The sequence below is a fragment of the Amblyomma maculatum genome, unplaced genomic scaffold (genome assembly GCF_055883805.1).
Source record: "Amblyomma maculatum isolate TAMU_Amacu unplaced genomic scaffold, ASM5588380v1 scaffold_19, whole genome shotgun sequence".
Lineage (NCBI taxonomy): Eukaryota > Metazoa > Arthropoda > Arachnida > Ixodida > Ixodidae > Amblyomma > Amblyomma maculatum.
This window is the reverse complement of record NW_028146744.1, coordinates 5,559,117-5,847,474: the sequence shown is the minus strand read 5'-3', so window position 1 is coordinate 5,847,474 and position 288,358 is coordinate 5,559,117. Positions and strand designations below refer to the sequence as shown.

At 45.4% G+C, this 288,358-nt stretch overlaps 2 protein-coding genes and 1 long non-coding RNA gene across 4 annotated transcripts; 1 reads left to right on the top strand and 2 right to left on the bottom strand.

Moving 5' to 3' along the window:
- The first annotated feature begins 53,709 nt into the window (after positions 1–53,709).
- Positions 53,710–277,641, top strand: LOC146171611 (nose resistant to fluoxetine protein 6-like). The gene is made up of 16 exons (XM_084586476.1): positions 53,710–53,763; positions 101,397–102,044; positions 191,216–191,427; positions 194,682–194,793; positions 198,690–198,774; positions 202,768–202,856; positions 207,897–208,076; positions 212,081–212,174; positions 212,352–212,438; positions 214,222–214,387; positions 214,917–214,999; positions 238,098–238,220; positions 239,810–239,930; positions 240,398–240,587; positions 240,994–241,136; positions 276,109–277,641. Exons 2-16 carry the CDS (start codon positions 101,447–101,449, stop codon positions 276,376–276,378), a joined length of 2,553 nt encoding a protein of 850 aa, XP_084442602.1. The 5' UTR covers positions 53,710–53,763; positions 101,397–101,446; the 3' UTR covers positions 276,379–277,641.
- LOC146171613 (uncharacterized) lies at positions 80,399–81,740 on the bottom strand. The gene has a single exon (XM_084586391.1). It carries the CDS (start codon positions 81,720–81,722, stop codon positions 80,526–80,528), a length of 1,197 nt encoding a protein of 398 aa, XP_084442517.1. The 5' UTR covers positions 81,723–81,740; the 3' UTR covers positions 80,399–80,525.
- LOC146171612 (uncharacterized) lies at positions 87,364–98,706 on the bottom strand. Of its 2 annotated transcripts, none has more exons than XR_014702809.1 (5): positions 98,479–98,706; positions 97,224–97,299; positions 90,541–90,577; positions 88,525–88,607; positions 87,364–87,728 (listed from the first exon to the last, which is right to left on the bottom strand). It is a non-coding gene; the product is annotated as an uncharacterized LOC146171612 (long non-coding RNA). The 2 variants fall into 2 exon arrangements; XR_014702810.1 differs by having other exon boundaries at positions 88,546–88,607.
- Positions 277,642–288,358: the final 10,717 nt, after the last annotated feature.

Here is a 288,358-nt window from a genome sequence, read left to right as displayed (position 1 = left end):
CCTACTTTGGCTCTGGCGGTTTTCTTTTTGTCCCCGACACAAGTTAGCCGCGGTTTAACTCCGTATAAACCAATCAACACATGTGAAACCACTGTTTATAGCAATGGTTTGGCACGGTTAACAGAAGTTACTTTTATTTGCACTCCATCGTTCCTTTAGTAAATTGTCCTAATTTTATTGCATGGAGTGTGTGGTTTCATTATTACAATAACTATATATTGTGCAGTGTTCTTTTATACTAACGTTCTGAATTGATTTCGTTCCTGAAAGATGTAAGCCCAATGCTGTGAAACGAACCGTTAAGTTATTTACATTTCTAATTTCTCTTCGTGATACATTTTACACTTATTATGCTCGTCAATGTATCCTTATGTCTAAAGCACTGTGACACCTTGCTTATGTTGTGTACAAAAAATATTTTGTATAATGTAATACGAAAGTCACGGCGAATAATTTTGAATGATGGGATATCGCGCAATTCTTGTGACCTCATACATCAACTGAATGATCCCGAATGAGATGGATGTTCAGCATCATACAGGGCATATGATATTAACGCCAGTTGTATCAGAACTGAATGAGACGGGTGACATACAATGTTGTATGACTTACGATATCAGACAAATTATATGATTTCAAACAGAAATCATTCGATTTTGTATGAGATCGTACAAAAATATCATCTTTATCGTATATATATATCGTACAGATCACACACATTAATCAGCTATCACACATTTCTCGTACATTTTTCATACGGTTTTTTCAATAAGGTAGAGCAAAATCCATGAAGTAGATGGCGCTGCTTGAAGTTCTCTAGTAGAGTCACTGGAAAAATTTCAGAGTACCGCATTCGTTTTCCGCGCGCCGCCGGCTTGCCTACTGGCTGATGCACGTCACCTGACCTCGTGTCGCCATATCCCTTCCAAGCGGACGCGCGGAATACGTATCGTGTGCTGCAGTTCCTCTTTTTTCGATTGTTTCTCGCAGTGTACACGCGACAGATTATGTTGTGCTTTTGGGTGCAGCACCAGGCCTGAGTTAAGAAAGGTGTGTTCTCTGTGCCTGAACGAAAAAAGTGATCTGCATTGTCAGAGAATGAACGCTAGCAGACGAGGGACAAGGAGGAGGAGGAGGACACACACGTCTGCTAGCGTTATTTCTCTGACAATGAATAACCAACTCGTCGAGCAACATACCCTGATCTGCATTGGTGGTCATTGTGGATTCACAGAACCGAACGGCGAAAATTTGTGCCACCAAGGAACACCCTCTTGTGCGAGATACGCTGGTTCATTGGTTTCAAATTATTTTCGTTTAGCCGCGAAATAAGCGTAGGAAATACTCAACGTGAACATGGTGCGCCTGATCGCAGCATGTGTTTACCTTCCAACGCAATATATGTGTTTACCTTCCAGCACAGGAACATGCAGCATCAGTTTTACTTGCGGAATTTGGCAAAAGCTACCCTCACAGTAAGGTAAATATCTAGCCAGAGGGCAGCGGATACATCTATATTCAGTTATGCGAAATCACAGACTCTGCTCGTGTATGGGCGCGTGTGCGTGTGCGGATCGATGATCGCCCGCACCTCTTCCTTTTTTATTTTTATCGTTAATGTAAACATAGAGTCGTGGACAAAAGTGGTACATTCCACGCGAATCCCAAGGATTGCAATTTTTCAGTATAAAAAAATGTGCCACGCACAATTCCTCAGACTAGACGGAAAGTATACGAACGAGGGTATGTTATATATGCACATCACAGAAATAACTCCTTCTCTGTTGGAAAAATCTGGCGGGCAGTTTTCTCGCAGCGCGTGGAATATACCACTTTTGTCCATGGGAGTACATAAAGCTTTATGCACAGATTTATTAGTTATTTATTTCTAGTGGCACGTTAAAGAAACCCAGGTGGTGGAAATTTCCGGAGCTCTCCACTGCGGTGTTTCATAATCTGAGTCGCTTCGGGATGTTAAGAAACTAAACCAACCAATCATATTTGTTGTGTGTTCGCAGCTGGCAACTTCTGGACAATGTGTGTCAACCATCAATGTACGATGCTGTCACTTCAATTTTTGACAGAAGTTAATGAGCGAGGTTCTGGCAAGTTGGCGGCACAAGGCGTACGGCGATGACACAACATCAGGCGACACCACGAAACAATGAAAGGTACAATATTCACAACCGCGCGGTGATGGCGATGATATAGTAAGCCATATTTTTTTTGTTTGTTTGTTTGACGCTGAAAATGGGCGAGACCAGTGCTTTAGTTTTCCTGCGGTTAATCACGGCGCCGCAAAACAAGTTAAGTTCGCGCAAAGCAATATGCTTCAACAAATTAAGCTTGCTTGGCGTTCTTGGCGGCGATACTAAATTGTATGTTATTTTATTTACGCCGTCTCGGCGAACCTGCTGCTTATACAAAGCGATTGATCGTTTCAGAGCGTGATCCGTACCTCGCTCCGTATTTTACTTTCTCCGGACCCGCGGCGCCGACAGACGGCATTCTCCACGACTTACCAATATGCACACACGTTCGCGCGACTTTTGCTAACATGCCATTTCACACTCGGTCATTTGATAATGTTGTAACGCCCCAGCACTGCGCGTAGAAAACAAGTCGCTTCAAAGGGATTGGCAATAGCAGGCGACCTGCAGTTTTCGCCGATCCACTCACGCACTTATTTTTCCCATCGATTGCTTACTGCGGTATTGAAGTTAGCGACCGCGCAATCAGTGTTGGCACTGTTATGAATAAGCGTGCCAGAGCCTTCCCGTTTTGCTGAGTTTAAAAACACGTTGAAAGCCTACGAATGCGGACACTCACCGAAATGGCGCCCGCGGGCACCTCTGCGGTACTCTGAAAATTTTCGAGTGACTCTACTCCCTAGTAGGGTGCCTCGAGTTTTATTAACTCTATGACCTCAATGTAGCGCGCCGCCGTATAGGGTAGAGACACCACCTTCGACGGCGCCATATTGGGGCGACCGCAGATACGGCGGGATATAAAGCGTCGGCCGGGTTTATTGTTCAGCTCGCACTTGCGCAGAAGGCTCAAATGTATAACGTTTTTACATATATACTCGCAATCCTGAGTGTTTTGTTGCTAAAAAAGTAAATGTGGAACAACTACTGTTTTCTAGCATGCATAGTGCTCAGAAAAAAATTATCATAATGCACTTGGTAAGCAGTTACTCTTTCACCGCCTCGGATGTTCAATGCAGTTATTTTGACGACTGACTGTTTATAAAGCAATGCATTTCAAGGTGTCGGACATTAATGAGTTTATGAAATGCATAACATATAGTGGGCTTCAGTTGCGTCTATTGCTAAAGATCAACAACCATGCCTACGTTTCAGTCAGCCGCGTATATACAGAATTATCTGCATCGAAATTACCCATCGTAAACCGTAGAAAAGACAAAGCACAAAAGGATTAGTGATGATGATTAAAATCTTTAACACATGTCGCACGCAGATGCACATGGCATTTTATCTCAAAATAATCCTCATCAAGACTTTAAAGCTGACCTTGGATGCATGCCTAGGAGACATCTCTTTACCAGCAGATATCTTGTAAAGGGGCGATGACAGGGTCGTTTGATGTATTGCCGTTTTATACTTCTGTGAATAATATACAGGTCTGTGATCCAACTCGCAAAGTTTTAGTGCCTAGCACACGTCGCATATTAGAAAAAAAACGCGATATAAATCGGAATTCGGAAACTCTTCCTACCGAGAGCAACCGCCATTTTGAAATGCTCGTGTGAGGTCACAGAGGGTACGCGGCAGAGCGTCATCTGCAATGCAGGCTGCAATATCAAAGGACGTCTTTTTTTTTTTCTCGGGACGATTGACACGTCATCCTTCGTGCAGAAGTGCTTGATGAAGACGTTACCGCACGAAAGCGATAAAGAGTAAGGAATCTTTTCTACAGCATAAGGCACGCTCACAGTAAGTGGGCTGCACGGTTCCTTAGCTTATCGACGCACTGATCATTAGCATTACATCGGCGATGACACCAGCCCGGCCAACGGTCGCCTATCACCGTAGTGTGAGGTTATCGGCCCTGTAACGCCGACAGAACTGATCTGCGGACGATCGTCCGATCTCTTTTGGTCGGATCGGAGCAGGAGCGAGAACTTGACACCTGGTACTGGAGTGAACGCCTGAACACCTGCGCTTGTCTGTTTATACTGCACCTTTCTGTTTAAAGCTGCACTTTGTATGTTCCCTCTTGTCATCAGCAATGACCATGGCCAAAAATGTTAGTAGGCACAGAACTGCCGACTCGTTCAGCGACGAGTACGCCTGGCTCGAATACGTGCGTTCGGGACCAGAGTTTCGGCGATTCCGGTGCGCGCATTCACAAGCTTTAGCGGTCGCATGTGGTCATCGAGTGTAGTTCTGGCTGTAGCGACCACAAATCGCTACTGGTTACATCACAAAGTGAGTGCATGCACACTGAGCGGGAAGCGTCGATATATATGTGACCCTGCGAGCGCAGCCGTCAGCTGTCGGCGCCGCTTCTGTGTATACCCAGCGCAGGCAGGGAAAGGGACGTACGTAGCATCCACAGCGCTTCTTGCAATGCAGTTTGTGAACAAATAAAGGTGCGAAAAGAAGTGGATAGTTTTGGTATTGCTAGCTCAGCTTGCATTTTATGACGTGCGACCGAGCAGCATACATCCAGTCATTGCAAAAGCTATGTAAACAAACACGCTGGGGGCGCAGTCGTAATCCGCGAATCGGCGCACTCCTGCGGGAGTTTAGGGTTCACACATTAAATACTAAATGCTGTATGCTTACGTTGAAGCACTCACGAGTCATTGGCTGGAGAAGCACTAGAAAAACGGAAGGTGAGGGATCGTGAGTCCGTCGCAATCGCGCGTGCGGCTGCGGGGTAGGCAAGACGGAGACGGTGTCGACTGGGAAGCTTTTGTTCGGTGCGGGCATGCAGTGAAGAGCGTTGGGTTTTGCGATGACGGGACTGAAGCGGCGGAGGCGGCACATTTTTTTGTGCGCTGGCCGTGGCCAGACTGAACATAGTTTTGCAAAAAGGCTTTACCAGCCGAAAGTATTTCAGTCTGACTAAACCGCGCATATAACAGCAAGTCACGAGTTAGCGATTCGCTCAAAAGTTTTGGCTGCTCTTCTAATGTCTCAAGGTATGCTCTCACGTAAAGGTATACTTCTTTGAGATTTACGCCTAATTTTTTACCCAAAGAGCGGCGGCAATAGCTCAACAATGAGGAACATAACGCTATCCCCTCCCCACTTTCGCGGCACATGTACATGGCAGAAGGAAACATTGGACAAGTGCCTTTTTGTATGCGGGAGCGCTTGTTGAAGAACAATACGCTTCTCATTGCATGCCTGAATTATACACCATGAGCACGTCTATTTCGGCCTCCTCAGCAATTTAGACGAAGCCCAAAACAAGTCCGAGGATCTCTAAGGTCGCATATTATAGTGAATGCTACTCAAAGAACAGAGAATGTGTGAATAAAATATTGTTATGCCGCGTAGCGGCGCAATGAGAAGCAGCAGAAGCAGCAGAAGAAGAAGCGGAGGAAGCGAGGCGCGCGCAGCCTATTCCGGGTTTTTCTGAGCCGTGTTCTGAGCCGTTCATCCGTGACAGTATTTTTGCTGACGAAAAAATAACCTCACTGACCACCCTCCACGACTTGCATGCAAGAGTGCAGCCGGCGCCGCGAATAGCAGACGAGATAGAGGCGTCAGCGTTGACGTTGTGACGTCGCGGCCAGTGGTTGCCAGACTAGAAAGCTGATTCAGATAATAATAATAAAAGTTAATTTTTAAACTATCTACTGCACAGAATGAGCTCAAATCTCGAGGATTCATAATTCAGCGTATGAGGAGTGAAATGCAGTAATCAGTTTACTCTCAGTTGTTAGCTGTCATGAGCCCTTCAAGGTTGGCGGCAGCTACAGTTTTGCTGCCGTACCCATTATCCGAGACTTAGCCAATTCAAGTAAATGTGCAGGCGCATCATCACAAACCACTCATTCTGTTCATCAGCTTTAGGGTTTCCGCACAATAAACCACTGGAATTGGAACCGATTGTTCGATAAGGCATTTAAGGTATTTTACTGGACTCTTCAAACGGCAGATGTCGTTTTGTTGCGATAAGTTTTTGAACGCACCTTCGCCAGAAGAAACAAAGTCGAGAGCTTGCTTCATCACATAAACAAGGTTACGTGCTCCGGCATTGCATTCTTTTACCTGCACTAGGGTATGCTGCTCGCACACCTCTCAAGATAATATGATTCAAAACAGGTTTGATTTGGTTTGTGGGGTTTAACGTCCCAAAGCAACTCAGGCTATGAGAGACGCCGTAGTGGAGAACTCCGGAAATTTCGACCACCTGGGGTTCTTTAACGTGCACTGACATCGCACAGTACACGGGCGCCTTGCTTTTCGCCTCCATCGAAAAGCGGCCGCCGAGGCCGGGATTCGGTCCCGCGTCCTTGGGAACAGTAGTCGAGCGCCGTAACCACTGCGCCACCCCGGCGGGGTGATTCAAAACAGAATTTGGTAACTGCGTTCGGTGAGTACAGAAATATCTTGTCAAACGCTTTAGTAAAACAGATACAGCTCCGCAAGAAAGACGACACGCGCACATAGACAAGTGATTGTGTGTGTATGTTTGTCACCTTTCTAGTGGTCTGTGTATGCGCTAGACTTTTTTACGGAACCAGTATGCACATATTCGCTCATAAGTAAAAGCTGTACAGGTATTTTGGCTTACCTCGCAGATCTTCGCGTTGTCATGCGCCGTCCAGTCTTCACGCTTCACTTTCGCCTCCCATGCTTTTCTCCGTCTCTCATCCTGTAGAACATCTGGCTTCTTTTTCTGCCGAATCAGCACACAATGCTATACAACAGTTCAATCGCCGAGCATGCGGCGCACAACACAACCGCTTCGGACATTACGCAGCAACGGCACGAAGTGACTTGCCCCAAGATGGCGGCACAGAGCATGCCAAGGGATGTCACCACCCTGTACGGTGGCGCTGGTATCGAGGTGCCCTTGTCCTGTAGCTAACGCTCTTCAACAAGCGGAGGGGGGGGGGGGGGGGGGCAAATTGGTTCGACATAGTTGTGGGAGAAAGGGAACCGCGACACAAACAGGACGAAGACGAGAAGTGGACAGCTTCTCGTCTTTGTCCTGTTTGTGTCGCGGTTCCTTTTCTCCCACAACTAACGTTCTTAACACGAACACTGAAGCAGTGTTGGCGGGAATTGTTCCTTAATCGTGGCACTAGGCCGTGTGCGCTGTTTCTGGACATTATGGGTCGCAACGAACGAACGATCAACCGAGTGAACAAATGAAAGGAGAGAATTGCAGTTCTTACTTTTGTAAGACCGCTGGCACGCGGTCTTATGAAAATAAGATTCGGTGGTTCTTAGCGTGGGCAACGCACACGATACAACCATGGTCGTTTGCCGCCCTTGTTTCTTGCACCCATAATGCACGATGCTGCGCAAGAGCAAAAATCACTCAAACACGGGTCTCACATGTGCCAAATAATGTGGCAAAGTTCGCCACCGGAGGAAGCAGAACACTCTCGATCCCTACCTGTTCATCTGACAAAGGTAGTATGCATTTTGAATGTCTTTTGAGCTTCGACTTCTTCAAATAATTTTTTATGGCTATTTCGTCTAATCAGTGTTGCACGCAAAAGCAATTCGGTTCGAGTAGAAGTAGGTCGACACTTGCTCTGATCTTAGGCCGGAACGAATCGTGTTTGTAGCCCCGTTCCATTGTTAATGCGCGTCGAAGTCGACGAAAGGAATGCACGGCGTAAACTGCAAAGAACGTTGATGTGTTTTCCTATTTGGTGCGTTTACATATTTCGTCATTTTATTGACTTCTTTCTCCATTTTACTCTTTTCTCTTTCTCCTTTAGCAAACCGACTTTTTTTCCGGTTAACCTGCTCGTCTTTCTTTTTTCTCCCTTCCTCCGCCTTCTCCTCGAGACTTTCTTTTCTGCTCTGTGGCGCGCCACTTCTCTAGTGGGACTTCCCTAGTGGGGCTTCCTTAGCGAGACGTACCTAATGGGACTTCCGCAGTGTGACATCGCTGGCAGGCGACGATCGCACATGGGATCAACGTTTCTGGATGCTCTCTTGAGCCTTCTTGTCGTTTACTTCAGGCGGTTATTAATATTTTCGATTTTCAACGCTCAGGACATTCCGATAGCGGTAATGCAAGGATAGCCTTTTGGAGCAAGCACCGAAACAATGATTGTTATAGTAGGCCCTTCGGTATTGCGCAGTGTTGGTTTTTGACCTACGTGCAACTCTCTGCGTGAGTAATAAAAGAGATGCGTATATTACTGAAGTTTGCACACTATTATCAGATGACAGTGACGGCAGTTATGCAGAGTGCGAAAGGAAGCGAAAGGTTTCATAAAAGTTTTTTTTTTTTTTTTTGTCGGAGGGGGGGGGGGGGGGGGGGAGTGGACGCGCCTACAATTAAAGAACCACGTGGCGAAAGCGTGAAACATGTTCGGTTGTCAACGCAGGACACAATCATTGACGATCTCGGCGGCGCTAAATTGAAAGCTGAAAAAAAATATCGAATTGCATGGAAAGAAATACAACCTCTTAGAATCCAGAAGTAGGTATGTGTGGCTGCTACTAGTGGAAATAATAGCGGTCGCACTGCCAACAAACGCATGTAAAGGCGCTGGCATGAGCAAATAACGCCACCAATCTCGAAGGCATTCTCTTCTGTTGATAAGTATGGGCCCGAAGATTTGGAATGAGAATATATATGACAAAAAAAAAAGCGGAAACTGCAGAAGCAACTCTTGGCAATGGAAACAATGTGGCCATTAGCGCTCATTGTTTGACTTTACCTGCACAATGTGTGCCATTTTTATCTACCCGCGTCGCCTCGGAGAGCCAGACATTCCACCAGTGCATACTACGGTTCACCTCCTGTCGAATTAATTTGTACGGGCCCGAAGTGCGGCGCAAAGTATTTCCATTCCATCCGCGTCCGCGAAGGGGCGCCGAAATCAACATTCGGTTGCGTGCCTTGTACTCTCGACCATCTGAAGTTACTGCGTCGATGCGTTGCGGGCCTTCTACGCGAAGCCGGGCGAGTAGCGGGGCTTCTCCTATGCGCTGAAGACAAGCGGTCGCGTGGAGGTTCAGTTCTTCGATAAAGTTTTTCGGCATATTGCCGAGTATGCTCGCAATTTTGCAACCATGGGCGAACCTTTAGAGTCTTTGCCACTTCCAGAAGCTGTAGTATAAAGCCATTTTCTGCAGGTGTTTTGCCTTAACAAATAAACACTGCAAAGCTTTTGCGTAATTACGAGACTAATAATCACACAATAAATTCGCCTATAAACACCTAAAGTGGTCATGACTGTTAGAATTTGAGCATAAACTGATTATTGGTTTTCACTCCTCACACGTTTGAGCTCATTCAGTGGAGTAGATAGTTTAAAAATTATTTTTATTATTAATATCGTAATCAGCTTTCTAGTCTGGCAACCGTTGGCCGCTGACGTCCCAAGGTCATCGCCATGTCGTCTGCTAATCGGGGTGTCGGCTGCACTCTAGCATGCACGCCGTGGAAGGTAGTCATTCAGTTTTTTTTTTTCACCAAAAAAAAAAAGTTTTATTCACATGTTCCCTTTTCTTGGAGAAGCCTTCACTATTATATGCGACCTTAGTGATCCTGGGACTTGTTCCGGGCTTCGTCTAGAGATTGCCGAGGAGGCCGAAATCGATGGGCTCTTGCTGCATAATTTAGGCATGTAGAAAGTTATTATTCATACGTTATGAGAGTTAGCTTGTTTTAGCAACAAGCGCTCCCGCATATAAAAAGCCACTTGTCCAATGTTTCCTTCCCCCGTGTAAATGCGCCGCGAAAGAGGGAAGGCGAATTAGCGTTAGGTTCCTGATTACTGAGCTATTGGCGTCGCTCGTTTAGTACAAAAACAAATAGTAAATCTCAGGCAAGCATACCTTGACACGAGAGCATACCTGGCGACATTAGAGCAGCCGACAAAAGTTTCAAACGAAGCGGTACCCCTTGACTTGCTGTTATGTGCGCGTGTTAGTCAGACGTAGTTATGTTCGGCTGGTAAAGCATTTTTGCAAATTTATGTTCAGTCTGGCCACAGCCAGCGCACGAAAGAATAATGTGCCGTCGCCGCCGCTTCAGTCCCGTCATCGCAAAACGCAACGCGATTGGAGTGCTCTTCACTGCATGCCAGCACCGAACAAGAGCGTCCCAGTCACCGCCGTCTCTGTCTCGCTTCCCCCGAAGCCGCGCGCGCGATTGCTACGCTGTCACCAGCCTCACCTTCCGTTTTTGTACTGCTTCTCCAGCAATTGACTCGTGTTTGCTTCAACGTAAGCATACACCATTCAGTATTTAGTGTGTGAACCGTAAACTCCGGCAGGAATGCGCTGATTCGCGGATTACGACTGTGCCCCCAGAATGTTTGTTTACATAGCTTTTGCAATGACGATGTATGCTGCTCGTTTGCACGGCAAAAAATGCGAGCTGAGCTAGCAATACCAAAACTATTTACTTCTTTTGGCATCAGTTGCACCTTTATTTGTTTAAAAACTACAAATGCGCTGCAAGAAGCGCCGTGGATGTTGCATCCCCTGCCTGCGGCGGGTATACACATGCACAAGCCGCGCCGACAGCTGATGGCTTCGCTCTCTAGACAGGGTCACATATCAACATATCGACGCTTCCTGCTCAATGTGCACTCGCTTTACGATTTAAGCAATCGTCGATATGGGGTCGCTACTGCCAGAACTACACTCGATAGCCACATGCTACCGCTAAAGCTTGTGAATGCGCGCCCAGTAATCACCGAAACTCGACCCAATCTCCGCGTGCTTGAGCTAGGCCTACTCGTCGCTGAACGGGCTGGCAGTTCGGAGCCGACTAATATTTCTGGCCGATGTCATCGCTGATGAGAAGTGTGAAGATATGAAGTGTAGCTGCTTTTTCTAACATGTTAAGGTACAGGCAAGCTCAGCCGTTCAGGCCGTTAACTCATCGGGTGTCAAGTTCTCGCCCGGCCTCCGATGGGACCAAAACAGATCGGGCGACCGTCCGCTAATCAGTTCCGTCGGCGTCCCGGGGCCGCAGAACTTTACACTACGACGATAGGCGACCGTTGGCCGTGCTGGCGTCGTGGCCTTTGTAATATGCGACAGATCAGTGCGTCGATAAGCCAAGAAACCCTAACGAGCTAACCAGGCAGCCCACTTACCGTGCCTTATACTGAAGAAAAGATGCCGTGCTCTACATCGCTTTCGTGCGGTAACATCTTCATCAAGCACGAGGGACGACTACTGTGTCAATGGTCCACAAAAGAAAAAGAGACGGGTCCTTTGCTTTTGCAGCCTGCATTGCAGACGAGGCTCCGCCGTGTACACTCTGTGATGTCACTCGAGCATTCCAAGATGGCGGTTGCTCTCGGTGGGAGGAGCTTCCCGGTTCCGATTTCTATCACGTTTTTTGTTATATGCGCCGCGCGCTAGACGCTAAAACTTTGCGAGTAGAATCGTAGACCTGTATATTATTCATAGAAGTATAAAACGGCAATACGTCGAACGACCCTGTCATCGCCCCTTTAATATAACCCAGAATGCTGATTGGTTAAGCTACAGGGTGTGTACAAATGGGCCGTGCATTACGTGGCGCTTTCTCGTCTGGGTACTAATGCTATGCATCAAGGCCCACGTCACCTTTTTTTTCTGTACTTAAAAAAATTCCAATTTCATCAAACTTATTTGAGCTCCAGTCTACATATGGCGGGTTATTGCAGCTAGAAGGTAATTTGAATTGATTACACATTTAAAAGATACTTGGAGCTGAATAATAAAATGCCCTGTTTCACACCACGTAGCGTCTGCCCCACTCTTCCGAGTATTTCAGACAGATGTAGCTAACAGCTAGTTCAAAACGGTTCAAAAAGAAGTACGGTTTTGTTTTTACTCGTACGTATGTTTAGTATAACCATTGTATTTGTGATTACTAAAATTCCCTAGTTTTTACAGCGATTATGATCTGTATTTCCACGTTTATTGCTTTGCAGTGCGGTCCATTCTCGTGCTTCACTCCCATATCTTTCACTCCTTCAAGCTGATGCCCCTAGAAATTGGCAAATTAATAGGTTTAGTATCCCCAATAAATTTAATCAAGTTCCGAAGTGAGTTTATCAGCGTCACCACCTGGTTCGAGTGATGTAGTATGCAGAACATATTTGTGGAAACAGCACAACACGAAAAGATCGGTTGTTGTTCATCCCTAAAGCGACCACTGAAGAGATTGTGTGACAAACCAGCTCAACGTGAGCGACGCATGTGTAGGAAGCACACCGACACACGCCCTCTTTGACGGACTTTTTTTTGTTGTTAGTTGGAATGATGATGCCCTCTATAAAATGGCCTTGTTTGGCTAAATTTTTTTACCACATTCAATCATAGCCAAATTTCGCATTTGAGAAAACTGTGAATCACTCTTGCCTCTTTCAGCATTCCGCAGAATGTTGCCTGCTCTTTGCGAGGTCAGCTCCGCAAATGCCGAAAACGCCTTCTGTTCTGAAGCCCTAAAACTTGGCACTCTCCAGCTGGCCGCAGGCAATTGATGTGAGCCGATAAACGAACAGTTCCTCCGGCAGGGTTTACCGCCTGCGTCCTTATCGCCGCCCACATCGATCGCATCAAAAAGAGGTCGGAAAAATGAGTGGGTATACCGTTCTCTCTACTGAAGGCGTGGAGCCGGAAAGTTGTACTGCACCGCTGGTGGCCCCGGAATGGCGTTCCAGTTTGCTTGTGCGACGGTGGTTGTGTGAATAGATTTGAGATTGTTAGCTCGGCATATCGATTACAGGTGGACAAAAAAAGATACGAGCGTGTGCAATTGCACGTGTCTCGTGTTCTTGGGTCCGCTCTATTTCTTGCAGTAACTTAACATTCATGCACTCGGTAGCAGCCCCTTTTCATAAAAACAGAGCCGCCAAAATGAACGCCTTCTACCAGAACATACAAGCATAAACCTGAAAAATGCTGTGGGCATGAAGATATCACATTGGAGATGAGATGTTCAATAAAGTTCTTTTTTGTAAATTTTGCGAACAGTGCGCCGTCGTCTAACTGTATATATTTCACTAGTTGGTGACTCATTCCTTTAACAAAGGCAGCGCATAAAATAAAAGCAGAGAAGACTAGAAAAAGAAAGCTACTATCGTTAAGTGACCGTCAAAAACTGCCAATTCCCTATTGCAAAAACCAGTGCCACTGGGTCCTAGCGCCCCAACGACATACCTGATTATGGTCCCAGTATGACGCTGGAAACTGGGATGCTCCGCACTGGAGAAAAAAAGGCGTGGGATAAAAATTAAACAGTAAAAAGTAACGAAGCAAGTTCGGTACATACAAAAGTCCTAAAAAAGTAAAAAAAAAAAGAGTGCACCAAGCGCACTTTGAACTCGGTCCCTAGGCACCTATTCAATGCATAGCTTACCACGCTAACCACGCTAACCACCCAAACACGCCGAGAACCAGAATTTTTTGAAACATTTCTGCATTTTATGTCATGACCCACATTTATAAGCTTGGGACTTCATGTTGCGCAGTCTACAGGCCATTGCTGCCGCTCTAACAATTCCACCTTCTTGATCACTGGAGCTTGCTGCCTGTTCTCACGACTTGTTACTAATATTCTGGGTGCCTATGCGCGCTATTTTGTGCACTGGAATCATTTGAACATGTGGGGTTTGACATCGCTGGCACATTTACCAACGCCGGCTCTTCGGTGGGGCTCTGTTACCATGGGCGTAATTTTCGCTGAACACCAAGCTTTAGTACAAACCTTCAAGGAAAAAAGTGCGACCAAGCTTCAATACCGGCAAGCGCAGCAGCGACGACACTTTTTTGCACTTAACTAAACCCTATTTACATGTAAACATCTCGGAAAGCATTGCGATGACCGAGGGCTCGGCTGCTTTATACGCAGAGTAAGAAGAAGCGCACAAGCTTGAGAAACACGCAAAATATTATGCATTACAAGCGCTGTATGTTGTTGTTTTTCTTTCATGAGCCCATCGCTCGGTAAGCGACTGTCTTCCTCGTTTTATTTTTTATTTCTGCTGTTTATACTGGGTCGTAGTGCAGGCTACGCTCGCCTGCGATTCAGCCCGCATTGAACATTTTGGCAGTAATCATTGTGTTAGAGCGCCCTTAACATCAGTTGTGAGGTTTGTTATGCTTGGTAGCCCACATTATTTATTTCCAGTTTTAGTTTTGCGTTATTCGTCAGTGCGTCATGCGATATCAGAGGCGCGGCGGTAGTGGTGTCGTGACGCTGGGGCTATGTCGACCCGGCCTTCACTTGGTAGCGTGCAGAGACTCGGGGTTGAAGTAGGATTGAATCTTCGAAGTTGGTGAAATATGTACAAGCAGGTTTACTGGCACTTTGGGAAAACTTATTTACAGGATTATTTACATGAAAAAGAAGGGTACATCAGCAAAATGGCAAGCGTTAAGAGTTCATAGCGAGAAGCGACTGGATGAGCCGTTTACCCAGGGCCCAGAGCGACATTTCGTGCTCTGCAGCGTCCTTAAAACCCCCCCTATGTCCAGCCCCTCTCTGAAGATGCTGACCAACCAAATCCAGGGCACGCCCCTCAGGTATCGGCATCCAATCGAACACATCACTGCACTGATGGTCTGAAGCACTGACTGGTCCGGCATTCATTCGTTGGGCGTGATCACTTGTTGGCGGGAAAAGCTTGGGAACGGCGAGGAGAGGAGGTACATTTCTATTCTTCAGCAAAGAAACCACAGGCTGGTTCTGACAAGGGGTTTTACTTCTCAGAAACCCGAGTGCACGTGGCGCCGCATAGGGCTCCCAACATTGTCCCTTTTCGACAATTGCAAATCTTTCCTGCATTCCCGGGAAATCACTTAATGGCCGTATGAGTCATGCTCCTTTCTTGTCCTGCACGTCAGCGGACATGTCACTCTGTCGTCTCCTTTGGATAGGAGGCATTCATCACTGGAGGATAGCACTTCTCGACTGGAAGGGTGGACAAAAGAAAGAAAGCACTTCCTGCTATTTCCCGCAGGGGGACGTTTCTTTGTGTTTTTCCAGACGTTCTCTTGACAGGGTCAATTTGGCATTTGCAGGTTGTCCACAAAGCAAAACATGCTTACAAAACAGGATTCCTGGAAACAGGCTCACTTAGAGCCATTGGACCATCACCACATATTCACAAAACTTATCCATGCCCACAGGCGAACAATAGAGCGCGCAATTGCGGATGCTTGGTCGTAACAGCCTCCTCCCCCGCCAGAAGAGTCTCGGAGGGCAGCAGTCCCAGCTGCTGCATGAAGAGACGACTTAATGGCCTGCACGTGAACGCTTGAAGCTCGCTGTTGCTTGTCGCGTTGTCTTGATTGTTGTAGGCCAAATTGCTCGAGCTGTCTGAAACTCAACCACATGTCGAAGCAAGCACTCGGCTCCCGTCTGAAGAGACCAGGTCAAAAGAAAACTGCCATTGTTGTTCGAGAAAAGCCCACACTCAAGACGTTAGGACCTACGTATTCCTAGAAAACCAAACGTGCTGCTTTACATAGTCACACATATACAAGCGCACGAAAAAAAAAAAAAAAAAAAAAAAAAAACCTGATTATCAATTTGGATACATGGTGAGGAACATCTCGGACCGCTTAGAAAGAGCGGCTAAGCGCGTCCGCATTCCCATTTAACTTCCCTTTTTTGTATCTTATTTCAAAATTGTACTGCTGTAAAATCAAGCTCCACCTAAGAAGGCGACTGTTCTTCGATGTCGCAGTTTGCAGCCAAGCTAGGGGACAATGGTCCGTCTCTACGGTGAATTTGGCCCCTCCAAGATAGCACTGCAATTTTTGAATGGCCCATACAATGCAAGCGCATTCTTTCTCTGACGCGCAATAAGCCCTCTCTCTAGAACTCAGTTTTCTGCTCAAGTAGAGCACGGGGTGCTCATTACCGTCGTCATCTCTCTGGCAGAGAACAGCACCTAGCCCTCGATCACTGGCATCACACTGGACCGTGAATTCTCGGTCATAGTCTGGAGCTCGCAATACCGGACGGCTAATCAGCACAGCCTTCAGGTTTACGAAGGAGGCTTCCTTTTGTTCGTCCCAGACTACATTTGTCGGTTCTGTCTTGCGGAGAGCGTCGGTCAGAGGGCTAGCCAAAGCTGAATAGTTAGGGATGTAGTGATTGTAGTATCCCGTCAGACCCAGGAATGCTCGAATTTCCGTCTTCGTGCTCGGCCGCGGATAGTCTGCTACCGCAGAAATCTTAATCTCGCTGGGTTTCCTGAAACCCTGACCTACATTGTGACCCAAGTAGTCCACGGTCGCCCTTGCCAGGCAACATTTCTCGGCCTTTACGGTTAGTCCAGCTTGACGCAAAAGGCTCAGTACAGCTCTTAGATGTACCATATGGTCCGCCCATGAGTCGGAAAAAACCGCAATGTCGTCTAAATAAGGCACCGCGAATGTTTCACACCCCTTTAAAACCCTATCCATGAGTCGGGAAAAACAAAATGGAGCATTTTTGAGCCCGAAACTCATCATTGTTGGCTGGTAGCTGCCCGTCGGAGTGACGAAAGCCGCGTATCTGCTGGCGCGTTCAGTGAGCGGTACTTGCCAGTATCCTCGAGTAAGGTCCAGCGTAGTCACATATGCCGCTCTACTGACCTGTTCTACTCTCTCCTCAATATTCGGAATAGGATACACTTGATCCCTGGTGAGAGAATTTAGCTTTCGGTAGTCTACCACAGGCCTAGGGTCTTTACCTGGAGCTTCTACTAAGATCATAGGCGAAGCATAATCGCTTTCCGAGGGTTTTATTACTCCCAATTCCAGCATGCGAGTTACTTCCCTATCCAGAATTTCTCTTTGCCTTGGAGAAAATCGGTAGCACCTTGATCGCACTGGCACGTCTGAAGTCAGCTCAATATCGTGCTCAGTCAAATCAGTTCTGCCTGGCCTGTCCACGAAGCAGGCCTCAAACTCTGTTATTATCTCGCCCAGATCGGACAGCTGGGATTTCTTTAGTTCTCCTCTCTGCTCCGTCTTTTTGAGAAGCTCCTGAGCGTTGCTTCCTTTTCCGCTGAGGCAAATCAAGTTATCCCCCATCTCCTCGGGAAGGTTTAACGTTAGATTTACCACGGTTTGCTCCATAGCTAAGTCCTCTCGGTTTTCACTTAAAAGTCTCGTTAGATTACTAGACGCTGGCGGCAAGAGGTTACTCCCAAGGACGTCCTCATTCCGCGTCTCATCAAGCTCACTTTCAAGTTGACTTATTTGAGATGCCTTGCTCTCAAAGTTTTCTGACCCACTGTCTTCCGCATCGACCACTGTTTTAGCTGTCGTTTCCTCCGCGGTGGATTTTTCTGGAATTAGCAGTGTAGCTAGTTCTCGCGCCTTTGAACGTGTTAATGCTTGCACAACTCTGTCTCCGAAAAGGATGCCCCTCTTTCGCAGCAGCATGTCCGATTTGTTGGAGAACAAATACGGATAGCACTTAGGAAGCTTTCCTGAAACGGCAGCCTCGGTTGTTAATTCGCCGAAAGGGCCCTCGACGACCACGTTCGCGATTGGCAAGCACACACTCTGTTCCTCCACTACCTGGCGAATCCATGCACACTGCCCGGTATAGTCGGAAGGCGACACATACGCCGGATGGACAACATCCATCGTTGCGGCCGAATCGCGCAGTACCTTGCAAGGCTTCCCGTTGACTACTAGGTCATGCAGGTAGGGTTCTAAAAGCTGCATATTTTCATCGCAGTCACTGACATACGAGAAAGCAATCTTTTCTTTCCGGCAGTTGACGGCAATGTGACCCTGCTCATTACACCTAAAGCATGTGAGCGGCTTCCTAGCCTCAAGCTTTTTCTTTGTGTTCTGCGCGTTGGTCACTTCCCCACTTTTCTCACTGCCGTCCTTTCTAGGGCGTTTGCCTGAAGAAGCCTTCCTTTCTTCGTTTGCAAATCTAGCAAAGTGCCTTTTCTGACGGTTATTTACACTGAACGTGGGATTGCGGAGCCTATCCACTGCTGGGTTGCTGAATTGTCGGCGCGAAGCGTACTCCTCAATGACTTCGGCAGCTTCAGTTGCCGACTTAATGTCGCCTCGGTCCTGTAACCAATTTCTTTCTTTGTCTGGGAGGCAGCTATAAAACTGCTCCAAAAGAATTCGCTCGACTACAGCGTCCCTATCACTGTAGGAATCAGTGCTCTTTAGCCACTCGCCTAAATTTACTCTTAAATTGTACAGGAATTCAGGGTAACTCTCGTCCCTGGACTTAGTAGCGTTCCGAAAACGTTGTCTGAACGCCTCGGCGCTAAGCCTATACTTTCTCAGAAGGCAAGCTTTGACCTTCTCGTAGTTGTCCGCGTCCTCCTTGCTTAGCCGCGCGACAACCTCCGCTGCCTCGCAGGGCAGAACCGTCAATAATCTCTGAGACCAAGTGTCTCGCTGGAAGGACAGTTTTTCGCAGGTTCGCTCAAAGTTAGCCAGATACAGACCGATATCCCCTGATATCCCATATGGCTGCATGTACTTTGACATCTTGAAATCTGCCTCCTTGTTGAGACGAGGTACCGCTAGCTGGGGACAATCGCCCGACCTCTTGCTCAACTCTAGTTCTAATTTCCGGAGCTCAATTTCTTGGTCCAGCTTTTTTGCTTCTCTTTCAAGCTTCTCACGTTCGTGCTCCCTTTCCTCTTTTTCCCTCTCAAGTTCACGCTCTCTTTCCTCTTTTTCCCTCTGACGTTCGCGCTCCCTTTCCTCTTTCTGCTGTCCGAGCTGTTCCTTTTTTTGCCCGATGAGGTTCCATGCTTCACTGAGCTCCTCATCATCGGTTCCCAGATCAGTGATTGCCTTTATAATCAAGGGTTTTCGTGCCAAACCACTTGTATCAATTCCCAATTCCTCACACAATAGCAACAGGTCCGGTTTCTGCAGCTTTTGTAGGTCCATGATCGCTCCGAGTGTCGGCTACTTCCAAAACAACAGTGCAAACTACCAAACCTAAAGGCGTTTCAACACTTTTTACCAGTTCTAAAATCTAACCCTGTTCTAGAACCTGGTCCACATCAGAAGAAAAGCCAAGCACTCACCCACACATGCGATCGATGTTCCGAGCTGCTCTCTTGTTGGCCGATTGTTGCGCCTGCTTGTTGCTTGAGATGCCACCTCCGATCACAAGATGTGGCTTGTAGATTCTGATCCACCTCGAATCACCAGATGTTGTAGCTTGTAGATCCAGATCCCACCTCCAGTCATCAGATGTTGTGGCTTGTAGATTCAGATCCCAACGCTGGTCACCAGTCGTTGTGCTTGTAGATTCAGATCCCACCGCTGATCACCAGTTGTCGTGACGCTGGGGCTATGTCGACCCGGCCTTCACTTGGTAGCGTGCAGAGACTCGGGGTTGAAGTAGGATTGAATCTTCGAAGTTGGTGAAATATGTACAAGCAGGTTTACTGGCACTTTGGGAAAACTTATTTACAGGATTATTTACATGAAAAAGAAGGGTACATCAGCAAAATGGCAAGCGTTAAGAGTTCATAGCGAGAAGCGACTGGATGAGCCGTTTACCCAGGGCCCAGAGCGACATTTCGTGCTCTGCAGCGTCCTTAAAACCCCCCCTATGTCCAGCCCCTCTCTGAAGATGCTGACCAACCAAATCCAGGGCACGCCCCTCAGGTATCGGCATCCAATCGAACACATCACTGCACTGATGGTCTGAAGCACTGACTGGTCCGGCATTCATTCGTTGGGCGTGATCACTTGTTGGCGGGAAAAGCTTGGGAACGGCGAGGAGAGGAGGTACATTTCTATTCTTCAGCAAAGAAACCACAGGCTGGTTCTGACAAGGGGTTTTACTTCTCAGAAACCCGAGTGCACGTGGCGCCGCATAGGGCTCCCAACATTGTCCCTTTTCGACAATTGCAAATCTTTCCTGCATTCCCGGGAAATCACTTAATGGCCGTATGAGTCATGCTCCTTTCTTGTCCTGCACGTCAGCGGACATGTCACTCTGTCGTCTCCTTTGGATAGGAGGCATTCATCACTGGAGGATAGCACTTCTCGACTGGAAGGGTGGACAAAAGAAAGAAAGCACTTCCTGCTATTTCCCGCAGGGGGACGTTTCTTTGTGTTTTTCCAGACGTTCTCTTGACAGGGTCAATTTGGCATTTGCAGGTTGTCCACAAAGCAAAACATGCTTACAAAACAGGATTCCTGGAAACAGGCTCACTTAGAGCCATTGGACCATCACCACATATTCACAAAACTTATCCATGCCCACAGGCGAACAATAGAGCGCGCAATTGCGGATGCTTGGTCGTAACAGTGGTCTCTCTCGAAACGCTCGAAACGACCTATCGAAACATGGAAACTCTAAAGGAAAAGGTACTGCCTTTGTTTTCTTACACGTGCGCAACGACTTCGCAGCAAAAAGCGCTTGCTTGAACCATATTTTTCATATGCGCGCCGATGGTCGATTGCGAGTACGCTGTTGCCATGTTAGCCCCTGAGGGATGCTACTCCGGCTGACGCCGCAGGCCGCACCGGCTGTACTGGGGCACTGGGACCAGTGCGGCCCCAGCGCATTTACAGCGCTTCTCCCAGTGCATCGCGGGTGCCAGTGACACACCCAGCGTCAAAAAGCTAATCCCAGCGTTTTTCTCCCATCGTACCAGTGCAACCAGTGTCTTCCCGTTACTGCTCCAGTGAATATCGCAGACCTCCAGCGTGTCCAGCAGATCCAGTGCAAAACGCGAGAATATTACTGGTTTCGCACTAGAAGACCCTGGGAGGCACTGGTTTTTGCGATAGGGTTGTCATTCTATCCATTATTTTAAGTGATATCGTAATTCAAAAATCACAATCTTCGAATACAAGCGAAAAAACATGGAGGCTTTGGCTCAATGAAGTAATGTGCTTGCAAAGAAAAAGCCTTCCAAGCCGTTGAAATGTTTGTCCGCCCGCGTGAGGAAAGGCGATGTCTGTGTTGAAACTAAATTTATGGACTTTTGCACAGTGTTCAACTTGACCAAGCTAGCTTATCATATTGCTAACTGAAGAGGAAATTTCTGAACGGTTTTTACTGCTAAGTTGTATAAACCTGGTATTCGTAATCGAACATTTGTTTGTGAGAATTGCTTTGGTAGTGATGTGTCAGCCAGTTTCTGCTGAATAAGCACAGGTTGATCAATATAGGCGATCCTCTTCTGACTAAGGAGTTCGGAGAAGTTTCAATTTCTCCAGAATAAACAGCGGTCAGAATGTGGTTTGTTGTTGATCTTTAGGGCTTATGTTATTCCATTAATCAAATAAATGTTAAGAACTATGAAATATAAAGTTCTTTAAAAGGGTTAATGAATTTATCTTTGAAAATTTAGTTCAACTATTGTTACACAAGTTTACTGAGAGTGGTAAATGCCTATCTTTTACACATGAACTCCAATATAATGACGAGATTGGCTTTTTAGACCACAGGCAGAAGGTAACAACGGGACACACATGCATGGTGTATTTACAGCTTGCGAAAAAAGACCTCTTGCCCCATGACTCGTCCCATTCCAAGACTGTTTGGTATGGGCGCTACGTAAATCGTCCCGATAGCTACGACCACCAGGTACGTAGTCGTCTGGGCACAGGCTACCGCTGCTCGGATCCCATTGCAGTCGCTGAGACCCGCCTAAACAAGCTTCGGTCCTCACAAGCTGCTCCTAAATGGGCGAAGGCCAAACCATGGGTGATAACTCAAGTTCATGGCACCTCTCATAAAATCAAAAAAGTGGCCAGCAGGCTTCTGTTGTCTACGCCAAATAAGTTGCCTATGCGGTGCCCCCCCACACACAGCCATGGTGGGGATGAGAGCGGTTGCAAAAAAGCAACACGATGGAGCATTTATGAGATGTGCCTTGGGAGTCGTATATGCGATCCTCCTTTCTTAGGAAAATGCTATATCGGGCACACGAGCGCTTCCTTAATGCCCATTTAAGGGATCATGCTCCAAATTTAATGCAGTGAGTTCCCGAAAATAGTTTCGCACGTAACGCTGTGCAAGTGTATCCCCAAATTTTATTTCATTTTATTTTTTATTTTAGATATATTTATAAAGAAAAAAACTGGCTAACCGCCTTTTGTTGGTGCCTGGTTCACTAGTCAAATGCTGTTGCCTGACGCTTCTTTTTCTTTGTTGTTACTTACCTTCCTTATTACTTTGCTATGAAAGTTCTAAAGAGTTGATAAAAATCATTCAGATCTAAAGATCTGTCTGCCAAAGACAGCCGGCGCTTCCCTTCTGTTTGACGTTATCTGACTTTCTATATAAATCCAGCTAGTAGACAGACATAAACCAGTTGATAGTTATTTCTCTCGCGTTGTCTTCTGCTCTGTGTTCGTCCATTCTTGCTCTGAAGAAGAGTACACTGCTGTAGAAGAAAGAAGGCGACGTTGACAGCATCAGCTTTCCTGTCAAGTGCGTTATGTCGGCGTTGTCTCTTGACTGCTCGATGTCTGAAGAATACTGGCGTCAGCTGCCACTTTGCATTTGAATCTGAAGTGCCAATTTTGTTCAGTGTGTGAACATAGAACGCGACGTTAAACACAATCAAGATGGGCACCACCGATTTACCACATGAGAGATACGCCTATGACGAGAAAGCGTGCCATGCCTACGATGCATATATTGTCGGTGAGTTGCTAGATGGCAATAATAATATTTTTTATTTTTTGGCTTGGTGAATATATTACTAGAAAATCACGCACCCTCCCTATGTATTTAGCTCAAACATGCGCAGTGAGGTTTCAATCAAGTAGTTTAAAGGGAGCCGAAGGTTCCACCTAGAATGATTCTCGTTGCATGAAAACGTACCGTATTTTCCGCAGTAAAAGAGGCGGTTTTTTTACAATAATTTCCTAGTGTCCTATACAACAGTGCGTTGTATTTTTTTTCTGTCTTTTTGCGCTAGGGAACTTCACCGTGGAACAAACAGATCGTCTGACAGGCATTAGTAATATAGCGAATGCGAAAGGTCGCCTGCCTCCACTGGCAAGACAGGTCATGGCAAGTCAAAGACAATGCCACCTGCTTTTCCAGTTGAGGGAAATGTAACTACTTTTTTCCATTTCCAACTTCATTTGCCAGCTATTACATGTGTATTTTGCAACTCGTGTGTGTTCGAGCACGGGGACCATCGGAGCGGCAAGTGCGAAGAGGGTGTTTCAACAGCGCTGCTGCCAAAAATGGGCGCACTTTTTAATAGCCTGTCGAGAAACGAAGCCTCTGAAGGTTTTGAGTAAAAATAAAGTGTTGTTTCTCTGAGTGTGGGAGTTGTTTCTTTGGGTACAAATTTTGCCTCAGTTTTGCTACCCGCGTAAGGAACAACCCCAGAGGCATGAAACATTTCGCGATGGTGGCGCAACCATGTATAGTCAAGTCCCATTGTCTTAATTGGGTAAATTCAGGTGCGTCTTATATACCAACTTTTTCTTTTAAACTCTCTAAATATTTGGGGCGCGTCTTATACGCCGGAAAATGCGGTATGTGCAAAGAGAAAAATACGCATCGGCTGTACTATATCGATACAGATTTGGGAACCACAGGTGGCTGCAATTATTTTGGGCCCTTCAGTGGATTGATTCTCAGAGGTTATATAAAACTATCCGACCTGCTGCTAATGAACACTGAGAGATACAATGGGCCCTTTCAAAAACAAAGCAATATGAGCGAAAAATTACGAGCTATTGCAAATGGTAATTGGAAGGTTGCATTCGCGTGCACTGAGTGGTGGTCAGGTTGTCTGACGTCACACAATGTCAGGGCCTAGTAGGCAATAGCTGTGATCTCGCGCTTCGCCTTTGAGATGAGAGAATGATACATAAAAGCAGCTAATCCGGCCCCTTCCTATCCGATATAGACGCGTTATTCCGTTCTCTCAACGGTAGGGTCTAAAGCCCCTCTATCTGGAAAGTAGCCAAACTCTCCTCTCTTCGGCTGCTTTCCTCCTCAATTCTCCTCTGATTTCACTCTCCCACCAGCGGGAACGCTGCGCACGACACGCTAAACCTGCCTGTGCTCGAGGGGTGCTGCGGAAGGATCAATGGTAGTGAATGGCGGGGGCGTGTTGTGCTGCCTTTTAAAGCGTTCTTTTAAATCTGCTTTGCACAGGTAAATATATATGTGATTTGAAAATGTTATGTTTGGTTGTAGCGGCACATATTGCTCGCAAAAATAAAGAAGGAAGGAGAAGACACGCTCAAAATGCAAGAAATGTTTGCGCTCAGCATCGCGCTCGGATACTCCGAAGCATCAAGAACGGGAAATAAACTGATCAGGCAATTATGGTGTCATCTGTGTTGGGTGACAGATAGATGACCCTGAATGAGGGCCAATGCTCCCTTCAGAAATCTTCTGCATCTTTGCACCTGAGCGGCAAACCGCCGAATTCTGACATCGATTGCTTCTGGCTAACCTATAAGCAAAAGCGTTGATTGTTGTATGCTTTCATTTTCAAATCGCATCTGTAAGAAAACGATTAAGCAATGTTCCTATGGCTTTTAACCAGAGGCAGTGTAGGTGCAAAAAGTGGCTTTTATTTCGTCGCATAATCAATTATCAGCGAAGTGACTCAGGGAAAATAGTGTCTTATTTTATTGGCACAATATTGCTTTGCTTTAAATGTCGTAAGATGTGGCGCATACAAAGTACTCAGTTCCAAATAAAGAACAAACGTAGCGATAAACACAGTTGCACATTGGAAACAAGTAGCATCTTTGAGTTTACTGACACAGCAGTGATCGCTTTAAAAAGGATCGTAAGACACGGCGCAGGCACATTAATTGTAAGCACACATTTCCTAGTAAAAATAAATGCACAGAAAAACACTGTTAGACAATTGGAAGATGCTGAGAACCCTTAACGAAATGAAAATATATGAAAATAAAGCGCAAGCAAATAATTTTCGTGCAAAAATTTTTCACACATGCTGCAATCACTTTTAATTTCGATGATAATAAGCTTCAGATATGCACGAGAATATCTTCAAAAGATGCAAGCAGTTACCAGAAATTTTGAAGTATTTACAGATTCATTCAGGCGACAGGGAAACTAATAATTGTATACAGATTTTCAAACCACGACTTTCACAAATGTTTCAAATAAGACATGAAATAACGAATGCATACTTTCACCGAATCTGAGCTGCAGCGACCCGCATGCCTACGCTTTTGTTACCGCATTTACTGCTAGTCACTGGAGATATTTTGGAGGCTTCATCTTGGACAAGGATCTGGATCCATACTTTCGCGAAAACACTCACAATCTCTTTTATAACATCGTGGCAGGCTGGTAAGCAAGATACCAATGAAATGCTATCTTTTATCGAGGCCTGCAGTTGTGCAGTGCTGATTGAATTTTTGAGGACAGCCTCTCTTGCTGCGAAAGAAGTTCTCAGCAATTTTTACAGTTTCGATGATGGCTGGTGATGGGTTCGTCAGTGACATGCGAGACTGTGAAAAGTTCTTCAACTCAGTTAACCTTGCTGGTGCCGTATTGGTAATCAGCGAAGCGCGCAGTCGTTCTGTTCTACTGTTCTACGTTCTGTTTCTGTTTCTGTGCACGACATCGCGCGCACGAAACTGCACTCGCGCAAGCCACAGGAACGGCACAATGAGGCAGTTTAATGGCGGCAGTGAGGAAATAAAAAACAAGCAAAACAAGATTTTGCGTGCGCTGATGACGTATGGTGACGTGTTGGCAACGCGAGGGGTCCCGGCAGCCAACGACAAGCCAAGAAAACCGCCCTCACTCTCTCTTTAAAGAGGGGAGCGTAGGAGCGAGGAGGAAAGCGCCGGGAGAGGGAAACGGCGGCAAAGATCTTACAATTTCGCTACTTTCCCAGATAGAGGGGCTTTAGTAGGGTCCTCTGAGCAGCGTCACCAGGCGACCACGAATAAGAGCGCATTTAAATCTCGCCATTCCTGTGCCTTCTGTTGCGCATCGTGTTGACTTGATGCTCTTTTCTAAATCATTTGTACATAGCCCATGTACAAGGACACTGTTTCAGTGTAATAAATACCATGCTGAAAAAAAAAGACCCTGTGTGTTGCAATGAAATAATACTACTTATCTGAGCATCAAGACATGCGTTCGAATCCTGTGAGTGTATTTTTTTTTCAAATTGTTTTTAAACCAACAACATTAAAATAAATTAGTAGCTACTTTCTCGGAGTGTGTTATCCTTTTAGGTTGCAGTATGTGAGGTTTTCTTTTTAATAACCACCGCAACACCAGCCGCGAAAAGAGCCACGAGGTGATGGTACGGCGGCGGTTACACTATACAATTGCCTTTACTATAACAATTTCTTGTCTTCAGTGAGTACATGTTACCTTTAGGTTGCGTTCAGAGACACCCCTCCGCAACAGTCGCCGTTTTACTCGCTGAGACAACTAATGAGGAGAAAGAAGTTGCGGGACCCTCCTTTTGAGAGAGTAGAATTACGCGATATAGACACCGAACAAGGGTAGAGGGTGGGGGGGGGATAAACACAAAGTCATCCTTCATAATCCTTACTAAATAATTTGATCAGTCTCTTGAAACAGGTTGTATACCCAATGATTGGAAAGTTGGGAGGGTGATTCCTCTGCATAAGTCTGGAAATAAACATTGTCCTCACAACTTTCGTCATATATCACTCACTAGTATCCCTTGTAAGATCATGGAACATGTTATATACTCGCATCTTGACTCTTTTTAGAGTCGAATTCCTTTTTCAGCATAACCCAGCATGGATTTCGTAAGTCAATTTCATGCGAAACTCAGCTAATATGCTTCACACATGACCTTCATTGCATCATTGATCGCGGGCTTCAGGCAGATTGCATATTTACTGACTTTACTAAAGCGTTTGACAAGGTCTCTCATGAGCTCCTCTTCATTAACTTAAATAACCTGAACATTGCCGCTAAGGTGCTTGCATGACTGAAGACTTTTCTTTCAAACCGTTCACAATACGTTACAACAAATAACGTTGATTCACAATCTATACCTGTCTGTTCTGGTGTACCTCAGGGGTCCGTTCTCGGGCCCCTCCTTTTTCTCATCTATATAAATGACTCACCGGCTAACATTTCTTCTTCAATTAACCTTTTTTGCTGATGACTGAGTTATTTACCGTGTAATTAATGATGATAATGATGCCTCTTGCCCTCAGTCTGACCTTAACAAGATTCTTGATTGGTGTAAGAAATGGAATATGAAATTAAATATTAATAAGTGTAAGTATGTGCACATTTCTCCAGTTCCAGCATACCCACTACTTATCAGATTAACAATGTTTCTCTTGAGACTGTGTATTCGTACAAGTATCTAGGTGTTTACGTTTCTTCAAACCTATCTTGGAAACCCCACGTTGACTATATCATAAATAACGCAAACCGCATGCTAGGGTAACTTCGGAGAAATTTCTCTCGTTCATCCAGTTCTTTAAAATTATTGCTTTACAAAACTCTTTTACGCTCTAAATTAGAACATTCTGCATCTTTCTGGAGCTCTGGCATTGATTCACTCGTTTCCGATTTGGAAGCTGTGCAGAACCGCGCCTGTCGATCATACTGCCAAACTATCACAGGACAAGTAGTGTAACTGCTATGAAATCAAGTTTGTCCCTTCCACTTCCATCTCACCGCAGATCAGTAGCATGATTATCCCTTTTTCATAAAATTTACCACAACAGCAGCCTGAAAGAAAGATTACTAACAAGACCATCTTACGTATCAGTACGCATTGATCACCGCCATAAAGTTGGGGTTCCATTTAGTCACACGAAATGTTTCCATGAATCATTCATACTAGAGCTTGTGTTAGTTGGAATCACCTTCCCCATGATATCACATGTATACCAGATAACGACGCATTTCGCAAAGCCATTGTTTTTCTTTGAATGTATCTATGCTTGTTACTATGTTATTTGCCCTTTACTTCCTGAACTTGTGTCAGTTGGAATCACCTTCTCCATGATATCGCATGTATACCAGATAAAGACGCATTTCTCAAAGCCATTGTTTTTCTTTGAATGTATCTATGCTTGTTACTATTGCATTGGCCCTTTACTTCCTGAATTCGGTCAGTTGGAATCACCTTCCCCAAGATATCGCATGTATACCAGATAACGACGCATTTCGCAAAGCCATTGTTTTTCTGTGAATGTATCTATGCTTGTTACTATGTTATTTGCCCTTTACTTCCTGAACTTGTGTCAGTTAGAGTCACCTTCCCCATGATATCGCAAGTATACCAGATAACGACGCATTTCGCAAAGCCATAGTTTTTCGTTGAATGTATCTAGGCTTGTTACTATATTTGCCCTTTACTTCCTGAATTCTGTCAGTTGGAATCACCTTCCCCATAATATCGCATGTATACCAGATAACGACGCATTTCGCAAAGCCATTGTTTTTCTGTGAATGTATCTATGCTTGTTACTATGTTATTTGCCCTTTACTTCCTGAACTTGTGTCAGTTAGAATCACCTTCCCCATGATATCGCAAGTATACCAGATAACGACGCATTTCGCAAAGCCATAGTTTTTCGTTGAATGTATCTAGGCTTGTTACTATATTTGCCCTTTATTTCCTGAACTTGTGTCAGTTGGAATCACCTTCCCCATGATATCGCATGTATACCATATAACAACGCATTTCGCAAAGCCAATGTTTTTCTAATAATGTATCTGTGCTTGTTACTATGTTATTTGCCCTTTACTTCCTGTGCTTGTGTCAGTTGGAATTACCTTCCCCATGATATCGCATGTATACCAGATAACGACGCATTTCGCAAAGCCATTGTTTTTCTTTCAATGTATCTATGCTTGTTACTCCGTTATTTGCCCTTTACTTCCTGAACTTCTGTCAGTTGGAATCACCTTCTCCAAGATATCGCATGTATACCAGACAACGACGCATTTAGCAAAGCCATTATTTTTCTTTGAAAGCATCTATGCTTGATACTATGTTATTTTCCCTTTACTTCCTGAACTTGTGTCAGTTGGAATCACCTTCCCCATAATATCGCATGTATACCATATAACGACGCGTTTCGCAAAGCCATTGTTTTTCTTTGAATGTATGTAGCCTTGTTACAATGTTATTTGCCCTTTACTTCCTGAACTTGTGCCAGTTGGAATCACCTTCTCCATGATATCGCAAGTATACCGGATAACGACGCATTTCGCAAAGCCATTGTTTTTCTTTGAATGTATCTATGCTTGTTACTATGTTATTTGCCCTTTACTTCCTGAACTTGTGTCAGTTAGAATCACCTGGTCCAAGATATCGCATGTATACCAGACAACGACCTATTTCGCAAAGCCATTGTTTTTTTAATGTATCTAGGCTTGTTACTATGTTATTTGCCCTTTACTTCCTGAACTTGTGTCAGTTGGAATCACCTTCCCCATGATATCGCATGTATACCAGATAACGACGCATTTCGCAAAGACACTGTTTTTCTTTGAGTGTATCTAGGCTTGTTACAATGTTATTTGCCCTTTATTTCCTGAACTTGTGTCAGTCGGAATCACCTTCCCCACGATATCGCATGTGTACCAGATAACGACGCATTTCGCAAAGCCATTGTTTTTCTTTGAATGTATCTTGGCTTGTTACAATGTTATTTGCCCTTTACGTCCTGAACTTGTGTCAGTTGGAATCACCTTCTCCATGATATCGCAAGTATACCAGATAACGACGCATTTCGCAAAGCCATTCTTTTGTTGAATGTATCTAGGCTTGTTCCTGATATTTGCCCTTTATTTCCTGAACTTGTGTCAGTTGGAATCACCTTCCCCATGATATCGCATGTATACCAGATAACGACGCATTTCGCAAAGCCATTGTTTTTCTTTGAATGTATATATGCTTGTTACTATGTTATTTGCCCTTTACTTCCTGAACTTGTCAGTTCGAATCACCTTCCCCATGATATCGCATGTATACCAGATAACGACGCATTTCGCAAAGCCATTGTTTTTCTTTGAATGTATCTTGGCTTGTTACAATGTTATTTGCCCTTTACGTCCTGAACTTGTGTCAGTTGAAATCATCTTCTCCATGATATCGCAAGTATACCAGATAACGACGCATTTCGCAAAGCCATTCTTTTGTTGAATGTATCTAGGCTTGTTCCTACAATATTTGCCCTTTATTTCCTGAACTTGTGTCAGTTGGAATCACCTTCCCCATGATATCGCATCTCTACCCGATAACGACGCATTTCGCAAAGCCATTGTTTTTCTTTGAATATATCTAGACTTGTTACATTGTTATTTGCCCTTTACGTCCTGAACTTGTGTCAGTTAGAATCACCTTCTCCATGATATCGCAAGTATACCAGATAACGACGCATTTCGCAAAGCCATTGTTTTTCTTTGAATGTGTCTTGGCTTGTTACAATGATATTTGCCCTTTACGTCCTGAACTTGTGTCAGTTGGAATCACCTTCTCCATGATATCGCAAGTATACCAGATAACGACGCATTTCGCAAAGACATTCTTTTGTTGAATGTATCTAGGCTTGTTCCTATGATATTTGCCCTTTATTTCCTGAACTTGTGTCAGTTGGAATCACCTTCCCCATGATATCGCATGTATACCAGATAACGACGCATTTCGCAAAGCCATTGTTTTTCTTTGAATGTATGTATGCTTGTTACTATGTTATTTGCCCTTTACTTCCTGAACTTGTGTCAGTTGGAAACACCTTCCCCATGATATCGCATGTATACCAGATAACGACGCATTTCGCAAAGCCATTGTTTTCCGTTGAATGTATCTAGGCTTGTTAATATGTTATTTGCCCTCTACTTCCTGAATTGTGTCAGTTGGAATCACCTTCCCCATGATATCGCATCTATACCAGATAACGACGCATTTCGCAAAGTGATTGTTTTTCTTTGAATATATCTAGGCTTGTTACAATGTTATTTGAACTTTGCGTCCTGAACTTTTGTCAGTTGGAATCACCTTCCCCATGATATCGCATGTATACCAGATAACGACGCATTTCGCAAAGCCATTGTTTTTCTTTGAATGTATGTAGGCTTGTTACTATGTTATTTGCCCTTTACTTCATGAACTTGTGTTAATTGGAATCACCTTCTCCATGATATAGCATGTATACCAGATAACGACGCATTTCGCAAAGCCATTGTTTTTTTAATGTATCTAGGCTTGTTACTATGTTATTTGCCCTTTACTTCCTGAACTTGTGTCAGTTGGAATCACCTTCCCTATGATGTCGCATGTATACCAGATAACGACGCATTTCGGAAAGCCATTGTTTTTCTTTGAATGTATCTATGCTTGTTACTATGTTATTTGCCCTCTACTTCCTGAATTGTGTCAGTTGGAATCACCTTCCCCATGATATCGCATCTATATCAAATAACGACGCATTTCGCAAAGCCATTGTTTTTATTTGAATGTATCAATGCTTGTTACTATGTTATTTGCCCTTCCTGAACTTGTGTCAGTTGGAATCACCTTCCCCATGATATCGCATCTATACCAGATAACGACGCATTTCGCAAAGCCATTGTTTTTCTATGAATGTATCTATGCTTGTTACTATGTTATTTGCCCTTTACTTTCTGAACTTGTGTCAGTTGGAATCACCTTCCCCATGATATCGCATGTATACCAGATAACGACGCATTTCTCAACGCCATTGTTTTTCTTTGAATGTATCTATGCTTGTTACTATATTTGCCCATTACTTCCATAACTTGTGTCAGTTGGAATCACCTTCCCCAAGATATCGCATGTATACCAGAGAACGACGCATTTCGCAAAGCCATTGCTTTTCTTCGAATGCATCTATGCTTGCTACTATGTTATTTTCCCTTTACTTCCTGAACTTGTGTCAGTGATGGTCGCTTACTACCTTGAATGGTCGGCCGTATAGGTATGGACGAAACTTAGAAGTGGCCCAGATGATTGCAAGGCACTCCTTCTCGGTCGTCGAGTCATTGACTTCGGTTTTAGTGAGGGACCTGCTTGCCTAGGCGATTACTTTCTCCTGTCCGGCACACTTCTGGACGAGAACGGCTCCTAGGCCCACACTGCTCGGGTAGGTGTGAATTTCGGCGTTTTCATCAAAGTGGCTAAGTACAGGAGGGCACTGCAGGCGGCGCTTGAGTTCGTCAAAGGCGTTTCCTTGCGGCGCTTCCATTTAAGAGGTACGTCGGCCTTTGTCAGCTGCTTGAACGGTTCGGCGATGCGCGAAAAGTTTCTGACAAATCATCGATAATAAACGCACACCCCAAGGAATCGGCGCACAGCTTTTTTGTCGACAGACGGTGGGAATTGTGCGATTGCAGCTGTTTTCTCCGGGTCGGGGCGGAAACCATCCTTACTAACAATGTGATCTAGGAACCGCAGTTCTTCGTAGGCGAAGTGGCACTTCTCTGCTTTTAGCGTTAGTCCCGATGACTTGATGGCGTCCAGCACGGTCTGCAGTCGTTTTAGGTGGTCTTCAAAGTTTGACGAGAAGACAACAGCGTCGTCCAAATATACCAAACAAATTTGCCACTTCAAGCCTGCTAGGACTGTGTCCATTACTCGTTGAAACGTGGATGGTGCGGAGCAGAGGCCAAATGGCATCACCTTGAACTCATTAAGGCCGTCCGGTGTGATGAATGCGGTCTTCTCGCGATCTCTTTCGTCTTTCTCAATTTGCCAATATCCGCTCTTCAGGTCCATCGATGCGAAGTACCTTGCGTTGCAGAGCCGGTCGAGAGTGTTGTCGATGCGGGGAAGCGGGTAGACATCCTTCTTCGTTTGGGTGTTCAAGCGGCGGTAATCAACGCAGAAGCGAAGTGTGCTGTCTTTCCTCTTGACCAAAACGACTGGTGCCGCCCAGGGGCTGTTCGATGGCTGGATTACGTCATCACACAGCATTTCCTCAACTTGATCGCGAATGGTCTGGCGTTCTTGCGGCGATATACAATAAGGGCTTTGGCGCAGAGGTAGGGCGTATTCGTCCGTTATAATGCGGTGCGTGGCCAGTGGTGTTTGTCGTACCTTCGATGACGACGAGAAGCACTCCCCGTAGGTTTGAAGAAGACTGAGAATCTGGTCTTTCCTGCTGTGGGTCAATGCCGGGTTGATGTCAAATTTGGGCTGACGGAATCGGTCCGGTGCGTCTTCCAGCGTTTGGTCGTGGAGGGCGAATACATCTTTGAGGGCGGCTAATTCGTCGAGAAAAGCAATCGTCGTGCCCTTGTTCAGATGCCGGTATTCTTCGGTGCAGTTTGTTACCAGCACCTGAGCTTGACCTCTCCGGAATTTCGCGATGCCTGTTGCGATTCCGACACCTCGTTCTAAGAGCAATTGGATATTTCCTTCGACGATACCTTCAGCGGTTTCGATGTTTGCGCTACCTACACAGACTGCGATGCTTGATCGGGGCCGGACGGTCAATTCTTCATCGAGGATGTTTAGAGCGATGTGTTGCGTCGACGTCGTCGTAGTAGGAATGGCTTTGTCTGCAGAGAGCTTGATGAGCTTGAATCGCAGGTCGATGATAGCCCTATGTTCATTTAGGAAGTCCATGCCTAAAATCACGTCGCGGGAGCACTGCTTCAAGACCACAAAGCTGGTTTGGTAAGTACGCCCATTTACTGTTATTCTTGCAGTGCATCGTCCCGATGGAGTAATCAGGTTGCCACCTGCGGTGCGAATCAGCGGGCCATCCCAAGCGGTGGTAACTTTTCTGAGCTGAGAGGCTAACGGTCCACTAATGATTGAATAGTCAGCTGCTGTGTCTACTTGGGCAGTGACTCCGCGACCGTTGATATCAACTTCAAGGTCACTTGTTCGCGTCCTCGCATTGCACGTGGGCCTTAGTGTCAGATCTCGGCTCCGTCGTTTCTTCAGGCAGGCCGGGGCGTACCGTTGTTACTTCAGTGGGCGGCGGTGTCTGCTTGCACTCTGGTCGTGCTGTCGTCGATGACGTCGTGTGGAGCGGCGGTGAAATGGCTGCGTCGTCGTTAGTGGTCGTCGGCGGCGGAGGATGTTCGTCTTTTCGCCGTTGAGCAACCTCACCTCCAAAGGTTGCTCTGTTCAGATTCCCCTGCGCGGGCTTGGGGACCTTCCACGCGTACTATCATCATAAGTACGGCCTGGCGACGCAAAGCGGGCCCTGTACGGCAATGGAGATCTAAACCGACGGCTTGGTGGCGCAATCTTACCGCTACGCAGATAGCTGTCGATTTCTTGCGGTCGTTCACATGGGCGAGGTCGTGGAGCGACGACTGCAAATCCGCGGAGATCGATTCGTCGGTACGGGCAGTGCCGCAGAATATGACCGGCCTCACCGCAGTGGAAGCATAATGGCCGGTTGTTCGCTGTCCTCCACGCGTTGCACTTCCTGGGGCTTGTTGGTCGTTGGTAGGATTGGCGGGCGGGGAACAAGGGGCGGTTTTCAGGAACAGGATGGTATAGCGGCGAGGGTTCGGAAAGTCATCACGTCGGGGCGCTGGGCGACGTAATGCACCAGCGTAGTTAATCGCTTTTGCCTCTGGTGCTGGAACTGTCGCAGCCGTCGCTTGAGGAACGCCCAGCGCCTGCTGAACTTCTTCACGGATGACGTCCGCAAGCGTCGCCACTTGGGGTTGTTGCGAGGATGGCAACAATCGGCGGAGGTCCTCTCGCACGATCTCCCGGATGAGGTCCCGAAGGTTCTCTCCACTTGCAGATGCGCTGGGGTAGTGGCTTGAGTAGTCTGGCTGACATGGTCGCTCGTAGTGGCGCATCCGGGTGTACAACGGCTTCTCGATGGCAGACACTTCCGTTTCAAATTCCGCCACGGTTGGTGGCGGATTTCGGACAAGATTTGCAAAAAGCGATTCCTTGACGCCTCGCATTAAAAATTTGACTCTCTCACCTTCAGCTATGTTAGGGTCGGCGCGGCGAAAGAGGCGCCTCATCTCTTCAACATACGCCAGGACAGGCTCGTTAGGAAGTAGAAGACTTGATGAAGGTGGGGCCTGGGCTCTTTCCTTTCGGACAAAGCTTGAAAAGGCAGTCAAAAACGCTTCCTTGAAAATGTCCCAATCCTTCATATCTGCCTCATGATTTTCGAACCAAACTCGGGCATGTCCTTGAAGAACAAAGTAGACCTGCCTGAGTTTCGCAGCGTCGTTTCAGCCGTTGAATTCTGCCACACGGTCGAAAAGGTCCATCCAGTCTCCAGCATCTTTATCCGTTCATCCATGGAAGCAGGGGGGCTCACGGGGTTGGACGAAAACAACGGGTGCTGTAGGCTGGGCCATTGTCAGTGTCGATGCCTTCCGAGATCGAATGGGGTCAAGCAGCAGACCGTGTTCGGGTTGTAGGCCTTGAAGTCGGCGGCTGGCTCGGTGATCTGTATGCTGGTCTTCCAGGGCGACAGGAACACGGCTTGGGTCTTCGCTGGAAAGATCAAAGGCAGCAGTTTCACCAGATGTCACCTAGGGGTGACGAGGTCGACGACACAAAAGAAGGGTCGATGATTGCACTAAAGAAACTCTTTATTTGGGCTCACTTGCGCCCGCAAAAGAACTAAGCAACTCGGCGGCGGCGATAGAAACAAACGTGCTCGTCGATCGTCTAACAAAGAATGCCCGTCACACTCGTCAACGCTCAGTTTAAAGGCTGCACAAAACAATCTAGATAACGTCGAAAACAGCTACCAGCTCGGGCTGGAACATTGTGGAAAGACACCCGAGTGGCCGGAACCTTCGAGACAGATATCGGTGCATCTTGCGCAACAGCACTGATAAAGGTGTGACTCGCGACATCGAACATTAACAAACAAAGATTAAGGAACTGATACGCGATCCAGAATGAGAGTGATAAGCCTGTATGCCGGCGGCTGTTGAAAAACAACAAATACAGTTTTGAAGGTTTCGCGGCAATATTCTACATTTTCCGTGTTGGGCGCTTCTGTGCATTTTCTGTGGTCAGCTCAGTCAAACAATTTTAGGACAATCTATACTTTAATCCCAATAAACATTATATATATGGTGGCCAAATTACGTATGGCGTATGAATATCTTCTACAATTGAATGTAAACTGGCGTCCGGGCCAGCAAAAAATTTAGTTGCGATGAAATTAGCCCAAAAACACTCTCATAGTGGGATACATGCACATTGAAAAATGTCTGTGTCGGTTAGAGCTGCTTCTGCTGTTTCTTTAGCGCCACCGCAGCCTGAAATTTACAATGGTCGCCAGCCATCAAAGCTTTTTAGACAATATCGACCACTTGAAACCACGATATATACAATGTTGGGATACCACCAAAGCTGATGGGACAATACTGACCAATCTATGTCAAGATATATTCAATGTTGACAAGCCATTCATATTGGCAGAATATTATTGCCCAACCTATGCCATTAGGGTGCAATGCTGGCTAGCGATCACAGTCCATCAAACAGTATTGGACGATATAATGGTATATGTATACATTGTTGGCAGGCCGCCATGATAGGAGGGTCACGATTGACCAATATATGCCAAGATTTATTTATTACTGACAAGACAACCAGAATCGCCGGACAATATTAACTAATTTATGCCATTACATGTGCAAAGCTGGCCAGCCATTAAAGCTCATTAGACAATATTGACAACTATAAACCAAGATATATACAATGTTAGGATGCCACTAAAGCTGGTGGGGCAATATTGACCCCCAAGATATATTTAATGTTGACAAGACAACCATAATTGCCGGACCATAATAACCAAGCTATGCCATGATATGTGCAATGCTGGCTAGCCATCACAGTCCATCAAACAATATTGATCACTATAGCCGATCTGTATACATTGTTGGCAGGCCACCACTACTGTCAGAACAATATTGACCAATGTATGCCAATCTATATTCAATAATGACAAGACAGCCATATTGGCAGAACATTATTGCCCAACCTATGCCATGATATGTGCAATGCTTGCCAGCCATCAAGGCTCATTAGACAACATCGACCACTAGAAACCAAGATATTACAATGTTAGGAAGCCGCCAAAGTTGGTTGGACATTATTGACCACTGTATGCCTAGATATATTCAATATTGAGAAGCCATTGTTATTGACCGGGCAATATTTACCAGGTTATACCATGGTGTGGAAGATATTGGCAAACCATTGCAGCTGGTTGGCCAATAAGGACCAGGTTGCCTAATTATGAATACAATAATGGCAAGCTGTTCAATATACATGGGCATTATTTACTGCTGTTAGCCGGTTGAATGCCAATAACGGATATGGGTGAAGTTCACCGGGCCAATAACTGTTAAGTTATAGCGTGATTGCGCATTATTGGTAGCTCATTGGCACCATTGGGCCACTTGTGGGCCAGAAATTCCCAATCAATCCCTATTATTGGGCCGATGTCATCTGTTGCCTGCGTTAGAGAAGCACTGCAGCCAGAACACGCACCCATGGTTCACAGGCCGCTCCTGAATATTTTCAAGTTGCTACAAAGTCAATGCTGCGAGCTCGCAAGTGGTATGTCCTGGAGACATAATGTAATGTCATCCTAAATACAATTGAGCAATGTGGCCAGATCAAAAATGTGGCAGAAGTGAGAATAAATAAAATAAGCTCTGTAGAGGTTATCACGCAGTGGGTTTTCACACACGGACAATATTTTTCACTTCCCATGTTTTATTTTATACACCGATATTAGCACCACAAAACATTCGTTTTCCGTTCTAAGCAGTCTGACAACTTTGAATGCATTTTAATTTTTGTTTCAGTTAACGAATTAGTCAATTATACTCTATATTTTCTTAATTAGCAGCATCAAGCATTCAGTCCGAGCATTCTCCGGCCTTTGAACCCTCTTTTCTAAATTTATTTTTTTAATTCATCAATGATGAATTACAATGATTCCATCAACTCTTCATCGCCTATTACACACCAGTCAATCATCTATCACTAGACACAAATTACCATTATCAATATTTTTATGCACTCTTATTTTCGGCATGCTGTGCTAACTACTACTATGACTACTGCCAGTATTACTACAACAACTACTACTATTACTATGCCGACGACTTTTCGACCGAACGTGCTGCATAAGCTGTCGCCTAAACTGAAGATAGCATGAAAGAAATGCAAAGCAACCAGATGCAGAAACCAGCGGCCAGCGCCTGTGCAGAAGGTAGAGAAAATTTGTCTCAAATATTGTGCTTATGCAGCGTATCGCATACAGCTAAAATACAGCCCATGAGTGCGCATGACATCAAAAATTGACATGTGCGAAGAAACCTCTGGACAAGATGGAAATCGACCAAACAAGTTCTCCTTCCCTTTCAAACTTGTGAAAAAACTTAAACCTGGCAGAACGCAGTGGTCCTAAACAGTATGCGCTAGTAATCTCGAACATGCATGCATGGCTTCCAGGTATACTCGTATAAATCGAATGATTTCTCTTTATGATTACTGTACAGCGCACCCCCCCCCCATCCCCTCCTTTCCCCTCTCGGCGGCGAACTCTGAACACGTTTGTAACGCTTGCAATTGCCTGAGCGTCAAATTCATCAGTATGACAGGCATGCTTTCTGTAAAACATGAGTTCTACAATTCGCACCCACCATGTGCCAATACATAAGATCGCTTACCTTTAGAAGGAAGTCGAGCATCGTCGTGAAGACAACAAAGAACGCGCACATAGGGAACTTCTAGGGCCACTTCTCTTCCTTGTGTATGTCAGGCGGCATATTGACAGCAGTAAACGAAACTACTCACATCTTCAGTTAAATACGCACACAAAAACACAACGATTCACTTCATTAGGTCACAAATATGTCCGAAAATGCCGTTGGCGTTAACAACGCACCGCCGCCATGCAATACGCTGAAAAACAAAATGATGAGAACACGTGACCACAACGCTACCGGTGGCCACCTGGCGTAAGACATGCAGTGATGCAGCCTCGGTTGCGGTTTCGGGTGTTATCGCGAAACTAAATGTGTATTTTTCATACAGCATCAGCAGCCAGAACGATTGCTACAGTTGCATGTATAATCTGCTGTGGCGCCACGAAGGTTGGTCTCACAGCATGCATCAGAATGAGAAGATAGCCAGCATCAAAGCATGAAATAACTAATTACAAAGCAAAGCATTTTCTCATATGCACCCATAACGAGGAAACAAGGAGCTTTAAAGAAAGGCTGTCGGCCTCCAGTTCTATAGATACATGGAGCGCAAAAACTACTGATACATGAAAATTGAGCTTAACTGAATCTTCATTTCTCAATTTGAAATGAATATGTGATGTCCCACATTTCGATTTTTCGTTACTTCCATTCTGAACGCAGCCCTTTTTCGGGAGGGGCGCATTCCTTCATCGGTTAAGCGTATCGGGCGGCAGTGTTGCTGTAACCTGAGTAGTGATAAGGAACAGATCGGCAGCACGAATTCAAGGACGCAAGCCTCCCAACGGCGAGCGATGGGACCGATCGAGTTATGCGCTGCGCTGGTTCTACCCTCCACCATCAGTCACCACCTTCGAAGGCCGGTGCAGTGATATACGGCATCGGGCTACTCGTAGTGGGGTCATGCGAGGCAGGAAAGCCGGAAGGTGAGGTAGAGTGGTGGTGGTCTTTAAATCTGTGGCCAAATAAAATAGCAACATGCACTAATGTTTACGAGCTGCGCATAGTTAACAATGCGCCTGCAGTAATATGCAACTTTCTCCTAGATCGTCAGGATGCAAAAGAAACGCTGGACAAATTTTAATTCCGCAACGGCATTGCGCGCTCCGTTTGGCGCCGTCACTCTGAGCCCGCATATCGTGCGGCGATACGCTGGTAATGGGGTGGATGAAAATGTTGGCTTCAAGTTAAATCTGATGCATGGACTCTGAGCGGCGTAGTGCAGTGCCCAGATTTCATAAGTTTGCCGAGAATGGATACTAAGAACATACAATGTTTACAACGCCAATGTATAGTGCATTACAAGTTAACCTCGGATTGCTCTACTACGCACGACGCTCCCTAGCTGTTGCTGTTGTACATAGCCTAATTATAGACACTGAACCCCGCCTACCGTATTTTTTTCTTCATTCTTGCAACCGTTTGCAAAAAACAAAACTAGCGCCTGAGTGTGTAGTAAGAGCACATGATATCAGCACCATGAGGGCATTTGTACTGCTTTCACAATTACTTGAACAGACTTCGTCACTTTGCAAAATAAATCCATGCTGATCCCTCCCCTTGTCCTGTAATTTTCGTTATTCATGAAAAATGAAAAAAAAAAATAAAAAAACACCCTTACACCCCTTGAGATAGGCGGAGTGCATTTTACTAAATTAACCTTTTCAACACACAAGATATTCCGAGTGGAGGTAAAATGGGTGCGAACAAATAAGAACACCCATTTCGCGAAAAACATGGGAGTTGTAAAGGTGTTATATGACTAATATACTCTTAAGGGTGCGAAGTGGTTTACACTGTATAAATCGTTAAAGCCTATATATTGCCGCTAACGATTCAAATCTAGGAATGAAATATCTAAGAATTAAAAAGAAAGCAATATATTTGTAGGTTTAACTGTTCTCGTAACAGCTTCCTGTATATGCTTAGTAGCCCTGCATATATAGCGCGAACTTTGGACGAATGTATTTCGTGTCACTTGTCCATAAAAGATGTAGTCTAAACATTGCTCCTAAAACTGTATCATATTTACTAGAGTCAGATTACTGCTTTATATATCGTGAATAACCCGTTATGTAGTTCGTTTTTTTTTATTTTTGCTCTCTATACAATGCTTTTACTTCCAGCGATGTATAAGTTCATTTGATTTCAGCCACAAAGTTCTTGCAGCCAAAAGCGTTTGTAGCTTTTTGCGCGACCTGCTAGCTCTGTCCAGATAAACATTCAATATTATCATCAGCGCACAATGTAATCTATTTAGTTTCCCCGATATAAAGCAGGGAGACCATTATTCCACAAGTAGGCCCTTAAGGCACACCAGTGGTAACAAGATCCCAGACAGAAATTTGCGTCAGTGAGTTTGGTTGACAGGAGCCGGTTGCTCGAATAGGTTTTAAAAACTGCCAATGCATATATATAGAGCGGCATATTCTCTACGGAGACCTGAAACTGTTCAGATAGTTATAAGTTTTTTTGTAATGTTATCAATAAGTTCCTCCATTATTTCTAAAAATTAGGATTCAGCTTTGCGGTTCTTCTGGCAATCAAATTGACGTTCTTAAGTCATTTCATATTATTTTATAAATTCCTGAAGATCTCCACGAACGCATATTCATTACGATATCCGCTTTTCAGAATATTGTTAAGGCAGAAATGGCTATGTATTTACTCCAGGCTCGCGCTCAGGAAGCGGTTACATATATGTGCTGGTGGTCTTGAAATAATGTGTATCTATGTCAGGAGCACCATTTTCGCGAAAAGAGGCAATGATGTTAATTTTCCCCCTCTCAATACAAGGCGGCTTAGAAACCTACAGTTAGTAGATGGGCTACTTTGGTAGGTCACCGGTTCTGGATGGTTGTCGTTGACCCCCCCCCCCCCCTGGTGAAGGTGCATCTGGGCTACCAAGGTATACATTCAATTTATTTGCTTAATGTACTCAGCTATATGCCGCATCTTCATTGTAAGTGTAGGTGCTATCTTTAATCTGTTAAGGTCAAGTATAGTATACAATAAACTCTAGTTTTGCATTGAACTGTTAGACCCGGAAAACATATTTATGAAATGTTCCGTGTGTGGACTTTTTATATCAGGGCTAATTCAATTTTACCTTTCCTTGATTCGGGTATAGTTCACGGTGGTGTTTTCTTCACAAAGAGGGCAATCAATTCATTTTCCTATTATCTTTTTCTTGTACAGAGGACTAGTACTCCAGGCTTCGTAGTTCCTTTATTTTTTGCAAAGGACGTTATGGGATTTTTTCATGCAGATTCTGCAGACAGCTTCGATAAAGCTATCAAATTGGTTGGAGAGGTCTCTCTCACCTAATATTTCATCCCAATCCATATGGAAGGCAAAATAATGATAATGGGCATAATGTTTTCGATCACTTCTTGTGCACGCGAATTCCGTTAATCGTCGAGGTGTGGTATCGCATTCTTTTGAGTGAGGGAAATAAATATAGTCAAATTATTGCTTACCGCTAGCATTAAGACACCAGATAAAATGCGTCGGGCTATGTCATTTCTGAGCCAAGCATTTAAAAATAAAAACTTTGACCAAGCGGAGCGCGTAACTGGCAGCCTTAACGATATCCGAAAAGCATTAGTGTCTGGGAATTTGAGGATAATTTCATTTTAAATATTTTAAATGCTCATGCATGATCTCAAATAGACCCGCAATCGAAAAGTTTTGTGAACGCCTCGAGCTAAGAATTCGAGCCTATTTGCAAACAGTAGCACCCTAATTACGGCGCCTTTTTGAAGCTACGAGAGGCCAAGGTAACCGTGTGCTTCGGTCAAGTTGGAACTTAAGCCACAACTACTTTCTGTAGCAATGTTCCCACGAAAGGTCAACTGACGTAGGAAGTAACGCGTGCGCAGCTGCGTGGCGAGATATGACGTCAATCTCGAATAAATGTAGAGGCGCGCGTCTCGGCCGGAGGAAGAGCGACTAAGCAGCAGTTGCGGTCGTCGGTTGGCTGCATGTGACCATCAGGAGGACATTGCGAACTGAATGTTTGCGGAGGAGAAGGAAAGGTGCTAAAGCCAATAGAAACTCCGGAAAAACGTGAGGAACGCCGCTGCAACGATGATGCAAGTAGTGAGCGACGAGCAGCATAAGCCGCCGCTTCTGCGTGAACACCGACAGCAATCAACGAAGAACAACCGATTCTATGTGTTAACCCCCACTTGCGAAGCTACACCACAGCTTTTTTTTCTTTACCTATACATAAGCATTACCCCCATTATGAGATGGTCCTAAAAATCCCAACAATCGGAAGAAAAAATGGATGACATCATCAAGCAGCCGTATGAAGCTTTCACGCCTATCCGCGGCAGACGCTCGCCTCTACCTGACCTCCATGTGGTGACAGTTTTCCGACAAACTGTTTGTCGCACACAGCGCATCGTGCGGGGAAAACTTATCCCGTAATAAGCAACGTATACAAGTGTAATATGGACTCGAACTAGCCAAATATTTACCTCTAATTGTATCAGTTAGCCAGGGAACAGAGGAATGCACCGGCACTGCGAAATCGTGAGGCAGCGCAAAAAACGCACTGAGCTGAACAGAAAAAGAAAGATATACAACAAATGCATGCCTACCGGCCTCAGTAGGAAGAAAAAAGGACTTCAGTGCATGTCCAAAACTTCACTCGCATCCGTACACGTAAGCAGCCTTCAGATTGTGCACCGATTTTGTTTTTTTCGCGCACCAAGTCGCAGTGAATTTCAGGAAAAAGAGCATTCTTTCTTTTTGGCGCTCTGCCTTGCAATTTGACATGTTTTAAAGGGCGAAAATATCACTCTCGAACAATGACAGACCGCTCCTGAGACATCCTGAGGCGACATTTAGCGTATCCCTTCACGTGCGAGGAGTAGTGTTCCTTTCCTTGGTAGGAAACACCTAAATTCGCTGTCAGATAATATCCCATTCCATTTAACAACCACAACCAAAAGATTGACATGAGAGGTTCCGAAGCCAAAAGCTGGAAAAGCTCCAGAACTTGCAGCAGATCCCCGCGCATATCTCTTTCTTCTTCTTTCAATGCGTGCTGTGTTGGACTAGCATCGGCTGCGCAACACCTTGTATCTTTATGGGTGTTTGCGTACACACATTTCTGACGAGTTGTGTTGAGTGCACTTTTGCGTGAATAGTTTGAGTGCTGCGTCATAGGGCTGCCCGCTTCGATTATTATTTTGAAAATGCGCTCGGTTTCTTCCCTATTAACAGAAAGAACGTGCAGCGCTCCCTGCAGTCCCAATGTAGCGGCCACTTGGGCACTCAGTATATCTCGGAATAAACATCGTTCATGTAGGGTAGTAGAGATTATCCGCCCGCGACAGACTGCGTTGTGCCTCTATGATCAGTAATGCCATCACCTCGGACCTAGCGCTCAGAATCACAGCATTATTTTGTCAGGACAGATGGCGTTACTTTCAAAGCCGAAATAAGCACATAATATCGCTAAAACAGCACACGACGAACTCCTTTAGGAAACCCTAGCGGAGTGACGTATTTTTAGAGAGACATTGAAGTAAAATATTAACTATTGCTGCATTAATAGGATATTATTACGTGACAACAAATAAGAGATTGTTATCGAAAACAGAGTAATGAGAAGCTATAGTTAGTCTAGCGCATTGACTTGATGGGCACATCGTTTTTTGTACGGCGCTATTTCGACGGGAATAGTCAAATACCGTCGGGGAACTTTATTGTTAGCTTGCTCGCAAACTTTTTACGCACGCCTGGTGGAAATAATGACATACAGGTAAGGAAGCACGCGCCGAGAGTCTGGGAAATTCCTGCGCGCCAAGAAAACAGCGTTCCGCCTCAATGAGTTATGGCGCGTTTTATTTTGCTACAAAAGAAGCCAATCACCTCACTTGGAGGCTGTAAAATACTGCCACTGCTACATCCCGGAAGCTGCAACAGTTCGCTCACAATTTGTGCCCATGTACATTAGGAATTCATATTAGGAAACAACCTTTCTATCATTGTCCAGCCGCTGATGTACACAATGCAAAGAACCAGACCGGCATCACTCTCCTGAAATCGGAATACCAAGGGATGAACGGATGTCGGCCACCCAATGCTGCTGCTGTATGTATGGCAAAAAGTATTTTTAAAAATTCCGCAAATAGTGCAAGAACGCTCCTTGTAATAAATCTTCTCGAAATGATGAGCCCACAGCCGCAGCAGAGTTCGGGCTTTGTCGAAGGTATCCAAACGAACTGCCGTCGACAGGCTCATTTCCGGACTCGTTCTTGTTTTCATGACGCCTGTACCGCGAAGTTCGATATTCGCACTGCAGGGCACGTTTTCCCACTCGTGTTCTAGACTGACGAGCGCGAGCGATGAGCTGCCTACGCTCGACTCGAAAGTAAGTCTTGAAGCAAACCGCTGCCCTGGCTCAATTTAATTGCGCCCGCTCCGTGCTCGAAGCTACGGCGCACTAATTCCTCGATCACAAAAAGAAATATATATATATATATATATATATATATATATATATATATATATTTATTTATTTATTTATTTCAGATACTGTCAATCGCCATTGGGATTTTTACAGGATGGGCATATAATTGAATAATGACTACAATAATGGCGATACAAAGGATACAAATACATGAATACAGAAAAACAAACAGGTAGCAGGTGATAAACAATGTCATACATAGCATATCTAGGTAATAATGCAGTTAAACAAGGTAAATATAGTAGTAATACAATAGCTTTCATTTAGAGTATTGTAATTGATTTGTTATATTTGGTTCCAAATGGTTTACGTGTTGTGTAGTAGTTCTTCTAGAAGGGTTACAAATTTCGGCAATGATGTGCTGTTGGTGATGTGGGGATCCAAACCGTTCCATTCGGTAGTTGCACGTGGAAAAAATGGATATCTAAAACACTCGGTACGGAAAGAATATTCTTTGAGAGTTTGTGGGTGTTTATGGCGGGAAGGTCTGCATTTATCTAAGGATATATACAACGAGCTGTCTATGTTTAGCGCATTGTGTAATAACTGGTGAAGTAATTTTAGTCGTGCAAGTTTGGCGCGGTTTTGTAAAGTAAGAATAGAGGCTTTTTTAAGCAATTGGGATGGCGAATCAGTGATCCTATATTTGTTAAATATAAATCTAACTGCCTTTCGCTGTACTCCTTCGATTTTGTTAATAAGCTGCTGTGTATGAGGGAACCAAATTGTGTCATTGTATTCGAGAACTGGTCGTATAAAGTTATTATATGCCAATAGTTTAGTTTCTGGTGGTGCTTCAAGAAGTCGTGTTCTCAACAAGAACAACCGTTTCAAAGCAGAAGATACAATGATCTTCATATGTGCTTCCCATCTTAGGTCATGTGAGATGATTAAACCTAGGTACATATGTTGATTAACTCTTGTCAGTGGTATCTTATTTATGCTGTATGTGAAGTCGGACATTCGTGTTTTTACGTGTTACAGTTAGGAAGGCAGTTTTTTGTATAGTTCCATTTGCCAGTCCTTGCACCATGTTACCACGCCTTGACGGGCGTTGTTTAAGTCATCGTGGTCCTTCGAAGAGTTAATTTCATTATAAACAATGCAGTCATCTGCAAAGTTTGATTTTAGCTCTTATGTTAGTGGGTAGATTATTGATAAAGATGAGGAATAAAATCGGTGCAAGGACGCATCCTTGGGGTACTCCCGATGTAACCGATGCAGTGGATGAAATTTCATGGTTAACTGTAACATACTGAGATCGGTTAGTTAAATAGTCCTCTATCCAGTTGACAATGGAGCCGTTGCCTAAGGTTGTTCTAAGTTTGCTAATTAGTTTTTTATGAGTTACTTTATCGAAAGCTTTAGAGAAGTCTAATGCAATTAAGTCAATTTGTTTTTGATTATCAATGCTTTGGGACAAATCATGTGTTAATTCTAGTAATTGAGTGATGGTGGAAAGTCCTCTCCGGAACCCATGTTGGACGGGTGACAGTGTGCTCTCTTGGTCAAGGTAACTAGTGATATGCTTTAGTATAATGTGTTCTAATAATTTTCCTACCGTGCATGTTAACGAGATTGGTCTGTAATTTGAAGCATCATCTTTGCTGCCTGTTTTGTGTACAGGAATTACTTTCGCAATTTTCCATTCTTCAGGAAGAGAACAAGTAGATAAAGATTTAAGAAACATTAAATGCAAGTATTTGGCGTTTACTTCGGCATATCTGTGAAGAAAAGTGTTAGGAATATTATCAGGGCCGTTTCCTTTTTTAGTATCAATTGATAGTAGCAGGTTCAGTACTCCAGCCTCAGTTATCGTTGGCATATCTAATGGTCTCTGGCAGATATGATCAACCACCGGAATCTGGCCATTATCAGCTGTGAACACGGAGTGAAAATATGCGTTTAAAGAGTTGGCGAACTTTTCGTTTTGGTCTCGCGAACTGAAACTGTTTTTTTGCTTTTGGGGGTATATATATATATATATACCCCTGGTCAGTTCATTCGAAAACGACGACTAGTCCCTGGTGGTCATTGACGCGGAAATGGGACGACGCCAATCTCTTCGCTCGTTCACTGTGTGGATCTTACTGTCGAAAGCGCCAACCTAGGCGGCGTCTACTTGCGCACGGCACAATGATTCATTGGGGACAAAATCCACACTGCCCGAAGAACACACTTCAAAGAACTAAACTTGCAACTTTGAGTCGTGCTACATGATGCGATCCAACCGGAGATCTACCGGCAGCCATCGCATTACACCTCCTGCATCTTTGGTTCTGTAGTTAGCAGGCGTTATGCCACGTTATCCACCTCTGTTTGCCTTGATCTGGAGAGTCGGAGGACGACAACGTTATAAAAATAATATTCAGGTGAGCAAATATATTGGGTGCTTTGAATACAAATGCTTTCAGGAGATTTTCTGCGGTTTGCTCAAGGAGGCGGCCAATTTACAGCTAACAAAAAAAAAAGGTTTTCGAGTGTTTCCAAGAAACACAGTACCCATATTTCGAAGTTGTATATTTCCCTTTGGTGTTCCTTTAAACATCATCAGTAACTATGAGTAATCATCGTGAAATTTCATTAAGGAAGTCGATATATCCTCATGCCTCCCTAAGGGATGTAGTTTTTGTTTTATAACGCTTGCGGTGTCGTCGGCAGCATTCCGAATCGATTATTTTTTTCGTTGTTTTATATCTTCAGACGAGCGAAGGGCATCATTTTGAAGGCGGCTAGGATGCGGGAGATTGGACAAGATAACATGTAAGTGAGACATCTGTAGCATTTTAATAAGGAGTCACGGTTTTCGTTGAACCTCTAACGGACCTTCCTGTTTTGAATTCTTTTTGTCTCTGAATTTGTGTTTACTTTCGCTTTTTGTCATTTTTTTACAGTTATGCGTTGTACCTCCTACTGGGGGTGATCTTTTTGCCGTGTATTAATGATGCGCTAAGTGCAGAAGCACACACTGTTACTGCACCACTGTATTTTTCACGTGAGCAACTCTGTCTACTTACCACTTCTACTGCCGAGTGTAATGTCCTACGTGTGTGTGTTCATGGCTGCTTATTTTCTTCCAGTGGCATCGCGAGGGGGGTGCGGTCCGCGCCGGGTGCAACGCTAAGGCGGTGCAGCAGTCAGATGGGGGAAGGGGTGGGGAGGCGAAATAAATTTTGTGCAAAGACACGAAAAGGCGCGCATTTGTGGAGACATTGAATGACACGTGTGATCTCCTCGTAAAACGAATTATTCTGTTGTGCGGAGCGCTTGAAAACACATTCCTTAGTTTATGCTAGAGACTGCCCGCCATTTTAACGTTGGACCGGGCCTATGTACGTGCGTGTACCGTGCGCGGGAGCATGTGGCGGCTGCGCCACCGCATCGCCTCTTCTTGTTTATGTGCACCGCACTCTCCTTTCCCAAGGAAGAACCGTTGGCAGCATCTCTCCAGCAGTATTTTGTCTTGTTCATTGATCTCCTGTGCCTTTCTCGCTCCTCGGCCCAGTCACGCATCCACTTCACACTTTCAAAACGCCGAAAGGCACGCTTGTTGCTCAGGGGATGGCAAGTCTGATCGCTACGCGCTGACTAGAACAAAAAAAAAGAATAAGAAGGAGGACACCTGTGGTATTTGCACCGATTGTGTTCAGCACTTGACGAAGTCAATGCTGCGCAGCTGTATTTGCAGACAAAACGACTATCCCTTGACAAATTGGTAGCAAAGTTAGCGGCCCTAAAGCTATTTCTCAGTACGTGGTCGCCTAGTGGAAAATGCTGTTGAGCAGGCGTTCATAAAATGCAATGAACTTCGACTTGCAGTTGAGAAGCGTGTCAGGCTAAGGAAAAGGATGGCAGGTGAACAAGCCAGAGATTTGGGACTTTCGTTGCAGGAAGAAAATAAGGGGGCGATGCTGGAGTGCATTGATAGATTGTGTGACGAGCTCTGCACAAAATCCAAAAGCGATTCGAGATTTGGCAGCTCTGTTGGACCTGTTGAAACAAACCTTCTTTATTCAACTGAGGAAGAGCTCAAAGTTTCTATTCCGAAACTTGCCAAATTCTATGACGGACTGTCTGACACCGCTCTCCTTATCGAAATTCCTAGGATGAGGATACACCTCAAAGCAGCCATAATTGCCCTCGAAGTCACCAACTGTTGGGCAGAATTGGGATTCTTGACATTAACTACAGAGTGGGATTTCGTAGACTCCCTTCCCAACCTGCCATTTGGGGCTTTAGCTATTTCTCACGGTATGTGTCTATGGCATCATGTGAGTAACGTTTTTCTGAGCTGAAAATAATAAAAACTATTTCCGATCTACAATGGGTCAGCTTAGGCTATCAGATCTGGCATTATTATTGATTGAAAGTGAGCTAGCAAAAAGCATCGATTTTGATCGAGTGATCAGCAGCTTCGCAGTCTGGAAGCCAGGAAAGTAAAATTCTGATTTGAGTTTCGATTTTTTTTTACACTCCATGTATATCTGTTTTTAATATAACAGTATTTTTCGTTACAACTTCCATGAATAAAAGTGGTTTTTAAGTGCTCAAACAATTTTTAACAGTAGAACCTCGGTTATATGAATTTCACGGGCTCGCGAAAGAATTCCTATCACCCGAACATTGGTATCATCAAAACGAAAGAGAATAAGTTTGCAGGATCATGGGGAAGACAGTTGCGCAGAGCTTTCTACGTCCGAGAAGGGTTATTACGGCCACGCGGTCACATCCCGCCACTCGCGGCGCACACAGCGCTAGGGGCAATCGCGACTTCGGCGTGGTGCGCGCCACGTGCCTCCGTGGACTTCTCGCGGTGCGTACAGCACGACTAGAGTTACTATATAGTCTTAACACGACAAAAGATGGCGACGCGCCAGACGAGCGGCGCCGCAGACTGCTCGCTAAGCGTACAGTGCGCGACTATAAAAGTCGGGAAGTCTACGATGGGTGGACCACGCATCACTGCAAACTGCTCGTGATGCGTACATACAGCGCGGCTGGCGATCGCGTAGTGCTCAAGGTTTCGGTCGCAGTTACCGCGTTCAAGCTCGTAGTGACGCGGGAAAGTGACCGGAACATACGAAATTTTGCACATTGTACACAATGCATTCCTGCCGAGGAATTTCGCGATTTCGTATCATTCCAAAATTCGCATCAACCGGATTCGTATCACCAAAATTTTACTTACAGGGGTCTGTTCTTGAGTGTGCTTTCGCCTTTCACTCTTTACGCGAATGTACGCTTTTAAAATAACCTTAATAATTTTGTTATAATTTACATGAAAAAAACTGGCCTTAAGTGTTTAAATTTCTTGTATATCGGTCGGTTCTTGATGGTTTAACGAATTCGTTCGAGGGATACGTGTAGGTCTTTTAAATTTTGTATATGCGGCAGACATAAGTATTTGCTCCTTGTTAATTTTGCAAGTGTCGTGTTTTTCTGGCATGTTCATTAAAGGTCCTGATTAACGGCTTGTCTGTTGCATGACTAGTTATTTGCTGTGCGTTCCAGTGATCCTTTTTTTTATTGATACTGTTAACTCCCGCGTGAGGGTCGATACAGAGAGGGCATAAAATAAAATACAATTCATAACATTTATAATGACGTCAAGTACGCTCTTGTTGTACGCTCCTTATACAAAACATTAATGGATCGTTCGAATATGTGCACATCCGTCGGCTCAACAACCTCAACTGACAAAGCATTCCAAGATTCAATCACGTCACGAAAAAAAGGAGCTGCGGAAAACATCAACACGTGTGACATAAGGCTTGATTGCTCTCGTGTGGTTTGTTCTGGCGCTCCGTTTTCCCGGGGAGTGAATATATCTATCTTTGCTTATCTTTAAATGTCCTTGGAGTATCTGAAATAAAAGCTTCAACCTGGATTTTTGCCTTCTATATTCAAGTAACTCGAGTTCACATGTTTTTAATATTTCCGTCACTAAGTCCGTTCTTCTGTACCTTGACAAAATAAAACAAGCGGCCATTCTTTGAGTACGTTCCAGTTTATCTTCTAAAACGTTTTGGTGGGGGCCCCAGACAGCACAGGCGTACTCCAAGGATGGGCGTATGAACATTTTGTAGGCTGTTAATTTGACATCTTTTGTTGCATATTGTAATTTCTTTCTCAAAAAGTAAAGTTTTTGTGAAGGGGTTGAGCACACATTATTAACGTGTTTAAGCCACTGAAGGCTATGTGCAATTGTGACTCCTAAATATCTGAAGTTATCAACATTTTTTAGTTTATTGTTTTTAACGTTATAACAATACAACCTAACACTCTTTTTATTTGTTATATGTGCGAAAGTTGATTTGGTGTAGTTAATTTTTATGTCCCATTTCTCGCACCAAAGATGCTAGGAATGAAGGACTCGGTCTATTCTGGTCTAGTCGTCAGTTTGAGTTATTCGAGAGTAAATTAAACAATCGTCTGCAAAAAAGCTTCAACTCTACAGGAGACTCAGTAGCCTCGTTAATATAAATTACTTAATCGTTAATACAAATTATAGATTTGCCTCTCTAGTTCTCACTTGTCATTCCTATGCATATTCCTGCGCGCGTGATAACGTGCACAGTCTGGCATTGTTTGCGTTCTCCATTCCTTTTATTACCGGCATAAGCGCACTTGTTTATGTAACCAGTTTAATAACCTAAGGAGGTCACAGGAAGGCGCTTCTATAAGGGTTATCACGCTTTCTTCGCTGATTTTTTTTTATCTCTATATATGTATGCGAAGTTGCATTGCTACTCCGTTATAGACATTGTAGCCCACTTCACATCCTGGTTATATTTGTGCGCATATGGCTACAGTGATTCACACGCTTAATATTTACACATTACGCAGTTCAAAGGCCACTTTGTTCTTATGGTTTGGTACTGGGCAATCACCTGTCTTAAGTCTCTTGCTCAGTGAATTTTCTCGAAACTTACACGTGCTAAAGTTTCTGCCTTTTTCGGATATATGTGCTTTTGATGCGATGTTTTACTGAATTATCAGTCGTGGGGCACGATCACTGCGTATTAGCATTAAAAAGAAAAAAAATGCCTCTCGCAGTGCGTGATTGGTTGCAAAGCGAACTTCAACGCAAACCACGAGAACAGAGGAGGTAGAAAGGAAGTTGCGATTCGGTGCTTAAATCGCGGGGACAGAGGGGGGGGGGGGGGGGGAGGGGGTCACCGGGTGACCCTAGCAACGCCACTGTTTTCTTCCTCGAACATGCCAGCGACTGGCCCAAAATTTTGCCCTTCTGAACTTTTACGGTACGTATGTCACGTTTGGACCATTCCGATCTAAATTTCGACATGTGATTAACGTTTCACGTCTGTCTCACAATTAAAAGTAGCAAAGCTGTACTTTGGTTTACATGTGGAGCCAGCTTCCAGGCGTCACTTCAATAGTTTCCAACGGAAACCACGACCGTGTACAAGAAGTGAACGTATAATAGGATTACGTAATCTAATTGTCTCGCAATATGTGACAGATTTACACCATCCGTAATAAATATTTCAGCTCCCGAGCTCAGTAAAAACCTCGGCGCTGTCTAGAAACTTGCAGAAATGGTGTGCTCTTGTGGTAAATTTGCCTTCTTTCAAAAACCCATCTGGCGCACTGTACAGGTACAGCCAGTAACGCACACGTGAATGCATTAGACTTGTGCCCACTGCGCTGATGATGGTCGGGGTAGCTGAAGACACATTTCGTTACCCCAGTCTTTCTCTAACCACAATTTTCTGATAATTTACTTGCAAAAGTCAGTGTTTTGATTTTCTGAATCTTTAAAGCTGTTGGAGCTATCAGATGCTCTTGTAGAGTTGGAAGACGCGCAGCTCCTTTCGGCCGGATAAGCTTTTCATTGGCGCTCGCTAAACAGACACCGGAAGGCACGAATAAAAATAACCAGGCAAGAAAAGAAGAGCACTTGGTGTTGCAGTAAATAGGTCCTGCTTGCCACGCCCGTTGCAGTGGCACGATTGGCAGCAATCTGCGGGGATCAATCGTCCAGTATTTATCGAGTGCCAAAGTGAGTGAAGTTAGCCTAGAGTCGCCTTTTCTAGCTCCCGGCTTTGCGTGGCCAACACCTTTCGGATAAGCAGAATATTTTGGTCGGGAGTTTTTGCAGAAGATGCTTTTTCCGCGGTCACTAACCTTTGCATGCCTTTGCGCGCAAGAATAGCAACACGAAGGAAAGTGCAAAAAATGAATTGGTATACCCTCTGCGCTCATTGTGCGCGTCCATTCTGCGCCGGACGGTCGCGTAAAACACCGCAATCCAGGAAGAGCTGCTCTGCATTTTCTTCCTACACGCGGCCGATACTATATACGGCGCGCTCGGGTGGGTGGGCTATCGGCACGTGACGTCATGGGGCGGAAGATGTAGCCGGCCGTGGCGAGGAAGCGGGCGCCTTTCGTGTGCCTGTGCTGAGTGGAGTGGTCGCGTAGTCGCTGCGTCTTGGACGATGACGGTAAGTGCCTGCCTTTGCTCGTCTCTTGCCGCAATTAGTGCCACTTTCTGCATCGTGCTGAAGGTTACTCGCGCAACGCGGGAGCAGCGTCGTTTCACACTGTGCGTATCTTTGCTTTTAGCAGTTCCTAGACACCATGGTCAGTGAACATGACAGCTGTAGACTCTTCCTATTGTTAACCAAGAAAAACGTCATGCAGGAGCTTCGAAGTATTCTTTGCGGCGTGAGGAATGACAGGAAAAGGTCTAAAAATCAGAAGCGGCTTACCTACGCAGCCTTATCTATAGCCGAGGAATTAATACGCTGAGGCATTGTAATGTGAGCTGACATTGTCGCAAAGAACATGCTGAGCACAGAAAACAGTCGACAGACCTGCTCGTTCATAAGGTGGTGTCTCGTACCGCACTCTTTCTCAGATATCACTGGAAATCAGGTTTATTACAAAGTCACTGAGTGAGGCATGTGAAATGGCTGATAGCAGCTTTGGCAAACGCTACCTAGCTCTGTGGGGGGCTGCAGCCATCCGTATGTGGCGGAGCCGCTCAGAGATCGATATGCTTTGTCCGCTCTTGGCTCAGAGCAAGAGCCCAAATAAGAGTACGTGGTGCTGCTCTAAATTTGGCTCGCTACTCTTCTTGCTGATGTTGGGTAGGGACCCAAGTCGTTATTTTGTTACCATTGTATTTCGATGATTGCGTCTCCTTCCTGTCCATTGATTGATCACCTACTCGTCTAGTGGCACGATTGGAGCCACCCTTGTTTTGATACCGTGATTTCTTCCAACGACCAGCCGAATAACGCGGAGAAAGACGCAAACACGGTTATGCGTGCAGTGGAATATTATGATGTTTGGAGAACTGAGCACTGAAGCAAAGCTTCGACGGATAACCAGACTGCGTTCTTTTTATCGTATCGCGCACATAGTTTTTTTTAATTTGTTCACAGGAAGGGAAAGGCACAAACTTGCTCTGTCAAACTTGCTCTCCGGACACCTGAACCGCGCCGTAAAGGAAAGGCGGAAGGTGGGAATGAAAGTAGAAAGAGAGAAAGAGGAGCCGTAGTGGAGGGCTACGGATTAATGTCGACCACATGGGGATCACACAGCACACGGACGCCTCTTCGTTTTGCCTCTAACGAAGCGCAGCCGCCGCGTTCGGGTTCGAGCCCAGGAACTCCGGCACAGTAGACGGGCGTCTTACCCCTGCACCAGCCCGCCGGGGCGCACATAGGTTGGCTAGTTTTCACATTCCACATTCCACGTACCACGCCACCGTTACGCTGAGTGATGTTTCAAGAATACGCTTGTGCGAGGCGAGCGTTCCTATGTCGGTACAGGGGTGTAGTTTAAAGGCCCTTAGAATACATTGCGGCGTATTGCGCAAAGGATTCTCTCTCCTATAAATATTTTAATCTGTGCGCTTTAGCAAAATAGAAGCGTTTATACCTCATAGCTCCTACACTGTTTAAATGCGGTTGGGCGGCGACATGTCAGGCGACGGAAGTCTACTTAGAAGCAACAAACACAAACTTATTAGTTATGAAAGATCTCTAAGCTTTGCTTTGCTCTCTGAAGGTCGGGGTGCAGAGCTAGTTTGAGGCTTAGCAACTAGAGATGACGACGGCTTTCACAGGCCTGCTTGCAAATTGGACGCTGCAATATCCAAAGCTGGGTTTAGGCGATGGGGAGACATGCGCGATATGCAGTGATGCCTGTAAGCTAGCCTAAATTATCAGGGAATTGTTGAGTTAGTTGAATGTTTTCTGCAAAATCGGAGTATTTTTCACGTTTAAATTGCGCTTAGCATGCTTTAAGCGACCGCCAATAACCTTGCCGATTTCAGGGTGGCCAGGTTTCAAAGGAACTGTAACTCCCAGAGAATTTGTAAATTAGGGCTTCGTGAGAAGGCTTTATCTAAACCCAGAATTAATTGTATGGGAAAGAGAATGACGGCCTGTGTTGGTTCGTGACTTACAAGCCGCTACGGCTTAAAGAAAACAACACAGCAAAGAAAAGGACACCACATTCGCACAGGTGTCTTTACTGTTAGCACGTGGTGCCCTTTTTCTCTTGACCGTAGCGGTTTGCAAGTCTGGGACTCATATGGAGAATGATTTTATGACACTGCTTTTGACCTCGTCAAGGCGCTGCAACATGGGCGGTATCGTTGTAGACGCAGCCATTTGGAATTTTCTGCTTCGAGTGCAGAGAGCAATAACGCAAGCACTGCAACAGCGTTGCAGGCAAAATGGTTCATCTCGACTTCTTAGAGGCAAACATTTTCTTTTTTTGCTCTCTGATGGGGACCTCGGAAAAACGGTGCTTCCCTTCTTCAGGTCATCTGGTGAAGCTGTAGCCGCATACTGTAGGAATAGACCAGTAAGATGAACACTTTTTAAGGTGTATCCATATACTCGGCTAGTAGGCAGGTTGTTTCACGCCCTTTTAACACTAGTCGTGCATTCTCTCTCGCCTTACAAATGTGAAATACAGCGGTACAAGACTGGAGAATAAGCAGAGAGTGCAGCAATGAGACAAGTGGCCTTGTATTTCTTTTACGTCACTTGGCTCTCTTTTCCGTGTTTCTCTGTCCTACATCTCTGAGTGGTCTTCACGACGTCATATGTTTCGTGAATGAATCTTTGCTTAACAGGCGTCAGTCTTATTGACAGCTGGGAGAAAGTAGTGGGTAAGGGGCAAGCCTCGCGCACTCTCCGTCGAAACCAGTTTCTGCCGGCTAGATCGCTTCCTCAAGGCCAGTGCAGCGTGCCCCGCGCGCCTTCATTCGGGGCACGTTTGGGACCACTGCGATCACCGGTGAGTTTATTTTCTCACCTCGTGGGTTCAATCGAGCAGGGAAGCGTTGTGCAGAAGGTGTTCTCCGATGATGAAAAAAATGTGAGCTTGTGTGATCACTATCCTTGCACGTTTACCGTGGTCAGTTTGATTTTTGGCATTTCTATTTCTTTGTGCTTTTTGTGAGTTGTATCACCCCTACTGCCAATGAATAGTCACAGACGCCGTCGTAACAGTGATAACACTCTGACGCGTATGTTTAGGAAAACAATTTTCGTGCATCACAAGTCTGGCTTTTTTCTTGCCTTCCGCTAGACCTCCGTAAAAGTTTGAGGAAAAAAATGCTTTATTCACGGCAAGCATCTAAATGCATGGCACCCAATCGAAATTTCCGGCGGCTTATCTGAAACGCGCCTTCTCTTATACATCCCTTCATGGACACAGTTCTCGGAGGGAAGAATCTCCAGAATTTTTTATACGCGCATTTTTGCACGTCATAAAAACGATCACGCTAGTCAGCAGAAATATTATCCTTTCAGTTATTCCCACGGTTGCGCTTGCAGCCGAACGCGGGCACAGCCTCCAGCTAGTTTGATTTGCACCATGTACCATTTAGTTTTAATTATGCTGTAAATCATGGTACCAGTGCCTTCACATCTACATAAGCCGAGTAAACTTCTACATAGCGCGCTTCTGTAATTGTAGAGCATATCAAGCATCGGCCTTTCTTAGGCAAAGTAAGAATATCAATGGGCAGCAACTAAGCATATCAGGTGAACACATGACGCGTAAAGAATGCTGTTCTGGAGGAATATTAGGTATTGTTTCTTGCAGCAGAAATTAAATAGCAAGCGAAACTGACTGATCGCTATTAATGTGGATGCAAGAAAACTTTCTTATGATTTACAAACTAGCCCGACGCTGATGCTTTCACGGGTTGCGCGTAGCTGAAACGCAGCACGTCTGCATTATTTCTTGCAGCGACAACAATAGAGCTCTTTGCAGAAAGATGCTGTTATTATAACCTCTAGTGAGTGCTTATAGCCACGCCTTCTCACGCTTGCAACACGCAAGCACGCACCGAAAAGAAGTTTAAAATGAACTCTATGTCTTTTTTGGGAAACCTTGAGCGGTTGTTGCCTTTTGGCATTTCTAATTTTGAAGTTAGATACAACATATCAAGAATACATTAAGAAAATAGTTGAACTATTATAAATGAGTCATGGTAATGCAAAAAAAAAATTCTGTCCAGACGTCGTGAAACCCTGGGACGAAGACGCTGCAATAGCATTAGGATTAGCGTTTGCTTTACTGAGTGTTTTTACTGTTAGTGGAGCCTTGACGCACATGCGAGAAAATTTATCTGGAGGATCCAGGTGGGTTTAGCTGCTTGGAGATTTTGAATAGTCGAGAAGGCGGTGAAATGTGGGAAGCCCCTCAACTAAGTGGATCCGGTGCCATCCAGTGGTGCTTCTGGAGGCTAGCTGACATTCCTACAGCACCTTTAAAGACTATTTCGCCGTCACTTCTACAGCGTGAGTCGTTATGCGGAGCCCACTCTTTGCCTTCGCGTAAATGAATTTCATGCAAACATGGCAAGTACTCGGAGTTGTTCCACCAGCGGGAAACCAAAATAGCCCACTTCTGAGCCCGGAGTGTCCTCAGAAGTTGCCCTAATCCTCTCCAGTCCGCTAATGGTCTGCTGCGCAGCTGCCAGCTGAACCCACGCGCTGACACGGCAGGTGGTGATGGTGAAAACTTTATATTCGTAAAAAAAACAAAAAAAAACACAATTTTCACACGATAAATGAGCTTATTTTTGTTGCCTGGAGAACGGATTCTTCGCAGGGGGTCTTCTATCGGACGAGGCTTTCCAGCATTCAAAGCGTAGGAAGCGTCAGCGCTAAGCAACCGCTGTGTCTCGGCGTGAGATTTCCGACCAGTGACGACTCTCGTCGAATCGCTTAACTAAGCTAGCCTCTCTTTTCCTGCGCGGTTTGTAGTGGACGCTAGGGGTGAAGGTGAGTGAGAGTCAAGTGGGCGCTGTTTCTCGAGGACAGCATATTGCCGCCTAGCATTGGCAGGTGGAGATATGACTGAAGAGGGACGAACGATGAGGTTGGTTGGAAGACGAGATGTGGTTCACGCTTGCGTGTCTGTGCTATGTTCTGCCGTTGTGTCTGGTCTGAACCTCTGTCATAAAGATCCTTGGTGTCCCGAGTCAACGAGTACGTGGCAATATAATGGACGCGCCGCTAGTTGGGTAGCGGGTGGCGTCTCTATCGGGGAAGATGAGAAAATATGGTGTAGAAAGATTTGTAGGTTTAGAACTATAAGGTTTAACTCCCCAATGTGTCTGAACGCAGACCTGGTGTACATTTTGTGCGACATAATACAGCAAAAACGCACCTGCACGAGACGAGGGAAGATGAGATGCTGTGTCTCATCTTTCCTGGTTATCGTGAAACATTTATCGGCCTTAAAGAGAAGGAGGCTATGCAGAGACGCCATACCGGAAGGTTTGAGAAATGCCTAGCACCTGGGGTTCTTCAACGCGCTGTCGCGACGCTGGGACTAAGTCGACCCGGCTTTCACTTGGTAGCGTGAAGAGACTCCGGGTTGATGAAGGATTGAATCTTCGAAGTTGGTAAAATATATACACGCAGATTTAATGGCACTTTGAGAAAACTTATTTACATTTAAAAAAAGGGTATATCAGCAAAATGGCAAGCGTTAAGAGTTCATAGCGAGAAGCATCTGGATGAGCCGTTTACCCAGAGCTCAGAGCGTCATTTCGTGCTCTGCTTCTACAACGTCCTTAAATCCCCTATGTCCAGCCCCTCTCTGAAGATGCTGACCAATCAGTTCCAGGGCACACCCCTCAGATATCGGCAACCTGTTCGAACACATCACTGCACTGATGGTCTGATGCACTGACTGGTCCAGTATTGTTTCGTCGGGCGTGGTCACTTGTTGTCGGGTAGAGCTTGGGAACGGCGAGAGCTGTACGTCAGCGGACGTGTCACTCCGATCGTCTCCTTTGGACAATAGGCATTCCTCACTTGACAATAGCGCCTCTCGACGGGAAGGGTGAACAGTTGAACAAAAGCACTTCCGGCTATTTCTCACAGGGCGACGTTTCTTTGTATTTTTCTTGACGTTCCCTTGACAGGGCCAACTTGGCAGTTGCAGGGTCACGACAAAGCAAAGCATGCTCACACAAAAAGATTTATGTGAACACGCTTACTTAAAGCCCTTGTACAAACAGCACATATCAGTACCATGCCCACAGGCGCACAATAGTGCGCGCAAGCGCGGACCATGCACGGTCACAACAGCGCACAGAGAGCGCACAGTACGCGTTGCTTTTCGCGTCCATCGAAAAATGCCTACCACGGCCAGTTGATTGGCAGGGGGCAGAATGGTGGTGAACTGTGAAGTGGCGCTTCTAAGGGCGTAGCCTTCATTTACAGGACCTGATATTTATGCCGGGTGCACTGGAACAGCCATCGCAGCGAAATGTTACAAAGGTGCTAAGTTATTAAATGGCCTTCTCTTGCCTATAGATGCCTGCCGAATTTTGAATCAATGGGCATTTTGTGTAGGCATTTTCTACAGTAATGCTCTTAATATGCTGCTTTCTGATACCAGCCTTAGATACACAAGCCACGTAATGCCATGTTTTGTACTGCTTTAGCCACATGTTTTCAGCCCACATATTTCCCGTTCCGTTGTTTAGCGCGGATTCATGGCAATGTTGAACTGCCCAAGTTAGACACTTAGAGGAACAATGCGAACCAAAGTTTCCTCTGTTACTGGAGGCAGTCCCTATTTATTCAATAAACGTTTCAATTCTCTCTCACGTTATTCGGATATATTCAGCTTCACTATTGCCATAAATGGCTCACTGAACAGCCGCTTGAAGGGCTCATCTCAAGGACACGGCGTCGAGATATTTTGCGTGAATTCTGCATTAATGAGCTTGTTCCAAAAAAAAATGCACGTAGTGAATGGCTGATTCCTCTTGGTTTTGTGGGGGCGTGTGTGCGCATCAAATAAATATTATTTGTTAATATGAGCTTGTTTTTCGGCGTTGCCCCTTTGTAAACGATGCGTTAAAGACCATCGTATTAGGATTTTTGCAATGTGCTTGGATGAATAGCCAGCGTGTATAATTGACGAGGTAAATAGACGCCTGTTTCTAAACGGGTTGCATTTTTGAAAACTGCGCAGTATTTTTTTTAACTAGATCTTTTTATACTTGCAGTAATTTTCTTAACGATGGTTTGTTCTCTTCGAAGTGGCTGAAAACCTCTCCAAACGTGGTGATTCGGCGATGTTGAAGCAGGAGCCGATGAAGACGAAAAGTATATTCAGAGTATTTACAAAAATAGATGGGCGAACTGCAAGTTAAACATGCAACGTCACATAGACCAAAGGAGCAACTGTAACTGAAAACAAACTGTTTCACTTAGAGATACTGTCTACAGGACATTACTTATCGACTGAGCGTTTCAGTTAAAGCCTAGGCACTTGTAGACTTGCGTGCTATATTCGGAGACACATTTTCTTGGCAATGTAGCCAAAGCTAGGAAGCCGATATCCATCATCTTCCTACGCAGCTGAATATAGTCCGTGGTTATATCAGCAGTTTCTGCAAAAACAAATTGAAATCATAGCGCTAGTTATTTACGGTATATTTTTTATCACGGAATCGATTTTCCAAAATGAAGATGTTATGCTTAAAACACTTTTCTTGGTTCCACCAGGTTTTCTCGTCTGATGTCTGTCGCGGGTTTTAGACATGCCTGACTTTGCAGGCAAAAGGACGACAGCCGCCTGTTCGGGTCGTTCCAGTTATTCTGGTTCATCCACTCCGCAAGGGTTGGCAGCGTTTTCATCACATAATATTCTTGACAATGGTCTGGTGACCATTGCCAAGAAAAAGTTTCCCCGGGTATAAGCACGGAGCCTTAGCATAGACTGTCTTCTCTTCGTTACCTTCACTCTTACCAAGTCACTGGTAGACAAAGAGGTTGAGGCGGTCATTTTTGGTGGCCTCGCTCTTGTGTCAGGTAACTAACCAAAAACGGTCAAGCAGGGTGGGCACTGCCGTGTGGGTCGTCCCGGACTCAGGGCCCCGCTGACAAAACAAAGCTATCCGAAATAAATGAAATTGTTACTCTCTTCGGTGAGAGGGCCCGCGCTCTTTCCCTTCAGCGTTCATGGTCTCACCCCCCCCCCCCCCCACACACACTTTCATCCTCCACGCCGTCGTCCGCTCCACACTTCCGTGTCCCATGAAATTCCTCAAACTTGTTCCGTCCTGCTCGTCCATAAGAGCAAAACGGGGAAACCGCACACGCGCAGACAAAAGGGTTACTTTGGAAAGTAGTTTTCGTTTTTCTATCGTGCGCGTGGGGGGTAGGAGAGCTATCTGCCATAAAAGGCTCAGACGAGTGCCGCCGTTCCCCACTTCAAAATCAGCAGTGGCAAAACCGCATCCAAATTGTTGGTTGCAACTGTGAAAGGAAAAAATATTCAGCTCCTCACCCCAAGCAGGGAACACATACTTGAAGGATATCCGGAAGGAAACATAATTGCTTCCTTTCTCCCCCCTCTCAAAAGCGACATGTTCAACAAAACAAAAGACTAAATCCCAACTCCGGAGCAGGCGGCGTTCGCAGAATGCCCGCGACAGGACACGGGTGCTTTCGTAATAAAAGGGGCGTCTTTCTTGATAAAAGCCACATTGGTCGCGGCCCGGAACCAGTAAGAAGGCTGCGGCCTAACATTTACTTATTTTGTAACTTTCAAACCGGAACAGCCCTTCAGTGGTGCGCGTTGACAGAGCAGATTGCAAGGCCTAGACTTCAGCAAAACAGCCTCTAAGCCTCAATTGTATTCACAGTAATGTACAGATTAACCAGACAATCTGGCGTCGGTGTCTGAGAGCGAAACGCAAGGAGGTGGTAGCTGGTAACTGACATGACTGGCCACCGATTCTCCGATGGTTGGCACGACAACGAGGCGACACTATATGGGAAATCTGGGAGCAGATGGAAACTCGGGTTTATCAATAAAATTTGAGTTCAAGGAACGGTTAACTTTGAGATAATGCTAAACATTCGCCCTACCACTCCAATCAATTACTCTATGCCAAATATGACTGAGTTTGGTTTGATGCAGTTGGGTGAGTGCGGTTTAAATAGAAACTTCGCTTCTTAAAGAGTACTTGCATTATGAGAAAGGGTGCAGATGCCAGACATGTGTGCAGTGGCTCCATAAATCTTTGGAACGCGGACGTTATAGAAAAACAGTCATCGTTTCATTGCAACAAGGACAGCGCGTCTCTTTTGGCAGAAATTTTTGCATTGTAGTAAAATATGCTTGCTTTTTTTGGCCTTTAAATTTAGAAAAATAAAATTGAGGGCAACGCTCAAAACCTCCGCTTTCAAGGATATAAGGCCGCAACGCTAACGGGTCATACCTGGAGCGCCCCTTGCGGTTCTATTCAGCGTACATGCATTTTACTACTCACCTTAATACTAACGAATGAATTTTTTCCCTCCATTATCTCCACATACCAATTAGCATGAAGTCGCAGGCTAGCACATTTTTGAGAGACCCACCGACACGTATTTAAGACCTACCTTAACCAACCCTCACCACGCAGCCTACGAGCAGGTTGTCAGGATCCGAGGTGGGTTCAATTCCAGTCTCAAAGGAGTTGGCAGCTTCTGCCATGCCATGAGGTCTCTGGACATCACACAACCCGCCAACTTTCGCTACCCGGCCATGTCCAGATACGTGCTTCTATATGTTTCACTCAGAACACCGAAAACACCGGATTTTCCGGAGACCGGCGCCGCTTTAATATGATCGTGTAATCGAAGTGTCTATTGGATTCTTTGATGACCTTAACGTATTTCATGATGCGCGTTACGCGAAGGTCGCAAAGTTTCGATTCAGCCAGCTGTCGCAAACTTGGGCAGCAAAGCGTTTTTTCTGAACGACTATTCCAACTGTAAGTGGTGCCTTTTTTGTCGTAGCCTCTCGTAACAATAACTTGTGCATATCCCTATTTGCAATACCGTCGAGGGGCATGTGGTTGCTCAAGGGCCACTTGGCAGTCTGGAAGAACGTGGGATGTATTTTTTTTATATTTTTTCGTGCAACATTCAATGTAAAATGTTTTTCTTATCTGCATTTGTCGTAGAATATTTTGTAGAAAGCGACTGCGATTTGATTCGCATGCTTCTTTAGAAATTAGGAAATGTTCTACAGAACGAGTGCAAGAACATGTGAATGCCCCAAAATCAAATATCGGTTTTCTAAAATATTTTCCCTTTAACAAGTAGAAACTAAGCCGATTCATCTTAAAACAAACAAGGAATTTCCTAAACACGGATGATGTTTGTACCTTATTCATTACTGATTGACATAGTGCGGTGCTTGCGAATATAAACATTCACAAATCTCTAGTGATACACGGAGCCTGCTACAGTAAATCAGGGAGGTGTAATTTTCTTTACATTTTGCTTTAATATTTCCTGTTGTTAAAATTATCCGAGCCAATAATACTGGCACTTTTTTGTTTCAAAAAAAAAAAAAAACATTAGTGTCTGCTGTTAAAATCAAAGCTGGAAATTATGCCAATTTTGCAGATAATGGTAATTTCCATGCAAATTTAATAATCTTGATCATACCCCCAAGGCCTCACGAACAGCGACAAGTGCGCCATAAAAGTAGACTTAGTAAGCTTGAATTTATTCGGGAGAAGTGTAAACGTTATATACGTGCGTCTACTGCTCTTGGGCCTTAGAATGATATTAGAGGAGTGCTTTCGTTATTAAACCACCTTTTGTAGCGCTCATCCCGCCCCACTCTAGGAATACTACTCGCACTTTCAAGCCATCGCGTGACCAGGCCGCAGTTACTCACGTGACGCTGTGACGTCACACCCCACGTGGGCTGGCAGGAGCTGCCAACTTGGGTATCTCGTTTCACATGGGACGCGTGTGTCAGAATCAGCCTGCTAGGACCCTGGGCTTCACGTTACCCCTATAGGCCACTAAGGCGCGTTCATACGGGTTGGTTAAAGCGGGGCTTTATATGTGGGCTGGGGAAGAAAAAGAGAAGAACGCTCGGTCACCCGCAGCTAATGCTTTCGCTCAATATTTGGTTCTGCAGCGTTGAACCCTTGTAATTTTCTTCTATCTGTATCGATATTCTGATCGCAGTGTCCTACCTAAGCGTTGAAGTCGCTGACAACAAAGGCGCCATCTACGTTTAGCAAGCAAGCAGACATTAGGGAGGCATTCAGCGTCAAGCAAGATTCTTGCCATTTGTTTTTTCTCTTTCATTACCACCCGCGTGTCTGAAATTACTTACAAGGAGTACAGATTAACTCACATAGAAAGGTCTTTGAAAGAATTAAGACAGTGCGAAAGAACACGGAAGACAGGTTATGTGCTGACTTTTTGGTGCTCAGATTAAAACTGTGATTTGGTCGGTTATTTGACACCTGAAAGCGCCATTGACAAGACAACCAGAACAGGCTTTGTTGAAGGCAAAACCCGGACTATGGTCGTCACATTTTGCAGTTATAAGGTCAATATCTTATCATGTGGTTTTAGGCTCAAGGATGCTAAGTTTGCCTTGCGCGAAGACTTCACGCCTGCGGTTAGAAAGGCACGTTTCAAGCTTTCACAATACGCTAGTGATCAGGCTCCTTCTTCGAAGTTACGATTCGATAAGCTTTTCGTAAATAAAAATTGCGTTGTCCATGATTGTGAACATGACCGAGTTTTTGAGCTTAGGGAAAAGCAAAAAGGGAGGCAACTGCCCGCTCAGCAGCACGGGCCTGAACCTTAATTTTACGCCTTCGGCATCATCAAATTTTGAATTGACAATTCTCGTCGTGAATTGCAGGTGTATAAAAAATAAAACTGATCAACTTGCTGCCCATGTTTCCTCCGTTAAGCCTCATGTTGTAATTGGCACTGAATCGTGGCTGGATGATTCCGTTCTGAGCCTGGAAGTTTTCCCATCTGGTTATAACGACCCACACTTGCATGGTGGAGGGGTATTTCTACTTGTTGAGGAAGGCTTTCGCTCTTCAGCAATAACAGCGCCCCTAGTTGGCTGCGAATCAATGTGGTGTAACCTACGCCTAAGCAATGGAAGGGACCTGACTATTGGTTCCGTATACCGTCCCCCTTCCGCTACCAACCCTGACGTTTTCAGGTCACTGTCTGAATTGTTGCTTGGCTTAAAAAATGACTGTCTGTTTGGCAGGGATTTCAATATGCCTGATTTTAAATGGGTTGACTACAAACCTCTTCGTACGAACCAATCTTCATTGCCTTTGTCTTTTTGTGAATTAATTACTACTAATGATCTATATCAGTACGTCACTGAGCCTACTCGGGAAACTCAGCACTCGTCTTCAGTGTTAGATTTACTCTTCTGTAACCGGCCATCGGTACTGCGCGGCACTGTTATCATACCAGGAATAAGTGATCGCAGTTGTGTTGTTGCTAATGTTAGGCATTCTCCTTATTTATTTCCAAAAGGCCTTCCTAGGAAAGTTTTTGTTTTTACCAGGGGCGATTATACATCAATGAATGACGAACTTGCTTCCTTCCTTCCCAATTTTATTACTCTAAGCCAGAGTTTAGACTGCAGTTCACTCTGCGAGGTATTCAAAAATAAATTGGGCAGCCTAATTGATAAATACATCCCAACAAAACTTCTTTCTGTTAAGCGGCGTCGCGACAAACCATGGATCACGCGACAAATCAGACGGCTTGTCAGGAAAAAACATCGCCTTCTTCAATCGTATAAAATGAATCGATGCCCTGCTGTATTGCAGTAAATTCGGGCCCTTGGCAGTACACTAAAAACTGAAATTAAAGCTCATAAAGATAACTTCTTTAATAATCTGGGTTCTAAACTGCGCAGTAACCCCAAGGAATTGTAGACGTTTCTCAAACACAACGGACGCGAACCAGTCGGAATTCCAAACTTAGGCGTCGATGGCGACCTTGTTACTACTAATGGTGATAAAGCTTGCCGCTTTAATGCATATTTTCAGTCTGCCTTTGCGCCAGCGTACATCGGAGAACTTCCGAACACTCGTGAATATGTTACCGAAACCATGCCTGAATTGGTTTTTACTTACCAGGGTGTTTTAAAACTGCTTAGTAACATCAGGGCCGCCTTCGCCAGCGGCCCAGATGGTGTACCTACCTTTGTTTTAAAATCATGTTCGAACGAAATTGCTCATTATTTGGTCACCTTGTTCCAAACATCGCTTCACTCGGCATGTTTGCCAAATGACTGGAAAAATGCTAATGTTGTCCCAGTGCACAAAAGCAGTACGAAAACGTCTGTTGTTAATTACCGACCAATTTTTGTGACTAGCGTGTGTTGTAAAACATTGTAACATATAATTTACAGTGCAGTTATGAAACACCTTGACTCTCATGACCTCTTTACGCCAGTTCAGCATGGCTTTAGAATGAGTTTTTCCTGTGCCACCCAGTTACTTGAGTTCAGTAATGACCTGTTTTCCTCTTTTGACCACGAATATCAAATTGATTGTGTATTTCTAGATTTTAAAAAAGCCTTTGATTCTGTACCTCATGTGCTTTATTACATAAGTTACGTTGTCTTGCTCTGCATCCCACAGTCATGACTGGCTTCATTCATAACTCCAGGACCGCATGCAGCGTGTTGTAATTAATGGTTATCACTCCGATTCCGTAAACGTCTCCTCAGATGTGCCCCAGGGGTCTGTCCTTGGACCCCTTCTTTCTCTCATTTTTATTATTGATATTGTTCTTGACCTCACCTGCCAAGTTTGGCTATATGCTGACGCCTGTGTGCTTTACCATGTTGTGGAAAGTTCTTCTGGCGCATTAAAACTTCAGCGAGACTTAAATTTAATCCAGTACTGGTGCTCAAAATGGCAAATGTCTTTGAACATTTCAAAATGCAAACTTGTCGCGTTCACTCGTAAGCGTTCCCCTCTACAGACCTGTTACTCATTAAATAATGTTCCCCTGCCAAAAGGTTCTGAATATAAGTATCTAGACGTATATTTCACATCTAACCTTACGTGGACGCGACAAGTTGAGTATATTACATCGTAAGCCTGCAGAATGTTTAAGTTTTTAAAGCGTAATTTCAACAAAGCGCAGTCAAATGCCAAGCAGCTCTTGTATTTCACTTACATAAGGCCAATTCTTGAATATGCATGCCCTGTATGATATCTCCAGTTTGTTTACTTATCTGACATGCTCGAACGCTTCCAAAATAATGCTGCCAGATTTGTGTCTAACAGTTACAACTTTTCGTCTAGTGTCACGTCTATTAAACATCATCTTGTGGTTGAGAATCTTTAGCTCATCGCAGAAAACATTTCAGATTGCATATCATGAATCGCATTTATTTTGGAAAGCTCAACGTTGATAAAGACCGGTACCTGTTTCAACCTCACTTTTTATCTAGACAACTTGATCATCAGTGGAAGATCCGAGAAATAAAATGCCGGACAGATGTATATAACACCTTGTTCTTTTCACTGACGATCGATGAGTGGAACCGACTGCCAGCTGGCATCACTGAGTGCTGCACGGAAAATTTATTTCGGACTTTTTTTACCAGATGTGTGACGTAGCACCCAGTTCTTTTGCGTGTGCTTCCTTCATCACTTTGTTTTTGAGTGTTTTCATCACTTTGTTCGTCGCGCAGCTGCCCTCTTTAGATGCATTTTTCTACTTCGGCATTATCAGTTGTGACGTGTTATTTTCTTCATTTTTATGTATTTTTATTGTACTACTGGCGTTTCTAGCAATGTTATTTGCCATCTTCCCCCCTGCAATAATGCCTTCGGGCGCTGCAGGACTCTGTAATAAATAAATAAATAAACAATACGAAGAAAATACAACTACGACTCGTGAGCTCTACGTCGCCCCTCCGCCTCTCTTCTCCCCTCCCTTCGATTTTTTACACTGTGACGAGAAAACGAAAATAAGGGCCCTCAATAAAAGGGAACGCGATAGCATCGTGTTCTCAGTGCATTTACATTGTGTGTTTGCATCAGGTTTGTTGATGCATTAGTCAGCATATCACGAACAGACATTAATGGTGGCAGTAGAACCCAATTTGTGGCTGAGGCAACAACCTGAAGGGTCATTTGTAAATTTGATTTCTAGGGTAGTGCTCTGTGACTGGGCCTTTGTGGTCCCGTAGTCTCTGTGACGTCATCAGTGTCGTTATTAGTTAGCGAAATGTGTGCTTTTCGTGTGACGGAAGCTCTAATGATATTGCAATAGAACGCGTGAGTGATAACGCAATAATGACAAAGTAAACGACTATAGCATCTGGAAAAGTACAGGCAGGCACAACTAAAGAGAAACACAGTCTTGCACATCACTTACGGGAAGCTAAAACTGGAGCATTTACCTTTAAGAAGAGCGGGGCAAAGTGGTCCCCAAGCACTAGTTTAGAAGCGCCAAGGGGAAAGATAACAAACGTGGAAAGCGACTAAGACGGCGGTTAAAAAAAGAAAAAAAAAATCCTGCGGATTAAAAGAGAATAATTATACAGGGGAAGAGAAATGCTCCACCGACCGTGCACAGATGTCACGGCTAAATATTTACAAGAAACTAAACAATTCAGACAAGTGGGCTAGGTTCTTGATCGTAAAGAGTGAAACACAATTCCATCGCGAAGCAAATATTTCACGTACTTGACTAGTGGGTCGCGAAACGTAAAAACGTAAAAACCAAGCAGATTCAAAAAAAGTGTTTTTTTTTTTTTTGCTCGTGTAGAAATAGGATGGGGTGCGAATGCGGACGACCCTAGCTCTTTTTTAGATATGCTTAACTGCTTTCGCCATGTTATTTTTTGGCCGCCAGTACATCATTTCTCTTTAAGGCATTGACTTCACATTTTGCCCTTGTTTTGGTTGGTTTGTGGTGTTTAACGTCCCAAAGCGACCCAGGCTATGAGAGACGCCGTAGTGGAGGACTCCGGAAATTTCGACCACCTGGGGTTCTTCAACGTGCACTGACATCGCACAGTGCACACAGGTGCCTTGCTTTTCGCCTCCATCGAAAAGCGGCCGCCGAGGCCGTGATTCGATCCCGCGTCCTTGGGAACAGTAGTCCAGCGGCGTAACCACTGCGCCACCCCGGCGGGGTTGCCCTTGTTTTGTTTTATTTGAGCTCTTTCGTTCTCTTTCGCACCCATATTTGGCTCCTTTAACGTTTGTTAATTTCACGTTATGGTGCGAATAGGCTGCTCCCTGGGCGCCATCCTCTTCCTCGCTGTTGTTAAATGTACATTCACATGCGCGTAGTTAACGTTCGCGTAGGCTACCAAAGAGAAGTTTATGTTTGTTATGCTGGTAGTATCTTAAAAACTGGCCACCCTGTATACGCAGTGCCTGGTGTCGTCGACGGTACCGGAACCATGGAAGAATGCAAACATTATCCTCATTCACAAGAAAGGGGACTCTAAGGACCTTAAAAATTACAGACCAATCAGCTTACTGTCTGTTACGTATAAGGTATTTACTAAGGTAATCGCTAATAGAATCAGTACAACCTTAGACTGCATTCAAGCAAAGGATCAAGCAGGGTTTCGGAAACGGTACTCTACTATCGATCATATCCATACCATCAATCAGGTGATAGAAAAATGCTCGGAATATAACCAGCCCTTATACATAGCATTCATTGATTACGAAAAAGCATTTGACTCAGTTGAAACCTCGGCGGTGATGCAGGCATTGCGAAATCAGGGGGTAGACGAGCCGTACGTGAGAGTGCTGGAAGATATATATAGTGGCTGCACAGCAACCATAGTTCTGCATAAAGAAAGTAACAAAATTCCCATAAAGAAAGGTGTTAGGCAAGGAGACACAATCTCCCCAGTACTATTCACAGCTTGTTTAGAGGAAGTATTCAGAGACTTGGAATGGGAGCAGTTAGGGATAAGGGTAGATGTAGAATACCTCAGTAATCTGCGATTTGCTGATGACCTTGCTTTGCTAAGCAACTCGGGGGATGAACTGCAAATAATGATTGATGACCTAGACAGAAAAAGTAGAAAGGTAGGCTTGAAAATCAATATGCAGAAGACTAAGGTAATGTTCAACAGCCTCGGGAAGGAACAGCAGTTTACATTAGGTAGCGAAATACTGGAAGTAGTAGGCGAATATGTCTACTTAGGACAGGTAGTAACCGCAGATCCAGACCATGAAAAGGAAATAACAAGAAGAATAAGATTGGGATGGAGCGCATTTGGCAAGCACTCGCAGATTATGACTGGCAGCTTACCGGTATCGCTCAAGAGGAAAGTATACAACAGTTGCATCTTGCCTGTACTCACCTATGGGGCTGAAACGTGTAGGCTAACCAAGAGGGTTCTACTTAAGTTGAGGACAACGCAGAGGGCTATGGAACGAAAAATGGTAGGGGTAACATTAAGAGATAGGATCGTGCAGATTGGGTCAGAGAAATAACTCAAGTTACCGACATTCTAGTGGAAATTAAGAAGAAGAAATGGACATGGGCAGGACATGTAGTGCGAAGAGTGGATAACCGATGGTCGCTGAGGGTAACAAACTGGATTCCAAGGGAAGGAAAGCGTAGCAAGGGGCGGCAGAAAGTTAGGTGGGCGGATGAGATTAGGAACTTCGCAGGGGTCAAGTGGATGCAGCTAGCACCGAACCGGGTTAAGTGGAGAAATATGGGAGAGGCCTTCGCCCTGCAGTGGGTATAATCAGGCTGATGATGATGATGATCTTAAATATTTTGCTCTAATCTTTGATATTCTGTGCCTGTTTGCCGCATTCATTTACAGTGTAATGTCACTTTCCATCATCTTCCTGCTGTGGCAAATTTAAAGCAGGTTTCATTGTTTAGCTTTTTTGGTTATAGTGAAAGCGTCACAAACGTTTTTTCGTGTTCTTCATTCATCGGTTTGTGACGATCGTTTCGCTTTGCAAATTGGTCAACCACATCATGCTCTCCGGTGATAATGCTATTTTGCGAAACAAAAACGTAGGTATTGCTCGTCCTGTGCAGCGTGATTCTCTCATGTGTCGCTCTTTTTGTCGGAGTTGAATCGCTGACTACTCCGAATAATCTTCCCCTCCTTCAACTCCAGGGGCAGAAAACATTAATGTGTAAACTAACTCTTCGTTTTTCTCTTATCTTGTTTCGATGAAGCAATATTGGTTAATAAAGCAATTGCGCCCTTTCTTCCCCTTTCATTGCGTATCATATAGAAGAACGTAGTCAGCACATGTTAAAAGAGTGTGCTTTCATCGGCCACTTGTTTAATCCCCCCAGAGAACTATCAGGGACCGTTTCGGCAGCCTGCAGGCCATGTACACGTCTATGCACAGTCGCGGACAGAAGAATATAGACCACGCTTTGGTGTCAGAATCACGCAAGCTGGAAAACATAGCGCATGCTTATTGCATACGCTTGTAATATTTACTTTTTACCTAACAGGTGAGAACAGCAAACTAATTTATTTCTATTAAATGACGAAACAGTTAATGCAGTGTTAATGCCTTAATTTTTACTCCCCAGTAGCTTCTTACAAGGCATTACGAACGTTGTGGCAATCAATGCATCCATCAAAAAACATATCTGCAAAATTTATTAATATTAAGCAGACTAATTGACAGGAACCAACAGCAGTCTGAACACACATGACTGCGACAGGAACATGAACGGCAGCAAATGACAACAGCATAGAAGATGAACAACTAAACATACTCACTTCCTTATAATTTGAAATAAACTTTTCAGTATTAAAGTTTTGTTTGGTAGCGTTTTCCAATGGCTTGTATGTGGTTCCAGGAAAACATTAAAATTTGAAAGTGTTGTTCAAAGAGCTATTTTCTTGGATCAATTTTTCGCTGTGAAAACTCGAGCTTGTACGTGAGGTGAGAGTGGCTATGAAACTGCTCTTGTTAATTTAGATCATGTTGTAATTCATTAAGTACAGACATTTTTATCTTCATTCAGTACGTGCTAGCCCCGCCGTGGTGGTGCTTAGGGCGCTCGGCTATACTGTACCCATGGTTGCGGGTGGCCTCTTTTCGATGGAGGCGAAATGCAAGCTTGCGCCTGTGTGCTGGGCGATGTCAGAGCAGGTTAAGGAAATTCAAGTGGTCCCAAAGTCTTGGTTGCTTTGAAACTTTAACACCATAAACCAAACCAAGCCAAACCTGTAGGTAATGCTTTATCAAGGGCGAAATGCATAATAATTTTTGTTCCGCGATAAATTGGTTTGTAACTGTTCAAAGTAATCCTAGCAGTGGTTCTATGACTTGTTCTAACTTGATTGGCAATGTTTTTGCGGTGAAGGGATCCCACGTACATCTCATAATACTATGTAGGCTTCACATGCAAAGGGCTTTTCGAAGCCGAGTAAACTTGATGCATTTCAAAGATGCGCTGCTACGTAATTAATATATCTGTTGTTTATAGTTAATAGGCGAATATTATTTACTTGCAGTGCCATCAGCAGGAAGCGGTTTTGCTTTTGCACGCAGAACTAAACAATTTTCATCACGGACACATTTTCCATTTCATGCAGGAATACAAACGTTGTTGAATTTTTTTTTACACTAATTTGTTTACCTACAAATTTAACCGAACAGTAAAGAACGCAGTCATCAGCGAAAAGATTTACTCTAAAATTACAGCTACATTCTCAATTGTGCGGTTTCTCTGATCTGAAGAAATAGTGAAACTCAGAATGGACATTAAACAGAAATAACTGTACACCATGCGCACTGCTTTTACAGTATTATTAGCGTAACTAAAGATTAAAATGGGTACTTTTATTGAACTTTGTGGTACCTCTGACGTTACATGTAAGGTCTCTGAGTAGTCTTTGTCATATTTGACCCAGTGACACTGGTTCTTTAGATAACCCTTAATAAATGTAGTAAGTTTATGTTTATTCTTATAAATTCGTCGTATTATATTTTAGCATGTGGCATTTAAACAACAGCTGTCTCATAGTCCAAGAATATACTATTCATCTATTATCTAACATTAAGTTAAAATCCTGACATGCCCTCCGCAACTGCGTCAAAGTCATTCTGTAATCCGCGCTGATCACAGTTTGCGTCCAGAAATCGCTAAGAGCCGCCAAATGATGTATTACATACCTTGTCAAGGAAATTGGGCGGACATGTAGCGGTTGTCATGACTATAGATCTGAGCACTCCTCAAGTCTTATGGAAGAGAGCGCTCTCTTAGGCAAGGCTTATAAACGATAAATCCATTCATCATAACGGCTGTAGCAAACGGCACGAAGCTTATCGAGGCCATCGGTTTTTTTTTAGCGCCAAGGTTAGGCAACCCGTTAAAATAGCTTCCGGGTGCACAGCGACATCCGCCAAGGAGGAAAAACATCCTCCTGACACAGTAACGGCACTTTCAAGACTTCAAGACATGTACGAGTGTATGTTAAGCTCGTCTTCAACCGCTATAGCCTCCGAAAAGGCGGACTGCGTGGAGCGAGTGAAAACGGAAGCGTCGTTCGCGTGGCCGGGTACAGCACCGCGGAAGCCGCGGGAAAATCGCCACGAGGAAGCGTATGTAGGTCAGCTCGCGGCTATCGCACCTTGACCTACGCGCTATTCTTGGCTGACATTGGAATCGCGCTCCGAGATATTTACAGGAATTCCCTCTGCGCTTTTATCGCCACACAGAAAGAAACCGGAGGTGGGCGCCAGTTGAACGGGAGCATTTGATAACCGCCGGAGAGGCGAAGGGGTTTATTGCGATATCGCCGCTGCCTGGGAAGAACTTCCTCGCGTCTTTTTTGTATTGCTTTAATCCGAAAGCTTCTCTATCAACAAAAAGACTCGACAGCTAAAATTCACTTCCCGGCCAGTACTCAGAATAAAACGCTTTCGGTCTTACGATGAACGCACGCCTCTCCACAGGTACGGGAGATTTATTTTCACCATGAACCCAGTGTAGCATGGGACTGCGATAAGCGGCTTTTGAGCAGACCGATTTCAACTTTGGAAGGAAGTTACATGGAATGTAAGCTATGCAACAGCGTGTTCCACCGTCGTTTCTGCCGTGTCGTGTCCAAGCGGCTCTGTAATTCTCCTCAGTGAGCACAGCAAAATGCAGTCGGTGAGGTGCTGTATATGCTTTCCATTGTTGATTTATTTTTTCTCTCCGAGCCTAGGCGAATTCTGTTTACGTTTCTTTTCTCCTGTATGTATCGTCCAGCGTTAAGTGTTCTTCTTCAACAACATTTGTTAAACTTTTTTCATTATTTGTACTTGTTTACTCACAGTATTTGAGGTTTGTGTGGCATCCGAGGACATCATCAATCAACCCTGCAACACTGACGGCGAATGACAGCAAAGTACATGCAAAATTACAATGCCACCTCAATCGCAGTTGAATGGGACATGCAACCAGTCTTCCTATCTCTCAAGAACACAAGCACAATTAAGTTAGTTCCAGGGAAGCATTACAGCATCGTCTTGAACGTAACAAAATCTCGGTGTATCGCTGTAAAAAGAAACGAAGTTGAGGATTTATTGTCAGACAAAGTAGCAATCACCGATCAAGTATAATTGCGCTCATCGGCTGGACACGTTAGAAGAATAGGGCCATGTTAAAATATACAATTTTCAACGGTTTCTTCGGTATTAGTGAAATTGTAGGCATGTGATGTGTATAAACAATGAAAGAACTAGCCTCTAAAATATAAAAAACATATGCTTTCCGGAACTTGTATATGAGCATACCTCTCTCTCTCCCTATATATATATATATATATATATATATATATATATATATATATATATATATATATATATATATATATATATATATATATATATATATATATATATATATAATAAAAGAAGGCCAGGTCTAGACGCCAAGGTCGTGAAGGCAAGGCAGGGTATGCCGTGTCAGCGTTTAATCTGATGGAGAAATCCCAAGCGCGCGCTGGAGCCAGCGCCGCGGGACGATGATGATGGTATGTACACGAGGAAGAAGAAGATCATGGCATGTACAAATGAAAGAAGGTCCACAGAAGGCTCACACAATCTTCCCGGGGGGTCGGAAGCGGCCAGCCTGGCCGCTCCTAACCAACCGATGTACCGCGGCGCACAAACGGCTTCAAGCGAGATACATGAACACTTTACTTGGTAGTTTACTGGGGACGTTCGGTTGATGACCTTGTAAGGACCAAGATAGCGACGCTGAAATTTATCACTAAGGCCAGGGGTGCGCAGTGGTGTATAGAGCAGTACTTCGTCACCAGGACGAAAAGAGACGACGCGATGCTTCGAATCGTAGCGACTCTTTCGGTCTTGCTGGCACGCTGCTGTGTTGAGGCGGGCTAGATGACGGCATCTGGCCACACGGGATAAGAACTGGGCTGGTAATGATGAGGAGTAGTCGGGCGTAGATAAGAAGGAAGTGTCGAGGATTGTAGTGGGAGGACGGCCGAAAACGAGGAAAAATGGGGAGTAACCGGTAGTCCGCTGTACTGCAGTATTATAGGCGAATGTGACGAATGGTAGAACAGTATCCCAATTTCTATGATCCGGTGTGATGTACATGGATATCATATCCGATAAAGTGCGATAAAATCGCTCAGTCAGACCGTTAGTCTAGGGATGGTAGCTTGAGGTTGTCTTATGGAGGGTGGATGTCGCACGAAGAACTTCGGATACGACTGTCGATAAGAAGGCCGTCCCGCGGTCACTCAGAAGCACCCGAGGAGCACCATGACGCAATACAATTGACCGCAAAAAGAAATTAGCTACATCTTCAGCGGAACCAGTCGGTACAGGGGCCGTCTCAGCATAGCGTGTAAGGTGGTCGACAGCTGTTATAATCCAATGGTTACCCCCATTGGAAAGAGGTAGGGGACCATATAAATCGATGCCGACTACGTCGAATGGTGTGGCGGGACAGGGAAGGGGCTGTAGGAGGCCAGCGGGGGAAGAAGTCGGCCGCTTGCGACGTTGGCACAGGGGGCAGGAAGCAACGTATTTAGCTACGGTGGTAGACAGGCCGGGCCAAAAGAATCGTCTTTTCACGCGGTCGTATGTTTTGTCAAAACCAAGGTGACCTGCAGTAGCGTCATCGTGGAAAGCGGCTAGTATACGTGGGCGAAGCACGCGCGGTACGACTAGGAGGCAGCGAATTCCGTCAGGATAATACGCGTAGTGGCGTAGTATGCCATCTTCAAGCTTGAAATTGCGAAGCTGTCGGCGAAGCCTAGCCTTGGGTGGGCTCGAAGCGCCAGCGGTCGATGATGGGCCGGCAGTAGGCATCAGCTAATTGCTGTGAGCGGAGAGCGAAGAGCGTGCTTGTTCTCCGAGCCGTCAAAAGAAACTGCAGTGATAGGCGTCGGTGGAAGCGATGGTCGGCTGTGGCCAGAGGTGGAAATGCATTGTGAAGAAAAACAGTAGGCTGATTCCGAAACCGGGCAGCGAGAAAGAGCGTCGGCGTCTTGGTGTTGGCGACCCGATTTATAAACGACATCGAAATGGTATTCTTGCAGGCGTAGAATGAAATGGCCAAGTCTGCCTTCCAAATATTTCAGTGAAGATAACCAGCAAAGAGCATGGTGATAGTTCACAATTGTGAAATGCCGACCATAAGGGCAAGGGCGAAACTTTTGAACAGCCCAGACGACGGCGAGATATTACTGCTTGGTAATGGTGTAGTTTTTCTTAGCTGGAGTCAAGGTCCGACTGGCGAAGGCAATACTTTCTCACGTGAAGTTGCATCGCGCTGCAGAAGTACAGCGCCAAGACCGTGACCACTGGCATCAGTGTGCAGGATGGTAGGAGTGCTGTCATTGAAGTGGCCAAGAACGGGATCTGATGTGAGGGCGTACTTTAGGTCGTTAAAAGCAGTGTTGCACTGTTCAGTCCACACAATAGGGCTGCGCGCTTTAAGTATTCATTTCATTCATTTCATTTATTCATACTGTCAGCCCTGGGCGGGCTATTACAGGAGTGGATATCAAACTTGAAATAGAACAAGAACACATCAAACAAACACTGAGATCAACACTAAATTTCATACATAATTGTGTTTGCCACTTGAACAGAACAAAAACATTGTCATAGAAATTAAGCAGTACATAAAACATTATGCAGTTTATCTAAAAATTCGCTAAGTGATTGTGACGTGACAACGGAGTTTGGTAACATATTCCATTCCTTAATGGCTCTCGGGAAAAAACTAAATTTAAAGCAATCATTTCTGACAGGCGGCATTGGGATGTACAAACTGTGACGATGGCGTGATGTTTCCCCTGTTTTAATTTCAAAGTATTTTGTTTGATCGATTTTCAAGTAGTGGTTAGCGATCTGGAAAAGAAACTTGAGTCTGTCACATTTGGTTCTAATGTCAAGTGTTTGCAAATCAGCAGATTTGCACAAAGAAGTTGGAGAATCAGAATAACGATACCTATTAAATATAAACCTTGCTCCGAGGCGCTGGATTCTTTCCAGCTTAGAACAGTTGGAAGCAGTGTACGGGTCCCAGACAACTTTTGCATATTCGAGGATAGGCCTAACTAGGCTTTTGAAAACCAGACTTTTTATTTCGGGAGTTGCCCTGCACATATTGCGTCTCAAGCTCCAGAGTGCCTTGGAAGCCTTAGTACATACATTATCTATGTGTGAATTCCAGCGTAAGTCAGATGTGAGTGTTACTCCAAGGTATTTAAAATTGCTTACTCTAGTTAGTAATCTGCCATTAATGCTGTAACTGTAATCAAGGACAGTTTTCTTTCTTGTAATGGACATAAAAACAGTTTTGTTTGAATTTAATACCATCTGCCACACCTTACACCATTCATGTATTTTCTGCAAGTTTTGATTGAGTTCTGCCTGATCTTCCGGAGTATTAATTTGTTTATAAACGATGCAGTCATCAGCATACAGTCTAACTGGAACGCTCAAACCAACCGGCAAGTCGTTGATGAAGATCAAAAACAAGAGAGGGCCCAGAACGCTGCCCTGGGGGACACCGGAATCGACTGGCATGATGTTGGATTTATACTCTTGAACCTGAACATACTGTACTCTAGACGAGAGATATGACCTGAACCACTCAGTTATAGTTTCATTTTTAAATATGGCACTGATTTTTAGTAATAGTTTAGGATGCGAAACCTTATCAAACGCCTTTGCAAAGTCCAAAATTACGATGTCAGTTTGCATGCGGGAATTAATTGACTGGGAAAGATCATGTACTGTTTCCGTGAGTTGAGTGATGGTAGAAAGCCCCTTGCGGAAGCCATGCTGGTTTACAAATAGGAGATTGTTACTCTCAAGAAAAGTTGATAAGTGAGCGTACATAATATGTTCGAGTAACTTGGAACACGTGCTAATGAGGGAAATGGGTCTATAATTTTCAACGTTAGAAGTGGGACCATTTTTATGCACAGGCACTATTTTCGCACATTTCCAGGCAACGGGAACACAACTACTGTCAATAGATGATTGAAAGATTTTGGTAAGAAATTTAGAATTCCACTCTGCATATCTATATAAGAATTCATTCGGGATACCGTCCGGTCCTGAGTTCTTTTTTGTGTTGATATTCAAAAGGAGTTTCAGAACTCCTTCTTCACTTATTTCTAAATCGGGAATAGGAGGGCAACCTGGAGGCTCAAAAAACGGCGATTCGCCGTCATCTTCAGTGAAAACAGATGCAAAAAATGAATTAAAACTTTCAGCCCTCTGGGGGCTCTCTTCTTCATTAGAATGGTGAGATTTACCGCCGCCATTTATATATCGCCAGAACTTACTGGGCGCTTCAGTAAGAAATCTGGTGAGAGTCTGACTGTAAAAGGTATTTTTACTTTCTTTGATGAGTCGCTTTAACTCTTGGCTCATACGACATATGGAGGTTTTTAATTCAGGGCTTGGGTATTGTGAGCATCTTTTTCGTTTCCTTTTGAGCTGTCGTTTTTTGTGAATAATGTCTCTATTAATCCAAGGATGCTTCCTTTTTGTTATTTTCGTGGTTTTAGGAATGAACATCTCAATTGCTTTGGCTATCATGTTTGCAAAAAAATCCCACAACTTATCTGTGCCAAGTCCGTCTTGATATAAACACATGAATTCATCAAACGAGATTTCAAGGTAGTCCAGTAATCCGACATCATCAGCAGCCGCAAAATTCAAAACAGTCTTTCTGCAAGATTTGTGACAAATTTCGCGAGTCATATTGAGCGAAATAATCACCATTTTATGGTCAGACAATCCTTCTTCAACATCACAACTCAGCAAAAACTCTAGTAGACCAGATGACATAAAGACAAGGTCTAGTATCGAGGATGTTGTCATACATACTCTCGTACTCTTTTCAACAATCTGAGTCAAACCATAGCAGTAGGCGAGTTCGATCAGATGTTCACTGCTAGCTGTATCAACTCTGCCGGGAGAAAGCGACATCCAATCAATTCCTGGCAAATTAAAATCACCTGTCAGAATAATGTTGTCACCAAAGTGTACATTTTTGTCCAGAAACCTTTTTAGGTTATCAAGCACGTCTATGGTTGAATTGGGAGCTCTGTAGAAAGCACCCACTAAGACAGTATGACCATTCAGTCTGGTTTTAATCCATGCAGTTTCTAAATCATCAAACCCTTCTATAACTGAGAATACTATATTACTCTTAACCAGAATTGCAACACCGCCACCCCTCCTTTCACGGTCTTTTCGTACTATGGAGTAGTTTGGGGGAGCAACTTCACAGTCTCTAATATCATTATGTAGCCATGTCTCTGTGATTACCATAATATCGGGTTCATGTTCAAGGCATATACTTTCTATGGCGTCAACCTTGTTAAGCATGCTCCTAGCGTTCACATTTATAATTTTAAAGCAGACCGTCTTATGATTGTTTAGTCACTCATTGCTAGTGCTAGTGGCAACCTGGCATTTGAACCGCTGCTTGGTCTCCTCGTTCCATGCGTATAAGGTATTCTTGACTTTTAACTTATCAAAAATTAACTTAGCTTTCACACCGTTCTTCCGTTCATCGGCACAGGAGTTCCAAAGGTTTTTTCGTATTTCCACAACCTTTTTAGAAAAATCTTCATTTACACTAAATTGAGTGCCTTTTAGGTTGAAACAGCTACTCATTATTTTCATCTTATCCCTAAAGTCAGTAAGTTTAATAATAATCGGACGGTCTCTACCTGGTTCCCTCTTTCCAAGTCGGTGAATCCTTTCAATAGAGCCCACCCTTTGTTTCAGAATTTTATCAAAGATGTCATTGTTTACTTTCTGTAGTAGGTCCTCTTCACTCTCTGATTCCTCCTCCTTGACTCCGCGTACAACCAAGTTATTGCGCCGCGAGCGGTTTTCCAACTCATCAAGTTTTCTCGAAACTGTAGTCATTTCTATTTCACATCTTTCAGCAAAAGTTTCTAGTTTCGAAAGCCTATCTCGAGACTCGTCAAAGGTTTGTAGCTTTTGTTCTATAGCAGACAGCCTGGATTGCATGTCCAGAATTCTTGCTTCAGACGATGTTTGATTTTCCTGTATTTCGCTTAATTTGCTGAGGATTTCAGTTTGAGAAGCAATTACTTGTTGAATCATTTCCATTGTATCCGGGCCAGGATTTTCCTCAACATCACCAGATAACTTCAGCAACAGGCCTACAATTGAGATACAATCACTAAAGCAAACCAGCAATGTGCGTGGACACGGCAACACGATCAAAAAAAGGCAGTTGCTACGGCAGCAATATTTTCGTCCACCAACCTGCACAAATAGTGGCACATCAGTTGACATTGTCACGACGGGGTTGCCGTGTCCACTGCTGATGGAAGGCGCAGACGTCCCTTTTATAGGCAAAATCCGGGCTGGAAGTGTGGATGACGTCGCTGTGCTCGAAGAGGGTGCGCAGAAGGCAGTATCCACGTGCCACGACAGCAGCTCGCAGTGTAAAAAATGTACGCCCCCCGCGCACGGCAGTCGATAGGCATCGGCAGAAGCTGGGTGACGATTGAAGCCGCTGTCTGGGCTTACTGCACTGCCCAAGGCGATGGAAAAGAATCCGGTAAGTACCTGCACAAATAGTGGCACATCAGTTGACATTGTCACGACGGGGTTGCCGTGTCCACAGCCGTGTATTTCATGAAGTGGCGCAGCTATAGTTGCAAAATGTATTATAAATCGCCGGAAATAGGACGCTAGGCCGAGGAAACTGCGCAAATCTGTAGTCCGTTGCGGACGAGGAAAGTTCAAGACCGCGATTATTTTTTCAGGGTCTGGGCGAATGCCGTCATGGCTAACCAGATGTCCCAATATTTTAATTCCCTTCTCTGCAAAGTGACACTTCTTGGTGTTGAGCTGAAGGCCCGCTGAAGCACGACACGTGAAGACTTCATTCAGGCGCATGAGATGGTCGTTAAATGTTGACGAAAAGATAACAATGTCATCCAAGTAACATAAACAGGTTCTCCATTTGAGGCCACGAAGTACAGTATCGATCATTCTTTCAAATATTGCGGGTGCGTTACAAAGGCCGAAGGGCATAACATTGAACTCGTAAAGTCCGTCGGGAGTTGCGAAAGCGGTTTTTTCGTTGTCGTCCTCGTGCATAGGTATTTGCCTATTGCCTGATTGAAGGTCCAAGGTCGAGAAATATTCAGCGCCTTGGCGAGAGTCAAGGGCGTCATCAGTACGCGGCACCGGGTAGACGTCTTTGCGGGTAATTTTGTTGAGTGCGCAATAATCAACACAAAATCGTACCGATCCATCCTTTCTTTTAACTAATACTACTGGGGAGGACCATGGGCTTGTTGATGGACCAATAATATCTCAACGGAGCATGTCATTGACATTTTCTTCAATTTCTTTTCGTTCCGAGAGAGAAACCCGATAAGGTCGTCGGCGTACAATTGAGTTACCTTCGGTAAGGATGTGGTGATGTGCAACACTAGTTCGTCCCAGTGGTGGGGAAGTGGCATCAAAAATGGCTTGGTGGGCTTGAAGCAATTGCAGCAATTCTTGGCGTTGGTGCGGCATGAGGTTCGGATTGATTGTCTTCGACAGCATGGAAAGAGAGACTTGCGATGAATCACGTTGCGGAGGTAGCGGGGCAGTGAGCACCATCATGGATATAGGGTGAGCATCCACTATGCAAGGCAGGGAAGTTCCTTTAGTCAGCACGAGGGATTCACGGGAAGTGTTCGTGGCAGCTACTATCGCTGAGCTGCTGCAGAATCGTACAAGACTTGATGGGAAGGCGATTCCACGTACAAGATGACGATTAGATGGTGCGATGAGTACATCCCCGTAAGTGATGTGTTCAGAAACAACGGTAATAAGTGTTTCGCACTGTGGAGGCAATACAGTATCAGCTGCGGCAATGAGGGAAGCATACCGTGCAGAAATGTCAGATGAAAAATCACTGTCTGTCATATGGATGACACGGTCGCCACAATGCGGGAGAAATCAACCTATTTCTATATTCTGTTTATTTAGAAAAGTTTGAACAGTGCAAAACATGCACGTTCTGTTTATCTCAAATCCTTGTTTATTCCGCGCTGTAACACTACTTTCAAAAACATTTTCTTAGGAAATACAACTCTAAACATGAGGCGAGACCAGACCATTTAATAATTTCCTCGTTAGGTTATCGTTAGGTTATCTGGAATTATGGTTTACACAAATGAATGCTACACAGCTAAGATGGGAACTTTAAAGGTCGACTGAAAGGTTACACGGTATTTAAATTGACGCACGTATTTTTCAGCCAAAATCTTCAAATTTATATCATGAGTTTAAACCTTCACTGAAGTTATGCACTATTCCCCTGCGCAACCAATGGCCTTGCTCGGGCTTCATTTCTGAATTAAATTTTTCGTTCATTGATGATCGGCCAGAACATTACTAATCCACGTAGTGAATATTACCTTTGTGCACGCCTTGAAATAATCGTACCTATTAATTCTTGGAAAGAGATATTATTGAACCGAAAGTTTGTTATCAAATCAACTTTTTTTTCATATCTTAACGAGCACCATAACGACTAACAAAGGGCCTTTATTACCGCCTTTTCTTTCCACAAATACTTTTGCATTCATTTTCTGTAAGACGGTTTTGGGAAAAGGAAAGTGCACCATCCGTCTCACTTCTCATTTGATGCCTACCTAACTAATCGTAGGTGCCGTCTTTGCCAAAAGTAACCAGGCTGCTCCGAAGGCTGCCGGAGCAAGCGTGCGGCCGTGTGGCGGCGTTGCGCTCGTTGTGGCTTATCGGTGCTCGTCAGCTCCGAGGGTACAACAGCTGACGTAACTTCGCACCCTCACTCTCGCTCGTTCGATAATAAAAACTAGGCGCGTATGATGTGCGGGCTGCGGTTTCAATGGGAAGCCTGGTTGCGCCCAGCGAGGGCGCTCAGTATTGCGACGGGGCTATCGCTCTTCTCGGCAACTGCGGAAAAGCAGGTGATAGTAGACACTATGAGCTCTAGATGTTCGTTTCTAAGACGAATATGTGCTATGTTTGCCAGACAGCGTTGCCCTGAAATAATAGTTGCAGGAACGAGAAAGTAATCATGTGCATTTAATGGCTAAGCGTGAGGAGGGTTTCATTATAATTCGTTACTTAAACGAAAACGTACCCACAAGCAAATGCAAGAATTTGTTAGAATCAATCGTTGAACTTACTTATACACAGTCTCCTCAAAGGGCTAACACAATTTTTTATGCCTAAAAGAGATATAAGATGGCTTGAGAGGTTTCACAAGCTTTCCCATATCTTTGTACTGGAGTCACGGCCCGTAAAGTGGCAGTACGCAAGGCACCTCGGAGAAAGCATATTGAAATTTCGAGGTGCGTTATCATTCTTTAATGTGCAGGCGCATCAAACACGCAGGAAAGCGCAATCGTGCTGGCGCGTTTCAACTGCGGATTGCAGAAAACAAGCACGCATAACTATATAGCGAGAAACGCGACTTATATCTGCTTCAGTGCAGTTGCCGAGGAGAGCAAATAGCCTCGTCGCTGTACTGAGCGCCCTCGCTGGGCACAACCAGGCTTCCCACGCGTGAAACCGCAGCCCGCACATCATACGCGCCTAGTTTTTATCATCCAACGGGCGAGAGTGAGGGTGCGAAGTTACGTCAGCTGTTGTAACCTCGGAGCTGACGAGCACCGATAAGCCACAGAGAGCGCAACGCCGCCACACGGCCGAGCGCTTGCTCCGGCAGCCTTCGGAGCTGCCTGGTTACTTTTGGCAAAGACGGTACATGGTTCGAATCCCTGTCGAAAAGTAGGCTCTAAAGAGAGATGAATGATGAATGGGAAGGCCATATTGTATGAAACCGCTGTGAACGCTAAAATAGAACGGTTGCTTGACAGTTCTGAAGCAAACTCAACTGTGTTTTATTCCTACACCGTTCTTCTGAATTTGGGTTACGGTGACGACGACCGCTTTTTAGAGCGAACGAAATATAATGGCTTCGTGCCCTATGTTGGAACGATTTCCTGAAAACATTGTAGTTGTTGCGAACATTATTCTCAGATATGCAACACATTGGTTCTCTACGATCAGTAGTAACATCTCATGAAGGAAGGTGGGGGGGGGGGGAGGGGGAAGACAGGACCAGGTTTGAAAATTATGAGGACGCTATACGCTTCATCTTAATAGTGGAAGTATCACCGCTTTTAACAAGGCCTTTCCATTTCTGCAATTTTCGTCTGTAGAGAGAGGCGCAGAGTTCGGCAATGTTAAACGCCTTTCTTGATGCATACTGGCAGCGAAGAAGCACAAACACAAAGAGAGGGAACAGGCAAAAACACGGATGAACGCTGCTCCCCAGTAGAGCCAAGACGCCGTGATACCAACCACGCGGCTCGTCGTGATGCTCCTTAGCATGACGAAAGATGGGCGGTGAGGAGGAACGGGAGCAGCTGTTGCGGTTACGACTGTGATAACGACGCTGAGGATGAGCTCGGAGACTAAAACACCTTTGCTTGGAGCACCGCAAGACGCCAGCAACGAGATCTTGTATAGTACGCACGCAGTTTGGCAAGTTATTGAGGAAAACGCCACGGGTGATGGTGAGCTAGGTGGCAGCGGACTCTCCAGAGCTCAAGACCGAGCGGATGCCACACAGTGGGGGGGGGGGGGGGGGGGGGGGGGGGGCTATGATCTTATCTGCGTGGTCGGCTTAAGTCGTAAGGGCCGTGTAGGTTGCCGTCGCCAGTAACACCTGCACCGTAGGCGGGAGGCGTTGCAGCAACAGCTCCCGAAAAAGCTGAGTGTCAATAGTGGCTGCGCGGTCACCAAGCAAGCACAGCATGTGCCGAAGAAGTTGCGATGGATGCCGGTCGCCGAGCTCTGCCGCGGAACGGAGCTGCTGCAGCCGATTACGGTTGGATGGGAAGGTGCGTTCCAGAATTACTGCTTTCAATTCGCAGTACGTATTTGCTGCTGGGCGACTTACCAGTATGTCGGGGACCTCGAGCGCGACCTCGGCAGGCACCGAGGCCTGAAGGTGGCCGAACCGACATTCTTGGGAAGTAATGTTCGCTAGGCGAAAACGGGCTTCTGCTTGTAAAAACCATACGTCAGGTAACGGTGGCGGTGAGGCCTTTTTGATCTAACGAGCTACGTACACTATCGCGTAACAACATGATATTTTGACTATTGGAAGATTAGAATTCGATCAGAATGATAAAACAATTGCTCACAATATTGTGAAGTTGTTTCATAAATAAAATTGGTGTTGAAGAAAGGTACGCTTACCGAGTCTTAATTTCATTGGAAATTCTTTTGAATAAAAATTATATATAGATACAAAATTCGGGAGAGAGACTTAGTGGGAAGATGAAACGTATTCCGCAAAAAAAATGAGTTATGTGCGGCACTTTATAGTTTTGTGTCCGCTGAACAAGACTATACCATACTTACAAAAGGCAGAAAGGAGCGCAAACGGCTGTTTTTACAAGAAAACGAGCACCAGTGGGACCACCTACAAGCAAACGCCGCTTTTGTCTGTAATTGGCCGGACCCATCATTACGTCAAGTTTGGGTATGCGAGGCCGGCGCCAGCGGTGTTGCTGCGTGCGCGTCAGGGAACTTGAGAGCTCGATTCAAAATTTTATTGATTATTCGAATAATGTAAAGCATCTCTAACACCGTACACGTTCGAGCAACCAGCAGTTCAAAAGAAAAACGGCGAAAGACGCGGTCGAGTACGTCGACAGCGAAAGCAAAGTCAGTGCATTCGCGCGAGTCAAAAAGTGCCAGAGCTGGCCCGCTTTAACAACTGCCCTTTACACACTACACTGTAAACCAAAATACATCCTTAAGGGTGGATATCAATGTCTGTAACTAACACCCTTACACCCTTCAGAAAGGGTAATTTTAGGTTGAAATGTACCCTTATAAAGGGTAATTTTTCTTAATTTTTCCCTTTTGCAGCAGAAACTGAGAAAGGTGTTTTATGCCAGTTACACCATTTTACAATGGGTGTAAAAAACATTTTTTACCTTCGCACCCTTTTTTTAATTTTCCATTATTATACCGTCCTTTTCGTTTTGCAAATTTCTTTACTACGTACTGCGTGGACAAGCAATGCTCAGTGAAATGATCAAGGCCTTGCACTTCCCAAAATATCCAGTACGTGCTGCAGACAACACAGCTGCTTTCTCTTGGTTTCAGAATGTTTAAAACATGTCAAACATTCAAAGAGAATAAGCACACATGAAACTGTACTCTTGGAAAACCATTTTTTTAAACAATTCACGTCAGGGGACATGACTCCGGCTTTTGACTTTGGCTTCAAGACTTTGGCTTCAAGGCTATAAGAGCAGATTCTCAATGTTCTTCACCACGGCCTGGTCTTTAGGCAAAAGCAATTTGATGTGCTGATATGAAGCGCTGAATAATGTGCATCAGGCCTTTGTTACATAAACACCTAAAAATACCTGATCAAGTATACAAAAAACCAGTGTGCTGCCATTCATGCTATAGCGCCTTCTATGATGTCTGGAACTCTGAGTACAAAATTAAAAAAAAAATCTGTTATGCCTCTGCGAGGATGATGCTGGTGAATCCGATGCATGGTGTATATAGCTTCTCTTTGTCCTGAATAAGAAACAAAAAGGAACAACAGAAGTTAAAATGTTCGCTATTTCTACAAATGACAGCATTGTTACCATCTACTGGCTTACAAATTTGTATCAGCAAAAGCTGTTACTGCAGTTTGATAAAAAATTTCCCACTTTAGAACCTACGATGCACAACAAAGCAGCCCATCTTCAAATTTTCTATCAAAAAACTGTCTAAGTCTCAGGTTTTTCTTTCTTTAATACCAGTATATAAGCCCTTTTAATCAATTTTTCCTGGCTATCATATTCAGTGCAGTGTTTCAAACAGCCAGATCAGACACAAATGTGTGGAACATTGTGGCACTGCTTCAAATACCTTGGTTTTTGTCCCTCTTCAGGCACCTCTATGTAGAAGGCATTTTTTTATTGAGTGCAAAAATCCTACTGAATAAAATATGTTGCACCAATAAACAGATCTAGTATGGGTCCTGGTGTGATATATAATTAAAGAGTTCTACTTATGCACATTACCATTGGAACTTAGTCCTGAAAAGGAATGTGCCATCAAAACTGATGCTTCATTCTCATGCACAGAGGAATGTCATTACTATCTTCAAATGTTTTTGCATAGCTGTGCTCGAATAATATGTGCAAAAATACAAAATATCATGAGTCCAAATCTAAAATGCATCTTTCAGGCTCCACATATTAACTACAAATATTACAAATAAAATGAGACTACGACTTTATTCAACAGTATATGAAGGTCTAAATACCAATACAATATTCCAGTTAGCACACACTCTGTACAACATAATGCTAGCTTAACTCACCAAAGGCACAGAAGTTGCTACCTTTGCTCTCAGTTGATCCAGATGTTTGGACAGCAAGCAAAAGATGCATGCAGCTTGGATGTCTGTAACATAAAGACACAAAAATATGCCAAATTTGAGGTTTTGGTCCAGTCTTTGTTTAGAAAGAACAAGGCACTATGAAAGCTGGCAATAAGATCTTCTGAGCATCCTACTGCTCACTGTCCACCAAAAACCAGAGCTGCATCAGTGAAAGTACTGAGCAGGAATACAATTTTCTGAAGGTGATATGATTTGGGGAAGCTTACAAACTGTGACTAAAATGTATGCATTGCCCTAGTAGATGGCCACACATTCATGTCACGATATCAGAGGAGCCATTCCACCACTAGGGAGTTTCCCTCTAATGGTGCTTCAGCCGCAGCGCTAGAATAAAAGATTACAGTGATGCATTTAAGCCTGATCATGTGCAGAAATTCAGAAGCATTCAAGTTCCGTGCCTCGTTCCATTATGAGTCCTGTGTTTTGCTGCCTAGAACCATTACTTAGTTGCCCTTTCTATCGTTGAAATTATGGGAATCAAGAAACCAAACTCCGGGAGTAGCCCATTGAATCTGGTAATCACAACTGAGTCAGCTATACTCAAATTAAGCTAGACATAAAATCTGGATAAATTTGGATGAGGTCAAATTTCAGGAATCCAGAGGTTGGCCAAGTTTTCGGCATGGCCCACCTAAATTTGAAAGTCATCGCAGAATTAGTCACACTCAAATAAGATTAGACACAAATTTTCGACAAAATTGCAAGAATTTAAATTTCAGATGGGACCTGAATTTGTTTGGAGGTATGCACTGAATTCGACATACTCAAATTAGGTCAGACATTGATTTTCATCAAATTTTGGAGGTCCAGGGGGCCGAATTGTGAAGCTTCCCAATCACCATGTGGTCATCTAAATTGGTCATACTGAAATTATATTAGGCAGCACCATCAGCCAGCCTATACCCACTGAAGGGCAAAGGCATATCTCCATATTTTTCCAATTAGCCCTTTCCTGTACGAGCTGCATACATTTGACCCCCGCAAAGTACACCTCATCCACCTACCTAACTTTCTGCCATCCCCTGCTATGCTTTCCAGCTGTTGAAATCGTTTGTTACCCTAAGCAACAATCATTTATCCTATTTCCACAATACATGCCCGGCACATGTCCATTTCTTCTTCTTGATTTATACTAGATTGTCATTACTTTAGCTATTTTTCTGACTCACCGGTAAGCTGCTAGTCAAATCTGCTAGTACTTGCCAAATACACTCCATTACAATCTTATTCTCCTAGCTAATTCCATTTCATGGTCCGGATCTGCAGTTATTACCTGTCCTAAGCAGACATATTCGCCTACCATTTCCAGTGCTTCATTACCCATTGTAAACTGCTGTTCCTTCTAGAGGCTGCTAAACATTACTTTGGTCTTCTGCATATTGATTTTCAGGCCTACTTTTCTTTCTGCTTTCCATACCTAGGTCACCAAACGTCTTTTGCAGTTCATCTCCTGAATTACTTAACAAGGCAACGTCATCAGCGAATTGTAGATCACTTCGGTATTTCCCATCAACTTTTATCCCTAAATGCTCCCATTACAAGTCTGAATACTTCCTCGAAGCAAGCTGTGAATAGTGCTAAGGAAGTCATGTCTCCTCCCTAACACCTCTTTTGTATTGCAGTTTTGCTACCTCATCATGCAGAATAATGGTTACTATACATCCACTACAGATATATTTCAGTACTTTCACATACGGTTTGTCTACACCCAGATTCTGCAGTGAGCAATGCCTGCACGATTGCTGAGGTTTTTATTGGGTCAAATGCTTTTTCTCTATCAAAGAATGCTATGTGTAAGGTCTGGTTGTATACCAAGCGTTTTTCTATCAGCTATACTATTCTAATACCAGTGCCGCGACAGGGGACAAAGATGAGAAGGAAGAAGAAGCGCTACTAACAACTGCAGTTTATGTGAAAAATACATAATATACTCACGAAAGAGAACAAAAAGTGCAAGCGCTTGCTCTTTACCCTGTAAAAAAAAAATAGCAAACATTAGATATCCGAATACGAAATTTCATTCATGTGTATTTACTAACAGATGCTTATGCACGTGTTGCTGTTCTTGTCAATAGGCTTCATACAATGTCAATTCATCTTATGTCTGAACATAACTTTTGCCCAGTTAAAAAGAGGAGCACATGCTTTTTTTGACACATTAGACACACTTGGCTTGTTGAGGTGAGTCCCAGTAATGTAGGGCTAAATTTGGTGAAGGAGCACCATTCAAAGACGTTTTGCGTTTTAATGAATTTCTCGGTCTAGCCCATATTATAGTTCCTGCCGGATTTAAAAGGTATGCCATAGACCACGCCCTCTTTGCATGGCACAAAATGCTACTCATATTCCACCTGGCTGGCTTTTTCTGCTTCCTTTTTGTTTTCATTATCTAGCTCTTCTGTCAAAAAAAAAGCACTAAATTTTCCTAGTTTATTAGGAGCCGAAAATAATACCTCAACCGCATATCTAGTACCAACTTGTTTAAGCCTATGGGATAAATTATGGATGTATGGTATCACTGCATACCTCTTTTTATCTCTACTGGAAGGCCCCTGTGGATCATGTTTACCAAACGACAATCTTTTTCAGGATTTTATTGCAAGCAAGTGTTATCACGTCATTCCGGAAGCCGGCTAACTTTAGCCTCTGGACCTGCTGCTTGAAACTTCTGTCTATATCGTGGATGCATGATTTAGTAATCGCTGATAAGCACGACACTGCTATGCCGCACTTAACTATCATCGAATGCTCTGAATGACAACTAAGTAAAGGCTTTTCCGACATATGTTAAAAGGACCAACAAATTTGATCTTCCTTCTTTTCCAACAGCCAAGATTGGAGCTGATTTCATTTCGTATTTCGAAAGTAAACATCAAAATTTGGAAAACAAGTCAATATACCAGAAAGAAATTAGTCCCGATTCCTGAATGTTTGAATGAAGGGGAACGAAGATCATGTTTGTTGTTCCTTTCTACAGTGGTCAGAAAAGCCTTTACTTATTTATCATTCAGGGCATTTGAAGATACTTAAGTGCGGCATAGCAGTGGCATGCTTAGGATCAGCGATTAATAAATCATGCGTCCATGCTAGACAGAAGTTTCAAGCAGCCTGTCCAGAGGCTCAGGTTAGCCAGCTTTCCGAATCCTTGAAACGCTTGCAATAAAATCCTAAAAAAAGGTAGTCATTTGGTAAACATGATCCGCAGGGGCCTTCCAGCAGAAAGAAAAACAAGTATGCAGTGATATCACACATACATAAGTTATCCCATAGGCGTAAACAAGTTGGCATTATATTGCTGTTTCCAGCTCCTAATAAGCTAGCAAGAATTTGTGCTGTTGTTGACTGAAGAGCCAGAGAATGAAAACAAAAATGAAGCAAAAGAAAAAATGCCTGCCAAGTGGAACATGAGTTTCATTTTGTGCCGTATGAAGAGGGAGTGGTCAATGACATACCCTTTAAATTTGGCAAGAACTATATAAGCCAAACCGGGAAATTCATGAACACGCACTTACGCCAACACAAAATGCCTTTGAATAGTGCTCCTTCGTCAAATTTAGCCCTACATTACTGAAACTCACCTGAACAAACCAAGTGTGCCTAATGTGTCAAATAAAAAAGCATGCACTCCTCTTTTTTTAGAGAGCAAAAGTTATTCAGACGTCAATATCAACTGACATGGGAATTGCATGATGCCTGTTCGGTGTACAAAAACAGCAACACGTACCGTCTGTTGCAGAAGTTTGCGGCCCAACGCGCCGGGCAGAGGAGCAGTATCGCTCCCGAGAGGCGGCGCTGCGCCCGCCGGCGCTGCCTGGTGACGTAGCTATAAAGAGTGAGGAGGCTTGTTCTCTTCTCCTCATTCCGCGGTTGATATCGCACATCTTTGCTCTCAGCCGCGGGACGAGGGGAAGAGAACAAGCCTCCTCACTCTTTATAGCTGCGTCACCAGGCAGCGCCGTCTCTCGGGAGCGGTACTGCTCGTCTGCCCGGCGCGTTGGGCCGCAAACTTCTGCAACAGACAGTACATAACCATCCCTTAAGTAAATATACACGACTAAAAGTTCTTATCTGGATTCCTATTTTTTTTTTTTTTTGGGGGGGGGGGGGGAGAAGCACATACAATTCTGGTTGTCTTATGTCAGTATAATAGCTGTATATTTCTCAAATAATCTTCAGTTAGTAGCGCTTGTCGTTCCTGCTCTCTGTCCTCTATCGCAGCACTGGTAAAGTTTTCGAAGATGTACCAACTAACTGAAATGTATGTTTTGCTATGGTATGGATATGATCGATAGTAGAGTGTAGTACGCTTTCCGAAAACCTGCTTGATCTTTTGCTTGACAAATGTTACTGCATGCAGCAGCAGATTTGCATGATTACAATATCCACTCAGGAAGTGCTCCAAATCACAGCCATATATTAGAAACTAGAACGGCAGTAGGCATCTGCTCCTATATTTCTCTGAATAATATCAAATTGTTAAGTAAACCCTTGCCAAGGGAGCACTTCATGAGTAATGCATGATAGTACAGTGGCAATGAAACCTCACTGCATCAGTGCACGGTGTGATCTAGACTGCCATTTCTCCCGAATTGATTTGCATTAATTTTATGCACTTACAAGTCGTAATGATGTTCCAGGCAAGAAGTGGCCTTGTAGTCAAAGTTTATGAATGGTATAATGATTTTCAGTTCAGCCACTTCACACTGATGTCAAATATTTTTCCTTTATGGTTTAGGGCATTTAATACCCCAAAGCGACTCAGGCTATGAGACACACCATAGTGGAGGGCTCTCAAAATTCTAACCACTTATAGTTAACACGCACTGACATTGCAAACACACAGACACCTTGCTCTTTTGCATCCGCTGCTAAGTGGCTGCACACATTTTGAGCAATCCAAATTTTTTCAGCATGCCTTCATGTTTTCCGCCGAATGGCAGTCTTAACACTGCTGTGGATGCTGCTATAGCCAAATATCACAAGAAAAATGGCAACTAAGATTAATGAAATACATTCTTCAGGAACATCCTCCAAAAAAACAGCGCTAACAAACGGGGACGACAGGAAGAAACAACAGGAACAGGCGCTGATTTTTACAGAAAACAATAAAACACCAAAACCAGACCGCACGTGTTACTATGTGATGTCCAGATATGCAACTTCGCAGTCACGCAGGAGCAGGGAAGGTTTGCTGACACACAATCTTTCTTTCTTGGCCATATTATACGCCTCGATGATTTCCCTGGTCAACTGGTCGGGGTGTTTGTACAAAATGTCAGTATAATGTAAAGACGGAAAACAGGATTGACACTCACGGCAATGATCAACTAGATTAGTGGAGCGATTAGATTCTAATGAGTTGAGATGTTCTCTGAGACGTGTGTTAATACATCTTCAGGAAACCCAGTATGTGTGTGCATAAAAGGAAAGGTGTATTACCAAGCCACACGATACATATATTGGTCCTTTCATACCTTGCAGTTGTGGTGAAGGTATCCAGAGGGGAATATTGTTCAGAAACTACTAAGTCTACCAAGTTTCCCTGTAAACTATGTTAATATGTCAATATGTAATTTTTTTTATGCGTTAAAGGACGACCTGCGCTCCAAACGATCTTCTATTCATCTATTTTATTCATCAACTGTTTTTTCAAAATTGTTCCCCCCTCTACAGTATGAGCTGCATTGCTTTTTGAAACTTTTGTTGGTGCTTCTCACTTTGTATTGCATTTGTCTCTTTTCTTTTGGCATTTCATCCTTTGCATGTGCGGCGTAACATAATTCATTCTGTTCAAGTATTTCCTTTCTACCTTATTTATTCCTTCCCTAATGTCACCCTCCAGACTCGTCAGCAATGCCTTCATAGAATCTCCGTCTTTTTCTTCCCTGCCTTCTGTGCGATCTGTTTCTCACAGTACCTACTGCTATTTGCAGTTAAGTTGGCATGGCAATTCACTTACAAAATCATCAGTTTTCTCTTACAAACACATGCAAACATCCAAACAAAATCATCAGTTTCTCCTACAAACACATGCAAACATCCAACCTGCTTCTTGTGCCTATTCATCGTGTACAATGCACTGCACTTTAAGTGCTGCAGCAAAATGTTTTATTTTCTTCAGGTTAAGGGATCACCTATTCATCTTGTACAATGCACTGCTCTTTAACTGCTGCTGCAAAGATTTTATTTTCTTCAGGTTATGGGATCACAAGTTCCAAGTTAATATAAGGCCATCTCCAAGGCAGCATCTTTTTGTTCCTTCCCTACTCGCCTTAGTCCTTGGGAAGCAAAAACAAAAACTACACCACTGCCCAGACATTGACAAGTTCACTTGTCAAAACATCCACTGGCAGACTGCGGCTGCCCCTCAATCCTTCTTCAGTCTCCTTTGGCTTTATGTAGCTTATTGCCTTCATTTTGTTCTGATCCATTTTAATGATAGAATACTGATATTCAGGCCATATTAGTATGCAGGCTCTTGGTGCCACACAAATTAGCTCGCTAGGAATGTTATAGCAGCTTAATACAGCAATTGAGTCCAGCTGTGGCTTCATCTATAGTTGCAGTAAGGGTTGTTTTTTTTTTTCTTCCGACTCTCACCTCTGATAAATTAGGACTTTATATTTTCCTCAGCATTTGGCCTTTTTGAATGAATTATGTAAACGATTGAACCTAAATTATTTGGTCATATTGAGGCCCTTGCATATCTCACAATATATTTGGTTTCAAATACAGGCCTCAAAGTAAGCATATAGTCCGTTAGCGTTTTGTTTTAGAACGATTTCAATACCAATCAGCTTTTGCAACCGCCATAGCCATCCGTTAGTAAAAGTTTACTATGAGAGTGCTAAAGAATTCCCAGTTTGATGACACATGAATAAAGAAGCCATGAGAAGCTCCATTTCTGTCTGCTCACATTTACATCAATGATAACCTCTCCACACATTATACCTTTCATTCACTTAATGCAGGGTTTTAAGGAACACTGATGTTCAACATAATATTCAAAGTGGTCTGAAACAAGTGTCAGCTGAAATCCAACTACCAAGAATGAATAAGGTATTTAGTACATAGCTATACATATTGCTATGAAATAATGAAGCGCCAATAACGAACGAATACAAGTTCCACTACAAGTTGTCCATGTAGAATGAGAGGAAAAAGATTGCTACGCTGTATGAAAGAGCACTGGAAAAGAGTAGAGGGGTGAAGAAGCCTCAGTTCGCAGGTTGAGCCAACATTTCAACAAGTGGACTTGCCTTCGCCTGGGCAGAGCGGGCATCACTGGCAAGGGTTTAAATATGCTTTTGATTTTGTTCTCATCTGCCAGCCAGCACTGTGATACCATAATGTTGACAACTACTAACTAGCCCAGCAAAACACCTTGCATAGATATCTAGTCCATCGCCTTAACCGCTCGGCCACGACTGCACACACACAAAAAAAACTTCTCAAAAGCATTCTTCAGATGGGGAGAAGGACATAAAAAAAAAGAATATTAGCAAAGCAGTGAACCACAGTGGCAGGTATGGTTCACTCTCCTGTTAATATTCTGTTTCTTTTTCCTTCTCCCCTTTGGGGAAAGCTTTTGAGAATTGTTCCCCTGCAGATATCAGTTATCAGGACCTTTTGGAATGCATGTTGCTTTTCAAAAAAGTGTATCTGCACTAAAACTGCTTTAGGTGCTGACTAATCACTGCAGAAACAAGCATACACTCGCTCCAATCTTCTGAAAACAAAAGAAGGAAAAACCACGTTTCGGGGCTGGTACGGGTCCCTTGTTAACATGAAGCGCTGCATGGAACGGCAGCGGCTTAAATATGGTCAAAATTGCATAGTGTCCGATTGTAGATCTCTGGATGATTTACATGTGTCCTGCTAAGAGCATGCCTCGTGTTATGCTTTTAATAGGACACGTGGAAATCTTTCAGAGATCTACAATCGGACACTACCCAATTTTTAATCGCATTTAAGCTGCCCTAGTTCCATGCAGCGCTCCATGTGATTAAGGGACCCGCACGGGCCCCGAAATGTCATGTTTCCTTTTCTTTGTTTAGAACATTTGGAGAGTGTATGTTTGTTTCTGCAATGTTCGCTTTTCGCCAGACGGTAGTCCGTGAAATCCTGGACTATGCTGACTAATCATCTACCCTGCATTGTAGTTTTCCTGCTGCTGCCACTTTTATTTCTTTTTCAGGCCACAGGAACAGATTCCAGGCTGAAAAATCCATACTGAAGACATTTATTTCTTTATTTTTCTTTCAGTTCTTGACCTACTTCCTTCTCATGCACCCTCCTCCTCCTCAGCTTTTCCTGAGCGTATTTAAACCCCTGCCAGTGATGATTTCTCCGCCCAGATGAAGACAAGCCAACTGGTCAAAAAGTTGACCTGTGAACTTAGGCATCTCCCTCTACCCTTGTTCAGTGCTCTTTCATACAAGTTGTCCGTGACACTTAGTTGTATTTGTTCATTGTTGACGCTTCTTTATTTCATAACATGCACCAACTAACCCAGCAAAAAGTTATACTGGAGTGCTTACATACATATTGCATTATTTATGTAGGATGGAGAACACATAATCCAACTTAAAGAGAAGCACTGCAGCCAGAACACGCACCATTGGTTTACATGCCGCTCCTGAATATTTTCCAGTTGCCACAAATTCAGTGCTGTGAGCTCCCATGCGGTATTTCCTGCAGACATAATGCAATGCCATCATAAATACAACTGAGCAATGTGGCCAGAACAAAAATGTGGTAGAAGTGAGAATAAATAAAAGAAGCTCTGTAGAGGTTATCACGCAGCAGTTTTTCACACACGGACAATATTTTTCACTTCCCATTTTTTCTTTTATACACTGATACTTAGCACCACAAAACATTGACTTTCCGTTCTAAGCAGTCTGACAACTTTGAATGCATTTTCATCTTTTGTTTCAATTACAAATTGGTAATTATACACTATATTTTCTTAATTAGCAACATCAAGCGTTCTGTCATTCTCTTGCCTTTAAACCCTCTTTTTTAAATTTATTTTTTTAATTCATCAATGGTGAATTAAAATGATTGCATCAACTCTTCATCACCTATCACATGCCATCAATCATCTATCCCTAGAAGCACAAATTATCATGATCAATATTTTTATGTACTCTTTTCGGCATGCTGTGCCAACTACTACTACAACTACTGCTAGTACTACTATTACTACTACTACTACTACTACTACTACTACTACTACTACTACTACTACTACTACTACTACTACTACTACTACTAGTATTACTATGCCGACGACTTTTCGACCGAACGTGCGGCATAAGTTGTCACTTAAGCTGAAGACAGCATGAAATAAATGCAAAGCAATCAGATGCACAAACCAGCGGCCAACGCCTGTGCAGAAGATAGAGGAAATGTTTTCTCAAATATTGTGCTTACGCAATGTATCACATATAGCTAAAATACAGTCCATGAGCGCATATGACAGCAAAAATTGACATGCGCGAAGGAACTTCTGGGCGAGATGGAAATCGACCAAATGCATTCTCCTTGCCTTTCAAACTTGTCTAATTTTAAATTTGGCAGAACGCAAAGGTCCGAAAGAGTATGCGCTAGTAATCTCTAACATGGATGCATGGCTTCCAGTTATAATCGTATAAATCGAATGATTTCTCTATGTTTACTGTTCAGCGCACCCCCCTCCCTCCCCCTCCCTGTTAGTCTTGCAACCGCTCTCGGCGGAGAGCTCCGAACAAGTCTGTAACGCTTACAATTTCCTGAGCGTCGAACTAAGCAGTATGACAGGCATACTTTCTGTAAAACATGAGTTCTAAAATTCGCACCCACCATATGCCAATACATAAGATCGCTTACCTTTAGAGGGAGGTTGAGCATCGTCGTGAAGACAACAAAGAACGCAAAGCTTCTCAGGGAACTTCGATGGTTACTTCTGTTCCGAGTGTATGTCAGGCGGCACATTGACGACACTGAACGAAACTACTCACATCTGCCGTTAAATATGCACACAAAAACACTACGGTTCACTTCAATATGTCGCAAAATATGTCCGAAAATGCCGTTGGCGTGGAAAACGCACCGCCGCCACGCCACAAGCTGAAAAACAAAATGGTGGGAAAACGTCACCACGACGATACCGATGTCCACCTGGCGGCAGACATGCAGCGATGCAGCCTCGCTTTCGGTTTCGGTTTTATCGCGAGACGAAACGTGCATTTTTCGTACAGCAGCAGCCAGAACTATTGTGTTAGCAGACACTCAAAGAAATTAAGAGAACTAATTTATCGAGGTCGCATTAGGAAATTAGGTGGATGTCAGTCCGCAAGAGAGGTTTCTTCCGACATTTCGGCTGGGGTGCGGCTTTGTCAAGGAATGCAAGAATAACTTGATGCCCGCTACGTGCATAGATGCACGATCCGAAAACACATGGCAAGCCACTATCAGCTAATTAAAAAAAAACAGTTAAATAATCGTGAGATCGCCAGCTAGACTACATGTTTTCCAGTAATTTCACAAATCAAATGTATCATCTACACCCTACTTGTTGATGTTTGCAATGAGTCAAATGTTGTTTCTTAATTTATGAATGTTATGTCTTCCGACCGTTTTTCTGTGACCTGGTTGTATGTGCACATGATTCACTGTAGAGCAGCCTTACTGAAATCCTGCTATGATTGATTGAAGTCCAAGGTTAGCCTGACTCTATTATCTTGTGCCTTAGTAAATACTCTGTACCTAACGGATAGTAAGCTGAATGTTGAAACCGCTGTACGACCATCATAGTCATACATAAAGAAAGAAATAAAATTCCCAGAAGTAAAAGAATCAGAGAAGTAGACTCTCTCTCTCCGGTGCTATTCACCCCTTATTAAGATAAATGTTCGCAGGTCTGTAATGCGAACAATTAAAGATAAGGAATGATGGGCAATACATCAGCAATCTGCAATTCGCTCACATTTCGTTACAAAAATAAATCAAGTGACAAATTGCCCAGATTGATTATTATTCTAAACAGGTGATTCAGAACGGTAAGCATAAATTATTGTGTGAATGACTAATGCAAACTTCAACAGTCCCAGAAACGAACAGAAGCTTAAAACAGGTGACGAGGCGCGGCATGTGGTGGTCTAATAGGTTTACTTAAGACAGGTAATAACCACAGATCTGCACCACGAAACGGAAATAACTAGAATTGAGATTGGGAGGAGGTTCATCTGACATGTACTCACAGTTTATGAGCATCAGCTTACCAGTATCTATTATGTGATCTATTATGTGAAACTTACATAACAGCTGAATATTACCGGCACTCACCTAAGGGGCAGAAGGAGGCCGACGAAATAGGTTCTGCCAAAGTTGAGGACAACGCAGAGAGCTATGCAACAGAAAAATTGTATTTGCAACGTTAAGAGGTAGGAAGCATACAGAGTGGGTCAGGGAACGAACTAGAGTTAATGACATTCTAGTGGGAATAAAACAAAAGTAAGTACGGGCAGGGTATGTCATCGAAAGGAAGATAAAAAATTGTTGATAAGGGAGACAAATTGTATGGCAAGAGAAGGCCAGCGCAGCAGACTGTGGAGAAAGTTCGGTGACCGGCTAAGATTAAGACACTTGCGGAGGTCAAGTTAATGCAGCTGGCACTGGACCGTATCACTCATATGGGAGAGGCCTTTGTGCTATAGGGGGTATAGTATGGCTGATGATGAAGATGATTAGGATATGATTACGATTATGGTGATTATATCATTGGTGATGCAGCGTGTAAATGGATTAAAGGCTCTCAATGGCACTTGTGTCACTCAGATCATGCTTTAACAGGAGCTGTTGGCGGGCTAGTTGGCTACAGTAGACACTCAGATCATATGTCCTCAAAATTATGTACACAAAAAGAAGAAAAAAACCCAAAAGCAAAATGTTCCACTTGGCCAGTGATTGTCTTTGAAGGATATTTATAGCATATAAAAGGAAAAAACATAATCCACTTATAAATGCAATATACCGGAAAGATTATAGTCTCATAATTAACATCAGTGAATCTCCACTTTCTTAATGTAAAAGTCAAGCAAGGCTACATAAATTGCCCACAAAATGCAAGCTGGGAGCAGATGATAATCATTCTTGTAGGATAAAAAACGCGCAGCCAGCGCCAACAGGTGTGTCACCGCATAACACTGCAGAATTCAAGGCAAACGTACGGTATCAGATCAATGCAAGAACTGAAGGCCACGGGAACATCTCACATGCATGTGCTAATGAACTCTAATATGGCTGTGTTGAAAGAAGTGGTATTTTCCTCAGAATTTCAGTAATTTCAGAAGATACTGCCTTGGTTATGCAGATAAAAAGAATGTCGTACCTCTTTTTCATGCTGAGATATAAAGCTAGACGCTTCAATTTCTTTACCAGACTGTTCCTCTTAATTTCCAAGCTTGTATGTCTCAAGTTGGAAGAGCACCGGACGCGATATTCGGAGGTCGTGGGCTCGGTTCCCACCATCGTCACGTTGTTTTTCCTTCTACTTTGTGTTTCATTATCTTTCCCCTAAACAAATTACATTACTAGTTTATGTGATTACAGAAGTAAAAATTAAAAAAAAAGACAAAATACAATCCCCAATGATTTCCTTGGCCTTGCCGACTGTTGGCTTCTTTCCTTTAAGGGTAAGGAGTATTCTAAACAAAGAAATAAATGAAAGGCCAATTAAAATTGATTGCAGTCAGTCAAGTATATATTTTAAGTGAAACTTGTATTTTGATCTTTATTTCTTGAAGGACTCTTTCTGCCGAGTGAAACCCAGCGTCTGAGTGGACAGAAGCGGATCATGCGGTCCCAGAGGTTCCTGACTGCATCCCACACAAGGCTGCTCCTGCTGCTTTCGTGTTGCGCATGGACTGCTATGAGCGAGAGTGTTGCCACGGTGGAGAAGCTCTTCACCGAAGTGCATCCCAGCGCTCTGAGTGCAGCTACCATGGTGGATAGCAAAACTGTTTTTGGTACAACAGACGCTTTCCCAAAGTCGCAGTCTAGTGGTGCTGTTCTCAAAAGTGACAGCGCATCTTCGGCCATCAGTGCATCGAAAATAACGGAAGGGCGATCGAGCCCTGTGCAGAAGTGGGCCGGTCCAACTGGGCCGAAACCAACCACTTCTGACTGGAGGGAAGCAAGTGCTGCAAAAGCACCCAGGGATTCAGCAACTACTACAAGCACGCCAAACAGCAGGACAACTGAGGTTTCTACGAGCACAACCAGTACACAACCAAAGACCTCCAGGATAAGGGCGCTGATTACACAGGCTCTGTCCAGCATGAGCGGCCGGCTGACGCGGCGCCTACTGCAGGCTGACATATCCGCGGAATGCAGCCTCGGCGTGCTGCATTTCATGCGTGCCATCCAGACTCTGGAGCCATGGGCCTTCAGACGTAAGTGTACAGGGTTCATTTTGTTTAGAATCCCTACTGGACTATTTGTAATTGCCTCTGGGGCCTCATGCACAAAGTTTTAATTAAAATTTCGTTTATTTGGTCGAGATCATTTAGTTTTGACGATACATTTCATATTGGCATTCAGATGATCACCTCTTGTTGTTGACTGTGCAAGAAATCCCGCTGGCCGTGTCTGACATATGGCCTCACTGCGAGTTGCATTGCGCATCCTGATTCCCTGTCGGGCTTAATAACTGCAACCCGCCGGCGAATGATGAAACACGATCACAGTCATATCCGATTGGGCCACTAATGGGTGAAGCAAACAACTTTTGGAAATGTTTCTGCAAGGCGCTTCAGGTGCCACTGTTTGCCTGTTTCATAATAGCGACCTTACACGATAGCATATCGTATTCAAAGATAATATTTGTGCAGCTACATCACTGAATACTAGAGTATGAATAGATTAGCGCTAAAAAAGTACTTTCTCAGGAAAAAAAAATTTGTGATTAAAGTATATTTGAGGCAGCGAACGGAATAAAATGGGCCTATAAATTTTAGCAGGTGTCCAAGTTTTTAACAATAAATAGTATAACTAATAATTTTAACAGTAAACAAATATCAGCACGGGGCTATAAAGTTTAACGAATAGATTTACGTATGAAAAAATAGGAACTTTCAGCCGCCAGTGGCGTCAGAAATCCTAGCTCGCACACGACCAGCACACACAAACATATCATGTGCGATCAGATACCACAGGGGGCGCTACTGTGTCTTTCCTGTTTCCTGCTTTGCTCGAGACGACTCTCGCCATGTGCTACATGCGGACGTTGTTCGATTCATTTCTTGTCGATGCCGTAAACCAACTACGTGTAGCCGTCCCCTTAGCGTTTCGCGTAGTAAGGATGGCAAAACAATTTCTGCGTGATGCACGCTCGATCGAAAAATGCACTTCCTGGGTAAATCACACCAAGGTGCTGGAACGGCGTAAAGGGAGGAGTTTGTGAATCGTTTACGGTTTGGTATGATTTTTTTTTTGAAGGGTTTACCGTACCAAAAGCTTATTGGGCTACGGGAGATGCCGTAATGCCTTCGTATCCACTCCGTTCTTGACACAAGCCTTCGCAATAAAGCCGAATTCCTCGTCTCATTGGCGACACGAAAAAATTCCTCCAATTTTCTTGGCAATAAAACACTACTGTCATTTCCCCGCCACCGTGGTGCAGTCGTTAGGGAGCTCGACTACTGTGCCCAAGGATGAGGGAATGAATCCCGGCCGCGGCTGCCGCCCAAGCAGCATGCCGTCAATGGACCACCACTGGTCCAATATTGGGATATATTGGTCCCAATATTGGTCAATATTGGCGTTCGATTGGGGAGATCCAAGATATATGCCAACCAATTTGATTGGCTCACCTATCAAAAGCAGTATTGGCATACTGCCTTGTTTACTGGCATTCAACGGCACTCAAAGGCTACTCAATATCTTCCACCCAAGCTCATTCACTGGTTATATCACGGCCATCCGGCCGAGCTCACTGGCCAAACAATATCTTGCATCCGTGCTTATTCACTGGATATTCACAACTGGCATCCAGCCAGATTTATCGGCTACCCAATATTTTAAATTCAGTCTTGCCCACTGGTTTTGCATTATTGTCATCCAGCCAGAGCAATTAGCAATCCGGCACATTATAGTGCTAAATGTTTCAACAATCAGTACCACGGCAAGTTACTCTTTCGTGCTATGGCTAATAGGCTACTACAAAGTCATCCCCTACTTATGCAGTGCAGATATTTTCCATGCAGCTTTTTATTAAAATAAAGCATGCTGAGAATATTCATGCACAGAAAATAATACAGCTTGAAGGTTCACTACATGGTGATTTATTAGGTGTGCATGTGTTACAGGGCATGGAAAATTTAGGCAGAACTCTTAGACTTCAGTGCTCCTCCTGTTTTTTTGCGTCCCTTGGCAAGGTGTTCTCAAGTCCCAGGATGGAGGAAAGCGCTGAGTTTATCCCAGCTTCTTTTGTGGTCGGTTGTAGGGGCAGCAGCTCCCAGCAGCCTTTAAAGATATGGACTTGAGTAGCGCGCATAACAATGTATTTCCTTTCGCAAATGGCACCTGGAAATAAATGCAACATTCATGAATCCCATTAAGACAGAAAACTTTTGAAAAGTGGAAGTACAACTAGACCGTGGAGTAAAAATGCAAAATAAAGCACCACCTTTTGGCCCTCAGGCAACTTTCTTGTCTGGGTTACTCAGGTTGAAATAACCTGCATGCTCGGGGAGGGCGGTCATATTAACGTAGTTACATTGGTTACCGCGGCTGCTAAAATTAGTGTACACCGCATCATTACTGCAAACAAAACGTTTTAAAAGTTGTCAAAGCTGCAGACAAAACAACGTACGACACAGATGCTTTGGGGTTGGTACGATACACTCAAATTGAAAAAATAAAGAAATCCGTAGCTTAGCATCCCGTTTGTTGTGGGAACAAGTTTGTACGTGTGGTAAAGTATAAGAACTATGGTAGCGAGTGTATATAGAAGCCCCTTTTCAGAATTTTTTTCATATAGTTCTTCGCGCGTACAGTAGAAGCTCTGACACGTAAAAGATCAAGTGGCATGTTTCAGGCAAGTCCCTTTTCTCTGCGCGATATAACAATCTATAATTGTGGATAAGTGCATTTTTGAACGAAAAGTTTTTTTTATTAGTTCCGCAAATAATCAAATTTAGCAGAAAGAATAAGTGCGTCGGCAGATCTTTTTCCAGGCGCTTTGTATTTTACAATTGATAGTGAAACTGTACCCATTGGCTATTTTATGACACTTCTACTACTCGGGATTCGCGCAGGAGAAAGATCAAACGCGTGAATAAGCTACGCGTCGTTTAGACCATTCCAATACCGCATTCATAACTGCAAATTACAATATTAAATATTTGCTCAAACTAAAAATCATATCCCAGAAAGCTCAACTTAACTCTTAGTTTTGAATATAGTATGTAAAAGAAACTGATCACTTCAGACACACAACACACGCGCGATGAAGTTGTAACCTGCAAATCTTACAAAAAACACGTCATGTTTTACAGGGCCAAGTTTTTCTTTTGCAATACAAATTGGCCACCTCCGTGCCATAAATTTTGCCATTGTGACCAGAGTTTATGCATACAAATTAGTGCGCTGAAAATACAGTTCAGAACTTACTGGCGTGGTGCGGTCGAAATAAATGACTTTCCGTTCTCGCACGCATATCGGTTATTGACATGATGATTAAGGCTGACAACATACCGCCCCATATCATGCAAAAAAGGGTATCTTACCACACGGCTAACGCAGATTCGCCGAACTCAGCTGCAACAATTCAAAAGGAATGTTGCCACGCAAAGTACATCCCCGTGATCTGATGCTTTATTACACCTGGTAAGAAAAAGTAGCGATCTTACAAGGAGACAAAGCAAGAAATAATCTCAGAAAGCTTAGTTATGAACAAACAACTTAAAATGCTGGTGGTACTCACAGATATCCTCTTTCAGGCATGGCCATTAAAACGAATCGGAACTTTCACAAGGCTTGGTATTTCGGTTCTGCTGTCCAAAGCTACTGGAGCTCGAGCAGCTCGAGCGGGTGGGTGGGGATTTTGTGGCCGGCCGGACGTCTCTGAATCAGCCGCTTGTGTCGAGTTTCGAGCCACGGTTGGAAGGGAGCAGAAGGATCTGTGTGTTTTCCTCTCCCTCTTTTTTTTTTTTTTTTTGCTTGAGATCTGTCGAAAGAGCAGGCATAAATCTCGAAAGGGGGTGAGAGAAATAAAAGAGTTTCCGTAGGACCGCGTGAGCCCAGAAGGCTGCCGGCCAGGAAAGTTGGCGGTAAGGAAGGGAAGAGTGCTGGAGAGTAGAATGGGGGGCATTGTGAGCAACGCATGCCTAGCCGGGAGGAAAGAGAGGGCAGTGAAGGTCGCTGCCTTTCGCGATGACTGCTTCACGGGGAGAAAAGGCTACAAGACGGGATGTTGAAAGCGGTTTAGAGAATTGCTTGCAACCACCTCCAGCAGTCGAGACGGACGCCCAAACCACTCAGCCACGACTGCGGTAGGTGGTTGGTTCGAAACCCACCGCCGGACACCCACCGGCAGTAATTGGGTACACGCGAACCCCCGGCCTTGGCGCCCAGCTCCCTCAGGTGGTGAGCTTGGAAGAAGCTTCGCTAACCCCGCTGTGTTCTCCGGGACGGTATCGAACACTTGAACCTGTAAAGGTGGTTCGAGATTACCATCGGTTGAAACTTGCGGAGTTCGACGATGTGTTATGTATGACCCCATGTGGGGCTGTTGGAGGTGTGGGCGATTCCTCTGCCCGAAGGATGCGCAAGAGAAATACACAGCAGGTCGTGTAACAAACATCTTTAATCTCACGTCCATGGTGGTGCGGCAGGTAATCGGGGTCTCGGAGGGCAGGCATAGATCAGCCAGGAGCGAATAGGTGACAGCGATACCCTCACGCGGGACCGGTTATCCCGGGAAAGAGGGAAGGGTTAAGCGGCGGCGCATCAGTAGCCGCGGTAACTTTGAATATGACTGGCGCGGTCCCCACAACCTAGACACCACAAGACTGAAAAAAAGTGAAAATAATTTTAACGCTAAAAGACCAGGGTTCTGAAATTAACATTTTTCGGCCGATTTCTCTCACTTTTAAATTTATTAATCTGTAGAACGGGTAGTGGTCAGCTGTCCCATGAATCATGTCTTTGCTCTTCAAGGCTTTAACGAGGCTCAGAGTGGCTTTTGACGTGTGTGTTCATTTGTGGGTGTGCACATTGACTTGGAGTGTCGTATGAGGGTTGGTAGGAGGCAAATAGAGGTATCCGTTCCAGTTGCATTGGATATAACAAAAGTGTACGACAATGTAGAACACACAACTTTGCTCCATAAACTAAGTGGTCTAAAGCCTCCTGTGTACCTCTTCGAGAGGGTAAGGGAGTTTTTAAGCAGAGATGAGGGGCTAAAGAGCCAACTTTTAAACTGTGGCACAAATTTCGATAACAGGTGCAGGAATGGCTTTTCTTCCTTTTATTAGAATATATTGTAAGTTTTATCACCTCACACAAATAGAAACAAAGTTGTGGCTGTAATAATGAGTAACTGTGTTTCAGCTTAGGAAAATTATCATTTAAGAAATCATGTATATGGACTAAATGCGTTTGCGCTTGGATGAGGCCGTTAATTGAGGGGGATAAGGGAAATTGAGGGCTCTTTATGACATCTTTGCAAAACTCTGGGCACTTTAAAAATGAACTTCATTTTTTTTTCATTATATGTTACATATTTGATATTTCTTTCCTCATGTAATAATTAGGAATTCAAAAATGACATTTTGTTGTTCGCAGCAACATATTAATACAGAAACCACCTTGAAATCAGCCTTTCTAGAAATAGCTTAGAAATTGTATTTTTTCCCGCCCTTGCCTGCGTTCGTGAAATGCTTTCCCTGGTTTTGTGCTGGACATGCCTCTTCGTCTAGGCCTCATATTTTATCTCCAGTCGAGCACTTAGGTTAGTCAGGCGAGAAGAGTGGTGCGAGAAAAGCGTTCGAAGGTTACGTGCTGCATTTTAATCAATCTAAGCTTCTATTTTGGTTTACCAGCCAATCCGCTGTTCCAACGGTTTAAACTTCACTTTTCTTTCTGTTTTCCTTTTCAGCTGTCGTCTGTGCCATCTATAGCAGGTCATTTTTGGCTAGAAAAACAGTCTCTATCTTGGGGATTCACTCAGTGTTCTGTTTCTCGCCCGCTATGCGGCTGCGTCTTAAAATCAGCTTTCAAACGGGCTTTTGGGGCTGAGTGCACCCCCCATCTCACAAAAAAGAAATAGTTCTGTTGCGCAGATTGTAAGTAAACTTGGTGAGAAATTTCTTTATTACATGTAGTATCCAAAACAAGAAAAATCTTAAAACACGTTTTTTGCTGAAAATTGTGCTTTTAGTCCGTATCTCCCCCCCCCCCCCCCCCCCCCCCGCTACCCCTCTTAAGGTATACACCAACACCGTGTTTACAAACAAAGGGGACGCTCACGGCGCTGCAGCCGGCTGGGGGTGAAAAGTATTGTTAGCGCCCATAGGAATACATGGAACCGAAAGATTTCTAAGCAGTTTTCTCATTGCACAGGGCACATATGATGTAGTTATTTAGCACAGAGCAATCATGAACATCCTAGAACAGATTGTTAAAGTAAGAAATGTCATTACCGAGGCGAAGTATCGTTAAAATACCGCGAAACGTATGGGTGTGCGAGTTGAGAGAGCGACCCATAAAAACATAAGTAAGCACAACTTAACGCAACATTTTTCTCGTTTCGCTGAGCATCAGAATTGTGGTTGTCGGTCGTCAAACATTGACCAGCGCTTTGAAGAAGTATGCTGCGTCATTGCGGAAGCAGTGTATTTTTAAAACTCACCGAATAATCTACGTTGTGAATCCGGACACCCCGAAAATGCTCATGTACCGAATCGCGCAGTTTTCTTTACAGTCTGATATGCTGCCGCATGGGGTAAATTAGCTTGATAATACTATCGCTCAAGTAATACATCCTAGATAGAATTACAATTAAGGAGCAGTTGTCAAACGCCATACGACAATACGGACCGAATGAGATTCGTGCATTGCAGCAGACGGCAGCGCAGCCCACCGCGGCCGCCTCCAGCTCGGAGCGTCTGCTAGCGTCTGCTAGCGACAGCGCCGGTGGTGCATGGTCGTCTGCAACTGTGCGCGGCCAGTTTATCGTGCTGTGAATGGTCCCGCAAGTCGTCAGACTTGTAATACCTGCAAGGCAATGTGGTGCACCATGCAACATGATGTCGGGGCGTGGTACAAGACGTTCACCAAAAAATGAGAAGGTGTAATTCAACGTTGCTGAACCGAAACAAATCTTGCGGTACATTGTGTTACATGTGTTTTTATAGGTCGCCCTCCCAACTCGCACATCCATACGTTTCGCGGTGTTTTAAAGATACTTCGCCTCGGTAATGAGATTTCTTACTTTCACTATCTGTTCCAGGATGTTGATGGTTGCTCTGTGCTAAATAACGACATCATATGTGCCCTTTGAAATGAGAAAACTGTTTTGAAATCTTTCGGTTCCATATATTCCTATGGGCGCTAACCCTACTTTTCATCCCCAGTAGGCCCAGCCTGGCGACAGAAGCGCCACCGCATCGTGCTTACGTCACAGATCGGTGTCGATCTATAGATCATTCTTTTGCACTAAACGCACGTTAAACTCTATCATTTACGCCTTGTCTAGAGGTGTACGACAAGGCTCCGTCCTATCGCCAATATTGTTGATATACTAATGCGTGATATCCGCATTCACCCGGCCGTCAAAGTTTATATGTTCAAGGCTACGGCTTCTAGAATCGGGTCCGCGAGCCATGGTTTCGCCCGACGAGTGAAAATTCAAATCTTTCTTAAAAGCACCTGTTTATTCCGGATCAACAGAAAAGTATAAAATAAGAAAGAAACAGAATTGGACAAAAGTGCGCTGAAAACATGCCGTCGAAGTGCGCGACAAAGGACTAAGAAGAATAAAACGGAACATGGGTCAGGGCTTCACCGCGGCAACACAAAACACACTGCGGCACGAATAGGGCGGGCCAAAGCGTTGACGACGGTACAAAAGCATTGCTTCTCGCGTGGCAGCACTCACGATAATACTTCTATGGTATTCTTGTAGGCACCGCTTCCGTCTTCGTCTGGCAGGACCCCGCTCCGTGTACATCCCGCAGGTTTGGGACGCTCGCTCGCCGCCCTTCGCTCGCCGGCCGCCCGGCAAAAAAGCCCCGAGCCATGCTTCCGACGCGCTTACCTATCCTCGGTCTCGTGCCGATAACATGCCGCCCCCGCTCCAGGCAGCTCGCTCATGCGGACTCGCGCTGCCCGGGCAAACACGAACACAAACAGGAAAAAGCGGTTTGAAACACCAAAGGGGCTGTGGGGCCCCACAATGTATACGGAAGATATTGCTTTTTTCGCATCGGTCACAATATTCCCAGCCTGTACATTTGTTGCAAAAATATCTAAACGATCTAGAATTGTAACTTGAGAGCGTGATGTTCGCTTTAAATGCCAACAAATGTGGCATTCTCGTTCTACCACAGGCACCATTTTTCAAAATTTATTTGTCATGCCATTCTCTATTAACCTCGCAGGTTGATTCTATTTAATAATGGGGAATAATAACTGACTCGCAGTTAGACAGGCGGCCGCAGATTAGAACCCCTGTACTAAAGAGTGAGCGTGCCCTGTGTCGGTTCGTGGGGATAATTAAGACAAAATACGGCATGAGCAAGGACACTCTGCTCTTTCTTTAAAGACCTACGTTCGGCCAATACTTGGACTTGGCTCTATTTTCTAGGGGCCCAAGCTACAAACTTCAGCCTCTGTTTCTTCTGGAGCGACGCCGCTCTGAGCCTGAAACAGTGACTAATGTACTTGCGGATACCTCATCTAAATTCGCGGTTTTCACTCTTGACATCGGTGTTTGGAGCCTAAATTGGCTAACTCTGTATTTGAAAGAATTCAACTCAGTTTTTTTTTTCAGTATTTTGCCTAGGTGTATGCTTCCTGTGTTCCTTGCTGTTAAAATTTCGTTTGGATAAGGTTAGCCAATGGCGGCACTCTACCAGGGAATAGTAAGCATTTGTGTTAAATCGGCTTATAGAAGATCAACCACATTGACGTTTATGCTTCTCTCCAAAACGGCAGCGTATCATCCCGGACTTTTGATTGGAGTTATTCATTTCGGCCCCTGAGTAGTTTCACGCTAGTGTGTTGGTATTAAAAAAGACTCCCTACTGTATCTCTCCGGTGATTATATTTTTAGGCAGTCTTTACGTCTTGAGAGCGCTGGAAAATTCCAAGAATACTCATCTTAGCCTTCATTTTTTTCTTATTCCGCCCCATACTAGAGAAGTTAGCTTTCACTGGGTCCCTGGCCACTGTAGCATTACACCTAATGAGAGTGCTGCTTTGTTAGCAAAGTCTGCCATTGGTGGACCTATTGTACCCTTCGTCCATATACATCATGCTTAGCTATAGCGCGCTTTCAACGCTTCGAACATTTCCATTACTTGAGCCATGAGCTGCAAATGATTACTAACACCTGAAATTTCCCTCAGATGAGCGAATGTGCAGTTCAAGGCAGTGCGAGGTGCTTATGAGCCTCTTGTGTTGCAGAATAGTTCGACTGAATCTTTATTTATTTTGTTCAGGACTCACTATGGCCAACCTTTGAGAATCTTGTGTGAAATGGAGTCAATGACCACTTCTTTCTCTCCTGCCTGCGGTTCACTTCATTCCGTAGAATTTACTTGAAGGTCCCCATCTCTCTTCTGATTCTCCTATCCTTCGGGCCGAGTGCAAAGGGATACGTCCTGAAACCAGTGTGCGAATGCATTGACGCCTATAAAATCCCATCAGGGTGATTCCTCTTCTAGAATGATAATTCATCGCTTTTATTGTTTTATTTCTATTTCTCTTCAAATTCCAGCTCAAGACTCAAAATTCTCTAAATTCTCCAATTCATGTCCACGAGTGCTATGTATCTGCAATGCAACCTGACAAATTACCTGCTATGGATACGTGCCATTACAACTAAGAAAATAATAATAACAATAATATTATTAATCAATAAAACTTTATTTAATGTGCGCAGGAAGAGCCATGTGGTCTACGTGCTGCAGCACAAAAAAAAATGAAAATGCAGACAAGTTTTACACACACAGATAGAACACAAAAGAAGAAACAAATAACACAAGAAATGAACCTAAGACGAAAAGTGTCACGGAAAAAAGTAAGAAATCAATGAGTAGCATGTCTTATATACACAGTCAGAGAATTGTAGAGCACATCACGAAAAAAAAAAACAATAGATAGAGAAAAAAGAACAAATAACTGACATTGATTATAGTAATAGAAATATACATAAAATAAACAGCCATTCCAGGCGCCACAAGTGCGTGGTACTTAAAACACAGGCTAGAAATACAGGGAAATACAATAAAAAATAAAATTGAACGCGGGACAGTAAGATTGGAAAATAAAGTTTAAAGTTAAAATATAAATAAGAAACGGATAAAAAGCAGTTCAGGATACAGACAGCATTGAACAGGAAAAAAAGCAAAAAGTGAAGTAAACACAATATTTTAGGCTAGAACGTGGGAGTTCTAAGTACTATTTAGAATACAACGCTGCGAACATCCAATATAAATGAACAGACCGAGTTTTCGAATATGTCAAGGTGAGGACAAATCTAAGAGCTGAGGGCACATAATGTGGCCATGAAGGAGTTTGTACAGAAAAATAATATCAACTCTGACACGACCGCAGTGAAGCGAAGGAAAATTCAGTTGGGTGCTCTTGGTGGAGCGAGAGGAGGAAGTTGCGCAACGAAAGCGATATCAAAATATCCGTAAAAACATTTTTTGTACTCTGTCAATCTTGCCCAAGTTCGATTTGCTAGTGCCATTCCAAACAACCGACACTTACTCCGAGAGCGGCAAGCATATGGACAGGTACAGTTTTAAAAACGGAAGTGGAGTACGGAACTCTCTCGAAAGTCTGCGAACGAATCCGAGTGTGCGCATAGCCCGCTGAGCAATGCGTTTGGTATGAAAAGAGAAGCTGAGGGTGCGGTCAAAAAGTACACCAAGGTCATTAATTTCATCAACCTTGTCCAACAGCACAGAATTCACCGAATAACGGTAGAGAAAGCTGTGTGTTTCACGAGCAAATGAGACAACCCTAGTTTTGGAAGAATTGAGGGTAAGTCAATTCTTCGTACACTAATCAGAAAAAGCAGATATGCCCGATTGAAAAAACAAGCAAACTTGAAAAGTATGTATTACCTTGAATAGTTTTATATCATCAGCATAAAGAAGAAACGAGAAGTTCTTGATCGCGGAGGAAACATCATTAATAAAAACCGAGAAGAGAAGCCTGCCTAATACAGAACCTTGAGGAAATCCACTGGTTGCAGAGTAAACGAAGGAGGTCTATCCATTGACACTGACAAAGCAGGAGCGATCAAAGAGATAGTTGCGTAGGAGGGCTACGAGTGAGACTTCGACGCCAGAGAGTAGAAGCTTTTCAAGAAGTAGTGAGTGAGTAACAACGTCGAAAGCTTTGCTCATATCACAGTACACACTGTAAACCTGACCTCTCTGAAGGACTGCTGCAGAGGCATACGTCATAAACGTGACTAGGTTGGTAGAAGTAGAGCGACCTGATATGAAGCCATGTTGATTCAGTAATATGATAAGTTTGAGATGGAAGGAAAGTACTCTGTGCAAAGCTAATTCGAAAAGCTTAGAGGTTGCACATAGAAGAGAAATCGGACGATAATTGGAAGCATCAGATTTGTTTCCTGACTTTAAAACAGGAAACACGCGTGCCATTTTCCACACGCGATGAAAGGCAGCATTTTTTAATAGTTATTAAATATGGCAGTCAGTACTGGTAAAAAAAAATACCACTGAAGGCTTTAATTAGGGCGGCTGGAATGCCATCAGGTCCAGGAGACAAAGATGGTCGCAGACGCTTAATACTCACAGTTATCAACTCCTCGTCAAAGAGAACGGCATTAGATGACCTACCCGATGGGAGACAAACGCAATCGCAATGTGGATGTTTGGAAACGGAGAAAAAATGTTGGGCAAAACTTTCGCAACATTCCGAATTTCCGAACCCTGAGAGTCAACTATGTTGTGATACTGAAATCCGACTTAATGGAACGCTTGCGAGCGTACCGCAAGAACTGAATAGGACAATTTGTGGCACTCCCCTCCAAAGACTCAAGATAAGTGTCGTGGTCCCGCTTGTATAAGCGTTTGCAAAGAGAACGCAAGCGGCGAAACTCATCTGCCAAATCCGCGCCGTTTCGCTTTACAATGGGCCCGTTCCTTAAGTTTTAACTCTGTTCTCATTTCTCTGGAAAACCAGAAAGGAAACTTCCTACGAGTAGGAGTATATATAGGTATGAACCGACGCATACCATCAAGAACTATTTCAGTGAAGCGACTGACTTGTCCGTCGGCGTCATTAATGTCCTTTTAAAAGGGACCAGTCGACAGAAGAGAAGAAATTGAAGAGACCGACATAGTCACCACGTACATACGCGATACGGGGCGAATTCCCCACCCGATCTGAATTAGTAGAGGGTGAGGCAGAGACAGCAGTAGTCACAAGAAGTGCAGGGTGAAATTTGTCACAGTGAGTAAGCGGTATGTCGGAACTCGGGACTCGAACACTTTCTTTTTCTTTATTTCTTTATTTGTTTCTTAGGCATTTGCCTAAAAGGAGGCTGAGGCTCCTTTTAGGCAGATATCGAGAATATTCCCATAGCAGTTTTCAGTGAAATTGTGTTGCTGCAAAGGGGTAAAGGCTACAAAATCAAGTCGCATGCTACATTTCAGTTCAGTTCAGTCGTTCAGTCGTGTCCGACTCTTCGTGACCCTATGGACCATATCACGCCACGCTTTCCGGTCTCTCACTATCTTCCTAACAGCACATAACTTCATCTGCAGCGCCTCGAGGATGCCATCTAACCATCGCGTTCGCTGCCTACCCCTTCTCCGGTGACCCTCAACCTTTCCCAACATCAAATCTTTCTCTAGCGACTCCTCTCTTCTCACCAGATGACCAAGGTAGCTGGGCTTTAACTTTAGAATTTGACCCTCCTATGAGCAGTCAGGGTTTATGGTCGACAATATCGACTGATTTGATCTTCTGGCCTTCCAAGGAACTCTCAAGATTCTCCGCCAGCGCCACAATTCAAACGCGTCAATTCTTCGGCGGTCAGCCTTCTTCACAGTCCAACTCTCGCATCCATACATCACAACTGGAAATACCATAGCACGAGTTATACGGACCTTGGTTGACAGGCTAATGTCTCTGCTCTTTACTAGGCGGTCAAGGCTAGCCATGGCTCTCTTTGCCAGAAGTAGGCGTCTCCTAATTTCATGGCTGCAGTCTCCTTCCGGGGTTATCTTGGAGCCCAAGAAGAGAAAATCTGTCACAGCTTCCACTTCTTGTCCCTTGATGCTCCAGGACTTGATGGGGCAAGACGCCATAATCTTTGTCTTTTTACCTAATATATAATGAATATTGTGAGAAGTAAATGAGTTTCAGTGTTGACCTGGAGTATTGAAATTGCCCAAAATGAAAAGTTTGTGTTCGCTATGATGAGTTATAACATGTTTGATTGAGAGCAGAACATCATCATAGGCTGGAGGAGGAAGACTCGGAGGAATGTACAAAGCTGCAAGTAAAAATTTTTAATGTCGATTTAAAGTGAGCTCAAGCCACACACATTCCTCAATAGTTGCCAGACGGAACGTCGAACACACTGCAGAGAACTGCCAATAGCAATGAGCACTCCCCTCCTCTTTCTTTGGGTCCTGTTTCAGGGCTGTCGCTTCTAAAAACTGAGTAATTATTAGGAAAGAAATCACTGGAAGGGATATCGCTTGACAGCCAGGTTTCGGTAACTACAACAGCGGTGTAACAACTGGCCAAAACGCTAGAAAAGAATTCAGATCCTTTAGTCCGAAGACCTCGGGAGTTTTGATAACGGATGTCCAAATTAAGGGCCACTGCAATTTAGCGTCCGTTCGGAGGAATGCAGCATGTCGTCGTGAAGCTTCCCACGAAAGTCCTTGTAAATGCAGCCGATCGGCCACATCGAAGAATCGACAAGTTTACTGTAGGATTCTTCATCAACTTCAATATGGAAGGACGAGTAGGAGTTGTACCTTGTTTTCAGCTGCCGGCAGAAAATGGGGGTAATATTCATTGACTTTAGATGGTTGGTAAGGTCTACCGATGGTGTTTCAGGACTGAGCTTCGAGAAGGAAATAGTCTTCGTACGCTTCTTTTGGTAATTGGCAACGTTCAGGATGGATGAGCTCGCTGCGCCAGTAGTGGCTGGATTTCGGTGCTTCTTCATTGCACTAGGTGGGATAGCCACACGGGGAGGAGCAGAGCCAGAAGATGGAAAGGTAACATCGCCCGGAGTCATCCCTCGATGAAGAGCGGTGGAGCAGTCCACAGACGGCTGCTCTTCACGGGTAGGATTGCCCACGGAAACGACGAGAGGACGCTCACACTGCAAAGCAGCGCACCGCACAAGCTCCTGGCGTAGGCCGCGAACATCGGCACGTAGAGAGGCAATGACCTCGGCTTGTACGAAGGCCCGCGAGTTCTCCTCACGAAGGCGCTCGTTCTCTTCCCGTAGGTGGGCAACTTCATCGCTCAGAAAAGAGATTCCCTCAAGCGCGTCGAGGAGGAGAGCCCGCAGCGAGGCAAACTCACCGCCATGTTCCCCGGTCGCGGTTGAAGGGGGAAAACCGTTCGCGTTGCTGGACAAGAGCGGGGCGATGGGAGAAAGGAACGTAGCTGCCGGCGCACCACCGTCGCCAAGCGTAGCACCGTCAAACGAAAACGACGCACATAAATTTCACACGAATGGCCGAGAGCCGGACTTCAAGAGTTGCAGGTCATCATCCGCCCCACTGACGCACTTCGTATGAACACGCTTCGCATAGTCGGCACAGCGTAAAAACTGCTGCTTGCCAAAGAACGGGCGAGAGCACAGCGCACATGCGTCCTTACTGGGCGCCATCTTGGGGGGAAAATAATAATATTATCAATATTATAATTGTTATATAGCAATATTATTATTATTATTATTATTATTATTATTATTATTATTATTATTATTATTATTATTATTATTATTATTATTATTATTATTATTATTATTATTATTATTAAGAAATAGCCCCTGCATTGGGCGCGTTTGTGACGAATATTGAATTTTTTCATACCGGAATACAGACGCCGATCTCCTGCCTGTAAAACGCAAATCGAATCCATTGAATTCGCGAGTGTGATTTTGGTGATTGCGTGGAGCAAATTAGATGTTTAGTGAATGAAAATATCGACACATGGAGTTCCAGCCGCAGTGATACGAAGTTCACGAATGCGTAATTCGCAGGACGCGCCTACAACTTGCGAAAATGCCTGCGGGACCCGATATGCCGAACATTGTTTACAGCTGCTGACGCTGTATTTCGAGCCTCTTGTAGAGCAAGATTCAGGCTCAACTGTTCATCGAGCATACTACAGGACAACGCCATTTAATATTGTCATTTGGTTGGGCTTTCTCCGAAGAGCGGGAGAAGGAGGTTAACGAGGAAAGAGGCAGAAGTTCTTCGGCCTTAAGGATCTCCCGGCCCCTATGCACTCTGTAAATAAAAACCGTGTTACGTGCTGAGTACACAGTAATTGGGCTGAAGCTTGCCGGGTAGCCGAAAATGGATAACTGCGATCTTCGTTGGAGCTGCCGATTTGCTGGCTTGCTACTCTACCACCGAATATGACTGAAAACGCCGACTCTGAGAGAATAGCACCTGCAGTGACCAACTGGCAGCACTACCGCGAGCCTGCGGACCTCTACTGGGTAATCATACGAAGACGTCAAGAGTGGCTCACAAACTACAAGCTAGTGAGCCGGTACAATCGATGTGCTTCTACGCTGAAACAAGCCGACGTTGTGTTCTTTTTGGAAGCGACCGACAACCATAAAGTCATTGACCAGCTGGGACCGCTTTGCAGAGAATATCAGGAAGTGCTCGGGTCCCAGATCTGCCAAAAAGAGACTCCCAGAACAAACCCTGCTTCAGCGAGCCCATGAACCTGACGAAACGTGTACTACATGCATCGAGTACATTTTAAAGTGGTGGAAGTTAGTGAACCCACTGATGTCGGAAAAAGGCAAAGTTGGGGATATACTTAAAGGAGTCGCTGAAGATGTGACCACATTCCTGATCACTAAAGATAATTTTGAACTTCGTTGCTGATGTCAATAAATACTGCCGCATGTTCTAAACTCTGCAGCTCCGTCGTGTCACCTCCAAATTGCGGCGACTTGCCAACGTCACTTCATTCGCGAGTGTTGATGCGGGTGCTACCGAAGCGATGGCTGACATGATACGCCGGATCGTGCGAGAACTTCTTCGGAATTAGTACTCACTTTGCCATGAAGTCTTGTATGAAAACTGCGCGCTGCAGGCAGAGCCCGTGAATTCATCCACTTCTTGGAATCATAATGCGCCAAAGTGACGATAGCAGACGCAATGTCGCCCTTTCTGCCCAACAGCTGATGAGAAGTAGAGCCAAGTGCACCGTAGTGTGGTGTTTCGCCAGCAACTCATTCCCAAATTCAATCCCCGTCCTGATTATGCTTGCCAACACTTTTGTGATTAATAATGGCGCCCTTCACCTGTGTCTTACAACTGAGAAATGCTGTACGCATCTCGCGATACTGCAGCCGACAGCGCTTGTGCCACAATACCACCGCTCATGGCCAAATACATCTCATGACACTCTCAGAGGCCATTACCGACATCTGCTTGGGGCATGCCCCGCCCTGTGACACGCCTTGTATGCTTCTGACTGCAGCCTGAGGCCGCCACCCTCACTGCCGCGAGCGCACCTTCCCCCTGTTCTTGTGCGACAAACTATGGAGTGCTACAATGGAGGTGAGGGTGCCGCAGAATCGACGTCATGAATACCTCGGCCCGTATTCATGCTAAAGAACAAAATTGAAATTTCTATAGATGGTATTCGCACTATGGCGTTACTAGACACTAGTTTATATGGTATCTGTTATGGATTCAACATTTAAGAATGGTTCGCGGCATAATGTTCTATATTTGGTACGTGCGGGGCCAAGGCCTGGCTTCCCCTTGGTACGTGATCAGCTATTGTGGTTGTTTGTGGAGAAGAGTCGCAAAAAGAATCCTTGCCTTCAATTTTTGGAACAGTGCGGTGCGTCTTTAAACTTTCGTTGTGGCAAGATTTCTTTGAACTGTACGCGGGTGTTAGCTCTTGTGGAAGATGATTAATTTGATTTCAGTGCCTTTTCTGTGTCCGAGGACTCAGTTGAGCCCGCGATGTAAGTCTGCATCCCGGTTGTTTCTTGAAATTAATGTGAGACTTTTGATGCCGTGGTAGAACCCATCTCGCTCAGTTTAATTAAGAATATTGATACTTGGCAAGGTTAGTCCACGATATGTCACAATATCTTGGTGCCTCGTTGCATAATCCAGATCACCAAGCTCCAAACCGACCTATGGACTGTGAACTCTTCCGACGAGCCTGCCATTTCCCCTCATGCCTCACCTGTTTTGAGAGATATGGTCCAGTTTCAGTCACCACGCTGAGTAGGCGCGCTCCTGATGAGGTGATAACCCGATGTGCAGACTGTGATCAACAAGCCTCTCTGGAGGACCACTTCCGAAGCATATGGAAGTTTTCGACTTCCAAAGGGACCATCGAGCACCGCTTCCTGCTTCTGGAATCAAACGCATGATTCATACTGGATACCTTCCATCATTAAGACAGAAGTCCTTCCGCATGCCACCGGTCGAACGTGAGCATAGATGGACAAGCCCTTCACACGTTACAGCGCGGCGCTACCCAGAACTCTTCAACACTTGGGCAGATCAAGTTATTCTTGTTAAAAAGAAAGATAACCCGTGGCGATACTGTGTAGACTGCCGTCTCCTAAATGCCGTCACAAAACGAACTGTACCCACTTCCACTAACAGATGCTGATATCGACTGCCTTAATTCCGCTTCCTATTTGTTATCGGTTGAGTTGCAATCAGCTGACTAGCAAATATCAATGTCCCCAACAGACAAAAAGATGACATTTGCAACAGCAATTGAGCATTATGATTTTAACGTTATGCCCTTGAAACTATGTTGTTGGCCGGGTATATTTGAAATATTCATGAATACAATTTTGCTTGATTTGAAGGTGTAGTTTCGTATGTTTCTTAGCGGACATGGTGATATTCAGGACACCATTTCATGACCCGAACAGGTGCCTTTTTATAATCTTTGAGGGCATTGAAACAGCAGTCCTAGTACTTAACTCTTGAAAACAACCATTTGGCGAATGTCAGACGATAGGCATAGGTCATCTGATTGATAAACACGGTCTCTGGCTGGGTCCAAGAAGACTGAGGCTGTCAACAGCTTCATGCCACCGAATTCAGTGAAGAAACATTGGAGCTTAGGACTTGCTATTTTTTTCGCCGTTTCGTTCCTCGATTCGCTGACATCGCCTACTGTCTCACATTCCTTTTGAATAAAGAGGAATATTTCAAGTGAACCGCTGATTGCTACTCCGCCTTCCATCTTCTGAAATTCCTTCTGACATTCTATCCTGCGCCAGTTCTGCCCTTGTCTCCCATCGAAGTTCACACCGACGCCAGTGGTGTCTGAGTTGGCGCTGTGTTCATAGAGCGCCAGGGCTTTCATAATTATGTGATAGCTCATACCAGTCGTTGGCTAAGCACGTCGTAATGCAACTACACAGTACTGACAATAAAGCCTGGAACGTGATTTTTCTATGCAAAGATTTCGTTCTTACCTCTATCGGAATGCTTTTACTGTCGTCAAAGACCATCATTCGCTGAATTGGCTTGTAAACCTCCGTGACCCTTGCGGCCGGCTTACGCGATGGCATTTGCGCCTACAGGAGTTTAACTTCATTCTGATGTAGAAAAGCCGCCGTTAATACGGCGACGCTGACGCCTCTCGTGCTTGGGGCTCCCGACTACTAGTTACAATGACGACATTTTTTATGACTACCTCGCGCATATCTCACCAACATTCCCTGGCCTTCAGCGCTTCAAGACTGACTCCCTCAACGACTGAAATTCGGCTTCGCTCATCGATATCTTATGATCACATGACATTTGTGATCCATAACGCAGCACGTTTTGTTACCCAATGTTCTGAATATCACTCAGCCCTTGTAGTGACCGAATTTGGGTCCCGCGACTCAGCACTTTTTGTGACGCACAAGACGATACTGACTGTTGTATGACTCAACAAAAATCCTTAACCTGTCTTCAGTCATGACTGCTAGATCATGACTGATCATGAGTATGACTGATAACTAAATTACGATTTACGTGACATTCACAATGATATGACAGACCGTTTATGTGCCGCGTATCATGCACAGCAGTTGAGGATAACAGCCAATTGAGGAACACAAGAGCTCTCTATAAGACAATCAAAGATATTGTCAGGCATGCGCACAGAAGAGGACAAGGAAGTGCGAAAAAGAGGCTCTCCAGAATAGAGGTTGAGGATGAGGAAGCTCATCATCTGTTGGTTAGCGCACCAGGCTAAGGTGCAGAATATTACTCTGTAAAGTAACCTTAACAGTGCGGTGGCGGAGCTGCAACGATCAACACGAATTCATCTCTACCTTGTTCGAGCCGACGACTCGTGGGCTCCCTCCTTTGGTCGCCACAATGATCCAAGACGGCGACGCACGGCAGCCAGGTCCAGTGGCACCCGTATGGCAGCATTACCGTGAGACGCGGACCTTTTCTGGCAAGGCTGGCGAAGACCTGGACTAGTGGCTCACCAATTACCAGCGGGTGAGCAAGTACAATCGCTGGGATGCCACTGTAATGCTGGCTAATGTTTTTTTTCTTGGACTCCTCAGCCCTCACATGGTTTGAGAACCATGAAGCGTCCCTAACAAGCTGGGATCGTTTTGAACAGGAGATTCGAAATTGTTTCGGGGATACCACGGCAAAACGGAAATGCGTTGAGCACACTTCATTCCAGCGAGCCCTAGGGCCTGGAAAAACATGCACAATGTATATAGAATATGTCCTAAAACTCTGCAAAGCGGTGAATCCGAGCACGTCTGACGAAGACAGAGTTGGCCACCTCTTAAAGGGCATCGTGGTGGACGTATGTAACTTTTTAATTACAAAAGAAAACGTAGATTCTCCCACGGCCGTGATCAAGCACTGTTGTACGTTCGAAACCTTAAAGCTGCGTTGCATAACCCCCAAATTCGGCCGTCTGCCTAACGTGACCACTGTTGCAAGCGTGGATTCTCACGAGCATTCACATGAGCCTCAGAATTTGGCCGACATAATTCGCCAAATTGTCCGTGATGAGCTCTCCCGCCATCAAGACGTGAACCACAGTGCAATCCCCTGTGATAGCTGCTCCCTGCAGGCAGCTCCCATTCAGCGCTCTTCTTCTTGGGGTTCTACCGCTCCTCCTCCCGTCCTTGACCACCGAAAAGACTAATATGGCCTTGGTCCTCTAGCTGATTCCCACTACAGGGCGCCACCTCCTCCACAACGACCCCAGCGGCTGGACTTTGCTGATCGCTTCGATCTTGTTTCCGAGGACTATTATTTGGACCGTGCTGGTGAACCACCAGTCTGTTACCGCTGTGGTATGCTTGGCCACATATCCAGATTCTGCCGCCGCCGGAACCCTGCACCACGCTACCATCGCCAATGGTCAAATCGCCGTTCTACCGTGAGTCCAGAAGTCTGTGACCCGACCTATCCCCCTCCTGCGAGCTCCTACGGCTACGCACCACCACGCAACGACTCAGCAGTTTCTGACCGCAGCCTGACCACTCCTGCCCGCCGCTCCCGACGTGCGCCTTCTCCCCGCCGTTCTTCTCCGCCACCGGGAAACTAGCGTGTGTGGCCGATGGAGGTGCGGTCGCCAGGTCATCGATATTGCCAATTCCTCTACCGGTCGTTATGCTGAAAAACCGCTTGGAAGTGTTAGTGGATGGTGTTTGTGTTAGGGTCTTAGTGGGTACGAGTGCTACAGTTTCCGTGATGAGCTTAGATTTTAAGAACCGTCTTATGTAGATTTTAAGAACCGAAATTATGTTTGGTTGGGATAGAACTGTCATATTTCAAGGTGTAGGGAGAGAATCGTTGGTTCCGCTTGGTATTTGTTATGTAAATGTAGCGATCGCTGGACACGAGTTTAGAACTGAATTTATGGTGCTCCCTCGCTCTACGCATGACGTTATTCTAGAAGTTGACTTTTTGCAGCAGTGTGGCGCAACTCTCGACTTCAACAGTGGCGAGATATCAATAAGTCCCAGCCTTCGGTCGGCCCTCATAGAAGAATCGCCGCGGGCTGTCCAAGTGTTTTCTGTCTTCAAGGATACCGTCGTTCCGGCGATGTCCGCCTTCTTCGTCCCAGTTGTGTCCTCGGGGGCGGTTCTCAATGCCTTCGATGCTCTGGTGGAACCCGCTTCCCTTTCCGGTGCCAAAAAGAGTGTGTTGGTGCCCAGCAGCGTTGTTCGAGTGAACGACGGCCGTACCACGCTTTGGACTGTCAACCATACCTACGAACCTGACGTATTGCCGCGTGGTTTGAAACTCGCCTACTTTGAAGAAGAACGCCTTTCTATGCACATCGCCGCGTTCAGTGACGGCGTTGCTCGTTCACTAGACGTCCTGATCATGCCGATTCCCAGTTTTAGTCCATAATAAATGAATCGCTACCCACCAACGACCGCCGAATATTGATGGAGTTCTTATGAAACATGCAGATGTGTTCGACTCTGCTCGAGATCAGCCACCACCGATTCCGCCTTCCCGCACCCATCACATGATCGACACTGGATCTGCACATACGATTAGACAGACGCCATACCGTGTTTCACCTTCAGAATATAAGATAATTGACGAACAGGTCCATGATATGATGCAAAGAGGAATTATTCAGGAATCATCTAGCCCATGGGCCGCCTCTGTGATTCTCGTGAAAAAGAAAGATGGCACCTGGCGATTTTGTGTCGACTATCGCCGGCTCAATACTGTCACCATGAAGGATGTTTACCCTCTCCCGCGTGTTGATGCCATTGACAGCTTCCATTCAGCTTCATACTTTTCATCTGTTGATTTACGGTCAGGATACTGGAAGTTACCGATGCATCCAAAAGACAAAGAGAAGACGGCATTCGTGACTCCCGATGGGTTATATGAATTTAACGTGATGCCTTTCGGCCTATGCAACGCTCCGGCTACCTTTGAAAGATTTATGGACACTCTTTTGCGTGGACTGAAGTGGCAAATTTGCACGTGTTACCTAGATGACGTAGTGATTTTTGGGAGGACCTTCGCCGAGCATAACAGCCGTTTAGCTGTGGTCCTTAACTGCATGGAGAAAGCGGGTCTCATGCTGAACTCTAAGAAGTGCCGCTTCGGTGAACGCCAGATTGTTGTCCTTGGGCATTTGGTTGGCAAAGACGGTGTTAGACCTGACCCACACGAGATTGAAAATGTCAGCTGCGTCAAAGAGCCCAAGTCTGTGAAAGAATTCAGGAGCTTCCTGGGACTTTGCTCTTACTTTCGACGCTTCATCCCTAAGTTTTCTGACGTAGCCTGCCCCCTCACATGCCTCTTGCAGAAAGATATTCCTTTCAAATGGACTCCTGAATGTGATTCTGCGTTTCGCCAGCTCAAGTTTCTTCTTACCTCGCGGCCCATACTGCGTCATTTCAGCCCGACAGCTCCCACTGAACTCCAAACTGACGCAAGTGGCATCGGCGTGGGTGCTGTGCTCATACAACGGCATGACGGAAACCAACACGCTGTCGCTTACGCAAGTCGCACCCTTAGCAAGTCTGAACGCAACTATACCATGGCGGAGCAAAAGTGCCTTGGCGTCGTTTTTGGCGTACAGCGGTTTCGCTCGTACCTTTATGGATGTGCTTTTACAGTCATCACCGATCTTCATTCGCTTTGCTGGCTGGTGAATCTACGCGACACCTGCGGTCGGTTGACCCGCTGGGCATTACGCGTTCAGGAGTAAAACATTAGTGTCGTACAAAAGTGGCCGCCAAGACGCTGACGCTGACTACCCCTCGCGGCTACCTCTCGCAACTACCCTCTTCGATGACAACTTTGACGACTATCTTGCCGCTGTTCCCGTACAATTTCCGGATCTTGCCACTTTCCAAAGGAAGCTTCAGTGCTAAGCTGGGCGTGATAAAAGACAAACGAGGCAGGGACCTCACTGAAGCCTCAGAGATAAAGAACAGGTGACAGGATAACACAGAAGAACTGTACAAGAAGGATCCGGATGTGAATACCCAACATGAGACGGTTGTGATTACTGATCTCGAGCCGGGCATCCTGGTGAAGTTGAATGGGCCTTAGCCAGCCTTGTTAAGAACAAAGCTAGCCGAATTGATGACATTTCAGCTGAGTTGCTTTACAACCTCAACCATGACGCTGTTAACGTTCTGTATACATTATGTCAGCAAATTTGGACAACCGTGCAGTGGCCACAGGATTGGAGGAGGTCAGTTTACATCCCCATTCCAAAGAAAGTCAGTGCCAAAGATTGTTCCAACTACCGCACGATCACGCTTATTTCGCATGCTAGCAAGGTGATGTTGCAATTCCTCCAAGGTAGGCTGCAGCAGTATGTGGATCGGGAGCTTCCTGACGTGCAAGCTGGGTTTCGCAAGGGCAGAGGAACTAGAGACCAGATTGCCAACCTTCGTTGGATCATGGAAAAAGCAAGAGAGTTCCAGAAACCCATCTACTTCTGCTTTATTGATTATGCGAAAGCGTTTGACTGCAGTAGATTGTGGCAAGCTCTCCAAGAGATGGGAGTTCCAATTCACCTCATCTGTCTCCTCAGGAACCCGTATGAAGGGCAAGAGGCCACAGTCAGAACTGAGCATGCTCTCACTGATTGGTTTCCGATCGAGAAAAGAGTGTCGCCCTGCCTATTTAACCTATATGCTGAGTGCATCATGAGGAAGGTCGGGCTGGACGAGTCTTCAGTTGGAGTGAAGATTGCTGGAAAACGTATCAACAACCTTAGATATGCGGATGATACCACTTTAATGGCACAAAGTGAAGTGAAACTCAAGAGACTTCTGATGCACGTGCAAGAAGAGAGTGAGAGGTTTGGGCTTGAACTGAATATTAAAAAGACAAAGATCATGGCGTCTTGCCCTATCAAGTCCTGGAGAATCAATGGACAAGAAGTGGAAGCTGTGACAGATTTTCTCTTCTTGGGCTCCAAGATTAGCTCGGAAGGAGACTGCAGCCATGAAATTAGGAGACGCCTGAATCTGGGAAAGAGAGCCATTGCTAGCCTTGACCGCCTAGTAAAGAGCAGAGCCATTATTCTGCCAACCAAGATCTATATAACTCGTGCTATGGTCTTTCCAGTTGTGATGTATGGATGCGAGAGTTGGACTGTGAAGAAGGCTGACCGCCGAAGAATTGACGCGTTTGAATTGTAGTGCTGGCGGAAACTCTTGAGAGTTCCTTGGACTGCCAGAAGGTCACATCAGTCGATATTGTCGACCATAAACCCTGACTGCTCATAGGAGGGTCAAATTCCAAAGTTAAAGCTCAGCTTCTAGGTCATCTGATGAGAAGAGAGGAGTCGCTGGAGAAAGATTTGATGTTGGGAAAGGTTAAGGGTTACCGGAGAAGGGGTAGGCAGCGAACGCGATGGTTAGATGGCATCCTCGAAGCGCTGCAGATGAAGTTATGTGATGTTCGGAAGATAGTTAGAGACCGGAAAGCGTGGCGTGATATGGTCCATAGGGTCATGAAGAGTCTGACAAGACTGAATGACTGAACTGACTGATCATGCACATTCAGACATGACTACTAATTTCACCATCTAATGACGTCAAATGACAGGTTACAAATTGCTTCAAATTTTGGGGACACATTTTGCGGACAGATTTGGTGCAAACATAGCCTAGTTGGGCTTTCGCCTTTATAGCCGATGCAGGTCACCATCTGCGACGATCAGAATGTATAGATATAATGCATTTCAACATCTAAAATTACTCACCTATAACACATAGATGAAGGCAAATTTGTAAAATACATCCCCCATTTGGAGCCCCATCAATCATATCTCATCTATGCACTTGAAGAAATCCAAAATTACGAGCCCCGTTTCATTCACTCTCAGTGTTCATAAGAAGTTAGTTTATGATCCCTGAATCGGAGCTTACGAAGTCTTTCTTGGCATCGCCGTATCGTGCCTTTTCTCTTTTCCATAAATCTTATGACAGCTTACTCTGTCATGAAAAGGGTTAAACGTAATTGATTCATCATCATCATCATCAACCTGATTATACCCACTGCAGGGCGAAGGCCTCTCCCATATTTCTCCAAATAAACCAGTCCCATGCTAGCTGCATCCACTTGACCCCTGCCAACTTCTTAACCTCATCCGCGCACCTAACTTTCTGCCGCCCCCTGCTACGCTTTCCTTCCCTTGGAACCCAGTTTGTTTATTAGTTGCAAATAATTGTATGTCTGATTAATTTATAATCAATTGATTAGTTTTACAACCAGTAACGTTTCGCGTAATTCAAGCATATTTTTATAAGCTATTATTTTGCAAAAAAAAAAAAAGATACAAGGGCGAAGCGTCAGCGACAATATGATTACGTCAAAAATATTTGGCCGCATGACAGTGAGTCTTACTATGCCAACTGTTGACAGACAACGCTCTTAAGTAGAGCGACAACGTCTTCACCAGCTGTCGGCCGATGAATTGAACCGGACTTGCTATGCTTCCACGCCAAAAGCGGCAGGTGACGTTCCCAAGAAAAACCTCCACGGCTTTCCGGCTTTTCAATGGACTCACCTGTAGCGCCTTTTCACAGCACCAACAAAAAAAAAAAAAAAAAAAAAAAACGCGGCACTTAAAAGAGGACATATATACTGGCATCCAAGTACTGGGCGACTACAGGGGATGTACAAGGTGTTCGTAAGGTAAAGGAGTGCCTTAACGTTTACATTGATTGGGTGTTCGTAGAAGCGACTGATTCCTTCACGTAGAAACGTTGCGAAATCAACGGCGAGAATGCTTGGAAGACTGCAAACTGAACAACGTGTGAAAAATGTACGGAAGCCACGCTAGTTAATAAGAGTTAGAGCAGGATATAGTTTTATGGCAATAAAATTTCGAAAAAAAGTAGCGCAATTCTAATAGATTACTGTTTTCTGACCGGTTTAATGCGAGGAAAATGTTAGAAGCCTTCACCCTGCAGTGCGTATAACACGGATGATCATGATGACGGTTTCGTAATCTTACGTTGCTTTTCTTTTTCTATAATTGAACATGGTAAGCAGTTAAATTTCATATGCAGTAACTATAACGGCAACCGGTTACTTATTTTCTCTAATGTGTACCAAGAGCATCCGCCTCGCATTCGAGAGGTACCGGGATCGATCCCTGTGCCGCCGGTTACCCACCGGTTTTTCAATGGGTACAAGCTTTCCCCCGGCCTGGTGCTCGGCTCTTCTGGGGTGAAATGCTGGGGGAAAAAGGCCACATAATAAGCGTTTGCCGCGCGAGGCGGACTTGTCCGATGGCGGAACGGATCACTGCCACATCGGAGCAACTATTTGGACCTTGACACCTTTTCCAATGCGAGGCGGATGCTCTACCACAAGGCCACCTGGTCGTGAACCATACATCTGCGCACCTCAGCCACGCGTATCTCATCGCACCGGCAACCCACTTATTTTTATTTATTTATTTATTTATTTCTGATACTCCCATGTCCCTCAGGGCATTATTGAGGGGAGTGGTACAAAAATATGGAATCAAACAATTAAAAGAAGGTAACGCATACATACAACACATATGTCTACGAAAATTGATAACAATGACTGCGAACAAAAAAAAAAAAACTGGCTGCAAGAAAATACATGTTTCGAAAGAGTGACACAATACAGTAATTAAGAAGAATAACAACGACAAAGCAAATAAATTCACAAAAAAGCAGTCCAAAAAAGTAGCAAGTAAACAGAATCATATTGAATCATTCGTAGAAACATTGAGCAACGAACTGGGTACGATGACAGAAGGCTATAAATGAAACCAATACACACAAAAAGGAACAGAGCTATATACTCAATATTCGAAAAGAAATGAAACAAATGAGGCTATGGTAGACCGTAATATATTGATAATTTCATCTTAAACTCATTAGCGTCATTTGCAGCTACAATATCTTGTAGTAGGGGGTTCCACTCCGGCGATGTTTTTGGTATGAAATAATTTATGCAGAATGTTGTACGGCAACGAGGAACGCTAACCTTCCTTGAGTGATCGACGCGGGATGATACAAATGTTGGCGCAGTGATCAATGCGTCTTTAAGAGTGGAATTCATGTAAATTTTTAAAAATAGATATTCTGCGCACAAAACGCGCATTACCTTGCACTTAATCGTGTTAAATGTCATTTGCCATTGTGAGCGCCAGTTAGAGAGATCTGCCTGGAGTAATGCAGCATCATTATTATTTTTTATTTCTCCGTAAACAACACAATCGTCCGCAAAGCGTCCTACTGAAGACGTTACGTTGTTAGGCAACTCGTTAATATATATAAGGAATAACAAATGACCGACGACAAAACTTGCGATACGCTGGAGGTCACAGAACTCGATGATGCGGTAAAGCCGTTAGGATGCACATGTTGCGATCTACAAAAATGCTACTCGCACTGCTCCCGTACCCTAACCATGTTCACCTTTTCACGAGCCGCGTCAGACTAGAATAACCTAGCTGCCTATTCCGTCGCTGCCACGACTGCGCATCATCATTCGGCACCAACATTGATATGCTTGTGCTACGTGACAACTTGTAAAAAAACTGCTAGGCAACATTACGATTAGCTTCCCAACCCCTTCCGTAATACCCCCAAAGGGGCCTTAAAGGGCCACTGTCCACCCTCCGATCGAAAATATTTTCTTCCCCGGTGACTGTGAGACTTCGCCCCTAGAACGCAAGGCCGCAAAATGTTTTTGAACAGAGTAACTAAAAACGCAGTTACAGCCACCGAAATCACCCGATTCTGTCGTGCTTCTCTCCTTCTGCTCCCTCGTAAATGTTTTTCACTCTCCTGCCCGGTCGTCTAGCCTCCGCGTTTGGCGATAGGTGAGGAGGCGTGGCACTGCGCGAAAACGAAACGGGCGAGGGAGCGCGCGCCATTGCATTCAGTCCGGCGAGGGTAAAGCGTGCAGCGAGCGTACTCACATCCTTCACCCGTCAGTCAGCGAAACGGACAAAGGGATTTCGTTGCCATTCTGACGTCAACCTCGCGGCCCGACCGACCAGCGTAGTGAACGGGGAAGCTGGTTTCCCGAAGGAGAGGATGAGAGAGCTTTGATTTCTATTTTTGCTGCTTTGCGGTGCGCTTATCGCTGTAGCATTTTGCAGACTATCTCCAGTACCTGATCGCAGCATTGGGCTCCTTTGCTTAAAAGGCCATACCCTGGACAGTGGCCCTTTAAGGCTTATAGATGAAATTCGTGATTCTGAATTGAGCAATTGCAGGCACCGAATTCAGACCTTTTAGAGAGTGAAAATGGCGATACAGTGGCTTTCCGGCCACAGTGAAAAGAAGTAGACGATTGCTTAAAGGTGTGCTAAGGAAATTTTGTGCTAAACTTTTTATGGCGCGAACTTGATCTGCACTATCCGATTATAAACTTCGAAATTGTCCCATGTGGCCGATTTCTGTATAGTTAGGTGTCCTGCCTCGCACCTGCTTTCGATTTTGGAACTGATCGCGGAGAGCAGAAGTCAGCCAACGCACGGAGGGTAGTTCAGGCAATCAAATGGCGGTATGGCACTATGCCGCCGGCGGAGTGATGCCCGGTGCGACATTGTGAACGCAATGCATTTGCTTCGTGCTTGTTTCAGTTATATGTTCTGAGCACCACAGCTATGTAGCAGCTTTACAATACTATCGAATAAATGGTCTCGAGAGGATGAATAAAGCAAATGTGGGTATTTTCATTGGCCACCGCCAGGTGTCACCCGTTAATAATCAGATAATCAGAACACATCTACAGGAATAGATGAAATTCCGATCACGCTGATTAATGAACTTGGTCCAGAAAGTAAGGAAATGTTGTTAAAAGCTCTGGAAACAGTCATAACGAATAAGCCAATTCCGGACAGCTGGCGGCAGAGTAAAATCAGTTTGATTTATAAAGGGAAAGGAGAAAGGATGCACATATAACCTACAGGCCGATTGCCATAACATCTGTTATCTACAGGTTGGCCATGCAGGCGGTGCAATTAAAAGTGCAAGCATGGGTAGACAGTAACAAGATACTCGGAGAACTTCATAACGGCTTTAGAAATGGTAGGCGCTTAGATGATAGCCTGATCGTGCTTACCGCATCAAAATATCTAGAGAGGAAAATAGACTTTTGTATTTGGCCTCCCTGGACATAAACGGGGCGTACGACAATGTAAACAGAGAACTCATGTGGAACATATTAAAAGAAGAAGGTATCGGTTATGAGATAAGAGAGTTCGTACAGGAAATATACCGGGATAACAAAGTAGAAATTGCATGGGAAGGGATAAGAAGTGCGGAAGATATCAAAGTATGCAAAGCATTAAGACAAGGCTGTCCTCTATCACCCCTGCTGTTCATGCTTTATATGATAAACTTGTAACGGAGGATACAAGACAGTAACATAAGTTTTAACCTGTCATATAGATTATGTGAAAAGGCGGTAGAGCAGCGCCTCCCCGGTTTGATGTATGCAGAGGATATTGTGCTGCTAGCTGAGAGTCAGGAAGAATTGTAAACTCTAGTTAAGTATTGCGGAGACGAAGGGAACGCTCTAGGCTAAAGTTTTAGCGCAGTTAAGTCGGGTCTGATGATTTTCAACGGCTCAACTGATCAGGGTCTTAAAATACAAGGCCATGAAATACCCAGAGTAGCAGAATATAAATATCTGGGGGTATGGGTAAACGAAGGATTGGCATACATTGGAAAGCATGAGCAATCACTTCAGGCCAAAAGGCGAAGAAATGCCGGGATAATGAAGCATAGGACATTTTGGGGATACAATAGGTATGAGGTTTTGAGGGGTATTTGGAAAGGAATTATGGTGCCCGGACTTTCTTTCGGAAATGCGGTTTTGTGCCTAAAATCAAAGGTACAGTTGACATTAGAATTAAATCAGAGAGCCGTTGGACGATGAGCACTAGGTGCCCACGGCAAAACCCCAAATGAGGCGGTACAGAGAGATATGGGCTGGGCATCTTTCAAAGTACGGGAAGCTCAGAGTAAAATATTATTTGAGGAACGCTTGAGGAAATTGGACAGTAACAGATGGGCAGCTAAAGTATTTAAATACTTGTACTTAAAAAGCGTTGACTCACAATGGAGGAAAAGAACTAGGAAACTAACTAGTAAGTATGCTAGTCACAAGGACGGAGAAAAAGAGAGCATTAAGCAACAGGTGAAAAACACAGAAGGTAAAAATTGGATAAATTCTATGGAAAAGAAACAGAGTGTGCAAATATACCGAAAATGGAAAATGTAGATCAGTAAGGAAGCTTTCTTTTGATAACTCAAGATGCAGTGCCCTACTTTTTGAAGCTAGATCAGGGTGCCTTAGAACACGCAGCTACAAAAAGAAATTTAACAATGAAGATGACGCATGTGCTGTATGTGATAACTCCAGTCAAACAAATGACCATATTATACTCGAATGTAATGATATCCATCCGGAAGTTGATGCAGGCGCAGTCACTGTTTCTGAAGCTCTGGGGTTTAGAGATACCATGGCCGGGTGAATAAACCGGCATAAAACGACTGGAAGATTGGTGGCTTAAAAGCAAAGAAGTGACATAATGTTAGTAATGTAGAAGCAAAAATTTTATTAATAGAATGATGGTTTAGTTAACCAATCTAGATCAATAATTAAGATATAGATAGAAAAATGAGCATGATAGCTACTGCTACCACTCAGTTTCAAAGGGGACGCTCCTATATTTCATCCATTCCATCCATCCATGATTATTAACGATGCACCCTTGATGGTGCGCACACTCCCGACAGCCTTAGAGTGAGTGGGGGTAGCTGTCCCGGCCGCAAAGGAGAGGCCCTCGACTTGCCTGGCAAGCTCAGCCGTTCAACTACCTTGTATTGAAAAACGTGGGTGGCCATTTGGTGCCCAGCTTTCGCCGTTTCAAGCCAGAGTAAGGGTCAGAGTCAGAATTAACAGAGAAAACAAACTTTATACACAGCAAGAGACAATACAGAGGAATACACACGAGCAATAAAAATGCACAGACGAGAGGTTCACAGAAAACAAAGCTAAGCGTGCAACTAAAGAGGTATATTCAATAACACAAAGGCTTTACAACACAACAATACACGAGATAGTCAAATAAACTAACATCAAATTGCTCACCGGGCACTGTCGAAGACCGACGCCTCGAGAGTCACGATGTGGCCGCCATGTAAGACGAGCGCCGCTCCCTCCCAGGTCTGTAGGCTTGCCAGCAGTGGTAAACTCCGGAAGTCGAGCCGTAGAACTTGCGAACACGCCGATATACTAGCTCTCACACTGACCGACTCACAAAAGCGACGCGACCTCCATAAATAGGGTGCGTCGCGTCTGTTTGTTAGCACGCGTCAAAGCTAGTGCGCACACACACTTAGCTTCGCTTGTCGAAGCGTTCCGTTTTTCTCCCGTCGAGCCGCGCGTCGTCATTGGCTAGGCGCCGTCGAAAAATCTATAGAAGACTAGCGCTTTCTGTCCGGTTGAGTCACCGTCGCTGTCGGGTGATGAGAAAGAGGGTGACGCCGATGCGTACAAGGCTACGCGCTCTCTCGCGCGGAGAGGGAGGCGTTTCTCTAAAGTTTTCGAACCTGGGATGCGGCTTTGGCTTCGCGCTGCGCCGGCTTAATAAAAATGTGCGCCGATTTCGTGACACCAGGTAGGAATCTCGCGAAACCAAAGAGTACGGGGCGTGTTTATATTGCCGTGGGAATAATTAAACCACTATCTCGTCCAGGAGGTGCTGGATTTCTAGTTGCAGATGCGATTCGTTCAACGAGCCTTATTATAGTAGTTGTCAGGTCGAGGATGGCTTATTTATTTATTTATTTTTTTTACCGTTAAGGCTGGAGGCACTGAAGAGGGCAGTAGATACAAACAAGGAGCTTGTTTACAGGGTGTTTATGTTGCTACTCATGCAATTTTAGTTATAAGCAGTACAAAAGATTTGACGATGGGGGATGGAAGCAGTAGGCCTGAGAAGGTGATTCCAATCCTTTGCTGCTCGTGGAATGAAAGTCTGCTGCACATTTTGTTTTAAAGAAAGGAATATCGCAGCTCGTGCCCGAATGGGCTCCTCATTGTCGGAGAGCGCCTGCCGTTATCTCCATCCGGAGCTAGCGAGACGACTTACATAGTTGCTGTCCATGCTTTAAATTATTCGGAGGGCCTGAATGACCTCATGTTTTGTTCCTTTAACCCTGTGTGAGGTGCTAGAGTCTGAAGGGAAGGCATTAACACACGAGGCAGCGGTATTAAAAAAACACTCTGATTTAACACTGAAAAAAAAAATGAAAGATGGCTTAGCTCTGCTATGCCTGGATGTACGCAGCGAAAAGCAGTGACTACCTCGGGCTCAGAAGTTAATTTCTTCTGCGCCGTTCGCTAGCAGCTAAACTATCCTTGACTTCCATGTCGAACGCGTCTAAGTTCAGCGGCATTCTGTAATTCGTTTACAGGAAAGGAAAGGCTCAGCATCTGGATGGATGGATGGATGGATGGATGAATGGAATATAGGAGCGTCCCCTTAGAAACGGGGTGGTAGCAGTAGCTATCATGCTCATTTTTCTCCATATATCTTAATTACTGATTTAGAATGGTGAACTAAACCATCATTCTATTTATTAAATTTTTGTTCCTACATTATTAACATTATGTCACTTCTCTGCTTTTAAGCCACCAATCTTCCAGTCGTTTTTGGCTAGTTTCCACCGCCGGTTTATTCACCTGCCAACTGTTATCTCTAAACCCCAGAGCTTCAGGAACAGTGATTGCGCCTGCATCAACTTCCGGATGGATACCATTATATTCGAGTATAATATGGTCAATTGTTTCACTGGAGTTTCCGCATACAGCACATGCGTCATCTCCATTGTTAAATTTCTTTTTGTAGCTGCGTGTTCTAAGGCCCCCTGATCTACCTTTAAAAAGTAGGGCACTGCCTCTTGAGTTATCAAAGAAATCTTCCTTCCTGATCTGCATTTTCCACTTTCGGTATAATTCCACACTCTGTTTCTTTTCCATCAAATTTATCTAATTTTTACCTTCTGTGTTTTTCACCTGTTGCTTAATGCTCTTCATTTCTCTGTCCTTGTGACTAGCATACTTACTAGTTAGTTTCCTAGTTCTTTTCCTCCATTGTTGGTCAACGCTTTTTAAGTACAGGTATTTAAATACTTTAGCTGCCCGTCTGTTACTGTCCAATTTTCTCAGGAGTTCCTCATATAATATTTTACTCTGAGCTTCCCGTACTTCGAAAGATGCCCAGCCCATACCTCCCTGTACCGCCTCATTTATAGTTTTGCCGTGGGCACCTAGTGCTAATCTTCCAACGGATCTCTGATTTATTTCTAATGTCGACTGTACCTCTAATTTTAGGCACAAAACCGCATTTCCGAAAGTAAGTCCGGGCACCATAATTCCTTTCCAAATACCCCTCAAACCCTCATACCTATTGTATCCCCACAATGCCTTATGCTTCATTATCCCGGCATTCCTTCGCCCTTTCGCCTTAAGTGTTTGCTCATGCTTTCCAATGTATGCCAATCCTTCGTTTACCCATACCCCCAGATATTTATATTCTGCTACTCTAGGTATTTCATGGCCTTGTATTTTAAGACCCTGATCAGTTGAGCCGTTGAAAATCATCAGACCCGACTTAACTGCGCTGAAACTGAAGCCTAGAGCGTCCCCTTCGTCTCCGCAATACTTAACTAGAGTTTGCAATTCTTCCAGACTCTCAGCTAGCAGCACAATATCGTCTGCATACATCAAACCGTGGAGGCGCTGCTCTTCCGCCTTTCCACCTAATCTATAAGATAGGTTAAAACCTAGGTTACTGTCTTGTATCCTCTGTTCCAGGTTTATCATATAAAGCATGAACAGCACCGGTGATAGAGGACAGCCTTGTCTTAATCCTTTGCATACTTTGACATCCTCCGTACTTCTTATCCCTTCCCACGTAATTTCTACTTTGTTATCCCGGTATATTTCCTGTAGGAACTCTATTATCTCATAACCTATACCTTCTTCTTTTAATATGTTCCACAGGCGTTCCCTGCTTACGTTGTCGTACGCCCCGCTTATGTCCAGGAAGGCCAAATACAAAGGTCTATTTTCCAAGATATTTCGATGCATTGGGTAAGCACGAACAGGCTATCATCTAAGCGCCTACCATTTCTAAAGCCGTTCTGAAGTTCTCCGAGTATCTTGTTACTTTCTACCCATGCTTGCACCTTTAATTTCACCGCCTGCATGGCTAACCTGTACATAACAGATTTTATGGTATCGGCCTGTAGGATTTTATGTGCATCCTGTCTCGTTTCCCTTTATAAATCAAATTCATTTTACTCTGCCGCCAGCTGTCCGGAATTTGCTTATTCGTTATGACTGTTTCCAGAGCTTTTAACAACGTTTCCTTACTTTTTGGACCGAGTTCACTAATCAGCTTGATCGGAATTCCATCTATTCCTGTAGATGTGTTTTTAGGAATATTTTTTTCTGCATTTTTCCAGTTTGGATTGGTCAATTCTAAGCTGCTTTGCATTCTGCTGCCTTGTGTTGCTTCCTGATTTGCGGAGATTACCCTATTGTCGCTCTTAAATGACTCGGCTATAACTGATGTAATGTAGTTCACTGCGTTGTCTCCCTTCAAAAAAATGCCTCGTTATCTTGAATCCGATCCTGCTTTCTTTGATTCTTCTTCCCTAGCCAGCTTATATGGTTCTAGAATTTTCTTTCTCCGCCTGTAGAGGCATCGTGTATGTCAGCCATCCAGCGATCGGTGGACTGCCTTATTTTACTTTGAACGAGGGCCTGCACCTGAAGTTTCTTTTGTCGATATGATTCCCATTTTGGTCGATTTCCTCCTGAGATACCTGTGCTTTCTTTGCCATTCGGTGTTCCCTTGAAGCAGCCCGTCGTTGTTCAATAGCTTCCCTGATTGCCTTATTCCACCAGCTCCGTGGCTTCCTCTTTCCATTCCAACGGTTTGCTACTTTAACCTCCTGAATTTTCCTCCTTAAGAGTAGTTTCACCTGTTCATAATCCCAGTCTTCCATGGGGCTTTTCTCTATTGCTTCCTCTATGTTTGCTGCTATCTGCGCTATTTGATCGTCGTTTAATTTTGCGTTTACGTTTTGTCTAAGTTTCATTTCTCTTTTCATCAAGGGCCCCATCTACAGACTAATACGTTTATGATCACTTCCCAGACTACACTCCCCTTCTTCGTCTATTTCCATTTTTGTGACCTTGATATAAATTACCTGCGACATTAGACAATAGTCAATGGTCGTCTGCCTGTTGTGGAATTCCCACGTGATTTGGCCTTCACATTTTGTTTCTCTATTTACTATAACTAGATCGTGTCGCTCACAGAAATCTAGCATTAGCTTCCCGTTACAATCCGTGTATCCATCCAGATCGTCGATGTGGCCGTTCATGTCCCCCAGTAGAATAATATTGGCCCCGTTTCCAACTGGCTTATATCGTCACTCAGACATTCGACAAGATCCTTGTTTTCTTGCCTGCATTGATGTCCTGTTCCTAAATAAACTACCCCTAGCCATGTCCTTATGCCGGCAATTGTTCCTGAAACCCAGATATGTTCTTTACAAGATGATTTAATTCTTTGCCAATTTGTTCCCTGGTGTATCAACATACCTACCGCTCCACCCTTTTTTTCCGTTCTCGTTCTGTTCCACCCTTCCCAGACGTAGCCTTCTATAAACGGCGGATCTTCTTGATGCCTGAGATGAGTCTTGCAAAGAGCGTACACACCTATTTTGCCATCCTTCAACTGCTGTTCTATCTCTAGCCATTTCGCTCTTTTTCTACCTCCTTGCATGTTTATGTAGCTGATCCTAGTGTTAAATTTCATTTTTGTGCTTTTCTTTCTCGACCTACTCTTTGCCATTTCTGGGGGCTCAGCCTCCGTTATTACACTTTCTTCTGCTTCACTTCTAACTACCTCTGTGCACTGAGTCCTCGCGGATCCCCTAAAAAAATCTGTCGGAAGGCAAGAAGCGCCTCTCGGCGGCGTTGGAGCGCAACTCGTTCCCGCTTGGTCCTCATAGCTGACGGTAGATGGGTGACGTCACATCCTTAACGTCACCCTAATTGAGTGAAATAATTATTTTATTCTTTGGTACTTTCAAATTGCGCGCCAATCTCAGTATCTGCCAATCGCGGAATCCCGCTATCATCCTCACGGTAGACAAGCGGAATTATGAAGAGCGTTTCGCGACCCGGGGCTCGGCACGGCGGTACAGTTCTCGGCTGGGGATCCAAGGGGGGGATGTTCTATTCCCGGACGGAGACTAATTCTTTTTGAGAAGGACGAGTCGCACACCTCTCAAGCGTTGCTAGGCAACGCCGGCAGAGCTTGGCGAGGTGGACTGCGCAGCTGGCCCTGGCTGTGACGTCACTCGGTCAATGTATACGACATACACGAAGCTCAGCTCCGACCCTCGTAGTGAAGGTTTTCGCTTCAAAACAACACGTACAAGCGAAAAAAGGCAAAAGAAAACACGCGCAATGAACAGGAAGATAGTCTGCAAAAGAAAAGGAAAGGTGCAATCGCGCGTTTGTGTCCTTCGGGGTGGAAGCGCGTCTCGCGGAGTGGTGTGGCTGGGCGTCGGCGGAGTATATGGTTTAGTGTGCCTCCTGAATCGAAGTGTTGGGTCAACGGCCGCGTCTGCAGTGCACCTCTGCGCTGCAGCCTGGACTCGTCAGTTACGCGTTCCGTTCGCGTACTTCAGGCGGCCGGAGCAGCGTCTAGGGGAGAAGCTGGTAGCTTGCGTTCGGTCACCGAGGTGGAGGCCCCGTCATCACAGCTGCAATCCACGGAAGGTCCGAGAACAGCTACGCCTGAGTCTGGAAGCTCAGGGCAGATGCGTCTGGAGACGGGATAGAGGTCGATCCGGGTCTAGGGGCCCGGACGGCTGTGGCAGAGGTCCAAGCCTGCTCACTCGTGTCGCCAGCAGACACAAACAACGGACAGTCTTCTGTCTCCGACTGCTATGTTCGTGTTGTCCTTATCTACTGCCTCGCTGTACCCGCGCTATCTTCTCCAAGTCGCACTTTCTCGATGCGCCACGCGTTAGTTGTTCCCATTCCTTTTCTTCGCCGTCTTTCTGCTTCCTTGTGTGACGCTGGCTCCTCATACCCTGTCATTTTCCAAATGAACATATTCCAAACCAGCTTCTCTCCAGTACTTCTACGCAGAGAGCAGCACGCCTCGATGAATTCAGAATTCCAGATGTTCACTCTGAGAAGGCACAATCGGCTGGCCGCTATAGACCGTTCGCTTTCGAAAAAAACCGCTAGAATTCCACACTACAGAAATCACCGCGCATTAGCAACTGAAAGTGCCGCCGCTGATCCTAACTGCGCGGCCATCTTTGTGATGTTGTGCCGTGTTGCCAGGAATGTAAATATTCCCACAGCTGCGAATATACTTCGCATACAGTGGACAAGTTACCTCAGTCGTTCAGCGTTAAAGTTTACTGTAGTGATCACCTGGCTGCTCCAGAACAGCACCACTCAGGCGATTGTTTGCACTGACAACAAAGCCGCCATTTCAGGAAAGACGGTCACGCATGATAAGTTACAAAGACAGCTTGCAGTGCCATTCTGAGGACCGGCTTCGAAAATAATGGTTATGGTCGGATCGTACGCGAAGAGGACGTTTTCGAGCTCACAGATTTTGTTTTAAAAGCTCTGCGCACTAACATTTATTTGTCTCTGTCAATTCTTTTTATACTAAACGTGACAGGGAAGAATCATAGACAGCGCGCGTTTTTTTTTTTTTTCAACTGAGGTGCCACGCGTTCGTTCTTTCCGTCATCCCTCATGAACAAAGCGTAATTATCTGTTGAATAAAATGCGTTTATAAAATTTCTATGCATATGCAAACGCTACAATCACCTCGTTCCTATCGCGCGCCAGGCCAAAGTGATGTGAAACACATAGTGAAATCGGACATTATATAAAAAATAAGGCAGACGCTTAAGTTCCGCTTTATGAGTAGACGCTATGGCACCTTCAACACCGTCGTTTTATTTTGCAAATTCTTTCGCTTGATCTCAATGCCGACATATAAATTATTAAAAATGTTATTACTGTGACATCAGTACATACCCCAACCACTCGTTACCACGACATGCGCACCACAAAGAGTTCACCAGGCGTCCCTCTAAGACGCTCGGCATGAGAGACCCTTCATGACGAATGCGTCGCGTGTACACCAGCAGTGAAGAGGGGTCATTGTTGCAACCGCATTGGCGAAAATTATTTTTTCAAATGCGTTTCTCGCTTACGTTTTTTTTATTTAGAAAAAAGAGTTTTTTACAATGGAATATGCCCTAAGATTTTCGACCCATAGCTAAAGGCTAGTGTGGGCCCATACACAATGCATTGCAATGCAACATAACTGCAGCCCGCGAAGAGCAACACATTACGTTCATGAACTAAAAGTCAGACATTGACAACACCTTAATTGAAAACAAAGAAAATCCAGCACGATGCACTTATCTTAGCGAAAAATTAACACCACTTTGGTTCAGAAGAAGAAACACTGAGGAGGGTGGGGTAGAAGATTAGATAGATAGATAGATAGATAGATAGATAGATAGATAGATAGATAGATAGATAGATAGATAGATAGATAGATAGATAGATAGATAGATAGATAGATAGATAGATAGATAGATAGATAGATAGATAGATAGATAGATAGATAGATAGATAGATAGATAGATAGATAGATAGATAGATAGATAGATAGATAGATAGATAGATAGATAGATAGATAGATAGATAGATAGATAGATAGATAGATAGATAGATAGATAGATAGATAGATAGATAGATAGATAGATAGATAGATAGATAGATAGATAGATAGATAGATAGATAGATAGATAGATAGATAGATAGATAGATAGATAGATAGATAGATAGATAGATAGATAGATAGATAGATAGATAGATAGATAGATAGATAGATAGATAGATAGATAGATAGATAGATAGATAGATAGATAGATAGATAGATAGATAGATAGATAGATAGATAGATAGATAGATAGATAGATAGATAGATAGATAGATAGATAGATAGATAGATAGATAGAGAGATAGATAGATAGATAGATAGATAGATAGATAGATAGATAGATAGATAGATAGATAGATAGATAGATAGATAGATAGATAGATAGATAGATAGATAGATAGATAGATAGATAGATAGATAGATAGATAGATAGATAGATAGATAGATAGATAGATAGATAGATAGATAGATAGATAGATAGATAGATAGATAGATAGATAGATAGATAGATAGATAGATAGATAGATAGATAGATAGATAGATAGATAGATAGATAGATAGATAGATAGATAGATAGATAGATAGATAGATAGATAGATAGATAGATAGATAGATAGATAGATAGATAGATAGTGTTTATTTGAGTGTGCCTCAACAGCCAATTGGCCTAAAGGAGCGCACACTAGGTCAGATACATCAGAACACTTAATAACATTTAAAACCAGGCATAAGATAGCAGGTCAAGGAGCTAAAAAATGTTTCACTGGTATATATTTCTCAGCCGGAGGCCAGATATTCTGGTGCCTGAAAAAAAAGTAAAAAGCGCCAGCAGCACGAAAAACTGCAATTCGGACTGGATTATCAGTCAGCACCTAAATCAGGTTCGATAGTGACACGCCTTTCTTGAAAACGTATAGGCATTCCAAATGGTCCTGATAAAGCGCACATCTGCAGGGGAACAGTTCTCAAAAGCTTTCAGCAAGAAAGGGAGAATAACAAAGAAATAGAATAATTACAGATCAAGTCAACCACACCTGCCACGTCCTGCAGAAACGGCTCAAAGGCCAACCAAAGTAGGATAAGAAGGAAATGTGTTTGGAAAACCACATGCAGCCTATGCTGGAGGGGGGATAGAGTGCTGTGAATAAACTGCACAATTAACGCTATGTTGGATTGTGTTCCCGGATAGTTATGGTGCAGAGGGAATATATTGTCCGTTCTTCTCCTCCGTGCACGTCTTTTGCGCTGTTTTTCTATCATGTTTTCTATCAGGAATATATTTAAGGTTCTCAAACGTTCCTTTAGAGATATTTATTCCTGCTTGTTCCATTGTTCTAAATTTATGGATTAGATATGCCCCTCTATATTTTCTTTCCCTTGAAGATTTAAAGCCTGACTGGAGAAGATATAATTTAATTTCTTGGAACTTTTTCTGACTGAACTGCTGGGAAGCTGTTTTCGGGAGGTGCTTGTCCGTGTCTGCCCGATGGCTATTAGGCCTTTATTCACTGATTGCCCTGTCTCACCGATGTACTGTTTATGACAAAAGCAGCAATCTAGAAAGTAGACAACGTTTGAAGGTTTGCAGTTAAAGCCTGATTTTATGTGAAAAGTGTTGCTGTACTTTTTAACACGCTTGTGGTCAAGTACTTTTTACCACGCTTGCACGCTTGTAGTCAAGTTTAGAATGTACTAAGATATCTCTGAGGTGACGTTTGTATGTTGTCATTGGTGCCTCCAGGAATATTTTCTTCAGGCATGGAATATTGCAGATGTTTGGAAGGGCATTGATGTATTTCGTTACAAAAGAAGGCCTTTGGTCGTTTCTTAAGCCCCTAAAAGTGGATGTATTTTCTAGGGCCATATTAAGGAGTTCCCGGGATAGTTTCTCTGGATTAGTGTTGTTTTCAATTAATGTAGTTCGTTTAAGCAGTCATTATGGTTGCTACATATTCTTTTAGGCTGTGTCGCCTGTCCTACCTTTAAAGTGTTTATGGAGTGAAAAGAAAGAATGCAGTATAACTTAGAGTGGTTTGTTATAATCAGGCAATTTTGAGTAAGTAATAATTCTTAGCACTCTCTTCGGCAAATGGATCACCGGTTCGAGATATTTTGGGTATGTGTTACGCCATGACTCTGTGCAATTCATCAATTGGCTCTGTATAAAAGCAGAGTAAAGTGTGCGGAAGATAAATAAATCGAAACATTCTCGCGTTTGCAATAAAATATAGTAACTACGTGCCAAACAACTTGTTTTACTTGATTTTTGCAATGCATGTCAAAGCACACACCAAGGTATTTGAAAATTTTTACTCTTTGTATTTTCTCGTTATTTAAATAGTACAGCGCAAAATGTTCGTAGTTTAATTTTTTTTTCCAGGGGTTGATTCTTAATTTTACCGGAGACATTGTTGTCAGTAAACCAGTTAAGGATAATTTATAATTCTGCGTTTATTTTATTGCGAAGCTCGTTTATTGTCTCCCCTACAAATAAAAAAGCTGTGTCGTCGGCGTACATTAACGCTTGATAGTATTTTATTTTGGATGGAAAGTCATTTACATATAACGAGGACACAATTGGTGCTACAAATGACCCCTGCGGGACCCCGGTTAGCACGACCTGCGCCTCAGAGATCACCTAATTGATAACGACATGCTGTAAGCAGTTTTAAATGTAACTATTGTAACCCATACTTACAGAGTTTATCTACAAGGATTGTATGGTTAACCGTATCTTTTGCGTTTTTAATATTTAGGTACACAGCGATGGCGATCGTTTTATCGTGGGGGGCTCTATTTATGATTTGTGTTAGGACAAGAATGGCGGATTCTGTTGATCTATACTGTGTAAAAACATGCTGAATAGGGCATTTAATATTGTACCTGGCTTTAAATTGCTTTATGTGTATACGCAATATTTTTTTAAAAACTGTATTGAAATTAGGACTGAAACTGGCCTCTAATTACTTGGTGCCTACCGGTCTTCTTTTTTATAAATAGGTACGATTTTGGCTACCTTTAGGTTCGCAGGATATATTGAGCTTTCTGCAGAGTACATAAACTGATTTATTAGGTGGCTGGCTGTCAACGTTGTCTTTGATTATTTTTACGGAAATCAGGTTCAGACCTGATGCTTTCCTGACTTGCAGAGCGCTAACTTCTCTTATAATTTCGTTTAACTTACGATCATTAGTTACAAAATTGTTTATAATTGGGCATATCAAACTGCTAGGGTCAAATGTGTAGGTGAGCTGCTGCGCTAAGGAAGGCCCGATATTTATAAAATAGCATTGAAATCTGTCCACTACATTCTGATCAATCAGATCAGGTGGTACATGTTGCTTGAACTGAAGGCCCACAGCATCATTTACGACAATCTACATTTTTGCTGTATTACCGCTCGCTTGCTGGATGAGAAAATAGTAATATATTCATTTTTGCTTCTCATTATGGAGACTGTGCTCATACCTAAGACTCTCAAATTGGGCTAGGTAATAATAGTTACTTTTAATGTGTTTCCATTTCTTATACCATAACTGTTTGTTTTTTAAGTCATCAAGAATGGGTGTCGTCATCGATAGGCAAAAAGGTTTTTTTACACATATACTTTTACTTATTATACTGTGAAGAACTTTAATGAAATTGTTGAATTCTATGTCGACATTACTGTCATAGAAAGCAGAAAAGTCTGTTTGCTCTAGCAGGCTTTGATGCAAGCCATGGTTTATTTCCATGTGTCGCTTGTTATGAATATGGCCCACACTCTCAAGAACTCTAGTCTGCACGACAACAAATGCGGGCGAGTGGTCAGCTATCGGATCAAAGCATACACTAGTACATACGCTGTCTTCTATGTTACAAAGCTCATGATCAATTGATGTACTTGTGGTGGTGGTAATCCGGGAAGTTTCAGCTATAAAATTATGCAAATGAAAGGATTGCAAAAGGAATGTGTAATCAATTTGTGTGTTTGATGTCACGCCAATAATAAAGTCAACGACAATAACAATTCCACTTCTATTCCCATGTGAACATAGGGCAAGCGATGTTTCAAACCTCTCAGTGAAGCACATTAATGGCGAACTTGGGGCGGTACACCGCTCCAATTATTAGGTAATTTGCCAGTTTGATAAAAAGTGCTTCTATAGCATGGTCACTAACAGAGTCTGTAGACAAGACGTGAAATGCAATGTTATCTCTCACAAATATTGCTACGGCTCCTCCCCTTGGGCGTGAATAAAGTGGGAGTGAGGATAATTTATGTCCTGGAATGGGATAATCTCGTTTTCTCTCAGCCAAGTTTCGCTCACAGCAATTAAATCAAATGTACAGCTATGGCGCGAGATATACCAACTCATGGTGATTTTTAAGATTCTAAGATCTATAATTGGAAGTGCTTTCCCATTTGCTATGATTTGGTCTATTTGAGAAATAGTATATGCCATTTTGTTTTCGAGAGCAAGTTATTAGTCTTGATTTATTTAACCTACTTCCTCTAGGTCTTCTTTTGAGATGATATGTAGGACAGATGACTTGTCAACTTCTCTCATCAAGATTTTCCTTTCCAGCCTCTGTCTTTCTTGAGCTTACGTGTTTTACTCAGTAGAAACTTTGTTTCTACATAATGTGTTAATTTATATACGCTGGTTTCTCTCCTTCAAATCCAAGGTCCTCAGTATTAAGCCTCAGTATTCAGGTCCTCAGTATTCGGGCAGTCTGTACAAAACTTGACAACAATGTTAGGCTTACCCTTGTTCTTTGACCGCATGCTGGGATCAATTTCCTCCTTTGAAACAGAAACACCGATGTTGAGCGCAATGAACCCGACCATGTTGCGCAGGTTTTCGCCTTGAACCACCGGAAGCCCTCGTCCATGCTCCTGCTATACTGTTTTAGCTCCGCGATCCTGGCTTCTCTAAACTCATGGTTGAGACGTTCAATTTCTATTCTGTTACCGGCACTTTGACACTTCCCCTCATTTAGCCAAAAGGTTTCATCGATTCACTCGCATCAAAAAATCATTTTCCCAGCATCGCCCTTCCAGCTAGTTACTCTTCTTTTTATGCTGTTAGGCTGCTTCTCGACAATAGTCGCTCTTCCATTCATGTTTCAATGCCACGCAACCGAACCACCCAACACACCAAAACGTCACAACACTGCAGCGGCAGGAGGCCATGTGTATACTCTAGTGAAAAACCGAAAGGTACACCACCAACCTTTAATAGAGAAGTACTGTCTAGCGCGGATTTAAGGTTATCGCGCGAGCGTCGACCAGTCTAGCTTTCCAGTCATTCTTTAGAGCTTTCCGTTTGTAGCGATAAAGTGCGGGCTTGGTTACTTGTTATCTAAACGATGATAACAAAAATGTTGGTAATACGACACTCGGGTACGATCATTGGCTGTTCGCTAGAGCAAAAAGAAAACAAATTAAAAAGCGTCCAGAAGGGAATGGCGGCTGCCTATAGGACAGCAAAGAGACTGAGGTAAGCTGGCTTGATACCAACCTCGCCACGGCAAAGGATTATTGGCCACGACGCTGGTTATGTCCTCGGTCGACGCTCGCGCACGGTCAATGTACAACTGGTCGCGCAACTTGGAAGAAAACGCGTGCAGCTGCCTACTGCCAGCGGCATCAACTCGATGATGAGGGCTCCTGCGAACTGTGAGGCAAATTACTAGCGCACAGAAAATAAGATCTGCCAGAACTCCAAAGAACTAGAAAGTAAACATAATATTCTCACTCAGGAATGAATGCAGTTTTTGTTTCTTGCGTAAGAAAAAAACGTGTCACATTTTTAATAATATTTTAACTTGTTTCTAACGGCCTCTCTCGGCCACTTATTATCCGCTGCGTAGTTGCCCAAAGCTCAGATATGGTTGAGACTGTTCAGACCAATGCTTTTTTCATCCGCGGAATGGGTGCGTCGTCGGCCCCGGTTCAACGTTCATCGTTGCGTGCTGCGTACAGAGTGGGTTATCTGTAACAAAAAGTCAGTATTTCATTCTGCTGGTTTTGGTAGAGCTTTACTGCAAGGCGAAGACTGTCTGTGCTCGATGAGAAACTGATTGCCGCTGCATGTGCGCATTTCCGGACGATGGGACAATGCTGCGTCACAGCTCGACGGCTCGGCTCGGCCTCCCAGGCACGTCGCAAAAGTGGTGGCTTGTTTTACGGCTACACGCCTGCATGAGCGGCGTATCGCTGCATGTTTTAATTGAGCGGTGAAGGTGAGATTTTATTGCCCCCAAGAAGCGTGTCGCATTGCTCAAAGCCTTCCGTTCCGCTCCCCTTGCTGCGTGTTTTGCTTACTGCTTCGTATTACCACACCAACGTTCTCTGAACGTGCTTTAGCTGTTATTACAGTGATGTTCCTATTGTCAATGGGATATTTCTCATGAACATGTTAAATGCTTAAGTTGTAAATTTGTAACCTCACATTGACTCCTTTCAGTGGCAAATGAAGCGCAAGTAAAATATGGGAATCATGAACAGGGCAAGATTTATTGGAGCGAAGCTATATCGTAGATATTTTCACTTCTCAGACGCATTAACTTCTAAATACTAGCAATCCCAATTTGAATTGCTTACCTAAGCTCTTACAGGTTGGCGTTCTAGCGCTAGCGTTAGTTATTCCATTCGTTTGTTTTTGTTGTTCTTTGACGCTGATATGTATACTTTGTTTGTTAGCAAGATCTTTTACCCTTTTATAATCTCACCGCGTCTCGTTTGGAGACCTACGCTCAGGTCATTTTGTTATCACGAGGATTTCATGAAGACCGTAACGAATGAGCTGTGGTCGCTCTCCTACACTTAGATTTCATTGTCGTGGAGCGTCTATGTAAGTAATCGTGAATTAATAAAGCCTGGCTTTCTGTGCAGCGCAGCTTCACTCATTTATGCCCTTAGTGAAATGCCTCAAGCCATGTGGTTCTATCCATGTGCTTGCCGAATTCACTTGAAGGCCCTTGTTCACAAACGTGCCCGAAGAAATAAGCCCCAGAATGCGTTTACATGACGCGCGACGAAAGACTAGGCTAACGACGACGGAGGCAGAACGATGCTATGATAAGGTGGTTAAAGATTCCGTAACATTTCAGTTAACGTAAAACTTGACAGTAGAAATCCATGTCAAGTAAAGTTGGCTGAACAGTTACGGTGTCCGTTTGTCTGCCTTATCCGAGCATCGTTCTGCCTCCGTCGTCGTTGGCCTTGTTTTTCGTTTACAAGTAAAAAGACGATCAAATTCCCCGCCAAAATCACGTCCCTGTGACGTCACAAGCAACGTCACGTGTTTGTTGTGCCTCACAGTTCGCAGGGGGCGCTGGGAAACTAAAGCCTCGCTCAGAGTCGACACGCAGGCTTCTATGGGAGTTACGCTACCATTTGTTCTTCTACCATGGCTCGCGCGACAACCTTCCAATTACGCTAGACTGTGCGTCGTGTTAACATCCGGTCTCTTTTGCTGCCGCAGCCAAAATGTTGTGGGCGGAACTCGGGGACTAGACTGCTATCGCTGCACCACGGACGCGTTGTTTTTTGCTGGCCAGTAGGGTGCCTCGATGTTGCAGTCCCCGAGTTCCGCCGGAAAATCGCAGCTCCTACAACGGCGGGAAGCTCGAACACACTCCTCCGTCGAAGGCCTCGCTGATCATTTGAAGCTTGCACAACGGCACCTCAAAATAAGCGCTTTTCTGGGGCACTAGGAATATTCGCCGGTTTAGCTGCGGAATACCGGGCGCTTGTGAATACACAAGTACGTCCGGTCTCCTTCGCTGCCAAAAACATTCTAGGGCGACACGTAAAAAATATTACCAGGCTAGTCGTTGTGCACTCATTGCTGGTGAGTGGCTCACAAAGGTTTTCTCTGCAACACATTTTTGTCACAGTTCTTCGCGTAGGCGTGGGATCACAACTTTGAACTGCGTTAGGTTAATCTAGCCGCAAATTTTCAGGACATTTGGTTGCTTTCATACCACAGTGTTGCAGCCCTGATGGTGTTTTTCAGGGCGGAAAGCAATTAAACAATATTTTTTTGCACATCAGCTCCGACCTCCGTCCATATCACTAGCGCCAATAAAATGAAGAGTGTAATAGCATCATGGCAGGTTACGCATATATATAGGACTCAGCCATAGCAAGTGTAGCACATAGCCGGAGTCTTCACCTTGCTGGACTAATGCTTGTTCCATCCATAGACATCCATATCGGAACCTTCATTCCACACTGGCGAGGTGTCTGCATCAACTGCATTCAAAGGTTTCTGAAGCTCCGTTATTTTGCAGGACAGGGCGGGAAAAAACGACTACGAATTGCTCATTCACAATGAATATGTGACCTGCTAAAAACAGCGGCATTTAGTCGTAAAATTTGCGAATGTCGTTTTATATTTGCCCTATTTTGGTAGCTGCCTCTCATGGCTAGCTATTACGCCATTTTATGGTCATCCTTGTTCTTCATAGAGACAGGAAAATTCCAGGCCCCCTGTTTCATGCAGCGCGTCAAGTCCCTCTGGTGAGCCAGCCCACAAATCCAGCATCCATGCGACGAAACAGTGCACTAGGGAAGTTGGCCGCGCAAATCGCAACTCCCACGATGGCGAAAATGTAGCGAAAGCAGGATAAATTATTTTCGGCTTACATACGAGGATATGTCATATGCGTGTAAATGTAATGTTCATTCAGAGGAAAGACGCCCATCGAGAATTTAGTTTTAGCTTAATATATAAGGAGTGCACCAGCAGTCGAGAGGAAAAATTACATAAATTTTGAGGAGGGAAGTTTGCCTTGTGTATCAAAAATGTGTTCAAAGTGAAGCGACTAAGCGCATTCCTTTGGTTTAGCGGCGGAAAGGCAAGTATTGGTACGTTTCGACAGATACGATTGATTTCGAAAATGCCTTGAAAGAGGGAAAGATGAATGCAATACCTTGGCTCAAGTATAGAAGCCGAAAAATTTAGAAAAAAGCTCAAGTTGCCACAAACATATCTAAAGCAGTTTAGGCACAATATAAACCAACAAGACAACTAGGGCGCTCGACTACTTTTCCCGAGGATGCAAGGTGCCCGTGTGCTGTGCGGTGTAAGTGCACGTTAAAGAACCCCAGGTGGTCGAAATTTCCAGAGTCCTCCACTACGGCATCTTTCATGGCCTGAGTCACTTTGGGACGGTAAACCACACAAAACCAACCAGATTCAGCATTGATCGCTGAATGCACGTGACAATGCGACAGAATAGCGCCTCCTCACTAACACTCATTAAAAAGGACACCCACCAGTCGTGTGAGTCGCTCCCGTAAACGTCCTTGTATGTGTTTGTTTATGGTTCAACTCCCGACATATGGCTGGCACAAATTCCGACAAGCAGGTTGTGTGCAATATTTCAAACAGATTGAATCGTGTCCACACCTATACCTCTGCGACAGTTGGGAGCCCAAAAGCTTTGCTCCAGGAACCGCCGCCTGACCAGGCCGGGCGGCGGGGCTCCTTAGGTAGCATAAAAACCGGCATGTTCGAAACGACGCGAGATCAATGAGCCCTAGCTTTCGTTCAAGTCAACGTGCGAGGGCAGTGACGCACTTGTTTCCCTTCGTCGCATTTTCTTCGATGTTGTTACGGGAAACTCCGAATCAGTAGCCGAGCGCCTCACTATTTAGTCACTGTGGCGTGTCGTGGAGCATGATAGTAGAATTACATTTGCACTCGCAGAATGACAGCATTATTTTGCGTGTATTTAAATCCGCCCTCTCAGGTACACAAGAAAACGAGGGACGGAATAATCAAATAAGTGATAGTTTTTGTTTATTATGTCCTCCAAAACAACAACAACAAGCTGAATAATTCAGTTGGTTATAAACAGAAACAAATATGATTTGGGACACAAGTCTCCCTACGTACCTTAAGGAAGCCAACTTTCTTCCGCCGTAGCCTTTACTTCTTCGCGCTGTTAAAGTCTAGAAGACAGTTCCTTGCCGCTGTAAAGCACAGTGCTTCACTAACTGTGCAGTAGTTGAATGCGCGCTTTTCATGCTTCGACTTCGCGCAATTTGCGCAGCGCTTGCGTCATTTTTGGTGTAGCGTTGCTGCATGGAAGTCATGATGCGCAAGTCCTGTAATGCCGATCTTTGTTCGCCTGTCAACTTCACTTTCATTTGATCCATGGATTTGTTGTATTCGTCTACAACGCATATCAATCTTTTCTCCACTGCTCCATCGGAGGAGGATCTGTAGTGATTAGAGCACTGCTGGAAAAGAAATAAAAAGGGAAAGAGAGAAATCAGCTGGTTGCCTGTTTGCAAATCATTTTATCCAACGGGGAAAAATCATTACTTTTCTTCATGTCTGATTTTCAAAAATGTGTTACTGTTTCTTACTAATACTCACTGCGAAACTGTTGAAACGATAGAGAAAAAATCTTCCGATTACGCCACTGACAAGAACAAAAAATGGTTGCCTGTTTAGTAATCATACAGTCCTTATACTTTTAAACTCCGGGGGGCTCCCAGACCATTCTTAAATATTACTGGGGGGTCTCAGAGACAGCTGCGCATCGCCGTTTTACAAGAAGAGTTTGCACTGGGGAGAAGTTGGAGAGCAACATCACGACCATCCGTTTTACACACAAAATGCCATCGGTACTAAAAGATGCAGTGCCACCTTTTTTCATTTCCTTGTTACTGGGAAAATTGGTTTTGGATACTCCTTTGGTTCGCACACACGGTTCCACAGACTTTCAGTTGCGGTCTGAAAAGCTCCACTTGCAAGACTGGAGAGTTGAAAAAGTTGTCAGAAAATATTCGCAACCAAGACCATTCAGTCCGTCAGTGAGCTGCAGCACGGCAGACTCCCCAAGTCCCATGACAGCACCTTCACTCTTCTTCCCGGTGTGCATGTCACGCTGGAATAAATAACCTGTCTCTGAGTCGCAACGGTGTCACATCTTGAATCCACAGCGAATTGGCTTCATTCTTAAGTATTGCTTCATGATGTTGTCGCTTTTGAATTTATCATATGATTGACCTATGAAATCGCAGCTTGAGCGGCCTTGTTGCAATTGTCGATAAGAGGTTGCACTTTGAATGCCATCTTAAAATTGGATCCGCTGCGACTCGCTATCCGCAAAGCACTGCTCAAAGCGACGCATCACACTGGAAATGGGAGCGTCGACCAGTAGTTTCGGATAGCCGCCAGCACGTGGGAGCTGAAGGTGACTCCCAAAAGGCTTTCATTTCTTTATTTGTGGTCGTGAAAACTATACCGTTGTGTTGTGTGTAACAGATACTTGTCGGGGTATTCACTGCAGAAAAAATTGCAGGTTGTGTTACGACTCTGTCTTCATCTTGGTCTAGTATGCATTGCAATTGCCTTTACTCCACGTCGGCGTCATCTGTAAATCTCTTGGCTCTGTGGCATTTTTTCCCACGTCATTTCTTTTATGGTTTTAATCCCGTGACCCTCAGTAGGGCGCAGTCGACGTCGGGAAAGGACCGCTCCGCCTGATGCGTTTACTCGAGAGATTTCAAGACCCTAGTTTATCAACCCAACTTCCCTTATGGTACATAGCGACACATGTGTCCCCCAAGGCAATTTTTCTCCGACAAAGGTACGATGCGCGCGGACAGATTTATCGAGAATGATAGGGTGGAAATACGCAGATAACACGCTGCCAAGGGCAGTATCACCGTTCGAAAAACCTCCTTCCTTGCTCCCTTGCATGTTTCCTTTGATAATAGCCTTTTTATCGCCATCGGAATATGTAAGCATTCCTAGGTTCTTTCGAGCTAATTGTGAAGTTGCAGTTCCCGCAAAGCAGCAATTTTGTTTTTTAATGGTCGCTTCCTCACAAGTGTGATTTTACTATGCAGCGAACTACCCTCAACTACCATCATCAACATTAGCCCAACTGTGCCCATTGCCCAACAAAATGTCCTTTCTTTCCAACTCTTGCCCTACTTGCCGTCCCCGCAAACATTGCAATCCATCACCGAAACAATAGCCTTTGATTTTTCTTGCTGCGCTCGTCTCCGCTTATATAGCCTAGTCGTCAACCGTAGCGACAATCCCTTTCTTGCAGCCCATTTATTCTTCTCGGCTAGAATGTTGTCGACTCGCGCTTCCTTCCTGGCCCATTGTTTCGCTCTATTCCCTCTAACGTTACACCTGGCTCGGTGCGTGATCGGCAATAGACTGTTTTCAATATCCTCCACGTTTGTGACCCTAAGGGGCGCCACTGAAAGCCATTTACCGGCTGCAAAGTCCTCGGGTGCGCCATCGTTGCAGCACATGTGATCTGCGCGAGTTCATGGCTATTATCTCCACGGCGACAACGTCCACACATGAATTGCTCTAAAGTGTACCTTTGCGTAAAGTCGCCTGAAGCGGCACAACCCACGCGAAATGGTTGCCTCAAACAGGAGTCACCAAGAGCGGCTACGCCGTAAAGCTTATCCCTCTTTATGCGCTTTAAAATGAATACCCACACTTGCATTGTGTTTGGAGAAAAACTGATAAGATCTGTTTTCCTTGAATGCAACTGTTTCGCGCGCCCAATCAAGCGGCCGTTCAGTGTAGCCGGCGCTTTGCCGGAACGCATGTATACAGGAAAGCGTGCTGGACTAATTGGAAATAATTTGCACCATTTTTATTGAATTCGACACGATTGTAATGCGTCGTTTAAATAGTGACAGCGTATCGTTTCAGGTATTTCAAGTAGCGCCAGTTTTTGATGCGACATGCCTCTCCGCATACTGTCTCCTCTCGAGCTCCGTTAGATACTGCAGTGGAGAGCTCCGCATAACTGGATCGCCACCATAGCAGATGAAAATCGCACACGACGATTGTAGCGGTATCTATCACTGCTTTTAAATGTAAGCTTAAGAAGCGAGTGCGGCAACCCCGGCTGCTCAGAAGCATGTTATTACGTTTTTATGTCCTCCCAACGCTAGCTATTTAGCCCGATTTTTCACGATGCCTACATGCGTAGCTTGTGCATATCGCAAGTCGCGCTTGGTATGAAACAGAAAGACAGCTGTAAGGCATTCAGTGATTATTTGACCTCTTCAACTTTCTTGTTTAAAGGTCGCATTTCAAACGCCTCTTTTTTTTTTTTTTTTCTCATGACTGGCTTCACAGCATTTTTGTCTCATCTGTCACAGGTGAAAAGCTTTATTTGAAAATTTGATGCCATGCAATTACTAACTTGCATTACGCAGGTAGAAATTAAATGGTGGAAAACCACCAAAAATAAATTTACACTTGCTACATCTTAGATGTTCCTCCCGCGACCACCTGTAATCTGTTGGAATATTGTGGATATGCTGGGTTCTTCTGGTCATTTTACTCGTCGTCATTAAATAAATCTGGCTGCAGACTTATGTCGGTTGGTTTCCACGAACTTTCATCTTTACAAAATTTGAAACGTGCGCTTCAGAAGCTGTTTGTTACGAAATGAGCTACGCCAGTAAAATATTACAAAAAACTTTCCAGCCAAAAGCTTCTCACTTAGATACAAAACGGAACATTAATGGGAACCTGAGCAAAAGTTCCAGACAGAGCACACAACCATTGTTTCAACTTCATGCCGGCTAGAAACAGCATTATTTGCACAAATAAAAGAGCTGCAGCATGCCCATTCCGCTAGTGCACGAACCGAAATACATTCTGTAACTGAAAACGTAAGAGCCAGCTGTGCAAAATCTAGAATGCACTCACTACCATTGCTTCACGACTCGTGCAGTGTGTGTGAGTGCAGATGTGCACAAAGAGTTTCTACATAATGGAATGCCATGCGTGAAACGTGGTGCGATCTATCTCGCCACTAAAAATTAATAGAATTACCCTTGATACCTCTCAGATATCCTGGGATCGAGCATGTGTAAACGGTCGGATATACTCTAGGTAGGTTCGATAGGCTCTTATGGTCATTTCATTTTTTACCATTCACAAACAGCTGGCTGCAGATTCTGCTACCAGGGGCTATTATCTTTACTAAATATATAGGAAAACAAATATGCGTCTATAGAAATCGGCATGATGTTTTGGAATAAAACCAGGCGAATATATCTTTCAAATTACAAATCGGGCGCTAAAGCAAGCGGACATTCAGTCCCAATCATAACCTATTTTCTGCGTCATAATCAAACAATCACAACGCTGTTGCCGACTTCAAGCCAGCTAGAGACCGAAATATTTGCGCAAATAAAAAAAAACTGCAGCGTGCCATTTCGCAAATACACGCAGCGAATGACACTCCGCAGCTAGGCGAGAAATTGTAGGTGCCACATCCCGAACGAGTAGCAACGCTTCCCAGCTCGCCAGGAGTTAAACACACCGGCACATGCATAAAAGTGCTCAGATACAATCCAATGCCATGCGTAAGACATGATCCGATCCGTACTGTATTAACTTTGAAAAACAAAAAATGCTGCGTTCTCTATTGTGGAACGAACAGTTCGCATAGCACTAATGAAAAAAAAGCAGTTAAAACTAACCAATGCTGCTTGACTGGGTACACATAATGGGACATTTCAAAACAGCACCATAAAAGGGATGTAATAAATATTTACAAATGCAACGAGACATGAATAAAACGTTTTTAGCCTCCCAGAGACAATCCACTGTTGTCAGTGCTCCTGTTCGTAAGGCCGTCCAGAAAACTAGAAGCGCGTTCCCAGGGAACGTTTGTAGCTGTTAGAGCACCCCATTAGACAACAGTTGTTTCTAGGCATGACCCAACTTCCAGTTGAAGCTTATGAACCGAACGGTCAATATTTTCGTGCGTCAAAACATTCGACTGCATTAAAACCCTAAGAGAATGGCCGCCGGGGAGCCCCGCTTGCGTTCTGTGACGCCGTCGCCAAGCGGCGCGACCTCCCCGTTGCGCAGGTTGTATACTGTTTATTCAGAGGTATACTACTGAGCTGCTACTCATGATCTCCAATTACTTGTTAAATGCACTCCACCCAATTGTTATTCTTTAGGCTGCTTCGCTCTCCTGGGCCGGATGTGCGGTGACTATCTTCCCTAAGCAGATTAACTCCCCTACTCCTGGTAATGCTTGGTGTTATCGGTAGCTGTTCTTCTGTTTCGAGACTATTGAATATGACTACTTTTCTTCGTTTTAATTTTTATACTCACATACCTGGCTTTCCTCTAATTTGCTTTTCACGCTTTGTAGTTTGTCCAGGCATTCCTTATCAAGGCAGTAAGGTCAGTGATAGCCCATTACTAAGGTATTTGCCATTAATGTTTTAATCAAAACTCTTCTCATTCAAAATCTGCGAACACCTGCGGTAAGTAAACTAAACAGGCTTTGAAAACTATTGATCGGATTGTCTCTCGGCCAGGAGTGGGATTTTGTCACTTTTCCTCTTGAAGATGCTGCGAACGCGCACCCTCTGTATGCATATTTCAGCCAGTTTAGATATCCCTCTGCCACCCACTGTAAACTTGGCAACTATAGCTGAGCTATATTTTGATTTTAAACCGTGTTAATATAGAGCCTGCCAGCCACTGTCCTCATCCTAATGCAGACAGTTGCTTTATGCAGACGTCTGTAGTACAACACCCTCCTTTGGGGCAAGTCAGCGCAATAACCTGTTAGTTTTTAAATTCTTCTCCTGCTTTTGCACCTGCCTTTATGTCGCCGAAACCACGTTGAGATATAAAATAATATATATCGTTCCTCCCCCCCCCCCCCCCATGCAAGGGAAAATAATTCATTCAAGCTGACTGGAGAACAAACTTTCACTACTGTACTTGAAGCATGCGGATTGTTATGACACCGTATTTTGTGCGTGTGCTACTTGAGTTTGTGCTTCATGCCACTCCTGCTTGCAGTCTCAACCAGACGCTAACAATGCCGTATGAATAAAGAAATGATGAAATAAATAAATAGGTAAATACACGCAAATTTAGGGCAGGACTGCAGGCAAAAATTTCTCCTTTTCTTTGTTATTTCTTCTTAACACTGATTTTGCCCATCCTGCTTGGACTAAAGAGGTCTGCAGTATCATGTAAATAAAAAAATAAAAGTTAAGAAAATTTTAAGCCGATAGCATTTAATGGCTCATGCTCGTGGATCGTCCGCTTTCGTTACGTGGGAGGCGGTAGCTGGCAGCTGACATGGCCGAGCACTAACTGGACGTAGACCTTCCTGAAATCCCGATTGGAACTCGGGTCTCCCCTTTCACATGGGAGGGTGATATCAGCCTGCCCTTGCATTCACGTTCACACGGCTTGGTTAAAACGGGGCTTTATATGTTGGCTGGTAGCTTACGCTATTGCGTCATCGCGAAAGTGGGAGTGAAAACGTAGAGAAACAGGTGCCGTAGTGGAAGACTTCGGCCCACCGCGCGTTAAAGGCTTTCGCCTCATCGCAATTTAGTGATTCAAAGTGCCCTCTACAATTTTTTTATCATTGATCCTGTGTGGATGTAAAAAACTGTTTTAAGTAAAGCAAAGTGTACGTAGTTTTTTATACCATTTGCAGGATCGATGACGCATTTCCACCCAAAGCGTACACTATTCGGGACTGGTGCTTTCTCTAGGCTGATTCGCTGACTCTATGTAACGTGGTAATATAGTTTCCCTATAACTCCACACGGTCAGAACATGGCAGGTAGTGGAACCGCACCTTCCAAATGTGTGGACAAACTAAACAAGCGGTTAAGAAAAAATTGGAGTGCACTTAAGCATCACGTTAAGAGCAGTCACGATAGCAATTGCAGCGTGTTTTCATCCGCGAACGTCTTAAATTTTTTGTTGATTTCTGGGAAAAGGAAGCCGCAGTACCTGTCTTTCTTCTAGATGGATACCTACATTTACATACAACCGGTTCGCCTGTTTTGATCCCTAGATTGTCCTCTATGAACTGCGGCAAAAACTACGACTTGGAACCTAGGAGCTAGCCTTCGCTTTGTCTAGCAGATGGATGCTGAACGGAAAACGAAATGGTATGACACTATCTACAATGGTGCACAAAGAATGGTTGCGTCAGAGTTTGGACACAAAATTACGCGCGCATTTTGTTTTCTGACGCCGCCACGCCGCTACCGACGGGTAGTTTTCGAGAGAACGAACTGCCTAATCTATCGCGTAAAACAACAAGCAATCTTATCGGCACGTGTTGCATGACGGGCGAAAATAATTCCTGCGGTGCTACGCCGACTTTGGCTAATTTCGGGATATCCCCGAGCTCTGGCGAGGCCTTTTAATGATCAGCAAATGCTATCAAGACATGAAACTCAACCCACAGAACGCCTTCTAGTTTCATGATTTTATCTAGAGCTATTCCGCGGTACCAGCGATGAGAGAGAAGGTATAATAATTCAGGAATTCGTTACAGAACAGATGCCAAGGTTTATCCGAGGGAGAAGACCTTAGTGTATAAGCGTTGAAAGATACCTTCAGAGATATCATCAGTGGTTGCGCGGCAGAAGTAGGTGGTAGGATAGTTAGGTTGCCTGTAAATTATCTAAGCAGTCGAAATATTTCATTAAGAAAGGCCAAAGTATGAAAGCCTCCAAGTCAACAGACAGGATAGAACTAGCAGAGTTGTGAAAGTTAACCAATAAGCGCAAATTACCCGACATAAGGAAGTAGAACATGGAGAAAATCGAGCTTACTCTAACGAATCGTGGAATCCTTAAAGCGATGAAGTGGCAATTGAGCATATGCAAAAACCAAATGTAAATGCTAAGAGACATGCGGGCAATCTCATCCATAACATGGGCTAGATAGTGAAAGTAGCTGAGGAGTTCTATAGGGACCGATACAGTCAGGACCATAATGAGCTTGTCATTAAGAAAGAGCAACTAGACGTTCCTCCAGAAACGAAGGACGAGGTGAAGAAAGCTTTAGAAGCTATGAAAACGGGGGTAAAATAGCTGGGGAGCATCACAAAACTGCTATGAAGAGCAGGGGGGGGGGGGGGGGGGGTGATTTTGTATTAGAAAACTGAACTGGTCGCCCTGGATACGCCATAATAAAAACAATAAATGAATGTACCAACTGCCACAAGAAACAAAATATAGAGTTGGGCTAGATAAAGTTGGGCTAGTTGGTTGGTAACGATCCATCTAAAACCTGCGCACATAAAACACAACACAGAGAAAACAGGATCGGTGTTTAGTGTTTTCTGTGCGCCGTTTTTAGATGGTTCATCAAAATCTGGTGAAATGTTTGCTGCACTGCTGTAATACGTCTACTTGTGTTCACTTGTATGAAATTATGCTGTATTATACTTCTGCGTTATGCTTTTTTCCCCCTAGCATGCAGCACTGTTCCTATTGTAAATCTTTCCCCCTGACTGTAATGCCAAAAGGTGCTGTGGATAATGTAATAACTAAATATTATAAATCAATAAATGCCCGACGACATCCACGTACCACAATCATGAAAGAACGCAAACATTATCCTAATATTTAACCACTTGAAAAATAACAGACCAATAATTTTACTTTCCGTTATCAACGAAGGATTTACTATGGTTATGCTAATAGATAAAGGGAACTTTAGACTTCAGTCAACCAAAGGACCAAGCAGGTTTTCGGAAAGTGTACTCTACTATCGATGATATTCATATGCTCAAAGAGGTCATAGAAAAATTTTCGGACTTTAACCATCCCAATACATGGCATTCATTGATAACGAAAAAGCATTTGACTCAGCGGAAACCTTGGCAGTCATGCAGGCATTTCTAAATCAGGGTGTAGATGAGCTGTATGTGCAAGTACTGGAAGACATCTATTGTGGTTGCACAGCAACCATAATTCTGCATAGAAATAGTACTCACATTTTCATAAAGAAAAGTTGTAATTCTTTCGGATCGTCATTCTACTGCCAAACACCTAACTGCTAAGTAGTACTCGAGTTTGTACCTCGGCGTCAGCCGACTATGTTTTACAGAGACAGGAATATTTTTTACATGCACACAAGCACCAAAGTTAAATTCAGCAACCGTTGGAAATTGCGCCCCGCAACAACCTGCTTTTCGCGCGATGGTTCTACTCATCGCGATATTTCAATCAACTGTTAGAAAAAAAGGCGAGTTTTAAACGAAGACTCTTTAAGAAAACACTTAGCTCAAATAAAATATTGAGAAGCACAATGGTTATAATAAGACATATATAAATTGCAAAATAAAAGCTGATTTGTTCGCACACTTGCCTCGAAAAGGATCACACAGGTCTTAAATCGTTCGGTGTGCTAATCACATCCAATGCACACCCGCCAAAATTATATGAAGAAATATGCACCATAACATTATACTTATATCGTACAAATTCTCTGTGGTAGGGACGAACTTGAATATGAAAAGCGAAGGCTTCCGAAGTGGGATTGGCTCGCCCTCACAATAAAACACGAATCTTATGTATCTGTTACACCCACACTTCCGATCATCATTGAACTAGACCTGCACTGAGGCTTTTAAAAAGGATTGAAGCATCGCGTGCTATACGGGCGTTTTCAATGAGTATTGAGAAATTTCCTTCGTGTGCGCTAGGTCAGTCGCAAATGAGTTTCAAAAAGAAACGCGAGATTGGGGTCATGATTACACAGCAGCATTTCGCTCTTGTCAGTTATCTTCCCAGTAGTCGATGAGCTTCTCTTTCGCTCCACAGTTTCCGCGCCGACACAGTCAAAGCGGACGCCATCTTTATTTTCTTGCAGTGGCGGTGGACCGTTACGAATGCTCTAGCAATGTATAAAAAATCTTTTTTGATGTCTTTTAATACGTTTATATGGTATTATTTGCGATTCTATTGCATTCATTGGTTTTCAAATTTTAGAGCTCACTGATGACGAGGGTGTCGAGGACCGTTTTTGAGTGTGCTTGAAAGAGCGATTGAGGAAGCAGACTCGATCTGCACTGAAGCGCTATGAAGATCGAAAGTGTTCGAGTCGCAGCTTGTATTACGACGAAATTTTTAGACCAAACAACAGCGCGTACAATCATTCAATCGCAAAATTAAACAAAAATAATTTCAAGCAGCGTGCTCACATTTGCAAACAATCACGCTACTCCATTTCCTTTTTCCGTGTTGATGTCGGTGTTGCCACGGCGCTGTACAAGCGGTGTACGACACTGAATCTATTTACCACTACTTCACGTACTTCAGAACATCTATCAAAGTGCACATCTCCCACATCAATTATGCAGCCCATACCCACATTCATTCATGCAGCCCACCTATCGGTGGCTTGTCCGGCTTTTTTAACTGACGCTTCTTAGACGGATTTTCGGTTTCGGAAGCTAGTTGATGATGATGATGATTATGATGATTATGATGATGTTTCCAGTCAAAATGGTACATACCCACGATGGGGGATTGCCCATGGTACATTGTAGATTATGGTCAAGGACTGGTGTATTAAGATAAATATGGGTATTTAACTAGAATTTGGAAAAAGAAAAAGAAAAAGCAATGAAGTCTCACCTATCATAGGAAGCCAGTTTAGGCGATATTTCTCTTTTTTTTTTTTTTGAAAGACAGCGTACAGCCCACTGGGCACAAAGCTGGCAGGCTGCGGGAAAGGGGTTTTCTCACGCATCTTCAGCCGTCATGAAGGGACGGTCTGGTTCTGTACTGTCTTTCCAGGGAGTGGTTAATCGGATTAATGTCAGTCCTCGGGCCCTATTTTCGACAACTCGCCATTTTTTTTTTCAAATTTTGACGTACGCGTGACGTGTGCAGCCGGACTATGCCGGGTTACGTAGGCACACATTCGTGTTACGCAATCTGATGATAAAAAGAAACAAAGTGATAGAAAAAAAGGTGCTATCGTCTACTACTACATACTGGCGTCATCTATAAAAAACGACGATGCTCCAGGAACCGAGCCGCTGAGGTGCATTCCGCAATTCGGAAGCTTAGGGCTGTAGTGAGGGCGAGTGAAGTATGTTGTGGTGCGTTGCGGTCTCAGTTTGTTATGACATATTTGCAGCCGGACATTCGACAGCAGCGGAGAGGCAGAGTGAGTTTGTAACGCTGAAGAGCAAGGATAACAGAATATTCCCAGTGGGTTGCGTAGAATGGGAGCGGAAAGTGGCATTGCTCCTAATAAGCGCCTTTGACATCTCATGTTCTCTTATCAGCGGCTTTTGACCCAGGAACTAAAAAGTTTAAGGACCTCGTCGTAAACAGAAGGAATTGACAGATTTCCGAAACAGCTCCAGCACTGACGAAGTGGCGCCCGCGCTGCCAGCATAGCCCATGTCCGAGGACAACGCTCGCAGTCCCTAAGTATCAATTACTGCTAGATACTCCACCTTTTTCAAGCCGCCGCGTTATGGCCGTCAGGTCAGCAAGTCTGCATAATATATAAGAGAAAACATTATATATTATGCCTTATATAAGTATATAAGGCATATAAGTCTGCATAAGTTTATAGCATCTTGTGTCGGCTCGAGTTGTGTAGAGCGCGGAAAGCAGCGCAGAGAGAGAGAGAATGTGTGTGCCTCTCTCTGTGCTGTTTTCCACGCACACACACACACACACACACACACAGACACACCACCGTCGAAGTGGAAGGCAGAAGATGGGCCTTGCACCAACTTGGTTAAAATTTCATGCGATGGCGTGCGAAAGGTGCTTGCGAAACGCGAAAGATGTCCGAGAAAGAGAGAGAAACCCAAGAACAGAATGGCAGGGAAGGCGATGCCCAGGCTACCGTACACGTGCAGATGAATGGAGAATAAAGAAAGAAAGCGGGAGATGACTGAAGAAATCCTGGTATGAAGCCAGGGCGGCGCCGCGCGTGCGTATTCCTTAGTCAAAACGGTAAAATGCAAATCATTAAAGGAGATTATTTTCAGGCTCATTTAAAAAGGAATCAGCACAAAATGTCACTCACTAACATCATATGATTAGAGCGTACCCAAATAACGTTCTCTGTAGTAGTTTTTTTTCTTCTAAAAAACAAGGAAATGGTGAGCCCGCATGCATATTAAAACAAACCATTACATGTGGCAAGCAAACGTTTAGTACATACATGTCTTTATTAAAATAGAAGCTGTCCGTTTTCTCCCCCTTTGTGGGAAGGTTCATTGCAGTGAGCGCATAGTTCTGAGGCAGTGTTTAGGGCCGACGTTGTGTTTGGTAATCCCTCCGAAGCTCCTGCACAGCCACCATATCACCCCTCACGAACTGTCCAGACAGAAAGCAGACGCTTGTGTTGCAGGCCGCCATTGCTGCGCAACAACGGCGTGGATCAATGGAGGACAAAAAGGGACCCTCGTGCAGGTTTAAATTCACGCCTTTATTATTAATCCTCAAAAAGGGTGCGCAGCTGATAAGTATCCTAATGACGCCGTTTCAATGCTTTCTGAAATTATAACAAAACGTCTCAGCTTACTTCAAACCCACTGTCTACAAAACTGCAGTGAGCCGCCTAAACGCGATGCGCAAAACGCCGACAACGCCGCCTGTCGCCAAAGCCGCAAAGCGTAGGCGGGCTCGGTCAGGCGCTGTTCATGTCAGCGTCTATGCGCGCGCGTCGTGTTTTCGTCTTTGGTTGTAGTTTAAGAGATATAACGCCGCTGTCAACCTTTAGCAATGTCCTGGAAGAGTTGCTGCGTAGTTGGTTTTTCGAACATACATAAAACGTTGCAAGTTTCCAGTGATGCTTCACGAGAACGGCGGCCCAGAATCGGGGTTTTTCGACGCAGAAAGCAAGCAATCGCACCGAATGACATTTGTTCAGGTTAATGTCACTTTTTCGACGCGCTGCTACACGACCAAAGCTAATGCCATTTCCAAAGTATGGTACTGCGATTGACATGCAAATGTTGGTGCACCTTCAATATGTTGCGAAGATGACTGCGCTGTCACAACGGAGCTTTTATAGAACCTTCGAGTATCGCCATACGACGCAGCATACTACAGCCCCGCTGACGCCCGTACGTTTTCGCCAGATCGTTCGCTCGGCGCCCGTCGAAAAATGCCCGAGCTTGGCGTCATAGAGAAAGCATATGGCAAATTCGTAACGCTTGCCACATCGAATACCGCGAGCTTACCGCAACAACGCTGCCTGCAAAAGCGGCCGACGACGGCGCTCTCGCTGTGTGCTAGGCCCTAGTCGTCGCTATGCCTAAATGGTTTCGCATAAAAGCCGTAGCTGGAAACGCTTTGTAAATAATAAATTTCATATTCAAAAAACTGCGTTAGTATCAGTTCAATTGTCTCGCAAATTGCCTTACAGTAAACGGAAGGTGTAACTTCAGCGACGCCTTAGCAGCGGAGCTAGAGAACGAAACCGGATGAGCTGCGTCACACCGGCGGCAGCTGCTAACAGCAGAAAATTGGTTGCATTTCAGTTCTCAATTCTTCAAAATCTCGTTACATAACAGCGATCGTCGGTGAAGATTTTTTTTCATTCCTTGATCAAATTGAGCGCTTATTGTTTAAGATCAACAGAGCATGATTTTCTGAAGGGGGCGAAAGAAATTTGCCGTGTCGGCGACTCGGCGCCGACAGACCGCGGCAGCAGGAGCGACCTGTTCCACCCGCGCTGGGTGCGGTGGCTGCGGGTGTGCTGGCAGTGATGGGTGCCAGTTTTTTTTTCTTTTTTTTTTTACGATGGTACTCGGCATAATTCACAAACATGACTAGCTGCACAATTATAGAAGCACAGTAGTATTTAATGCAGGTGGCACGTTTGTAGTTTATTTTGGGTGTATCTTCGCACCGAGTCTCTCGTGTCGAGATAACACATATCCACGTTGATCGCATTCAGATTAGTATCTCAAACTCATTCGAAACGTAATGTCATTTTCATCGAATGGCATTATATTTCTCGTGTATAGCAGCAAACAAATGTCATTTTGAACGAACGTCATTCGATGGAAAAGGTATTACATTTGCCGTGATCAAGAAACGACATGATCGGGTTCGTCATTCCTGTCGCTGCGGGGCCGCCAAGCCCACTGCCCGCGAAGCATAAGGTCGGCTTTGAAGATACCACCCATTTTGTTGATCGCACGGATGTCGATGTTGGCAGTGCTCTTGTTTCCTCAGCGTAGTCTACGGTGTTCGGCAGTCCAATGCTGAGATGGTACACATCCGTAGATTTGAATATTCCAGGAGAAGTAGCACCTCTTGAGTCGGTGAAAAATGTTTCCTCGGCGACCGTCGGCAGCCAGAGGCGAACACTACCTGGGTGAACGACATGATCGGGTTCGTCATTCCTGTCGCTGCGGTGCCGCCAAGTCCACTGCCCGCAAAGCATAAGGACGAATATGAAAATACCACCCATTCTGTTGATCGCACGCATGTTGTTTGGAGGTGCTCTTGTTTCCTCAGCGTAGTCTACGGTGCTCGGTAGTCCATTGCTTAGGTGGCACACGTCCATAGCGTTGAATATTTCAGCTGAATTAGCACCTCTTTAGTCGGTGAAAAAGCATTCTTCGGCGAGCGTCGGCAGCCAGAAGGCCAACACTACCTGGGTGAACGACATTACCGGGTTCGTCAATCCTGTCACTAAGGCGGCGCCAAGACCACTGCCCTCGGGTCCAATGATCTGATGGTACTTGTTCGTAGCATTGAATATTCCAGGCGAAGTAGCACCTCATGAGTTGGTGAAAAATCGTTCCTCGGCGAGCGTCGGCAGCCAGAACTCGAACACTACCTGGGTGAACGACATGATCGGGTTCGTCATTTCTGTCGCTGCTGTGCCGCCAAGTTGACAGCCCGCGAAGATTAGGGTCGGCTTTGAAGATACCGCTCATTTTTTATCGCACGGATGTCGATGTTGGCGGTGCTCTTGTTTCTTCTGTGGAGTGTGTTCGGCAGTCCAATGCTCAGATAGTACACGTCCGTAAGTTGAATATTCCAGGTTAAGTAGCACCGCTTGAGTCGGTGAAAAATGGTTATTCGGCGAGCGTCGGCAGCCAGAAGGCGAACACAACCTCGCTGAACGACATGATCGGGTTCGTCATTCCTGTCGCTGCGGTGCCGCCAAGCCCACTGCCCGCGAAGGTTAGGGTCGGCTTTGAAGATACCGCCCATTTTTTATCGCACGGATGTCGATGTTGGCGGTGCTCTTGTTTCTTCTGTGGAGTGTGTTCGGCAGTCCAATGCTCAGATAGTACACGTCCGTAAGTTGAATATTCCAGGTTAAGTAGCACCGCTTGAGTCGGTGAAAAATGGTTATTCGGCGAGCGTCGGCAGCCAGAAGGCCAACACAACCTCGCTGAACGACATGATCGGGTTCGTCATTCCTGTCGCTGCGGTGCCGCCAAGCCCACTGCCCGCGAAGGTTAGGGTCGGCTTTGAAGATACCGCCCATTTTTTATCGCACGGATGTCGATGTTGGCGGTGCTCTTGTTTCTTCTGTGGAGTGTGTTCGGCTTTCCAATGCTCAGATAGTTCACGTCCGTAAGTTGAATATTCCAGGTTAAGTAGCACCGCTTGAGTCGGTGAAAAATGGTTATTCGGCGAGCGTCGGCAGCCAGAAGGCCAACACAACCTCGCTGAACGACATGATCGGGTTCGTCATTCCTGTCGCTGCGGTGCCGCCAAGCCCACTGCCCGCGAAGATTAGGGTCGGCTTTGAAGATACCGCCCATTTTTTATCGCACGGATGTCGATGTTGGCGGTGCTCTTGTTTCTTCTGTGGAGTGTGTTCGGCTTTCCAATGCTCAGATAGTTCACGTCCGTAAGTTGAATATTCCAGGTTAAGTAGCACCGCTTGAGTCGGTGAAAAATGGTTATTCGGCGAGCGTCGGCAGCCAGAAGGCGAACACAACCTCGCTGAACGACATGATCGGGTTCGTCATTCCTGTCGCTGCGGTGCCGCCAAGCCCACTGCCCGCGAAGGTTAGGGTCGGCTTTGAAGATACCGCCCATTTTTTATCGCACGGATGTCGATGTTGGCGGTGCTCTTGTTTCTTCTGTGGAGTGTGTTCGGCAGTCCAATGCTCAGATAGTACACGTCCGTAAGTTGAATATTCCAGGTTAAGTAGCACCGCTTGAGTCGGTGAAAAATGGTTATTCGGCGAGCGTCGGCAGCCAGAAGGCCAACACAACCTCGCTGAACGACATGATCGGGTTCGTCATTCCTGTCGCTGCGGTGCCGCCAAGCCCACTGCCCGCGAAGGTTAGGGTCGGCTTTGAAGATACCGCCCATTTTTTATCGCACGGATGTCGATGTTGGCGGTGCTCTTGTTTCTTCTGTGGAGTGTGTTCGGCAGTCCAATGCTCAGATAGTTCACGTCCGTAAGTTGAATATTCCAGGTTAAGTAGCACCGCTTGAGTCGGTGAAAAATAGTTATTCGGCGAGCGTCGGCAGCCAGAAGGCCAACACAACCTCGCTGAACGACATGATCGGGTTCGTCATTCCTGTCGCTGCGGTGCCGCCAAGCCCACTGCCCGCGAAGGTTAGGGTCGGCTTTGAAGATACCGCCCATTTTTTATCGCACGGATGTCGATGTTGGCGGTGCTCTTGTTTCTTCTGTGGAGTGTGTTCGGCAGTCTAATGCTCAGATAGTACACGTCCGTAAGTTGAATATTCCAGGTTAAGTAGCACCGCTTGAGTCGGTGAAAAATGGTTATTCGGCGAGCGTCGGCAGCCAGAAGGCGAACACAACCTCGCTGAACGACATGATCGGGTTCGTCATTCCTGTCGCTGCGGTGCCGCCAAGCCCACTGCCCGCGAAGGTTAGGGTCGGCTTTGAAGATACCGCCCATTTTTTATCGCACGGATGTCGATGTTGGCGGTGCTCTTGTTTCTTCTGTGGAGTGTGTTCGGCAGTCCAATGCTCAGATAGTACACGTCCGTAAGTTGAATATTCCAGGTTAAGTAGCACCGCTTGAGTCGGTGAAAAATGGTTATTCGGCGAGCGTCGGCAGCCAGAAGGCGAACACAACCTCGCTGAACGACATGATCGGGTTCGTCATTCCTGTCGCTGCGGTGCCGCCAAGCCCACTGCCCGCGAAGGTTAGGGTCGGCTTTGAAGATACCGCCCATTTTTTATCGCACGGATGTCGATGTTGGCGGTGCTCTTGTTTCTTCTGTGGAGTGTGTTCGGCAGTCCAATGCTCAGATAGTACACGTCCGTAAGTTGAATATTCCAGGTTAAGTAGCACCGCTTGAGTCGGTGAAAAATGGTTATTCGGCGAGCGTCGGCAGCCAGAAGGCGAACACAACCTCGCTGAACGACATGATCGGGTTCGTCATTCCTGTCGCTGCGGTGCCGCCAAGCCCACTGCCCGCGAAGGTTAGGGTCGGCTTTGAAGATACCGCCCATTTTTTATCGCACGGATGTCGATGTTGGCGGTGCTCTTGTTTCTTCTGTGGAGTGTGTTCGGCAGTCCAATGCTCAGATAGTACACGTCCGTAAGTTGAATATTCCAGGTTAAGTAGCACCGCTTGAGTCGGTGAAAAATGGTTATTCGGCGAGCGTCGGCAGCCAGAAGGCGAACACAACCTCGCTGAACGACATGATCGGGTTCGTCATTCCTGTCGCTGCGGTGCCGCCAAGCCCACTGCCCGCGAAGGTTAGGGTCGGCTTTGAAGATACCGCCCATTTTTTATCGCACGGATGTCGATGTTGGCGGTGCTCTTGTTTCTTCTGTGGAGTGTGTTCGGCAGTCCAATGCTCAGATAGTTCACGTCCGTAAGTTGAATATTCCAGGTTAAGTAGCACCGCTTGAGTCGGTGAAAAATGGTTCCTCGACCAGCGTCGGCAGCCAGAAAGAAATACTACCTGGGTGAACGACATGAAAGGGTTAGTCATTCCTGTCGCTGCGGTGTCGCCAAGCCCACTGCCCACGAAGCGTAAGGTTGGCTTTGAAGATGCCGCACAATTTTTGACCGCACGGATGTCAATGTTGGAGGTGCTCTTGTTTCCTAAACGTAGTATACGGTGCTCGGAAGTCCAATGATCAGGTGGTGCATGTCCGTAGCATTGAATATTCCAGGCGAAGAAGCACCTCTTGAGTCGGTGAAAAATGGTTCCTCGACGAGCGTCGGCAGCCAAAAAGAAATACTGCCTGGGTGAACGACATGAACGGGTTCGTCATTACTGTCGCTGCGGTGCCGCCAAGCCCAATGCCCACGAAGCGTAAGGTTGGCTTTGAAGATGCCGCACAATTTTTGATCGCACGGATGTCGATGTTGGAGGTGCTCTTGTTTCCTTAGCGTAGTCTACGGTGCTCGGAAGTCCACTGATCAGGTGGTACACGTCCGTAGCATTGAATATTCCAGGTGAAGTAGCACGTCATGAGTCGGTGAAAAATCGTTCCTCGGCGAGCGTCGCCAGCCATAAGCCGAACACTACCTGGGTGAACGACATGATCGGGTTCGTCATTCCTGTCGCTGCGGTTCCGCCAAGCCTACTGCCCGCGAAGCTTAGGGTCGGCTTTGAAGATATTGCTCATTTTGTTGTGCGCACGGATGTCGATGTTGGCGGTGCCCGAGTTTCCTCAGCGGAGACTAAAGTGTTCGGCAGTCCAATGCTCAGATGGTACACGTCCGTAACGTTGAATATTCCAGGTGAAGTAGCACCTGGAATATTCAACGTTAGCAAGAGAGTTCCAGAAACCCATTTACTTCTGCTTTATTGATTATGCGAAAGCGTTTGACTGCGTAGATCACAGCAGATTGTGGCAAGCTCTACAAGAGATGGGAGTTCCAATTCACCTCATCTGTCTCCTCAGGAACTTTTATGAAGGGCAAGAGGCCACAGTCAGAACTGGGCATGGTCTTACTGATTGGTTTCCGATTGAGAAAGGGGTGAGGCAAGGCTGCATACTGTCGCCCTGCCTATTTAACCTATATGCAGAGTGCATCATGAGGAAGGCCGGTCTGGACGAGTCTTCAGCTGGAGTGAAGATCGCTGGAAAACGCATCAACAACCTTAGATATGCGGATGATACCACTTTAACGGCAGAAAGTGAATTGGATCTCAAGAGACTTCTGATGCGCGTACAAGAAGAGAGTGAGAAGTTTGGGCTTAAACTGAACATTAAAAAGACGAAGATCATGGCGTCTTGCCCTATCAAGTCCTGGAGCATCAATGGACAAGAAGTGGAAGCTGTGACAGATTTTCTGTTCTTGGGCGCCAAGATTACCTCGGAAGGAGACTGCAGCCATGAAATTAGGAGACGCCTGCTTCTGGGAAAGAGAGCAATGGTTAGCCTTGACCGCCTAGTAAAGAGCAGAGAAATTAGTCTGCCAACCAAGATCCGTATAACCCGTGCTATGGTCTTTCCAGTTGTGATGTATGGATGCGAGAGTTGGACTGTGAAAAAGCTGACCGCCGAAGAATTGGCGCGTTTAAATTGTGGTGCTGGCGAAGACTCTTAAGAGTTCCTTGGACTGCCAGAAGATCAAATCAGTCGATATTGTCGACCATAAACCCTGACTGCTCATTGGAGGGTCAAATTCTAAAGTTAAAGCTCAGCTACTGTCGTCATCTGATGAGAAGAGAGGAGTCGCTGGAGAAAGATTTGATGTTGGGAAAGGTTGAGGGTTGCCGGAGAAGGGGTAGGCAGCGAACGCGATGGTTAGATGGCATTCTCGAGGCATTGCAGATGAAGCTATGTGATGTTAAGAAGATAGTGAGAGACCGGAAAGCGTGGCGTGACATGGTCCATAGGGTCACGAAGAGTCGGACACGACTGAACGCCTGAACTGAACTGAGCACCGCTTGAGTCGGTGAAAAATGGTTCCTCGGCCAGCGTCGGCAGCCAGAAGGCGAACATTACCTGCCTGAACGACATGTCCGGGTTCATCATTCCTGTCGCTGCGGTTCCGCCAAGCCTACTGCCCGCGAAGCTTAGGGTCGGCTTTGAAGATATTGCTCATTTTGTTGTGCGCACGGATGTCGATGTTGGCGGTGCCCGAGTTTCCTCAGCGGAGACTAAAGTGTTCGGCAGTCCAATGCTCAGATGGTACACGTCCGTAACGTTGAATATTCCAGGTGAAGTAGCACCGCTTGAGTCGGTGAAAAATGGTTCCTCGGCCAGCGTCGGCAGCCAGAAGGCGAACACTACCTGCCTGAACGACATGTCCGGGTTCGTCATTACTGTCGCTGCGGTTCCGCCAAGCCTACTGCCCGCGAAGCTTAGGGTCGGCTTTGAAGATATTGCTCATTTTGTTGTGCGCACGGATGTCGATGTTGGCGGTGCCCGAGTTTCCTCAGCGGAGACTAAAGTGTTCGGCAGTCCAATGCTCAGATGGTACACGTCCGTAACGTTGAATATTCCAGGTGAAGTAGCACCGCTTGAGTCGGTGAAAAATTGTTCCTCGGCGAGCGCCAGCATCCAGAAGGCGAACACCACTAAGGCAAATTAACATGATCGGATTCGTCATCCCTGTCGCTGCGATGCCGTCAAGCCCATTTCCCGCGAAACGTAAGGTCCGCTTTGAAATACTGCCCACTTTGTTGATCGCACGGATGTCGATGTTGGCGGTGCTCTTGTTTCCTCAGCGTAGTCTACGGTGTTCGGCTTTCCAATGCTCAGATAGTACACTTCCGTAGCATTGAATATTCCAGATGAAGTAGCACCTCTTAAGTCAGCGAAAAATTGTTCCTCGGCGAGCGCCAGCATCCAGAAGGCGAACACCACTAAGGCAAATTAACATGATCGGGTTCGTCATTCCTGTCGCTGCGGTGCCGTCAAGCCCATTTCCCGCGAAACGTAAGGTCCGCTTTGAAATACTGCCCACTTTGTTGATCGCACGGATGTCGATGTTGGCGGTGCTCTTGTTTCCTCAGCCGTAGTCTACGGTGTTCGGCTTTCCAGTGCTCAGATAGTACACTTCCGTAGCATTGAGTATTCCAGCTGAAGTAGCACCTCTTGAGTCAGCGAAAAATTGTTCCTCGGCGAGCGCCAGCATCCAGAAGGCGAACACCACTAAGGCAAATTAACATGATCGGGTTCGTCATTCCTGTCGCTGCGGTGCCGTCAAGCCCATTTCCCGCGAAACGTAAGGTCCGCTTTGAAATACTGCCCACTTTGTTGATCGCACGGATGTCGATGTTGGCGGTGCTCTTGTTTCCTCAGCCGTAGTCTACGGTGTTCGGCTTTCCAATGCTCAGATAGTACACTTCCGTAGCATTGAATATTCCAGATGAAGTAGCACCTCTTGAGTCAGCGAAAAATTGTTCCTCGGCGAGCGCCAGCATCCAGAAGGCGAACACCACTAAGGCAAATTAACATGATCGGATTCGTCATTCCTGTCGCTGCGGTGCCGTCAAGCCCATTTCCCGCGAAACGTAAGGTCCGCTTTCAAATATTGCCCACTTTGTTGATCGCACGGATGTCGATGTTGGCGGTGCTCTTGTTTCCTCAGCCGTAGTCTACGGTGTTCGGCTTTCCAATGCGCAGATAGTACACTTCCGTAGCATTGAATATTCCAGATGAAGTCGCACCTCTTGAGTCAGCGAAAAATTGTTCCTCGGCGAGCGCCAGCATCCAGAAGGCGAACACCACTAAGGCAAATTAACATGATCGGGTTCGTCATTCCTGTCGCTGCGGTGCCGTCAAGCCCATTTCCCGCGAAACGTAAGGTCCGCTTTGAAATACTGCCCACTTTGTTGATCGCACGGATGTCGATGTTGGCGGTGCTCTTGTTTCCTCAGCCGTAGTCTACGGTGTTCGGCTTTCCAATGCTCAGATAGTACACTTCCGTAGCATTGAATATTCCAGATGACGTAGCACCTCTTGAGTCAGCGAAAAATTGTTCCTCGGCGAGCGCCAGCATCCACAAGGCGAACACCACTAAGGCAAATTAACATGATCGGATTCGTCATTCCTGTCGCTGCGGTGCCGTCAAGCCCATTTCCCGCGAAACGTAAGGTCCGCTTTGAAATACTGCCCACTTTGTTGATCGCACGGATGTCGATGTTGGCGGTGCTCTTGTTTCCTCAGCCGTAGTCTACGGTGTTCGGCTTTCCAATGCTCAGATAGTACACTTCCGTAGCATTGAATATTCCGGATGAAGTAGCACCTCTTGAGTCAGCGAAAAATTGTTCCTCCGCCAGCGCCAGCATCCAGAAGGCGAACACCACTAAGGCAAATTAACATGATCGGGTTCGTCATTCCTGTCGCTGCGGTGCCGTCAAGCCCATTTCCCGCGAAACGTAAGGTCCGCTTTGAAATACTGCCCACTTTGTTGATCGCACGGATGTCGATGTTGGCGGTGCTCTTGTTTCCTCAGCGTAGTCTACGGTGTTCGGCTTTCCAATGCTCAGATAGTACACTTCCGTAGCATTGAATATTCCAGATGAAGTAGCACCTCTTGAGTCAGCGAAAAATTGTTCCTCGGCGAGCGCCAGCATCCAGAAGGCGAACACCACTAAGGCAAATTAACATGATCGGATTCGTCATCCCTGTCGCTGCGGTGCCGTCAAGCCCATTTCCCGCGAAACGTAAGGTCCGCTTTGAAATACTGCCCACTTTGTTGATCGCACGGATGTCGATGTTGGCGGTGCTCTTGTTTCCTCAGCGTAGTCTACGGTGTTCGGCTTTCCAATGCTCAGATAGTACACTTCCGTAGCATTGAATATTCCAGATGAAGTAGCACCTCTTGAGTCAGCGAAAAATTGTTCCTCGGCGAGCGCCAGCATCCAGAAGGCGAACACCACTAAGGCAAATTAACATGATCGGGTTCGTCATCCCTGTCGCTGCGGTGCCGTCAAGCCCATTTCCCGCGAAACGTAAGGTCCGCTTTGAAATACTGCCCACTTTGTTGATCGCACGGATGTCGATGTTGGCGGTGCTCTTGTTTCCTCAGCGTAGTCTACGGTGTTCGGCTTTCCAATGCTCAGATAGTACACTTCCGTAGCATTGAATATTCCAGATGAAGTAGCACCTCTTGAGTCAGCGAAAAATTGTTCCTCGGCGAGCGCCAGCATCCAGAAGGCGAACACCACTAAGGCAAATTAACATGATCGGATTCGTCATCCCTGTCGCTGCGGTGCCGTCAAGCCCATTTCCCGCGAAACGTAAGGTCCGCTTTGAAATACTGCCCACTTTGTTGATCGCACGGATGTCGATGTTTGCGGTGCTCTTGTTTCCTCAGCGTAGTCTACGGTGTTCGGCTTTCCAATGCTCAGATAGTACACTTCCGTAGCATTGAATATTCCAGATGAAGTAGCACCTCTTGAGTCAGCGAAAAATTGTTCCTCGGTGAGCGCCAGCATCCAGAAGGCGAACACCACTAAGGCAAATTAACATGATCGGATTCGTCATCCCTGTCGCTGCGGTGCCGTCAAGCCCATTTCCCACGAAACGTAAGGTCCGCTTTGAAATACTGCCCACTTTGTTGATCGCACGGATGTCGATGTTGGCGGTGCTCTTGTTTCCTCAGCGTAGTCTACGGTGTTCGGCTTTCCAATGCTCAGATAGTACACTTCCGTAGCATTGAATATTCCAGATGAAGTAGCACCTCTTGAGTCAGCGAAAAATTGTTCCTCGGCGAGCGCCAGCATCCAGAAGGCGAACACCACTAAGGCAAATTAACATGATCGGGTTCGTCATCCCTGTCGCTGCGGTGCCGTCAAGCCCATTTCCCGCGAAACGTAAGGTCCGCTTTGAAATACTGCCCACTTTGTTGATCGCACGGATGTCGATGTTGGCGGTGCTCTTGTTTCCTCAGCGTAGTCTACGGTGTTCGGCTTTCCAATGCTCAGATAGTACACTTCCGTAGCATTGAATATTCCAGATGAAGTAGCACCTCTTGAGTCAGCGAAAAATTGTTCCTCGGCGAGCGCCAGCATCCAGAAGGCGAACACCACTAAGGCAAATTAACATGATCGGATTCGTCATCCCTGTCGCTGCGGTGCCGTCAAGCCCATTTCCCGCGAAACGTAAGGTCCGCTTTGAAATACTGCCCACTTTGTTGATCGCACGGATGTCGATGTTTGCGGTGCTCTTGTTTCCTCAGCGTAGTCTACGGTGTTCGGCTTTCCAATGCTCAGATAGTACACTTCCGTAGCATTGAATATTCCAGATGAAGTAGCACCTCTTGAGTCAGCGAAAAATTGTTCCTCGGTGAGCGCCAGCATCCAGAAGGCGAACACCACTAAGGCAAATTAACATGATCGGATTCGTCATCCCTGTCGCTGCGGTGCCGTCAAGCCCATTTCCCACGAAACGTAAGGTCCGCTTTGAAATACTGCCCACTTTGTTGATCGCACGGATGTCGATGTTGGCGGTGCTCTTGTTTCCTCAGCGTAGTCTACGGTGTTCGGCTTTCCAATGCTCAGATAGTACACTTCCGTAGCATTGAATATTCCAGATGAAGTAGCACCTCTTGAGTCAGCGAAAAATTGTTCCTCGGCGAGCGCCAGCATCCAGAAGGCGAACACCACTAAGGCAAATTAACATGATCGGATTCGTCATCCCTGTCGCTGCGGTGCCGTCAAGCCCATTTCCCGCGAAACGTAAGGTCCGCTTTGAAATACTGCCCACTTTGTTGATCGCACGGATGTCGATGTTGGCGGTGCTCTTGTTTCCTCAGCGTAGTCTACGGTGTTCGGCTTTCCAATGCTCAGATAGTACACTTCCGTAGCATTGAATATTCCAGATGAAGTATCACCTCTTGAGTCAGCGAAAAATTGTTCCTCGGCGAGCGCCAGCATCCAGAAGGCGAACACCACTAAGGCAAATTAACATGATCGGGTTCGTCATTCCTGTCGCTGCGGTGCCGTCAAGCCCATTTCCCGCGAAACGTAAGGTCCGCTTTGAAATACTGCCCACTTTGTTGATCGCACGGATGTCGATGTTGGCGGTGCTCTTGTTTCCTCAGCGTAGTCTACGGTGTTCGGCTTTCCAATGCTCAGATAGTACACTTCCGTAGCATTGAATACTCCAGATGAAGTAGCACCTCTTGAGTCAGCGAAAAATTGTTCCTCGGCGAGCGCCAGCATCCAGAAGGCGAACACCACTAAGGCAAATTAACATGATCGGGTTCGTCATTCCTGTCGCTGCGGTGACGTCAAGCCCATTTCCCGCGAAACGTAAGGTCCGCTTTGAATACTGCCCACTTTGTTGATCGCACGGATGTCGATGTTGGCGGTGCTCTTGTTTCCTCAGCGTAGTCTACGGTGTTCGGCTTTCCAATGCTCAGATAGTACACTTCCGTAGCATTGAATATTCCAGATGAAGTAGCACCTCTTGAGTCAGCGAAAAATTGTTCCTCGGCGAGCGCCAGCATCCAGAAGGCGAACACCACTAAGGCAAATTAACATGATCGGGTTCGTCATTCCTGTCGCTGCGGTGACGTCAAGCCCATTTCCCGCGAAACGTAAGGTCCGCTTTGAAATACTGCCCACTTTGTTGATCGCACGCATGTCGATGTTGGCGGTGCTCTTGTTTCCTCAGCGTAGTCTACGGTGTTCGGCTTTCCAATGCTCAGATAGTACACTTCCGTAGCATTGAATATTCCAGATGAAGTAGCATCTCTTGAGTCAGCGAAAAATTGTTCCTCGGCGAGCGCCAGCATCCAGAAGGCGAACACCACTAAGGCAAATTAACATGATCGGATTCGTCATCCCTGTCGCTGCGGTGCCGTCAAGCCCATTTCCCGCGAAACGTAAGGTCCGCTTTGAAATACTGCCCACTTTGTTGATCGCACGGATGTCGATGTTGGCGGTGCTCTTGTTTCCTCAGCGTAGTCTACGGTGTTCGGCTTTCCAATGCTCAGATAGTACACTTCCGTAGCATTGAATATTCCAGATGAAGTAGCACCTCTTGAGTCAGCGAAAAATTGTTCCTCGGCGAGCGCCAGCATCCAGAAGGCGAACACCACTAAGGCAAATTAACATGATCGGATTCGTCATCCCTGTCGCTGCGGTGCCGTCAAGCCCATTTCCCGCGAAACGTAAGGTCCGCTTTGAAATACTGCCCACTTTGTTGATCGCACGGATGTCGATGTTGGCGGTGCTCTTGTTTCCTCAGCGTAGTCTACGGTGTTCGGCTTTCCAATGCTCAGATAGTACACTTCCGTAGCATTGAATATTCCAGATGAAGTAGCACCTCTTGAGTCAGCGAAAAATTGTTCCTCGGCGAGCGCCAGCATCCAGAAGGCGAACACCACTAAGGCAAATTAACATGATCGGGTTCGTCATCCCTGTCGCTGCGGTGCCGTCAAGCCCATTTCCCGCGAAACGTAAGGTCCGCTTTGAAATACTGCCCACTTTGTTGATCGCACGGATGTCGATGTTGGCGGTGCTCTTGTTTCCTCAGCCGTAGCCTACGGTGTTCGGTTTTCCAATGCTCAGGTGGTACACGTCCGTAGTATTGAATATTCCAGATGAAGTAGCACCTCACCAGTCAGCGAAAAATTGTTCCGCGGCGAGCGCCAGCATCCAGAAGACGAACACCACTAAGGCAAATTAACATGATCGGGTTCGTCATTCCTGTCGCTGCGGTGCCGTCAAGCCCATTTCCCGCGAAACGTAAGGTCCGCTTTGAAATACTGCCCACTTTGTTGATCGCACGGATGTCGATGTTGGCGGTGCTCTTGTTTCCTCAGCCGTAGCCTACGGTGTTCGGTTTTCCAATGCTCAGGTGGTACACGTCCGTAGTATTGAATATTCCAGATGAAGTAGCACCTCTTGAGTCAGCGAAAAATTGTTCCTCGGCGAGCGCCAGCATCCAGAAGGCGAACACCACTAAGGCAAATTAACATGATCGGGTTCGTCATTCCTGTCGCTGCGGTGCCGTCAAGCCCATTTCCCGCGAAACGTAAGGTCCGCTTTGAAATACTGCCCACTTTGTTGATCGCACGGATGTCGATGTTGGCGGTGCTCTTGTTTCCTCAGCCGTAGCCTACGGTGTTCGGTTTTCCAATGCTCTGGTGGTACACTTCCGTAGCATTGAATATTCCAGATGAAGTAGCACCTCTTGAGTCAGCGAAAAATTGTTCCTCGGCGAGCGCCAGCATCCAGAAGGCGAACACCACTAAGGCAAATTAACATGATCGGGTTCGTCATTCCTGTCGCTGCGGTGCCGTCAAGCCCATTTCCCGCGAAACGTAAGGTCCGCTTTGAAATACTGCCCACTTTGTTGATCGCACGGATGTCGATGTTGGCGGTGCTCTTGTTTCCTCAGCAGTAGCCTACGGTGTTCGGTTTTCCAATGGTCAGGTGGTACACGTCCGTAGTATTGAATATTCCAGATGAAGTAGCACCTCACCAGTCAGCGAAAAATTGTTCCTCGGCGAGCGCCAGCATCCAGAAGGCGAACACCACTAAGGCAAATTAACATGATCGGGTTCGTCATTCCTGTCGCTGCGGTGCCGTCAAGCCCATTTCCCGCGAAACGTAAGGTCCGCTTTGAAATACTGCCCACTTTGTTGATCGCACGGATGTCGATGTTGGCGGTGCTCTTGTTTCCTCAGCCGTAGCATACGGTGTTCGGTTTTCCAATGCTCAGGTGGTACACGTCCGTAGTATTGAATATTCCAGATGAAGTAGCACCTCACCAGTCAGCGAAAAATTGTTCCTCGGCGAGCGCCAGCATCCAGAAGGCGAACACCACTAAGGCAAATTAACATGATCGGGTTCGTCATTCCTGTCGCTGCGGTGCCGTCAAGCCCATTTCCCGCGAAACGTAAGGTCCGCTTTGAAATACTGCCCACTTTGTTGATCGCACGGATGTCGATGTTGGCGGTGCTCTTGTTTCCTCAGCCGTAGCCTACGGTGTTCGGTTTTCCAATGCTCAGGTGGTACACGTCCGTAGTATTGAATATTCCAGATGAAGTAGCACCTCACCAGTCAGCGAAAAATTGTTCCTCGGCGAGCGCCAGCATCCAGAAGGCGAACACCACTAAGGCAAATTAACATGATCGGGTTCGTCATTCCTGTCGCTGCGGTGCCGTCAAGCCCATTTCCCGCGAAACGTAAGGTCCGCTTTGAAATACTGCCCACTTTGTTGATCGCACGGATGTCGATGTTGGCGGTGCTCTTGTTTCCTCAGCGTAGCCTACGGTGTTCGGTTTTCCAATGCTCAGGTGGTACACGTCCGTAGTATTGAATATTCCAGATGAAGTAGCACCTCACCAGTCAGCGAAAAATTGTTCCTCGGCGAGCGCCAGCATCCAGAAGGCGAACACCACTAAGGCAAATTAACATGATCGGGTTCGTCATTCCTGTCGCTGCGGTGCCGTCAAGCCCATTTCCCGCGAAACGTAAGGTCCGCTTTGAAATACTGCCCACTTTGTTGATCGCACGGATGTCGATGTTGGCGGTGCTCTTGTTTCCTCAGCCGTAGCCTACGGTGTTCGGCTTTCCAATGCTCAGGTGGTACACGTCCGTAGTATTGAATATTCCAGATGAAGTAGCACCTGTTGAGTCAGCGAAAAATTGTTCCTCGGCGAGCGCCAGCATCCAGAAGGCGAACACCACTAAGGCAAATTAACATGATCGGGTTCGTCATTCCTGTCGCTGCGGTGCCGTCAAGCCCATTTCCCGCGAAACGTAAGGTCCGCTTTGAAATACTGCCCACTTTGTTGATCGCACGGATGTCGATGTTGGCGGTGCTCTTGTTTCCTCAGCCGTAGCCTACGGTGTTCGGTTTTCCAATGCTCAGGTGGTACACGTCCGTAGTATTGAATATTCCAGATGAAGTAGCACCTCTTGAGTCAGCGAAAAATTGTTCCTCGGCGAGCGCCAGCATCCAGAAGGCGAACACCACTAAGGCAAATTAACATGATCGGGTTCGTCATTCCTGTCGCTGCGGTGCCGTCAAGCCCATTTCCCGCGAAACGTAAGGTCCGCTTTGAAATACTGCCCACTTTGTTGATCGCACGGATGTCGATGTTGGCGGTGCTCTTGTTTCCTCAGCCGTAGCCTACGGTGTTCGGTTTTCCAATGCTCAGGTGGTACACGTCCGTAGTATTGAATATTCCAGATGAAGTAGCACCTCACCAGTCAGCGAAAAATTGTTCCTCGGCGAGCGCCAGCATCCAGAAGGCGAACACCACTAAGGCAAATTAACATGATCGGGTTCGGCATTCCTGTCGCTGCGGTGCCGTCAAGCCCATTTCCCGCGAAACGTAAGGTCCGCTTTGAAATACTGCCCACTTTGTTGATCGCACGGATGTCGATGTTGGCGGTGCTCTTGTTTCCTCAGCGTAGTCTACGGTGTTCGGCTTTCCAATGCTCAGATAGTACACTTCCGTAGCATTGAATATTCCAGATGAAGTAGCACCTCTTGAGTCAGCGAAAAATTGTTCCTCGGCGAGCGCCAGCATCCAGAAGGCGAACACCACTAAGGCAAATTAACATGATCGGATTCGTCATCCCTGTCGCTGCGGTGCCGTCAAGCCCATTTCCCGCGAAACGTAAGGTCCGCTTTGAAATACTGCCCACTTTGTTGATCGCACGGATGTCGATGTTGGCGGTGCTCTTGTTTCCTCAGCGTAGTCTACGGTGTTCGGCTTTCCAATGCTCAGATAGTACACTTCCGTAGCATTGAATATTCCAGATGAAGTAGCACCTCTTGAGTCAGCGAAAAATTGTTCCTCGGCGAGCGCCAGCATCCAGAAGGCGAACACCACTTAGGCAAATTAACATGATCGGGTTCGTCATTCCTGTCGCTGCGGTGCCGTCAAGCCCATTTCCCGCGAAACGTAAGGTCCGCTTTGAAATACTGCCCACTTTGTTCATCGCACGGATGTCGATGTTGGCGGTGCTCTTGTTTCCTCAGCGTAGTCTACGGTGTTCGGCTTTCCAATGCTCAGACCCGCGAAACGTAAGGTCCGCTTTGAAATACTGCCCACTTTGTTGATCGCACGGATGTCGATGTTGGCGGTGCTCTTGTTTCCTCAGCCGTAGCCTACGGTGTTCGGTTTTCCAATGCTCAGGTGGTACACGTCCGTAGTATTGAATATTCCAGATGAAGTAGCACCTCACCAGTCAGCGAAAAATTGTTCCTCGGCGAGCGCCAGCATCCAGAAGGCGAACACCACTAAGGCAAATTAACATGATCGGGTTCGTCATTCCTGTCGCTGCGGTGCCGTCAAGCCCATTTCCCGCGAAACGTAAGGTCCGCTTTGAAATACTGCCCACTTTGTTGATCGCACGGATGTCGATGTTGGCGGTGCTCTTGTTTCCTCAGCCGTAGCCTACGGTGTTCGGTTTTCCAATGCTCAGGTGGTACACGTCCGTAGTATTGAATATTCCCGATGAAGTAGCACCTCACCAGTCAGCGAAAAATTGTTCCTCGGCGAGCGCCAGCATCCAGAAGGCGAACACCACTAAGGCAAATTAACATGATCGGGTTCGTCATTCCTGTCGCTGCGGTGCCGTCAAGCCCATTTCCCGCGAAACGTAAGGTCCGCTTTGAAATACTGCCCACTTTGTTGATCGCACGGATGTCGATGTTGGCGGTGCTCTTGTTTCCTCAGCCGTAGCCTACGGTGTTCGGTTTTCCAATGCTCAGGTGGTACACTTCCGTAGCATTGAATATTCCAGATGAAGTAGCACCTCACCAGTCAGCGAAAAATTGTTCCTCGGCGAGCGCCAGCATCCAGAAGGCGAACACCACTAAGGCAAATTAACATGATCGGGTTCGTCATTCCTGTCGCTGCGGTGCCGTCAAGCCCATTTCCCGCGAAACGTAAGGTCCGCTTTGAAATACTGCCCACTTTGTTGATCGCACGGATGTCGATGTTGGCGGTGCTCTTGTTTCCTCAGCCGTAGCCTACGGTGTTCGGTTTTCCAATGCTCAGGTGGTACACGTCCGTAGTATTGAATATTCCAGATGAAGTAGCACCTCACCAGTCAGCGAAAAATTGTTCCTCGGCGAGCGCCAGCATCCAGAAGGCGAACACCACTAAGGCAAATTAACATGATCGGGTTCGTCATTCCTGTCGCTGCGGTGCCGTCAAGCCCATTTCCCGCGAAACGTAAGGTCCGCTTTGAAATACTGCCCACTTTGTTGTTCGCACGGATGTCGATGTTGGCGGTGCTCTTGTTTCCTCAGCCGTAGCCTACGGTGTTCGGTTTTCCAATGCTCAGGTGGTACACGTCCGTAGTATTGAATATTCCAGATGAAGTAGCACCTCACCAGTCAGCGAAAAATTGTTCCTCGGCGAGCGCCAGCATCCAGAAGGCGAACACCACTAAGGCAAATTAACATGATCGGGTTCGTCATTCCTGTCGCTGCGGTGCCGTCAAGCCCATTTCCCGCGAAACGTAAGGTCCGCTTTGAAATACTGCCCACTTTGTTGATCGCACGGATGTCGATGTTGGCGGTGCTCTTGTTTCCTCAGCGTAGCCTACGGTGTTCGGTTTTCCAATGCTCAGGTGGTACACGTCCGTAGTATTGAATATTCCAGATGAAGTAGCACCTCACCAGTCAGCGAAAAATTGTTCCTCGGCGAGCGCCAGCATCCAGAAGGCGAACACCACTAAGGCAAATTAACATGATCGGGTTCGTCATTCCTGTCGCTGCGGTGCCGTCAAGCCCATTTCCCGCGAAACGTAAGGTCCGCTTTGAAATACTGCCCACTTTGTTGATCGCACGGATGTCGATGTTGGCGGTGCTCTTGTTTCCTCAGCCGTAGCCTACGGTGTTCGGCTTTCCAATGCTCAGGTGGTACACGTCCGTAGTATTGAATATTCCAGATGAAGTAGCACCTGTTGAGTCAGCGAAAAATTGTTCCTCGGCGAGCGCCAGCATCCAGAAGGCGAACACCACTAAGGCAAATTAACATGATCGGGTTCGTCATTCCTGTCGCTGCGGTGCCGTCAAGCCCATTTCCCGCGAAACGTAAGGTCCGCATTGAAATACTGCCCACTTTGTTGATCGCACGGATGTCGATGTTGGCGGTGCTCTTGTTTCCTCAGCCGTAGCCTACGGTGTTCGGTTTTCCAATGCTCAGGTGGTACACGTCCGTAGTATTGAATATTCCAGATGAAGTAGCACCTCTTGAGTCAGCGAAAAATTGTTCCTCGGCGAGCGCCAGCATCCAGAAGGCGAACACCACTAAGGCAAATTAACATGATCGGGTTCGTCATTCCTGTCGCTGCGGTGCCGTCAAGCCCATTTCCCGCGAAACGTAAGGTCCGCTTTGAAATACTGCCCACTTTGTTGATCGCACGGATGTCGATGTTGGCGGTGCTCTTGTTTCCTCAGCCGTAGCCTACGGTGTTCGGTTTTCCAATGCTCAGGTGGTACACGTCCGTAGTATTGAATATTCCAGATGAAGTAGCACCTCACCAGTCAGCGAAAAATTGTTCCTCGGCGAGCGCCAGCATCCAGAAGGCGAACACCACTAAGGCAAATTAACATGATCGGGTTCGTCATTCCTGTCGCTGCGGTGCCGTCAAGCCCATTTCCCGCGAAACGTAAGGTCCGCTTTGAAATACTGCCCACTTTGTTGATCGCACGGATGTCGATGTTGGCGGTGCTCTTGTTTCCTCAGCGTAGCCTACGGTGTTCGGTTTTCCAATGCTCAGGTGGTACACGTCCGTAGTATTGAATATTCCAGATGAAGTAGCACCTCACCAGTCAGCGAAAAATTGTTCCTCGGCGAGCGCCAGCATCCAGAAGGCGAACACCACTAAGGCAAATTAACATGATCGGGTTCGTCATTCCTGTCGCTGCGGTGCCGTCAAGCCCATTTCCCGCGAAACGTAAGGTCCGCTTTGAAATACTGCCCACTTTGTTGATCGCACGGATGTCGATGTTGGCGGTGCTCTTGTTTCCTCAGCCGTAGCCTACGGTGTTCGGCTTTCCAATGCTCAGGTGGTACACGTCCGTAGTATTGAATATTCCAGATGAAGTAGCACCTCTTGAGTCAGCGAAAAATTGTTCCTCGGCGAGCGCCAGCATCCAGAAGGCGAACACCACTAAGGCAAATTAACATGATCGGGTTCGTCATTCCTGTCGCTGCGGTGCCGTCAAGCCCATTTCCCGCGAAACGTAAGGTCCGCTTTGAAATACTGCCCACTTTGTTGATCGCACGGATGTCGATGTTGGCGGTGCTCTTGTTTCCTCAGCGTAGCCTACGGTGTTCGGTTTTCCAATGCTCAGGTGGTACACGTCCGTAGTATTGAATATTCCAGATTAAGTAGCACCTCACCAGTCAGTGAAAAATTGTTCTTCGGCTAGCGCCAGCATCCAGAAGGAGAACACCACCTGGGTGAACAACATGATCGGATTCATCATTCCTGTCGCTGCGATGCCGTCAAGCCCATTTCCCGCGAAGCGTAAGGTCGGCTTTGAAGATACCGCCCATTCTGTTGGTCGCACGCACATCGTTTGGCGGTGCTCTTGTTTCTTGAACGTATGCTACGGTGTTCGGCAGTCCAATGCTCAGACGGTACACGTCAGGACTCAGTAGTGTTGAATATTCCAGGTTAGGTAGCACCTCTTGAGTCGGTGAAAAATCGTTCCTCAGCGAGCGTCGGCTGCCAGAAGGCGAACACTACCTGGGTGAATGACATTATCCGCTTCGCCATTTCCTTTGCTGCGGTGCCGCCAAGCCCACTGATTTGTAACTAAACTCAAGATTTGTAACGATACGTCACTCAGAATGTAATCTGCAGCCGATGAGTAACTGCGGCCGGTTAAGCGACCATGAGCCGGTGCACAGCTTCACTTCGCTATTTTTGCTTTCACACGTGCCAGTCTCCGTCGCTTTCTATGAGGTAGGTCAGTATAAAGCATCAACAGTGGAAACGTTTTGTAACAAGTATGCTCTGATTATCGGAAAACCCCACAACACAACTTAGGCTCTCCTTATACGCGAAAAATGGGTTTCTTAATCAGCCGATGAGTCCGGTTGTAAAGTCGTCACGTGTGTAGCCTAATAAAGTGCAACTGCTGGGAAGAAATGGCTTGAGCGCTGTAAATAATGCTTCACATTCCCAGTTCATTTAGGCTGCTTTGTACCAAGCATGGAAAAATTATAAACCGAATTCTTCGGGTACCAAATGAAACATATTGCTACGGGGAAGTATTTATCGAAACTTGCGCTGCGATGAGCGGACCTCGGCTCCAAGACTTAAGGATCCCTCCATAATCCACTCTGTCTGCGTCGTCGTCTTCTCACTTCGTCGTGCACGCGTTCCCCCGTAACAATATCCCCCTCGGAAAATGACAACATCCTGGTGTGTGTTAGACGTCCCGTGAAGACTGGGAATAATACGGCTTGAGGCGGGCCGCATGTACAATTTCGGAATTGGGTGTAGCGGACGGTGACTTTGGTCTTAGCGGTCTAATTGCATAGGTTACGTTGGTCACTGGATGTAATACACGATAAGCATATGTGTAGTTCGGCATAAGTTTTTCACATAACCAACAGAATGCTAAGGCCCTCATTAATGTCTTCTGCGTGGTTAGCATGCAAATAGAAATATCATCTAAGCACCGAGATTATAAAAAGGGAGCAGAGCACGGCGTGATGCATACAACACTGCTTTCTCGGGACTAAAATAAGAAATTCTTCGTTGCATGAATATGGATTTCGGTTTCGATCTTTCAAAGCCAACGGCTTCCTCTAAAATGAACTTCTAGAACTGAAAGAAACAGTTGCTCCCTTTGGTAATTTAATTGAAAATCGCTCGGTGTTGTTCACGATAGCGTTGCACCCTTATCGCAATGACAGTGCGTACCACCGAAAAAGTACAGCCGTTGTCGTAAACCCGAATTGAGAAACCTGTGGGACGAGCACGTAGGTTCGTATTAATAGTTTGTCGCCAGCTTTCATGCTCTACGTTCAGGGTGCACGATTCTGCTTCACGTTTAGGGTCCACCTTGTAGTCAAGTTAAAAGAATTGACGACATTACACAGTTGCAATAAAATTGACGACATACGTACGTCCCACTGCATGCCGTTGATTTCAAGTGATGATATCCAAGGAGAAGTAAGAAATATTGTGCCTTCTTCTCCTCCAAAATGAAACCAACTAAGGTCATTTAACGGTTTGCCGAGCTCTGCGGCAGTTTCTTAATGTCAAAAATTCGCTGAACAAAATAGCGGTGTTAAAGGCTTAACCGCGTTTACTCACGAAGTCAACCTTGAGCGTCTTCCGCCTTTTTTATCCATGCACTCATTTAAGTTTTGTTAATTTGATATAATTTACCTACCAGACGCGGACCCCGCAGGGGTGATGCAGTGGTTACGGCGCTCGACTACTGTTCACAAGGACGCGGGATTGAATCCCGGCCTCGGCGGCCGCTTTTCGATGGAGGCGAAAAGCACGGCGCTTGTGTGCTGTGCGTTTGTCAGTGCAAGTTAAAGAACCCCAGGTGGTCGAAATTGCCTGAGTCCTCCACTACGGCGTCTCTCATAGCCTGAGTCGCTTTGGGACGTTAAACCCCACAAGCAATAACAGCCTACCAGACGCGTGTTTGTAACCTAATTCTTGGCGCAGTCACGTTTGTACAGCTGCCCCTGCAGAAGTGCGCAATATTCTTGCGCTGATCATCAGAAACACAGCGCGATTGATTACAAAAGATGCAGAGGAAAAGCGCTGTTCTAAGTCAGCGGCGTCCTACATGCATCAGGCATAGTACTTTGGTACAATAACAAGCCCTACTATAGAGAGCCTTCGTTGGAGAAGAGTGCAATACCTTTTTTCAGGCGCTCATGAGCGAACACCGTCGGCACAGTCATCAGGTTGAGAAGCGTCCTCGGATCGGCTGAATCTAAACCGAATTTCAAACTGTATACTGCAAACAGCTTTGTGGGAAGGCTCCCGCCTAGCATTGAGGGCGGGAACGTGCATCAGAACTAGCTTAGGATTTGGATACTCTAGTGCAAATCGGTGCCGCTGGGCAGAGAAGACGAGGTTTCGTGCAGGTCATCCGCAGCTGCGTGCTTTCGTCAGCTGGTTTCATCCGAATGAAATTCATAAGGCTCGTTTTCCTGAAGCGCCTTTTTCGAAGACTTTTCTCAAGCCTCTGCTGGCCTAGCAGATAAGCATTGGTGTGAAAGAAGGCAAGAAAGACAAACGACGGGCTGCGCTGTGGAAGACGGCAACTGCAACAACAACAAAAACAGTGCTGATGGCCCATATCATCTAATGGCTTCCGAGACAGAGCTGTTGACTTCCGGTGGCTTTATCGTCGTGCGCATGACGCGGAATTACAGCCTTTTAATCAATGAAAAACCTTTTCATCACTGGCAGAGATAAGTGGCAAAACCATGCTGCGTAAGCTGCGACTATTGAAAGTATGCATGTGGAACTCGAATCGCAAAGCTAAGACACAAATGTCCAAAACAAAGAAAACAAGATATTGGAGAAAAGTTATCTCAAACTGAATGAGTGGGCCAGTCTCGGACGGCAGCAAGCGGGCAGTGTAAGCAAGACCTTTGGCCACACGCTCCACTGTTTGCATTGCTGCTAAGAGCCTCTACCTAAAGGAGGCCGAGAGAAAATACGGAGAACAACTGCAGACAAGAAAGCAAATGGGATCTCCAGAAGGGTGACTTGCGACCTTATTCAAGTATGTTAACCTGAAATTAAGTGGAAGTGCCCTGACGATAAAAGAGAATCAAGGGCATCAAATCTGTCTTCCGCTGCTGCCTGCACTTTTACACGCTTTTTCACGCATTTTTCAGAAATTAGTGCCAAAATATTGAGTCGCAAACGTTCAGGGCTTAATTTACTTTCTTTGCTCTATTTGTAAAAGCTTGTTTGCATGAATGTACACTAATAAATCTAGACTAACCTAAATCGCATCAAAATTGTTTTGGAACGGAGGATAGTGCGATAAGTATGTATCATCGCCAAGGCCGCCTCAGAGGCACTCCAAGGAACAGAAGCCACGCCGGTCAGCTAGAGAGCAGAACCTCGATATATTCTCGGAGCAGGCTGGCTTTTATAGGCAAGCCTCACGTGATCAAGGGAAAGAGCGGCCATAGCGACTGCCGCAGCAAACGAAAGGGTGCGCGCTGTTTACGTGCGCGTAACACAGATCCTCAACAGAATATACCCCATAAAAGGACTGTATTATAACAGGAAATCTTGAAAAATATTTGTGCAAAAATTCGCTCTCTGTCGATGCTACATAACATGGCAGCGTTGACTAAGCGAGGTCCTTATCATGTAGAGATACATTCTCAGACGACCCTCTTTTTTTAAACTCTTCAACAGTAAACAGTATTTGTACAACTGCTATATTTTTCTCCGCGTCAAAATCATAAATATTTTGGCATTTCTTGAAATATTCCAGAGCTTTGGCGGGGTGGGTAGCTTTTTGTTGAACGAAAGATCAAACTAAACAGTTCTTTTTTTTTTCTATAACCCCGGTCTGCATGTCTCGCCGGATTGTGGCCAAGTTATTGGTATCTTGATCTGTTGCAATAGTTATTATTGAAATACTCATTGTGAGCATGCGGCAGTACGGCAACGAATGATTGGCTCTATAACCACGATCCATAAGTTCGATCCTTGGTGCCGGTATCTACCTGTTTTCCAATGGGCAAAAGATTTCCCTTGGCAGGTTTGTTCTGGGATGAAATACTTATTCGGTGACGAGAAATAGGTAGTTGTGTTCACTCTGTAGAAAGAATGCTTTTGAGCTAAAGCTTTACAACAGACCCAGCCATTTATTATTGGTTGTTAGTATTTTCTTAAAATTCGAGCGTAGCTTGATCAACGCATTGTGCTGCCTTTTGTTTGCACCAATGCATGCGTCATAACTATCATGATGTCGCATGAGAGCCAGGCCATGATGGCCACTTCCGGCCGAACTTTTCTATTATGTATTTCCGCAGCGCATGCTACACATGGACAGAGGACGAGCAGCAGTGAAGCTTTTCCACTTCTAATGTCTTCCAAACGCTCTGGAACTAACGCATGAGATACCTGACGACTGTTCCATTACATTCCTAGAAATTAGACTTTTTCTCACGCCAGCCCATGTGCACTGTACTTAACCTATCCTGGCATATGATTCCGCACACTGAAAGTTGGTTTCAGCGCTCGTCTGTGTAATTGCTTGTCCTCTGTCCGTGTGTAGCATACGCTGTTGAAATACATAATGAAAAACCAGCTAGCCCTGTCAGCTTACTCTTTACAGTTGTCTGGTCACGTTTCAGGGTGAGCTCCCCAAGCGTCGTGAGCGAGACTTCTCCACATGATTTCGAATTATCGGCTCCGCATGTTTCTGTCAGCCGCTTAGGAGTCATTCTCTGAATTGATCGCGTTCGCCAAATAAAAAATAGGCCTTGCTGTGATGTGAGCTCCGTGTCTATTACTTGCGACGTTGCAGACGAGAAAGAAGAGAAAGGCGACTGCCGTGAAATAAGCGGTAGGGAGAAAACCCATACTTGGGAAAACAGGTGCTGTAACAGGAAGTTGAAAAGCCAATGGTCAACCGGTGGCATAATTATGGCCGAGGCGCAGTCCCTGAACTGCTTTCTCTACTCGTTTCTGGAGTTGGGAAAATGTAAATTTAGGGGGCGATTGCAGCGCCGATAGTTAGCTCAAACATTCTTGCGATGGAGTGATATGAGTGACTGAATCACTGTCTGCTTTGAAAACGATGCGATTACCCTGTCACTCTAACTGTGGCCCTTAAACTGCGACATTTCCACCACTGACGCAATCACCTGAAATATTTGAAATCATTTATACACACGGTGGCTGCTGGAGTAACATCGTATGAGCATACGTGCGCGTAGGGAAGTAGTTCACGGGGAGTTATCTTTGTGCAGCATTTCATCCCCAGCTAATTAGGTAAAATTTTAGTTTTTCTGCAGCGTCCAATGCAATGAAGCTAATGTTGTTAAAGTTGAAATCGTTACGAATGTTTTAGATATGTGTAAATTTCAGAAGGTAAGTGACGAGTTGCTACAATATTCACAAACATGTAACGCCGTCAAAAGCGCTATAAGTGTCAAATCCTCTTTGCATAGTATTTCAACGCTACATTTCGTCCAGAGAAAAGACGGTCACATACTCAAGTGCGGGCAAGCACATTAGGCCCTAAGGAACATCAGAAGATAATAAGAAGAGGAAAACGATTCAAACGGCCGTGGACAAGCGAAATAAAAATACGGGTAACTATGGCTTCCGCAGCACGCCCCTCGTCTTCGATTGACGTTTTGTCTTATAAGCCACGCAGCATGCTCAGCGGCGGCACTTTGTGTTCCTTAAAATCACCCGATACCTTATGAACGTGATATAACCTCATTTGGCTGAATTCAGACCAGCTACTCCTCGGGCAGTTTCACAAAACATAAAAAATAATCATAATTCAAATGTGCAAAGCCACAACTAGTTTCTTGGAATTCAGATCGCTTGCGAATGAAGATATAATTATCCAGCAGAGTGCAACAGTGCAGTTAATGAAACGGCCGCACAGGAACTTCACAATAATCTGATTTGAAGTAAATTTGAAGCAAGAAAGTAAAAAGTTGATTTTAGCTTCACGAAACACTTGTCCGTTCTGTAATAGAATACGGTACTATTATCTGGATGCCCTAGATTGAACAACAGATTGATAGACTGGAGAGCGTCCAGCGAAAAGCTGCCCGATTTATTTTCAATAAATACAGTCGTCATGACTCACCCACACTGCTTCTGCAAAAAGCCGGCCTTCCCACGATTCACACACGAGCCAGATGGTTGAGGCTCAAGGTTCTTTTCCTCCTTTTAAAGAATAACACTAAACTTGATAAGACCACATATCTACTTGAGCCTAGTACACGTGTCATAAAAACTAAACATGCAAAGCATCTATCCGAATACAGATACCGTAGTGATACATTGAAATTTTCATTTTTTACAAATGCGATTCATGAGTGGAATACGTTGTCCCCCGAAATTGTAAACCGAGTGTGCCTTGAAAGTTTTCTGTCGCAGTTGACAAGCTATTTTGAATAATTGTAAACCCATTGTCACTATGTGCGATTTATTATTTTTGTTTGTATAAGAGTGAAAAGGTTGCTTCTCTGCTGTGTGTCTTTTTTGTTTCCGCACTCTTTTATATGCATGTAAACCCGATCCTGTAACGGCCTCAAAGTGAGGCCAATAGTATGTAATAAATAAAAAAATAAAAATGATCGCCATGTGCTCACCTTGCTAGTTGGCTTATTTCGTAGAGCGAATATGCCTGCGAAAGACTAGTCTGGGTGTGAGGCGCCGACCAGCTCGTACTAACTACTTTTATGAAAATAGTTTGATTGTAAGAATATTGTGACGTTGACGCAACTCCTTGGCTGCGCTCACACCTGTGCTAATGATTAATGCTACCCCAGTAAAAAGTGTTTGTACCCTTTTTGCGTATCGTAGTACCGGCAGTATGTAGACACTGAACAAACCATGCTAGTTGACGTAAGAATGAATGAGGCAAAGCTTCGATTTCGTAGATGTGTCATTCTAATGTTTTCCTCCAACGCAGTGGTGGATGCGACAGCCAAGTACCCGACCGGGCTGCTGCAAGCCTCCACGGCCAACCTGGGCGCCTACGACGAGTGCATCGAGACCGTGGCGAGGGATGAGTACGGCATAGAGAGGGCCCGAGGACAGTACTGCAACGTGCATCTCTCCATCGGCGATGACAGCCCCGTCATCGGAGAAATAATGCCAGCCGTTATGTTGTCCCACAAGAGGGTGAGGCTTTTTCTGACGCGAGAGACGCTTTCTTATCTTCCTGAGAAATCATTGACACTAAAATGGAATCCACAATAGGCATCACAGTACTCGACTGCTCCCGGTTGTTATAAAATTCCGTCCCAGCTTTTGTCGTTATATACGAAATCGGCACACCTTTTCAACAGCAGGCGCAATTTTATGCCTATAGTTTTATGACGGGCTGCTAATGCAAGCTGCACTGCAATCTTAACGGGAACTGATGCACTCTTCCGACCGAACACTGTCAACCATTTAAAAAAAAGAAAGAATTTTTGTGGCAGAAGAGCATTTTCTTAGGCACGGTTGGTCCGCCAGTAACGAAAATTTGTTTACATCATAAGCCGTTTGGACCTTCTGAATATCACCGTTTAGTTTGTCTCGGAATTTCTTAACATAAGCAAAATGGGCTGGGTCTTTTGTTTCTATGAAGTGAGCAAATAGAAAGAAGATGTGGAGTAATCCGTGCCTTCCTAGTTTTGTTTTGGACTAAAACAAGAGCAAATGCAAGGCTGAGTTTTACTTTTTCTAGAAACAGTTCGTACGCTTTAGATGGATAATTTTCTTGGCACACTTCTGCGCAACAAGTGAGCCATAAGTGAGCAAAAGTAGACTGCGGTATTATCATTATTTATGCGCCGCTTATACTTAGGCTTATCAAAATCGTGCTTATATGGAAAGAGGCTAAAAATGGCACATAATCGCTATTGCCTGATGGAAGGGCACCTGCAGTAACTGTCACTGTTCTAAAATTTGTGAAACAGCGATCAAGTAAAGTTTCTCCACTTATTCTCGTAAGTAGGCTGATAATATTTTCGCAGCCACAACAATGCGAACGTATCTCTTCAAGCTGTTTAGTCGGCATCAAGTTTCCCATAACCAGTTTGACCTTAATTCACCAAATATAATAACATGCCACCTACTCACATCTCCTAATTCAAGTAAGGAATTGATGCAATCAAGGAATGCATCTAAATTACCTCTAGGAGGGCAGTACACCAGAATCAAGCAATGCGCGGTGCAGTAGACTAATAACTTCAAAGTCTTCATTTGTGCGCACGTCGTAAATCAGACGTTGGTTTACATATAAAGATACCTCCGCGCTCGCCCTGTCTAAACATCGAAATATGATCATAGCAAGGGATCGGCGCAACTTCCGCATCAGCACTATATCCGTAAATCCAATAACGTGGACAGCTTCATTCCTCTAACGTTGCACATCCTCTGATGACTGCTGGCAGTCAGCAATTTATTAAATCTCTCAGAGGCGTAGTAAGTGCGCATAGGGAGTTTAAACAAGACACCAAGTGTTCGTTATTTACACAATTTCATTTCTTCAAATGCAATCCTTATTGCTTGACTGCCAGTCCCCTTCCTCACATAAACGCAGACCAAACGAAACCGTGATTCATCTCATAAGCCCTTGTTCTCGCCAACAACGGACGTTTCTTGTTAATAGCAGTCAAGTTATCGAAAAAAGTATACCTTCCTCACGTTCGTTGAGGACTTTTGCAACCATTAGTCTTTCACAGCTCGCCTAGCAAATCTTACCAGAGTTACGAGTTCGTTCTCTGGAAGTAACAGGAGGTAATGCGAACCTTCGACATCAGCATCAGACAGATCAATCGTTCCCGGAAGGGCATTTATCTTACATTGCAAGTTTTCTGTTTTCTCAAACGCCAAGCCATGAATTTCCAGATAATGTCGTTTGTTGTTTTGTTGCAGATCGCTGAGCTGTTTTTTTAGCTCTATTTGACTTTTTGTTTTCGGTGCTTCAGCTTTCGTGCAAAGTCTTGACTGTATACTAGCGCTGCCTCTTCTATCATAAGTGCACATTATTTTCCTACCCTACTATTAGTGCCATCTGCGATAGTTTTCACACAGACAATATAGAGAACGTCGCTTCGATCATTCTTCATATAGGTATAACAGTTTTATACCTTTAAATGAATTTACTTGCAAGTAGTCTGCGACGAGTTTTCTTCTATTTCGTATCACGCAGTACCAATGGGCGCGTAGCCTAGGTGGCGTTCACATAGCGGCAGCCTGAATTAGCATATCTTCAGCCATTTCCCATTGCTACCACTTACCACTGGGGCGGAAGGAACCGCGCTACAGTAGGAATTTCAATTAGGCAGATTTCTAAGTCTTCTAATGTGACTTATTCCAAGAGGACATCGTTAGGAAAGCAGTTCTGCAGAATATATCAGACGTCGGGGCTGTCAGCTAAGAATCACTAGCACGGGTCCTCCAAGTGCTAATTGGCATTGCTGGAAACTGCTTGACCAGTCGGTTTCTTCACTTGTCGAGACCACATGACACAGACGGGTGTGCAGGAAATGGGAGTCGAGGCGTTTTGTTCTCAAGTCAGACAAGCGAGCTCTAGACTACGCAATGAAGTTTGAACGGATTTCTTACAGCGGGCTTAATATTTATGTCGCGCTGAATTTCAAGTATAATAGTAACATACGAGTAGACGCTAATGGGTACGTGTGAGATATTGAGGGCACAACTTAAGGCATCAATGGCTAAGTGAAAGCCAAAGTATTTGTATGCGAATGAGAATTCACAGTGGGAGCAGTAGACTCTCCTCTTTGCCCGCGGCCCATAAGCGTTGTTTTTATATTATGTGCACACTTCCCGGCGCATTTACTTTACGAGGCATTTCCAGACACTGTGATAACGAAAACATGTCGTAAAAGACAAAGAAGCATCAATAAAATAGAAAATACGTAGAATATGCTAAAACAACGAATTTAAAGGCTGGCCGCCATTCTGTAGCAGCAATGACAGCGATGAAAAATAAATAAAAACGCACATTGGCACTTTTTTACGCAAAACACGCAGCTCTCAGACTGCCAGAAAGGTGTCATAGAGAGCGCTCCCGGTTTTTTTTTTTCTGTTTGATTACTCTTACCGAGCCGAGTGTGGAATCTGATCTCCATTTGTGGACCGTGAGTGGAAGCGCCACGGCTGTAATACACTTGTCCTGCCCTGTCGTGCTACCGTCACCTCTTTATCTGACGAGAATAGGCGGCTTTACGGAATTGGAGCGGTCAGTTGCAAAGGTTTTCTCTATTCGTAACAAGGCAGTTCTTGTTGTAACCAAATACGAATATGCTATGAATTGCAATTCAACGTTTTCAATGCTAACTTTCTAGAAAGCGAAGCATAAAGAGGGGGAGTGCCCAAATGCACTTTTTTGAGATACGGCTTTCCCCCCTATTCTAATCTAGACGCTCAACTTCACCGAGTACATGACAGACGACAGACTGCCAGGCCTTCGTCTTGGTGTGTGCGTCATCGCCGCCTGCAGCGAAGAAGACCTGAACAACATCGGCCGTACCGGCAAGTCACTCTCCGTTCACTTGTGCTGCCCCTAGAGCAGCGCAAAGTATAACTTGATCGCCTTCTCCTTGCTTCTTTGCGCGCAGTTAAAATATGTACCGGTTTGTCCTCCAAACGTGCTTTGCACGTTAGCAGCTAGCGTGGGATGAGTGCACGTGATGATGCAGTAATGCTCTGCCCCCCCCCCCCCCCCCCCCAGCAACTGTTCTAGAACTATATTTATTTTAGAGCGCTGCTCTCTGGCGCCCGTTCCTGCGTTTCGCGTCGTCGTCGGCGTCGCCATCGCCGTTGCCCCTCGTAACCAGCTTAGCAGCTGGGACAGCGTGCGCTCCTCCCCTCCGCCCCCCCCCCCCATCACTCTTCCTCCGTGGCGGCGACCGCGCGTGTTCTCTGATTGCTGCGCGCAATCCTGCCACCACTGTTCGCCGTTGCGTGTACCCCCCCGCCCCCGCTTCCTGCGTAGCGGCGATGTGTTCTCAGAGTTCTCCGCTTGCTGAAGCGCCGGCTCGCTATCAGCGAATCACGGTGCGTGCATCCCAAGCCGAAACGCAGAGCCACGTTTTCTTCACTCGCTGATGGCGTCAGCGGCATGAGTCAGAAGTGTAAGATGCCGGGCTAGTTGGTACTGCATAATGAAATAAAACAGCGCAAGCAACGGGACGAAACACGAAGGAAGGGAAACAAGGACACAGGCGCTGACTAACAACTGAAATTTTATTCCGAAGCAGGACACATATATAAGGTACAAAGAGAGGGGTGTGGCCAAATGCGATCCTGCGCAATCACCGAAACAGTGTAGTCACGTCCAAGAGTAAAACCAATAAAAAGGTGAAAAGCCGAATAGACTAAAAGCGATAAAAACCACGGTGTAGGAGGCCGGGACAGAAAGTAAAACCGGTAAAACAGCCAAAAATCCAAGTAAAAGCATTAAAATATAAAGGTAAAAAAAAACAACAAAAAAAAAACACAGAACTAAAATCGTGGCACAAGGTGATTAACAAAAGTAGCGGAGAGGGGCATTCAGGTAAAAAGGTAAACATTTACCCTGCCTCTGAGAAAATCCAATTCTTTTTGCGACAAGCACAGGGAGGGTGCACTCACACATTGCTCATTTGCGCTGTGAATTTCGAACGCTTCTGCGATTTCCCTGGATATCCTATCCCGTCCTCTAGCAAGAATTGCGCAGCGATTGAAATGTGGGTAACAGGTTTTGTCCGGATCATCATCGTTATGTTTACACTTTTTGCAGTGCATGGCGAGGTGCCCGGAAATTGCAATGCTGTTTACGTTTTTCTTGTAAGAAAAACGTAAACGAAAAAAGGCCCAGAGTGCGCCTCGCGTTTTATTAGCTTTGACAGAAATTTTACCCATTAATAAAAGTGTAAGCGTAATTTGCACAGGTAAATCCCATAAAAATACAGACTGCTTTGTGCAAACGAAAAAAAAAGAAAATATCACAGTTTACCAGGACTGGTTGAGAATCAGGCACGTCTAATTCGGGAAGAGAACAGCGCTCGGCATTCGCATGGAAACATGAGCTTAGTGAAGAAGTTCATTCGAGGCCACAAGCTTTAAATTACGTTTCCTTAGAAATGACGCAATTGCTTGAAAAAAGAAATATATCTGTCTTAGTAGCAAATGCATCTACAGACAGAGAAAGTGAAGGCTTATGATAGCTTGTTTCTCAATTCTATAGCAGACGGAGTAGGAGGGAGGAAGAAGATGAGGAAAGGAAGGGAGGTTAACCGGTAAAAGAAACCGGTTTGCTACCCTGCACTGGGGGATGGGGGTGACCCGGGTGAGTGGATATAAAAGTGGCAGGTAAGAGAGGGATTGGTGAAGTCAGTATAGTCACATCACAGCCATATCACGCCACATCACATCACATATAATATGATGAGGAAATCATAAAAGAGAATAAAAAAATATTCCTCTGCCCGTGCCACTAGGTATAACAGGCTCAATCCAATCGAATATAAAAGAATTGGTCCTGAAGACAAGCTTGGTCTGTGTTTTGCACCCGCAGTCGAAAGAACCCGAAGGCTCCAAAAAAAAAATGAGGGAATCTCCACGCAGCGGCCCGCAGCCGGAGAGCGGGCCCGGGGAGATCTCCCGTGATCTCCCCTGGGAAGTAAAAGGAAGGGATGCGAAAAGGGAAATGGGATTGTGGGAGGGATCGGGGCAGCTTCGGGATTTTCTCAAATTATCCTGAATCGATTCGAGCTCTAATTCCTTGGCCTCAGTTGAGGGCGAGCACTCGCTTTAACCGCAATGCACAGACCTCGGCCTCCAAGCGTATTCATATCCACATCGCGGTCGTCCGGTCTCCGCCACATGAGACAGGCTGCTGGGCCACATTGCGGTTCCCCCAAGTCAGGCTGCCTCTCTCCGACTGTACTAGGACTACTGGAGGGGCGCATTTCGCCGTACTATGATTCTTTCAGCCCTACTCCAAGGTACTCCGAAGCTGTGCTACACATCACAGTCATATCACGTCATATCAGAGCAAAATCACAGCCTGTCGATCACGCCCGTAGTTTTCATGAAGCGGAGCATGGAGGTCTTCAATGCCTATGATTGCTGCGGCCAGGGACCTAGAATTTTGATTGCCTACTGTCATATCACGTCATATCACAGCAAAATCACAGCCTATCGATCACGCCCGTAGTCTTCATGAAGCTGAGCATGGAGGCCTTCAATGCCTATGATCGCCGCGGCCAGGGACCTAGAATTTTGATTGCAGTCAGTGGGCTTCTATCTAGACGCTCCAGCGCACGGCAGAGACACTGTCTTTACGCACTGTATGCTGGGCACTCACAAAACATGTGGCCTATAGTCTCGTCTCACCCGCAGGTTGCACATGCAGGGCTATTTGCCACACCCATCACAAACGAATAAGTTTGTGAAAGCTACACCAACCCACAGGCGGCACAGCAAAGTTTCTTCACGTCGGGCTAGGCCGGGTGGAAGCCGGAGCTTCAGGGCAGGGTCCCGGGATTTTAAACGGCAGTTTGCAAACTCGCCAGAATTCCACAAGGCGAGCGTGTGCTCCCGCGCAAGTGCGCGAAGCCTGCCCTGGAAAAGAGAATCAACACATAATCGTCGTCTTGGTGGGCTGTTCGCTCAACCTCGTCCGCACGCAGATTGCCCGCTATGCCGCTGTGTCCTGGAAGCCATTAGTAGATGACGTCATGTCCTCCATTTATGACATAGTGATGAAGTCCGCATATTTCCGCGACAAGTTGCCCATGGGCTCTACGAAAAAGAGCCATTTTTAAGGCTTGCAGGGCAGCTTTTGAAGCTGTGAAAAAAAAAAACACCGCCGAGGGATCTGCTGATTGATATGCCTAATTGCGACACGACAGCGGTTAGCTCTGCGATTGTCGAAGAAGTCCGGTCAATTGTCCTCTCTTTTACTTCTGTGGGAGTTGCGAAGATTACCATGGAGCCTGAAGAACTCACGGCATTCACTGAACCGTCGATGTAGACGTGCAAACGATTTGCATGGTGCTCATGAAAGTATTCAACAGTGACTTGTTTTAGTTCTGTCGGTGATAGCGCAACCTTCTTGCTGATGCCGAGTATTGAAAGAAGCACGTCGGGTTGATGCAGACTCCATAGAGGAGAGGACGGTAGAGGACGGAGGAAAAAACACGTAGCTTAGACAAGGTGCGTGGCTCTTGCTTATAAACCATCCACACAACGAAACAGAGACTTTGTTACCGCAGGAGGTAAACAGCCGGATTGCTTTTCGTCGTTTGTTCTTTCTGAGTGCTGATACGAAGGTTTGAGTTACTTTTCTTTTATTAGATCAACGCAGTCTTGATAGAGGAGCAGAATATATTTAACAAAATACAGTCTGCCGGTCGCAAAAGTGACGTTCTTCTTTCGCGCAGTAATCGGCCCAGCAACCAGAATCATCGTGAAAAACTGCGTTACAAGCATGGATCAAGGGATAAGCGCCTCTCAAGCTGGCATCTTGTAAGTGCCCATCATCTATTAGTGCGAATTTGATTTTTTTTTTTTTTTGGTTCCCATCTCACTCCATGGCATTGCTAAAAAAATAGAATGCTATTTCGGACATCAGTGTGTTTTTAGATAACAAGGCTAAAACAGAGCGAATGTTTTTCTTTTTTTTTTTCTGCGAGGATTTCGAAAAACTGAGAAACACTGAAGCACGTAGCTCCGACAAATTGCATGGCTCTTGCATGTAAAACATCCACACAACGAAATATGGGCATTCCGTTTGTTCACTTCGTTGCTTAAGTAAATCTGATAATATCGGATATAGAGTATTGTCGTCGAGAATTATGCACGTACCTTAAACTGCATTTTTTTAAATTAACACCCCTAAATTTAGACAATTGTTTAAACTTTGGTGTACACTGTTTTGTGTAATTTTTTTTCTGCATTATAATACCTATTCACATGGTGAATTTGTGCATGCACACATAATAAAAATTTGTTTTCACCTATTTCTTGGCACAACATCAGTCTCCTGCAAATCAATCCCTCTTTTTACGTTCGCTGCTACTGTATTTGGAGCAGGTGCTTCTCAAACGGTCGCAGAATGATTTTCTTCTTCCGCCGTCTGCGTAGCATGATTAATCGCACGAACGGATGGACGTACTAGCATCAGCTGGGGAGGGACGGAGGTGTGGCGGAAGGAGTAACGAACTGATCTATGTAGGAAGAAAAAGTGTAACAGAAGAGGGAACGCACACATGATAGATGGGAAAGGATGAACGATGGATGAGAGAAACATGTCAAGAATGCAAATTCGCAACCAAAAATTGAATGGCCGTACGAAGGAACACAGGAACGAGATAATGGAGGAAAAAAGGAAAGAAAGAATGGACGATGTGCGAGCGGGCCGAAAACGGAAAGCGGAGTATACATAGCAAGGAAAAACACTGGAGCGAGTGAACACGGAAGGTGCGAAATAATGGATGTATGGACAAACGGGTAAAGGAAGGATAATGCGACGGAGAAAGAGAACGGTGGCAAATAAACGCTGGAATGAGCAAAAGAAACCAATGAAGCAAAAGTGGGCTACAAAAAAAAAAAAGGTGCAAAGATACCCAAGTAGGGAACAAATGAACTACAGAGTAATGAATTGAGCGAAAAAGTGCCGGGCAAAGGAAGAACGGAAAAATGAAAGGAAGAAGGCCGATCGCATGGGGAAAGGAAACATTGGTGCATTTTAATGTATGAAGCAAGCAATGAAGCTAGGACCAAACAATTAATGGAAAGTGGAAGATAGGAAACGAGGAAAGCCGAACTAAGGAAAAAAAAAAAGAGAATGGAAGAGCAAATGATCAGTGAAGGAAACACACAGGACACGGACAATCGAGCGATTGTCCGTGCCGTGGGTGTTTTCTGTCATTGGTGGCCGTATTTTATGTGGAAGAATAATCAACTTGCCCGAAAGCTAGTTTTACTAAATGGCGAAGAAACTAGCAGCACAGTGAACGAGCGAATAATTGAAACTGTACACGAACGAGAGAAGGATCGACCAGAGGGAGGAAGAGTGGGAGGAATATTCAACTATGAGGGAACGCAGGAGGTGAAGAAAGAAACGGAGGAAAAAAGAAAGGTGGAAGGAGCGAAAGAAAGATGAAAAGGAAAGAGAGGAAAGAAACAGACTACAACAGAGGAAGAAAGGAATGAATGGAGGCAGAACAAAAAAGAAACAAATGATCCTGATTGCGAATATGAGCAGGAGAGAAGGATCAAAGAAAAAAATGAACAGAGGTGCCAAGGAACAAGGATAGCCAGGAGCGGACGACGAAGAAAGGAACGGACTAATAACTGAACCGGTGTACAAAGGAATGAAGAAAGAAAATAATGCAGGAACAAGGGGACGCAGTATTGACGACTTGTTAAACAGGACCGTAGTAATGGAAGGAGGAATAGAGGGCGATTGAACAAAGAACTTAAAGAATGTAGGTGGACTGATAGAATTACGCAAGGTAATCGGCAAAGGACGAGCAGATAAAGAATTAGTGAAGAAATGAACCGATCGGTTCTCTACGGAATGGAGGACGAAAAAATTGTGGTAGTGACAAGCTGAAGAACGAGTGAACGGTGGATGAAAGTTTTCGTAAAAAGATATTCAGCGCTACACAAAGGCACGGGCACTGGACGAAAACACAGGACGGGCGCTTACTTTAACAGATATTATTGAAACAGATGCATCTCACATTTGTACACCAATCATTATTCGAGAGCGCATACGTAGAGGAAATTCATGCCAGATTAAGAAGGGAGAGTGCTCTGGTGCCGAGGTACGTGTCACCCTTGATAAAAAACGCTTCTGACAATCTATCCTTACGTCTGCGAAGAATTTTGATATCCTCAAGTGCTTACCGTTATCTTCTTTGCAAGAGCGACAATGGGCTGGTAGGTTCTCGCAGGAGCGCGACACATTACCAAGTGAACGTTCCCTGGCACGTTCGTTTACACAGCGGCCAGTTTGCCCGACCTATACCTGCCACATTTTAGCAGGATTTCATAAACCACGCCCGTGGCACGTACGGCTTGGAGTGTTTCATGCCACTGCCTGACTTCTCCACTGCTAGCCTTGGGGCAAATCTTGGCCAATTTACTTGGCGCCGAGAAGACCAGCGGCACACCGTACGTGTTTCCAACCCTTTTCAGGTTGTGGTTGTGTAAGTAAGGTATCACCACTGGCCTAGCGCGTTGTTGTCTGCGCGCTTTCTTTGGCCTCCCTTTGATCAAGAGTGACTGCTGTCAATATGTGGTCAAGAAATCCCGCTATGCGCAACCTCGCCATGAAAGCCCTCAAAGGGCGGATTCCAAAGAAGGCTCTCTTAACACTTTCTGAGTGGGCCGAGCTTGGTGTTGAGGTCTGGAAACTGAAGGCTATTTTGTTCCGGCAACTCGTGCGTAAACGAGAGCCCTCTGCCATGTTGCTAGAACTCGTGCAAAATTTATATAGCGACTTCCTAATAACCACCTGTATCGCGTCTATTTAAAATCACTAAAAAGTCGTCGACATATCTAAAAATGTTTAGCACCATTCCGTCGTCAATAAGTGAGGCCAGAATGTTCTCAAATTATGAAAAACGTTACACAAAACAGGAGCGACACATGCAAATGCCCTGGCGTTGCAAAAACCTTCGATTATCAGTAAAAGTTGATATAAAACTCTAAAAGTGAAATAAAATTGTCGACGCTCAAGCCGGGTGCATTCCGAAAGGAAGTTACAACGTTTGCCTTAATACAACGTCTAACTGCGTTATAGAGGTGGAACTAAATAAAAGATATCGTCAACATCTACTGAAAAAGCGTATCCAATGCGCTGGTCTCCTTCCAACATGCTAAAAACATGCAATGAATTTTTTGTCGCAAAAGGGTCTGAAATTTCTAAATTATTTAGGTGTTTCAACAGGAATCGACTGATGTGCCTTTTTCGATAACTATTGTTCTAAGAGGTGAATCCAGCAACTCGTTTTGTTATGAAAGATGATAGGAACGGAGGAATGATAAAACAAGGTTGCGAAGAACGTAACGGAGGTACCAACCAACGAAGTATGGACAGAAGGAAAATGAACAACGGGGGAACGAACGGAAGCGCAAAACACTAGCTCCGAATAAGCCGCTGTATTTCGGTATCTGTAGCCATACGAGCTCCTTAAGTTCCCACGAAAGAGATGAAAATGCCGAACGGGCATGTGTACTTGGACGACCAGCGAGCACCGTTTTCTGCTATCGCCGTTCTTTTCTGTGCCCGTCTCTTTGTTCCGACACCACTGTCCCTACAACGTCACATTCAAACCTACACAACTCAAAACTTCAGCCTTAACGCATGGCTCGGGCATCTGGAACCAACACGACATGTCTTTACAAGTGACCTATCAGCTGTGTTCTCAGCCTAGTTCCTGAATGAATCGATCTGATCCATCTATGTTAAACTCATGACCCTAATGCTGTTTTTCTTGTGTGTTTCAGAGCTCTCCTGGCTGTTCTTGCGACAATAATTGTTGCTGCAACAGCATTTGAACTCTTCAGCACCAAATGGAACAGCGACCGTCGAAATGGTACGTGGCATATTTCAGCCTTGGATTTGTTCAGAGTACCGATTATGCCAGCATTCAGAGTCCCCAGAAAATACGGCGTCGGCTGAGTGCGAAAATCCCGAGCATGCCTAAGGAAGAACTGTTCAGGCACTAGTCGGTTAGTTCGACGAATGGAGTTCACAATATATGGCCTGACAGGTGCTTCTACCTCGAGCTTTTTTCTACATTAGAGGATCAAACAGCGATCGATCCCTGCGACACCTTTGGATCCCTAGTACTACAAGTTAAGGCCAATGCGAGGGAGGGATAGAAGTCTAAGCCTTCGAGACATTTTTGCACTGAGTAAGATGCGCAGGTTACATATATACGTGAAACTGTCTTTTATTTATTATGTTAGGCTACGACTGTAGTCGATGCCGGGTAAATTGAACTTGAAGTGGACCGCTAATGGTTCTTATATATCAGTAATCCTGTATATAAAACGTGTCAAGGCATGACCTCCTTTTTAAAATACAAGTGTCAATACGGTGTTCACAAGCTAGCAGCACGCTTCCTTCAACAGACGCTACATGCCGGCAGCTCACCGGTCGCCTCGGCATCCGCACTCCGACCTTCACCTCGCGCTGGACGCCAAAAAGAGGAGCGAAGCCCTCCCTTCGGATGCGAGCACGAGTTCTAAATATTTGGCAATATTCAGATCGAAGCGTCGAAGCTCACGCGTCTCGCACCTAGCGTCTAGCACCGTGGGGCATATGTGCCGTTGCGGTTGGGACGCACTCCTGCTGACGGTGTTAACGAATCTGCTCCCTACAAGAGGGGCAACTATGCTACTATCAACGCATCTATACTATAAATTCTACAATAACTCCGCTAAGACAACGTGCCGAGCATGCGGTACGAGAACCTGCAGCCACTGAAGTGTGTATAGAAATGTAGGAATGAGGACCCTGAGTTTCGAGACTAGATACTGAAAGCTCAAATGCAAATAAATTCCATTTGTGCAGTTAGGGCCGTCGATTCCTCCTATGAAATTCACGAAGGGCACGAGAGAAACCTTTGCCATTTGAATGCAATGAAAGAAGACGCCCACAGCTGAAACAGCCGTGCGCGTACAGAAGAAGTGAACAAGTACAGCGATTCCCACGACAAAATCTTTTCTTTGAGCTGTTGATGCAGCACTGGCAGAACGGAACGGTTCCATGCATGTTCGGTCAGCTAAACATCACATGTAAACAGAGAACTTAAAAGGAGCAGACACGACGAGTCTCATTTTAATTGATTGAGCCGACTGCGAAGGCAGGGAAAGTTAATTTGGCGGGCTTCGCCCAGAAGCAAGATTCCGAAGGGGCGACCAAGCTCAAGGGGCAGCTTGACGCGGGCTGATTTATGACGGTCGCGCAGGCGGCCGCTTTTCGGAAGTAAGCCCAGAACACATGGCAGCGGGCGACGCTGCCGGCTCTGTCCGTCCCGTGCCTCGAGGGAGGCAAAACAAGGCAGTTAGAAAGCACAGCGTAAGAGCAGTGGTTGTGGGTTCGGCGCTAACTGCTATGTCCCCCGGTTCGAGTGGAGAGGGCGCGGAGGCCATAAATCCCGAACCACGGCGTAACACGGGGAGAGTGCGCTGCAGAGGGAACAGCTGTTGACATGTCTTCACGGGAAGACGCCTGTACGTCCCTTTGAATCCGCCGCCCGCGCGCAACCGACCAAGGGCAGGGATCGGAATGTTTGGACCTGATGTTTGCGCGTGTGTGTTTTCGGAAGTGCAACCGTCGACGCCTTTCGTCTTTGCTTCTGCTTGGCGCCTCTTGCGTGGGAGGATTTTGGAGAGGGAGTAAATCGCAGATGTATGTGTTTGTGTGCGCGACTACTCGCCGCTTAGAGCGTGCTTTGTGTTTGTTTACTTAACATGCGTACGAGAGAGGTATATGTGGCACAGCGATTGGCCAGCCCATTTTGAAACACTGCATGTTATTGGTCACAGAGTTACTAGTCGTTGATTGGTCAACGGACTAGAATTGAATTTTGGGAACGCTAAGGAAGCGACCGTCGAGACAGTTGGGCTCGGAGCAGAGTGCGGCTCAGACGAGGGTCGAGGGCAGACGGGTTGTTCGAGGAGGGAGGCTAGGCTGACGGAGGTCTCAAGGGACTCCGGAAAAAGTGTAGCAGAAGTCCAAGGCCTGATTCTGCTAGCCTCTGACCTCCGATCGTTCACCTAGTTGCAGTTAGCCCTGTATGCTTTGATGTCGCATCCGATGACATTATTGTAAATACGTTGATGTAAAAAGTGTAAATAAATATGTACAGTCGAGAAGGGAAGTCCTCATCTCCACACAGCAATGTGTCGCTGAGCCACGGACGCAGCGGTGGTCACCAACACCACTCTGTACGAGCGAAGGCAGAAGAAGAAACAGCAAGAAACACCTGCTGTATAGGGAAGCCCCCAAGCCTTTCGCACTTTTTGAAAATAACTGGAAATACTGTGCAGCCTACTAAACGCTCGCAAATGCAATCCAGAATATCGACACGTTTGAAGGTATACGCTGACAGCAGTGCTGGAATCCTGCCTAGTGGTATTAGCAGATATTCGCGCTCAGCCAACGAATATGAAGAAGACGACGTCTTTTCGCGAGTGACATTGCCTGCAGTATACATTTTAGAGCAGGAAAGAAAGATGTTATCCTGAAATAATGATTTGCACCTACAGAAGAATGGCGGGATATAATGAAAGTATTCGTAGTCCCAAGTTTCTAGTGAAACATAAAAAGGGCTTTCAAATATATTGTTAGTGGCAATTGATTGTTTTGCAGAAGGATTATCAAAACCAAGAACGTAAAACGTAGCTTTTTGATGCAAACATTGAATTAAGCGGGTGTTGGACCTCCCCTGATTCGGGTTTTCTATTTTTCACTTGGCAACATTGCAAGTGAGTATGAGCGTCCAGATCTAACGATGTGTCACACATACCGTAAAATTCCGAACGAGCGTCCCTACCTGTCCAAGGGCCCTCCCCTAAGTTCATTCTTAATGTCACATTTCCGCGCCGTTCCAGGAAAGCGCCCCACCCCCCTTCCTCACCCTTAGCACGCACCGTGCGCACCACTCATGCAACACTGGCCTGCCCCATCCAGTCCTAGAATCCAATCCAATCCAATCCTGCTTTTCAAGCCCTTCGCATGTCCGTTCTCTACTAGTCATTTGTTGTTTTGTTTTGACGTTGTCAGGTCGCTAATGCATTCCTACACAGGGGCAAAGAAAATTGAGGGTATACAATGGCACTGAGAAAACGGAAAAAGCGTACACCAAATGTCTCGCATCTTCGAGCTCGACCGGAAACGAATACAGGAATGGGACAAGAATTTCTAGAAGTTGCTGCAGCAAAACTACGGAAAAGGAAAACTTCGAAGAAAGTTCAGTAACGGCGCGCCGGTGTTTAGTGAAAGCGTGGACGATGCGCTCTTCGAGTTCTTCGAACGCGAAAGAACAGCACGGCGTGCCGTTAGCAACCGGCTTCTGTCTGAAGAGGCTATCAGAATAGCAAACAGCATGCAGTTGGGAAACTTTGTAGCTTCCAGCCACTACATATGCCGGTGGAAGCAACGGTTCGGCGTGTCAATGCGCAGTTCTGCGAACGTGAGCCAGAAGACGCCTGAGGAATGTTTGGAGGCAGCAAATGCTTTTTCGGTCTGCCGCAAACTCCCTGCGACAGCGCAACGACTACACCTTGTTCAACATCGCCAATATGAATCAAACGATGGTCCGACAACAGGACAAACAACGTGGTCGGCGAAAGCACATCGCAAACACTGGATGTGCCCGGCGAGGCTTCACGGTTTGCCTAGCCGCACGCGCCAGTGGCCACAAGCTCCCGGCCTTCGTTATCTTCAGAGAACAGAGCGGGAGAATTCCAGCCAGGGCCTTTGCCAGCCTGTGCATACTAGGTGCGCATAAAAATAATTTTTTTTTTAGTGCGGCGAGAAATTACGGCGTCTCGAAGTTCGTTCTATCAAAATGCTGACTTTTTTTCACTCGTTGCAACTGGTCGTCTCACCGCCACGAGAAATGGCTGGATGACTTCAGAAAAAATGCAGGAGTGGCTGTCGAGAGTCTGGGGCCCAAACGTCGATGACGTGCGGCGTTTACTGGTACTGGACCAGGCGCCCATTCATAAAACGCAAGCTGCCAAAAATGCTTTTGAGGAGCATGATACCGACGCGCTCTACGTGCCTGCGGGGTACACGAGCATCCTGTAGCCGGCCGATGTGTTCTAGAATAAGCCTTTTAGGTCCACCCTAAGGCGCTTGTGGGAGGAATATATGCGTGAAAAAGAGAGGACAACCAAAGGGAACCTGAAGGAGCCGTCGCAGCAGCATGTCCTTCGTTTCCGAGGCGTGGCCTGCTGTACTCGAAGAGACAGTGGCACGTTCCTTCAAGGGTTGCGGCATTACTACCGCACTCGATGGCTCCTAGGAAGGCGACCTGCATGACGGACTGGTATATATTGGAGCCGTGGCGCCAGAAAACCAGGGGGGGGGGGGGGGGGGGGTGTACTTCAAGCAGAATGCTGTGAACTTTTTTTTGTGCCTGACTCGGAGGAGTCTTTCGATCGGTTTGAGAGTGATTGACGTAGCAGTCATAATTCTTTCGCTCAATCATGTTGATGTTGCTAAGGATTAATAAAATTTTGAATTGATAACCGCCGAGTTTTTTCTTCCGGTAGACAAATGTCGCCGCCATCTTGAATTTCGGTCCCGTTCCGGGAAAGCGGCCCCTCCACTTTTCGGGTAATTTCGAAGTGTTAGGGGGGGGGGGGGGGTGCTTGCTCGGAATTTTACGGTACCTTTAACGCACCAATCCTGTGAAGCGGAAAGTGTGTGCTTGTATCTGCTTCAGCTGATATTACACTGGTTGTGGCTGGTATTGAAAGGATTGAGGCCTAGAACCTTGCAGAATGTGGTCAACTATAGTGGTACCATGAAACATTTTCTTCAATAGAGTATGGCCCTAAAAATAGACGGCAACTAGTCGCTGCTCACGGTGTTTCTCTTGTTATGTGTATTACAGCTTTCCCGTACCGGTGTGCTGTAGCATTCTCGCTGCTCACCAATACGAGGGTAATCCTGCGGGTAAACGAGGACAAATTTTCCGACACCTATCCTTACCGATTTGTGCACGGCATCCGGTTCCTCAGCATCTTCTGGATCTGTCTTGGACATTCTTACGCAATAATCACCGAAAACATCAGTGAGATACTTATTGCATTCTCTTTTTATTTCCTTATTGAAACCAGCGCATTCTAAAGTGGCATTATTGCATGAAGAGACCAATATTAAAATGCATTGTCTTTTTTGAACCTAACGCTCTCAATGGCACTCTTTATTAATAACGCTCTTTGTAAACTATTAATGGCCATCAGTATGGACAGACAGCCACACGTACTGTACCGCGCGTCTTTTCACTTCACCGTGAAGGGTGTGGTCGACGTATAATAGACAGGAAAAGCGCTGAAAAACAAGGGCCCTTTAGACGATAAATGTTTTCAGGGCCAGCTAAGTAGCCTAACATTGTGAAGTGAAGGTATTTAAGTCAGAAAAAACTGTTTCGTACTTAACACGCACTCCCACTGTGATAGACAATCCGTTACCAGGCCAAGGGAAAACGCCTTACTCTCGCCGCTTATCAAACACCATATGCGCAAAGCTTATGCGCCTACCTCCTCACATAGAGCTTGCACTACTGTTTCGAGCAGCATCATTAAATATAGTCCATTCATTAACAAACTCACTGATAAGTGCTGCGTTTCGTAGTTTGCTAGTTCAGCTGCCGCCCTCGCATGCAGTAAAATATTTCTGCTTTACCTTTCATTTCACAGCTAGGGAGCGTAATTTGCAAATCCGTTTCATGCAAAGAAGTGCTTTTTTCCAGAACTAACAGTTCATTTCATTTCAGTTCAGTTCAGTTCAGTCGTTCAGTCGTGTCCGACTCTTCGTGACCCCATGGATCATATCAAGCCACGCTTTCCAGTCTCTCACTATCTTCCTAACATCACATTACTTCGTCTGCAGCGCCTCGAGGATGCCATCTAACCATCGCGTTCGCTGCCTATCCCTTCTCCGGCGACCCTCAACCTTTCCCAACAACAAATCTTTCTCCAGCGACTCCGCTCTTCTCATCAGATGACCAAAGTAGCTGAACTTTAGCTTTAGAATTTGACCCTCCAATGAGCAGTCAGGGTTTATGGTCGACAATATCGACTGATTTGATCTTCTGGCCATCCAAAGAACTCTCAGGAGTCTATGCCAGCACCACAATTCAAACGCGTCAATTCTTCGGCGGTCAGCCTTCTTCACAGTCCAACTCCCGCATCCATACATCACAACTGGAAAGACCATAGCACGAGTTATACGGACCTTGGTTGGCAGTGTAATGTATCTGCTCTTTACTAGCTGGTCAAGGCTAGCCATGGCTCTCTTTACCAGAAGCCGGCGCCTCCTAATTCCATGGCTGCAGTCTACTTCCGGGGTAATCTTGGAGCCCAAGAAAAAAAAATCTGTCAAAGCTTCCACTTCTTTTCCCTTGATGCTCCAATACTTGATAGGGCAAGACGCCACGATCTTTGTCTTTTTAATGTTCAGTTTAAGCCCAAACTTCTCACTCTCTTCTTGTACGCGCATCAGAGTTTCTGGAGTTCCACTTCACTTTCTGCCATTAATGTGGTATCATCCGCATATCTAAGGTTGTTGATACGTTTCCCAGCAATCTTCACTCCAGCTGAACACTCGTCCAGACCGGCCTTCCTCATGATGCACTCAGCATATAGGTTAAATAAGCAGGGCGACAGTATGCAGCCTTGTCTCAATCCTTCTCAATCGCAAACCAATCAGTAAGACCATGCCCAGTTCTGACTGTGGCCTCTTGCCCTTCATACAGGTTACTGAGGAGACAGATGAGGTAAATGTGAACTCCCAACTCTTGGAGAGCTTGCCACAATCTGCTGTGATCTACGCAGTCAAACGCTTTCGCATAATCAATAAAGCAGAAGTAGATGGGTTCCTGAAACTCTCTTGCTTTTTCCATGATCCAGTGAAGGTTGGCAATCTGGTCTCTAGTTGCTCTGCCCTTGCGAAACCCAGCTTGCACGTCCGGAAGCTCCCGATCCACATACTGCTGCAGCCTACCTTGGAGGATTTTCAACATCACCTTGCTAGCATGCGAAATAAGCGCGATCGTGCGGTAGTTGGAACAATCTTTAGTACTGCCTTTCTTTGGAATGGGGATGTATACTGACCTCCTCCAATCTTGTGGCCACTGCAGGGTTGTCCAAATTTTCTGACAATCTATATAGAACGTTAACGGCGTCGTCGTGGTTGAGGTTTTGAAGCAACTAAACTGGAATGCCATCAATTCCGCTAGCTTTGTTCTTAGCAAGGCTGGCTAAGACCCATTTGACTTCACTCTTCAGGATGCCCGGCTCGAGATCAGTAATCACGACCGTCTTATGTTGGGTTTGCCCATCCGGGTCCTTCTTGTACAGTTCTTCTGTGTGTTCCTGCCGCCTCGTCTTTATCTCTGAGGCTTCAGTGAGGTCCCTGCCTCGTTTGTCCTTTATCAGGCCCAGCTTAGCACAGAAGCTTCCTGTGATATCTTTGATTGTCTTATACAGAGCTCTTGTGTTCCTCAATTGGCTGTTGTCCTCAACTGCTTGGCACTGTTTCTTCAGGCAGGCATTCTTATCTATTCTAGCTATTTTCTGAAAATCCGCATTGAAAACCTTGTATCTTTCTCTTTTCCCAATAACTTTTGCCATCCTCCTTTCCTCAGCTATTTGCAAAGCCTCTTCAGATAACCAGTTTGCTGTCTTGGATTTCTTTTGCTTTGGAACTACCTTAGTAGCAACTTCTTGTATTATATCACGAACATCAGTCCACATCTCTTCGGGCTCTCTGTCTTCTAGATCTAATTCTTGAAATCGATTCCTCCCTTCCACAGCATATAATTGTGGAATTTGATCCAGATCATACCTGAAAGGCCTTCTAGTTTTATGCGTTTTCCTCAATCGAAGCTTAAATTTGGCAACAAGAAGCTGATGATCGGTGCAACAATCGGCCCCAGGCCTTGTTTTTACTGCTTGTATAGCGCTTCTACATCTCTGCCGGCAAAGAATATAATCAATCTGATTCCTATACAGACCGTCCTGTGAAGTCCATGTGTACAGGCGCCTCTTGTGCTGTTGAAAATGAGTATTCGCTATGGTCAGGTTGTTTTCTTGTCAAAACTCTACTAGCTTCATTTGGCTTGGCTCACCAAGACCAAACTTTCCTGTAATTCCGGATATTTCTTCACTCCTTACCTTAGCATTCCAGTCTCCTATGAGAAAAAGGACGTCTGATGATGGAGTGCGGTCTAAAAGCATTGCAGGTCAGCATAAAATCTCCCAACGTCAGCTTCTTCAGCAGAAGTGGTTGGTGCATAGACTTGGATAACTGTTATTTTGAAAGGGTGACCTTGGATCTGAAGTGAAATCATTCGGTCGTTTTAGGGTTTAGCACTGCTTTGCCCGTTCTTCTGCTTACTATGAGAACGACCCCATTCCTTCTCCTGGATTCGTGCCCACAATAAAAGACATAATTGTCGCCGGAGTTAAATTCTCCCATTTCGGTCCACTTGAGCTCGCTGATACCCAAGATAGCAATGTTCAATCTGTCCATTTCTCGCTTGACGACATCCAGTTTACCTTGCGTCATAGAACTTACATTGCATGTTGCTATGTGATATATCTCCTTGCAACATCGGACTTTTCGGTAACTTCCCGACATATCCACAACTGAGCGTCCTTTTGGCTTTAGCCCAGCCGTTTCATTCGTCTTGGAGCTACTAGGAATCGCCCTTTGTTCATCCCCAGTAACATGTGGGACGCCTTCCAACCTGGGGGGCTCATCTTCCGGCGCCATATCATTAATGCTATTGTGACTGGTCATAGGGGTTTTCTTGGCAGGAAATACTGGAGTGGGTTGCCATTACCTTCTCCAGTGAATCGCATTTCGTCAGAACTCTCTGCCATCACCTGTTTATTTTGGGTGGCCCTACGCAGCTGTTAGATATCTTTTATTACAGCTCTGAAAAATATTTCATTGTGATGTTTATGCGCACTTCCAGGATGAGTACCAAGATATAATGTTCGGTAATAGTTGGGAGGGTATGTGTCGATAAATAATTTTTTTCATCACATTCACGGTGCACTTTTTCAGCAAGGCTCCTTAATGCATTGCACTACTTTGAGCGGTGGGAGACGATGATCGTAACGGCAGGATACCAAGGAGTGGACAGCTTTTTCTTCTTCAGGTAAGCGTGAGCTTGCCCATCCTTAGATCGCGAATAATTAAAACTGGAAGTTGATTGCTCTCATCATTTGCTCTAAAATGTTATACTTGAAAGCTAAAAGCTACTGGCTACCCTTTTTTTTTCTTTTATTGATTCAAGATTGAGATGTTGCTTGTTCTTTGTTTTTCTTGCGTGCAGCGGATTTCTGCTCTACTTCGTGCTTAGAAAGCAGAAGACTGACCACATAATCGTAGGCGTGGTTGCAGTCATCAGACGATTTATAAGGTAAGCATAGCGAGTGAGAAAATATTTGGGCTCCGTACAGGTTTGCCTTGGTGGCTTGCTTTCACCATGCTGTGCTCTGCTCAAATGAGGATGATTTCAGAAAACGAAAGGAGACAAAATTATCCATTTCATGCACAATTGCAAGTGTAGAATAAAGGGTAGAGGCGGCCATTAGATTCGCAATTTTCTATTAAAAGCGCCGATGCAATACGGCGGAATGCTGCTGGACACTGAATGAGTGGAGCTATGCTTGGGCCAAAATTTGAAGATATTACCTACAAATGGGGTCTCATAACTCGTCTAAAGTTTTTAAGCAACATTTCATGAAGTGCTGTAATAAGCCGCTGTTTCCAGTCAGCTTCCAAAATATTCTGTGTATATTCTACAATGAGACGTTTGATGATAACTGGCTGCGGCCTTTGTGCCGGCGTTATTTAGAATCCTCCTTGAAGTTAAAGTAAGGAAGCTGTTCTACTCGCATTATCAGTGCAAGCAAAAAATTTAGACAACTTCGAGCTAGTTTGCACTGAGATTGGCGATCAAGATCAAGATAGCGTTGAGGTGATTTTGCCTGAAGTGGGCGTTCAGACTAGTGTTTCCTAAAATACGCTGTCGATTGAAAGGCAAAGTCTGCTGTTCGGTTATATTATTAAGGTTACTTTAATAAGTTTCGTCCCATTATAACGAAACTCATCGTCCAGTGTGACCGAGAGATGGCAAGCAAAAGATTCGTGATCAAATGGCCTCACAGCGCAAGGGTAGATGACAGCGTTCCAGATATCGCGTAACGGGGCGAGATATGGCTTGGTTTATAAGGGACCCGAGCTGTTAGACAGTGTTAGTTTAAGGATGGATAATGTTGGATCAGGGAGAGATAATGACGAATTACCTTGAATCAAGGTGCTCTTACCTCCAACCACACATGTTTTTCTTGTATTAAGAAGTGTTACGATGGATTACGTTAAACTACTGGATTGTAGTGGCTTAGGGGTAGGTTACTTAAGATTAAAACGTATCATCGTCTCATGATGGTGGATTGCGGTACATTTAGAGTGGTTCATAAGGCACTACGTTGCAGTAGGTGAATTATAGTAAGTTAAGATCATTACGTTGGAATGGGGTAGCCAGATTCTGGTAGATTGCGACTAAAGTTTGATTACAACAGGGTAGTGGGAATAAAGTGAATTAGGTTGCATTGCGGAACGATTTAGGGTGAGTTCTAATAATAAATTGTGTTAAGTTGGATTGGAGATGATTAAAGATGGCGTACAGTGGCTAAGACAATGGAATTATTTGCTTTCATGGCCCAGCTTTAAATATCCACGGTGCCCCCTTTCTTGCCCGGAGCAAGAACTCTGGTCGTTAACTGAAGAGATCAGTAATTGCGCACTGGTCCGAGACTGAACCATTGTTTAAATAAAAAGCCGTCTCTTTGTAGTCAGAAATCGGTAATTAAATCAACTGTGTAACTCTATTTTTGCTTGCTGCCTTTACAAAATTAGGCAACTATCCGCAACTATCTCTGTAGGCAACTATCCATTTAAGCAATTTTAGACAATCTAACCTAATGCCGCTCAACGAAAAGTTAATAACTGCTGTTTGTTGCATTACTGCGTCTTAGTCTAAAAATACGCACAGCATTGTCTGCTCTTGAGTGCAATGCCATTGGTGTATCAAACAATAAAAGAGCGTACAACGCTTCATTCGAGGGCAGGAAAGAAAAAAATCACCTGTTCTGATATTTTCCTAAGGGAAGTGCCCTGCATTTCCGTTCCATTTGCAGGTGCACTGTGCCGCTGTTCTTCATGATCATGTGCATGTACCTGCTACCACTGATTGCATCTGGACCGAACACTCAAGAATTTTATAAGAAATTCTACAGCGAAGTACGAAAGCACTGGTGGGATCTACTTCTTCAGATGCGGAACTGGAGAGGAGACACAGAGGTGGTAAGCGAGAGAGCGCTGCTAATTTGTCAAAAACACTGGAATGCTGCTAAGACGTCATTTCAACTGGGAGAGCTTGTTCAGCAAAGGTCAGATAAGGCACCTTCACAATGAACCTAGTGAGCCGCAGAAATGACACAATTATAACTTTGCAGAGGACGCACCGTATACGGTCAGCCCTGGAACGTATGAAGCAAAATACTAGATTCTTTTGTAATTACTGTAATTACCTTCACTCAGCCGAGAATTCATTTCCAACCGTATAACGAGGAATTGACCCCACAGGACGGTTGGCTTCCAATTCTTGCTTACATTTAATATAACCCAATAATTAAGCAGTGAACATGGTTGCAAGGTATGAACCGAAGCAGGGCACCAAGTTGCGCCGCACATGATCTAGGAATCTCTCAGAAGACAGCCTCATTATTTGCAGCATGTCGCTTGCCTCCAAGCAGTACAGAGTAGACGCCACCCTTGATGCAGCTATGGTTGCATTGATGCTAACATCAACCGTTTTGCTTATGTTTTACAGTCCACCATGTTGCACTTGTGGTACCTTTCTGCAGACTACCAGTTATTCCTGGTTGCTCTTGTTGTGATTCAGACATGCAAGGCGTAAGTATTTTACACATATTTCACATCATGTTTCTAATTTCTATGCGAAAGCTAAGACGCTAAATGTATGAACATTTTCGCTAATCCTGGAGATTTGACTCAAGGCATGTGAAGTTCAAGTTTTCCTTCTTTGAATACATCGTCTGGCCTTTGGCTGCATAATGTATAAAGTATGAATTAGGAATCAGTGTTGGTGAAAACGTTTTTGCAGTGCTGCTTATTTTAATTGGAGTTTGATGTCTGATTTTTTTATTGGGGGCATATCTGCTTCATGCAAAAATAGCTTCTTAGTGAAAATTATATTTGCAAAAAGCAGATAGTTTTTCCGTTTTGAACTCACTCGATTAGTGAAAAGAGCCTACGGCTTTTGCTGTATTTCGTGGTGAAGAAATATGCGTACCTTATTCCACCGCTTCGACGTTCTCTGCGCCGAGGCTGCTGAAAGCCACCCGTCATAAATGCAAGCTCGTTTGAAAGCTCCGTGGAAAGAGAGGCCGCCAAAGAAAACGAGTCTCCGCTTTTTTTTTGTCTATTCATTGTCGCAGTAGGCATTGACGGTTGTGAAAGTCTGTTGTTTGGTTGATAATAAAAAACGCCCAAAACACGGTACACCAAAGACGAGGTCAAAGTGGCTGTTGAGAGCGGCATAAAGTCACCGCCGAGAAACATCTCTTTATTCAAAATATTCGTTCTTGTCGTCATAATTGCAAGCATTTTCGAGGAACCAAATGCTTATCCACATTCCACTCATGGTGTCATATGCTCTGCTGCTTTGCGTTTCCAGCGAGAGCCACGTCTCAAGGTGATACATAATCGCCTGGCACACGCACTACTCACAAAAAGCATTTAATTGAGAGCACCCTTCAACTTAAATAACTTTGCAGGAAGCAACTAAACTGAGAAACAGGGAAGAATTACTGCTCGAAATTGAAACGCGCTTAGAGCATTTTAGGCACAGAAAAAAATGACACTGGCGACTAAGGGGGTGAGAGGCGAAAGCCTGAATGCCGCATTCTGCTACGCATTCGTTGCGAATGTGGCGGTGAATGATGCTTCGAGTAAAGAGGGTGACTACGGTTTCATATTCCTTCCTTCCTTTATGGCATGGTACATATGTACGCAGAGAATTGTGACAGATACTGCGCCTTTTCTATCCTGTATATCAATTTCAAACGCCACTGACATCTCGGCTTCTGTTTGCTGAACGGCGCTCGAGGAAGCACCAAATGAAAGGGCGTACGGTGGGGCGCATTAATCGCCCGTCGTGACGGTACATCGTGCACCCCTTGTCGAACACAACAAGCATTTAATTGAACTCATCAAAGTTCACCGGCGTTCTATAATTCGTCTACAGGAAAGGAAAGGCGCAGTATCTGTCACTCGAGGAATCTTGGTATCATTCTTACTGTAGACAAGGGGAATTATGAAGAGCATTTCCCGATACGCAAAAAGCGGATGGGTGGAAAGGGCTCGACCTCTCAGTGTTCGCACGTGCAAGTGCCTGTAATTTCTCTTTGATTACCAAAATTTGGTATTTGCTGCAATTTTCATGCATGTCCCGCTCGAATGTGCAGAAACTGCATAAAGTAGTCGAAATTTTTATTTGGAGCTCAAAGTTGGCGCGAACTAGCCGCTCTAATTTGTTTCTTCCCATGAAAAGGGATGACCTTCGTTTTTCCAACTTGTTTCTGAGACAAGTTGTATCACGATTTCTTTTATTGCGCAATAAAACAGACCCTTTGCGGCGCACAATGATGCAGATTCGCTTATTGTAACATGATACCGGACTTTGTTGTGTCTAGTTATCCGGCCAGAAATCTCGCCGTCACTGGATTTTTGAGAAAAGTTGTTTTTGCCTTGCAAACTTTGCGTGCCCGTTTTCGGTTGAGTATTTTAGTACTGTATCCAGAAAAATATAGTATAAGGACTTGCTCAACCTGTTTGTACCCGTATCTCTATACCGATCCATATATTGTGGAGGCAAGGGACAAGATGCCCTAAGAGAGTTAGGAAGATGCCGGTAAGACCAACCGTCAAATCTTTTTTCTTCAAGCTTCACTCTGGTACCCTTCCCGTAAAAACGTGCCTTAATGGTAAATTTGTACCTTGTACTCTCAACTGCACAATCTGCAAAAACCAAAGACCATCGATGACGTTTTTATAGAGTGCTGGTATCTTGTTTTTCATTGGGATATATTATAAAGAACTTTCAAAAAATACTACCCATTCATCGTTACGGCATCCGGTTTCTACCCGTACAAAGTGACGAGGTCCATACGACATGATTATGAGGCAGGGCCTCCACAGCATTTGGAAAACGCGGATGGTATGTAGGCACGTCGAAGAAAATGTAGAAGATTGGTCAGGGACAACTTCATTGAAACATTTCTCAGAGATGTTCTCCGCAGTCAGCTTGAGCAGCCTCAGTGGAAGAATGTGATTGACGCATTGATCGCAATGAAAACGTTTTAAGGCATCGATTAAGTCAAAGGTCGGCCAGTGAAGGTCGGCCGACTGGCCAGGTCGGCCTATATACTTTGTTGACCGGCAATAAAAAACAAAATGAAATCCGGAGCGTGGCGCAGTGGTGAAGGTCTGGAGGTTCGATTCACCGGCGGGTGAAAAGCTTTATCAATTTAATTTTTACGTATCAGAGCCGCCGCAAAAGCGGAACACTTTTGCTGACGACAACGATGAGCCATTAAAAGATTTCGCCTTAAAATTTCGTAGCGTGCGTGAATCATGGCTCCGGTTGTCCGTCACCGAGGCCAATACATGTGATGCAAAAGAGAATTATGGTATATTTAGCATATCAATGTTTCTCTTTCACGCACACACGCGCGCACATACACGAAAACGCACGCACGCTCGCTTGAGCCTGGTTTTTCAGGATTGAAAATAAGCCATAGCTTTGGAGCCCTACACAAAAGCAAAAAAGAAAAATGAAACGTAAAACTCGTACACTACTGGAGCGTCGCTCCGAAGCCAAACTCGTAGGCATGAAATTGAATTGAAACTGAACCACAAATTAATTGTCATTCGAGACGTCGAAAGACAAATCTAATTACTTTGATCCAGTGCCTGATACTTTCCGGTTATCCTTAATATGAAATGTGGCTTCCGCCCTCCCAAGAGGCGAACGTTTTCTGCGTTAGTCATGAGCAATCTCGTTGTCGGTCAACTGCAAGTATTCGTTCCTGATTCTAAAATTACGGCTAAAATGTCTTTCATGTGTCCGGCGAATAAATGTACCATAAATGAGGGGTGCGTTGTGATATAAATATGAAGAAAGTCGACAGCCAGGAAGGCGAAAGAAAGCGCAGGGGATTTTGTTTTGGCTGCCGGTATTTGTGAAACTATAATGTAACCGTGCAGATAATTCCTTGTAAAGGCGAAGAAAACACAGCCACTCGTGGTATCACAGGACGTTGCAAGTCCGCTTGGTATGGAGGAGTTCAGTGCTGGGGAGCAAAATGATCGATAGGTTGCATGCAACATAAATACCTGAGGAGGTTGAAGATTGAATAGCCATTGTCATAGTACAGTGCAGTGCAGCGGGTGGGAAGGATTTCCTATTGGGTCCTCGCAAATGAGGCACGAAGCGGCGGCGCTGCTATCGGCCACTTTGGATGTGCTTACAAGCATTGCTAATGAGTTTCTGAAGTCGTCTGCAAATAGAATATGTAACGCGTGCTGCCGTGCGTTCCCGGTGCATAAAACAACAAAATACTTGTTTTTGTGTACGCAATAAGTACGTCAACAGTGTTTTGAGAGCAAAACCGTCACTGCTTAAGCGCTATTGCAATCCATGGGTTTCTGATCCCGCTGCGGTCGCACTCTTTTGAAATTGGCCCGGGTTTCTTCTTTTGGGGACACGCTGAGGCTCCGTCCGATGCACAATTTAGTTCAGTAGAGCCGTAGTTAGCACGCAAGGTCAGTGTTTCGGATGCCAGGTGCAGAAGGTGGTTGTTTTTCTTCTGCTTTCTAATCAGTTATCTCTACAGCTGCCTATTTCACATTCGGAAACGCGCGAAAAGGCAATTCCCTATCCAAGAGAGCATTTTGGTGGGCTAGCTTTCGCGCTGTTTTTCTTTAACCTCTACAGATCCCTATGCTTAATTTTTATTCAGAGGCTCTTAGTTGCTTGTTATTTAATGTGTAGATACTTATTGTACGTCCAAATAGCAAATATAGATCCGTACCTACTAGCGACTCGGTACGGGTCAACGATCCCTAAGAAGGATTAATGTCTGACATTGCTTTACATCTTGAAGTAACAGCGCGGAACACAGGACGGGAGCACAAGATTAGAAGGACTTTTTGTTGGGCTAGTTGGTGCAGCATTTTTTAACAATGCTGCACCATGTGTCGTTAGCGCTTTGTCCTTTTGTTAAAAAAACAAGATTAGAGGACGACACAACGAGCGCTCGTTGTGTCGTCCTCTAATCTTGTGCTCCCGTCCTGTGTTCCGCGCTGTTACCTCAAGATGCATAACCAATATGCCCAAGCTGCTATTTTATTGTTTTACACCAGGGATTATTATTTACGGGAAAAACAAATTCTCGCGCGCTTTTCTGACGCCGGTGACAGCGGGGCCAGATGCGCCGTAAAGGTGCTGACTTCGTGCATACGTGCGTAAAGGTGCTGGCTTGGCGCTGGCGGCTTGCGGGAGGAAAAGCGGGGCCGTCTCCGGCCGGCGCTTGAGCGAAATGCTGCCGTGTCAAGTGAGGACTTTCTAGAGATTGGGTTACAAATAACTCCAACTTCGTTGATGCAGCTTGAGATACCGCATACCATCGAAATGCAGCCGCAGACGAACGCCTTTGCCTTAGCGCAAGAACTGAGAGCGAGGGTAGCTATTCAAGTGTGCGCATCGTTTTTAGTTGGGGACAGCTTAAATCTCTTGCCTATTAAAAGAAACGCTCATGAAATTACGATAAACATTTCAAAACATTGTAATTCTCAAAAATGTATAAGTGATAGGTGTGTGCCCTACTGTCGAGATTACACACTCGCCTGCCGGACAAAGTCACTTTGAGCCGAGTGTGTAGCGAGTGTCATTAAGGTTCATCGTGTGGCACAATGCGAAAGCCGCTTAAGGCGAGTGCACTCGCTGAAAGTGACACAAACTTGCTCGTCTGACCGGGGTATAAGCTGCGAGCAACTTTGAGAACACTGAGATCGTCGCCCTCTTCATGCTTCTCCGTGCCATCGCTCATCTTCATCGTCATCTGCTTGCTACCCCCGGATGTTGAAGCGCCGTCCCGGCATTAGTGTGGCAACGTCCGAACTTAGGGTGTACAGTCGGCATACATGGACAATGTCAGCACTGCGGCAATGACGCAAGGAGACGCGGTGCACCGTGAAGGCCACTGCACTTAGAAAACGAGTTCTCGAAGAGACCGACGTGACGAAGAGTCGTAGAGTCGTGAGCAGACGTCTGGTATGCTTTAAAGGCGTGGAGGCAACTGTCGGTTTGTTGATGCACCAGCATGGTCTGGGCGTCTCGTGGTCTGCAGTGCTGGGGACTGGAGAAGGCAGCATGGGTGGGTCCAAGGGCAAGGTTTTGTGTCTGTCAATCAAAACGCAGGAGGGGGGTTCTGCCTGGTAGTCATGTCTGACTACCGAAATTAGGACGCAGCCTGGCCTTGTGTGACCTTCGCATATAATTATTTACGAAATAGCATCACACGCTATCAAAAGGCAGAAGGGGGAATACCATGTGGTGTTATTCCGTCAAGAAATATATGCGAAGGTCACATAACGCAAGCCTGCGTCCCAATTTCGGTAGTCTGGCAAGAAGTATACACAAGCAACATGTGAGTCAGCGTGCGGGTGAGCCGTTCCGTGTGCCCGTAGGTTTGAGGATGGCATTCTGTCGCGAGCTTGTGCTGTGTTTGGAATATGAACGAAGGAGGCCTTATAATCTGGGAAGAAAATAACAGCCGCTGTCGATGAGCCGTTGATGAGGGGCGCTGTGGTAAGGAATGAGGTTTGGTAATAGAAAACTGGTGAGTTGGGTAGCACAACTAGTAGGCAAACACGCGTGATGTCGGACTGTATCGTATATTCAAGAATAGGGACGTGGCGAAAATACCGCGAAGATCCATGAGAACATGACCAAAGGGCTCCAGAGGGTTGCAGAAGACCGGCAGGCAAAGGGGAGGGCTTTTTCCGGATTGGCCACTGGTCAGAAGTGACAATCTAATGCTTGACGGTGCGATTTACACCGGGTATGAAAAAAGCTGGGCCGTAACCGAGCGTACGTGAGGGACGCAATAAAGTGGCCGGCTTCCATGCAGGTTTTCAAGGATAGAAGAGCATAGACGGTGGGAAATGACGAGCAGGTGGTCATAGAGGCTCATTTTGTGGTGGTATAGAACAGAATGTACTTACACAAAGATTTAGGGAGAAGCCGAGTTTGCGGAGCTAATGCTATCCCTGAGGGGTCCTAAGCAGGGTCTTGTTGCTCTTCAGTGGCGATATCGACGACAGTAAAGATAGATAGGAGGCAGAACGTTATGGCGGGGCGGGGGGGGGGGGGGGGGGGGTGAGGTTTAACGTCCCAAAGCGACTCAGGCTATGAGAGACGCCGTAGTGGAGGACTCCGAAAATTTCGACCACCTAAGGTTCTTTAACGTGCACTGACATCGCACAGCACACGGGCGCCTTGCTTTTCGCCTCCATCGAAAAGCGGCCGCCGAGGCCGGGATACGATCCGGCGTCCTGGTGAACAGTAGTTGAGCGCCGTAACCACTGCGCCACCCCGGCGGGGCGGTAGAACAGTAGGCGTCTTCAAAGTCGGTGGTTCCACAGGGTAGCTGAATAAGCTGTCAGCGTGCTAGTGAAGACGTCCTGACGTGTACACTACAGTGTATGAATATTCTTGAACGTGCAGTGCACAATGCCCAAGGTGTCAGGTGGAGCCTTTAGAGAAGACAGTCAACGGGGATTATGGTGATTCGTGACAACTGTGAATGAACAGCCAAAAAGGTATAGGGCGTGAATTTATCTACTCGACTCCAGTAACTGCATAAATCTTCCGCGATGGTAAGTTGGCATTAGCTGTGACACGATTTTGACGCTGTTGACATCGAGCTAGGATGGCACTAATCTCATATCTCGATGCGTCTGTGCGAACATCATTGGAAGCCTACCGGTCAAACTGGCCAAAATGGGCGAATTCGTGAGCAGTCGGCCGAGGAAAGAAAATTAAGTCTCTTGAAAAGGTTTAGGGTAAAGTGGGGTTCATTCTTAAGAAGGTCGGTAAGGAGTCGAGGGATATCACAAAATCTTGGATAAATTGGAGAAAATACGAGCACAAATTGACAAAGCTGCGCACTGGTTTAGACAATCTTGGAAGATGAAAGTCTAACGGCTTGAATTTTGGCGATACCTGGGCGTACATCAGTGAGAGGTACACAGCTGTCTACCGTCGATATGACGCATTCTACAGTGGGTCGCGCGTGTAGCGAGAGAGATGTCTTGCATCTCTCTTGGATGGACGAAGCAAAGTTCAGAGCCGGAATATATGCTCGGTTTGCATATGCTGGTAAAACGGTGGGCGCAAGTACAAAGCGTCATATGAGAGCAACATTAAGTGCTTAAGAGATGATGTAGTGGCTATTAGAGCCAGGTGGATCAGACGAGAAAGAGATGTAAGGCGGCTTGAGGCGGCGGACAAACTCGACTGTACAAAGACGAGACTCAACTGGAGGCGGCGACTGCGTAGAAAGAGGAAGGTCAAGCTGATGAACGCTGATGTCCAGTCGATGAGTGCGGAGTGATCAGACAGGATCATGGTCAAGAATGACTTCGTCAGGGTACTGGTCCAGAACGGCGAACATAACGGATGTATGGTGGCCGGATATGGCCAAACGAGCTTTGCATTGTCCGCCCATATTAGACGTACCGCTGTCAGCGACACGAACAACGGCTGTTAGAGCAGGAGCAAGTACTTAGCTGAGGCGGCCCCATAGGTGTGAACTGATGATGTCAGGGCTTTGATAGGGACTTGATCAACGGGAATAGCGAGCAAATCATGGCGCGCGCTATTGCCGAAATGAGGACGCTGGGGCTGGATACATGCTTCAGCTTCACCGCCAAGCACTGCAGCACCTAGTTTTCTATCTGGGAGCGTCCCTTGAGGCCAGGATATGAGCGAAGTCGTTGGTGCTAGCGGGACTTACAACGCAGGGGGCGGAGAGGGGGAGCGAGCGGCTCAAGCGGGGAATCGGACCGCCGACCCTAGAGCTGTGCTGGTCTGTATAGGGTAGGAAATGACCAGGCCTTTCGTCAGTGCGGGGAGAAGTGAAACACTGCACGTGCCAGAGGGGATCATTATTATGCGGCGGCATTGGAAGCAAATCGGCTCGTCGTCTGGCGTCCATGGGTCATTAGAGTTACGTCGACAGAAAAGTGGATACGTAAGTCGTCTCGAAGTCATCGCAGTTATTTCGTGTACTGGAGACGGACGCACGGGATGACGGTCTGGAGAACACGTTTTGCAAGATCTTCATGGACGACGGCTTCAATAAGAGATATGGTGGACCACTGATTGCCGCCATCACGTTGGTGCATTCATCTTATCTTCCAGTTCGCGTCCAATTATGTGTCAGAATTTCGGCGAGGCTGAGGTTTGCCAGTGCAGCAGGTCTTCACATCAGGAAATTGCAGCCGTTTGGGGCTAGCGGGTCTATAAGTTACGAATGCGCCTGTTTGGCTTCCTTGAAGCAATGGCCTTCTTTAATGATACCGACAGATTTTAGTGCATTACTTGTAAGCTGATAAGCTTAAAACGTCGTCCGCGATTCCCTTTAACACATGACCCACTTTGTCAGATTCAGGCATGTTATCAAGTTTGCGGCACAGGGTGAACACGTCTTCTATAAACGCAGCTTAGGATTCCGTAGAAGTTGGTTCGCGGCAAGCAAGATCCATCTTGGTAGCAAGTTATTGGCAAAACGGCTTTCTAAACAGCTCACAATGTTTATTTACAGACGTCCCAGCTGATCTAACCATCTTGGTGAGGCTGGTACCTTACTCGGGCCAAGCCTCTTAGGTTGTAGACCACATTTGAGAACAGCAAGGTCGAGTGCCATCTGCTGTACGTACGCGTTCTTACGTAATCAGCTAGTCTTCTAAATCGACAGTGTCGGGTACAGAAAATGACCTGCAAGATCGCGAGGGGGGGGGGGGGGGGGGGTCAATGGCATGTCCGGGGCCAGGCTTTCTGTTTCTCATCGCTTTTGGCGAGGAGAGCTGGTGTCCGTTGCGGAGCTTCGTCATCGGCAGACGGACGGAAAATCCGTACCTTCACCAAATTTGCCTTTTGTGCGGCGTTGTATTAAAGAAATAAATGCGTTCTCCGGCCGTATTCGCGATGGCTGTCCAAGGGGCCGGCTGACGCCACCTCGTGATCACGCGCACTATAGAGCGCACGCCGACCACGGCGGGTTGTGCTCTTGAGAACAAAGGAAGAATACGTGCTGACAACAAATAGAAATTTATTGCAGTAATAACAACGGCAGGTGGCAATAAATTACGGTAAAAAACTGATGCCTTTAGAATAATCATCAAGGTTACGAGCGAATGTTCGCCCATGGTTCCAGGCATCAAATGTAACCACTTATAACTGTCTTGAAGCTGAAGATTAAATCAAACGGAACAAAACGACAAAACGAAATGTTCTATTGGAGATAGGTCATGTCGGAGGACTGCACAGGACGCATGATACAAATTGCGCTGTATGGAGTGGCGGAGACATGTCTACGTCATTTGGAGGAATCGCCACCGAGTGCAATCTGAGACTGGACTGGGAGCAAATGAGGCAGTATATATAAGGGTGATGCAGGTGGTTTTTCATGTAACAAGATGATTTCTTTGCCCATCTGAATGGGCCGTATGTAAACCCCATATGAGCGTCGGAAAAGTAAAGGCATAAGTCGGCGGGGCGAAAGAAAACATACTAAAGTCGTTTTATTTTAATTTCTCTGCTTCATTATGAGCTCCGAATTTCTCATAAGTTCTTACAAACTGTGCTGCAGCTACTGTTGCTCATTATTTTATTTTATTATATATTAATGATTTTTCTAACGTAACCATGAAAGTATTTTCCATCGACTCCCTTATCAAATGCTGCGTATATAGAACGTCCTGTTTTATAATGAGTGTAATGTAGAATGTGAATGATATGAAGAAAGGGATTTACGCGACTGTGAGGTTCTTTTCTTTAACTCTTCTGGCCGCCTTATTCTGTGGCTTATTCAGAGACAGCAATCTAAATAGACGACCAGACTGACCAAGCTAACAACGAATAATTTATGTACACATGGACGGGACGAGAGTAGAACGATCAAGTGGGTCAAAGACTTAACACTAAGTTATCTACAGTCACCAGTTAGTTCGTTGGGTGGAAAAACCGGTGCAGACGCTCCGGGTAGTTTTGAAGGGTCGGTGCAGTAGGGCCTCGGTAAGCCCAGCGGAAGGCTAGGCCACCGGACGGGGCCCAGTAGAGGCAAGAGGCCTCGAGTTGCCCTTCCACGGCCGATGCGTCAGGCCTCCCCGACGTGCCTGGGCTCAGCACGGCGCCGAACGCTCGTGCCAGTGAAGAGCTGGCGCTGTGGCACTCCCGGGCCCGACCACCATTCCGTGTTTCGTGGACGACAGGAGAGCAGGACAGGATACGGCCGGCAGGCCCCAGGTCTGGATCCCCGGGTCAGGCCTGGCAGAAGGCGCACCGCTCCGAGCTCCTTGGACAGCCGATCGGCTCCGCTGCTCGCCGGTTCTCTCCTGTTGTTGTTGTTGTCCAAATAACTTATGGCACATACCCACAGAGGGGGATCGGCCAAGAATTGGGTAGCAAAGAATTTTTTTTTTTAATATACTTGCATAAAAAGAAATATATATATATATATATATATATATATATATATATATATATATATATATATATATATATATATATATATATATATATATATATATATATATATATATATATATATATATTAATAATAATTTGAGGGGTAGAGGAAACGAAATAAAATGGGAAATAAGTGAAATATAATATGAAAAGTGGTAACACTCACGGGAGATTGACACTATATTTGTAGGACAAGTGATGTTTAAATATTTAGCAAGGAAAACGATTTGAGTGCAGTAAAAAATTTTGCATGGCGGTAAAAATAGACCTGTGACTGTGCCCAAGGATGGTGGCGCCAAATGATAACAATGTCGGGCTGCTTAAACTAAGGCCAAGCTGTTGCAATGGCCTTTCCATCAACTGTTTTCTCAGCGTAGTAAAGCGGCGGCAAAACAATAAAAAGTGATCTAATGTTTCTTGTTCACCGCAAACTGCGCAGACGGGAGACATTGCCAAACCAGACCTGTGAAGATAGAAATTTAAAGGTGGGATGCGGCATCGCAGCCTTGTTAGTGAAATCTCAAGTTGCCGTGAATGACATAATTTTCTATTCCAAGAATAATTTAGATGCAGGTAGTCCTCAGATCTTAAAAGATGTCCGTTTTTCATATTTAATAGAACGTTTCTTCGAAACCTCGCTGCGGTGATGTACGCGGTCGTCGGAGGGATAGATAATACGGGGCCATTAAGGGACTCTTTTGCTAAATTGTCAGCATATTCATTTAAATCCACATTGCTGTGGCCTGGTACCCATACCATATGTACAATTTTCAAATGTTTTGGGATCAGGGAGACAAAGGTTTTTACTATTGCAGAATCCACCGACGAAGAGAGAGATGAACACAAGGATAGAGAGTCGGAAATTACTGCCACTTTTGAAAAAGAGGAGTCTAATTTACGTAGAGCGAGTACCACCGCCAGAAACTCCGCCTCAAAAATTGGGGTGAAGTTCGGAAGCCGGACAGAAAAAGACCAGTCTAAATGTGGACAATATATACCCACTCCCGCCTTTTCATTACTTTGAGATGCGTCAGTAGCTACAACTAAACTAGCAGAAAGACTTCTTAAATGATCTTCTAATAATCCGTTTAGAATAACGGATGATAAGTTTTTAGCATTATTGGAGAATATGTCGTCAAAGACAATTTTAATAGATGAACCGATGGTTTGTATGGGTAGAATACTAGGAAGGGAAACATTTAAGGGGTCCAGCAAATTTTTGACCATAACAACCTGCGGGGTGTGAAATTTAGACCAATGGACACCGAAAAAGGAGGTCGGTTGACAGCAAAAAATAGACATAGATCGGTGAAACTCTGATTCATATATCCTTAAGTACGTCTGAACGGTTAGAATTTGTAATCTATATATCAAGGGTGGAATCCGGGCTTCAAGGTAGAGCACATTGTTGGCAACAATTTTTGGAAGTCCCATACACAAACGAAGCGCTTCTCGCTCCAAAAAAACAAGCGGTCGAATTTTATAAGCTGCTGATCCAGAAAACAAGACAGAACCGAACTCTAAAATTGGACGCACATACATAACATAAATCATTAAAAGGACATCTCTCCGCATTCCAGACCTGGGACGACTAATTCGGCGCAACATGCCCACGGCCCGAGCCCCTTTCGTAGCAATATGGTTAATGTGGGGCTGCCATGAAAGATTATCATCATAAGTGACCCCTAAATACTTTAATGATTTAACCTGTGGTATTATTTGTTGCTGATACATTACAGACAGACTTACAGAATCTTTTATATTAAATACGAGGACTGCGCTTTTGTTGACATTTAATGTGAGACGCAAGCCACACAACCAATTCTCAATAGAGTTTAGGTACGTTTGCAAGTGGAGATAAAGGGATTGAATATCCGATGCAGTTGCAAAAAACGCAATATCATCAGCATATACGTAAGTGCGAACGTCATGATTAACAGGTATTGAGCTGAGTAGTATATTGAAAAGTACTGGTGAAAGGACTGCTCCTTGCGGCACTCCCCTGGCTTGCTTATATCTGCCAGAATGGACGCCATTTAATGCACAGTAAAACTCTCGGTTTTGGAGGAATTCGGATATCCAGGCTACTAAATAATGTGGAAACTGAAGAGATTTTAATTTTTGCAATAGAATGCTATGCTCAACGCTATCATAGGCCTTGGCTATATCTAGCGTTATCAAGGCAGCGTGCATTTTTTGGCGCCGCGCTAGAAGAACTCGACTCTCGAGATCAGCATGCGCATTCCAGATGGAACACTTTTGACGGAAACCAATTTGGCAAGGACTGAGGATATTTTCTTTATTCATGAATTCCGAAACACGTATAAGTATGACTCTTTCAATTAATTTTGCAATGTTTGATGTTAATGCAATTGGTCTTATATTATCAATAGACAAGGCACCGCCTTTATTCTTAAGTAAAGGAATTATTTTGGCAAGTTTCCATTCTGGGTGTATCCAAGCATGTTTAATGGAATAATTTACTAGCTCTAATAACGTCTGAGGTGACTCGTCAAAAAGAATTTTTAACATTTTTGAAGTTACTTTATCAGGACCGGGAGCAGCGGCTGGTAATCTCATAACTATTGGAGTAAGCTCAGAAACGGAAATTTGAGGATCATAATTAACAGGTTCCATTGGCATTACAGATATCGAGCCCGAAGGTAGTGCAGACGAGAAACGTTTCTCCAGTCCTTTGGCAATTTTTTCAATTGTGTCTATTGCTTCATGGGGAGTCAAAATAAAGGAATGTAGATTTTGTGCTTGCGGAATCTTTTTCCGCGAGCGTAAAAAAACAAAAAGTGCAGTTCGATTGCCTGATTTAGAGAGGAAATCAAAATGCTTTGCATCATACTCGTCCTTCGCTTTTGCAACTGTACGTTTAAATGTAGCTGCAATGAACTTGTAATCCTGCCAGTTTTTCGGGCACTGGTTGTGGAGAAGCTTTTTCCATGCCGCCTTTCTACGTCTGTAATCTCGGGAACAATCAGCATTCCACCAAACAGCTGAAGTATTCACCTTTGAGCTCCGTACCAAGATCTCAGACTTCTTACGGCAATCCTCAATCACCGAGCATAAGCGTTTTGATTTTTGTTCTTCATCCGTGTTAGTCAATGATTCAAGATTAGAGCGTAACGTTGACTGAAAGTTATTATAGTTGATAAATGACCTCAACTGAGAAGTCGCTGGAGTTACAGGGTGATTAACCTCAAACGCAATCGGTATGTGGTCACTAGAGGTGCCACAATCAAGTGTTGACCAATTATTAACGAAGAGACTGGGAGAGGTAAAAGTTAAATCTAACACAGATTGACTGTGTTTTCTTATAAAAGTGGCCGAACCCGAATTTCTACAGGAAAAGTTATTATTTGTTACCCAATCCCAAAGACGCTTGCCACAACTATCTGTCTTGTAGCCCCATGACACATGATGCGAATTAAAATCACCAGCCAGAAGAACTGAGTTTCGACAATTAACTAATAGCAGATCTAGAGGTTTTGTATCTTGTACACCGCTAGGGAAATAAGCATTCACTAATGAAAACGGACAGTGCCCTGGAATTTCAAAGTCTAGGGCCAATAACTCACAATCTATAGAAGATAACTGGAAAGAAATCCTAGCCCTGTGACAGAATTTTGTACAGACAAATATAATTAAACCTCCTCCTTTTGATTGGCGATCTTGTCTGAATGAATTATAATTTTGTAAATAGAAATGCTTTTCAGCTGTTAGCCAAGTTTCTTGCAAAATAATTATATGTGGATTATATTGAGAAGAAATGTAAACTAAATCTGTTGAAGCTGTTAGAATTGAACGACAGTTCCACTGGATAACTCTTAGTGCCCCTATGATTGTGGAATCTTGGCAGCCGCAACTGCCTGCCCCAAAATATTATCCTTTGGCTTTAATGTATGCTGATGTTTCTTTGATTTTGGTTGGGACCGCGGAGAAGAATGATTGGACATGGGAGACCCACACCGTTTTAAAATTCTTACATCTGATTCTACCATCTCTGCGTCATTAATGTTTTCATCGTCATCTGGAGGAGCAGCCCTGTTAGGCGAAGCAACAGCAGTGCTTTCAAGCGGTTGAGAGCTTTCAGAGGGCATATTTGCTATGAAAGGGGCTGTTCCTGATTGCAGGGCTTGCGTTAGCTGAACTGCCAGAACGTTAGAAAAACACTCTGTGACAGTAGAAACTATTCGGTCGACCATTTTAGTCATTGATGATTCCACTGCAGTCATTATCGCCTTTGAGATTGATGCATCCAGAGGCACACCTGATCGGGCTGATACACCTGCATAACCGTGTAATCGTTCCTTAACCTCTGTTAAAGCGTCACGACGCGAACAGCGTTTTCTATCTATTACCTCTAGAATTTGCAGCTCCTGTTTTCGAGATGGACACTCCAAGGAGTTTGCAGCGTGGGCTCCACCGCAAAGGCAGCATTTATCGTTTCGTTGTGAACAAGATGACGAATGATGACCATCGCCACATTTGGAACACCGCACGGAGGACTTACAACCACGAGCACTGTGACCATATCGCCAGCAATTAGTGCACTGCAGTGGCTTAGATTTAAGAGGATCCACACGGAAGATCAATGGCCATGCTTTTATCTCTGACGGGCATGAAGTTCCCGCAAATGTGGCAATCACCGACTCTGTTGGTACCCGCGTATTATTAACCTCCCGGCTGCAACGATACACCGCTACCACACCAGCCGCCGAAAGAAGGTCGAGGGTCTCAGCTGGAGTTAAAGAAGAGTCTACTCCTCGGACTAATCCCTTTGTGCATGCAAGATGAGTAGGGATAAAGCTGCTCACCTGAAGCGATCCAAATGAATTGCATTTAAGCAGATCCTTCACGCAATTGAGATCTGGAGATCGGCACAGTATCCCGCCGCGCCCAAACTGCCTCACTTCTGTGATTGAGTCATACAGGGTAGAGGCTGCCTGGAGAGCAGCTCGAACAGTCCCAGGGTTATTCATTTTAATAAATCCGCCATCCTTGGGCACTAGCGCCACAGGAATGTTTGGAACGCCAGATCGTTGGAACGCTTCCAGAGGTAGATCTTGAGGAGTAATGAAAGCCGACCAGGGGGAGCGCCCCTGGCCGGGAGACTGCGTAGACATCACTTTACAGTTACAATCTCTCTGCGAGCGTTATCAACACGGTGAAAAGCGCAAATGCGCAGGGGAAAACAGAAAAAGAGGACTAGCCGCCCAATACTTAGCCGAATCACGCCTTCTGCTCGTAGCGGTGCCCTAACGTGCTAACAAGGATCGCTGACAGCAACCTGTCAACAGCAACAGGAAGTGAAAATGCCGTCTCCTGCTCGTGCCTCGCGCTCCTCGAGCCAACCTCCACGTTTTTCTCCTCTTCTTTTTCCAAACGTGATTTTCTTTCTTCGTCTTTTCTCAAATTATCATATGTTCTTCACAAATATGCCTCCCCTTTGAGAAGTTTTTTTTTTTTCGGGAAAAAAAAATTGGGGCCATGACAATGATGCACTCTTTCGGAGGACGACCGCACACCACAACACTGCCGCACCCATCACTGCACACCCCACAGAGTGGCCACACCTTTGCTATTGTCTGCTGAGAGTCTGAGTCACTGGCGCACACAAAATAAAAAACAATTCGTACTAATACAAGTAACATTAACATTCACTCAACACTTGTCAGAAGAAATAAACTCTTAGAAACATACTATGAACAGTACGACGACACCTCCACAAGCTTTGTACGAAATGTGCTCAAAGACGATATATCTCCCACGGCGTTGGAAGACAGCACAGATATTAACATTGTCTCCCGTGTCATTCTCGATTCAACAGTTGACTATTCTGTATAGAGTCTCGGTTCCCCAGTCCACTCTGGGACCAAGGTTCTTCACTGAACGTTGACAACGGAGTTTTCGACTCGACGTTATCAAGAACTACGAAGGATGAAGTTTGTAGGGCATTCACTGGCTGGCGCTCTTCGTAGCTTTTTGTGTTAATGGACATGCGTCCTAATGGAGCGTTCCTCAGGTTTCCTTTCGGGACAGTCCTCTGACATGCATCGCACGACCTCACAAACCGCTTAATGTCAGCTTGCACCCCTGGCCAGTAAAAGTCATCAAGCACTCTTGCGGTAGTTTTTCTGACACCCTGGTGGCCGACAAGTGCGCCTCCATGTGCCTGCACGAGGACCTGATGGCGCAAAGCCTTCGGAACGACCGCTTGTTTAATTGTTTTTCCTGGACAACGTTGATAGGTCCGGTACAAAATGCTGTCACTTAGATGGAAGGTGTAGGCCGTCTGCCCTTTTCCGTGGTAGGTTTTCTTAAGCTTGCGACGACAGACGTCTAAGCTGGCGTCCTCTTCTTGTTTCTTGCGAAAAACAGACCGAGATAAGTGGAGTACGGTTTGAGTTGCATCCAAACCAGTCCCTGAAACTTTCGCCGCCAGAACCTGCAAAGAAGCACTGGACCCATCATCACTGGCAGGTATGCTTCTCTGGCCCGTCAAGACTGTTGGAGCGTCGGTGAATGGGACGCTTGCACCCGGAACGTTGCCGATAATTACGTCATATAATGGCTTCGGCAGGCACCTAGCAATAGCTTTGCCTGTGAAGTATGGCGACTTGATAATAACCTCCGCCTCAGGCGCTTCGATGTCAGAACCATCCGCTAAACGTAAAGATGCTCGCTCACCGGTATATGCAGCCTCGGGCACCAAAGCCTGACGCACCACGATGCTATTAGAACCAGTGTCGCGCAGCACCGACACTGCTTGTCCGAACACTTCTCCATGCTCCACTGGCATGTTGTTAATACTCTGAGATGGACTAAGAGCCGAATCGTCCCTTCGAGCTTCTAGGCATGTTGTTCCCAGCTGACGACCAGGGCGGGAATCTCGAGGGGACGTGCAGCAAGCAGACGTCTCCCGGTCACTTGAATTTCCGTATCGACACAACTGGGTTTCATGCCCAGATTTGCGACATAATGTGCAATATGGGGGCTTCGGTTTTGTACGGCAATCCGCCGACCTATGTCCGATCTTTTCACAGATGAAGCATCGAATTTCAGTCTTTGGGTTTGGGGCTGTGTCCTGCGGTTTCGTAGAATTCTGCTCAGCTCTATCTTTAAAAAACCGCGAGGTTATTCTGTCGCTGAGCCTCAAGAAAGTGATCGGCGGCCTCAGCAATCTCGTCCACCGTTTTACAATCACGTTCTCGCAAGAAGAGAACTAAACGATTGTGAGAGCTGTTTAAAAACTGCTCAGCCACTATCATGTCCCGAACCACTCCAAACGTGCGACCTTGTCCTCGCATCTCAACCCAGCGGACAAAAAAACTTAACAGCCTTGTGGTGTACTGGGAAGCTGTCTCACCATCTTGCGGCTTGCTTCCACGAAACTTCTCTCTGTAGCCCTCAGCCGTGAACCGAAACCTCCGAAGTAAGGCAAGTTTCGCTACATCGTAATTGACTGAGTCCTCAGGAGAGAGTCGTCCAAAGACTCTGAGAGCTTCTCCGCCGAGGCACAGACTCAAAGCCGTGGCCCACTTCTCTTTCGGCCAGCCCTGGCCAATGGCGACATGTTCAAAACGCTTCAAATACGCGTCCAAATCGTCCCTTTCCTCATTAAACAGTGGAATCAATACATGAGGACTAATTGGGAAAGACGGAGCTGGTACGGTACCGTGCTCAGCGCTTCCAGAAAGAGGGGCGTTTTCTCCCAATTCCGCAAGTCGTACTCGTAGCTGCAAATTCTGGTTTTCTTGTGCCAAGCGCTGCTTCGCCGCTTCCCGTTCTGCAGCTCTCTCTTCGCGTTCTGCAGCTTTGTCTTCCCTTGCCTTTTGCAATTCCTTCTCCACCCACTCGCGCAACTCGATTCCCTGCAAACCTATACGTTCCCCTACCGCGAGCAACTCTGGTGCACTCATTTTTCTCCAACCTCTAGCCGCGGGAAAATGTTGCTTGGCCGGCCTGGTCCTGCCGTGGACGCCAAAATTGTGAGGTTCTTTTCTTTAACTCTTCTGGCCACCTTATTCTGTGGCTTATTCAGAGACAGCAGTCTAAATAGACGACCAGACTGACCAAGCTAACAACGAATAATTTATGTACACATGGACGGGACGAGAGTAGAACGATCAAGTGGGTCAAAGATATACACTAAGTTATCTACAGTCACCAGTTAGTTCGTTGGGTGGAGAAGCCGGTGCAGACGCTCCGGGTAGTCAGAGTTTTGAAGGGTCGGTGCAGTAGGGCCTCGGTAAGCCCAGCGGAAGGCTAGGCCACCGGAGGGGCCCAGTAGAGGCAAGAGGCCTCGAGTTGCCCTTCCCCGGCCGATGCGTCAGGCCTCCCCGACGTGCCTGGGCTCAGCACGGCGCCGAACGCTCGTGCCAGTGAAGAGCTGGCGCTGTGGCACTGCCGGGCCCGACCACCGTTCCGAGTTTCGTGGACGACAGGAGATATCCTCCGCTTGGGATATCCTCCATATGGACTCCGCTTCTCAGACGTCTGCCTGGAGTAAACACTGTTATGGCCACCGTAAACGGCGGCTACACCAGCGACATGGTGGTATGCGAAGAAATAAAGCAGGAATATCCAATTTTAACCTTATTCTAATTATGCGGAGCAGGTGGGCTCTGTGCAAAGCAGGTAATCGAGGAACTGGGGGACGGAGAAGATTTATCGGAACTGGTATTCGAAGACGACATCATACCCCTGATATGTTGCATTGCTGATTTGAAGATCCTCATCTTCAGTTCTGCTGAAACAATGGGGCCGCTAAGACCATAGTTGAACACCATGAAATAAACAGCAATCTTCAGCGGCCTTGAAACCTCGCCGGCACTACCATGTCAAGGACTGCTGCTCCATGCAACTGAGTACCGCTACCTAGGTGTGATTTTTATTGTGCGTCAAGACTGCACCGAAACCATGAGACCCACCTGAGAAAAACGTCTCAGAGGTAAGGTCAAACACTCCGCAGGAATGGCTATGAGGTTTCAACCGCTTCAATATGATGCAATTGATTTGGAAGCCCGCGGATGTGTCTTCTTTATGTTCACGAATGCAACCATGTGACCAGCATTACAGACCCTACAAGGACTGGAATGCAGGCAGCGCGACATTCAGACTGGCTTCGGGCTGCCACAGCAACGTGGCAAACGAATCCATCCTGGGCAATTTCGGATGTTCCAGTCGTGGAGCACACGACTACTCCTTAGTGTTCCCCAAGTTTGCGGCAAAGTAGAAATCTGGGACGCAAGAACAGAATGCCCGAATCTCCGCACTCTATTTCCCGATCGCAGCCGTTCATGCGACAAAGTAGACCTATTATAATAATAGAAAACCGGACTTTCATGTAAATGTGCATCACGTTATGTGCGAAATATTGGATCTCTGTGCCACATAAACTCATGCGTTCGGAAGCCCATTGAAACGTGGAATTACGATGTGGCGCCTGTTTATCGCAGCAGCCTTCCACGGCCGGTAATCATAAAGGTAAGCATGAAAGAGCTCTGCTCTTACATGATAGTCAGTGGCTCTTAAGAGAACGCTTAGCAACTATCCGGTTCATCAAACTATGTGACCTCGCCATAATAGGCCAGTGGTTACGGTGTCCGACTTCTCAACTCAAGGAAGCAGGATCTATTTTTGAACGCGGCGGCTGTTTTTTCTGCAGGCGAAATACCAGGCACCTGCGTGCGGTGCGATGTCAGTGCACGCTAAAAAACCCAGATTTTCGAAATTTCCGGAGCCTTCCACTATCGCGTCTCTTATAGCTTGATTCGTACTGGGAGTTTAAACTCCGCTAACCAAACTCAATTTATGTAAAGAACTCACGCGATGTGTTTCCCCGCAAATGAAGGAGAATCGTAATGCATCTACTTTGTTTAACTCGGGCTCTTGTCTTTCTGCGGTCGTAATAAATGTTTGGATTCAATCAGGCGCAAATATCAGAGAAATTCAAGACCTTCTTAGATAAACGCATTATTTGCGCCATACAGCACTGCTAGAGCTATCTAGAGCACAGGGATTGTTTACATGAACGAGGGTACGTTTAAGCGTCCGCGCCCGTGTTCTATCTCGCGCGATTATGTTACCAGACATTAAAACGAGGATGAAGAGTGACGATTAGCGCAATTTATTATGCACGAAGGGAAACAGGGCAATGTTGGCAACTGGGTGACCAGGCGTGGGGCTCCAATTAACCACTTGATGCAGCTAGCTCTGCGCAGCTGAAGAACCTCTCTCTCCAGTCTAACAGTCCAAGTCCATGAATGCACCCATCTAAGTATATTCCCGCAAGAAAAACAAAATGGTTTACCACATCATCTGGCAGACGGGCTAAATCACCATGTTGTGAGCCATCCCCTCAGTCCTTTACAACTCCAAACAATGATATTGTACACTGTGTATTTAAACATCAATGTTTTAAATATACCTGGACAGTCTATTATCCTATTCGCTCTTAATAACCGACCTCGAAGAACTTTTTGATGATGCTTGGTTTTTGATAGATGAGATCTTTATAATTTCCATGAAATTTGTAAAAATGGGTGGAAAAGTGCCGTTCGCGACAGCAGAATATTTTTTGAGGCGAGTGAAGCCCCAGAATTGTCAGCCTCCGCAATTTAGCGAACAGTCATCTTCGAAGCACCCGCGGTAATTGCACACCCAACTCGAGCCGGGATATTTTTCGTAGTTATCCACATGACGCGGCTTGTAAATAAATTGCTTTGCCCGCCTCGATGAACGTTTTGCTGCCGCCGCGTTTCACCGATGCTGGGATTTCCGTGAAACTTCCTACAACAAAGAACTCGACAAATCCATGGAGTTTTCAGAAGGCCTTAGCTGCCTTGTGATCGGTGTTTCAAGCTGCTGTCAGCAGGTGAAAAAGAGTACAGCTTCCGCAGTTAGGCGTACTTTAGTGTAGAGAAGTGATGCAAATAATACGAATTTTGCGCTGAGAATTTCATCATCATCATCATCATCAACCTGATTATACCCACTGCAGGGCGAAGGCCTCTCCCATATTTCTCCACTTAACCCGGTTCTGTGCTAGCTGCATCCACTTGACCCCTGCGAACTTCTTAATCTCATCCGCCCACCTAACATTCTGCCGCCCCCTGCTGCGCTTTCCTTCCCTTGGAATCCAGTTTGTTACCCTCAGCGACCATCGGTTATGCTCTCTTCGCACTACATGTCCTGCCCATGTCCATTTCTTCTTCTTAATTTCCACTAGAATGTCGGTAACTTGAGTTATTTCTCTGACCCACTCTGCACGCTTTCTATCTCTTAATGTTACCCCTACCATTTTTCGTTCCATAGCCCTCTGGGTCGTCCTCAACTTAAGTAGAACTCTCTTCGTTTCACGTTTCAGCCCCATAGGTGAGTACAGGTAAGATGCAACTGTTGTATACTTTCCTCTTGAGCGATACCGGTAAGCTGCTAGTCATAATATGCGAGTGCTTGCCAAATTCGCTCCATCCCAATCGTATTCTTCTTGTTATTTCCTTTTCGTGGTCCGGATCTGCGGTTACTACCAGTCCTAAGTAGACATATTCGCCTACTACTTCCAGTATTTCGCCACCTAATGTAAACTGCTGTTCCTTCCCGAGGCTGTTGAACATTACCTTAGTCTTCTGCATATTTATTTTCAAGCCTAAGTTTATCGGGTCGTAATTTTGACGATAACATTGGAAATAAGGTTACAGACCCTTTAAATGACGTTGCTTTCATGTTAACCAGAACGCGGGGAGTGTAAGAATATAATGTCGTTATACTCGTCCGATTTCAGCTCTACCACGTAGCCAGGCCACGCTGTGCTATGAGGATGTGCAGTTGGTTGCGAGCGCGTTCCTTCTGAGAAGATTCAACAAATGGCGCCGGAATCGGCTGGATTGGAGTAGCGTTTAAGCTTTGCTTGATCGATGGCCGGCGGTTTTAGACAATGGCGCTTTGTTGCATCATGTGAAAGACAGGGCGATGTTCATTTGCCAACAAACAGACCATAATATAGGCTAAACTATCTAGGCATGTCTTGAAAACTGGAATTCAGGTCAGAAGAGTCCGCCATGAAACCTAAGTTCACTTGGGAGGTGTCTCTGTATTTTATACCAGCCAATATTCGGTACAGCTCACAATTTCTGCAGTAATTTACACTTCTTTGCGCAGGAGAACACGGCTTGCTGCTACCATCTTCCTGATGCTATCCCTTGGGTCATGTGCAATCGCCGCATGGCAAATATACGGGACCAACATGACGCCTTTCATGGTTCTGGTGCAAGGCTCATACAGGTGAGGCCTAAATGAGCAGCCCCTTTTTCTTGTACTACCCACATCACGCATAGGGGAAAAAATTCATAGAGGCTTGCAAACAATGGGCCCCATAATCGAAACGAATATCGGAACTTACTTTCAATGGGCAAGACTATCGATGAAATTCCACCGTAGCTCTACGCAGTAGCTCTACACAGTGAAACAAAACGTATACATGCTTAGTCTTAATGAAACGAAATCCGCAAGCAGCGCCATCTCCGCCGTGCCACAGCATGGAGAGCAGCGAACACATCCCGGGGCAAGTGTACATTCGGGAGGAAAGCCTATTTTGATATCTAAGGTGCTGCGCTGAGTGTAGTCAACTTGCGGCATTTGTCCACCGCGGGACAAATGTTCTTTCATGGTTACCCACCATCGTCTTAGCATTTTGATGGACAGAGAGAGAAGTTTAATAGGAAAGAAGCATTTATTTGCGGTTACATGTGTCGAGAGGGTAGCATAACGGTGGGTTATTTTTTTTTTTCTACAAGGCTTTCTCATATTCATTTCATTTCAGACTTCGGTCTGCTTTGTTTCGACTGTACTGATCTTCGCTGACCGCACTTAGAGATGATGAGCGAACAACAGTACGATGTGTCTGCACTTTTTCACACGTCTTTCTTTAAGCACTGAACGTATAGAATACAGGTGATAGAAAGGCGCATAGAGTGAACTGTGCGGAGCATGTGACATTGTTTAGACAGCGAAAACCTTCCGTAATTGTTTTTAAAAATTCGCGCCGCAATACTGATTCAGCGCAAAAAAAAAACTTAAATCGTACACGACAACCAAGCCGTTACGGAATGCGGTGAACGCTGCCTGTGTCGTATGTAAACTTTACTACGTTCTGCTACGCTAATGCAATTTTCACGACGTTAGTCATCGGTGAGACTCTACGAAAGATTTCCTGAGAGACTTACAGCTGACATAGCTGGAGCATTTGTCCTTTTCCTCGCGCAATAATTTCTGAAAACGTAGGGCCTTCAAATCTTTTTTTAGTGTTCGCGGGATCTACTTAGTCTTTATAAAATAAACTTTATAAAATGAGCAGAGTTTTGTATTACTGATCAAGTAAGTAATTGGTTCTTACAAGAATTATATTTCGAGTGTAGATATTGGCAAAACATCCAGAGAAAATAAATTAGGCTGCACTATTATGTGATGTTTACAAAATTGAAGAGGTTAACAGCGCCCTCTGGTATGAGATTAAACCACATAAGTGGCCTCCATAACAAATTACACTTATTCAAACAGTTTACGAAATCTTGTTGTCCACGTTGACATAAACCCGCGTAGCGACCATTTGAAGACATTCTGTGCTGGACCAATTCGAGTAACCAGAAATTAGTTTTCAACTTCTATTAGTAATGTAAAGCTAATGTAATACTTAGAAAATTTACTCCCGAAACTCATCATCAGCCTTTCACATTTCTTTCGCAAAATTAGCGAAGTCCTTGGGCGTTTCCACTCCACGGCTGGTGCTCATGGAAAAAACTTATTCCGAGTAAATCAAAATCTACATCAATTCTGCTGTACCGTCGGATCAATGGTGTTTTATTTTCTGGCAGCACTGTTGTGGACACAATGAATCACTACTACATGCTTCCCTTCTACCATGGCGTCTGCTTCTTCTCTGGCTGTCTCACCTTCCTCACAGTGGAGAAATTTGGCAAGGCACACATCTCTAAGGTGAGTAGACTGATATGGTGAGCTGCATCGCTCCATTGAATCACTTTGTTTCAGTGATGGCAAAAGTAAAAGTTTGAACTGCGCTCATGACACGGACCAGCAGGAAGTGTTGTGCCACTAGATGACTGACTGTTATGACATAACGGTCCCAAACTTCGTATGAAAAATATTCTAAAAATAGGTGTAGAGGTCCTGCGTGACGTCTTCAAAGGCCGGAAATCCACACTATGTATTCAGCGACTCCGGCACAGGGCACTCTTCTGAGAGTCAACTATATGCTACAGTGTTCTAGAGCAACGCGTAGCTTTGGGGTGTGTTGACATTAAGAGAGCTCTATCCTTGGGAATCTTAGGATAGCACGGCGGCTTAAGTAGTGATTATCGCTTTAGCACATTGTAGTAGTAGTTGTGCTCCCATGGAGGTGCATGCAGATCTTGCCAGACCTTTCCCTGTTATATTTTTCGCAGATCGTTCAGGCTTGCTTGTGGTGCATCTGCTTGTTCTGCGGCCTATACTGCCTGTTCATGAAGCTCGAATGGTACAGCAAAAGCGAGCGAGCCACAGAGGCGAAACGGCTCTTTCACGCATTCACCGACCGCATCTTGTGGTCGGTCTGCATCGCCTGCGTCGCATTTGCTTGCGCCACAGGCAGAGGAGGTGAGCTGCTTGTGAAATACATTGCTGTGCCGTGCATATTTCCTCATACAGACGGGTTTACAGTTATATACAACATAACAACATATATTGTATTTGTGACTTAAAATATCGTGTAATAGTATGACATCCATTATTCGTTTTTAAAGGGCACTGTAGAGCGTTTTTCAGGCAACAAGCGTTTGCTGAGATCCGCAGCAATCCCTGCCACATAGCCGAAAATACACTTCAGAGTGTACAAAAGTCTTCCACCAAAGGCCTGTGCTAACATGAGGTTTTGACCTTGGTATTATTTAGTGGGAAGCACTTAATGTATCCGACAGCAATGTATTACAAGTATAGAGGGGACAGGATATGCAGAGGATATTCAGCATATTTATCTGTCGTTACTTTATTGTAAAAATTGCAGGGATTGTGAACCGTTTCCTCTCCTGGAACGGATTTGTGCCACTGAGTCATCTGTCCTTTGGAGTCTACCTCGTTCATTACCCTGTCTTCCTCCTCACTCATCACGTCGCCAGGGAGCGCATCTTCTACTCACATTTCACTCTGGTGAGCTTTTTTTCTCTGCATCTAGAGGGACTATTGTTTTTTCTCTTTGCGCGTTATATGTGGCTTTAACTCATGGATAAAGGTTTAGCTTAAGGCTGAGGAAGAGACGAGCGAAGAATTAAATAAAATGTTAGTGGGTGCTGTCTGTGAGGCTTTTCACTGGTAGCTTATCTGCTTGAGCATCTACCATATAAGTTTAACTTTTGGACTGGAAAAAGGAACACATCTGAACGAAAGCTTGGCAAGGATTCAGTGTCCCATGTGCTAAGATACTTCGTTGTGCAAGACACCGACTAATATCCATCATTTATTAATGAGATTGCATTTCTTGGTTCATGAGTAACGTGGACATCATGCGTGATGGCCAAATGTGTACATAAGATAACTACATAAGGACGGTGATAGCTAACGATAAACAGTCAATAATAGGGGATGAATAATGATAATAACTTATTTCGTAGCTACGTTTTGTACAGAATATTGATTACAGTAATGATAGTAAAGATAACGTTATTGAGGTATGATGTTTATATAAGACAAACGACGCACCTCAATGGGAATTTAAGTCGCCATCAACAGATAAAAAGGACAATAATGATAATGAGAAACGTCAAAGCAGCATTTTGTACAGCTTACTACTTAGAGTCATGACCACAAAAGTGAGGTAATATAGATAAAACTGAAAATGCACCTCATTATGAGTTAAGGTCACCATTAAGAGTAAATTTATGACCCTATTAGATTACATAGAGATAGGAGTAGTATTGGGTAGTGAACGTTAGTGACATTTAATGTTAATGACGTTATTGACTAATATCTGAATCGAGTTTAACTAGTCACTTAATCGAGATAAATGGGATATAGATGCCATAGTAGCATCAAAAGAGCACATGTAGACAAGAAGTAGACGTGTAAATAACACCGGACATCAAAATAAAATGTCAAGAGCAAAGCTTACGTTGTCATAGGAACATTTATAAACCAGAATGTGAGAACGCTGAAAGATCGGACGTCGAAATAAGTAGGAACGCAATTAGCAATGCTTTCACATTTCGAGCGTCAGGATAATTAAGTGCCCATCTGAAATATTCAGCCTATACTGACATCTCATTACAAGTATTAAGGATTCAACATATCTGTTTAGGCTAGGAGCATTACAATCTGCGGCGATGATCCAGAAAGAGCTCGTTATTTTGTTGCAACTGCATCTGCTTTTTCTAGGTAACGTAATAAACACAAAACTGCAATATCGCAGCCAAATGTGCAGCATACAGATATTTAGAGCATTCCTAATTCACTTATGCGTGTGCACGTAGGTACGTTCTTTCAGCTCCATACTACCACCCAACCCTGAATTCTGGCCGAGTATGGTAAAATGGAATGCTTCTTGTTGAGCTCAGGCTGAACGTTTTGGATCTTTGAAACCTGTTACGGAATGCTATATGGCATCGCCTTCTTGACGGCTTTACAAGGAATACCTCAAAGCGAAAACCCAACCTCTCCACTTCGTATCCACCTCTACATGTTTCCTGCATTTTAGATGCAGTGTCTGCTTCTTATCTTCGTGTTTCCCTTTTGCGTAACAAAGTCATCTGAAATTTCAGCTTTGATGCTGCTAAGCGCCGCCCTGCGGTGCAGCTTGAAAACTGTAAGTTATTACGAGGCATCCTTGTGTCTGTACCTGTTCACCAGAACAATTACAACTGCCTATTTCAGCGAAAAGATAATTAAATTAGTTTGCAATGCTCGTCCCAGTGACGTCTATGCCATTTATCCCAATAAAGCTATTGCTGCTAAGTCAGCTTGCCTGTTTAGAGTTTTATTTTGGATTCTTCCATATGATGTCACTTTTATAACGGCAACACATGTGAAAACTTTTTTTTTTATAATTTTCTGTAAATATATTTACGCACTTATATACTTTGTTCCCAAATACTCAAAATTCTAGCATCTTTTGTTCTTCACGACTGCGTATGAATTCTAGATACGTTTTATTTCTTTTTCCCCCGAAACAGTTTTAGGGTGTCCCTGGTAATCCACTGCTTACGTCACCTTTTTTGAGCGCGATGTGTGTTTATTGGGATCGATACATAGTAGCGTTTTCTTGACTATGTTTAAAAATGCATCATATGATTTATCAGCATGCCTAAGGAAAAATATAAAGCCCTAGTCTTCATGCCAGATGCTTTGTCTAAATAGTTCTATTGTGCAATTTCTTCAGGCTAAGCGCGTCGGATATGACGAATGTTGTTTGAAAAGTAAACTAATAGGCGAATTTTTAGAGATTTCAGATCTGATGATACGACGGTTTTGTCTCATGCATTTATAGATTAGGGATCATGTCACGGGAGTGACGCGAGTAAGAGTTATTGGACTACGATATGCATTGCACTTCAAGATCATTAGCAGCTCGCAAGAAGGGCTTGAAATATTTGAGATCACATAGTTGTCAGGAGGCCGTTTTGCAGTTTTGACTTTTGGGCCTACTGCTTTGCAATAAAATAGGCCAACACATGCTACTCATAAAACATTAGATGCCCGCCAATAATAACTGTACATAGCCATTTATAATTTAAAGTTAAATATCATCCAAAAAAATTAAATCTATAACACTCCAAGGAGGGGATCATTACATATCAGCAAGCATATTAATTCTTTCTCTTCAGGACGCACAACGCTTTTTAATCGACACGTTGTACTATATCCAGATGTGGTATTGAAATCGGCATATAACATGTACATGTCACCCGTCTTTTCCACTGTTGTTTTTGTTCAAGACGAAATAGTTGTTGACTGGCGCAAATGAATTTTGAGTCATCAGTGTACAGGTTTTCTTGAATATCAGTACTTGAAACCTTTCGCGCCACAACTGCAAATATAATTGTATATCAAGCCATTTTGACCGTGTAGATCTGGAATTTAGATGAAAAACTGAACCGTTTGACAAACTGCTTAATTTAAATTATTTTTTAAACCTTTCTCGGATGAATCGCCACCGCTTATCAACACACACTCAAAATCGTATGACGAAGCATCGGAGATGTCAGCAGTTGCGCAGATCTTGTCCAGGTGGCTGTTAAGTTTGGTTGCAACGACGAACTACTTCGCTTTGACAGGCGAAAATTGAGGCATTTTGTACTGAACACAAATCGCTACTTGTGATCCCGCTTGATCCCGCTTGATCCCGCTTGCATTGATAGGCTGTTCCTTGAAGTTGCTGGATGTTCATTTTGCTCTCTCTCTTTATATATATATATATATATATATATATATATATATATATATATATATATATATATATATATATATATATATATATATATATATATATATATATATATATATCTTCTTCGACAGTGCTGTTGCAAAGGGCCAAATTATTGCCACATTTTTCGAAGTGGAAGACAATGTTTTTGTTGTTTTTATCCTTAGTTGCTACCCTATGGTAGTAGTCAATGTCCGTTAGAGTATTAGGCTACCTTCTGGCGTTACTAATGTTTTCGAACATCTTAGGAATGTTTGGCTCCTTCACCACACTTTTAATTTTTACATCCTTGTTGTATGTATATTTTCAGGCTTCGCGGAGACGGTTTGGAAATGAGTTCTTTTTCATTTCCTTCTTTAGAGTGCAGTTGTCACTTAACGTAGGTGCACGAAGTTTGTTGGTTTCATCATGCACTTTGGCACAATAATCTAAGCTCAGTGCATAAGGTGCGCTGTTCTAAGTGGAAGTTCCCTTCCATTCCTCCTCTCTCACTTTCAACTCCGCTTTCTGTTCTTTAAAGGTGTTTTCAGCGCTAGTCGTAAAAATCTTGTAAAATTCCCTCGACATGTTTTACCCGGCAAACAAAGGTCACTCAGCAACAGAAGCCGCTCATTCACAGGCAGCAGTGAGAGCGATAACAGCAGAAACCCTGGAAAAAGAAACGATCTAGCCTGCGATAAGCAGATTAGTGTTAGCGACTACTCACTACGTCGCCACTGGTGCCAAATGTTCACTCCGAGAGGCATTGCTGCTTTATAGACACGTAATGTAGCCGCAGCAGTAGGGTCTTCTCTGTGGTGTCCTAAGAAGTAACCTTCGGGTACAGAGCAGAACATGTCACTTGCAGTCACCGCGGCCTCGCTGTGTGCCGCCGCGCTCTGGTATGTGCAGATGACTCGTGTTTGCCGCCGGTCATGACACTGACATGCTGTCAAATCCGAAGGCATCAATCTGTCCTGCAGGAGCGCTATAACAGCATCGTTTTTAAGCTAGTTGAGCTATGAAGAGGGTCAGTTATTTTCAGCTGCCAGCTGTGGATCGGACAGGGTCATACCTGGGTTATGCACTATCAGCGCTAAACCGGACCTAGTGAACAAAATTGGACTCCCAAAACGTGCCGCCTTCGCCGGTAGGAGCATTGTAACCTACACAGATAAATGTCTCTCTGCACGGTGTAAACTTTTTTTTTTTTTCATTTCTTTTATATCGGGGAATTGGCAGTAAAGGGAGGGGTGGGCGCAATATAACGAAAAGTCAAGGTTAAAGGGGATGCGCGATACGAAGCTATAGTGCTGAAAATAGCTCGACACGGAAATGCAGTACAAAAAGAATACATCAATGCAGACGTCAATAAAAAGACGGAGAAGAAATATAATGGATGTGTAAGAGACCACCTGCGATTTGTTTTATGGTGCGAATAATGTGTCTCCAAAGCACGCCGGTCTGAGAAAGATATCTGTTGATGGCACTTTGCTGTATTGCAGAACACCGCCTTTTTTATTCTGGCGAGATGAAAGGTGGTTCTTTCACACAAGTAGCCTTCAAGTGCGCGGAACAAACAAATAAATAGAGAGTAATAGTTGGTTGAGGTTAGATATCCTGAGCGTTACAATTGATGTAAGGTGATAACATCAAAACGGCCGCTTCCATTCTTCCCAGCGTCGTTTAATAATTGCGCAGTACTGAGAAAATAAAGGGGAGCATAATCAATTTGGACAAACGGCGATAAAAAGAAATCACTGCGGACATACCCAAGCCTCCGATCAACTTCTGAACATTCCTTGCGGGGTTATAAGATACGTTAACGCTAATATGATTACAGAATGACGCAGATTCGAATATAAGCTTTCAATAAAGTAGCCTTGACTTGTTTGTTGATTAACTTACAGGCATGGATTAGGATTTCGATGTTTAATTCCATCTTCCACGATTCCCACCAGTTATATATTTTGTTGTTAAAATCAGTTGGTAGGAAGGCAATGTCATCCGCGTAATTATTTACCTTGTAGATTATGCAGGGGTCCGGAACCAAGCGCATATTCGGGGAGATGTATAAATTTTTCCTGTGCCAGCTGCGGTGTCGGGTTGCATGCACACTGTGCTTTCTAAACATCAGGGCCATTCGTACTCTATTCTTCCTACAAAGTCAACCTCGGAAGTGAACTTCATTTATTTCAGATAAAATAATATTAGCTCCTGAAGCCACTGGGCTTTGGGATCACTTTCATTAACTGTATCGGCGTTCCAATAGTAATTTTGAACCGACTCGAAGACAAACAGGGCAGGTTCGCCATCAAATAGAAAGCTTGTTGAACCGAGCATGAACTGATAAGGTTACACAACACACACACATCTGGTCAACCGAGTATTTTGCCCAAGCGAAGTGGCGGACCTTCGGCAGACTTTCGCTACCCAGTCCAATGCCGCTGGCTTATTGGGGCGCAATTCTTGGTAAGTTTAAAAAAAAAAAAAAAGCGGTGTCTCCGTGCGGGCAACGAGTTCATTTATCCCCAGGGGTGGAACTGGGCACAGATGGTCAAAACTGGGAAGGGAGAAAGTGAGAACTTAAAAATACCTTACTGGCACATAGTAATGAAAAAAGTAAACACGTCTTCCTGCTTGTCATTCACCTCTTCACTTAACCTCGCCACTAAAACAAATGCTGTCTCGGTGAAAAACAGCCCCATATTTGTTCCCTAAAAGGACTATGAAAAGCCTAAAGTGAGTATAAAGGAAAGTGTGCGAGAGGCAGCTATTCCTTCACCAGTCACTTAGTTTGATCTAGCTTCATTAACTCGAGATATCAGCGACTAAAATGGCGCTCCTCATCTCCCCCCTCAACTGAACGTTCCGCGATTGCAAAAAAAAAAAGTACAAACCGCTCGGGGACTGCGACCCAACCATGAAAACGTCCTCACCTCACGTTGAGTTCGTAGATACCTGGATGTGGCGTACGTTTTCCGGAGCGTGGATTTCATCCCTTTCACACCACATTCAACGCTCTCTGCTTTTCTACCTTCTCCTTTTGCGTTGCCATGGCTTCCAATCTTGTCTCTCTGGTGTGCCGCCGGCTTATGCTGCTTATTGAACTGTCGAAATTATAAGCGAAAACAGGCAGGCCAGATCATTCGCGAGCGCATGGCATGCAGGTGAGCAGGCTGCTGTCTACAGCGGTCGCCGCCGCCGAGAAGCACTTCCCTTTATATCCAATTGAGAGCAAATTAGCCTGCACTCCTGCCGAGCGCGGCATTTCAAAAGAACCCTTCTTATTTCAGTAGAGTTAGTTGTTGGGCTGGTTGGTATTCTAGATTTAAGGACATAGTTTTCTTGGCAAAGGCACGCGGCCAAAGGAAGGAAGGTGTTCGTCCTTACAGTCTTTCTTCTTCCTTCCTTTGGCCGCGTGCCTTTGCGCTGAAAACTATGTCCTTAAGCCCTTCTTATCTCACACTGCCCGTCTGTTTGCCGTGTCTGTAGCGTTGGTACCGTCTTCTGTGGTCTGGCCAACTGCGGCCGGCCTCATGACCGAGTTGGCGCGACGCCCAGCAATGACTCTGCGTGGATGCCGGCTACGAGCGTGCGAGCTTTGCGTGTGCAAATATGCCGTCGCCGTTTTTAGCAGATGAAACGCTTTCACGATGGTCAGAAAGAGGCATCTCTTGGGGTGCATAAAGAATGCAAATTAACAGCGCTGCGATGAAGAACAAAACGAGAGAGGAAGGACAAGGACAAGCGCTACTATCAACTGAAAATTTATTCGAAGAAACACAAGTTAAATACTCGCAGAAGACAAGCAAAGGCACGTGCGCTTCACAGATTTTTTTCTAGGTATCCAGATATGAACGCTCACTATCTTGGATGTTTACAGATGGTAAGCTCACGCACGTGTCACTGTTCTTGTGGATATGATATGACTCTGACAATTCTCTAGTCAACTGATATTGGTGTATAAAATTAATCTTGGTTTTATTAAAAAGCGGTAGGCATTTTTTTTCTACTAGGCACGTTGGACCGACTGGATTCGTTCAAATGACAATATTTATAATGAATACAGTCTTTATAATGACAGCCTTTAGCGCTTGTCCATGTCCTTCCTCTTTCGTTGTTGTTCGTCGCAGCGCTGGTAATTTGGAATCATGTACCAAGTAGCTAAAATTTCCGTATTACTACAATAAAGAATGCATTTGTCAAACGTGTAAAGCCCAGAGGGTCTGCTTTAACCCCCGTAATGGCGCTGATTTAGCATTAGTGGAGATCTTTCGTATTGGAAGAGGGTATGACAAAAACCTTACCATCAAGGGATTGGGAACATTGCACTAGAAGCCTCGCAAAGTGGCTCAGAATGATGATGATTATGGACTGATTTGATATGGCGCAAGGTCATCTTAGGCCAAAGAGCACCAGACACAAGTGGCTCAGAAGCAGACCCCCTGAGCTTTACAATTAAAAAAAGAAAACTGCACGTATCTTGGATGCGAGCACGGAGTGGTCATTTCAGAAATACCGCTACCAAAATTGGATCGGAATCCACAGGTGAGCACGCACTACGATGTCTTAAGAATTGAGAGTTTAGAAGAGCAATTTTGCGATCTTTTAAATTCTTTGGCACATTTTTAAGGAAGTGCCATACTATTACGTACACGCGAATTTTATCTCATCTGTAGGGATCGTCCAAGTCAGTAGCGACATAGTAAAATATCAGCAAATTAGCTCGGTCCATTCAGCTCGGCAGCGCATGGTGTGAGCAATTTCCGCAGCTGAACACAGGAATCGTGCATGGAAAAGTGCACTCGATCGGCTAAGCTAGACAGGGGTTGGAGGAGGCTTGCCGTAATATTTTCGTGGAGTGACGAGGAGTTCGCCGACCCTCCGTGTAGAAGTTTCCGATGCGTTTTGGCGGACGAAAGATGAGTTTCCAGAGAGTTCATATGGCTGCGGTGTGGAAGGGTCGCCAAAACTATACGCGATCACTGAAAGATAAAGGTTTATTTTTGAACTTCGCAGTTATTTGCAACGCAGTATTGGGATAACGTTACGTCATAAACTAACCCTTTTGAGGCTCAGTGACAGATGCGGTTTCTGCTCAAATGCAGTCGCACCTGCCACCGGTGCGGCTTCGCTCAGCTAGCGCCGCTGTTTTCGCGTCGCTGAACTCAGTCATTTCTTGATATTTTTTGAAGTGATACTGTCGACAATAAAGCAGTTCCGTGCATAAACTATCTGTAGTTGCGCTGGCTAATTCCAAAGCGCAATACGCTGTGGCTTCGATACATAATAAACGAGGCCTAGCGACGACCAGGCAGCAGCCCTGAACGTTGTCTCCGTTGTGTTATCGAGGATATGACACCTCTGAGGCAAACTAGCTGCATCCGATGCTTCAGGCAAACGTTGGAAACGTGTACTTTCGTGGTGCTGCTGAGAACAGGCAGACTGTTTTTTTACGTATGTTCAACTTGATTAACAGCACGTCGTACAAACGATCGATGCTGCGAAGATGCGACGGGAGTACGCTGTTGCTGCGTGTAGGTCAATACTCTAAGGTTGACGCCGCCTATTTTGTGTGTTGTTCATGGTCCAAAGTAGAAATGCACAATGTTGAATTGGGCCAGATCGAGTGCTTGTCCCACTAAGACGCCGACGCGCACTTTCAGTCCCCAGACGCTGCCACATTCTCGGTTACAAATCCTAGGGGTTCACGCAGCACATGAGCAGACGAGTTTCGCAGCTAGCGGAAGTGTGTTCGCGAAGGCGCTGCTGCCGTGAGGATGATTATCATTGTTATTATGTTGATATTCCTTTATATCAGGGGGGGGGGGGGGGGGACATCGTGCGCCCTAGTCTGCTAGTCGTTTACATGTCAGTAAGTCGAAGCACGCACACCCACAAAAACATACAAGCCATCTTTTGTTTTTTTTTTTTTCATGTTAACAATGATATTTACAGTGGGGCAAAGTGAAAGTGTAATGCAGCAAAGCGCTCTAGCAAAAGTAACGGTTTTTGAAACTGTGTGATCACACAGGCACGGAAGATAAAAGCACGGGAAGGGGGCACCTTCGCTTGAGCCACTGAGTTCGTCTTCAGCTAGCGCTGCCGAGTCAGCCCCCACCAATGGCGAAGCCGGTTTTCGTTACCGCCGCGTGCGGAAGTGTCGCCGTCAGAGGTTGCGAATCCCAGCGCCTGCAGTACAGTAGTGCCCTCTGGGTGTCTCGGCGCCAGTTGCGGGCAGTGGAGGACCAGATGCTCTATGCTCTCCTTTTGGCAGAATCCCGACCGGTCAAGCGCCGAACCTCTGCCGGTACAAGAGAGTGCGCAGCGCTGCACTGTCGTTGTGCTGCCTCTACCGGGCGGTTCTATGTAAGCGGTAGAGAAGCAGTGTTGACTTTGTGCACAATGCTGCGCGCCACTGCTCCTCGTTTCCCACTCGCTCTTGTACCACGCTGAACCACTCGCTTCTTTCCCGCACTGGCGGCCTCAGGAATTTCCGGCTCAGCGTGTGAAGGCGCACAGTCCACGTTGTTGCGATACCTTTGAGGCACAGATGGCTGCAGCGAATGGCACCCTCTAATGACATGTTGCTCTCTGTAGCTGTGACGTATGATCCGAAGGAGAATTCCTAATCTCAACACTACGCGTGAACCCATCGACTAGGAAATATCATTCTAAGAAGTAATACTTTGGGCAAAAGATCAAAAGCAATCGTTCCACACAAAAATGTTTATCAGTGACCTCCGCTGCAATTTCATAATCCCTTTAATGTAAAGTCACAAAATGTATGAGCGTGAACGCGGGAAAGCGTGCCGAACTGTACAATCAGCGCAGTCTAGCGCACGCTGGCAGTAACTTCGCGAAAGAGATATTCGCGGCTAAGGCTGTTAGATCAGCGGACGCACGCCCAGCCAGTTCCCGCTCACTGTCCCAAGCAGCACACCAGCATTGGTCCAACTATGGTTCATCACTGGAAAAGAATGGCATTAATATTGTATTGATATTGGCATTTGGGCATTTTACTACATTCTCCATTCTTGGCCCATCTTTCGTTCCAAGACTGGTCCAGTGCTCAACCAGACTGGAGGCACCAATGTAGGCACAACATTAGACCTTACATTTATGCACCATGATTCTTGCCAATACTGTCCAGCATTATACCATCATTGTATTAGCAATATTTGTTGAATACCAGCTATTCCATTGATGACCCATTGTCAATGCCAATATCATACCAATGGTTAGCCATTGCAGGTGCACTGGCTACTCAATTCATGCCGCATATTGTCGATACCAATATTCATCCAATGGTTCATGGGTACACCGGCTACTCTATTCATGTACCATTGATGATGTCAAGATTACACATTTTGTGGCACTGTCTGTGTAGGCCATAAAATGCAACCTTTTTCATTCAAGCCATATTCGTGAGAGCACATCGAACTTGCTGGGACAATAATGGCCTTTAAAATAAGAGTGGCCATAATAATTCAAATTGCCGCTCATGAGCCACCAGTAGATATTCACGAAACAAGGGCAGGGTTCACAAAAAGATAATATTTATTGCAATTGTTACTAGACGGCAGTTGTTACTAGCCAGCGCTGAGGGCACACACAACCGCAGCTGGCGGGGCAGTGGCAGGCAGAGTGGCAGCAGGGGCGTGCAGGGCAGTGGCAGGGTTGGGCAGGGCAGGGCGGGCTCTCGGGACGTGGAAGGGGCCAGGGAGCTGGAGGGCACACTCATAGGCGTAGTGAAGGGGCTGACCCTGCAATTGCATTCACAAGTGGCATGCCTGGTTCGCCAGGGGAGGCTTCAGCATAACGCCTTTTTCTTCCAACCCCTCTGTCACAGGAACCAGGCAGCCATCTGCGAATAAATGCGTGTGCCTCCAAAGCGTCCACCCCAACTTTTTCGCAAATGGCACCTGCACAAAAACAATGAGGAAACAAAATTTACAACACTATTACGAGGCATATAAAATCGCGCGCATTATTTTAGGAAGATGTAGAAAATTCCAGGATTCATGTAACAAAATTCATGGTCAAAGAGAAACACTATACTGATGAGTTCCAGATTAGTTTCAGCTGCCTTGGGTTTATTAGGATGAAAGACGCACATACATTGCATAGCATGTGCCCTGTTGCATTTTGATCGCCTCCATAGCAATACGCCTGAGACAGCCAGCGTTTCATCCCACACTAGGAATCAGTGCTTGATTGTCGGCTGTCTCCGCATATGACTGGCGCGCTAGTTTTTTGCCACTCCTACGCTTTCTACGATGTGCAAACAGTTTATACTAAATATCGTTACCAAGAGAATGTTCGGCGACCATTTGCATTTTTTTTAAATGGCTGGATATAATATACACAAGAGATCTAAGCCCACGACAGCTGCACTGGCCGCTGGTTAGCTGATATACGCTTTCGGCTCATTTTGTGAGTACCTCACTTAAACGGGTGAATGTCGCTTTCCACACACGCCGAAATCGCTAGCTCTGTCTGCATACTTGTCACGCATAAGCGTTTACTTACAGCTCTTGAGTGCTGAAGTGTGAACGCGGAAATCTAGCCACTCGATCGTTACACTCTATTATAATTCTGCTGAAGTTCATAAAACACACTACAGCTATTGAAGTGCTGCTGATTTTGTGAGTACCTCACTTAAACGGCTGAATGTCGCTTTCCACACACGCCGAAATCGCTAGCTCTGTCTGCATACCTGTCACGCATAAGCGTTTACTTACAGCTCTTGAGTGCTGAAGTGTGAACGCGGAAATCTAGCCACTCGATCGTTACAATCTATTATAATTCTGCTGAAGTTCATAAAACACACTGCAGCTATTGAAGTCAATGCTTATCGCTCCGCTGCCAGTTTGCCGAGGATCGCTGCGACAGGGTGCATACGCTCAAACAATAATCGATTGTTGTGTCATCGCTAGCCAGAATATACCTATAGCTGTCATACGGCAGTCCCAAGCGGCAAGCGCATAGTCGGCCCGCGCTCGGCCCTTGCCAATATGACCGACTAAAACTCATTGGGCCGACCTAGGCCACCCATCTCAGCCCGAAGTCGGGAATTGACAATGACCTAAGAACGGTCAATTATCGGCAATCGACCTCGGGCCGGCGAGTATGGCCGACTTTATCAGCCTACTGCCGCTCTAGGGTCATGCATGAGCCATGGCTTACCCACACATGGCCCAACCACTTCGGCGGTACACGCTACCCGGTGGTTTATCCAGGTATGATTAGGAGTCTACTCATCCATGGCCTATGGTTTACTCATTAAAACGTCTGCAGTTCGATTGTGCATGGACGATAGCGCTGCGGCAGTATTTTGAGATGCGCATATTCCCCTCCAAGCGGGCTCTAACTTTTTGGTATCATCGATGGTGTTCTCCGGGCAGGTGAAAAGCACCCCATACGCATGCAGCTTAAAAAAGCTTGCGCATCGACAAATGTAGTTTTAAACAGCACTTTTTATTGTTTTTTCGTAAATATTCGAAACAGGCTCAAAACCCTCCTAATAAAAAGTGGCACTTGCAGCTTACTAAAGTTGTGAGCCTTCACAGCAATTTATTCCGGCTTTCAGCTTCTAGGCTGAGTTGAAGATGTCACGTTTTCCTGCTCGTTGTGCCCGCCGTCCCATTACTTCACTGTTACGAGCCATCGCTTGATGGCTGCCGCGGTCTTCCTGGAGAGGACGTCAACCGGGTACACGCTGCCTCTTCTCAGGCATCCTAGAAAATATACGAAAGAAAATATCAGCTTTCATTCCGTATTCATATGAATTTTCTAGCCTGTTAAAGTGATAAAAAGCTGTCACTCAAGCAATTATACGGACCTTCAGTGGGATCAGTGGTGATTTAGTAATCGGATAATACCTGAAGTCAATTTAAATATGAGGTGGACCATTTTTACACATATACTGCTTGTCCAAGCAAATTTGATTCAAGGGATAAAAAAGAACATTTCGGAGGCAGGCAAAGGAAACCAGATACATATTGCTGGAAGCTACCTTGAACGCCACAGAAAAGGTTTTGTTTGGAATCCTTAATTGACATTATTTACCTAAATTACTGATTAATGACTTACACAATAAATGGTGTAGCTGCTTTGAAGAGTACCGGCACAAACCACGTTTGATTATTTGCGATAAATAACCCTCACGTCTGCAGTTTGAACGCCAGATACAATAGGAAACCACGAAAATACAAAAATCAGATTCCCGGACAATGCAATTGAGGACTTGGCTTGGCTCGACAGCCCTGTGTAGCGTTAGACCTACAAGTTGCTTATGGTTTCTTCGTCCGCGCCAGCACATTCGTCCAACAAGACTGTATTTGTATTTTACAGCTGAAAAATACTGTTCCACTCATTTGTATCCTTACCGCTTTGTAGTCATTATCCGCATTGCAAAGTTCGGCGCGCTCATTGTAACTCGAGCCTTCATGTGCGCCAAAGGGCCGACGCGAAGCAACCATCGCCAGCATATCACCCTTACTCATGCATGGGGCTAGCCATTATAGCGGCAGGTTGTTTTGTCCGCTCAAAATCATGTTGTGAGCAGCACAATTGAGGTGCGCGAATGGGCTGGCAACGGTTTCGGCATCTACATAACCAGGAATTTATCTGCAGCTGGTAAAAAAGGTACACATGAGGTTTCTAACCGCAAATATTGAAACAGGGGTTTCCAAACGTGCTCACCGACTCTGTAAGTCCTATTTATTGTCTAAAGTGAATATTTAGTACTTGAAGCGAATAACCTCACTTCCCTACGTACAAAATAAAAATTTTCTGCGCTGTCCTAAGTGGCTGCCAGCAATGCGCCACCGGTTTCCATCGTCTGTTTCTAATGGTTTATTTATAACCCTTGGCTCAAGCTATGGGGCGCAGCAGGTGTAATATGTAGCTTGAATAAAACCTGCAAGAGATCATATATATGGGTAGATTCGCAAGGTTTACAGATTTGACTTACAAATTCTACGGGAATCGCGTCACTGCGGCTAAAATAAAGTACTCAACGTATTAATTCAGCTTAGCAAGTGCAGCTGTAACAGAAAGTGAGGGCTGGCGACACCTAAGGTGTGTCTAGCTTTCAAATTTTCTTTGATGGCACAACCGTCCGACTACCTGAAGGGGCCAACGCCCCTACTCTCTGGTGCCCCACTGCACCATCATTCAATCCTGCCAACACACCCTTATGCATTTTGCCTTTGTGAATTGCCAGGCCTTTCTGCGTGGCAAAGGTTTTGCCACAGAACTCGCATTCTGCAGGGGAAGCCCCAGAGCTCCGCCCTGCACCAGAGGGCCCCCCTTCCACATCACCACAAACTGCTCTTGGAGCAGCCGCCGCTCGATGGCTGCTTTGATTTTTCTTATTTCTACTCGTAGCGCCAAGATGAGAATCGCAGAGGCTTGCTATATGGAATATTAAAAAAAAGCCCTTGATATTGGCTTTCTCAGAGCGTATTATGGGTGCCTTAGATAAGAAACATAATCGGGGTGCCATGGCCATCTTTCGTTTCCAATGAAATTCTTATATGTGGTGGGCGAATATCTAGACACAAAAGAATTAACCTTAGTTTTTCAAGATACGCATAGTTTTCTCGAAAAAAAATTGTATGGTATATCTCTAGGGGTAGAAAACGCTGTTTTTGCCATTTCAAAATGTTGCAAGTTTGGATACCATGATTTTGTCATCTACTATTTTTTACTCACTAAATATATGCAGGTTTTACATTTACAAACACTATTACAAACCTGTTTTGTTTTTGCAGTTGAGTTATTAAAAAATCGCAAACTTTGCTTCAGGAGCGATACGCTGCAAAAGTATTCATTTTTAACCTTATGTACTGGCATATGATGCATTAGGTTGGTTGCACTATGTTTTCACTTCCTGAGCATGTTCTTAATTCCAGGCAGTATCTGGAGCTCCAGACCACTAGGTGTGTTCTCCACAACGCATCAAAACTGCTCAGAATTCGAAAACAGCAGTAAAGGGCAAATTTGCTGCAATAAAAAAAAAAGATCACCTTCGATTTTCATTCAAATCCCTCTCAAAAATCTTCGGTACCTCAAAAATATCACACACTAAAAAGTGTTGCGTTATACTGTTTATGTATGTATAACTTTATTAGGGAGCCGGCAAACGACGGGTTAAAGCGTCGTGACGCTGGCCAAGCGTCTACCCGGGGTTAAGCCCTACTCTGGACTACCTCATTTGGCCAGTTTGTGGTGGGCTGTGAGGCTTGTGCTTTTCGAGCGCACCCCGGGCCTGCTGGACGGCCCATAGTTGCATGTCCTTGTCTGTATTCTGCACAGCACTTTGAAGTTCCGGCGGGTATGTCCTGGATGCAGCTTCGGTCGGGAACCTAGCACAGTCCCACATGATGTGCCATTGGTCCGCCGGACCCACTTGACATACACTGCACATATCACTCGTGTAGATGTCTGGGTGGAGGACGTGTAGCACTGCCGGGGCTAGGAGTGACCCGGTTTGCATTTGCCTTAGGATGACTGCCTCCTCCCGGCTAAGTGCCGGGTGAGGCGGCGGCATTGTCCGTCGAGCTAGGCGGTAAAATATCGTCACTTCCTCGTAACTGGTCATTCGGTCTTTTGTTTCGAACCACCATTCTCGGGGGCGCGGAAGGTAAGCGCTCGCGCCGCCGAATGGGCCGTCTCGTTGTGATTCGGTGAGGATGCACAATCTCCCGCGTGCGCCGGGAACCACTTGATGCGGATAGTGTTGCCGCGGTCTTGAAGCTGGAGCTTACTGATGATGGCGGCCGCCGGCGCGCCCACTCGCCCCTTGGCAAAGTTGCGCACAGCGTTCCTCGAGTCGCTGAGCACGGTGCGACACTCGGCCTCCGAGATCGCCAGAGCGATGGCAACCTCCTCGGCGTCTGTGGCATCCGTGCACCGCACGCTCGCTGCCGTTGTTTTGATGCCGGTAGCCGCCGCAACGGCCACTGCCACGAATCCTTCTCGCTTGTATTCCGCAGCGTCCACGAACCGGGCGTGCGGGTCCTGGGCGTGTTGCTAGACGAGGGCTTTAGCCCGCGCCTGCCGCCGTTCTTGGTTGTACTCGGGGTGCATGTTTTTCGGGATGGGGTCCACGTGGATGTGGGCCCACGCCTTATCGCTGATCTCGCACGATTGCCGACTGGGAGCTCAGGGATTGTAACCCAGGGACGTCAGTATACTGCGGCCTGTCTTGGTGGTAGAGAGGCGCTCCATTTGCGCCGTGACCTGCGCCTCGGCTATTTCTTCTAAGGTGTTATGGACGCCGAGTTGCAGGAGCCGAGCTGTACTCGTGGTCCCCATTAATCCCAGTGCCGTCTTGTAAACCCGTCTGATCAGCGTGTTTATCTTTGTCCGGTCAGTGGCCTGCCAGTTGAGGTAGGCCGCAACGTAGGCGATGTGACTGATCACGAACGACTGGACGAGGCGCAGAAGACTGTCTTCACGCATGCCTGCCCGTCGTGTCGAGACTCGGTGTATGAGCCGAATAGCGTCCATTGCCTTGGTGGAAATCTTGTTGATGGTCTCGTCGTTGCGGCCGTTCTTGTTTAGTAGCAGGCCCAGGACCCTGATCTTGGGAACTTCGGGAATGCGCTGCCCCGATACAGCCCCGATCTTTATGTGATCGCACTCCCGAGGGGGAGCTCGTTTCCGTCCCCGTTGTAATGGTGTGAGGACGAACAGCTCGGATTTGGCGGGCGAGCACACTAGGCCTGTGCCGTTAAGGTGTTGCTCGATGGCAGTAACAGCCTCTTGGAGCTGCTGCTCAATGCTGGCGTCGGTACCGCCTGCCGCCCACAGGGTAATGTCGTCAGCGTAGATCGTATGCCGGACGCCGGTCCCCTCTACTGCCCTCGCTACCCCGATCATGACAAGGTTGAAGAGCAAGGGCGAGATGACTGAACCTTGCGGGGTATCCGTGCTTCCGAGCTTGTGTTCGGGGAACTTAAGGTCTCCGGCGTGCAGTTCCACCGTGCGGTTGGTCAAGAAGTCTTGGATGTAATTGTAGCTCGCTACCCCCATGTTGAGTCTCGATACTTGTGCTAATATGGCTGAGTGTTTGACTTTGTCGAATGCGCTTTGTAAATCAAGTCCCAGAATTACTTTGCTGTCTTGTGTCTTGTCGATTATTTCTTGTTTGAGTTGTAGCATGGCGTCTTGTGTGCTGAGTCTGCGCCTGAAGCCGATCATCGTATCCGGATATAGGTTTTCCTTTTCCAGGTACTCCTGCCACCGGTTGGCAAGCACGTGCTCAAGCACCTTGCCCACGCAGGACGTGAGCGAGATGGGACGCAAGTTGCCGATATCTGATGGCTTGCCCGGTTTCGGGATTAGGATTGTTCTTGCCGTTTTCCACTGTCGGAGGAGCTTGCCCGAATGCCAGCATTCGTTATAGTAGCGGGTTAGGGCCTCGATCGATGCATAGTCGAGGTTGCGTAGCATCTTGTTGGTAATAAGATCGGGGCCGGCTGCTGAGCGGGTGTTGAGCGCTGCCCGTACCTCTGACATAGTAATGTCTCCGTCGAGCCACGCGTTCGGCAGCCCCCCGTATGGCGGGTGGGTTTCCGTTGGCGTGTGTGGCAGATACTTGGCTTCCAGGGCCTTGATAACGACGTCTTTTCCTTGTTGTTGTGTGGCGGTGTGTATGAGGCAGGCCAGGCGATCGCGCTGGTGTGACTTGGTCTTAGTTTTGTTTAGGAGGTGCCGAAATAGATTCCATGTGCAACCACGATGTAGTTGCCCGTCAGCTCGGTTGCAGACTTCGTTCCACTGCTGACTGCACAGGACCTTGCAGTGATGTTGAATGGCCCTGTTTAAGTGGGCCACCTGCTTTCTCAATTTGCGATTCAGCCGTTGCCGCTTCCAGCACCCCTGTATCGAACGTTTGGCCTCGATGAGATGGGCCAGACGACTATCCATAGCTATGATGTCCTCGTCCGTTTCAATGGTCTTGGTGGCCGAGTGCACTGCATCGCGGAGCTCTGCCGACCAGGTTTCAATGTCTGTGATGCCTTGCGGTGTGGTTGGTCGTCCCTTACGGAAGCCGTCCCAATCCGTCCATTTGTGTGTAATGGTGTTGCCTCGGAATTGATTGGGAATCGTAATTTCGAGGATGTAGTGGTCACTGCCCAGGTCAACGCCGGTGTTGCGCCATGTTACTTTGCCAGTGTGGTCGTTCTTGATGAATGTAAGGTCTGGTGTGGTGTTTCGTGCTACGGAATTGCCGATTCGGGTAGGATGATTGGGATCCGTGATCAGGGTACAGTCGTGGTCCAGGGTATCCTGTAGTAGGTCCCGTCCCTTTGCCGTGTCTTTCACGTAACCCCAGGCTCGATGGGAGGCGTTGAAGTCTCTCCAATCAGCAAAGTATTGCCTTTGGCTTGGGTGCTGCTGTGTGTAGCAGGGTCTTGAATTTCTGTGTTTGGTGCTTGGGGTTACTGTATATGTTAGCTATGAACAGGCTGTTTTTCCGTTGTTTGCTTGGAATGATTTCGGTGAAGGTGTATTCCACCCTGCTGCGGCCGTGTCTGAGCTGATGTTCAATGAACGTGAGCCCTTTGCGGACGAATGTGCAGACCCCTCGTCCCTCCGCTGGGCTGACGTGAGCGCGATACCCAGCGAGGGTTGGGTTCGCCGTCACCGTTTCTTGCAACAGAATGATGTCAGGTTTCTTGGTTACCGTGGTGATGTGTTGTTGCAGCACTGCTCTCTTGTTGTTGTAACTGTGGCAGTTCCACTGCCAGACCGTAAGGCCCGGTAGCGATCTTATTGTGGCTTGGGGCTGGGACATGGTTGTGATGGAGTTGAGGCTTGCGTCTGTTTTTGGAGATATGGATGGTTTGCGAATTGCGCAGCAAAGATGGGGCTGCATACTATGGGCTTGAGGGTTTGTTCAATGAAGTCGAAGCGCTCCTGTACGGTTCCGTAGGACGTGGTGATTAGTTCCTCCAGCCGCGCCAGGCGTTGGTCAGTGACGGCAGCCGTGTCGGCATAGGTGTTGGTGAGCGCTTCAATTTTGGTTTCGAGCTGAGTTTCCAATTGGGTTAGGTCCTTATGATGTCGTGATGAGGTGCGCGCTCGTTTCTTGGGAATTGGGTCAGTAATTTTCTCCCCTTCGGGCTCGTCTTGTGGTATGTCCATTGATTGTGTACCACTTTGATGTGATGGCGTGTCGGTGTTCTCGGGATAACGGAGGGTGTAAGTGTCTCGGGTGACTGAGCTGGGCCAATGGTTGGCTGAAATCGCCGTGCTTGTAGTTCTTTCTTGACGTCGGCTAGCTCTTGGGTAAGCCGGCGCGTGGTTTCCAACAGAGTCGCGTTGGCGACACGGAGTTGTTCGAGTTCCTTGTAGTAGGGGCTGGTAGTCCATTCCTGCCAGCTGCTCTGTGTGCTTCGGCCAGTAGTGGCGCTCTTAGTGGCGCTCTTAGAGCTTGCCTTGCTGCTTTTAACTTCGCCCTTCGCTGCGTCCGCCCAACTGATTCTGGCACGGGAGCGCGAATGCTTAGAGTCGCGTTTGTTCCTGTGAGATGAGTCACGGTCACGCGACGCGCTGCGCGACGCTCTTCGGGATCCGTTACGGGAAGCACTGCGCGAGTGAGAGCGCCCGAGACGTGGAAACGAGCTTGAGTCGAGTGCTTGCTTGTGATGTTCTTCGGCGTTACTGCGTTCGACTGCTTCCTTTTGCTGTTCTTCGACGTTACGGCGTTCCCATCTCCGTCGCCGCACGACGTATGGAACTTTGTATTTGGCTTTGCAGCGGTCCCCGGTGGGGTGTTGCTCACCGCAGAGCTTGTATTTGGGGACACATGTGTGACCCTCTCTTGGATTAGAAGCACCGCATGCAAGGCACACACGTGCGTTTGGTGTAGGACACACGTCGCGCCTGTGGCCGATCTTGCCGCATACCTTGCAAACTTCTATTTGCTTCTTGTAGAGACTGCACGGGTACAGCGTGGATCCGTATCGCACATACTTAGGAACCTTGATACCATTGAACACTACGATGACTGTTGTCGTATTTCCGATACGCTTCGCACCCACGGCGAGGGGGTTGTAGTTGGTTACGACCTGCTGCATTATTTCAGCTTCACTGTCTTTGAGTGATATGCCCCTGATCACGCCCTTGACTGTGTCGTGGGCGGCCGTTCCATAAGCACTCACTTAGTACGTGTTGCCTTGGACATTAATAGCTTGAATTCGAGCATACTTTTCCGCCCGCTCTTCGCTCGGAGTGCTGACCACCATTATGTTCTACTGCGCATTGGGACACGCCGTATCCTCAGTTCGATCTGGCCCCTCAATTCCTGCTGCCACCATGATGGCAGTAGTGACGCATGCAGCTCCTGCCTTGTAAATATCGAGCCCTCCGCGGGGACGCACGACGATCTTAATTTCTTCTGCTGGCATGGCGGGCATGCGAGCCGCCCGAATAACTGCGGCCCTAACGCTCTTGATAAATTTAGGGTTTTTCTGGGAGCTCGGTGTATCAGGTTGAGAAGTAGACTCACCTGGCGTTCCTTGCAGGCGTGGTCGGCTCCTGTGCCCGCCGATGTGCAGCCATCCGAGCGAGCGTTGAAATACCTCGGGGGTAATTTCTTCTCCTGCTACTTGCACGCTCATCGGGGAAACCTGGATGTTATGCACCGAAGTGGCGGCGGAATCCTCCATGTCGTGGCTGAAGTATACGGCCGGCTAGACCTAGCGAGCCCTGGGTTCGCTTCGGCCTAGCGTCTCCTCTTGGCGGTGAAACAGGAAGTCCGCTAATTCGAAAATGACGCACCTTCGATAAAAGTCAGGTATCGGATGATGGCGGATACCTTCACGAACACGGTGGTATTAAAAACTTCTCGATCCAAACTAATTAGCACTGCGAAAGCGGGAATTAGCGACGAAGCTAATATGAGTACGTCTGTCCTCCATGACGATCGCCGCGCCTCCATCGTTATACTGTTTAAAAAAAATATAACATTAAATATTAAACAGAGTGCTTGTGCTCATAATGGCCAAATTCAGCCTGCATTTTTGCAAGATCCAATAATACCTTGGCACAGAAACTATTTCTCTACATTATCTAGGCTCCATTCTTTATTTCTGAAAAAATTTGAAGCTCTAGATTTGTGTGTGTTTCTGCATATTATTTTGAAATTGGGCAAAAGTAAGAAAATCGTAAAATAAGGAAAACTGATTAGAATTGAAGAAACGGCCGCAACATCAAATTTTATCAACATCTGTGGAAACAATGCACAGTACTTTGTTAATATGAGTCAGTAAATATATTGAATTCTGCAAAAAGTAATATTAGAAATATAAAAATGCCTGTTTTTGTTCTATAGATGTGCTTATATGGCTCCCCCTTATGGAGTAGGCATCAAAACTTCAATTTAGTATTTGCTGAATTTAGTTACATTTTACCTTAAGTAAAATTTAAAACCTTGTCAGCGCATATACACCCTTTTTCTGCTTCTGGGCAAATACATAATATAGCTCAAAATGGTATTAATTCACTATTTCTGCCAATTTCATGCTAGAACGCAAGTGAGGGCTGAACTTTTCCTCTGTCCTGCATTCTTTTTTATTGCTAGGTACAATATTAGTCAATCTAGTTTATTATTATATTATTCTATTTCTCCGCTTTGACCACAACTAACAATACTATATTTTTTAAGATGATTTTTAATGTGTAATTTTTATAATTACAATCATAAGCAAATCGCTTTCCAGCATAATAATTTTGGTGGCGTTACAGAGAACACACATAGCAGCTTAGAGCTCCAAATTCTGCTTTAAAGTAACAATATGATCTGCGTAATAAACACAGAATGTTTTAGTGCAAACAGCGTAACGCATCACGCCAGTATCCAAGGTTGAACATTAACATTTTTGTAGCGCGTTGTTCTTGAAGCAAAGTTTGCGATTTTTTACTAAATCAATTGCATCAATGAAACACAGTTTTAATACTTCTTATACAAGTAAACGTTACGCAAATGCGGTGAGTAAAAAACAATGGATGACAAAATTTTACGCAACCAGCCGGCCTCCAAACGTGCAACTTTTTGAAACGACAAAAACGGCGTTTTCCAGCTTTAGTGATAGGCGTTTTTTTTTTTTTCGAGAATACTACGCCGCATCTTGCAAACCTAAGGGTCATTCCTTTGTGTCGAGACATTAGCCCACGACATATGAAAATTTAATTGAAAAAAAAATGGTCATGGCACCACGATTACTGTTCCTGTCCGAAGACATCCATATTTGTTTTCATTTCGTCTCTTCAAACAGGCTGCTTTAGCCAATGCGGTGAATAAAAATATCATCGCATATATTAAAGATTTTCGCGCTATACGTTATACCTAAAGCCACCTATATTGTCACAACTGTCATCCGTTATTTGTAGCTGAAACAACATCACAAAAGGGATTCGATTACAAATTGTTCGCTAGTAAATAGACATACGAGATGACACACGTATACTTTGTAGAATACAATTTAGGAAAGAGCAGATACTAACTACAGGCGAATAATGCTATGATATGGAGCATATGTATTACTCCGGTTAACAGTAAAAAAATCAACTTTTAACATATGAATATATTCGACAAACTATTGCATGTTCACATAGGAACACAATTAATGAGCTCATCCACGCATCTAATGTCTATGGGCATTAGATGTGTGGATAACTTCGTTTTATTCCAATGCGTGCGTCACTCAAAATAATTGAACGAGATAAATTTTAATGTCTACACAATTTTCAGTGAGTATACCACAATATATACTCAGGTGCTTTATGTATGTCACATCACCTAGCAAGTGAAATGGGATAACAGAAGTAATCAGACTCTAACCCTGATCAGCATTTCGCTTTTGTGCCATCTTTGTAAGTTTTTAGGCAGGCTTTTTCCCTGATTATTATCTTCTTTATACCCCTGCCACCCACAGGACACAAATCTTCTGGGGGTACCGAACTGTTGGTTTTCGCAGCAGTGATACAACTTAATCGATCCATTCTACGTAGAAAACACTCTCGATGCGCACCTAAAAAAAAATGAAAGCATGTATGTGTAGGCGAAATCAATCACCGGCGATTTAATATTATGATTTGAACAATAGAATCAAAGGATCACACTCGAACTAACAAAAAAGTGGTGGAGAGATAAGAATTGAAGCAATGAAAGGCGGTTGCTTTCTGCAAAAAGCCAATAGCAAGTGGTCCACCGTCTATAAGAATGGGCAATAAAAATAAGGCATATTTAAAGGTGCATGCAGCAGTTACAGTGATGCAGTGCTACCTTTTTTTAGGCAGGCTTTTCCGCTGATTTTCCTCTTCTTTATTGCCCTTCCAACCACAGGACACATATCTTCTGGGGGTTGTCGGTTTTCGCACCAGTGATAAAACTCAATCGATCCAGTTCTACGTAGAAAACACTCCCGATGCGCATCTAAAAAAATGAAAGCATGCATGTGCAGGCTAAATCATTCACACATGATAAAACAATATGATTTGAACAATGAAATCAAATGATCACACCCAGAGCAACAAGAAAGTGGTGGAGAGATAGAAATTGAAGCAATGAAAGACGGTTGCTTACTGAACAAAGCCTATAGCAAGGGGTCCTGCGTCTATAAGAATAGGCAATAAAATTAAGGCACGTTTAAAGGTGCAAGCAGCAGTTAAAGGGATGCAGTGTTACCTTTCTTTTTCACTGCAGTCATTGGTATAAATATTACAGCAATTGCTAGGCATCTCAGGTAACCCCACTGAAAACCTCAGGTACCGAGCAGCAGTGGCGTGTTATTTGCAGCTGTTAACGGAAAGACAGGCTATCCTATGAGTGCATGCGCATTTCCTCCTTATTGTACTTTGAATAAAAGCGACTGAACAGTGAGTGTTGTAAAATGTGCAGCGTCCCTAGGAATGGGGAACAAAATTTTGAGGACGCTTAATCTTCGCCTTCAAGAGTGGAACGCGATAGCGTTATTGCACCTCGTCGAGAAAACTTATTAAATGCAAGGGTATTGGGGCATCCTCGCACCGGTACTCGCGCGGCCCGAAGGGGAGAAGCGGGTGATCTAAAGAAAGGAAAGACGCTTGATTCTACAACCCGTGAGGGTGCACGGCGAAACGTCAGGGGCGAGTGGCGCGCCACGTGTCGGGGCAGCGCCGCACATTGCGAGGAGGGGTTCTTCTGTGTTTGCCGCAAGATGGCTCTGCATGTGCGCAAAGCGCAGAAGAAATGTAGCGGAAACGTACTTCGCTACTCGTGTAACTGCGACTTCTGTAAGTAACATGCTCATAATTACCGATATACACCGCAGTATAACGTTCTACGGCACGTTTCTAAGGCAACACCGCATTCACTAGAAGCGCTTTTGTACCGCTTTCAAGCATCGAACTCGTGGCTGAGTGGTAGCGTCTCCGTCTCATACTCCGGCCACCCTGGTTCGATTCCCATCCAGCCCATCTTGGAAGTTGCTTTTTATTTATAAAGTGCATGCCGGGATTTATCGCTCACGGCCAACGCCGCCGACGACACCGGCTTTTCCGCGACACGATTTCCTTAACGCTACCGCGTTAAAATTAGGTTTTTTGTAAACAGAGGTACAAAAAGGAGCAAATATGCCTGCAATAATAGCATGATGGCCTACCTTTTGATCAACAGCTGTAAACAACCTGTCACTGCCAGTCAGTTTTTTAGATAGGCTTATCAATGCCAGAGCTTAAAGCTAAGAGCAATAGTAGTAATATTTATTGCGGTCACGGCCGTAAACAATTCTAGCGGAACACTCCATTACTGTAACTATTCAACCGTCCATTTATACATATCGTTCAAAAAAGAACCATGCACATCATATTAAGTCGCTCTTTTCTACTCCCAAATGATGTCCTATAGATTTAGAATACGTGGATCGCTGCTTCGGTTTCAACATTTTTGCACGATGGCTATGGCGTGCACTTCATGCATACGGTACGGTACGTGAGGTACAAAGAGCTGTAATTGCCGAACAGGCGGACCTGACGTCCTGTCCCATTTCGCCAGAAAGTGCGCGCCGTGATCGAGCGCTTCACGAGCAATATATTTCGGATGATATGGTCGCCTCATACCGGCCGTCAATGTTTTGTACAATGTGTCCCGCGTGCACGTTGTTTACTTTGCAGTGACAGGGACGCAGTGCATACACGGCTTATGTGCCTCTTTTCTTGTATTGTTATTTTCCCCCGCCTTCGAAGCGCGTCTGCGAAATCGCTCTCCTATTGTCGCCGCTTTCTGATAACGCCCTCACCTGAAGGCGCGTGCTCAGAAGGGGGGCGTCGATTAAGAAAATTTTGAAAAGGGGCTCACTTGCGCTGTTCACAGCTTTCAATTCCTCAATATGATATTAACCATTATAAAAGTGGAGGTTAATTATCACTTAATTATAGCCTAATCATCAAGCGGCATCCCGCACATAATGTCTGCGCCATTGTAAAATTCGCTTGCACAGATGGCACGAACAGTTTTCAAAACTTCGTCTGTACATCTGAAAACAAAAAACTGCCCTTAACTCTTAACAAAATCCAAAAACTGAGCGAACATGGCTTCCTGCGCGCAGAAGAGACGCTGTCCAAAATATATGTACAAAGCCGGGCGCATAGTATCTGGTTACTAATTGATTGCGGCGCGCTCACAGTAAAAAAACTGCGCAAATGGCTGCCTGCAGTGTACTGTCGCGCGTTGGTGGCACACACACCTGTTACGCATGGCTCCTCTATTTTCGGCACAAATGCTATTCATATCGCAGCCAGCAAATAAGTCCACGCACTTGCTTGCATGTAACCCGGACGAAAATTCGCTTAGTTCTTGAAGTCATGCTTCGCGCAGTTGTTTCGAGGAGAATACGGAAAGAAAACATTTGGGACTGGTAGGAGATTATATAGAACCAATTATGAAGCAATGGCATGCTGCAAAGATATATACTCACGGTCTAAGATGACGGCGTTCACTCAGTCCGACGATGACGATGGTATCCCGCCGTTGCTGTAATCCGTACTCCGGCGACAATTCACAGCTCAGGTATTCACTGATATGTAGCAAGCACAAATCGGAGCACATGGACATATATAGGCGCAAGAGAAAACTATCCACAGCGCAATGAAAAAGAAAATTAATGAGGGAAGAAATTAAAGTAAGGTTTAAGAAGCTGTCAAAAGTCTTGTAGCGTCTTCAACAAGCTCTGAAATGAACGCTTCGGGAGGAGGCCGCACAGCAGCGCAGCTGGGGATGCTTTCTGTTGTGTCTTGCACGTAGACGCGTAGGCGAGGGGGAACAACGACCCGCTCAACCAGTGCGCGATTCCCGCCGCGGTGTTGTGTTCGCAAGGGCTGCGCGTGGGAACAAAGGACCAACGACCCTCTCAACATTCCATTCCTCCTTTACCCAGCCCTCTTCTGCTTGCACCGGCCAGCCGTGACTTCGGACCATGCCGATGAGCGGCCGCTAGCGCGCACCGCTCGAGTCGAGTTCTAATAAATAGTTTTGTGTTGTGTGTTCGCAAAAGCATTGTTTCTTCAAGCCAACCACGGACATAACATTTTCTAAAAAAATAGAAAGCCTCCCCATCTACCATCCACATTATTGCCGAAATCCATACAGTTAGTGCATCAATAAATGCGCGCGTCATCTTTCCCCTCCCGTTCGCCACTTATGATCGAACAAAGGATGGTCGTTCGGCCTTTTGTATTTACTTCAAAACATTATTTATTGCTGCGTGATGACTTATTAATAATGTCGAAGAGGCAGAGTTCCGAGCTTCTCTTCTATTCTGGCCAACTTTGGTTATAGATTATACAAATTATGTTCAAGTTAGCTAGCTGAAAATTATCTGGCTAAATATATACATGTTTTTATTTGTATTCAGTTAATGTTCGCTTTTCGGGTATGAGCAGATGTTTTTATAAAAATTCTCAACCTCGGCCCAGGAAACGAAAATTTTCCTAATTTGCAGGCGTTTATTTCAGAAAAGGTTCATGGTAGAGCAGCAATAATTCCACAATATGTTCTCAGCATAATTATCCGCAAATAGCTAAAGCTCATATTTTTATGACATTTGAATACAGAAATACGATCGCGCTAATTTACAGAAAACAGCGAACATTGAAAATTTTTAGGAAAAAAAGCAGTTTTAACATTCTTTAAACTTTTTCCACCAATTCTACACTACCTCAGCTTTCAAAACCATTAAAAACACCTTGCATAATTTTGTTGCGCAAGTAATTACGGCAACTTTGATAAAGCCTTTGTCCAATTATAGCGCACCGCGCAGTTCTGATGATTTTACGGAATTTGTGAATCGTTCAAGGTTTTTAAATTTTGGCATATAATTTTGTAACAGGGAGAAATATATTTACAAAAGAGGATTAAAGATATATACATTGAGGAACAACCAAGGAGCCAGGCTACGAGGGCCCCCCGTTCGACGCACTTCTTTTTCTTAATCTTCCACAAACGAGCGCGCCACTTCGTCCTCATCATTCTCCAGCTGTAACAATATTTCTTCGGTCATGTTTTGTCTCGAGTTCGCAAATCGATGGTGACAGACACAGCAGTGACTGATTCAGAATGAATTTTGTGCGCGTCGAGGTCCTGATGCGCTGTGGCATCAGGCAACACACAGATGTTTTTCGCAATCACCTTCACCTTAACGCGGTTTGCACAAAAAGACGATAACGTTCAATGAGCAAGCAACGTATTACAAATCATTTTAGTAGAATGAAAGAATTGGAAAGGGCATGAAAAACTGCCTCATTAAAACAGTGTTTCTGGGCTGCATTCGTTTTTTCGAATGACTCGACAGCGCACATTATTTTTATTCCTGTACAGCTTTTTTTATTCCTTTGCCACCGCCTAGCGCGGTTGGAATGGTCAGACTCTAAACTAATAGGCGGAACAAACTATTTTTGTTGTTTATTGCCTATATATATATGTTGTGCACCATATAAATCTACCGGGACCTTCATGCTCGCAGTCTGCGCGAAAAATTGTCATTTTTTTACCACCGTGTGAATGCCCAAAGCTAAAATGGTAACCTCGCGAGTCTTCCGGCTTTTCATTTTCCAGTGATTGCGTCTAGAAAGTACACATATCGTATTCGGTCCTTTCTCCAGGTAAACAGACATGCTGCGAGTAGTTCCTTATGGATAATACAAAAGCACTAGAACAAAAACATCGCTGAGAAAATGGTCATTTGTTCCTTCAACTTGAGGCAACGTTTTTCTTCTCGGCAATGAAAAAGCTATCTTCTAATCACTAATTTCATGTCACATGATCATGCTATGGCGACACGATTTCGTTTTGTATGCGCGTTCTCACTGACAACTGGATTTCTACTAGAGGTTAAGTAGATGCAGGGATGTAATCGGCGTCCAATACAGGCATATTGGGTCGTGAATGTTACTTTGTGTTTAATTATCTTTCCCCTAAACAGATTACATTACTAACTTCTGTGATTATCCAACTAAACATTAAAAAAAAGACATAAAGTACCATCCCCAAAGCTTTCCTTGGCCTCGCCGACTGTTGGCTTCTTTCCTTCTAGCCGGTCTGGGGTATACATATGTGGTCGCACGGTCGTGCTATCATCAGATATAATTGTGCGACAAACGTATGCGCCTGCGACGAAATCTGCATGCATGCCAATAGACTAAAACCCTGAACACATATAGCTGACCCCCAAAAGTGCGCTGCATATGAGCGCACCGAAAAGACGAATCCAGACAGCTGCAGCGGTACGTGCTTGGATGCGTTATAGTAATCGTCGTCCCGTACGTGGTACTCTGTGAGGTCCGAACGATCGGCTGAAATGTTGTCGGAATTAAATGCCGCAGTTTGGCGTCCAGCGCACGTGTATTCAACCATAAAAATGTAGAATTCGTTTTGATTGAATGGACAACGGAAAATATTCACTTCGGCAGCCCATTAAAGCTGCGTTTTTAGCATGGCAATGACAATCGGGAGATCAGGGGACAAAGTGGTCCATCGGGGGTAGTTTTCATACAAGGATAGCTAATATTGGAAAAACACAAGACAAATTGGTCCATTACAGCCAGTTTAAAAAAACGGAACGGTCAACGTCGGAAGAACACAGGACACTTTGGTCCCTTGTAGCCAGTTTTAAAAATTGAACGGGCAACGCCGGAAGAACACAGGACAACATGGTCCATTGTATCCAGTTTTAAAAAAGGAACGGCCAACGACGGCGGAACACAGGACAACTTTGTCCATTGTAGCCAGCTTTAAAAAACTGAACATCCAATACTGGAAGAACAGAGGATAACATTGTCCATTGTAGCCATGTTTAAAAACCGGAACTTCCAATGCCGGCAGAACACAGGACAACTTGGTCCATTGTAGCCAGTTTTAAAAAACGGAAAACCCAACGACGGATGAACGCAGGACAACTTGGCCCATTATAGCCAGGTTTAAAACCCGGTGCGACCATTATTGGTGGAACAACGGCAATCTCGGTCCAATATAGACATTCTGTATGTACGGCAGTGCCAATACCGGGAACTCACTGTACACCTTGGCCCAAGCTAGCCAGTTTTCACCATTGGCAGCGCCAACACTGGGAGAGCATTGGCTAGTCTGGGCCATCGTTGTACATGGTGTTGACTGGCATGTCCTATGTTGGGAGCATGCTGGTTAGGCGGGCCCAATATAGGGCCACTGTTTGCCATCGTACTTACAACATTGGCCCAATGCTTTGTGCTGCCTGGGTACTTCGCACAGCGATAACGGATAACTGATAACAAAGGCGCGGGCACTAAGCGGCTGTCACTTTCCCATGCATGCGCAGAACGATAATCTGATGCGGGTTCCCAGCCGCTAAAACAACATGCGTTCCTTTACAAATGGAGTGCCTGGATATTGGGCGTGCGAATTTGTAAACAATGGCGAGGAAACCTATGCATATGGTCATTTTGAGGCTATTACCATTTCATCGCCGCTCAGATATTCTCAATAGTGGAGTACGGTACCGTATAATTGCAGATCTACTTTCCGGGTGCGAAAAGAAAATAATAAAATTACTTTTTAAAATAACCTTTACCAGTGGTTTCATCGAGGTGGCGCCTTCAACAGTCATGCACTGCTACAATTAAAGATACGTTTTGACATCTCGAGGAATGCCATTGCTGCTTCTCTCAATATTTCGCGTTGTAGTGGCCTCAGTTGTGTGAAAAATTGGCCATAAGCTAAGTCTGCAAAGACGCTCACGTTTTTCGTTCTCTTATGTGTGAATATATTTTATATATATAGATATGTTTTCAAGTAAAACACTACTCACTATATTCTGCGTGCATATATATCAAAGACAAAACACAAGCACTACACAGTTCACAGCTTGCGGTTTGGAGAATCATTTTATTAAGAGTGGAGGAGAAAGAAGAATTAGCAATAATCAAATGCTAATCGCACTATAGTGAGAACTGTGGAAATCATCCTGCACTTAAGATAACTTTGAACATTTTCGCCTGCTTCTAGTAGCGAGTAGCACAGCCTTTTAGGCGAATGACATCAGCCATCCTCTTCGGTAAAGAAGAGTAGAGGGAGGCAACAAATGCGCCATCTTTACGGAGCCGCTCCCATTCTTCTTGCACTGCTTGCCAAAGGCCGTCAGCATTCGTACTTTGAAGTGGACGCCGCACCAAGCGTTGCTTCATCCGCCCCCAAACATTTTCTATAATATTCAGGTCAGGACTTTTTGGAGCCCACTGCAGGACCTCTACACTTTCGTCTTCCAGCAGCACCTTCACACGGCGAGACGTGTGTATAGGGGAAAGGTCCTGTTGAAAGATGAAACTGCCGTTGGGAAAGGGTCCTTGGCGAGCGTAAGGCAGCATAACGTCCTTTAGAAGTTCGCTGTAACGGGCGGATGTCAAGTGGCCCTCGATACGGACCAGTGGTCCCAGTCCGAGGTGCGAGATGGCTCCCCAGGTATTTACTGCTGTGCGGCCGCTTGCGGCTACGCTTTGAATATTGGTCGGATGGTGCCTGCCAATAAAGGTGCACGCACGGACAATAAGCACAAATGTTCAAAGAGGATATAAAGCTTCTTGAATGAGACTGGCGAACACTAAACTCATTCTAGCATTTGCAGCTGAAGATTTCAATTTCGAGCTGCAGTCGACATCGTTAATTAAGAAGCCATTGATTGCGTGAAGCTTTTATCCTCTTCCTTCTCCTACATTTAGAATAATTCTATTGAGACGACTCAACGGGAAATGAGATACAAATGCAAGCATCACCTCTCGTTTTCTAGCCGCCAGGCTCTCTTCCTTTGGGCTTGTTTGGTGAAAAAGGTGGATTCATCTGTAAATATTACTTTTCCACTCCTCAGACGTCCAGGACGCGTGTTGTTCTGCAAACTGGAGTCGCTTGGTCTTGTGCGTACTGTTGAGGAAGGGCTTCTGTGCGGCGACGCGACTGTGCAAGCCCGCTTCTTTCAGCCGGTTCCGCACAGTGGCTGGGTGGGCATTGACTCCGGTATTTTCCATGATTTCATTCGCTGTCTGAAAAGGATCGTCTGCCGCAATGATCAATTGATCCTCCTCTTGGTCGGCGCTGGTGTGGAGCATCGCCGATTCTTCCTTCTGTCGCTCGACATATTCTGTTGAGAGTCTTGAACGGTCGGCTGGTCATGGCCGCAATAGACCATTGGCTGTATTCTTTCAACGCTACGTCAATGATGTGCCGTCGCTCTTCGTCGGGTACACGTGCCATGGTGTGGCTCCCGAAGAAGTGAAAGAAAACCGCTCAAGGAATTTTTTATACGCAAAACTGTATCAGCGTTATCAAAGCATATGTGTTTTATTTTATGATCAAGAAATTCAACCAATCACAAACGTTTCAACCAGCGAGCGACGCAGAACTCTTGGCTCTTTTTTCGCCCGTTTTTAGCTGCCCTTTCTCTCGGTTACACCGGGAACGCCGACGGCGGCTCGGTTAAACCAATGAACGGGTGCATAAGAGCTGCGCTGTAAACAAAAGCACAAAAACTCCATAATTGGACAGCACGTCAGTATTCTTATCGTTACGCGCTCGGTATGTAGGATTCATATGAGTGCGCATTTCTTGAGCTGTTATTACCACGTGTTGCAGATAGCTAACGCAGCAGATTGCGGGTCTAGAAGGGACAACAGACCGCATTGATGGCAGGGAGTGCATCCGCTAATCTAACAGCCTTAGCCGCGAATATCTCGTTCCCGAAGTTACTGCCAGCGTGCGCTAGAATGCGCTGATCGTACAGTTCGGCACGCTTTCCCGTGTTCACGCTCATAGATTTTATGACTGTACTCTTATTCCTGCTACGACGTTAGTCAAGTGCCAAATGTTATGAAACTTCCGATGATGAGCTGCACATTTCAATACAGAAATCTTTACACGTATTCGGAAACTTATCTCGCCTGAAAACAGACAAGTGGAAGCAAGAGTAGTGAAACTCCTCTTCCCTCGTCGACAACCTCGCTTTCGCACAAACGCCGATAATCCCCTGAATGGCCGGCAGCCATTTCCATCAGCGCCATGCCCTGATATCCGATAACATAAAAACTCCCCTATCACACAGGATTGCAAGTTAAGGATGTTCTGAGCTGGTACAGCAGCTTTGCTTAAAATAAATCAATCAAAAATGCCAAACTCATTTCAGTGGTTGCTTCGCTCTAGAGATGGGCAAGACGGCTCACTTGAATGGCTCACTGGCTCACCTACATCTGTAGAGGTGAGTACGTCGCTCAGCAGGGGCCGGATCTGTTAGATATATATTATATATAGTAATAAAAAGTAAAATCAATTTTGGCCCTCACGTAACACAGCAAGCGGTGCCATTTATCATCAGTTTCTGCCTGCGGTTGTGATTGCAGTTGCGGTTTCTGCCTCTTGAGACGACTGAGGAAGGTGCTACGAAAGAACGCGGAACATTGAGACCACATTGTTCTGCTTTTTCATTAAAGTTTATTCACTCACTCACTCTCCTCTCCGGAGCATGGCTCCGCTCCGGACACTAAAAAACACCGCGTACCAAGCACGCTTAGAGTACGACAACATTGGCCTCGATCCCCTGATGCCCGGCCTCGAGGGCGTCAGGCGAGGATAGCTCTACCTTACCCTGACGTAAGTTTCAAGCTTTCCGATTTGCCGAAAATGGCATCGGGTGCTCTCCCTGCAGCAACCAGTGAATTGCACACCATAGGTTACATTCATCCCGACAAAAATCCCTAGAGGACAAATGCTGCCTCGCATTTTCTCTGTCACACTTTTTTTTTTTTACTGTGCTTCGGCACGCTGGCTTCTCGGCACTTCGCCTTGTTCGCGCGCCGTCAGTAAGGAGGCATTGGATGGCAGAACGGCAACAGTCGTGTTTCTGCAGGTGCGGTGCTCTTTTGTATTTGGCGCGAACGGCAGTTTGCGACGAGCGCGACGCGCATGTGCTCATTATTTCCCTCTTACCTCCCACTGATTTCTTTCATTTCTCTTCCGTTCAGATGTCAGTGTCTCTGTGTCCCCTTCTATCTTCGTCCTCATCCTACGCGCTATTTTATCAAAAGAGTAAACTGCACGTTCGATTGTCTTTTGAGACACGAAAGACTTCATCTTCAAATTGTATTTTTGCACCAGCGAACAATGCATCACCGATGAGTGCCGTGAGACATCGTTCCAACGGCAGCATAGCAATGAACGGTGCCATTCTATGGCAATTAAGTTTTCTTTACTGCCCCCTTCAGTGGCATCGGGTGTCTAACTATATTTCGCATACAGAGCCAAAGGAATTGCCGCGGACCACTTTACACAGCGGACGAGTACGAATACCGGTCCCCACCATTGGCATGGAACAGAACCACAAAACTACAAGACAAAAAAAAAAGTGCGTGCAACAGCAGCAGTGCGCCCGCGGTACCCGCGGGAAGATCCGAAGGCAATGGATTGGTTGTGACACTGACAAGAAAGGGCGGTATAGTTGCTTTAACATTTTGCGTTTTCAAAAATCTCACCCGGGTCCGACAGACAAGGCTTACTGAACGAGAGAGAGCCGGCTTTTAAAACGCTGTTCCAGTCATGTAGCTGATCTCTATCCATAGAACAAAATCAAAAGAACCACCTCACTTGCCCTCCGAAAGAACAGCGCACGCCGCTCAAAAGACAGCCGAGGGCGAAGACTTTATTGCGAATCTTGCGAGAAAGGGCAGAAGGTTGCTATTTCGAATTCCTAATAGATGGCGCGGAAGTCGCATCCGCCTGTCATGGAAAAGTTCACTGAACGAGAGAACAAGCAACCAGAACTCAGAAAGATTCGACGGCTCAGACCGCTCCGAAGCCGATTTTGCGGAGCCAAATGGCTCACCGGCTCTTTGAAAGAAGCGGCTCCGAAGATCCGGCTCGCTCCGGAGCGACCAATCTCTACTTCGCTCGAGCTCTGATAATTAGTTTTTGGAAAACAAAACTCACTACAAGGTAAATATTTACCAGACCTCAGAACTCGCACTGCCTTCGGCTAATGCCTCTTGTTTTTCACAGAGTCAGTTGTAAGACGATATTTATACTTCCAAGCCACACGTGATAAATTTGTGCCTGTGCGTGGGTACTTTGTATTGTTTATATTGTGGCCATTGTTTCTGTGTGAAGGTGACCGCCACCGAGCCGCATTTTAAGGCAAATTTATGTCTCCCGTACAGGTTTCCCAGTGCTTTGCTGTCGTCGTGTGGAGCTACATCATCAGCTACCTTCTCTTCATTGCTTGCGACGGACCTACAGGACACCTCGAGAAGCTAGTGTTCATGAGGGAACGGCGGAAGGACACTCCTGCTAGTGGAGCACTGAATTCCGGAAGTGCCAACAGCGCCAGCAATTTGCCCGTAGCTATCATTGCCAACCGGGCGCTAAAGAAGTGCCTTAAGGGCACGCCCCTGCCCAAGGGCCTCGGTAATAAGGGCAATGGATGTTGATGTCAAGATCGAAGTCTCGCACCACTGGTTTCGCAATCTTCGGGTGGAAGAAATCAGACGCTTCTCTGCCGTGTGAACAAGGAGGGTGTTTTTAGCGGGCGTTTTTTCTCATTTTACCTACTGTGTGGCTGCCCATTGGAACGACAGCCATCCTCCCAGGCAAAGAGCTTTCCGGGTGGCGTGTTCAGCGCGCGGCAGTGATTCCGTCTTCTGTGACCGCGTGGCAAACCGCACTCACAAGTGCTAGTGAGGAAGCCACCATGGCGAAATGAAGAGTCAGGTTCTCAAAACTGATAGGTCTTATTTGAGCTTTCCATTTGGTCTCAAGTAGAGAGTTGAGGAGATTTCGCCCCGTGTGGGGATTCTTCAGGCGCCATACTTGAAGACGCCATATGAATATTTGTTTCAGTGCCGGTGAAACAACTTACAAGCAGGTGGCGTGAGTTAACCACGCTTGCAGGACACTCCTGCCTATTTCTTCGTTTGGCACACGGAAGTGCCACTAGAGTGACCATAACGCTGATCATTTTACTGGGCATGGAAATAGCAGGTGAACGCCAACATGTCGTTTCTGGCAAGCTGATAGGCATTCTTTTTAACGATTCAAATATCCCGCACCGACTAGAAAAATAAAATGCTGGAAAAGAGGCCTTTCTGCAGCCAAATATATAGGCCGCAGCTGGCCTATGAAACGGTTGTGAGAATCGCATTGCTGCGCGCATTTCCGGTTCCCTTCCATTAAAAACTTCCAATAGCCTCTAAAAGAGTTACAAATTGTTACATCAAGCAGAGCAATTGAACTGACCTGTCCACCTACACCTCAAAACAATCCTTTTTCCGAAGCAAGGACGAAGATGCCGAAGTACAAGTCTGAAGTTTTCTGCGGGCCACAGATTGGCATGCCGCGAGAATATTCACGTTGTCCACAGCCCGGTAGCTTTCGACTGGATATTCATATTTTTCAAAGCAGTTCCCATTGAGACAATAATGATTTCAAGCGTTCCATTTGTGAACCATGTGTTATAAAAAAAGGGAAGTGCCACGGATTCTGTTATTTTTTCTGCCAATTTGCACGCTGTTACCGCTCACGGGATGCATAAAGATACAAATATTCATCTATCATTAAGGTTTATCTACAAATCAGATCGTATGTTTCTATGACACAGTGTGTGGTTTGCCCGATGTTTCTGATTTTTGCAATTATTTATTCTGTGTAGGCCGCATGCGCTTTGTGTGCAACGTGTAAATAAACTTGTCAACCACTCGACGCAAAGTTACGCATTTGTCCCTTCTCTTTCATCATAGGTCTGTGCAGCACAGTAAAATGGATGACATAAAGCAGAGAAATCGCATCCCCTTAAATTATCGCGCTGAAGAACTAACCGCGAACATATCCAACTCCGAAAGATTTTTTTACGTACGCAGACGAGTATTGTAAATCTACACGTTGAAAGCGCAGATTGATTTACTGAAAAACGAGAAAAAATTAAAACACGAAACAATACATGTAGAGAAAAAAATGATATCTCCCGTGGTATATTGCCATATAGGGGCTGAACCAAGATGCAAGCAAAAAACAATAACCCGTCCGCAGCACCATTCGGGTGGCCATTTTCTAACGCTGTAAGGAGCCTGCGCTGCCCAAGGAGCGCGTCTAGAAGGCTCCAAGGGGCTGGGAATGGAAGGCTCGCCTGCCACCAGTAGTTGTACCAGTTGTAGGCCGTCATTGCACCCGCCGCCGCTTTTGTGGCAGACGACGGCTTTCGCTACGCGCGTCTTTCTCTCTCCCTCTTCTTTTTTATTTCTTTCTCCTCTATTTTCTCCTCTATCCGCACGAGGCAGCGGAGGTGGCTCAGCTACAGAGCCAGTAGCAAGTCCGTGCCTTTTCTTTTCTTTCTTCCTTCAGTCGCAACAACAGGGGCGCGCCTGCGTCTAGGGTGCTAGGGTGCCTCGATGGCCAACGCTATTTTCAGGGTGGAGACGCTGCTCTTTCCATAGGCCTGTTTGGTCCCATTATCCCGTTCGGCTGCATTGAGCGCAATGCGGTGGCGGGCGGTTTTGACCAGAAAACTGCCACTGTCGAGCAGAATTGCGTAAATTTTGTGTTCTACCGAAAGAGGGTGATACCAGAGAATATTGCAGAAATGAACCGGAGTTAGTCACAATGAAGTTTTTATTGTTTCGTAGCTCTCATGCCGACAAACTCGGTCACCTGTGAGCAGTCGAATACCTTCGAGCAATAAAAGCAGTATATCCCTTCGAGATTCGTTGGCCGCGCGGAACTTGAAATTACTTATATTTTTCGACACTTAGGATGACTTATTTCCATTTGCAGTAAAGCCACACCCTTTCGTCATTTTACAAGGACAGGCGGAAAACGGAAGCAAACAAGTCGTAACGCCGTGACCACAGTATCAGTAAAAATCTTCGAGAAAGTTTCAGTTTCCCCAGCATTCCTTAGAGATTGTTTTTCTTTTCTTTTTTCAGTTGATGGCAGCGCTGATAGGATTTATTGCCTGATGGATGAATCTAACGACAGAAGCATGTTTTTCGGTCGAAACTAGGAAGGCGCCGCTTTTGTATTCAAAATTACATTGCTTGCCGACGCCTCTAGGGATGGATTTCGGGCAGTACTTCCTTTGCGGTTTTCGCTGATTTAAGCTTTTGTTAAGGTAAATTTGTGCCAGCAGGCGTTCGCGTTTGGTCGATTTCGATGTTATCTGTACAGGATTATGTAATGTATTCTTTTTTGTGCGGTGGTGTGAATGTGTATGAGAATTTCGCTCGTAAGGAGCATGACCTTCAGCTTCAACTGAATGTTTCGACTTGTCCGTGATTTCACGGGCTTCCGAACGCGCGAGTGCGAGCACAGAGTGGTCCCAGTAACTCGGTCCTCTTTTTTCCAGCTAAGCCTCGAAAAGGTTAAGAAAGAGTCAAGGCAATTTCAATGACAAGAGCATCGACACAGCTGCCTCTGTATGCAGTACGCCGAACGGACCATCAATTGTAACACGCGCGACAGGGAGACACGCCAACTCCAGCAAACGCTGTCTTCGCGCGCCACCTGTCTGATTCGCATGCACTCGCTGATTAAATCCGCAAGTGAAACAAAAGAAGGGTGCACCACATCCACCATGACAGCAGAATCGCGCAGAACATGTTTTCCGCGTCGAAGATGGCGAGGGAAAAAACGTTTGCCTTTGAGAGCCTCTCGAGATCGGCCCGGGTTCGTTACAGCGGAAACAAACTGCTGGATTCCTCTTCTCAAAAGATTTAGTACGTTCCTTCTCTCTAGTTTCTCCGTCAACATCGTTTTTTTTTTTTTTTACGGCTGTAGCATGTTCGCTGTTCTTCTTGCTTGTTACTTTCTCTGCATACCGGGAGGGTACTCGGTTCTCATTCCGCGAAATCCACGTGGGGCTGTGCGACTGCCCGCAAGCTCTCTCTTGATGCGTCGCGCCACACATGAAACTCTTCTGTGGGCTCGGCGGCGCGTTCCAGGCTTTTCTTTTCGGGTCTGTCTTGCATCCACAACCGCATTTCCTCTTTCAGACTTGTAAAGCTGGTCTAGGCACATTTCTTCAGAAACTTTGTCCCGGTCATCATAGACCTCAGTAACTGTGGCCATTCGATCAAATTTGCTTTCAGAGTGTAAGCAAACTCTGAAAAACCTTCAAAAGGCTTTTTCCTTGTATTCGTGAACCGTCTACGGAAGGCGTGGACTGAGAGGCGGTACTTCTTAAGCAATGTTGCCTTTACTTTCTTGTAGTCGTCCGCCCTCTCTTTAGTAAGTCGAGGAAATACTTCTGCCGCCTCGCAAAGTAAAACTGTCAAAAGGCTAGCGCCAGGTTGAACGAAGAATTTTGTTTTTCTCACAAATGCGCTCAAAAAAGAAACAACCCGATATCCTCACCCATTTTGAATGCTGACAGTTGGTCTTTCACTTTAGGCGGTTCAGATGTCTAAGGGGCGCGCAAGAGCGGCCCCTTCGCTTTCGCCAATTCTGCCTGCGCGTCCTCTAGTCTCGCTTCGAGTCGCTCGCTTTCTAGCTCGATTTCCTCTTTTCATTTAATACAGGAGTGCATTTAACGGCTACATTTTTACCTTGTACTGTCCGTGACGTTTCTGTCCACCAAGGCAAAGCGACGTCAAGAAATGCCCTACCGACTATCGCAAGCGTTTTTTGAATTGCCCATGTGTTATAGTAGTGACTTCAAAATAATGTCACATGAAGCTATGCACAGTTCAGTTCAGTCGTTCAGTCCTGTCCGACTCATCGTGACCCTACGGACCATGTCACTCCACGCTTTCCGGTCTCTCACTATCTTCCTAACATCACATAACTTCATCTGTAGCGCCTCAAGGATGCCATCTAACCATCGCGTTCGCTGCGTATACCCCTTCTCCGGCGACCCTCAACCTTTCCAAACATCAAATCTTTCTCCAGCGACTCCTCTCTTCTCATCAGATTACCAAAGTAGCTGAGCTTTAACTTTAGAATTTGACCCTCCAATGAGCAGTCAGGGTTTATAGTCGACAATATCGACTGATTTAATCTTCTGGCAGTCCAAGGAACTCTCACGAGTCTCCGCCAGCACCACAATTCAAACGCGTCAATTCTTCGGCGGTCAGCATTCTTCACAGTCCAAGTCTCGCATCCCTACATCACAACTGGAAAGACCATAGCACGAGTTATACGGATCTTGGTTGGCAGACTAATGTCTCTGCTCTTTACTAGGCGTTCATGGCTCTCTTTCCCAGAAGCAGGCGTCTCCTAATTTCATGGCTGCAGTATCCTTCCGAGGTTATCTTGGAGCCCAAGAAGAGAAAATCTGTCACAGCTTCCACTTCTTGTCCATTGATGCTCCAGGACTTGATAGGGCAAGATGCTATGATATTTGTCTTTTTAATGTTCAATTTAAGCCCAAATTTCTCACTCTCTTCTTGTGCGCGCATAAGAAGTCTCTTGAGTTCTACTTCACTGTCTGCCTTTAAAGTGGTATCATCCACATATCTAAGGTTGTTGATACGTTTTCCAGCAATCTTCATCCAGCTGAAGACACGTCCAGACCGGCCTTCCTCATGATGCACTCTGCATATAGGTTAAATAGGCGGGGCGACAGTATGCAGCCTTGTCTCACTCCTTTCTGAATCGGAAACCAATCAGTAAGGCCATGCCCAATTCTGACTGTGGCCTCTTGCCCTTCATACAGGTTCCTGAGGAGACAGATGAGGTGAATTGGAACTCCCATCTTTTGGAGAGCTTGCCACAATCTGCTGTGATCTACGCAGTCAAACACTTTCGCATAATCAATAAAGCAAAAGTAGATGGGTTTCTGGAAATCTCTTGCTTTTACCATGCTCCAACGAAGGTTGGCAATCTGGTCTCTAGTTCCTCTACCCTTGCGAAACCCCGCTTGCACATCCGGAAGCTCCCGATCCACACACTGCTGCAGGCTACCTTGGAGGATTTTCAACATCATCTTGCTAGCATGGGAAATAAGCGCGATCGTGCGGTAGTTGGAACACTCTTTGGCACTGCCTTTCTTTGGAATGGGGATGTAAACTGACCTCCTCCAATCTTATGGCCACTGCAGGGTTGTAAACATTTTCTGACGTAATTTATATAGAACAATAATGGCAGCATTTGGGCGAGTTGGTTAGACATGTTAAACCTGAAAAGTGCATAAAAAACACACGGACAACAGCAAGAGACAGACACACGAGCGCTTACTTCCAAGTTGGAAGTAAGCGAAGTAAGCGCTCGTGTGTCTGTCTCTTGCTGTTGTCCGTGTGTTTTTTATGCGCTTTTCAGGTTTAACATTATATAGAACATTAACAGCGTCGTCATGGTTGAGTTTCTGAAGCAACTGAGCTGGAATACCATCAATTCCGCTAGCTTTGTTCTTAGCAAGGCTGGCTAAGGCCCATTCAACTTCACTCTTCAGGATGCCCGGCTCTAGATCAGTAATTACTACCGTCTTATATTGGGTTTGCACATCTGGGTCCTTCTTGTACAGTTCTTCTGCGTATTCCTGCCACCTCTTTATCTCTGAGGCTTCAGTGAGGTCCCTGCCTCGATTGTCCTTTATCACGACCAGCTTAGCACAGAAGCTTCCTTTGATATCTTTGATTGTCTTATACAGATCTCTTGTGTTCCTCAATTGGCTGTTGTCCTCAACTGCTTGGCACTGTATGTTCAGGAAGGCATCCTTATCTCTCCTTGCTATTTTCTGAAAATCCGAATTGATAACCTTGTATCTTCTTTGCCCCATAACGTTTGCCATCCTCCTTTCCTCAGCTATTTGCAAAGCCTCTTCAGGTAACCAGTTTGCTTTCTTGCATTTCTTTTGCTTTGGAACTACCTTAGTAGCAACTTCTTGCATTATATCACGTACATCAGTCCACGTCTCTTCAGGCTCTCTGTCTTTTAGATCTAATTCTTGAAATCGATTCCTCCCTTCCACAGCATATTTTGATGGAATTTGATTCAGATCATACCTGAAAGGCCTTCTAGTTTTCTGCGTTTTCCGCAATCGAAGCTTAATTTTGGCAACAAGAAGCTGATGATCGGTGCCACAATCGGCCCCAGGCCTTGTTTTTACTGCTTGTACAGCGCTTCTCCATCTCTGCCGGCAAAGAATATTGTCACGCACTTCCCGCGGTCCTGTACTGGAGGAAGAGGAGGCTTGGCGGGATAAGCAGAAGTGGAGGAGGAACCTGGTTCTACCCGCTCTGGTGTGCTAATCTCCAGCGTATCCTAAGATCTGTGTAAATAAACCTCGTAACAAATGTGGTAGAGGTGCTGGGTACGGCAAATATGAATCCGTGGTGGTGAGTCCCGAGAGAAATCGAAAGCCGCATTATGTTTCGACAGAACGTCTACTAAACTGTAACGGTCACTTGTTGGTAGGGACTTGTTAATCATGGCAAGAAATTTTCTCTTATCTACTTCTGAGCATGCGGTAGGGTAGAAATTGTCTGTGCTGAGCACTGCCACCGATTTAAAAGCGTCTTCGTCAAAGTTGGAAAGTTTTAGACCACGTGGCAATACAACAGGTTCGTTAGAGCAGTTAGTCGGCCACAAAGAAGAATGGCCCTTCATGACGGAGATGACGCAGCGGGGAATAAGAATATTTTTCTTCGCGCAGTTGAGGGTGAGTGGTTCAACCATAGCGTCGAACTCATCACTTGTAGAGCTTGAACTAACAACATGTATAAACTTTGCTGACATTGCAGGAATAACTATGTCATCCGAAACCGAAAGCTTGCTGGAATTGGTCCGCGAATTTTCGCACAAAGCAGATTCAATTCGAGTGCTCACAGAAATGTCTCCGTTGCGAAAGTCGAGAGTGGCCCCACATTGTTCCAGAAAATCGAGTCCAAGAATTATGTCATGTGTTGATCGAGCAAGTACTGCGAATTCAGTTCGGAATGTGTGGCCGGCGATAACAAGACTCACGGAACAGACTCCAAGTGGGTTAAGTGGTTCGCCACCAACACCACACAATGTCGCCGCACTATCCAAACCAAACATAATTTTACGACCAAGGCAGTTTTTAAAAGTGAGGCTTATAATAGAAATAGTTGCACCTGTGTCCAACAACGCCATAGTACGTACACCGTCCACAAACACTTCAATTCGGTTCTTTAACATCGAAACGGGCAGAGGAATAGGCAAGCTAGAATCACTTGCGACCTCACCTCCATCACCCGCACTCACTAGTTTCCCGGAGATGGCGACCGTCGTCGGGGAGAAGGGGAGCGTCGTAGGCGCCGAGATAGTGGTGTCAGGCTACGGTCAGAGGCCGGGGATTCGTTTCGGTTCAGCGCCATTCTGCGTTCTTGTTGGTTAGCTCTTGCTCTGTATTCATTCCGGCCAGGTGTTCTTCTGTATGAATCATCATTGTCTGCAGGAAACCTTCCACGGGAGTTCACCCACTTTCGGCGATACTGCTGGTACGGACGGCGCTTGCGGCAAAAACGCGAAATGTGGCCGATCATGCCACAGGCATAGCACACTGGCGGCTCACGTTCATTCGATTAATAAGGCTCATCGTCGCTTGGATTAAACGCATTGTGTTCTGGGTGTAGTCGACGAGGAGGACGAGAGTGCTCGCTGTTGTAGGCGTTGATGGTGAAGGTTGCATGTTCGGGCGATGAACTGAAGAGCATCGGATGTCCGAAGGAGTTGTAATAGCGGGAGCATAACCGGTAGAAGATGGGCTGCCGAAGAGGTGCCACTGTAGACGGGTCTGACGTGGCCCCCATTATCTTGATGCCTCCGAAGCTCCTCGCGGACGATCTGTCGAATTGTATCTGCTATGTTCGTCACTTCAGACACATCCACACTGGCGACAGTTGTGACATTAGGCAACCGACCAAACTTCGGAATGATACGGCGTCGCTTCAAATCTTCAAACGTGCGACAGTGTCGTGTTACATCAGCGGTAGTATTCAAATCCTCCTTGCAGATGAGAAAGTTGCACACATCTTGCGATATTCATTTGAGGAGGTGGCCCACTTTGTCTTCCTCTGTCATCCGAGCATCAACTATTCTGCATAGCTTGAGGACTTCTTCTATATAAGTTGTGCAGGTCTCCCCCGGTACTTGTGCTCGCTGAGCCAGAGTCAGTTCGGCGCTCTTTTTTTCGAGCATCGGCATCGCCGAATGCCGCTCTCATTTCTTCCATGAAGCGATCCCAGGTGGTAAGGGATGCTTCATGATTGTCAAACCATGTTAGTGCAGTTTCTTCAAGAAAGAATACCGCATTCGCCAGCTTGGTATTCGCATCCCAGCGGTTGTATTTGCTCACCCGATTGTAGTGGGTGAACCAGTCATCCGCGTCTTCCCCAGGCTTGCCATAAAAGTGTAGGGGTTCCCGATAAAGCTGTGCAGTGGTCAGTTGTGCTGCTGGCACGGGCGGCGTTGAAACATCTGCTTGCGCCATCTCCGTCCGTAGCGGGGGTAGCCCAGCAATTCTTCTGCTTCGGCGGTGTAGGAGAGGTTCCGTGGTGATATTTAGCCCGCAGACTCCACCACACTTGTTACGAGGTTTATAAACCTCGTAACAATATAATCGATCTGATTCCTGTACAGATCGTCCTGTGAAGTCCATGTGTACAGGTGCCTCTTGTGCTGTTGAAAATGAGTATTCGCTATGGTGAGGTTGTTTTCTTGACAAAACTCTACTAGCCTCTGCCCAGCTTCATTTGGCTCACCAAGACCGAACTTGCCTGTAATTCCGGATATTTCTTCACTCCCGACCTTAGCATTCCAGTCTCCTATGAGAAAAACGACATCTTATGATGGAGTGCGGTCTATAGGCATTGCAGGTCCGCATAAATACTCTCAACGTCATCTTCTTCAGCAGTAGTGGTTGGTGCATAGACTTGGATAACTGTTAATTTGAAAGGGTGACCTTGGATCAGAAGTGAAATCATTCGGTCGTTTTTGGGGTTGTACCCTGGCACTGCTTTGCCCATTCTTCAGTTTAATATGAGAGCGACCCCATTCCTTCTCTTGGATTCGTGCCCACAATAAAAGGCATAATGTTCGCCGGAGTTAAATTCTCCCATTCCGGTCCACTAGAGCTCACTGATACCCAAGATATCAATGTTCAATCTGTCCATTTCTCGCTTGATGACATCCAGTGTACCTTGCGTCATAGATCTTACATTCCATGTTGCTTTGTGATATATCTCCTTGCAACATCGGACTTTCCGGTAACTTCCCGACACATCCACAACTGAGCGTCCTTTTGGTTTTAGCCCAGCCGCTTCATTCGTCCTGGAGCTTCTAGGAATCGCCCTTTGTTCATCCCCAGTAACATGTGCGACGCCTTCCAAACTGGGGGGCTCATCTTCCGGCGCCATATCATTAATGCTATTGTGACTGGCCACAGGGTTTTATTGGCAGGAAATACTGGAGTAGGTTGCCATTACCTTCTCCAGTGAATCACATTTTGTCAGAACTCTCTGCCGTGACCTGTCTATCTTGGGTGGCCCTACACAGCAGAGCTCACGACTTCATCGAGTTTCGCAAGCCCCTCCGCCACGACAAGGCAGTGATCCATGAAGGGGGAAGCTATGCACACTGTGACGTATATTGAACACAAGGCACCATCTGACACACGTTTTGCCCGTTGCATTTTCGTTGAATGGCAATAATTAAGGCAGATGGCGCCACGTGCACAAAATTGCTTGAACGACCATTTTTTTCCTTTTGGATACACCTTTCATCAACTGCCACCCGTTATGACCTCACATGTGGCGTTGTCTTAGGCGGAACTCATGAACGGTTCCGCCTCGCCATTCTTGTGAGTGCGATAAGCAACTGGTGGCTATGAGCACGGCTTTCCGTTGTGCGAACATCGGTGGTCCAGGCGTGCTTCACAGTCTCCCAGAGGATAAGAAACGTTCGACGCTGTGGGCCGCTGTCATGAAAAGCAAAGAAAAATCTTGCCTTTGGAATCAGCTGTGTTTTGCACTGATGATTTTCGTGCCGATGACGATAGTCGAATCTTGGTAGCGTTTTCAGCCACTTGGGATTCCGATTAAATCAGCACAAGTCCGCGGCGATTCTGTCATTGTTCCCACACCTAATTAGGGCAATATCGTTGTTGCGCGGCTGGCTTCACCGTCGTTACACTTAACCGAGGATGCCAAACTTAAAACGCTGTTCGCGGCTCACTGTTGTTACACAGCTCGCCGCCGTTTCAGCTACGTCAACAATTACCAGCGGACGAAAGACATGATCGGTAGAACGAGGCTACATTTGCAATAGTCATTTATGACGCAGTGTCCGGAGTGCCCTGCTGCTGGCGCGGCAACGGCGCGCTCAAGCATCGTCCGAACGCAGCACTGCCTCAACACGCCGCGCCGGCCGCGCCTTCCGCAAGCTGTCCGTGGATCCCTTGCGCTAGCGTCAAGAAAGCGTTCTTAAATTTATAGCTGTGTTAAATAATAAGCACAGGGATAATGGAATGTCAAAAATTAACCCTTACTGAGGATCGCTGACCCGTACCGAGATGCTGGTAGGATAACTGCGATACAAGCAAGTTTCTCTTCACAGCTGTGTAGCGGCAGTCGCCGGTGCAGTCGCTGCTCATCCGATCTTCTTGTATCAATAACTAAATTTAAAAAAAATTATTTCCAGTAATATATAGGAAATGGGCCTCAGGCGAAAAGCTAAAAAGACAGCTTGAGAGATGCCCGAGGCCCAATAAAGGCAGATCAACAAGACGTGTGAAACAAAACGAACCTAAACATATATAACATAACAAATTGTGAAGCACAGAAAGATAGAAATAGCACAAATATACAAATTTAACAGCAAATTAAAAACTAGCACAGTAAATTATTGGTCAACAATCTAACAGTATGCACGCAACATGGCAAAACGTAATGAAAATAAGGTGACTATTATTGTAGTAATGTTCAAGGCAAGGAACGAAAAGTACAGAAAAAGAGCGCGGAATTGATGAAATACAGTGTAAAGTACTTAATTGAGGCGGTAAAGATGTTTGGGTTCTGTATGCTGTAATGATTTAGTATGCATGGTAATGTAAAACGAAGGCTCTGGTTACCGTATAACGTCATCGTTCGAGGAACGTCCCATATTTGTTTACTTCTTAAAAAAGGGAATTGCGCTAAAAAAGACACGGACGAGAAGAGGACATGGACGGGCAGTCATGGCCGAGTGGTTTGGGCGCCCGTCTCGGCTGCGGGAGGTGGTCAGTTAGAAACCCGCCGCCGGGTCACCCACCGGTAAAATTGGGTACCAGTGTCCCCCGGCCCGGCGCCCGGCTCTTTCAGGGGTGTGCGTTTAGAAGAGGCTTCGCTAACCCTGCTGTGCTCCTTCGGGGGCTTAGTTTCGTCCATGTCCTCTTCTCGTCTATGTCTTTTTTAGCGCAATTCCCTTTTTTAAGTAAGTATGACCGACTAGCCCAACAACATCATTATCATCATCATCATCAGC

Excerpts from the sequence above, each read along its gene's own strand:
- LOC146171613 (XM_084586391.1), bottom strand. The coding sequence starts at position 81,722 with ATGTCAACTGATGTGCCACTATTTGTGCAGGTACTTACCGGATTCTTT.
- LOC146171611 (XM_084586476.1), top strand. The coding sequence starts at position 101,447 with ATGCGGTCCCAGAGGTTCCTGACTGCATCCCACACAAGGCTGCTCCTG. Across the intron at positions 215,000-238,097 it reads GTGATTCAGACATGCAAGGC|GAGAACACGGCTTGCTGCTA; the intron begins GTAAGTATTTTA and ends TTCTTTGCGCAG. Across the intron at positions 239,931-240,397 it reads GCAAGGCACACATCTCTAAG|ATCGTTCAGGCTTGCTTGTG; the intron begins GTGAGTAGACTG and ends TATTTTTCGCAG.